This window comes from Kogia breviceps, chromosome 9 (assembly GCF_026419965.1).
Source record: "Kogia breviceps isolate mKogBre1 chromosome 9, mKogBre1 haplotype 1, whole genome shotgun sequence".
In the NCBI taxonomy this organism is placed as follows: domain Eukaryota; kingdom Metazoa; phylum Chordata; class Mammalia; order Artiodactyla; family Physeteridae; genus Kogia; species Kogia breviceps.
Genome location: NC_081318.1, coordinates 45,907,200 through 46,133,813, shown reverse-complemented (window position 1 = coordinate 46,133,813; position 226,614 = coordinate 45,907,200). Strand labels below are relative to the sequence as shown.

General features: G+C 51.6%; 3 protein-coding genes and 2 pseudogenes across 9 annotated transcripts; 2 read left to right on the top strand and 3 right to left on the bottom strand.

The window, feature by feature from the left end:
- Positions 1–9,741: 9,741 nt before the first annotated feature.
- Positions 9,742–49,364, bottom strand: CRHR2 (corticotropin releasing hormone receptor 2). Of its 7 annotated transcripts, XM_059073579.2 has the most exons (13): positions 49,110–49,364; positions 39,490–39,583; positions 32,067–32,192; positions 24,130–24,215; positions 22,596–22,705; positions 22,084–22,201; positions 20,077–20,230; positions 19,488–19,548; positions 17,956–18,028; positions 12,830–12,915; positions 12,501–12,636; positions 12,028–12,069; positions 9,745–10,834 (listed from the first exon to the last, which is right to left on the bottom strand). In XM_059073579.2, exons 1-13 carry the CDS (start codon positions 49,194–49,196, stop codon positions 10,694–10,696), a joined length of 1,314 nt encoding a protein of 437 aa, XP_058929562.1. In that variant the 5' UTR covers positions 49,197–49,364; the 3' UTR covers positions 9,745–10,693. The 7 variants fall into 7 exon arrangements, with proteins under 7 accessions (XP_066898495.1, XP_058929556.2, XP_058929559.2 ...); XM_067042394.1 differs by lacking the exons at positions 39,490–39,583; positions 49,110–49,364 and adding an exon at positions 32,359–32,969 and having other exon boundaries at positions 9,742–10,834; XM_059073573.2 differs by lacking the exons at positions 39,490–39,583; positions 49,110–49,364 and adding an exon at positions 32,359–32,921 and having other exon boundaries at positions 9,742–10,834; positions 12,830–12,883.
- Positions 49,365–78,647: 29,283 nt separating this feature from the next.
- Positions 78,648–83,182, bottom strand: INMT (indolethylamine N-methyltransferase). The gene is given in 4 exon segments (XM_059073584.2): positions 78,648–79,250; positions 79,252–79,294; positions 81,279–81,486; positions 83,029–83,182. Coding segments are annotated over 4 exon segments (780 nt in total). The 3' UTR covers positions 78,648–78,875.
- A 12,879-nt stretch (positions 83,183–96,061) lies between these two features.
- Positions 96,062–212,071, top strand: MINDY4 (MINDY lysine 48 deubiquitinase 4). The gene is made up of 18 exons (XM_059073570.2): positions 96,062–96,224; positions 102,292–102,411; positions 105,592–105,827; positions 109,412–109,658; positions 115,230–115,663; positions 147,886–147,944; positions 153,054–153,160; positions 155,897–156,013; positions 157,257–157,345; positions 170,696–170,797; positions 172,525–172,588; positions 173,351–173,416; positions 179,059–179,126; positions 190,782–190,845; positions 193,877–194,038; positions 201,040–201,220; positions 201,794–201,866; positions 211,641–212,071. The coding sequence occupies exons 1-18, from the start codon at positions 96,162–96,164 to the stop codon at positions 211,687–211,689; spliced, it is 2,301 nt and encodes a 766-aa protein (XP_058929553.1). The 5' UTR covers positions 96,062–96,161; the 3' UTR covers positions 211,690–212,071.
- LOC131762216 (metallothionein-1E pseudogene) lies at positions 143,090–143,295 on the bottom strand (annotated as a pseudogene).
- On the top strand, positions 208,429–210,216 carry LOC131762211 (oxysterol-binding protein-related protein 9 pseudogene; annotated as a pseudogene).
- Positions 212,072–226,614: the final 14,543 nt, after the last annotated feature.

The following is a 226,614-nucleotide window of genomic DNA, read 5'->3' as shown; positions in this document are numbered from 1 at the left end:
TTTTCTCAGCCATGACTCATTTCACGAGAAGCTGTGCCTTCCCTCATCTTCCTCTCTTTGTTGCCCGCACTAGAGAGGAAGATGAGGGGAGCAGCCAGAAGACTGTCCACAGGCTCACTGGTAGACTACAGCACTGACATTCTCTGTCTCCACGAACCCATTTCTGTCCTCAACCACCAATTTTGCTTAATGCCCTATCAAGCTACAATTTTCCTCTTCTCATCTCTCTCTTACCCTTGCTTATCTTCCTACTTTTATCTCTTGTCCACTGTTCAACATTTACCCATTTGGGGTATTTCCCATAAAATGCATACAATTTTTACTTGGCATCAGGATGTTCACAGCATTCCTGTTTGCCTTGATATATAGATTTACCAAAACCATTTAGGCATCATTTGTGAAGCCATTTAAGATTCTTTTGCCCAGGTTAGGGCATGTGTCAGAACTGAGTCATCAGGGACTTCCCTGGAGGCACAGTGGTTAAGAATCCTCCTGCCAATGCAGGGGACACGGGTTCGAGCCCTGGTCCGGGAAGATCCCACACGCGGAGCAGCTAAGCCCGTGTACCACAACTACTGAGCCTGCGCTCTAGAGCCCGCAAGCCACAACTACTGAAGCCCGTGCTCCACAATAAAAGCCACTGCAATGAGAAGCCCATGCACTGCAACAAGGAGTGGACCCCGCTCGCCGCAACTAGAGAAAGCCAGCGTGCAGCAACGAAGACCTCGCGCAGCCAAAAATAAATAAATAATTTATTTTTTTTAAAAAAACAACTGAGTCATCAGTGCAAGCAGCTACGGCATAAACGTCCACACAGCTGTCTACCGTCTGGGTCTGTGAGGAGTGCTAAGAGTTATTACACAGGAACCATAAGAGGCGCTCACTCACCTGGAGAGGGGAGAGCTGTCACCTGAGTCACTCGTTTCTTCTTCTCCTCTCTTTGAGGGTTTGTTTCCTTTTCTGAAAGCTGGTTGAACAGAATGATTTAAGTTTTTAGTAGGTCTGTCCATAAACAGCTGAGTAATACCTTTCCCCCTCACTCTTGCGAGTTACCACAGGAGCCAGCTGAGTGGGAGGTGCCTGTCTTTGGCCTGACTGCTCTGTGCTTGTTGATACTTGGGTCCGGAATCTATGACCATTCTCGTTTTCCTGACCAATGTCATTTCCTGCTGGTGAGGTATTATCATAGTAAAGGGTAGACTCTGGAGGCAGACACTTCCACAAGTGAATCAACTCAGACACACAGGCAGTGTTACCATGGGCAATGTGTATAACCTAAAGCTGACAATTCTTTACTATTAAAGAAACTGTGTCCTCATTTAGAAAGAAAGAAAGAAGAAGAGAGCCCTCCATCAGCACAACTTGAGGCAGGTGAACCTGTGTTGGACCCATTGGAGGGTGGCCCTTGAGTTAAATGAGAAAGGCTTGATTTTTAATTTTTTAATTCTAAGCCCAGTCCAAGTTGGCCAGAGAGGAGATTGCAGAATTGCAGCTGTGGACACTGGATGGAGAGACCCAGTCCTGGGTCATGGGCAGTTGGATTAGTTGGATTTCAAAGAGAAAGGGTCTGTTTGAATGAGCAAATGTGCACTGTCTGTCTCCTCTGTGGGAGCCCAGATGCTGTGGACTGTACGTGTTGGGGACAGGGACAATGCAGTCAAGATGAGCCTTAGGGGCTCCCTCTGAGGGGGCGTCGTTCATCTTGTTCCTTTCAGGGTTTTCCCTACTCTTGCACCGTTGTGCACTTTCTTGCCATGTGAAGTGCTGGACCCATTACTCTCCCGAAAGGAGCTTCTCTTTGACACTGTGAATTTAAAAGAACCTTGTATCCAGTAACACAATTAGACCAGCAGGTGTGGGGATGGGGAGGTGGGATTTCGGTTTCCCCGGGTGATTTTACTTAAGGAGTTATGATCTTGCTGGATGGGGGTGGGTGCAGCTGTGAGCTCTGTGTCTGAAACCCTGCAAAGTGGATTCCAGTCCTGACTCTTTGAGAATCTAGCTGTGATAGCCCTGCTTTAACCCTCCATACCTCTGTCCCAGGCCACAGCCTGAGCCTGAACCTAATGGAAGTTTCTTGAGCTTGGGGCTGGGAAGAGAGAACCCTTCTCTCTTTGGGAACCAAAGCTCTCTGCCCTCCTCTTTTACCGTTCAGGACTTGGTGCCGAAGTAGAATTTTTCCAGCCAATGTCTGCATTTGTTGGGTCTTAAAACTCAGTCACCAGCAATTAGTGCAGAAGCAGTTATGCTAACTAAAACAATTCAGGCTAATTAAAACTTTCTTTGGCTCATCAAAACCCACTGTTCTGCATCTGAGAAACTTGAGCTAAATTTTTGTACTGTTAAACTGTCTTTCAATTGATCCTATGAAAAAGGTATTTTAAAGTAAAATATGTTTTACTAAATTTTTTAGATTGTAACCAAAATGAAAGTAGTAAATTAAAAAATTTTTATAAAACCTGTAGACCTAAGAAGACATTCCAGACAAAGAAACCCTTAAGATTCTAAGGCCTTTTAGAGACAAGAGTTCCTGGATCTGGGTGAGGCCCCATAAAAGGAACTGGTAACACATGGTAGCTACCTTTTTTTTTTTCTTTTTAAACTGAGTTTTCTATATTGCAGGATTTTTTAAAAAAATTTTTAATTTTTTGGCCACACTGTGTGGCGTATGGGATCTTAGTTCCCTGACCAGGGATTGAACCTGCGCCCCCTGCATTGGAAGTGTGGAGTCCTAACCACTGGACTGCCAGAGAAGTTCCTGTATTGCAGGATTTTTAAGAGGATTAAATGAGAAAGTACATGGAAAAACTTTTAGTCCAATCTGCCATGCAGAGCCATGCAATGTTCACGTCTTCTTTCCTTTCTCCACATTCAATGCACTGATCCATCTGGACCTACAATTTCTACAAGTTTGTGTACTGTCTTTTTTCATTCTATTGTGCCTCCGTAGAAGGTCCCTCCAGCAATCTCACTTAGAAAACTACTTCCTACCCCACAGGGCACCAAAAGGAAAGAGGCCAAGGTAAGATAGGCTGGGACTTGGGGCAATTATGAACAATAAGATACAAAAACGCCACAAGCCAACTGTCATTTCTGAGGTGCTGGGAGCAAAAGCAGGGTACTGTGCGTGTCCTCTGCACACAGCGCCACCAAGCAGGGGGGCAGACCACTTAAGCCACCCCTGCTTCCCAGCCCACCAATTCACCCCTACGCTCACCCCATTTAAGGGACCAGCTTGTCACCCTCCCCCACTTGGGGAGCAATCAAGGGCACCTGTTACTTGGTTTCGCTCCCTCGTGCTGCAGCATGAATCCCAATAAAGCCTTGCCTGAATTTCTCATCCGACCTCCTATCAATTTCTACTGATTAAAGAATCCAAGGACCCAGGTCGGTAACAAAGGGACTAAAATTGTGCAAATTCAGTGGTTTTCAGATTCGTGCTTTTGAAACCCTTAGTACAAGTGAAATCTCTCTTGAAACCCTGACATTTCCTGGGTGCTGGCAATTCAGGGCTGAGGCAGACAAGCCCCTGCCCTCACGCCCTTCATGACCTGCTAGAGGAGATCCGAACTTACATGCGTACTGTAGGTGAGTGTAGCCACTGAGGAGGATCTGGGAAAGAGTTGCCCACTGCCAGGGCAGGTGGGCACAGTGGGAGACACAGCACAGGACACACCTTGTGTGCTGGTGGCTCCCAGGGCCCTCCTGTGTGAGGATGCTTGTTAAAAGTGCAACTTTCCACCTCCTGGGATCATGTTTCGGGAGGTCTGGAGTGGGCTCAGAAACGTGTGCGGCTTTAAATGCCCTGGTGCTTCTAACACACACCACCAACACAGGGAATTCTTATTAGCTAAATCAGAGCATTTAAATTTTAACCGGAGGTCAGGGGCTTTTAAACTTGGATCCGTGGTTCCTTTGACGGTTTCTGTAGACATTTCATGTGCTATTGAATACACTGTATTTTTGCACATTGTACATTTATACTTTTCTAGGGAAGAGAATCCTTCACATTTCCAAGGAAGGACTTCATTCTTCCCCAGAGAACTGGAGGCCAGAACTGGAGGAGGCAGGAAGAAATGGCAGGTCTTTGAATTTCTCCACCTTCTTGGGCAGAGGGGCCTCCATGGGGGTCCATGATGCTGGATTGTTTATCGCCAGTTGGGCCTCAGGGAACCAGAGGGAGCCTTACTCAGTGCCCTGAAGACCTAATTAAGAATCACAATTAGAGCTGCAATGAACATTTTGGTACATGACTCTTTTTGAATTATGGTTTTCTCAGGGTATATGCCCCGTAGTGGGATTGCTGGGTTGTATGGTAGTTCTATTTGTAGTTTTTTAAGGAACCTCCATACTGTTCTCCATAGTGGCTGTATCATTTTACATTGCAGCTCTATTTACAATAGCCAGGACATGGAAGCAACCTAAGTGCCCATCAACAGATGAATGGATAAAGAAGATGTGGCACATATATACAATGGAATATTACTCAGCCATAAAAAGAAACGAAATTGAGTTATTTGTAGTGAAGTGGATGGACCTGGAGTCTGTCATACAGAGTGAAGTAAGTCAGAAGGAGAAAAACAAATACCATATGCTAACACATATATATGGAATCTAAGAAAAAAAATGTCATAAAGAGCCTAGGGGTAGGATGGGAATAAAACAGACCTACTAGAGCATGGCCTTGAGGATATGGGGAGGGGGAAGCATAAGCTGAGACGAAGTGAGAGAGTGGCATGTACATATATACACTACCAAACATAGGGTGGATAGCTAGTGGGAAGCAGTCACATGGCACAGGGAGATCAGCTAGGTGGTTTGTGACCACCTAGAGGGGTGGGATAGGGAGGGTGGGAGGGAGGGAGACGCAAGAGGGAAGAGATATGGGAACATATGTATATGTATAACTGATTCACTTTGTTGTAAAGCAGAAACTAACACACCATTGTAAAGCAATTATACTCCAATAAAGATGTTAAAAAAATGTTAAAAAAAAAAAGAATCACAGTTAGGGCTTCCCTGCTGGCGCAGTGGTTGAGAGTCCGCCTGCCAATGCAGGGGACATGGGTTCGTGCCCCGGTCCGGGAAGATACCACATGCCGCGGAGCGGCTGGGCCCGTGAGCCATGGCCGCTGAGCCCGCGCCTCCAGAGCCTGTGCTCTGCAACGGGAGAGGCCACAGCTGTGAGAAGCCCGTGTACCACAAAAAAAAAAAAAAAAAAAGAATCACAATTAATTACTTTGTTACTTTGTTTTATTCACAACAGAGGCTGAGGGATGAATTTCATTCTTCCAGATCTAGAATCAGCTCCTCTCTGCCCCTCCGTGCTCACGCATTTGTCCAACAAGCAGATATCCAGACTGGACATGGGACTCTACCTCAGAGGGTCCCTTCTACACGGGCTCTCCTTCCAAAGCGTAGTAGCTAACATTTGGAAGTTTCTGGCTCTCATTCATTTATTCAAGCAGGATTTGTGGCCCCTACTATGAACCCAGACAAATGTGGGGTTTAAGTAGGGTGATCATACAGAGTTGACCATTGAACAAAACAGGTTTGAACTGCATGGGTCCACCATGGGCAGATTTTTTCCCACTAAATGTGAGCTCCAGAACTACACAGTCCGAGGTTAGCTGAATCCCTGGATGTGAAACAGCAACTATGGAGAGCCAAATATAAGTCCTAAATGGATTTTTGTTTTTTTGATGTGGACCATTTTTAAAGTCTTTATTGAATTTGTTTCAATATTGCTTCTGTTTTACGTTTTGCTTTTTTGGCCACGAGGCATGTGGGAACTTAGCTCCCCGACCAGGGATCGAACCCGCACCTCCTGCATTGGAAGGTGAGGTCTTAACCACTGGACCACCAGGGAAGTCCCTATAAGTGGATTTTTGACTGCCTGGGGTTGGCACCCCACTCCCCAGCATCGTTCAAGGGTCAACTTGTAGTTTATTGTCCAAATCAGGACACTTGTGAGGGTAAGAGGCATGCCTTTAATGACACCAGGACAATAGGCGTAAACCTAGGTGAGCTGGGGCAGGCCAGGTCTGGTCACCCTACCTGGTGAAGGACAGGCTCACCGTCCACCCAGCAGGACGTCAGGACCCACCCAGGTGTGGGGCCCCTCGGGTGGGATGAATCTGTGGACACCTGCAGGAGAGTCTTGGAAGGATTTGGAGGCTTAGCTCCTCCAGTTTTCTGTCTACATGTGAAGTGGAGAAGAGGGGATGCCCTCAGTCTGGGCCTGGCCTCTGGGGTCTGCTGGGGGTGAGATATGGAGCCAGAGAATGGATTTTTTCCTCGTGCAAAGCTAATAGATCTCTGGGAATCTTTGTGCCTATGGTCTGTCTTGCTAGCACTGAACTCTAGCCTGTGAGTTAACCAGCTCTGGGTGGAACAAATAGAAAAGGCCAGTTTGTTGATTGCATGTTTCTAGAGTGCCTACCAAGCGCAGAGTTCTAGCTATGGGCATAAGTAACAGCACATGACTCCAGCAATTCCAGCCCAGTGGTGGAGCCTGGCGGGAATTTTGTTAGCTCCCAGTGGGGACACGTCCTACTGATGCTATCAGGAAGGCTTCCTGGAAGAGAGGCTCTTTGAGTCAGGTCCTGTAGGACAGGATTTGCCGGATGCAAGCCACTGTGATAGTTCTGTGGTGGGGAAGGCACGTTACAGCTCTGTGGGATGGCCGTAAGCTCTGGGAAGAACTCCCTAACAAGAAAATCTGGAGGAAACTCAATCCACACAGGGCAGTGATCTCAGTCTGTGCTTCTCCCATTCCTCCTGCTAATTACCATCTCTAAGTGGGCGGCCCCTCCGGAGAATTAGTGGCATCTTAGGGGCAGAGCCTGGAAACCATACTGAGCATACTGATGTACAAATTTACATGTTTTAAACCTGCCTCTTTCCCTCCTGATGCAGCTGCCCCTCCTTCGAGGTTTCCAGAAAAGCAGGTCACTCACTTTCCCTTTCTATAGTACACAGACGTGTGTGCGTGTGTGTGTGTGTGTGTGGTGTGTGTTGTAAAGAAGAGACAAGAGATGTTCCCCTGTTCAGTGGCTCCCACACCAGACAGCAACCGAAACATTGTTGAAAGCGCTGATTCCTAGATCCCACCCAGTCTAGAAATAAAGTTTCCCCAAGTCTGCTCTCCATTGGTTCTGGGTGTCCTCGGAGCAGTGGGTCCCTAACCAGGCTCCCGGGCTGGAGGGATAGCTCTTGTCCACCAAACTCTCCCTGACCCTGGATGAAAATGTCACTCTAGGAAATGACTCCCCCGGGGGCCTCGCAGACCCCAGAACTGCCTCACGATGGCGCCAGGCATGTAAAGGGGATGACTTGTTCTGAGGGTGCCCTTTACCTGTCCATCCTGTAACAGCTCCCTTCTCATCCAGCTGCTTCACTGCCCCTGCGCCCCATCTGCCCACGGGGCTCTGGAGACAGGAAGGAAGAGCAGCGAACTGGATCTGTGTCTGTCAGTCCAGGGAGCTCCCGGGCCTGGATGGAGGGAAGTGGAAAAGAAACAGGGGAGGGTGGCTGAGGTTTTGTGTCCCATAAACCTTGTCCGGCTTGAGGCCACCATGGGCACGGGCTCAGAGATGTGGAAAAAGCAGGGGGCTGAGGAAGGTGGCGACTGCAGAGGCTGACTGACCCCTTTTCCCCACGAGGACAGACAGAAATGAACACTGAGAAATCCACCCAGGGAGAGATGCAGAGCACCGATCTTTTTTCCTGTTTTTACCTTGTACTGTCTGGGAGCTGTTTCTTCTCAACTAGATTTTCAGTTTCTTGAAACGGGAACCTTGTCTTATTTAGAGTGTCTACACTGAAGCAGACGCTAACGAGCGGGCTTGGCTGAGAGGAACGGGGGCCGAACGAGGTTAATGAGTCTAGGACCCAGAGAGAGGGCCTAATGGCTCTGGTGGCATTTCAAAGCCAGAGCTCAGCGGGGCCGTGACCAGGGGCCCCGGTGATGAGGGGATGCTTGGTCAGCACAGGGCCGAGGAAGGGCCTCTCCCAACTTCAGAGGGAGCAGGTCAAACTGCTCCCTCTTGCTGGCCCTGCTGCACGAGGATTAGCGACTTCAGGGCGCTCCAGGGCAGGCCCTCCAGGAAACAGGCCCCTGAGGTAATGAGTGGCCAGGACTTGGCGCTGAGGCTGTGCGGAGGCCTGAGTTCTCTGCGCTGCTCCAATTAGCACTCGGCTCCTCCGGCAGCAGGGCTCTCCAAGTGGCCTACTGGGGCCGAGCCATTTGCAAGAGCCCCCGATAATGCTAATGTGCAGGAAGACTTTACAAGACCCGCAAGGGTTCTGTACCTGGGGAACGCACGAAGTCAGGGCGCCACCTCTCAGTCGCACAGGTGTGAAACGGCGCCGCGTTATCTCCTACGTGCACCGCCCCGCCCAAGCGCCAGAGGGCACCCAGGTGCCCCGCGTGAACCACCAAAGGAGCTCGTTGTCCAGACAACAAAGCCCTTCGCAAGTCTGAGATTTTCATTTCATTTTTCCCAGCCAAATTTAAAGAGGACTTAATCAAGTGGCCAGTTGACAGATCATTTCTGATGATAAATCACTATGCAACTTTGGGCATGCATCTCAGAAGGAATTCAGAGAACTGGGTGACATCTTATTTGTGTGAAAGGCTTCTCAGCATGTAGAGCTATAAAAATGGAAAAAGAAAATGATGCTGAATCCTGATTCATCCATAGATTCACAAATAATTAAATTCTTATCTGTTTCACTAAGATGTGTTTTCAGTATTTTCCTTTTTAGGTTTAACAATTACTTATAAAAAATTTTAGTATCTATGTTGTTTTAATCAACTGTACATTATATTTTACATCAAAAATTAGTTGCAATAACTCAATCCAGAAGACTTTCTGAAAAACATTTAGAATCTTTGGTCACAGGAAATTATTTCAATTCTGATTTCTAAATATATATTTGTGGCAGAGAAGTATGATAAGGTGAGCGATAAAAAACTTGCAACCATAAAAAATGCTGCATTAGCAAAAACAATTCTGTAGGGGGAATGGAGTGAAAATATAGGTTCAAAGAGAAAAGGTACAACCTAAAATTTCCAACTGTTAAAAAAGAGCAGGTTGTGGGTTTTGTTTTTAAATAGATGAGAGTATTAAATCACTGCTGTGTTTGGATTTCATAAGATGTACTTTAAAGGGTTGTGGCAGTTTTAAAATGTATATACCAAATGCCAGAAATAAATCACATCCCTCATAAGTTTTAAAACATGTGAAAAATATTAGATGTCAACTTAAAAATGTGCAAGATGGGATACATGATTTTTTTTTTTAATGGGGGAGGGGGCATACCTAGAGCAAAAGCCCTTTTGAACCCCAGCCTGATGGCTCCTCCGGCCCCTTGACTCGCACCGTCTCCTGGAGGGAGGGGAGGATGGAGGCCAAGATGGAGATGGCCCTGGTTGTGGCTCAAGGAGACTGCAGTGGAGGGGGAGGGGAGCTGCTCTACACTTCCCTCCAGATTCCAGAACAGGAACAGGCCGTGGCCTGCTTGGGGAGCTGGGCCTCTCCACGCTTAATTAAACTGCCTTCAGCTGGGGAGGAGGGGCAGCTATTGGCCTGGGCAAACGATACGGGACAGCCCTGCAGGCACAGGTGGAGAGGGAGAACCGGCCCCAGGCCAGGGCGAGAGTCTCTGCAAATGATGATGGACCAAGCCCACCGCCCTTGGCCCACAGCCCGCCTTCAAACCTGAGGGGAGGCCGCGTTTCCACAGAGGCACAGTTTATTTCACAGACAGCGGAGATGTTGTTTCTGAAGGGGAGGCCAAAGCCCAGTCTTCGGTGTGGGCTGAGGGGATTAGTTCCAGGCACCAAAGACGTACTTTGGTTTCCGCTATTTCTACCCTACTCCTTCTCCCAGCCTGTCGTCCCCCACCCGTCTCCTCCTGGTTTCGTCCTACACCGTGTATCTGGTTGATTGGTCAAAGCGCGTACGGCTGCCCTGGCAACGTCTTCCTCCCCACCTGCCCCTCCCCAAGGCCCTGAATCGATGGACTAGGCTGAGAAGAGGGCTCTCAGGAAATGAGGCAGCATCCTTCCAAGGGTCCGCGGGGCAGGAGGATGGGGTGTAGGTGAGGCTTCTCTAAGTGGGAGTCCCTGGGACGAAGCCGGTGGAATGAATCTCTTACTCCAGCTGCTGTGCCTCCCTCCAACTGCAGAGGGCGCCACAGAACTTAGAGGCAGAAGGCAGGGGGTGGGACCAACCATCACCCCGCCGCTGGTGGGAAGACCTTTGCCGTGAGTGGGGCAAAGGAGCCCCAGGTCTGTCAGGAACTAGCTGTGTGACTTGGGCAGGCCCTCCCTGGCTCTGGGCCTCAGTTTCCTCATCTGTGAACAGGGCGACAGTGAGGATGCAGCCAGAGAGGCTGGTGTGGGCAATGCCTGTAGAGCTGTGACCGGCTCTCCTCCGGGCGTTCCCGTGACTTCCCGGCTCAGCTCCCTCTCGCACTGAGGCTTGGGGTCCAGCCGGCCCTGGTTCCCGAGAGCCCCTCGTGCTGCTGCATAGCCTCCCTCCTGCCGGCCTGGAGAGCTGGTCTCCCCCCTCCCTCCGCCCCCATCAGCGCCTGCACAGCCAGGAGAACCCAGAGAAAGGTGCTGGAGGAGGATGGGGAGGCTGTCCCAATGGTGGAGTGATGGGCGAGGTGAGGGTACTGAGGGTCATACACCGGCCGTCTGCTTGATGCTGTGGAAGCTGATCCGCGTGGGTGATGTGGGGATGGACATGGCCCGGGCCCCGGGGACTTGGAGGGAGTGATGGTCCAGCCAGCGGTGCCACTTCTTCCTCACAGCCGAGCGCACCTGCGGGGGAGGAGGAGGCTCAACTGGGCCTGTGGAGGCCAATCCTGGGTCCCGGCCAGTCCTCTCCCCTGCTCCCTGCCCCTTGCAGGGCCACCAAGGGAGGCTGGGGCGGCCCCCCTGACTGCCACCCTCACATCCAGAGACCGGCTGTTTCCAAAAGCAGGGTCCTTCTCACCTCCTCTGCAGCCCTGGCCTCCTCTACCTCCCGAAAGACCTGCATTGCTTACCACAGCATGCAGCCGAGATGGAGAGCTAGTCGTTTCAAGACCTGACCATGACTGGTGCTGTTCTATTCTCATTTGTATTGCAATGGAAAAAGTTTTCTGCAAACTGGATCATGTCCCCCACATGCTAGCCTGGCACATGGTTGAATAGAATAAATGTTCCGTAAGCATTCATTGTTTGCTTGCTTTAGTGGCTCCTTCTCTCCCTGCCCTCCAGCACATGCCCATCTCCACTGTTGGACTTTCCTATCTGGGGTCTGCTTTAATTGAGAGACCCAGGCATGCAGACCCCACCATTGCCCTGTGCATGGGCAGGTGAAGAGGCCTCAGGATGGCACCGGAATTCCTCTGGGATGTTTGGAAGCTCTCGGGCCCTGGGAGTGTGTCTGCTATTTACCCCAGCACCCACTGTGTGTCCTCACCCACCACAGGCCTGAGTGAACAACTCTCCCAAGTCCGCCGCGCTGGGATTCTGGGCCTTGTAGCTAACCAAGCTTCACCGGAGCCTGGCTCCCTGGAGCCCACCCAAAGGCATGTGGCCTTCTCTGCAGCGGTAGGGGACAGGAAAGGACGCACTGGTGTCTTTCTGCTCCCTGGGTCCATAAAGGCCTGGATGCACGGCTCTCACATCTGAGATGCTCCTGGAAAGCGCTCTCCGGTCATCACCTGTGTTCTGGCTTCCTTCTTCTGTGAGCCCCTGTGGCCTGGGCTCCTGCCCACCCAGCTCTCCGGGTGCAATGGGGAGAGTCGGTATATCGTTTCTGACCTGCAGAGTCAACCTTCTAAACTGGTTGGAGTCCCTCAGGCAGGATTCCTGTCTCCCCAAAGCTGGGTGGTTTCTCCAGACTTCCCCTCCCTTCTCCAGAGCAGAGCTGAGCAGAGCCAGGGATGCCCAAAAGGCTGGAGGGCTCCCCTCAAACTTCCCTGGAGTGGGGTCTGAGGACAGGCCTCCCGGGCCTGGTGTCATACCTCTCCATTGAAGAAGCAGTAGAAGACAGACACAAAGAAACCCTGGGAAGGAAGAAGGAGAGGTCAGTGACCTGCTCAGGGAGCCACTCCTCTGCCTGGGGGGTCGGGGGGTGGAGAGGGGACAGGATGACTGGGGGATCACTCTGACTCAGGACCCCGGTGGCTCAGAGCTGGGTAGGCACCCCCTTCGTGGAGCAGGTGTACCGGGGTCCACCGCGAGTGACAGGCTGCTATGAGTCCTCAGAGCAGGGGCTGGGCCGGCAGGAGGTGCAGGCTAGCGTGACCCTGACCCCGTCGGGGGTGGGCCCACCTGGGCCCTGGGGTGGCAGTGACGGGGCCAGGGCCTGGGTTCAGGGTGTGCACGCGCTTGTATTTCAGTGCATACGAACGGAACCAAGCCAGCAAGGGCACAGGTGCCTGAGCACGCCAGGTCAGGGGCGCTCACTGTGGCCGCATCCCACTACGTGCCCCACCTGGAACGACTGCAGGAAAGAGTTGAAATAGATGAACACGATCTGTGACAGCTCGTCCTCCCCAGGGTTGACGAAGAAGAGCATGTAGGTGATGCCCAGAAGGGGCAAGAGAACCAGGGTGGCCTTCACCGCCTTCCTGGGGAGGGGGGAGGGGCGACAAGACCCATCTGAGCCCCTGAGGCAGGTGGGGCCTCGCGCTGGCATTTCTTCTGGGAGCCTGAGCGAGGGCCATGGTTGAGGACTCAGAGGGCCCTGCCCAGAGGCAGGGGAATGGCCCAGATGGCCTCCTCATTCCTCCCCTGCTGAGGGTCAAGGCACCCATCACTCACCTGTACTGGATCGTCTCCGATGTGGTGGAAGCTCGTAACTTTGTCATTAGGATCCTGACGATGTTGAACAGAAATACAAAATTGATCTGTTGGGATGTGGGGGGGGCAGAGAAGGAAAAAGGAAGGACCACAAGGTGGGGCTGAGAGGAGAGGCAGCCACCTCCCCTGTAACCCACTGAGAACCCATGTCCCACCCCACTCACCCCAGCACCTGCTTGGGGTCCCAAGGCCTCACCGGGGCAGGCAGGTACCCCACTTGCCGGGTCCCCTGTCACCTGAGGGCTCCATAGAGCCTGCTTCTCCAAGACACCCTGACCCGAGGGAGGAAAATCAGCCTTGGAGGCAGTGCACAAGGGCACAAAGGTCACTCCTTCCTGAGGCGCCCAGAGCTCTGCCCGGCCCGCCCCGCCGCTGCAGGGCCCCCACTTGTCAACTGAGGGTCTCCCTGAGGCCCTTTGGACAGAGGACAGCCCTGGTGGAGCAGACCCGGCCAGATGGAGTGATTAATAACTCGGTTGCTGGGAGGAGTGATTAACCTCTCACCATTCGTCCCCTGCACCCAGGAAAGCTCTAGATTCTTCGCAGACACGCCTGAGGCAATGGAGATGAACAGGCTGCTGGGCTGATTCCAGCAGCTGGCTCCTGGAAGGGCCTCATTTATCTTCATTCTGAGCCTTCTCTGAGCATCGGAGCCTGCCACTCCCAGCCTCTCCCCGGGACCTGCCCGAGTGGCCTCCCGGGGCAGCCCTGTGCTGCATGTGGTCTCTGTGGGTGTGCAAGTGTCCTGTTAACCCGTGTCGGCTTGTCTGTGTGCCTGTGTGCTGCCTTCTCAATGCTCCCCATGGGTCTGTGCTCTGTGCTTGTGTGTTTGCCTTGGTGTGTTCCTGTGTGAGTGTGGACCTGGGGACATGGACACACCTGTCTCTCTTCATCCATCTCCAAGTGCGAGTAGACAGGAAAGTGCGTGTTGTATGCCTAACACCCTGGGGACCTCTCACAGGAAAGTACCCATGGGTCAGAAGGAGATACATATTAGCCCAGGGGTGTCTGCTGGCTCGTGTGTGCACGTCTGAGTATGTGCGTGTGTTTATGCGCACGCGCGCGCGTGCGCGCGCGCGCGCGCACACACACACACGCGCGCACACACACACACACACGCACACACACACACACACACACATACACACACACACACACACACACACACACACACACACACACACACACCCCCCTCCCAAGTCCTGGTCCTGAGACTCCGTCATTTCTGGAGCCTCCTAAGTTCTGAGGCTTGGGGACACAGGCAGACATCATGGGACACACATCCCTGTGGCCTCTGGATCACCCCTAAGCTTGAAGATGCTCTGAGGCCCTGGGGGGCTCCCTCCTCAGTCACGGCCTGCTGCTCCAGTGACCACAGTGGCACAGCCTGGTGAACCCAGGGTGAGGGGTGGTGGAAGCGTTCAGCCAGGGCTGCCCACGGCCTGCTGCGCCTTGCTTCCTCTTAAGGACTGTCTAATTTCCAGCTCCTGGGTTTCTGGTCTATTCCCTTGGATCATGAGGTCACTTTAACACATAGGCCGATCCTAATTTTCTCATACAAGTGATACAAAATACATGACCTTTCCCGATTCTTCATGACTTCTGTGAGAAGAGGTTGTTGGAGTCAAAATATATTCTCATTTCTTCCACATTTCCCTGCATTAAATCTTATTCACTAATCGTCCATAAACCCACTAACCAATTCACTCAGTTATCCACCCACTCTTATCCATCTATCCATCCATCCATTAATCCATCCAAATATTACTCAACCATTCATTCATTATTTTACCTACCCACCCACCCACCTACTTATTTAATGTGTAACATCCATCCATCCAAATATCTACTCAACATTCCATTCATCAGTTTATCTACCCACCCACCCACTCACCCACTTACTCAACAGGAAACGTACATACACCCACTAACCATCCAACCACCCATCCATCTAGTCAATAAGCAACTGCTGAGCACCTCTGGGCTACAGGGCGCTGTTCCATGTGCTGAGGCAAGAGCAGGGACAGGGGCTGGTGTAGAGGGTCTGGGAGACAAGGCCTTATCCCCTCTGCTCACTCTAGGCAGGAGCTGCTGATGCTGCCCACACCCCACCTCAGGCTGGTCTGTGCAGCCCCAAAGTCACTCTTTCCTTTTGGGCTTGGTTCCCAGCCTCCCCCTTTACAACATCTTCTCCACCTCAATTCACTGCAGGCACCTGCAGCCGCTGACACCACCCTCCCACCAGGTTTCCAAACCCTCCCTGTCTGCGCATGTGCAGAGGCCGGCAGGGAGGGAGGGAGGAAGGAGGACTGACATCTCTTCCTCCTTGGCTTCAGGCATGGTTCCTCCTGTCCTTTAAACCCAGGCTGGGAGAGGTAGTCCCAGCCCTTGGGGGTGTCCTCCGCTCCCCTCCAGCTCTGGGTATTGGGGTGCTGCCATCACATCTCAGCTCCCCCTCCCCACTTCTCCCGGCCTCAGCTTCTTGTAGCGCACATTCACCAGGTCCAGCAACATAGCTAGCCTGCTTGTCCACCTGGATCTGTGGAGCCTGGTGAGTCTCAAAGGCCCAAGTCCTGAGTCCTACTGCATTCAGGGCCCTGGCTGGGCCACAGAGAAAGCCCAGACAACTCACATCCCTGCTCACAAGGCCCCTGGACACCAGGGTTCTCCCACTAGAGTATGCACATCAAAGGCGCTTGTTCCAAATGCAGCTCTTGGACACACCCCCGAGATTCCCAGTGGCAGGTGGAGGCCCCGGGATCTACATTTGGAACAGGGGCAGCCGGGACACTGCTAGGGAAGACACCACCCTTGGAACAAAGAGCCACGGCTTTCACCGGACAGACCTCATGTGCCACACAGCATTCACCTGTAGCTGCAGGAGACGGTTCTCAGCTTGGGGCTTTCTCTGGTGCCAGGGGAGCTAGCTCAGACTGAAAATGGGGAGAGGGGAGCTGGAAATGTGGGGATTCAAGGTCCCCAGGGCAATCTCCACTGATGGGGCATGAAGCATATGGGTAAGTAATCCTGCTTCCCGACCAGGGGTCAATTCTGAGACTCTTCTACGTGTTGCCCCATGGAAGCCTGCTCATCACTTAACCTTTACTGGTTTCCTCCCTTCCTTGTCTTCTACTCCCACCCTTCGTTGTGTTTCCTGGGACCACCTCCCACATGAACATCTGGCGCCAAGTCCCTGTCGCATGGCTCTAATTCCAGCTATTCCAATTGGCATCTGCGTGGCCTTGGGCAAATTACTTAATTAACCTTTCTGAGCTTCTGCTTCCTGGTCCGTCCAGTGGGGGTAGCCATGAAGTCTGTCTGGGAAGGTTGGCACAGGTTCAAATACTCATGGAAAGCACTGAGCTCATGCCTTTCCCACGCTCCAAACAGTGACAACAGCCTCCTGCAAACCCAACCAGCCAACTCACTTCCCAGAACCCAGAAATGAGCACGGGTCTCTCAGACAGCGTTGGACCACTGGGTGAGGCCAGGGGTGGCAGGGTATCCAAAGGAAAGGATGGCGGGAGGTGGTGGGTAACCTGCCCTCCAGTCTCAGCTCAGCTAGCTATCAGTGATGACCTTGGGCCGCTGTTTCATCTCCCAGGTTCTTCATCTGTGAAACGGGGAGCATCATCCCTGCTTCCAGGCATCGAGGATGTGAGGATTGGAAGTAATGAAGATAGAGCTTCTGGAAGGGCTGAGCTTGGAACCTGGAAGCCCTGTCCGTGCATATAGCTGGGTGTGGGCCAGGTCCAAAGGGAAAGACAAGCACGGGGCTCTTGGTGAGGGTGGAACCGGAGAAGGGGGCATGGAGAGGCGGGAGTTGGGTATTGTCACTGGGCCTTCCACGCCTGTCCCCCTTCTCTGTTCATTTCCTCACTGCCGTCCAACATCTTTGCAGAGGGGGCTCGCTTCCCACCCAAGCCAGCCTTCCTTGGCTGAGTCCCAGGCTCATCAGAAGCCCTCTCCCTCCAGGATGGGCTCTCAGCAGCTGGCAGGGAGGGCATGGGTCTCATGGGGTTTCCGTTCACACTGGTGGAGGGGGGAATCAGTGACTCACTGCAGCTAGGACTCCAAGGACAATGCTTCCCCCCTCTGACTGCTGACAAGGACTGGCTTCTATCTCTGAAATGAATGGAGCCCTGATGGTGGAATTTCAGGCAGTGGGTAAAAAACCTCCCTAGTCATCTCCGGTTCATATACATCAAGGACACTCCAAAGATGGGGGGGTCAAATGAATCCCTGAGGAAGTTACAAAAGGGAGGAGAGTAAGGAAATAAAAAGAGATAAACAGTCATTGTCTCCAAGGTAGACCAAAGAAACCCCCATTAGGCACCTGCTGTACGCAAGAGCGGGGTGATGCTCCCTCTGAAGCTTCCCACAGGGAGCAGGTGGCCCTTTAAGGAGGCTGAAATTAACAAGCCTGAAATAAGTCTTACGTAAATGCCAGTTTCTTATGGGGCTTTTTTGTTATGTCTTTTTTTTTTTTTTTTTTTTAGCATATGATATATAATGGGTTTGTTTTTTTTGCAGAATGCAGCCTCTACTTAAACTCTACCTTAATTAAAGCTCCTTGTGGTTTAGAGACATGGCCGCAATTATACCTTAGATGTTAATACACTTGGCAAAGGGCGGGGAGCTGGATGAGGAAGAATTGCTCATTACTTCCTTAGTCCCACGGCTCCAGGCTGGGGGCGGTGGGCTGGGCCCTGGAGGGGGTCGCTGCGGGTAGAGGGAGATGTAGGTCTGGGCTGAACAGAATCCCACGGACCCTTCTCTTGCCACCAGCTGCCCCCTTGCCTGGCTTGTACCTGGCAAGGGGATGTCAGAGGCACTAGATATCTGCCAGTCAGATTTTCTCCGCCCAGAACCTGAGGGCCAGAGAGGGGAGAGGGCTGCATCAGGGCACGGAGCGTGAGGAAGGGAGAGCTGGGAGCGGGATGCCAGGCAGCGGGGTGGTGCATACAGTGTGCGTTGGGGGGGGGGGTGCCGATCCAGACCCTGTCCCTCCCCAGCATCTCTGCTGGGTGGGTCCTCTGCTGTCCTCCTGGGGCCCAGCCCTGTCCCACCTTCCACTGAGGACCTACCAAGAGCACAAGGATGATGGGGCCCTGGTAAATGTAGTCCACCAGGTCGCCGGGCTCCTTGCCAAACCAGCACCTGCAAAGATGGAGTGGCTGTAAGTGGCCTGCTGAACCACAGCCTGGGGACCACTGCAGCCTTGGGGCCAGGGTCCTCTGTCTTGACTCTTCCTGAGATCCAATCTCCATGGCTGTTCCTTCCCCCGAAGCCTGGGTGGACAGCCCCAGCCCCACTGACCAACCTGGCTCATACCTGGGCTGCCTTTTGCCCTACATGGAGGGTCTGGTCTCCCCAGGCAGACTGAGGCAGGCCCTGGGTCTCCTCCTCCTTCTCCTTGCTCCCTCGCCCCATCCCAGGATGCTGGGCCCAGGGCTGGACATGCAGGAGGCTCATGAATGGAGAGCTGGGCTCCCCCTCGCTGGCCAGGGCCCAACCACCTGTACCACCTCTTCCCACATTGCTTGGAACCTGCCTCTCCTTGTGCCAGGCACTCAGACACACAAAGCAGCAGATGTGGAGGCAGGAGCCTTCTCCTAGCCCTATCCTTGGCCTCATTCACCCAGGGAAGGAAGCTTGCTGCTATTAGAGGCTTGGTTATTCTTTGGGGATGCTGGGGGTGAAGAAGCTTCAGGGTCTCAGGGAAGGGCTGGCCCAGGACCCAGTCTGGCTCTGCCAGCAACTCCTACTGGACCTCAGAAAGGGCCCCAGAGTTCAGGAAATTCTGTCTTCTGCAACTTCAGAGGTCATCCAGTGCACACTGCCTCAGGTAGGATTCTCCCCTGCAGCCTCCCAGCACTGTTTTTTTTTCTTTGCTTGAACACCCCCTTTGATGGGAAGCTCACTACCTTTCAAGGCAGCCCTCTCACTCTTGGGTAGCTTTTATTGCTAGGAGCTCTTCCTAATGTTGAGCTCTTAGAACCCACGCCATTCCTGCCCCCTGCCCCCAAATCCCATCTGCTCCCTCCATCCTCAGAGACCCCTTGAATATTTGTATACAGAGACTGACATTCCTCTGTCCCCTCTTTTCTCAGCTGGTGGCACCCAATTTCCCCGCCATTCCCTGGCTGACCTGCAGCCAGAATTGCCATCATCTGGGCTGAGGCTGAGTATTTCAAAGTCTCTGGTGCAGAGAGGGTCCCAGCATGGAACACTGCACCCCAGGAAGAGACTGGGATGCCAGAATAAAACAAGCTTCCACTGGCCTGGCCCGGGCATCTGTGAGAGGCTCAGTGCCACAGTTGGAGGTGCTCTGAGCTGAAAGCCTGGAGCCAGACTTGCCGCATCCAACTGCAGGAGGAGGCCTTACCAAAGGCTAAGGGGGTTGTGCATTGGGTGCTTAAAGGAACAATGATTCCTAACTCAATTCAACAAAGTTGACTTGACACCTATCGCATGAGTACCTCTGGGTGCCAAGAAAATTTTCTCAATTTAAGGACAATGGAAAAGTGAACTGCCCTGGCGTGGCTGCAATTCTCGCCCCGTGGCTGACCTGTCCTAACCTCCCTCTGAGCCCCATGGCTGGCCTGTCCTTACTTACTGTTCATTCTCATAGTAGAGTTTGCCAATGGCCCAGGCGATGATGATGGGGCAGGGGACACCTGAAAGGAGGACAGACACAGCTGCAGTGGACAGACAGATGGTCAGGAGCCCCTCTTGTAGAACACAGTGTGGGGGGACCACAAAGGGCTAGGATCTTGTTTCCAATCATCTAACTGCAGGCCATCCACGACCTCGAGGGGCCCTGTCCCTAGACCCCTGCCCCCACCCCTCCCTCCCTCTCAGTCATCCCCTCCAAGCAGGTCAGAGAGATGAGGGGACAGCGTGATTTTCTGAGATTTTTTTGATAGGGAAGTGGAGCTGGCCAGCTTTTCTTTTGAAGCCAGAGACAAAGGTCTTTGGATTGGCCATTCCAGGCAAGAAGAGGAAGGCTATTTGTGGACTGTCCTTTCAGAGGGATTATTTGCTTCTTCCTCTCCAGCATGGAGGGGAGTGCCTGCATCCTCGGACTGTCCTGGGGATGGCAGACAGGAATGTGGTCCCGCCCTTGGACCCAAGATGAAGGGAGGTGATCCTGTCAGCAGCACCCTCTCCCCACTAGACCCTGCAGGTCCCCCCAGGACCCTCACACCATCCAATGAAGAGGAAGAGTCGCTTGCGTAGGCGATCGGTGGAGTAGGTCATGACGATGGCCGTGTGCAGGTAGCAGCCCTCCACGAACATCCAGAAGAAGTTAGTCACCACGAAGTAGTTGAAGCCGGTGGTGATGCAGCGGCACCAGACCTGCGCGGGGCAGGCAGCCGTCAGTGGCTGCCTGGGGCCAAGGCCCAAGCGCACAGCTTGGGCGCTGATGGAGGGGAGGTCATTTGAGTTGGGTCATGGACCTGGCATTAAACACCCTCAAATCTCATTCTGGGAAGCTTCATCCTTTCTCTTTCACTTATTCAGAAAGCGCCAGGCTCCCCTGGTACCAGGGGGTCTGACTTCTCCCCAGTGTTTTTGAATCTCGTTTTTCATAAAAGAAAGAGGGAGTCTGGCTCTGAGCTTTCTCCAGGGAGAGGCTAGAATTGAACAGCACTGTCGTGTTTCACCGTCCCTTTGTTTTGAGGGTCACCTTCAATTCACAGTGAGTCAGACTGGTCTCCATTCCGGGATGGACTATGAAATTTCATGTAGAAAAAAATTAGTGAGTCAATTAAAAGAAAATTGTTATTGAACTAGTACAGGGTCTGTGTAGGTGAGCTGCAGCGGTGGAGGGGATCCTCCCAAATCTCTGGGTTTAGGAGATTCTGGGCTTAGTGTGATCACTGCCGTCTCTGGAGGAAGACTTCCTTACACCGGGACCTCTGGCAACTGTCCATACCTTTCTGAACCTCATCGTGCTGCGGAGAAAAGAATAAGCCCATCTTGCAGGTTGGTTCAAGAAGATGGAGGTGGCAAAGGCAGGTGCCAAGAAATGAATGTTGGTGCCATTTGCCTTCTCAGCCAAGGGGAATTTGTCCCTGTCCCTCTGAGCAGGGTTACTACCCGTCCCTCAGGGAACAAGCCTGCCCAGAGCCACCGTGGGCCACAGCCACGTCTGGCCTCAGGCCAGAGCTCTTCTCAGCTGACCCTACCTGGCCATCTTCCCCAGGGGTTCGTCACCAAGGCACCCTCAGAGCTGAGGATGTGGGGATTGGTGGTTAGAGGAGCCCTGTGATGGGGAGCTGACTGTCCCCTTGGACAGCTCAGCACCTCTCTGTCCGGCTCTAACAGCCGGGCTGTCAGATAATCAATGAGCTGAGCTGATCACAGCCTCTGTGACTTTCCTCCATGGTCCCAGCCCTGATCTTGGGCCCCATGCAGCCATCTGTCTCCTCCGTTCTGAGAAAGTCCTGCTGAGGTGGAATGCAAAAGATCCCCTCCTCCCAATCTTGTTTTTTCTCCAAGTTAACGAGGCCTTGTCAGTACAAGCCAACATTGGGCTGCAGGGCACCCCAAATTGACTGAATTCTGTTGGTGCTGAGGCAGGGCTTAACATGGGGCCAAGTGAAGCATCAAACCAGGCTGGGTGTGTGCTCAGGTCTAGCCATCCAAAGACGATGTACTGAGCAGTCTTTAATGGTGGGCCGAAGAGCTCTGTGCATGGCTCCACTCTGGGCTCTGGTGTAATGACTTGGACACAGTCCAACAGTGTTTGACACAAATCCACCGTGGGCAGCCAACGTGCTGGCCTGCTCAAGATCCTGGTGGCCCAGATGTAGAGGCATCATTACAGTGTCATCTAACCTCCCTGAGCCTCAGTTTCCATGTCTGTATAATGGGGGCAAAATCCCTATAGGTCTCTCATTGGAATGAATTGATCTAAAGCTCAATAGAGGTTAATTTCAGCCTCCTTTTCTCTAAGGAATCTTTGGGAGGTGCTGAAGTCACAAGATGGGGAGCGGAACAGGATAAACCAAAGTGTGATGTCACGTTTGTGCTGCTCCCCAGACCCCGGCCTGGAGCCCCATTCCCCCACCCCTGGCTCTGGAGGGACAATGATTGGGTGCAGGTGAGCTCAGGTTCAGGTCTGCACGCGAGGACTGGGCAAGAGAGATGGGGGCCCCCAGAGCCCAGAGCCCCCCAGGTCCGGCCCCAAACCTCTACCCAGAGACCTCATTGCTCTCATGCACTTCATGGTCGATGAGCTGCAGCAGGAACCACATGACATTTCGCAGGATAAATGTGGTGATGAGGTTCCAGTGAATCACGTTCCGCAGACAGCGGATGCTCCTGTGGGAGGACCAGGTCAGGGGTCAGCCGGGACAGGCTGCACCTGGGCTCAGAGCTCAGTTGGGGCAGGGGTCAGGGGTCACTGGGGTCATGGGTCAGCTGGGCCTGTGCCCCCTGCCACCCCCTCCTCAGGTGAGGGAGAGACTCAGCCTGGGGTGAAGGCAGGGCTGCACCAGGAGCCAAATTCCCATTTGTGGTGACCACGGTTGGGTCTCCCAGAGCTGGCTCCCTTTTTGCCTCCTGCATGCCTGCCAGAGGTCAGGGCCCAGGCACCTCCCCAAGCCCCTTTTGCCCATTGGCTCCAGGGATCCCCAGAGAGGAGCTGAGAATGGGAGAGGTGAAGGGGGTGCCATGGGAGGAGGGCAGAGAAAAAGCAGGGGCGGGGTAGACTTACCGCAGGGCCAGGAAAAGCAGGAAGGCAGCCATGAGGGCTGCCACAGACACGCAGTGGCCCAGGTAGTTGACAATGAGCACGATGCGGTAGTGCAGGTCATACTTCCTCTGCTGGACAGACAGACAGACACACGGGCAGACAGAGGCCTGGGGCATGTTGAGGGTGGGACCAGGCACTCTAGCAATGGCCACCCTGTGCATCCTGACCCTGGGGGCAGAAGAGGCTCCAAGTGTCACCACCACACCTGGCACCCAGAGCTCTCTCCTGTTGGCCCTGCGTGGCTCTTGGTATAAATGGCTGTGGTCAGGTGTCCCCTGTGCAACTGGAGGGCAGATTTGAGCACAATGTATTCTGAGTTATGCCAGAAATATGGGTATGTAGATTCTATTTTCTTTTTAATTCTGGAATGGGAGTTGCTTCACCTGTGTTTCATCTCAGCTCATACCCTAATGGGCTGAGCAACTGAGGGTGCATTGATTTATATCTCTGGGACTCAGTTTTGATATCTGTACAATGGAGCCAACCTGTCCTCCTGTCTCAGAAGCAGCAACCTATGGCAGGTCTGGGGGTGCCTTGGGATCAGTCTGCCCTGGCTGCAGCAGTGAGGGGGTACCTTATCTGTAGAGATTTTAAGAGCAATATTAAGACCAAGTAAAATCAGTCTGCTTTTTAGTATCACCACATGCTGGCAATTCTTAACAGAGGCAATGATAAAATACTCCTTCCTGCCGGGGCAGACTATCCCGCCACCCCACACATACTTTGGTCTGCCACAGCTCAGAGGGGCTGTGAGATGAAGAGGTGAGGGCAGAGGGCAGGAGGGGACCTCTTTCTCTCCTTTATGACCCACCCCACTTGTCACTCTTGTGGCGCTCACTGCAGACCCCCTTTGGCTCGCACTTTCTCAGGGCAGACAAATGTTTTTCCTCTGAACTTGGACTTCTTTTGGGGAAAAGTTTCAGCCCCAATGGGGGCTGTAATGGGCAAAAGAGGAGAGGGATGGGAGTGGGATGTATCATCTGGGGTCAGGAATGAGGCGAAGCTTCAAGAGCAAGGAGGCTGGCACCGCAGATAACCCGGAATCCAGCACCAGAGCAAGGGGGGCTGGTGAGGTCGGAGTGGGACTCAGCTTCCCGTGGGGACTGCCCTTCTGGGGGCTGCGCTTGTTTTCATGTGAAGTCACAGAATCAGAATGCCAGATGGGGAAACTGAGGCCCAGAGGAGGGAGGACGTCACATTGCCTGTTAGATGTTGGGGCACTGGTTACAGGGTCATCCCCTTCTTGTGTCATGTGCCACCTTGCTGGTGTCCTCCACCAGCTGACCTCTCCTGAAGGTGAGCCTCCACGTCCTCTTCTCTACCCTACCACAATGTCACTGAGCACAGGGCAGGACATAGGGTGGTGGCAAGAGGTGCAAGAAAGGGGTGGGTGGGTGACACAGGACTGGTTCTGCCACCCTTGGCATTGTCTGTGCTCAATCTGAGTCTTATTACCTGTACAGGACCAGGGGTGAGGCAGGTGGGAGCCACTCACCTTATCATCCAAAATGGGCTCGCACTGTGAGTAGTTGATCCGTGAGGCCCAGGTCCCATTCTCCAAGCACTCTCGGTAGGCATTCCCTACAAAAGACGCACCAAGAGGCGGGTCACTCTTCTCCTCCAGAACACTCCCTGGCTCCCTGGTGCCCACAGGATAAGGTCCCCACGTCTCAGCCTCTCTAGGCCGGGAAACACGTCTGAACGTTCACGTGAAAGTCATTCATGTGAAAAGTGCACAAAAGCCTTACCACTCATGGTAGCTAAAGGGCATGATAAAACCCATTTTTGATACAATTTTTGACTAGTATTCTGTACACTTCCTTTAATTTTGTTTGAAAGTGAACCCCACTGTGAGCCCTGGGATGTGGCTGAAGATTCACTGTTTTCAGCATGCCGAAGAGTTTCCATCCTCATCGCAATCATTTTATGCTCATGAGATCCATACTTTTCCCACCAGTATCAGCACTTCCACTTTCACCGTAGTCACTATTTATACAGCAAGTGTTTGCCCTGTACCAGGTCCTCTTCTAACTGCTTTGTTTACACTCGTCCATTCAATCCTCAGGCAACCCCATGGAGTAGGTACTGAGATTAACCCATTTTACAGATGAGAAAACTGAGGCACAGGGAGATCAAGCAGCTTGCCAAGGATACAAAGATAAGAAGATTCAAACCCAGGTCTGGCTTCAGGGTTTATGTTCCTAACCCCTAGGCTACTGAGTACATTGGTACTCAGTACTGTGGTACTGGTACTCAGCGGTACAGGAATGACAGCAATATGGGGAAACAGGATGGTGCAGCTGAACTTGAGCTGCGGCTGCCTGGGAGACCACCATTTGATCTCTAAATTTTGAGAACCTGGCTCTGTGTTAAAGTTGGAATGTGATGTGGGAAAGACATTTCAGAGCATCAGTGTCTGATGTGCTGAAGTGAGGGTTTTATTGAAGGGAGATGTATGAAGTTCAAAGAATGCGCATATTTTCTTTAAATCCTAGCTTGACTGTTAAGCTCTAGCTCCTAAGCCATGCTCTCCAGGTAGCCCACTGTCACTTCCAGCCAAAGGAATGCCTCACACCTGATAACTCCAAAGCCCTCTGCCAGCCTCTGCTCTGCATTTCGCTGTCTTATGTACCCTACCTCCCCCGCTTACTTACAAATTCTAAACGATCTATTGTTTGGGGATAATTTGTACCAGCATTCTGCCCTCTGGATAATGGGCAGTTGTTTGTGGATTTTTATTTGGGGCTTATGTTAGAATCACAATATAAAGCTAATTTTAAAAAAATAGCTCACAGAGCACAGAATCATAGAGCTGAAGGGGAAACCTTAGATTGTTTTTGGAAGCAATGAGTTCTGAAATAATTAAGTTACTTTAAAAATCCACTTCCGCTGAGCCAACAGTGAGTTAAAAGCAATGGAGTTATGAAGGAGCACTTCCTGAAGAGCAGAAACAATGCGGGAGATTCTGTTAGCCTAACTGTTTTTTAATTTGGTGCTCTGAGCTTATAGATTTTTCAAATTCAGGATTTTTACTGGCCTATTCCTGCCTCTTGGGCCTGTCACCTGTCAGTGAGGCCTGCCTCTGGCAGGTCCCTGGCCCACGTGTGAGTCAGTCAGGCCAATGCTGGTCTGACACTGACTCTGATCCCAATATGAGGACACTAGCTCCTAGCCCTTGACCATGGCACCCAATTCCCCACTTGGGTTTTCTCCCTCTACAGGATTGTTTTAGTGCAGGTTGTATGTTAAGATAAAGAAAGAAAGGTTGTATGTTAAGAGAATTTGATGCATAGGGTCAGTGATGTTACTGAACTAAAGGACAGAGTATGGGGTGAAACCAAAGGGACCAATGTAAAGGCATTTTGGGAGGGTGGCTGATTTTGTAAAATGAACAGTCCCTCCCTAATGGGGATTTAGAGTCCTTCTCAACAGGCCTGTGTGAGGTGAGACAGATCCTGATCCTGGCTATGGTTCAAAGGGCAGAAAAATTAATCTTCTGTGAATGTGTTCCTAGATGTTATCTAGCTTTTCTGAAGTCAGTGCTAAGCTCCTTCCTCCAGGAAGGCCTCTTTGATTGCCTGCATCTCACGAGTCTCTTTCTCCTGAGCCTCCCAACACCCCCAGCCCTCTCAGTCCTGACAGCCTGAGCTCCACATTCCAGCCCTTGCTCATGACCTGGCCTCAGTTGTTCAGGTGGGTGAGTCTGGTGTCTCAGACCAGTGTGGGGCTCCCTGAGGACAAGACCTCAGAATACTCTTCTCCCAAGTATGATATCTTGTGGTGGTACTGACCATGGGGCGGGCTTGCGGAAAGGAGGGCGTCAGGATAGAGATGCTGCAGATCTGAGACCTTTCTGGCCCCTCATATCAATGCCCCTGGGGTACCAAGCTCCGTGGATTCTGTCTCCTCTTTCTTTTCCCGGAGTCCATCCTTCTCCTGCCTACCCTTCCACCCACTCTCTAGTCACCTTGCACTGGCACAACACCCTCCTATCTTGCCTCCTGGCTTCATCTCTTGCCCCCCCTCGACTCTCTATCCTTTACCCCCACTGCCAGAGTGATCATGCTGATTTCTGAATAAAAGACATCAGCAGCTTTTTATTGCTCTTGGGAATAAAGTCCAACTTTCTTGGTGTGCTATGCAAGGCCCTTGACACCCGGGCCCCAGCCTAACTTCCCTGACCCATCTCTACCACTCCACATGGCAGCTGACACTCACACCAGCAGGCCTGGCGCACACCGAGCTCCATACTGAGCCACCCCTGGAGATACCCTCCTCACTCTCACCTTTTACTCATGGACATATTCCTACAAACCCCTACTTATCTTTTAACCCCCAGCTCTAATGCCACCTCCTCCTGGAGGCTTCCCCAACACCCAAGGTATTATAAGTAATCTCTTCTTTTTCCCTCTAAACACCTCTATGTCTTCCCATCTCTTGAAACATAGGTCTTCACACTCTATTGCCCTTGAACTACAGCCACATATCCATTTCATGTCACAGTCCAGTACACACACACACACACACACACACACACACCGCTCACATGACCGAATCCAGTTTCACAAAGTGAAATGTATCTTGACCACAGCTATAATATTTTTCTTTCTATTACTTTCTAATGAATTATATTTATTCTATATACAAATACTAGCCACAACCCACTAAATCTACTTCACAATCCACTATTGTACAACATAGTTTGAAAAAGAAAAATCTCTTTTAGAGCATTTGCCGTAATTCACTGAGTCTCATCTCTTTAGAACTGATCCTTCTTTTCTTTGCTACTGAACTTGAGCTCCCTGGGGACAGACAAGTAGGAGGACACCATATTGGAGTCAACAGATCCCGCCTCAGGAGTGAGCCATTGAGTATATGTGGGCTGAAACACATTGACTGAGGTCTGTTGAAACCTTGGAAAGCAGGGTCTGAGATGTGGGATGTAGCAGTGGGAGCGAGCTTCCCTCTGGGGGCCCAGTCATGTCTGGGAATGAGGCTCTGGCTATAGACACTGGGTACCAGGGGACTGGAAAAGAGATGTTCCCAGCACTTTGGGGGAGCTAGCTAATGAGGACACTGAGCCCTCAGGCACAGCCTTGGACAGGAGAAAGAAAGACAGGAAGAGTCCCCCCTGGGAACGACAGGAAGATGGGCACGGAGACTCTGAGGGCAGATGGTCAGGCCAGAATTGTGGGGATGGATGTAGTGAGGTGGATGCCTGTTACCACAGCAACACAGGTGCCTCTGCTGAAGATCGATGCTAATGGTGTGCAGTGTAGTCTTCCAGGGGCATTAGGGTCTGGATGATGCAGGCAAGGTCTCCTCTTCCAGAGCTCTGTGGTCTGGGAAGCCTGGACTCTATCCCCTGCAGTGTGCCCTGGCCTGTTGAAAGCCCTCATTACAATGTGCTGTCCCTTTCAGATGCTGACACTTTGACAAGAGCTTCTGATTTGGGCAGTCACCTGAGAGGTCCAGGAGCCTGGCTGGGAGAAGATGAAAGCCTAAATTCTAGCTGTAATTTTGTCTCTGGCTGATTAAGTGACCTTGGCTGAGTCCCATCCCTCTCGGCCTCATTATCCCCACTCAGAAAAAGTAATGTAAACCACTTCTCAGTGATGCTATTGGCATCTCAGGTGGTCGAGTATTTGTTGTGTGGGACTTTTCAATCTGCTAACTGTCAGTAGTACCCTCAAGCCATTGTGACAACCCCAGACATCCATACGTCACTTTTAAGCGCTCCCGAGGTTGGCACTTCTATCTCTGATAGTCGTACTGGCAATATATGGGAGATGGGGACCACCAGGGACCATGTTTTGGTGGTGGTTATGAGGGAGAGAGTGCCAGAGACAGGTTGGGTGTGGGAGGGTGCTGACAGGGTGATGGGAAGGGCCAGAAGCAATATTTACTGAAGGGATGAGGTCATGTGCAGGACTGAAAAGTTTCAGCACCACGGACAGCAAAATGCTACCACTGCCCCACTTCCCACCTTGAACTCAGGTGGGGAAGCTTGGAGAGCGCCTAAGACCTAGCCCTCCCCGCTCTGCCCATTCGGCCCATAGCCCTGGGCCCAGGCCAAGAAGGTCAAGATAATCCATGACCCTCTTCAATGCTCAGCTTCAGTCCTTGTACCTCCAGGTGCTTCCACGACTGCTCCAGCCCCTGGAGGGTCAGCTGCTCACTTCTCTTAGCTCATGCTGGGTCGGTATTGTTCTCTCATTGATTTCTGTAAAGGGGTCATGCCTTCCCAGCTAGCTAAAGAGTAGGGGTGGCAAGGCCTAGGTCACCTCTGGCCCTTTCTTAGGGGCTACACAGAGCTGCACACACAGGGGCTCAGGACGGACCGAGGTGGTGCTGTTGTCTAGGTTACTGGGGAACTCCAAATGAGAATGAGAGGCTCAGGGTGGTGGGCCAAGAGGATAGTCTGTCACCTTGGATGCCCAGGCTCTGCCAAGCTGCATGGCAAATGCAAAACCGTCCCACATGCAGGAGGATCTTGAGTCTCACACTCATGCCACGGGCAGGCTGAGCCCCACTGCCAGAACTGTTGACACTGTAAGTCCAACCCTTGTTGGGTAGGGGTGTCCATCTGAAAGAGCAAACCTGTGGTCCGCATCCTCCAGATAACAGGCAAGAAACTAAACTGGGAACTGAGTCAGCAGGCATCTCCTTGGGAATTTAAGAGGGCGAGGCAACTTCTCCTTCCTTTGGTCTAAAGAGGCCCAAAGAGGGAGACGTGTCCACGGTCACCAGCAATGAAGAGGCAGAAATAGATCTCTCTCCCCCAGGACACACTTTCTTATGGGAGACCCTGGAGTCAGTGTTTCTGGAAGGGAGAGGCTCTCCCTGCTACCCTGTGTTCCAGAAGATGTAGTCAGTTGTGCCACCTTTGCAACGTCCTAGACACTTAGTGTCTGGACCCCCCAAGCAGAAAACGCCTAAAGGGCCAGATATGCCACCCTCAGTCCCCTTACTGCTTTTCCCTGCTGTTGGACTACTGCAGACCTAGCTATCTCCTTCCTGTCTGGCTTGGGACCTACGCCTTAGGTCACTTTTCTTTTGCGGGAAAAATCTCTACTGCCTGGACTAGTCAGTGATACTGTGGGCATGACTAATTGCTTTTCACCTCCAGTTAAGAGAAACATTTGGGGAAACACGGTACAGTCATGGTGCCAATAGCACAGTCTCCCTGAGCTTCCCGAACAATGTGCGTCTCCCTGAGTTACGCCTGAACATTTCCCGTGTTGATCTAATCACCGCACATTGGTGGGGTCGAGGTGGGGGCAGCTGGTGATGCTCAGGACCAACCTGCTGGGTTGAGAGGTCGGGAATCTGCTATCACCAACCCAGTCATCAGGTTGGGAAGGGCCTCCTCGGGGCCATCTGCTCGTGACATCTGGGATGAGAGAAGGGAACTTCTTTCCCCTATCTTCAGTATTGTGTGGACACTGCTCTCCAGACCTCCCCAGACCCTCAGCTCTCTATTTCTGAAGGGCAATGCTGCTTCTGCCCCACATGCTTCTCCCGTTTGCCAGCAGTCAGAGTGCAGGCAGCACTTTGGTCGAAATGAAGAAAATTGTTCATTAGTACCAGGGGCTAACCGGCACTACGTTTGCCAACCTCCGTGGCACCCTGACCTTTTCTTCAGCTTCTCATTTGACGTGATGTGAGTGGTCTTGTATGTGCTGCAGCACCTCCTTTGGGAAGTCTTCTCGCCTCCCCTCCCCTCTTCCTCCTCATCCCATAGCCCCCTTGCACTCCCCAATCAGGGCATTTATCACTCTGTATCCCTTTTGTCTGTTGCAATTGTGAGTGGGGGCCTCAATGCCAGTGCAGCGGCTGGCACATAGTAGCTGTTTAATAAACTGTTTGAATACTGTGCTCAGCTTGGCCATGGAGAAGAGATCCAGGCCCTGTCCTCGGGGGCTCCAGGCGGGTTGGGGAGAGAGGGGACAGCTCAGGCTGTAGGAACCAGAGCAGAGCTGCCTCAGGTCAACAGGCCGTGGGGTGGAGGGGCCGCATCACCTGACTTAGCGCTTGGTCTCCGGGCTCAGACTAAGTCAGGGCCCCTGATCTCCACTACCCCACTCCACACGGCTCACAAGGTCCAAAAAATACAGTTTTATAATCTCAGGACTGGGAAGGAGCGTGGAAGCCATTCCTTCTGCTTGCACCTCTCCTGGGTCAGGGACCTCACCTCCTCCCAGGGAAGTGTGTTTTAATCATGGATAGGAAGTGTGGTCAGATGACGCAGAAATCGTCCTCAGAAGCCCCACTACCTCTCTCACTCCCTTCCATTAGGAGCACCACTGCCACTGGACTCTTCCAAGCACAGCTGTTCTCTGGGACACGAGAGCCCTCCGCTGGTGCAGACAGGGGAATGCCGCTCAGCCTCACACACATTCAGAGACAGGTTGCTATGATGTTTCCAGGATGAGGGGCTTCAGACAAACAGATGCCCTCCACTCTTGCCCAGCGTCTCAGAAGGCTCTTTGCTGCGGGGGTGGGGCTGGAGATGTGAGTGGCTGTTCAGGGTGGGCTAGTGAAGCTGCATTCCACAGCCTCACAAGACACTCCCACTTGGCTTCCATCAGACCTTCCACAGGGCATAGACTCAGGCACCCCCTCCCCACCCAGAGCCCATCCGGAACAACCCCACCTGGATGCTGTGTGACTCCCGTAGCCTCTGCTGCCGTCCTCCCCAGAGTGTCAAGCCAGCCTGTGACTGGCCAGGAGGAAGGAGAGCACAGGCTGTTCTCCCAGGGAGTGGGCGTGGGCGGTCCTGATTCAGACACCACGCGTTACCTGGGTAGCAGGAGTAATGCTGACCACCGCCCCGGACTCACAGCCCAGAGGGCTAGTCCGGGGACATCTGGGTAGGGAAGAGGCTACGCCCCACACTCCGGCCCAGAAAAGGCTACGCTTTGCATGCCCCCCAACACAAGCCTCATCCCATTTTTCCTGCCCCCTGCTCTCCTCCTCTCCCACAGTACAGTCTGATCGTGGCACTCACCCTGGGGGTTGGGAACTTAGCCTATGCGCCCCACCCCTTCCCACCTCTCCGGGGAGATGGGGGGCAGAAATTGGCTAAACAAAGAGACGCCCTAACGGAGAAACTTCAGGCACCAAGAGTATATAATGTGGGAGAGAGATTTGTCCTCAAAAGGAAGGAAGTATTTCCTTCCCTTTCTCGGCTCTCAACGCACTAGAGCACGGGAATCGCGGGCAAATCACTGCCTTACCGAGGTCTGAAGCTAACGGTGAGGTAGGGGCAGAGGAAGAGAGCCCACAGTAGTATGTCTTTAACGCCGGCCGTAGAACGGTGCCACAGCCCTCAGGTCTTCGACGCTGGGTCCGGAGCCCTCGCTACCCCCTAAACCGCCCTCCTGGGAAGCGGGTGCTGAACCCGCGGCGGAGGGTCCGGGGGACACTCACGAGTCGTGTTGTACTTGACGCCGTTGAAGTACTCGGGGCACTGCCTCTCCACCAGAGCTCCGGCTGCGCTCCGGGGCCAGCACGTCCCGATCTGGTCCAACGTCGTGTTGCAGTAGAGGTAGGGACCTGGCGACGGGAGAGAGAGCAGAGCGGGGCTCAGAGGGGTTGCTGGGGGCGCGGGGCGCCGCAGGACGCCGCAGGACGTAGGGCGCGAGGCGCTCGGAGCCCTGGGCGCACCCAGCACTCCAGGGAAGGAGCCCGCGCCGACCCGGTCCGCTCGCCTCCCGCCTACCCTCGGGGTCCAGGGGCAGCCCCCAGCCGTCCAAGAGCAGCTCTTCTGACAGTTCCAGGCTGCAGTCGGCCTCCAGCAGGCTGTGGAGAAGTGCCGCGTCCATCGCGCCCCAGAGCCGCGCGCCGAGAGGGCGTGTGAGTGCGCGTCCGGCGTGGCTGCCAGGGGCTGGGTTCGAGAGTCAGCGGCCGAGAGAGCGCAGGGTCCTGGCCCTGCTCGCCCAGCCCGACCTTCCGGACAGCCTCCGGACGCTGCGCCGGATCGCCCGGAGCTGCCAAGACGGGACCTTGGCGGAGAGGAGCTGCAGCGCGCACGGAGCTGCCGGTCCACCCGCTAGGTCGCGGCCAATGGCGGCACCAGGGGGCGGGGCCAGACGGCTCCTCTCTCCCAGGCCCAGCCTCCCGCCCCCGGCCCACCAGCCCTGCCCTGGGTCCGCCTTCTCAGGCCCGGGCAAGGTCCGGGGGAGGGTGGCGGGAATGGGGAGTGTGGGCCTGGTGGGCGGAATGACCCGTCCGAGGATCGAGGCCCAGGTGTTGCATGGCGCACCAAAGCGCGCCCGCCCGCCTGAGGAGCCAGAATTGGGTGGCTTGCCGCTTTTCTCCTCCTTGAGCGAGGACACTGGAGGGGGCGACACGGGGAGTGGCGGCGAGTCCACGTGCAGATATGCGCTCTAGAAAAGTCCCCTTAGCCTCTGGGAAGGAAGTGGAGTGGAGGGGCTTTGAGGGAAGCAAGGGAGCCACTGAAGAGTCTAGTGAGATCAAATGGCCTGAATGGGTGCAGACCCGGACCAAGCCGTGGGGGCCGGGATAGAGAGGGACTTCGGGGAGTGCCAACCCTGGTGAGGAGGAACTGGAGAGAGGAGTGGGTGGGTGGCTTCCAACAGGAGCCAGGAAGCAGGGATAATGCCAGGTCTCCCGCTTCGGTGACTAGGGGCGGGGGTGGTGTTGCCATTTAATTACATGGAAAAGTCCAGGCGAGAATCTGGCTGAAATTATCTGGAGGATTTCAAACACCCGGGTCTTACTGCCCTGGGTTTCAGAGGGAATAAAGTGAGAAGTGAGACCTTCAGAGGGAATAAAGTGAGAAGTGAGACCCTCTCTTCCACTTGGCTTGGGCAGGGCTGCCTGAAACTGGTTCCGTGTGTGTGTGTGTGTGTGTGTGTGTGTGTGTGTGACTTCCTGTTCCATAATTCCCTGTGGTTCCACGCTGAGTGCCTAGGGCAGGCCCACTGCTCATGCCTGCTGAGTGGGGGGATCTGGGCTCAAGAGACAGGGCCTGGAGTGTTGTTCACCCCAACTCAGTCTCTACTCTTCTCTGCCTCTGTCTCTACTCTCTACGCATTTTACCCCAATTCTCACCCTCTCTTCTGGGGCAGTTTCTCCATCAGTGAAATGTTCTTAGAGGCCCCTCCCAGCCCTGACAATCTCTGGTTCTGAGTTATGAGATGCAAAGGCAGATGTACAAAGGAAGATGTGCATGTGCGTGAACGTGTGTGTGAGTGTATGTGTTTCTATCTTCAGAGGGCAGGGAGAGCTGGGACCCAGTCCCAGCTGGGCTGGAAGCCCCAGGGGAGCTAGACCTATCCCTTCTTGCCATCCTCCACTGAGAACAAAGCTTCCAGAGAAGGCTGAGACCACCCTGAGCCAGCATTATGCCCTGAGCGGGGAGAGGAGAAGAGGCAGGCTGGGCTGCCTTTGTGTGCTCCAATCTCACCAGCCTCCATATTAATGCTGTTGTCACTGCCCAGGCAGAGTCAGAGAGCACTGAGACCAGGGCTGAGCACAGTCATCTCTCCAGGGCCAGCTGATTGGCAGGTACAAGGTGCAGACCAGCCAGCCAGGTCTATCTTCTGCCTTTTGAATGGACAGAGCCCTTGGCTCAGCTCGGGCAGCTGCAGAGGCAGAGGTCCCTTAGTGTCCCTAATAACCAGTGCCAGGAGCAGCTGAGGACCAGTTGAGTCCCAACTCCAACCCTAGGCAGTGTCCTGTTTCCAGTCCCAGGCTGAGATTCGGCCCTGGTCCCAGAATGAGCCCTGCCCCACCTGGTCACACATAGGCTAGAGTGTGGCTGGCAGGATCAGCCCATTTCTTCATTGGGAATTAGTCTCATTCATGCACAAAGGAGGGCTCTCCACACACTGATCCCAGCCCAGGGGGAAAAGGAGAGATCGAGCTAAGTTATTAACCTGTTCATCACCAGAGCCACAGCACAGGAAAAGCAGCTATCCCATGGGGTGGTGAGTGCCCCATGACCATAGGCCAAGGACTTATCATCTCACACGAAGAATGGAAGGTTGGCCTGGGTGACCTGGACTGCTCTTAACTGGGATAGCACATGTGATATAGGTTCCTCTGGGAAGGGACCATTTCAGGGGCAGAGGCAAAGTTCATTCTGCATCCTGATGGGACAGTCAGGGCCTAAGCACAGGCCCACAGACCTGGGGTCCCCTGGTTTCCAGGATGCAGGGCCATTTCTCATGGAGTTTATTATCATAGGTATGACTGTCTGTTATTCTAGATGTGACACAGAGGAAAATGAAAAAAGGAGTGGCTTTGGAACAAATTGATTTTACAGCTCAGTTTAGTGTCTGCAAATAGGTAAACGAGGAAGATATTGTAAACAGCGAAAACTTTCCTCACTTAGATTAAATTCAACTACAATTAATAAAGTCTGGGACTTTTTTTTTTTTTTTTTTTTCCTGTGGTACGCGGGCCTCTCACTGTTGTGGCCTCTCCCATTGCAGAGCACAGGCTCCAGACACGCAGGTTCAGCGGCCATGGCTCACAGGCCCAGCTGCTCCGCGGCATGTGGGATCTTCCCGGACCAGGGCACGAACCCGTGTCCCCTGCATTGGCAGGCGGACTCTCAACCACTGCGCCACCAGGGAAGCCCAAGTCTGGGACTTTTTGCTAGCCAAGGAAGCAGAGGAGGGTGGGAGGTCCCTGGGATGGAGGTGAGCTCCCAGGCCAGGCATTGGGGCAGCGGTATTTGGGACAGTCTGTGTGCCCCCAGGCTGGTGGGACAGGTTTCAGATAAGTTCAGGGAAGTGTGACAGGAGCTGGGGAAGATACCTGGGTGTCATGAGCAGAGCGGGGGTGCGTCAGGTTCCTCTGGCCCACCTCTGACGTCAGCTGCAGTGGCAGTGGATGGTCCTCCAGCGCACAGCCTAACATCGGATAGGCGTGCACAGCACAATGGAAAAACACACGGTGTCTCACACAGTCACGTGTCTGCACAGCACACACACGTTCTCTCACACATCGCACCACCCATCAAACATCAGCTGGAAAACAGGATTTGAGGGCACAGAGTCTGCCTTTGCATGTCTGTTGGGGCTGTGCTCTGTCAGGCTGAAGAGACAGGGAGTATGCAGGGCTGGCACAGGTTGTGGGGTTCACTGCAGTTACAGTGGGACTGCTGAGGACACGGAGGCTTGGGAGAGGCCAGAAGGTACCCCTCTCTTGCCCTGCAGCACTGGGGACAGTGCCCCCGGCCAGGCCAGATACTCCTTCCCCATCCTACCCCACTCCACATTGGCACAGGGGAGATGGCCTGGTATCTTCAGGTTGAGCCTTGGGATCAGGCTTCAGGCCCCTGGCAACCGACCAACCCTACACTGTCATTTACAGATGGCCCAAGGGAGGCCCAGAGGAGGAAAAGGAACTTCCTCTCCGACGGCTCCCAGGCCATCCTCATCTCCACAGCAGACTGGGCTCCTTGTCTCCTTCACTGGGGGAGGAAGTGATTTCTCTAAGACCGTGTGACTTCTTCTCAGAAGAGCGGCTCCCCATCGCCCTCGGGACAGAGCCCAGCTCTTTAGCGCCGCAAACAACATTCTTTATGATTGTCTATTCCCCATCCTCCCGCTCCGGCTAAACTTGAGATGCACTTTGGAACAACTCGCCGTTCCCTGGGAACATTCTCCACCTCTGGACCTTCGCATGTGCCGTTCCCTCTGCCAGGAATGCCCTTACCGCTGTGCTCCAGTTAGCCTAGCCCACTCCCATTCATCCTTCTAATGTTCAGCTTAGCCCTCACCTCCTTTGTCTTGTCTGGGGTGGGTGGTCCTTCTCCATGCCTCCGTCTGCTGGGTGCTGGTCGATGTCACATCAAGGTTGTTGGGTTTTCTACTGTGACTCCCAGAGGGCAGGGCTGGTCATGTTCACTAAGCAGTCCCCAGCACCCATCAGAATGCTCCAGGCCTGTGCTCACTGAGTCACCATTGAAAGAAAAAATGCCCTGGCAGCAGCCCTGTCTCCCAGACCAAGGCTCTCATCCCATTTGACCAGCCCTGGTGTGTGTATGTATGTGTGTGTGTGTGTGTGTGTGTGTGTGTGTGTGTGTGTATTGGATTAGGGAGTTATTTCAAGGAATCCTTGATTCCATCTGGATCCTTATATTGCCTATGGACTGAAAAAATAATATGCCTTACAACTTACAGTATATGCTCTATTAGATTCCTCTGTGATGAATAAAACAGAAACAATCCACTTAAAGCCTGCCTTAACTCTCTTGTGATTATGCGTGTTTTTCCTTTATTTGGACCTCAGGGGCATGCATTTTAAGTGATCAGAGTCTTTGATTCATGACCTCTTGTCATCATTAGCCCATATATGGCCCAACTTTATTTTATTTTAGTCTTTTCTTTTATGGAAGTTTGTATGTAGTAGCACATATAAGGAATCTATTGCCCAATCCAAAACTAGATCATTACCAACCAGTTACAAATTTATCTATATACTCCTCCCTCAGAGGGAACATTCTTTTGAATGTTGTGTTTATCATTCCTTTGCTCTTAGTTTTTTCAGTTTTATCGCATGAATGTACGTCTAAACAATAGGTTGTTTGTTTCGACTTGTTTCTGAACTCTGTTGTTAGTCAATGGGCATTTTCTCAATCAGTGGACACCTAAAAGGAGATCCCTACCAAGTGGGGACCTGAGAAACTATTCCTGAAGTTCCAGGGCATCCTAACAGCCTGCAGTCCCACCGCAGGGGCATGGTTAACAAAGGATGATGTGCCCCCTCGGTGGCTGCTAGGCAGCACCACAGCAACGTGGTGGATGAATAATTAATGACACAGGGAAACGTTCACTCGGAATTACAAGAGGAAAGAGCAGGTTACAAAACTGTGGACACAGGATCATTCCAGTTTTGCGGAAAAAAGAAAAAAAGAAAAACAACATGAGGCTCTATGGTTTGATAAACTTCTGGCGGATGTAAACATAAAAAATTCCTGGGTTGTGGGATAATGAGTACTTATCTTCCTCTTTGTCTTTTTGTGTGTGTGTGTGGTACGCGGGCCTCTCACCGTTGCGGCCTCTCCCATTGCCGAGCACAGGCTCCGGATGCACAGGCTCGGCGGCCATGGCTCACGGGCCCAGCCGCTCCGCGGCACGTGGGATCTTCCCGGGCCGGGGAACGAACCCGCGTCCCCTGCATCGGCAGGCGGACTCTCAACCACTGCGCCACCAGGGAAGCCCCTCTTTGGTTTTTAAAAATATTTTTTCCAAATTAAATATAGGTAATATGTATTCCATTTATAAACAGATGGATGATATTACAAGTCAAGCAGGGAAGAGCTCGTGTTTGGAGAGGCTGGGACTCTCTCCACTAGGCTCAGAGGTGGGGAGGATGTGTATCACCTGCCAGGGGTCACGGGGAAGGCGAGGGTCCATGCTACACACTGGGCAAAGAGGGAGAGGCAGGGAGAAGGTGGTGGATTTGCCTCTGAGAGCCAAGAGCTCTGGCGAGGGGAGGGCGGGAGCTCTCCTGAAATGGGGGGCCTCCATTTTTTGCCCGATGGCTGCTTGACACGCTGGTGTAGCCATGGTCTCTCTTTCAACCTTCACAGTAAGTCTCTGAGGTCCACTTTGACCAATTTTTAACAGATGAGGAAACTGAGGCTCAGATGTTATAGGCTGAATAGTGTCCCCCAAATCCATATGTTGAAGCCCCAATCCTTAATACATCAGAATTTGACTGTATTTGGAGATAGGTTCTTTAAAGAGGTCATTGCTTTAAAATGAGGTCATTAGGGTGGGCCCTAATCCAATGTGACGAGGGCCCTTGTAAAAAAAAAAGGAGAATAGGACACAGACGCACGCAGAGGGAAGACCATGTGATGACACAGGGAGAAGACAGCCATCTACCAGCCAAGGGGAGAAGCCTCAGAAGGAACCAACTCTGTTGACACCTTGGTCTCGGACTTCTAAGGTCCAGCATCATGAGAAAATACATTTCTGTTGTTTAAGCTACCCAGTCTGTGGTATTTTACAGCAGTCCAAGCAAATTAATACAGATAGGTTGGCTGACTCATCCAGGGTCACAAAGTTGTTAGGTAGAAGAGCTAGGATCCAGACTTGGGTCTGTCTAACCGTAACACCTGAGCTCTCGACCACTCCTGTTAAGGAGGGCAGACTACAAGGTTTTCCTCTTTATGCGTGACTCGGGCTGCATTTGGTGCTGGGTCCCAGTTCTGGCCAGCACCCTTGTCTCCTTGTGTTCCAGCAGTAGCTCCAGATCCCAAGGGCACCCACAGCCCTCCTCCTTCCTTGTTGCTTCTGTGGATGCAGCCCTGAGAAGGCCAGGACACTGGGCAGGGCCTTGGGAACATCTTTCCAGAGCCCGTTAAAGGCCCGGGGCTCTTCTGAGTTAGCTCTGCAGTGGTTGTAACCCTGACCCTGAATCAGCCGCCAGGAAACTCTAAGGGGTCAGAACTCAGGGTCCCAGCTGCTACTTCAAAGGTTCTTACCAGGAGGTAACACCTGTAGCCATGGCAACGGGTGAATGTGTTTTGCACCTTCTGCTGGTCTTGCTGGAGTTTGAGAGCAGTGAGGTGCCCCCTCCTCGGGCACCTGAATGCCAGGCCAGCCAGCTTCCTTGGGTGTAGACGCAGGGAGCCAGGGGCTGGAGGAGGACTCCTGGCCAAGTTCTTCATCATCAGTGAAGGACCCAAGCCCCAGTGGGGAAGGGGCTGCCCAAGGACAGACACAAGGCCCGGGCCTGGAAGCCAGTCACCCTTCACCACTTGCTGAGCTGGGGCTGGCCCGGGAGACCCCGCTTCTCCCACAGGCCCTGGGCCCGCCCTCAGCTTCCGGGGTCTGCCGCCGGTGGTGGCAGGGGGCTGGCGTACCTGAGAGGTTGGTGAGGGTCGTGATTGCATGGCAGTACTGTTCCAGTAGCATCCACACGGGCTGGTCTCTGGGTGCCTGGCTGGGCCCGGCCGCCTAGAGGACAGGAGAAATGAGGGTCAGGCCCTGGCTAGACAGTGACAGCACATGCCTGCCTGTCCCCCACCCCACCCCGCCTCGTCCTGTCACTCATCCCTTACCCCTCTACTGTACAGAGGAGAAAACAGAGGAGGGAAATGCCCAAGGCCACACAGCAGAACAGCAGCCTGGCCAGACCTGGAACCCTGAAAAGGCTTTAGAAGTGGTCTAGTGCATCTTGGCTCCCAAGGGAAGACGAATGCTCTGTCCATCCCTTGGCCCCCAAAGGTCTCTTCTTCCGGGTGGGATGTGCCCTGTGTCCTTCTGTCAGCAAAGCTGGGGTGGGGGTATCCGCCAGCCCTTCGTTTCCCCACCAAACATTTGTACTGTGCCTACTGTGTGTCAGGCCCTGGCTGGGGGAAACGGTGTCCTCAGGGCAGTTCCAGGCCTGGTGGGGATCCCCTAGACTTGGAAGGTGCAGAAAAGAGGGGAGAAGAGTGGATGATTTGACTTTGTTTCCCTGTCACACAGGTAAACAGGCAGTTACAAATGTTAGCACATGGGACTCCTAACTTGGACTTGGGAAGACAGGGGAGGCTTCCTGGAAGAGGTGGCACTTGGGGGCAACCAGAGGGATGAGTAGGGGAAAAGGAAGGAACCACTGTGCCAATGTGAGCACTTGCCAGGGAACAAACATGATTGTTGCAACAACGGCAATTCCATCCATGACAGAAACCATCTAGGATCCCATCTCCTGAAAAAATCATGAGGGACTGCTGGATGTAGAGGGACAAAGTAGGTGTGGTTATCTCTGCCCTTCAGGGGACCAGCTTCTGGAGGGAAAGATGAATGGGTAATCAACTTGTTATAGTGTCTACAATTCCTGGGAAGGAATAAGGTAGCATCACAGAGGGGGTCATGCTGATGTGGGCTTTGAAGGTTGAGTAGGAGTTTGCCCAGCTGATAAGGGTGGGGCCAGGAAAAGCATCCTAGATAGAGAGCAAAACATGTTCAAAGGCAGAGAGGCTGGGAAGTGCATGGTGTGAAACTGAACAAAAGCAATGCCCTCTAAAATTCTAACCCTTGTCTCCCATTCTTTCCAAGACCACCACTTCTCTTACCTTGTGGCCAGCGCACGCACGCACATGCACTTGCACATGTGTATGCAAGATGACTTTTTAAAAAAAAATTTGGTTGCACCAGCTCTTAGTTGTGACAGGCAGGCTTACTTAGTTGCAGCATGCATGTACGATCTAGTTCCCTGACCAGGGATCGAACCCCCGCCTCCTGCATTGGGAGTGCAGAGTCTTAACCACTGCGCCAACAGGGAAGTCCCACAAGATGACTTTTGCACGTCCCCCCAACACCGATTTTTTTTTTTTTTTTTTTTTGCGGTATACGGGCCTCTCACTGTTGTGGCCTCTCCCGTTGCGGAGCACAGGCTCCGGACGCACAGGCCTGGCGGCCATGGCTCACGGGCTTAGTTGCTCCGCGGCATGTGGGATCTTCCCGGACCAGGGCACGAACCCGTGTCTCCTGCATCGGCAGGCGGATTCTCAACCACTGCGCCACCAGGGAAGCCCGAACACCGATATTCTTGATCCTGGGATTCTGGAAGGCACTGCCCCACTAGTGGGCAGCCCCTCCCCTTTCTCCTGCCTGTCAGATATTTCAACCCTGGCAGCTGGGTCAATGTTTGCCCCAGGATGTCCCCAGGACCAGAGCCCGACAGCCCTCAAACATCACGTTCCCTATGTCAGGCTCAGTCCATTTCCTATGCTGGGGCTGGAGGCTGCATGCTCAGCCTCACCACGCCGGCCTGGAGCTCCTAATTAATGACCCCACTCAGTCAGGTGGGAAAGCTGAGGACGGCACAGCCACCACTTACAGGCACTCACTGCACCTGGGTTCTGCCAACTGTCTCCACAGGGCTGGAGGCAGGAGGAAGCGCTGGGAAGCAGAGGCGCTGTGTGTGAGATTAGTGTGTGTGCAAGGGGTATGTGTGCGGGGTGTGTATATGTCTGTGTGGGGTGTGTGGTTGTGTGTGTGAGTAGTATGTGTACAGTGCATGTAGTGTGTGTACGTCTGGCTGCTGTGAGGGGCTTCCTGAGCCATCAGCCGGGAGATCTGGCTGCGTAGCCTGCAGGACAGATGCTGGGGGCCATGGTCTTGCTGTTCACATATCCCAGGGCTGCCAGGAGCTCCCCAGCATCAGCTTCTTGGGCATCATGAAGGCCTGGCTGTCCAGTGAGCCACCTGCCAGGGGTGAGGTGGGCTGGGGAGGGGACACTCTGGGTCCTGGGAGTGTTCTGATGCCTCACCCTCAGTTGGGTCAGGGGAGAATGTGGGCCCTAAGCCTAACCCATCCCCCTTTCCCATCCTCTTTCTCTTCGTTTGAGAAGCAGCTAGTACGCTCTCTTTGGGGGCAAGGGGGAGGGCTGAGTTCCTAGTGAGCCACCAGCCTCTGGAAGTCACGGTAGAGGCAATGCTCAATGCAGAGGCATGTGGTGTTGCTGGTGGACTCTGACCAACCAGATTCTGCATCTTAGATGCAAGCTCCTGTTCTCAAAGCTCCCCGTGGCCACACTGTGGCCCCATCACTCAGTCATCTCATGTTCAACTTTGCGAGGGTCTGAACACTTGGCTCTGAGCTCACGGACAGGGGCGGCCGGGCATCCTCCGCCAGGACTCAGGCACTGTGGGGCTGTCCTAGTATCAGCTGCTGTCATCTGAGGCCGTGGCTGAGTCTTCTTGCTGAGCAAAGCAGGGGCACTGGCTGCCGTGCTCAGTATTGACGTGTGCTGTTCAAGCCTGGGCAAAATGGGTGAGTAGATCAGAAGTGGTTTTGGAATAATTCCCAAGTCTGGGCTCTGTCTCCAACTCCTTCTCCAACTCCTTCTCCACTGGTCGAATAAGCTGGCAAAGCCAAAGATGTTCACTCTCTTCAAGGGGCCTGGTTGGGTGGATTTGACTCAGTTCAAACCTGCAACATACCCTGGAGGTGCCCATTTTGGACACAGCCGCTGCTGCTGCTAATGGTGGTGGGTGAGTGGGGGAGGGGCGGGCAGGGAGGAGGAAGGAGAGGCCGGTGCCCCCAGAAAGCCCACAGCGGGCCAGGGAAAGCAGAGACACAGCCATGAATAATTATCCCCAAGGCCTGGGTGATGAGCTCTCAGAGGCAGCAGACTGCAAACATGCCCATGTTCAGGGCTCTGGGGATGTTGCTTCTCAGCGCTGTGGCCTTGGCCAAGTTACTTAACTTTTTTGAGCCTCGGCCTCCTCCTTTAAAATGGGGATAATACAAACGCCATTGGGTTTTGGTGTGCATTAAACAAAGTACTGACTGTCAAGAGCTGGTACATAGAAGACACGTGTTACATGGTGGCTCTTGTCAAGGACTTTAGGAGGGGTACAGTTAGGGAGCTCAGCAATGGGGGGCTCAAACCGTGTTTGGGGGAGTCCCACAGCCCAGTTCAAGCCCTTCTCCTCTAGAAAAGCCTCTTAGAAACCCCATGTCCTGCCTTCCAAGCTCTGCAGCCAGCGTGGCTCCCCCGCTCAGCCCTCAGCACCCCTCCCATGTACAGTGGCCCCTGAAGACGCACCTGCACCTCCCTCACCGGGCTCACTGCTCAGCAGTGCTCAGTGGATGCTGGGTGAGAAAACTGCATGGAAGCTGAGTCCAGGAGGACGGAAGGACTTGGTCCAAGGTTGGATGAAGGGTAAGAAGACAAGAAGGAAATTCCAGGGGCAGGAGCTGAGCGAGCAAAGGCTCGGAGGCAGGGAAGCACAGGGCCTGCTCAGGAAGCAGCAAGCCTCTGGTTTGGGGATGCTATTAAGAGGACAGAGGATGGGAAAGAGGCTTCTTGGATGTGAAGTCAGCATTTACTATGTGCTAGACACAGCTCTAAATGCTTCAGGGCAGCCCATTTAATCCTCACAACAGCCTCTGAGGTGGCTGTGAATTACCTCATTTTACAGGTCAGGAAACTGAGTCCCAGAGAAGCAAAGTCACCTCCCAAGGCCACACAGCGGGTAAGGGGCTGAGGCAGGACCGTTCAGACAGTCTGGTAGGCTACAAGTTGGTCAGATACACACTGAAGAGCTGGTCCCGTGTGAGGGGTTGAAAGCCTGTGGTCCACAGATGCTGGGAGGACCCCAGCTCCAAAAAAGGATGAGTCAGAAGCAGCTCTCACCAGTGGAGTGGGGGCCTGTGGGCAGAGAGCTAGGTCATGGGAGGAGGGGCGGGAGACCCAGCCAGCCGGGCAGGGCCTTGCTCAAGGGAGACAAGAAGTCTGGCTTCTAGAACTGACTCTGAGCCACCTGAAGACCCCATTATCTCTCTTTTGAGGGGGACACCTTGGACTTCTGTACTGATCAGTCTTGGCTGTCATAGGGGCAGAGAGCTGCCCCCCTCCCTCAGCCCCACCCCATGAGGCTACAGGCTGCTGGAGCTCAGGGCCCACATCTGTCTGCTTCACATCTGGGTCCCCAGTTCCCAGTCCAGAGCCTGACATGCAGCAGGTGCTCAGTAAATGTTTGTTTGGATGAGACCATGGTCCCCTCAGCCAGGGAGAGCTGCACCCCTACCCCCAATTCTGGGAACTCAGTTCTGGGCTTTGCCTGCTTGTCAGGTAGCCTTCTTTCTGAATTTTCCCTTTGAGGACGGCCTGGGTCCAGCCTCTGTGTGCGGGGAGTTGGAAGCCCTCCCTTATACAGGGCAAGGGAGAGGCCCTGCCAGGGGGAGCCAAGACAAGAGAGCCAGCTGTTCTTCCTCTACCTTGGGCCCTGTCCAGGCAGAACCTGGGGCCCAGGCGCCAGGCGGGCCTCCAAGGTGCCACCTCCCTGGAGCCGGGGGTCTGGCCCAGCCTCGTGCTCCCTCCTGGCTTGGCGACAAAGCTTCCTCTAAATTTAGCTGCTGGTCTAAGCCTGGGAGAGTTGGGACCACAGGTCCTGCAGCCAGGCTGCCAGTACTGGACAGGAACGGGGTGAGCTCCCTCCCTGCCTTCTCCCTCTCTGCCCAAGGTCAGAGAGGACTCCTCTGGAGGTGTGTGTGTGTGGTTCCTCCCCAGTGTTTTGTTTTTCATTCACTGGTCTCACTGAGCCTGAGCTAGGAACAAGAAGGAGAAACTCAGGCCCTACCCGGAGGAAGGCGGAAGAGACGGAGACGCTGAAGAAGGCATATGGGGAGGAGGGGAGGATGGGGAGGAGAAAGGGGAGAGATGGCAGGATGGAGAAAGGAGAGGAGGAGGAGTAGAGGGGGAAGGAGGGGCGGAAGAGAGGGAGGAAAGGGGTGGGGGGACAGGGCGTGGGGAGGCAGAGTTTGGGCCCTGAGCAGACACAGGCGAGACAGTACTGGAGCTGCGGCGGGCTGAGGCAGAGGGTGAGGCACTGGCAGTCAGATTAAGGAAGTAGGTAATTGTTTTCTGGAGTATCCGAGCAGGCTTCCTGGAAGAGGAGACTTTTTAGCTGCTCAGCTCTAACTTATTAGCTGCCGGGACCTTGAGTGAGGCCCCAGGAGCCCGCAGCAGCTTTCCATAGGGCTCTCCCTATGGAGAGAGAACACTCCCTGAGTGTTCCAGCAGGTCCCTCTTTCTAAGATGTCCCACTCTCCCATCTAGTCGGAATCCAGCCACCAACTTGCCTGGAGAAATTTCCAGGTCTTTCCTCGGCATGTGTTCTCTTCTGGCTCCCTCTAGCCTCTGTCCCTCTTCTCTGACGTGTGCCAAGCCCTGGGTCGTGCATACAGATGTCTGAGGGAGCAAGGGGGGAGGGAAGACAGGAGCTGGCCTGCAAGAGGTCCTACAACAGGTCACTAGGCCTAACATTATCTCCTTAATGATCAACTCATCTAATATCCAGTTTGCCTAAAAGTCACCTCTTTCTGATTTGTTTTGGCATCTGAGTATCTTACACTTTCGTGAAGGGAAGGGAATATGGAGTCAGGCTGCCTGGTTTGAATCCTGGCCCTGCTACTACCAGATGAGTGACCTTGGGCACATGACATTGCCTTAGCTTCTTCATCTGTCAAATGGGGATATCGATGGTCTTATGCCTTAGCTTGGTTGTGAAGCTTAAAACAGGTAATGTGTGTCAGAGCTTAGAACAGTACCAAGCATGTGGTAAGTCCTGTGTAGATACTAAACAGAATAAACAAAATAAGCTTATTGGATAATATATCCCTCCCTCTGGCAGATTTGAAATGATATCTTAAAAAATTAGAATTTTGAGTAAAGTGACTTACGACTGACTGAGGAGTCCTAAAAATGCTTAAAATTAGATAAAGTAGAAAATAATAGCTAAGAGAATACAGAATAGTCCCATAATTCATAAAGTGCTGCAAATCTGAGACTTACTAGGAATACAAAATTAAACAGGCAGACAAACTGGTTTTTTAAAAAATTACTAAAACATCAACAAAATGGCAAAAACAGAGAGACTAAATTAGCTGATTAGGTTAGAAAACACTCAGAGAGTAGTTGAATTTGGGGGAAGAGTTATTAGATGAATTAGCTTCTGGTAACTGGCCCTTGAGTCCCCTGCCCCCAACCCTCCACAGACCCCGGGTGTGTGTGCAGGGCCCTGGCCTTGGTCTTGGGAAGAGCTGTACAAGTTAGGGGTGGGGGGGGTCCAGGCTTCTGGAATTTGGGCCTTCCCTCTTTGTTGAGCCTTCTCAGGACAGACAGCCCCACCAGAAGCAAGAACCTGGGGCAAGAGACCACAGAAGTGCTGTTCTACGGCCCTGGGGGGGAAGAACCTTGTTGCTCAAAGGTCCAAGGGGTTGGACTTCTTGGCGTCTTCACAGAGGGGGAGGCAAGGTTAGAATCAAGGGGTTTGGAATCCAGCAGCCATATTTCTTAGCCTTACTCAACCTGCATTTCCATCTGTAAACAACGGTCCCAACCTTCCCAATGTTTTAGTAAAGGGCTTAGCATGGCACCCGATGCCCAAGAAGCCTGCATGATTTCAGCACTGCTTCCCAAAGTAGCTTCTCAAAGGCCTCGGAGGGCAACTGGTAGCACCAGGGTCAAGGCTTGGCTCCTGCAGGCTCTTGCAGTGCAGGCTGACCCTGGGTGTCCCTCCCCACTCAACCAACAGCGGGAATTTTCACAACTGCACTTTAGATCAGGCCCCTCCCCAGCTTAGCGAGCCCTGAGCTCCCTGTGCCCTTGGGATGGAAATCAGATCCCACCAGGACCCACCATGCCCCCTGGAGCCTCACAGCATCTCTTCTCAGGGTTAGGACTCTGGAGCCTTCCTCCCAGCTTGCTCTTCCCTCAGCCTCCCTCTAGGACCACCCCATCTCCGTCCCTGCCATCCTGCCCACCTCCCACCAGACTTCCTCCCGATCCTGGCAGAGCCTCTTATACCTGCACACACTTGTTCTCAGTTCCCATGACCAGAGTTTGTAAATACACAATTAATTCTTAGCCATTGTTTTCTTCGGCCAGCGACTTCTTTAGGCTATCAGCTTCATAGGGCAGGGGCCATGGGCTGGTGTTTCCACCCTTATGTCTTTACCATGCATGATCCTTCTTAAATACTGGTTGAATCAAGTACTATTGAATAAATGAGAGGGCTGGAGGCCAGACCCTCCTGGACCTTCCTTCCCTGCCTCCTGCTCCAGGTCACTTACTCTCTTTTCATAGAGAGCAGAAATCTCAGAATAGTTGGACGAGGACCTAGAAATAAATCCCATTACCACGAAGACCCAAGGCAAGGAAGCCTGTGCTTTAGGACTAGAGAGACCACGGTCCTCTCTAGCTGGTTACGTGCTGAGTAACTCTGGGTGAGTAACTAGTCTCTAGTCTTGGGCCATCAGGGGAGCTAGGGGCAGGGCCTGGGCTGACTCTAAGGGGAAAGCAGATTGTTGCCTCTGAGGTTGCCCAGTTCTGACATCCCCGGGTCCCAGGGTACCCTCCCACAGACCCCTCAACCTGGCCAGGCTCTGGGGCAGCAACCAGAAACCCTCACCATCTAACCAGCTTGGGCGGTTGGCATTACGGCCCCCAGAGGGGGACGGCTGAGGGGCCACCCTGGCCCTAACACCAACTATCTTGAAGGCACCTATCCCCGGAACAAGTGCCAGGGGGCAGAAAGAGCTCAGAGCCCAAGACATTGGGAGTGGGAGGTGGGCAGGAGGGGGCGGTAGTGAACCCACTCCACAGCCTCCACCCATCCCTGCAATGTCGTTCAAAGGACCTGGCAGGTCTAGGGGCCATCGGCCCATCGGGGCACTGACCACACCTCGGCATGGTGCCCACTCCTCTCCTCCACCTGACCAGACCCCCTGGGAGGGCAGGGCCCCTAGTGCCTTCATGTCTGCTTACTCTGTGCAAGGCACGGTGCTCAGAGCTTTACCTGTACTATCTCAGCTATTCCTCATGACAACCCTATTCAGTAAGCACCGAAATCATCCTCATTTTACCCAGGAGGAAACTGAGGCTGCGGAAATTTGAGTAGCCTGCCCAAGGTCACACACTAAGCAGCAAAGCAGGGATTTGATCAGGTCTGTCTGCAAAGCCACTTTGCCACAGTGGACACTCACTACCCATCTGTTGAATGAGTGTTGAACGAAGGAGTCCTCTGTGTACATATGGGGATGGGGCCAGGCCTCCTGACCTCCAGCCTGGCTCTGTCCCTTGCACTGCATGGCCTCTGAAGCCTTTTAGTGTCCTGGCTCTTCATGAAAAGTGTGGCCTAGGACAGGTCACCCTTCCTCTCCGAGCCTCAGTTTCCCCATCCGTAAAATGGGGAGAGGGTAAGAGGTAGAGTCCTTAGACATCTGTTTCTGGAAATCACCCCCTCCTAGCCTCACCCCCACTTCTTCAGCTCTTTCTGTACAGCTTCTCTCCATCCCGTCACCCTTGGCTCCTACCTGCAGACCTTGACTCCGGCCAGTGGGCACACCCACAGCTTTGAGAAACCCCTGGCAAGGCTGGTTCCCGCAAGTGCCCCCTCTGCCCCATTGCTCATTTGATACTGAGGGCTGCCTGGTTTCAGGCACTGAGACAAGTGTGGGGACCAGGCTGCAGGAGACGGGGGACAGCTTTCTGGGGGTCCCTTGTGGGGAAGGGCCAGAACTGGGATGGGGTGAGGAAGGGATTTGAGGCTCCTGCAGGGGAGACGCAGCAGGATCTATGGGGGAGGTGACAGAGTGGACAGGGGACAGGAAATTTCTGGACCCAAGGAAGGGCATGTCCTAGACACTAGGGCGTCCCCCAGAATGCTCTGCTCATCCACAAAGGCTTCCAGGTCCCATCCTAGCTGGTGTGAAGAGTTTCATCTCCCCTCCACTTGCCCCCTCATCCAGGCAGGACATCTCCATCCCATCACCGGACACAGGGATCCCCAACCCCATCCCGGCCACCAAGCCCCAAGACCTCCTCCATCCAACTCCTAACAGGGCTAAGTGAAACCCAGCCCAGTAACTGAGCAGTGAGACCTCCTACCGCCTCGCAGTCAGGAGAGCACGGAGCTCCAGCTCCCGGCGCCCCGACCCTGCGAACAGATCCCCTCCCCATAAGCCACCACTCCCCGCACTTACTCCGAGCAGAGGCGGCAGGAGGCAGAGCAGCCAGAGGAGCGGGTGCGGGGCGTGGAGAAGGCGCGGGGACCCCGCGGGACCCCCCATGCCCTCAGCGGCTGCGAGCGCACCTCAGAGCACAGCGGTCCCGCCCTCCCCCACCCCGGGCTAGAGCTGTGCGGGCCCCTCCCTCCCCAACGCGCCAGGCGGCCAAGGTATGGCCCTGGGCACGGGAAGGGGGGGTATTCTCCCGGCTCCACGCTCCGCAGTGACACCGCCCCACGGCCCGCCCCCTCCAGGTTATTTATAGCGGTGCTGGGCGGGGCAGCCGGAGAGACCAGACTCTGCTTCCAGTCTGCAGAGAAGGGGTTAATGCCTTTTACCAGCCTGCCACCTTTGCCAGGGCTGTAGCTGCCCACGCTGGGGAGAGAGGAATTGAGAAAGGGAGGCAGGGGTCTTTGTGGTTTTGGCCAGAGCACGGAGTGGGCTGGGCGGTTCTTATCCCCACCAGGCTTCCCAGCCCTGCCGGCATCTTCTAATTGTCTGGGGAGCTTTTACCACACACCACTGCCCACTGGGACAAGTTCTGTGTCAGTGTTCAACTTCTCGATTTTGATAACTGCCCTATCCATAGGTAAGAGAAAATTCTTGTTCTTAGGGAGTAATATTTAGGGCTAAAGGGATACCGTATCTCTAACTTATTTTCAAAGGGTTCAGAAATACACACACACATACACACACAAATACACATATAGAGAGAAAGAGAACAATAAAACAAATGAGGTAAAATGTAAATAATTGGTAAATGTGGGCAAAGAGTATGTGGGTATACTTTGGATCATTCTTCCAACTTTTCTGTAAATTTGAAATAAAATGCTAAAAATATATATTCAACAACAGCAACGACAACAAATGCAGCAATGCCAGACCCCACCCAGAGCTTCTGATGATACAGGCTGGGGCAGGGCCCAGGCATTGATATGTTCTAGTAAATTTCACAGGGATCCTGATATCAGGCAGGGCTGAGCAGTGCTGGTCTCAGATGGGGACAGGTCCAGCCTAGGGCTGGGTCAGGGCTCAGGAGGTGAGGATTCTGGGAACCACTGAAGAAGGCTGTGGAACCATTCTAACAGGTGGGCCTGGTGTATAGCGTTTAAAAGCTTAAGCAGCAATTCCAATGTTATTAGGATCTGAGGGGAAAGCATTTGAGGAATGTGATTAGTGAGGCACTGAGCTTTTCCTGGAGGGTGCAGACGAGGTGGGTACAGCCCAAGTTCAAGAGACTTAGACACTCTGCTTACTCTGGTCTCTGCCTGGGATACTTTTCTGTTCCTCAGGTCTTCTCCTCCACCTGCTTCCTCCTGGCAGCCCTTCCTGACTGTACCAGCTCCCACATTGGCCTGCCCTGAAATCTCAGGGCCTAAATCTGAGCCCCTGGATTCTCCTCTATGGCGACTGTTCTCTTATGGCCCCTTGGATGAGGCTGGCCTCCACGCAGCTTGGTTGGGAGGCAGGGGAGGCACTTCTTTTTATTTGTTCCTCCCTTTCTCCTCTGTTGCACAGAGCCTAGCTCCAATGGTGCAGGGGCATTTTTATGGGGAGGTCAAAGGAAGAGTTGACCAGATCTCCGCATTCATCTGAAGGTGACAGGGTAGAAACCCCTGAGACAGGATATGGCTTTACTGGACCCAGTCAGATGGGCTTGGTCAGAGAGGGCTCCTGGTAGGAGATAACCACTCAGTCGGACTTTGATTGAAGGGTGGGTGGCCTCAGAGCTGATGGGTCATCATGAGGTTCAACAGTTCTTTTCAGCACGTGTTACTGGAGCATCTCCATCACAATGGGTGCTGTAAAGCAGAGAGCAGAGGCTCCGACCTTGAGGCCAGCCTCATAGCCTGTGAAGAGAGTGCCCGCAGAGGGAAGGGGTGTGGACCCTGTGAGATCTTGGCCTGAATAACTGTGATGGGAGCTGTCCGATAGTACGAGGTGCGGGACAGCTCAGGGAGTTGTGGGGGGTGGGGGGGTGTACTCTGGGGGAAAGGCACTACAGGAACTCCTTGAATGATTTAAACAGATGGAGAAGGGAGAGATCTTTCCTCCAGATGGAGGAGTTGGGGAGAAAAGGAGCAAGGAGCTGGGCAAGCACAGCTGGCTGGGCTGGGTGTCTAGCTGGGGTGGGGACAGTGTAGGGTCAGGCAGTGAAGGACAGGCTGTAAGGAAGCTACATCTGCTCTAGTTCTAGGAGGGTCTACAGAGCAGGCACACGGGTGCTCAGTCCTGATTCCTCCCTGGTAGGACATTCTGTGTGCGCTTCCCTGGCTTTCCTTGTGTTTCTAAACGGTGCCCTCCTCCAAGCTGGAAAGTTCATAGGAGGGCATCTCTTGGACAACTAGAGCTGCATTTTGCACCAAGGTAGGGATTGATCCCCAGGACCCCAGGGGTTTACATCTTCCAACCCCCAAGGGTATGCTTTGCCATTGACTGGCTAGAGCTCCTTCTCCTGGAGGTGAACCAACTCCAGATGTAATTAACTTGGGGCTCCCAGGCATCTCACAGCTGCGGGTCTTCTTTCCCTTTTCTGTCCCGCTTTGCCCCCTCTCTTACCAGTCTCTCCTGGGAGCACCTCCCTTATGAGTGCTGTGTGGGAATTCTCATCTCACCTCTGGGAATCTAAGGGAGCCTAGAAGGTTAGGAGAGTCTGGACTTGGCCCTCCTACATGTCATGGGTTAAAAACAAACAGCAACAACAATAAGAAACATACAAAAACTTTTGAGCCCCTAAACTGTCCTCTGGACAGCTTTTCTCTGCTTTCAGAGACTGCTGGTGGCAGAAGAAACCCTGCCAACAGCTATGGTCTGGACAAGGCTAATACAAATTGCCATGTATAAGCTTTCTCTTCCTAAGGGCAGACTGGAGCAGAAGAGCCTTTTTATTTATGAAAATGCCTTTATGGGCCTTTTTGGTTATGAAAGGCAAATTGAGGATGGTCTAGAAGGGAGATGGGTGGTTTGCTTTGTAAAACAAAGCAGTGGAAATTCTGGATTTAGCCTAGCTTGGCATCCAAGTCAGTGAAGGGGTAGAAGGGCTGGGATCTGGGCTGAGGGTTGTCCCAGGGACTTGGAGAGAAAGGGGGGGACAAAGACTGCTGGGTCTGAGGAGGGATGGGCTGGAGGGGCTCCCCAGAGCTGTGAATAGTCAGTGAACATTAGCGATGGGGCTGTAATTATTCTCTGCTACCTCCCATCTTCAGAAATAGTTCATCCTACATGGCAGCCTGTGTCAGTGGCACTTGGGGAATGAGGACGGGTGCCTGTGCGTGGATAGAGCTGGAGAGGGGTCAGCAGCTGCAGGAGGGAAGGGTGCTTCACATTGTTTTTTCCAGAATGATCCTGTCCTTCTGAGCAATGCTCCATCCTCTGCTCCAGTGTTTCTCAACATTTTTTCTTTTTACATTATCATCCCTCCACCCAAAAGAAACCTTTTTTATATTTTTTTCCTAATTGCCCTCCCCCCTATGAAATTTTAATACCACAGACGTATTGTATATCTATTTATGTACTGTGGTTCTTTGGAGGGCCATAAACCCTTATAATATCTAAGATTGTCTTGCCTTCCAAGTACCACTTTTTGCCTCCTTGGGGGCAAGATTCTCCTCCCTCCCTGCCCCCACCCTCCCCAGTGCACGTTCTAATTCAGCCACGGATTGGATTGGCCTATGCAATCAACCAGGCTGGACAAAGGAGAGGGCCTCACCCTACTGAGCATAGCTGGTTGGTACAGGAGTGGATGGCTGATCTGAACTGACTCAATCAGAGTCCTTCACTGGGATTTTTAAACTTTGCATCAAAGAGAAAGACTATTCCTCTTTCGGAGAAACTGACAGATGCAAAGCACAAGCAGTTGACCTGGCTGTTGACTGTTGTCTGGGGAAAGCCAAGCTGAAGGAAAGGGGAGCAGAGAAAAGAGGAGGGGAGAGGGTCCTGGTAGCCTTTGAGGCTCTGGTTCCAGTCCAACCAGAAACCCACTTTGTCTGTGCCCCCAGAAAGGGACTCTCAATAAATCTTCACGGATGCCTGAGCTAATTTGAAGTGTATTTCTGTTGCTTACCACCGAAGGAATTCTGATCAACACAGAAGGATCAAGAATAGAACAGGAGTAGAATTTAGAGTAAAAGGGGACCAGGAAAGGGGAAGACACCCCATGTCTGGGAACCAGAACTGTTGGGGAGAGCCCGACTTTCTGTAAGTCTAATGGGCTGGAACAGTCAGGTTATTGTGTGTGGTTATGAAAGGAAAGGGTGACTTTGGAGGACTGGGGTTCTTAGGGACACAGGTTGCATGTGTCTCTGAGTGGAAAAGGGACAGGGTTGGATCTGCAATCTAGAATGCTTGCTTGGGCGGCAGGGTGTTCTTGCGTTAGAGCCACAAGTCTGAAGTTAAGGATAAAGCAGAGTGGCTGGTGCAGCAGCCCGGGCAAGAGATAAGATGGCATCTCAGTCCAGAGTCTGAGGGAAAGGCAGGGGCTGCACCACGCAGGGGGCATTGGCCAGACTCCCTGTCCCGCCTGGCAGGGCCATCACAATGGACCCCATCTCTCATTTGGGACTGAGACTGCTCAGACCCATTGCCACAGCAGATGAGGGGGAATGCCCCCCTTTACGGCCAGATGACATCTTGTCCCCCAGGTTTATGATGCTACCTCCTTATTTTAGCTGTGGTCACACCCATTTAGCCCCAGACTGCAAAGTATGCTTTTGTGATGCAATTTCAGAACACAATTTTATAGCATTGCTGAAAGAATAGGCATTGATTTTGCTCATTTTTGATTTTTATTTTTTTCTGTTGGTTCTGTGGGATATTACTCTGATCTCTCTTTCTCCCTCTCTCTCTCTTTTTTTTTTTTTTTTTGCTCCCAAATTCTGGTTCAGGGTGGGCAGATCCAAGTATGAGTTATGATCAGCTCTGTTGTCACTTGGCTCCAAAGAAAAACAAGTCATCATGTTGGATTAATAGGGATTAAGTCAGCTCTGGCACAGTTTTTACCTGCTCATCAAGGAGCCTTGAACTCTGTGCCTGGAGAACGGCTGTGGGGCTTGTATTTTCCCGAACAGCTCGGGCTCCGGTGCTGAGTGGCACTTGGGGCCTGGCTCCTGGTTATCGTGTCTGTGGTCTCACAGCTGCCCCCTGTCTCCTGTGTAGGCTCCTCCCAGGGGCAGGTGCCACGGGCTGAGCTGGGCAGAAACCCACAGAGGGGATCCCGAGGGTGGTGCCGGCCGGGCCGCCGCTGTCCCCTGGGAAGGGGTCTGGTCTATGGTGTCCATCCTGCTCCAGCGCCTCCTGGATGACACCTCTCTCTCTACCTTTTCTCCTCAGTTGCTGTACCTGTCAAGTGAAATAATAACACCTACCGTGGAGGGTCATTGTGAGGGCTGGAGGAGAACACCACTTCCTGGAATTGCGAGGGAATGTGAATCATTGTCACTCTTTCTTCCCATTCAAAGTCAACACACATTGAGGACTCATTATGTACAAGATCGTGTGCAAGGCGCGACTGTGGGTGCCCAGCACGGAGTAGGTTCCTAACAAATGTTTGTCGAATGGACAAAGGAATGGGGATGGCCACGGGAGGCTTGGAGTAAGAGGCTTGGAGAGAGGGATTTGAGAAGGCCCTGACACAGCAGGCAGACTCTGAATGTTTCCACCCAAGTCTGCCTTTTTCCTGGACTCCTGTAAGAGCTCTAGGCAGGAAGGCAGAGGACAGTCGGTACGAATTCAATCGTTATGGAGGACCTATCAAGTGCAGGGTGCAGGGAGAGAAGATACAGGGGCTGTCCCAGCAATGTGGCAGGGACAGACCAGTAATCAAACAAGGGCTGTGAGGGCCAGTGAGTGTGGAGTCAGCGATACCACCCAGCCCCCCGGGATGGCAGAGGATGAGCAGAGCTCACCTGCGTGATGGTGGAGGTGTGGAGGCTGGTGGAGGGGCGGTCAAGGTGGAGGGAGGGTCTCCCAGGGTGAGTGAGAAAGAGACAGGCTCGGGGGCCGCCGGGAGGCTGTCGGCGTGGAGTCGGTCATGGATGGGCAGTGGGGACCACTGAGGTGAGGCTGAGCAGTGGCCAGAGCCCCGGCCAGGGGCCATGTGGGCTGCGGAAGGCAGGCACTGGCGGAACTGGTGACATGGTCACGTCGGCACTGTGGAAAGAACAGCTTGGACAATGGCTTGGCTGGGACATGCCCCAAAGGCAGGAGACAAGTCGGGTGGCTCTAAGGATAGGAAGGGGTGGTGGCCTGATTTCTGGTCTTGATGCTGCTCCGCAGAGAACATCGGAGCTTGCAGGGAACCTTAACAGTCACTCAGTTTCCATCCCCACTTTACAGGTGACAGCAGGCCCGGTGAGGGCCCTGCAGGAAGGTTGCCCCTCGGAAGGCTGCCCCTTGACTGTACCACCAGCCCGGCCCGGCCCCACTTCTGCCTGCAGAGTCAGATGAGCCCACATCACAAGTCCCTTCCTCTTCTCCTGGGCCAGGCTGCTTCTGCTGTGGGGTAACTTGTGGGTCGGTCCCCTGGAGGGCAGGAGCCTGAGACATAGCTTAATAAAAGGTGGGTGGTCTGTGAGGTTGATGGGGCCTGGATTCAGCCCTTTGCTGCCAAAAGTCAGGCCCAGTGACTGGGCAGCTTGGGAGTATCTGACTGAACTTGCCCCCAGCCTGCATTGGGAGGAACGGTCCAGTCCTTCCGCATGACTTACCAGCTGTCTGCCCTTGGCCAAAAGCTTCACCCTCTGAGCCTCAGGCTTCTCATCTGTCAAGTGAGGATAAGGCTGTCTCTGTGCTTGGGGTGCCTTACATTACCCCCAGGTCATGGAAGAGTCTGGAGAAGTTCAGATTCCCAGGAGGCTGGTCTCCCTGTCGGGGTCCCTGGTCTCTGGCCACTCTCCACACTGGGGGTTGATGGCCTTCCGGGCAGACACTCTGATAACTTCCTGGCCCAGTAGGGGGTGGCAGTTCTGCTTTGCTCCCTCAGCCAGAGCCAGCCGATCAGTGACGTGGGGTAAAATCCACTTCCTTCCACCCTGATCTCCTTTTTGCCACCGTCCTGGGCTGTGCCTGGAACAAGACAAGGCCCTGAAAATGACAAATTAGGGGACGTGGAGGTTATGACCGCTAACGACTTGCACCTGCTCATTCACCCCCTTTCACCTTCCCAAGACACACAGAAAAGCATCAGCAGTGCCAAAGGCTAGACATAAGCCAGAAACAAGGAGACATTTAATCCAAGCTCTAAGAAAGTCCTGAAACAGGATGCCGTCCGCTCTGGGCCCTGCTTTGCTGCCAATATGCCTGTGTCCCAACTGTGGGAGGGCTGCTCTCCCCTTGGCCTCTCCCACCCATAGCACTTTCCATGTGACAACAGCTGTCCTTTGAGATTTAGCTCCAGTTGCTGTAAGCACATTATTCCGCATCCCAGGGGAGGTTCAGTGACCTCTCTCGGCGGTCATGTATTCCAGGGAGCTCATGTTCTCATGGTCATCTCTGGTCAGAGTCCCAGCTTTTGCTGCCCTCTTGTCCTGCCCTTGTCTCTTCTGTCTGGCTTGCACAGACCCACACATGCATTTCCTCTGAGCCCCTGACCCCAGAGCAGGGTGTGGCTACCCCTGCTACGTGGAAGCTCGGCAGTGAGACCCTTCTTCCTCCTGCTGGCTGCGCATGGATCTACCGCCTTGAACCTCACCCCTGCCAGGCGCCAGCCCCACTAGCCCCTGCCTGGGGACAGAGGCTATGCAGGGCCCAGCGAATTGTCTGCTGGGTAATAGGGAGGGAGAACAGTCCTCGTTAGAGGCCCCACAGCAGGGTGCTGCTGGGTGTGTGTAGTGGGACAGCTTCTGTTGTGGATGAGTGTGCCCACAGGCCACCAGAGAGGCGGGTTCGAGACCGTTCAAATGATCGCCAGAGTGGCACATTCAGACCACTCTTTCCCTCCAGCCTCTGGCCTGCTGTGACCCACCCTCACGGGTCTCAGAGCTGCTCTGCCATTTGGCTTTGCCTGTGTTGGTCACAGGTTTCTAGACAAACGGAACCAGTAGGATATGTATACATAAAAAGAAATTCATTTTAAGGAATTGCCTCATGCAGATGTGGGAGGGAGGCAAGGCTGAAGTCCATAGGTGAGCTGGCAGGTTGGAAATTCAGGTGAGAGCTTGTTTTGCAGTCTTGAGTCTGAAATCTGCAGGGCAGTGCAGGCAGGCTGGAAATTCAGGCAGGGTCTCCATGTGGGAGTCTTGAGGCCGAATTCCTTTATCTTTGGGGAAATGTCAGCTTCACCTGATTGGACGAGGAGCACGCACGCTAGGAAGGTAATCTGCTTTACTTAAAGCCTACTGGTTTAAAATGATTTAAAATCTAACAAACACCTTCGTAGCAACATCTCAATGGGTGTTTGAGCAAGCAACCGGGAACCATAGCTTAGCCAAGTTGACACAGAACATTAACCATGGCACAGCCCTACACCTGTCTATTTTGTGCGCCTGGATGTTCTGAACCCCAAGTGTGGTCTTGATTTTGAGTTTTTCTGCGAGTCTCCTAGCTCACACGTAAACACCCAATGCTACTAGATGGGCTAAAAGGAGGGGTGCCCGACTTCTTCTAGCAGGTATCACAGAAGCTTGGGCATCTAATATGTCTGTATGAGAGGACAGAACCATTTGTTAGACACAGATAACTCTGGGTCACAGATAACTCACAGCTAATCATGGGTCAATGATTTCTTACTTTTTCCTTTGTGCTTTTTGGTATTTTCCAAAATTTTACAAGGGTATATATTCCTTTTTAATATTAAGGAAAGATGCATTTTAAAATGTAGGAATTGGGCTTCCCTGGTGGCGCAGTGGTTGAGAATCCGCCTGCCGATGCAGGCGACGCGGGTTCGTGCCCCAGTCCGGGAAGATCCCACATGCCGCGGAGCGGCTGGGCCCGTGAGCCATGGCCTCTGAGCCTGCGCGTCCGGAGCCTGCGCTCCACAACGGGAGAGGCCACAACAGTGAGGCCCGCGTACCACAAAAAAAAAAAAAAAAAGTAGGAATTAGTTATGGCTTGTTCTGGGGGTTGAGAAGGGGCTTCTCTCAGCCCCACAGGTTGTGTGGGTGAGTCTGGGCATTTAAGGAAGGCTGCTATAGAGGAGACCACAGGGATCCTGCCCCCTAGGCCGGAGCCAACCCCCATTGTACTGAACAGGCTCATGGTTTGCGGATCTAGTTGAAGACTTGGGGGCCGAAGGCTGCAGGGAGAGTGAGGGCCCTGGGTTAATTCAGGCCCTGGAGTCTGGGGTACCTTGCTGCCCCCCACATAGAAGCTCCTAGGGAGTGGTGAGTGAAGGATTACTGAGAGAGCTGCTATTGGGTCAGGTGGGGACAAAATGCAGAAATCAAAGCCCAGCCAGGATTTGTAGTCTTGGCCGGAGTCAGAGAAGAGGTCAGCCCCTCTAGGACTGCTGGAGGCCATGCTCTGTAGACAGCTTGCAGGTGAGCTGTGACCAGTGTTTCACCCCAGATTGTCTTCTCAGCAACCTTGACCCCTGTGGGCACTTGGTACGACTTAGTCCTGCCCCGATCCCTTCTGTGGGCCCAGCCCCATGTCAGCCTTCCTCAGGGAGGATGCGAAGAGGTGATCCAGGTTGATCCAGGGGGATGAGTCGAGGGTGGGACGAGAAGCGGAGGAAAAATCCAGCCCCCGTTCTCAGTAGGCTGACTCCTCCACAGTCAAGGAAGAGCCCAGGCTGGGGTAGAGGAGGCTGTGAGCATGTTGAGGAGGGGTGGAGGCCATGGGCGCTGGAACAGTCTGGGAAGGAGAGGAGATGGGAACACGTAGACAGTGGAAGAAAGAAGGAAATCAAAGTCCTTCCTGTTGCTTTGTGTTCAGGGAAGGTCATCACACTATTCTTATAAGGAAGCATATTTCATGAGGAAGTGAAATCCCACACTTGAACCCTTGACTTCTGCATTTCCAAATAGTGGGCTTTGTTGAGTTACCAAGAATTATAATAATAACAGCTGATGCATACGTATTTTGAACATAACATACATACCATCACAGGTGGTCCCAAATATTGATTCTAACCCGTTTACATATACAGTATGGACTTATAGAATCCTCACAGAACCTTACTGTTGTCTGTGTTTTAGGGATGAAGAAACTGAAGCACAAGAGATTAATTAACGGGCCCGTGGTCACAGAGCCAATAAGTAGTGGCCCCGGGAGTCGAACCCAAGCAATGTGGGTCAGGAGGCCATGCTCTTAGCCACCATGCTAAGGGGTCTTTCTTCAGGAAGGGCCACCTAAGGTCTACAGGTTTTTAGAAATACCTCTCCTGTTTTCCCGGGGTTTCCTGTGAAGTGAGAACCTCAGCTCTCCCTGTGCACAGCCCTCCCACTGAATTTCAGAGCCCACCTGGGCCTTAACCATCTGGCCCCCTGGCCGGTCTTACAAGGAGGCTTTTTGTAAAGGGAAATTGGAATTTCACTCGAAAGCTTTTTCCTTCCTTAAGGATAGTACTCTCAAACTGAGTACTGGAGCCATTGATTTGGTGATAATAGGAGGTATTTGTGCTGAGAGCTGCATCTCCTGGCATGACCTGCTAATGTTCTCTTTGGTATATAGAATATTGACAAAGGAAATTCAACTTGTCCTGCATTTCCCTTGGCTGCTTGGGAAGAAGGAGAAATTCGTTTTTGAACATAATGTAAATACCATCACAGGTGGCCCCAAATATTTATTCTGTGCAGGGTCTTATATGCGCAGAGTAGGGGCTCAATGGACATTGATTAAAGCCAGACTGCCTACTGCATTCCACTTGTGTGACTGTGGGTGAGTTACTTCAATTCTCTGGGTCACAATTCCCTTTGTAAAGTGGAGCTCAGAACAGTACCTGTTATAGTTCCTACCTCCTCCGATGGCTTTGAAGATGACATTGGTTAATCAAGGTAGAGAGGTGACTTCAGTGCCTGGACTGTGGTACGCTCTCAATGGGTCTAGCTGCTGCGACAGGCTTTACGTGGGACAGTGAGTGGAAAATGTGGTCAGGATGGAGGGGGTCACCCTGGTGATCCAGACCAGAAGTGACATTGATCTTTTACAAAGGTTTGTGTTATGATGAAAGTCTAGTGATAATTGGCAAATTAATGTACAAAATAGAGAGCTTTGCAGGGGACTTTAGAGAACATCTAGTTGAACATCTAGTTTGATTTCCCTCCTTGTAGATGTAGAAACTGAGGCCCAGTGAGGGGAGGGGTGTGCTCAGGTACTCGCAGTGAGGCCCTGTCAGAGATGGGACTTATGTCCCTCTGGATGGGAGGCTGTACTGCTTCTCTAGATTCACTTGTCTGTCCATAACCGTGAACTTATCAGAGGTTTGAACATCAAAGATTCAACAGATTGCCTTTGGGAAAAGGCAAACACAAGTTAGCAAGTTTGGCACTGTGGTAGTGCCAGGATTCCCCTAGGGAGGGACAGCAGCCATCGGTTTAATAAGACCTATTAACTCACGTGACTAGTTAACCAGGGAATTCCTTCCCAGAGGATCTCACCATGATTTCTGTCCTGGCCATTGACGTCTGAACCTATGGGGCAATGTACATTTTCTAGATCATTGGAAACACAGTGATGACATTGCAGGGTCCAGAGACACCTTTCTGTTCAGTTCATAGGAAGGGAAAATGACACCCAGAGAAATCTTATTTGTCTCTTAGCTAGTTGGTGATGGATTGAAAACCAGAACCCAGAATCTCTGACCACCCAACCAGGAATCTGACTGCAAGAAAACCGTGCTTCTCAGCAAGCCTCCTCTTAGTGGTTTTCCCAGTACCAATGCTTTAAAAAGTATTTCAGAACATCCCCCAACCCTGGCCCTTATTAAAGATGGAGTCTGTAGACATAGGAAAGAGGATTTAATGCTCATCCAGATTTGAGAATTGTAGACGCACAGTGAGGGAGGGAGATGATTCTCCAGAGGAAGGTAGAGTTAGGCAGTTAGGCTCTTGGTCATCTTTGGCTGTGGCTGGCCCTGAGAGTTAGTTAGAGGGTCCATCCTAGGGCTGCTCAAAGTGGTGGGGGGTATCCATGGAAGCTGTCAGTTTGTAAACTTTTGGCTATCGGCCGGCAGTGAATATAGAAATTGAGAGTAAGCATGTGGAAACTTTTTTTTTTTCTGCTGTACATGGGCCTCTCACTGTTGGGGCCTCTCCCGTTGCGGAGCACAGGCTCCGGACGCGCAGGCCCAGCGGCCATGGCTCACGGGCCCAGCCGCTCCGCGGCACGTGGGATCTTCCCGGACCGGGGCACGAACCCGTGTCCCCCGCATCGGCAGGCAGACTCTCAACCACTGTGCCACCAGGGAAGCCCAGCGTGTGGAAACTTTTACTGCACTTAGCAGAGTAGTTTTATGCTTGTTTCTAATCATAAAAATGTGAACATATATTTTGTGTATCTTTATGGTTTATTTCATTTTTTCTAGAAGTCTATTTTTATTGTACAACCTTTGGGGGCACCCTCCTCCAGGCTGCTTTCCTTGACCATCCTGGGCCCAGTGATCTCCCCACTCCTGTGGTCCCCCTGAGTCTGAGCCTCATACACCTGCCCTGGCTCTCACCTCAGCTTGGTTTCTTCTCACTTGCACCCATGGGTATTCATATAAAAAAAGTTATGTTTCATAACATAAGAAACACCCAAATATATTATCATTATTAAAAATAAAAATAAGAGAGACAGACGGCCCCCTTGTCCCTCTCAGTTTCATCAACCTCCCCAGAGAATACATTTTATCAGTTTCCTGAGTTCCTTTTCACACCTTAAATTTTGCATTTATGCTTGAAATTTTGTACTTCTATTTCTTCTGAGGGTGTTTATACAAATGTCATACTGTGCAGATGTGCTTTCACTGAACAATATGTCTTAGAGATCTTTCAGTATCAGTACTTATGTGCTATGTGTCATTTATGTATGTCGTCTATGTATATCATCTATGCTATGGCATGAATATGGCATAAAATATCATCCATGGTAATGGTGGCCTTGTGTCCCAGAGGGGGGTACAGTGCCCTTGTTAATGGAAGTGTGCTACGTTTCCAGAGTTTCACTGTTATTGACTACACTGCAGAGAACACTTTTGCACCTGCCTCTTTGTGTAACACGTGCGAGTATGTCCCAGGGATACAAACTCTGACGTGGGATTGCTGAATTGAAAGATGTAGACATTTTGTATTTTAATAGATGCTGTTAAATTGTCCTCCAAATTGCTGGCTTCCCAGCACCTGAGACCCCCAATATGTCCTATTCATGTCTAGAGCAGTTATTATCAATCTTCATTTTGCCAATCTGATAAACAGGAAGATGAATCTCATTCTTGCTTTAATTTGCATTTCTCTGATTACTCATGAGGCTAAGCATATTTTCTTATGGTTATTAGCCATTTGTAGAGGAAACGCTCACTGAATGAATTAGGTGCTGAATAAAGATACTGTGAAAGGAGGAGAAGAGTAACACAGCTTGGGGCAGATTGCTCTGTGAAGTCCAGGTCACCAGACTGGTCCAGGAGGGTTGCTCACAGGACCTGGCTGGGGTGTAGGGTGAGGATGGCATTTCTGACACTTAGAACAATAGAGTCACACAGTCAAAGACCAGACTGGGACCTGAACCCGAGGCCTCCTCAGCTCATGGGATCTCACCCTAATTGGTGTCCCTCATTAAAGGATCTGTCACTGTCTGGCTCAGGAACCTAACAGATGGGGGTAGGGAGGATTGTAGTCTTTTGGCTACAATTCATTTGTTATCCATTGTTGCAAACTACGTCGAACGTAATGGTTAAGACAACAGCAATCTTGGTTTGCTCATGCTTCTGCAATTTGGGGAGGGCTCAATGGGGACAGCTCAGTTGTCAATGGCCAGCTCCATGAGTTGTCTGCTGGGCCTAGATCATTCAGGAAGGCTTCTTCATTCACAGAGCTGGAGCCTGGGCCAAGATGGCTGGACCAGCTGGGGCCTGGGTGGGCATCATGTTGCATGGCCTTTCCAAGTGGCTTCGCTGAGCCTTCCTGATAGCATGGTGATTTCAGGGAAGTGACATTTTTACCTGGTCATTGGCTCCCCTCAGGATGCATGAGTGAAAGCTGCCAGGTCTTCTTAATGCTCGGATCTGGAAGCCCCGGAATGTCATTGATGCCTCATCCACTGGCTAAATCACAGTCTCAGGGCCAGGGGAGGGGAAATAGATCTCACTAATGTGGAAGAGTGGCACGGGCCTATTGCAAATGATCATGTGGGTTGAGAGAGATTGTTGTAGCTTTTGGAAACACCATCTACTATACAATTAAAATCCTCTCAAACAGATTGAGAAAAAAGAAGAGAATTTATAAGTATATGGAGTGTCTCAGAGAAGCCCAGGCCAGGAGATGCAGCGGAGGGAAGGTTTGGCTTGGGAAAACCCATCAATAACTCAGACTGCATCCCCCTCACCTCCCTGGGGGCCCCAAGGCCTCCTGTGCACACCAGTTTTCTTTGCCTTCTGTGCTCATGGGATCTGTGACGCTGCCTCAGGATGGTGTCCTCAGCCCCCAAGTCCTCAACTTCCCTAGGGTTTTGTGAATCCCAGTTCCAAACCCCAGAGAGTCCGACTGGTCCAGCTCAGGGCAGCTTTTCTCCCAAATGTGGAAAATGAGGCTCAGAGACGCCAAAGGTGTTGCCTGGCGCCGGAGAGCGGCGGGGTCGGGTTCCTAGCCCTTGAGCCTCCATCTCATCCAGAGCCAAGGCTCACTCCAGGCTGTCCCTGAGTGTGGCCCCCCTCCCTGCCTCCCTCCAAGTCCCTGTCAAGCTCAGACCTCGGGAGCTGACAACCTCCTCTGGTCTCCGCTCAGAAGGGGTGACATCCTGTCATTCAGGGTGGGTAGGGGGCCACTTAGAGGTGTGATTCATCTAGAGTGAAGGGCTTCAGTCACCCCAGAGGGCTTTCTGCCTTCTCACTCTAGCTGCAGCGTGGGCTGGGAGTGCAGAGTTTCCGAGGCGAGGTGCAGAAGGGGGCAGGCAGTAATGCTCACTTCAGAGGCCCCTTGGTGAAGGCAATCCATCTTTCTGGCAGCTCTGATGAGAAGGCTTGTTATATCTCCCTGGGGTGCAGCTGCCTGGCTGGTGTGAGACACCCCAGGGCTGCTTCTGACCTCACACCTTCCCCTACAGTCTATCAAAAACCTGGTCTGTGGTCCCACGTCACCTGTACCACTTTCTTGGCCCTACCCAGGGGCTGGTCTGCTCTAGGTTTCCAGACCCTTCTTCTTCTGTGCAGGTCCTTAGCTGATGTCAACCCACAGCCTGGAATATCCCCTTTCCCCTTTTCTACCTAAGTGTATCCTCTCCACCCTCCACGGCTTGCAGCAAAGGTCACCTCCTCCACAATGCCTTGGTCAGGTTCTCATGAGAACTGTTTCTACCTCCCTTTGGACATCTCCTTTCCTCTTGGATCACTGGGATTCTGGACACAGGCAGCAAGGCCTGGAACATCCTCATAACATATCATTTATTCATTCAACTATTTATCAAGTGCCCATTCTGTGCCAGGCACAGTTGTAGCACTGGGGAACAGATGAGATGAAAGTCACTGCCTCTGCGGACCTGAGATTCTTTTGTGGGAGGCCGGCAATAAACAAGATGATTGAGTCACTTACGCAGTGAGTCACATGGAGTAGGTGCTATGGGGTGAGATGAAGCAGGGGAGGGAGCGTAGAGTGCCAGGGATGGGACAGGATGGGGTGGGGGTTGCCTTCTAAGGTGGGCACATCACTCACCAGCTGTGTGAGTTTCAGCCAATTTCTTGATTTCAATCCACCAACTTTTTGTTGCCTTGACTGTAAAACCAGAACAATGGCACCTAGCTCAAGTAGGAAGTCACAGATAATGGAAAGTCAGTGCCTGGCGCATAGTAGGTGCTTCCTAACTGAGCTGTTACTACTACCACCATCATCGCCTGCCAACAAGGACTTGAAAGCAAAGTTTGCCCGAATAATCCTCCCTGGGCGGGTAGTGGGGAACAACTCCATCTGATCAGATTCCAGCTTCCTGAGAGGGGCACAGAGTTCTAGAGGGTTCTGTTGCTTTAAGAGGATGAAAAGGGGGATAGATCTGACTCTGCAGCCCCCCAGCTCAGAACACTTAAACTGACTGTCTTTCATGATTTCAGGCAGTCCTCAGCGTGCCCCTGCCACTCTGCCTGGGAGTTCAGTTTCTAGGAAGAGTTGATTAATTGGGTGTCAGTAATTGGTTTTGGCTGCTGGATGGGGGAGGTCACAGATTCTGGAGGGTGGAGCGCTCTGCGAGCTGGATGCATGTAGCAAGGTGCCTGGAGCCCTCAGCTGGGAGGGAGGCGTGGGTCCTCTTTCCTGTGTGTGTGTGTGTGTGTGTGTGTGAGAGAGAGAGAGAGAGAGAGAGAGAGAGAGAGAGAGAGAGAGAGTGAGAGAGAGTTCCCACTTCTCCTCCCTGGGCCTCTGCCAGGACAAAATAGGGTGTTTCAGCAAGGTGGGCCATCATGTGGAGAGCCTGCAGGTGAGGTGGGACACATCCTCCTGGTAGGCAGAACTTGGCCTTCTAGGCTCCAAGAGTCCCCCTGGCTTCTTCCACCTACAAGGTCTCTTGACCATGGGGTAGCGGCAATTGGGCCAGAGCCACTACCATCGGCAGGCCTGGGGCACAGACCATTGGGTCCTGCTCTGAGGTGGGGACCCGGACCCCATGTCCTCTCTCAGGCCCACCTGGTACCAGGACTCGAGTTAATGCTCACCAAAAGAGCCCTTTCTCCCTGAGGAAAATTGCTGCCAAGGGGGGATAAATTTAGGACTCCAGATGGTTTCTCAACCACGCAGAAGCAGGGCTCAGCCTGGCGTCTGCTGATATTTTTTGGTTACATAATGTAATTCTACCTTGAATTTGCATAGCCCTTTTTCTTTTCTTTTTGAAGCTCTGTCCCATCAACCCATTCAATGCCGGCACCTCTTCGCGCAGTGTATCAGCCAAAGCCTTCTTCCTGCTCTCCAGATGGTCAGCGGAGGCCCCTCAGCAGGTCAGAGGAGCCTGGGCCGCACTGAGCCGTCTATACAGACAGCCCCACCCCGATAGAAAAACAACTCAGTGTGGGTGAGGCCTAGTTATCCCCACACCGCCCGCGCCCCATGGTGTGCACAGTGCTCTGAGCCCAGAGAGCGCGAGCGCACAGCAGAGGGGTAACCGAAAGCGGGGTCGGGCTGCTCGCCGCTCAAAAGCCAATCAAGTGGCCAGGTTGGTGGAAAGGAAAATTTGCTTTATTTTGGATGCCGGCAACCGGGGAAGAGGGCGGACACCTGTCCAAAGGCCGACTCCCCCCGTTGACAATCAGGAGGCAAGAACTGTTATAGACGGAGGGAGGGGGCTACAGGCAGAAACTGCGCAGTCAGCTCTGACAGGCATCTTGAAATTGGTCATTGGTGGTCTGACCAGCGTCATCTTGACTCTTTTAGGTACAGTTAGTCTTCGGTTCCAGGGTCAGTTTGTTCCCGTTTCCCTGAGGCCAATTCTTGGAATTGTGGCAGCTTATGTCACGGCTACAGCCTGGTCATCATGTAGTTAACTTCTTCCACCCGGTGGAGGTTTCAGTATCTGTAAGACAGCTCACAGGAGATGGCTCAGAATATCATCTACAGCCCTCGAGGAGGAACTAAAGGTCCTTGACTATGCTCAATGACTAAACTATTATTATTTGGTCTTCTTGGACGGTTTTCCTTTGTTTCTGCATTTTCTCACTTCTCTGATGAAACTTATCCTTTGGCTAAAGTTTTTCCACAGGCAAAAGGCAGGCAGAGGACATGGGGTGGGGGCAAGGGCCATAGGGCCCTGCTCTGCTTCAGGGGGATTCTGCAGCCGGAAGCCAGGACGCCCACCAGGGCTGCAGCCGCAGCAGCACAAGCAGAACCGCCCGTGGTGCTCAGGCATCTTCAGGGGACCTGCCGGTTCACACACAGCCTGAGCGCTGGAGTCATGCACATGCTGGATTCGCTTTTCATTTATTTGCAGGGGAATCTCTCTCCCAAGGCAGGAGGAGGGGAGCACAATCTCTTTTTAATTATTCAGGGCATTATTTACAAAGCCCTCTGAGCTGAGGCCCTGGCAGAGGGTGATTCTGATCTCCCTTCTGGACTTTTCTTCCACAATTACTCGCCCAGGCTGAGCCCAGTCGCCTCCTCACTTCTTCCGCTCCCCTCTCCCCTCTGCTTGCACCCCGCTGCTTCCTGCCTTGATGAACAGAGCTTTGGTGGCGCCACTGAGCCCAGCCCTAGGCCCTGGCAGGAGTGGCCCCAGGGCAACAGCCAGTCGCCCAGGCAGAGACACGGCCCCCTCAGCGGGCCTTGAAGCCTAAGTCTGATCATGTCACTCCTCTGCTCAAGGGTCTCAAATGGCTCTCAACTCACTCAGAGGAAGGGCCTGGGCTTTACAGTGGCCCTCAAGGCTCTCCACACACACAGGTACGTGAACACACACACGCACAGAGGCCCGCATGAACAGCACACCATTCACACACACATCTGCAGGCACATGTCCCTGGTGTGCACAAACACAGACACTAGCACGAACAACACACACACAGAGGCCTGCGTACACACACACATACACACGCACACACCTGCATAGCCTGCACCTGGAACTTGCCAGCCGCTCTCCCTTCTCAGGGTTCTTATACCTGCTGTTCCCTCTGCCTGGGAGGCATCTGCCCTGATACCTGTGCGCCTCCCTCCCTCAACTCCTGCTTCAAATGTCACTGAGGCCCTCCCTGGCTGCCCTGCAGTGGACACCGCTGTGCCCCACCAGATCACCTGCCTTTAGGCTGGTGCACCGTAGAGATGAGTCGGAGAGGAGAGGCCTCAGATCCTCGGAGGAGACCCCGGGCAACACCTTCCTTCCACGACCTCATGTCAGGGAGGGGTGACACATGACACTCAAGGCCACACAGCTGATGAGAGGTCCAGCTGTGCCTGGAATCCAGGCTTTCCAACTCCTGGCTAAAACTCAAGGGCACAGGGTTACCACCCGGCTTCGTACCCTCAGGCTGCTCCCCTCTCCTGGAGTCTCAGTTTTGCCATCCGTGAATTGGGTGGTTGTCTCCGTGGCCTTTGAGGGGCCTGCCTTCACTGGGACTCCCCTTTCCTGCCAGCTCTTGGGAAAGATAGACACTGGGCGGGTTCCATCCGTGGTGTCCTTCTCCCAACCACTTTGGGATTCCGTCCCACCTTTCTACTCCCCAGCCCACCGGCCCCCAGCACCGCAATGCAGGAGCGAGGGGGTCATTTGACTGTCTGAAAGGCGAATGCTGGGCTCTCTTAATGGATTTCAGAAGCTTTCTGCCTTTGCTGCCACAGTAGAAAAGATTTTCTTCTTTGTGGTATTGAAGGAAATATAAGCAGTTATGCCTTTCTTTTTTTAAGATGTTGGGGGTAGGAGTTTATTAATTTTATTTATTTAGTTTTGGCTGTGTTGGGTCTTCGTTTCTGTGCGAGGGCTTTCTCTAGTTGTGGCGAGCGGGGGTCACTCTTCATTGCGGTGCGCAGGCCTCTCACTATCGCGGCCTCTCTTGTTGCGGAGCACAGGCTCCAGACGCGCAGGCTCAGTAGTTGTGGCTCATGGGCCCAGTTGCTCCGCAGCATGTGGGATCTTCCCAGACCAGGGCGCGAACCCGTGTCCCCTGCATTGGCAGGTGGATTCTCAACCACTGCGCCAGCAGGGAAGTCCCAGTTATGCCTTTTGAGGTCTAAAATGAGCACTATAACCCCGGGTGAGAGGCGGGGTGGGTAAATTACTGCCCAGCAGAATGGACAGTGGCCATCTTTCTCAGATCCAGAAGTTATCATTACAAAGAGAAATTCATTGTTTTCTTTTCAGTCTAGTGGGTAGACTACCAACAGCATAAAGTGGATGTCTCCCTGAATTACAGATGTGCACTCCCACTGTCTGTAGCCATTTGGCCCCCGTCGGGTCTCAGCTGGGCCAGCCTCTCCAGCAGGAGCAGCTGCATCTGCAAAGTAAGGATTTCCCGTCCATATTCCCTCTGGGAAAGCCTCTGACCCTCCCTCCACCGTGACCACAGAGAAGCATGTCACCCTGCTTCGCTCCTGGCCCTCCCCTTCCCAAGGAAGAGGCGTCAGGAGTCCTAACATGCCAGACCCTATTTATTCAGACCCTTCTTGCTTCTCCAGCCTCTTATCCTCTGGTCCGGCACCCACCAGCCACCCAGTCTTCCTGATCTGGGTGCCCCACCCCTGCCCACCTTCCCACTGCCTTTGATCACAACAGTCTCTTTGCCAGGATGATCAGCCCTAGACCGGCCCCTCTGCCTGTGGAAACCCCTCCAAGCCCACGCCAGCCCCTGCAGGAGCCCTTGATGACTTTCCCATGCTCCTTTCCCTCTCTCCTGGTGCTCACCCTGGCTGTACCCCCTCTCAGGCAGCCAGCCACACCCATGTCACACACCCACCCTCAGCCTGAGGACTAAAGGGAAGGCCACAAGGTACCTACTCTAGACCAACTTCCCACTGGATGCTGGGCTGCAGGAGCCCCTCTTCTCCATCCTGCAGGAGCTCTCAGCCTCTGCTTGCATAGCCCACGGTGACGGGGAGCTCACTCTCTTCCTCCTACACCCATACACACACTTGCCCACCAGCCTCCTCAGTGGATGAATGGGTGTCCTTCCTTGTGTTAAAGGCCCCATCACCCTCCACCCGGGGATGACTCCTGCCCCGAGCCCCTCCTGCTTCCCCAGACATCCCAACACCCATGGGGAGCAAGGTGGGCAAGACATTGTTGGCTTCACGGCCATGCCACGGTGGTGGGGGGGCGGGTCTGAACAAACCTTCAACCCCCTGTCTTTTGCTCGGAACTCCGATTGTGCACTATGATCCGGGCTGTCCCGGAGCACCCTTGTGCTGTGCCCCCTACATGGAGCTCAGGACCCACCAGCAGATGAAGATTCACTCAGCATGTCAGGAGGAGTCCACACACTGTCACCCAGGTGTGTGGGGAGGGCAGGACCTCAGAGCCCAGCCTCACCCAGGTTCCCACTTTCCTCAGAAGAATCTGAAAACCAGTCCAGGGTCCTACCACACAGGCCAAATCTGGGAGAGAATTGGGCCAGCCTTGAACATGCCTGTCCTCTAGAGGCTTCGAGAACGCTCAGCTCCTGTGTACCTGTAAGCTGGATTCTGAGACTCAAGTATTCCATGAATATTTGCCACTCCCAGTCTGGATTCCAAGTTCAAGAATTCCCAAGGTGTGCACGTTTATTCTTTGGTGTTTGTCAGGGTGCTGGGCTCCGCTTCCCGTTCTGGTCCTCAGAGAGCTCGATGGCCATTGCAAGGCTGTCCGTGACCAGGGCAGCTGCTGAAGCAGGAGCCCAGGGCTGCCTGCACGGTGCCGACCCCCACAGCGACATCCCAATCCAGCCAGTCGCCCACCCCATCCATCCAACCCAGCTGGGTTCTGTCCACACTCACGCCTCAGCTTCCTCTCCTATCATAGTCTCTTCATGATGCTACCTCACCTGCACACGCCAGGTATTTCCCCCCTCCTTCCTGTGATTGTGTCATCCTGGAAAGGTGATGTCCTCCTCATCTTCCTTCTTCAGGGTCAAGCTCTGTGCCCTCCCCTTGCCTTCAGGGGAGCTCCCTCAGGGCCCACTGAGTTCCTTGGGGTTCCCTAAATCCCTACGGACCTCCTTGGGAGCCCCCCGGCTTTGTGTGCTGGAGCCCACCCTCCAGCCACCTCTGACTGAGCCACTGATTGATCCCTGGATGCCCAGCAGGGTGGGAGGTTCCTCCTCTGTGCTCACTGGACATGAGTGGAATTAAAAGGGAAGGAGTCCTGACAACAGCCAACAGTTCATAACGCTTACCTTGCACCAGACAAGATGCTGAGTGCTTACTATTATATATGAACTCATTTCATCTCCACTATCACCTCATTTTGTATATGATGAAACAGCGTTGGAGAGAGCTTAACTAACTTGCCCAGGTTCGTATACCTGAGTGTTGGGATCAGGATTGAAACCCAGGTAGTGATGCCTTTGACCTCCACTCTCTACTGCCCTCTGTGATACAGCGATGGGGAGGACAATTGAGGGCTGTGTCCAGTGACGATTAGCTCAGCCGACAATGGCTAACTGAGAAATGTGCTCATGTGTGCTGATTCCCATGTTAACATGCCATGTTCCAGCCCTGGGTGTACAGAAGTAGTTAAGACCTGTCCCCAACCTGATGGAGCTCACAGACTTGTGGCAAACAAGATGACAGGTCCACAGAGCCTTGCAAAACCATGTGGCACCATGCTGGTGGTAAAGGGGGGAAGGAAAGATGCTCTAGGTGGAGCAGATAAACTACCTGGGTTTAGAGCTAAGGGGAGGATCTACCAAGTATGGCCACAGCCAAGGCCAAAGGCATGCAAAGCAGAGTAAACAGCACATGCAAAGATCCTAAGGCAGGGAGGGCCGAGGTTTGGGAACAGTAAGGTCAATGTGGCTGGAGTGTTAGGTCATGTCAGGTAACCCCTAAGGAAGTTTGGAGGAATTTTTGTTATCTTCCCATGTGGGGTGTGAGGGGCTGGGGTGGAGGACCCTTCCCTTCCAGAATTCCAGCCTCCTCTGCTGAAGCTTACATTTATTTACCTTTCCTGGATTTCTGGATTTCCTGCTATTTTAACCCCTGATTTGGCCCCAGCAAGACAGAACCTGTTCCTTGTAGATACCAGTAATTATGGTGTAAATTTCTTCTTCCTACACAATCTGTTTCTTCCATGTTGCTTTTATTTCCTGTTGTTTTGTTCTCTAATGAATACCTTCTCCTCACATGTGTGGCAATTCTCAGCTGTCTGCTCATACTTGGAGAGGGGCACTGCAGAGGTTAGAAGCTCTATACTCAAGAGGGGGGTGATCTGGCTGAGCTATTTGTTGGGAGACAACCTATGTCGATTTCTTAGGTCAATAGGACACCTTAAGTCAATTTCTCTTGCCTTGATCAGATTCTCCAGAGAACACCGCCTCCACCCGGCCTCCTGCTAGAGGAAAAAGCACTTAGCAGCAGGCATTCTGGAAGCTGAGTAAGAGAGAAGAAGCCCGGAGCAGGGGACGGCCTTGATATTCAGCCTGTAAGTCTTCATAATTCTTTTATTTCAGGATGGTGCTTCTCCCATCCACTCGTAGGCCATGGTCCAGCCGCCCTCTGTTTCGCCCTCTGTCTCTGAGAACCCACCTTGGTCCTGTGTGTGTAGGTGAGGAGTGCCAGCTGCACTGGGTTGATGAGCAAGGTGGTGAGCACCTGGCCTTATCCCACACAGTGTTCAATAATCCTCCTGTTGCACCCACAATCAGCCCACTTGATCTGCCTTTCCCAGAAGCAGCCAGTCCAGTCTCTTAAAGCAAATCATGTTGCTTATCAGCGTCCACCACTGGGGGCTTATGATGCAGCTAAGTTAGGGACCACTGATCAGGCTGACCCCCAGCTTTCAAAATCATGGTGCCGTCATCTCCTTTCCAGTTTGTCCTTGTGGGTTTATGGTGTTAAATAATGTTTGCTGTCATTTTAGTGGGGTTTCGGAACAGATAGAGCTCAAATGTGTGTTTGCTCTGCCACTTTAATTGAAAAATCTGTTTCAGTTATTTTTTGTGTGGTAGCCACTTAGAGGCTGAAAACGAGAAGCATTTATTTTTATTTCATGATCCTGTGAGTTGGCTGGGCAGGGCTGCCGGTCAGGGCTTGTTTGGCTACTCTCTGCACTCAGCTGCCACCTTGGCTGGGCTGACGGTCTGTCTGGGAGGCCCTCACTCGTTTGCCTGGCAGTTGGCTCCGTATCAGCTGGGGCAGTAGGCTTGGCCACCAGGATCCAGAGGCCACCTGGGCTTTTCGACATGCTCCAGGTCACAGGGTTCCCCTGAGCAGCAAGAGAGGAAACAAGCTCCAGTGTATGAGCACTTTTTAAAAAAAGAGACTTTATTTGTTAGAGCAGTCTTAGGTTCACGGCAAAATTGAACAGAAAATACAGAGACAGAGGGTTCCCACTTTCCCCCTGTCCCTCAACTTCCCCCACTATCAATATCTGCCCCTAAATGGGTACGTTTGTTGCAATCAGTGAATCTATACTGATACATTATTATCACTCAAAGTCCACAGTTTTCATTTGGTTCACTCTTGGGGTACATTCTATGGGTTTTGACAACTGTAAAGACATGTATCCACCATTACAGTACCATACAGAGTAGTTTCACTGCCCTAAAAATCCTCTGTGCTCAGCCTATCAATCCTTCTTTTCCCCCATCCCTGCAAAAGTTGATCCTTTTCCTGTTTCCATAGTTTTGCCCCTTCCAAGATGTCATCATATAATTGAAATCATGGACTATGTAGCCCTTTCCAATGGACTTCTTTCACTTAGTAATATGATTTAAGGTTCCTCCATGACTTCCAGGGCTTGAGAGATCATTATTTTTTAGCACCAAATAATATTCCATCATCTGGATGGACCACAGTATATTCATCCATTCACCTATTGAATGACATCTCGGTTGCTTCCAAGTTTGGGCAATTAAGAACAAAGCTGGTATGGACATCAGTGCACAGGTGTTTGTGTGGACATACATTTTCAGCTCTCTTGGGTAAATACCAAGGAGCGAGAGATGGAACAAGCCCCACGTGCAAGTGCTTTTCAAGCCCCTGCCAGCATCGCTTTTGCTGATGCTGTATTGACCAAAGCAAGACACATGGCCAAGCCCAGATTGGGAGTGGGGAAGTGATGAGGAGGAATAGATGTGACCTCCCAGTGGGAGGAGTAGCCAAGTCATTTGCAAAGACAAGTTGCCTGCTGGAAAGGGAAGAATTTTGGTCAGTTTTGCAATCTACCCCACCCTGGTACAGGCTTTTGAAATCTCTGATGTTCTGCCTGAAGTACAAAGGTGTTGGATTCTGGCCCATTTGAAATGTAAAGAATGGGACAAAGCTGCTGGATTAGATGGTTTTGGCAGCTTTGAAGTTCAGAAGGTGAAGTCCATAATTATAAGTTTCACACAGTCAACTTCTTTATTCAGCAATACTTGTGCAGCTGGTACCACGTGATGGGCACGGGCTGCGGCGGGGTGAGGGGGGTACCTCAGGGAAGGAGAGAAAGTCCTTTCCGGGGAGGGAAGGGGATAGAGACAGGAAAGGGAATAACGTGTACCATGAAGGAAGAAATGGGTGATGTGGTGGGAATGGAGGGCGTGAGGAGGGAGAATGTGCTCTGTGTGGGGAGGCGGGGACCCCCAACCACTGAGCTGAGACAGGAGGGTGAGGAAGGCCAGAGAGGAAGCTGCTGGGAAGGAGCCCTGCTCCCTCTCCTCGGCCCTTCCTCCCCTTCGGCATCCTGTCTTCATCTCTTTGTTTCTAAATCAGAAGCCCCTGGGGATCTTGTTAGGTGCAGGTCTGCTTCAGCAGGTCGGGGCTGGGATCTGAGAGTCTGCATTTCTAACAGGCTCTCCCTCTGATGCCCAGAGTCTGCGGGTGGGGGAGCCCTGACCCTTCTCAGGCTGGGACGTCCAGGTTCAGGGAAGGGCTTGGCTGGTGGTGAGGAGAGAGGGAGAGAAAAAGGGGTCACCCCTGGCATCACGGGGCCCCATGGCTGTTCTCTCCTGGGACACTCAGCTGACCCTCCTGGCTTCTGGGGAGGAGTAAGCTACAGAAGATCACATTCCCTCACAGGGATCTCAGAACTGATGTTTAAGCATCTCTGGGTACCATTTCAGATGAGGAGAGTGATGCCAGGGGAAAGAAAGTTCTTGCCAAAGGTCAGCAAGTGAGTGAACAGAGCCAGGACTGGACATCAGGGCCCCTGACTCTTTCCTTCATGCAGGCAGCATTATTGAACTCCTCCTGTGGGGCAGGCCCTGTGCGCTCCAAGGAGTTCATTGGCTGGTGGGGAAGATAAAAAACAGGCACAAAACGGCAGATATGGAGGCTGGGACCAGTCAGGAATGCATGGCAGAATTGAAGTGAGGATAATATAGCTGGGTTCAGGCAGCGATGGGGTTGAGAGCAGTTGGGTGGATTTGAAGAGTTGTTTAGGAGGTAACATGAAGAGGCCTGGGTGAGCCAGGGTGACAGTCGATGGTGAGAGAGGAAGGAGGTTTGGGATGGGTGAGGGCATGGACGGAAGTGTCCTCCCTGGGGTGGGGACGGGGGAGGAGGAGCAGGGGTGGGGGATGGGGACTTTGCCTTTGCACCTGCTGAGTTAGAGGGACTGAGGTCTGGCAAGTGGAGGTGGCTGGACACTGTGGTCGGGAGGGCAGGAGAGCAAGTGGGGCTAAAATACAGACAGTTGCTCTGTGGATGAACTTCTAAAAGGAATGAGTGACTCTTGGTTGCTCCCAATGACATATTAGTAGAGGCAGCACAGAGAGGTCTGGCTTTGCTGATTCAGAAGGCTTTTGTGAATCAGTCAATACCCCAGGTCTGAAGGATGTGGTCCATCGGGGGGTCATTGCTTTGCTTTGCACTGCACTTGGACCACTTTATTGTGTTCCTCAGTCCCCCTCCCCCAGCTAGCACGGGCTCAGGCTGGGGGGACGAGAGGAGGTCCCCCAGTCTGTGGTCTTGTTTCCCAGACTGGTTCTGGGATCAGCGGCATAGAAATGCAAATTCTCAGCCCATCTCAGACCTATCAACTCCGAATATGCATTTTATTAGAGGCCCATCTGGGTTACACACTCGAATCCCCAGGACAGTGTTATAGAATACTGCTGCCTGGGTCCCTCAACCCAGAGCTTCTGATGTAGTTGGTCTGGGGGAGTTCCCAGGCTGCAGGAAGGTTCCAGCTCCCTGGGTGACTCCATGCCTATCCAGGGTGAGAACCCCAGTCCAAGCCCCCAGCCTTCTTTGAGGGACTCGTGCTGGGACTGTTGAAGGGCAGCGCCTTTGTGGAAGCCACTTTGCATCTTCGGTCCTCATGTTGGTCCACCCTGTCCCCTCTGCCTCTTCGGAGCTCAGAGGAGGGCAGGTGATGTGGAGGGTTGAGGGGTGTCTTAGCCATGAAGGGCTGGCTGTCAGGCATCTATTGTTTGAAACACATGCCGACCTCAGCAGCAGCAAATCCTGCCGAGTGAGGAGTCTGGGGGCTCCCTCAGTCCATTCCCTGAGGACTTCCATCTGGAGGAGAAGGCTGTCAAAGAGTAGAGGGAGGAGAGCCCACCAGGCCTGGGTCAAGAGAAGGGGAACCGGGGATGTTGTCTGGGTGGAGTGCTGGGCCTCCTCCCCCTCTCACCTGGAGCTAGGGGCCAGAAAGTTAGGTGTGCCAACTCCAAGGTGTGCCCAGGAACCGTGTTACTCAGGGGGAAAGCAGAAATCAAGATGCATTCCTTAATGCCTTGATCTTCAAAGTATGGCCTTTGGACCAGAAGCATCAGGATAGTTTGAGGCTTGTTGAGAATGCAGAATCTCAGGCCCTACTGCACTGGACCTATTGGATCAGAATCCATAGTTTAACAAGCTCCCCAGGTGACTCACATGCACGTTAGTTTGCAAAGCCCTAGTCTCCTGGGCACCAGCTGACATGCATTGTCCAGGACCCACAGAGAGAGCAAGTCCTGGTATCATGGAGGCTTTTCCTGTCCAATAGGTTTCCAGGCTCCTCTGAGGGGTCTGGTTATGGCTCTGGGCTCGGTGAGGCATGGCAGGACCCAACTGAGCCAAAAAGGGGCCCAAGCATGGAATTTTCTTTCCAAGCAAACCTCTGAAATCTGCTCTCCTTGCACTTCTGCCGGCAGCTTTCTGCTCTGCACTGTCCTCTGGTGGTTATGGGGAGCCACTGCCGCCTCACATTGCCCCCTCTCTCCTGTCAACAGCCCATGTCCCAGCTGATATTGGAAGGAGGAGGATTGTCCTGCTGCTGCCCTCTGCCTTAAGGCTCAGGGACCCCCAAGAACACAATAGAAGCAGTTTGGAAAACACTAGGCTTTAGCGGCAGGTTAGCAAATGGAGGCAGCTCTTTTGTCTGGGTGAAGAGTCCTGGCTCAGTCCTTCTCCCTGTCCCTGCTGTGTCCTGGACCCCTTCTTGGAAGCCGTTCAGAGCTGGGGCATGGGCTGGAGGAGAGAGAACGAGTTTCTGTAGCGAGGATGTACAGGTGAGAGGTGGCTGGAGGTTCAGGGAGCCCTGCGTGGTGGCTGCAGGACACAAGGCAGCAGCCAGGTTGCGGAGAGCCTCGTGGGCCATTACCTGTTGGGAACTTTTCCCGAGGCCCACGGTTCCAGCAGGGCAGAGGCTTGACTGCATTTGCTCTGGGAGACTGCTTGATGGAGCATGGACTAATGTAGACACTGGGAACTGTGTGAGGCCAGTGCCATAGGTCAGAGAGCATGACGGGCTTTGTATGAGCCAGGCTTTGGTGGAGAAAGGCCAACACTCTCCCACACCCCAGAGAGAACATGTCAGCCCAGAGTCAGGAGCTGGCTGGGATGTGAGCTGGCCGGCTGCGTGGGCAAGGAGTGTCTCAAGAGACACACGACTTTGTGAAGTTTCTTCTAGGGATGTAACCCAGGTCTTCCCAAAGCTCCAAGAGCTTGTTTTCTTGGTCATATGGATGGAGCAGCCTGACTCCCTGCCCTGCCTGGCCTAGTTCAGCTGACCACTACCTGGGGCTCCAACACCTGCCAGGTCCATAGTAACCTCACTTCACATATTCTGGGGGAGCTGCCTTGGACCTCTGGTTGCCCTCCTAAGCCCAGGGTACTGGGCCCATGGGGTTACCTGAGGAAGAAAGAATGAGGGGCACAGAGTCCATGGGCTGGGTACAGGCCTCTGACTCCCGCCAGTTCTCCAGGTCTCACTTTGTACCCTCTCCCGGCAGCTCCACCCCCGATCCAGGTCCATCCCAACCTGGCCCGCAGCTCCAGCTCTGGCTCTGCAGTGGACTCACTGAGCCATCAGGAACCAGTCACCTCTCCTCCCAGATCTTGGTTTTCCCACCCAAGGGGGAATAGGAGTTTGGCCCGGAAATCATCTAGTTCTTGCAGATGCCTTTGGACTTTGAGAACCTGAGGTCCCGTTCCTCCAGCAGAAGGGCCAGGCTGCCCAGACCAGCCCCACCCTCCAACTTCCAGGGATCAGCCCTGCAAGTCTTTGTCTGAGTGTCTCTCCCTGTTGCACATGATAGGCAGGCTCAAAAATCTTGGCCAATTAATGCACCCTGGGCAGCCCTCAACCATGACCCTGGGAGTTGGTGGACAAATGCCACAACTTCCTGGAGTGGGGTGACTCTGAAGCCCCCCGACAGGTGATCTCCAGTTGCCAGCAGTAGTGATGAGCTTGATGACACACCCTTTATTACTGGGCTGTCTGCCTGCCTTCCCTGCTTTCCTTTCCACGCTCCTATTGGTGTTTTCCTGGGATCCTCTCTCAGATAAACTATTTGCTCTCAAATCTTTGTCTGAGGGTCTGCTTCCGGGGTGGGGTGGGGGTGGGGAACCAAATTAAGACAATATCTAGCTGAGTCACTTTATTTTCCTGATTTTTTGGTGCAGTATGAGCCAGAAAAGGGTGTGGGGGACAGATCCCTGGGCTGGGTGCAGGGAGACCCTGCTTTTCACCTGTGATCTTGGGACATAGTAATAAGAATGAAGAGGTGGAGTTCAGGCTGGCCCTGCATTAGGGGGCTGTGGAGTGAGACTCTAAGAAACGCTGGCCTTGACTTCCCTTCTGGGGCAGGCCCTCTCTGCCAGGCTGGCCTCAGGCCCCGGGACCCTTGCGGGCGACCACAAAGCAGATGCCCTCATTGATGCAGTGGGTCTCCGAGTAGCTGACGGGGGAGTACTGGCACCTCAGCACCTGGCAGCCGGCCTTCTCCACCGTCTCCTTCTCCAGGTGGAGCCCAAAGAACTTCTTGACGCCCACCAGGTAGTGCTGGGTGCTCAGGGCTACCACGGTGACCAGGTGCCCGCCCGGCTTCAGCAGGCTGACCAGGCCTCTCCCGGCCGCCCGGTAGGTGTCCACGTCATGGCAGGCGCACTCCAGAGCCAGCAGGGTCGGCACGCAGTCAACTGGAGGCACATGGGCGGGCCCCAGTGGGTGTGGCTGGTTCACGTCACACTTCAGTAACCTGCGTGACTGTCCTTCGGAGACGGGCCTCCTTCTCCTGCCACTTGCTCCTGTGGGGGAGGGTCATGGAGGTGATGATGAAAATTATGACAACATCCCTCCACCCCTCGACCCCTATGCAGGGGCTCCCTATGGGCAAGGCCCATAATTTAACCTGTTGAGCAACCCTTTGAGGGAGATTGTATTTCCCCCATTATACAGATGAGGAAACTGAGGCACAGAGGTTGAGTGATTTGCTCAAGGCTACACAGCTGGTAGGTGACAGGGGATTTGACATTTGATTCTTTCTTCTTCCTCTTTGTCCACTTCCTCCTTCCTCTCCTTCTATTTATCTTTCTTCTTGATAAGTCAAAATAATTCAATTTTTGATATATTACCTTATTAATTTTTCAAGCTGTAAAATATATATAACAAAAACTTGCCATTTAAATCACTTTAAATGTACAATTCAGGGGCATTAATTGCATTCACAATGTGTGCAACTATCACTACTGTCTGCTTCCAAAATTTTTTATCACCCCATACTGAAACTTTGTACCCATTAAGCATCATATCTGCATGCTCCTCCCTGCAGCCCTTGACCCTTTAAATATGCTTTGTTAAACATGCTCTTTCCCATTGCTGGGCCTTGGCCCTTGCTGTCCCCTCTGCCTGACACTCTCTTTCCCCAGATCTTCACATCCTTTCTCCTTCACCTCACCCAGGAGGCTGCTCCGAGGACTCCTCCTTGGAGAGGCCTCCTCTTACCATCTACTGTGGACGGAATTGTACCCGCCTCGTACTCATATGCTGAAACCCTAACATGAATATGATGGTATTTGGAGATGGAGCCTTTGGCAGGTAATTAGAGGTAGATGAGATCATGAGTGTGGGGCCTCTCATGGTGGGATTTGTGCCTTTTAAAAGAAGACACACTAGAGAGCTTGCTGACTTTCCTTTTCCTTCTTGTGAGGACACAACAAGAAGACGGCTGTCTACTAGCCAAGAAAAGAGCCCTCACCAGACCTGATCTTGAACTTCCAGTCTCCAGAAACGTGAGAAATGAATGTCTTTGTTTAAGCCACTGGGTCTATGGCATTTCTATGGCAGCCCGAGGTGATTAAGACATCATTCCACCTAACACAGCACCCCTATCTCTTGTAGGCCTCTACTCAGCTGAAGATTCTTCTCTAGAACACTTGTTTTTCCCTGAATATCTACCTCTATCTAGCTTGGTTGTGTTGTCTTCCCTACTAGTACTGGTACTGTAGTCCCAGTACCTAGAAGCAGGCGTGACCATCAGAATGCTCTCTGTGAATGATGACAGGAATGAATGAAGCCCAGGCTGGGTTGATGTGGAGACCCTGTGCTTAGAAACCCTCCAGCTCTGTCCCACTTCAGGCTGCCCCTACCTATAACTAGGTCAGAGCCCCATGGCCCAAGGATGGGTCAGGAATTTAAACTCTGATCTTTGTCCTGGCTCTAAGGTGGCCTAGAGGCCACTCTCCATGTCTAGGCCTCAGTTTCCTCAGCTGCAAAATCAGGGCCAGCCTCCTGCCTGTCCCCCCTGGGGCTCTGGTAGATGGGTTCCCTCTCTGTGAATTGGATGGGGAAGGTGCCTGGAGGGGTCAGTGCTGTTGGTCTGTGGGATTTTGTAAGAGTGCTTCAGGGGGATTCCTTGACGCCCATGTCTTCCCATAACAAGTCTCCCTCCAACATTAGGGTTAAGGAGAAGCTGCACCAGAGGAAAGTGAGATGTGTGTGGGCTAGAGCAATCAGGGGAGGCTTCCAGGAGGAGGCGGGACTGAAGCTGGTCCTGCAGGATGGGTGAGATACAAAGTATGGAGAGCCCAGTAGGGCAACCAAAGCTAAGAGCACAGGCAGCTCTGAGGCTGGAGGCAGGACTCACTCAAAGAGAGGGAGGTGTTCTGGGTCAGAGACCCAGGTCAGGAAGAACCTGTAGGGAAGTGGCAGGTGAAGCAGGGTGGCATGTTCAGGCTCTGGCCTGCGGGTGATGGGGAGACCTCATCTGAGAGGGATGGTGGCCGTGGGTACCTGTCTCCCTCCAGCTCACACACGTATTGCATGGCTGGGGACCAGTCGTTGGCCCCTGGCTCCTTCTTTAGCCACTTCTGCACCTCCTGGGGGTTCTGCCCTGAGTAGTCTGAGGTGATGATCTCCCAGAAGGCTTCACAGGCTGAGAGCAGCTGGTAGATGGTGGGCCCTGGGCCAGTGTTGATCAGGACGTCACCTCTCACTCCTGCTGCAGGAGACAGTGTTTTCCAGGGGCGTGGAAGAGGGGGACACCCTACTCCAGGCCCAGCTGTGGTGGATGGAGATGCCAGGCTCTGCCCTGCCCCAGGGCTTGCCAGCAGGGGAGGGTGGCTCACAGGGGATCTGATCCTGCCTTGGGTAGCAGCCAGGCTGTGTGGGGAGTCCAGACTCCCACGCCTGGGGCTCAGGGGGTGATGGCTGATGGGTGGGGCACAGCCTGGCACACACCACGTCCCCCTGCTGCCCTAAGGGTTGATACCAGAGGCCTGATAGGACAAGTTCTGCACTTCTGGGCAGGTTTTAGATTGACTTCTTGGTTAGAACTGGTTTATTTCCAACAGTCTTCTGACTCTGGGTTTAAAACAATGGTGAGAGTGACCCCCCCCGCCCCATGGCCCACTCTCCCACCTCCTCGTTGCAGAAGACAGAGCTTCTGATAAGGGATAAGACCTGAGCCAGTAGGTTCAAAACTGGCTCAGCCAATCAGGGGAGGCAAGGGGATCCAGTCATGAGTTGAGGGGAAGGATCTTTGCCTCAGAGTAGCACTAAGCGCACTGCCCTCTTCTCCCTGCTTCCTTCCTCCTCTGCTCTCCATTGAAACACACCTGTCTATTTTTCAAGACTTAGTGCCGGTCCCTCCTCTAGAAAGTCTCCTCAGATGTCTCTGTGAGCCTTAAGCTTTCTTTCCTCTGTATTTTTGTGGACATTGCTTAATATACCATTCTTGGCACTGATTACATAGTAAAGCAATGTTTGCTGAGTGATTAAGTAACCCCTAATTGTTCAGTATACTCCCTGCCCAACTGTGCATGGCAGCCCTGCGTTAACTGATCTTGAAGTTTGCTGTTGCCACTGACTGGCAGTCTGACCTGGGCTGGCCACCCCCCTGTTTCCCACCTCAGCCTCTCTTTGTGTGCACTGAGGAACCTGGGCGATAATCCCTGCTGATCACCCAGCCTGACTCACAAGAGCAGGGTTTTGTAAACTGAGCTGTGGTTTGGCTTTGTGTATCCATGAACTCTCTTAATTCTGAGTAAAAGATTAGGAGTGTGACTGTGTGTGTGTGTGTGTGTGTGTGTGTGTGTGTGTGTGTGTGTGCACGCGCATGCCTGTGCACCAGAGCTTTCCTCAGATTTTCAAGGGGATTCACGAGCCAAGGCTACAAAGCCTGGCTTTAAGGGAAGACAGGCAGAGATAGTCAGATGCAGGCAGTGTGCTCATGTCTGTTGTCTCAAATCCCCTCCAGCATGAGCCTGTGAGCCCTACAGCTCACGAGTTACCTTCCCATTTCACAGGGGGAAGAAACTGAGACTGACTGTCATAGACTCAAGCCTGGCTCTTTGGCTTCTAAGGCCAGTGCTTAGGTCCCGCTCAGTGGCCCCCCAGCAGAGGTCCTCATGAGTTCACAGGCTGAGTTGCATTTGCAACATCCTTGGTGAGCAGAGTCCTAGAGGACAGGTCCCCTGCCACTGGCAGCTCTTCCTGTCAGGTGCAGCCCTGTCTCTCCCTGAGATGGAGACCAGACACTCACCTGAAGAGAAGGTTTCAAAGAGGTTTTTCAGGTTAAATTTCAAGATTTCATTTTCAGCTACGGTGCCTGAATCGAAGGTGTAGTACATCTTTAAGTAGTCCTGGGAGTCAAACTCTTTCGTGTAGTCCTCTCCTGTGTACAGCTTGCCCTCCATTCTAGCTGGGACCTGGCTGTGTTTCCCATTGCTGCAGTCCTGTTATATCCACTTTCCTCTCCCTGCCTCTTCCCATCAGGAGTTTCATAATCTTCTTAGACAGACCCTCCCGCCCAGGGAGGAGCTCAGATTCCACATAGTCGGAGTCAGGCCACTATGTTGGCTTTTCTGGCTGGAGTTTATCTGTTTGATAATTATCTCAACACAGAAATGCAACAGGGTGGCCAACATGTGCTCCTGGGGGTTCTCAGTATTGGGCTCCTGAGAGGTGATGTTTTGAATGTACGTACTGCTGGTGAGGGTTAAGGTTGGGAGATCATGAAGCAGAGGGACAGCGCCACAGAACTAAGAGAGAGACACAGATGGACAAAGACACAGAGAGACCAAGCATCTGAAATAGGTCAAGGATGCTTCCCTCTTTGGGACTGGTGGAAAAATGAGACAAAGAAATGAAAAACCCGTAGCGTGGAAAACAGGATGCAGAGGTGGCTAAGATTTCACTGACTGAGGTCAGTGAGCTCGATCTTGAAAATAGTTTGTCCTGAACTTGGTTAAATATTTCCTCCTGTCTTCAATCCTGTTTACTCTATTTGCTTAATCAATCCTTTATTTTGCTGAGGGTAAAAGTAAACTTAGCCAGGGTCCCTGAGAAGGTTGGGAAGCCTCTGTTTGCACAAATCATTAAAAAACTATTAGCATACATAAACACAACATGTGATTAAATTGCATAGAATTTGTGCACACACACACACATGCAAACACTCACACACATATGACTACCAGTAAAACTAGGGAAAGACGAATAAGAGCAGTGGGTTGTATCAGTGACAATATCCTGGTTGTGATATTTACTATGTTTTGAAAGATGCCACCATTATGGAAACTGGGTAAAGCATACATGGATCTCTCTGTATTATTTCCATAGATGCATGTGAATCGACATGATCTCAAAATAAAAGTTTTATATAAAAAAGTGTTGCCAGATCTCTTTCAAAAACTCACCTAGGGCTTCCCTGGTGGCGCAGTGGTCGAGAGTCCGCCTGCTGATGCAGGGGACACGGGTTCGTGCCCCGGTCCAAGAGGATCCCACATGCCGCGGAGCGGCTGGGCCCGTGAGCCATGGCCGCTGAGCCTGCGCGTCCAGAGCCTGTGCTCTGCAACGGGAGAGGCCACAACAGCGAGAGGCCCGCATACCGCAAAAAAAAAAAGAAAATTCACCTAAGGGGCTTCCCTGGTGGCGCAGTGGTTGAGAATCTGTCTACCAATGCATGGGACACGGGTTCGAGCCCTGGTCTGGGAAGATCCCACATGCTGCAGAGCAACTAGGCCCGTGAGCCACAACTACTGAGCCTGCACGTCTGGAGCTTGTGCTCCGCAACGAGAGAGGCCGCGATAGTGAGAGGCCCGCTCACCGCGATGAAGAGTGGCCCCCACTCGCCACAACTAGAGAAAGCCCTTGCACAGAAACAAAGACCCAACACAGCCAAAAATAAATAAATTTTTTAAAAATTATAAAAATAAATTCACCTAAGATCAGAGGTTTCAGGTAGCAAACTCTAGTGTGTTTTGCAAATGGGCAAGTCCGGGGCCCTAGCCTGTAATATGCGCCAGGTGTGTCCCCCACCCTCCTTTGCTGCCGTCTTCACAACAATCAGTAGAGAGGATTTTGAGACCCTCCCCCCTCCCGTTGGAGACGAGGAGGATGAAGGTGACGGGCCTTTTCCCAAGGGGGTCCTGGCAGCAAGTCTAGGTCTAGATATAGATTCAAGGCCCATGTCCAAAGCCAAAATAAAGACCAGCTCCAAACCTTATTCTCTCCCCATCATACTACGCAGTCTATCCAGGTCCTTTAGCTGTGCTGCTCAAACTAGTGTGCCTGGGAATAGCCTGGGGACCCGGCTAAATGCAGATTCTGGTTCCCAGGTGATACTGAGGCCGCAGTGATGTGAGCTGCACAGCCTCAAGTCCTACCACCCAGAATCAACACTTATTTTTCAGGTTTTTGAGTTTCAACAGAATAGAAACTCTATTTTATTGTTTTCAGTGGAAATTTCCCCCTCTTCTGATATTACTAGAACCTGTACTTGTGGTATGTCCACGCAGTGAGAAAAGGGTCGATTATATAATAAATGGTGATGGCACAACTGCCTGTCCAGTTGGAAGAAAATAAAGTTAGACGTCTCTCCAATTTGTTAAAAAAGTGTGTTATATTCAGACTCAATTAACATAAATTCTAGGAGGGTTAAAATCATTGGTGACACTGAGTGTATCATATTTGTTGCAGGGTTTCTTGTTATCAATGTGCCCCCAGACACGGGAACCTGCAGTGGTTTTGCAAGGCCGTAGAGTCACCATGTGTGCCCCACATGCCTGCCTGGCTGTCCCAGCACGGGGTCAGCATCCCTTCTCTGTATCACTCTAAATGAGCTGGTAATGTCAGTTTTTAGTGCTGCCTAATAAACAGTACACAGAGGTCCAAGTAACTTGACTTAACTGCTCCTCAAGTGGTTGACAGGTAAGAGACTTACAAGTGTTCATTGTTATAAATAATCTTACTAATATCCTCGTGCAATAAGCTTTTTCTGCATTTTGGATTCTGGCTTTGGGCTGGATTCCTAGACATAAGATATATGGATCAATTTTTAAAAACTTTTCGTACAAATAATTTAGGTAAATACTTGCCAAATTATTTTTCTAAGGAAAACAATGCTTTTGCCGTTTATTGTTTCAGGACAAATATTTAATTTTTCTTTAATAAAATGTGTTCAATTATTTTTCCTTTGGGCTTGTTTCTATCTAAGCTTTGAAAATCCTTCCATGTCCAGAGATCTGATAGCTATCCAATTGTGATAGCTTCTGTGATGGTTTTAAAAAGATATTTAGCCTTTACTTTGGTGTTTGGTATGAGATGAGGCTCTTTGTGCCTGCTTACAACTTACTAGAGAAAAGTGTTATTTGCCCCTGCAGGTTCTGTACTCATTTCTTCACCCCACAGGCTCATGTGGGAAGAAAGGTAACAGGGGTATCAGAGTGGGAGATGCTGAGATGATAGTTTTCCTACTCTGGAAAATGAGATTGATTCTTTTCTCAGCTGGTCGACTCTTAAGCAGTTTATTTTCTTGATAGCTTGAAAATGTGCTCCTGTGTTTGAAATTAAAGCAGAAGTCTTCTTAAATGGAAATTTTCCTGAGTTATTCAAAGGTCACAGTATAGAAGGATGTTTAAGATAATGCAGACATTCTTAAAAGGGACTGAGACAGCCCTGGCATCAACAAAATATTGTCAAATTGATGAAGGCAAACCTTAGGACAGTGGTTCTCTCCCAGGGGTGACTTTGCCTCCCTTCCTCCCTGGATCATCTGGCCAAGTCTAGAGACACGTTTGGTTGTCACAGGTGGAGACTGGGTGCTACTGACATCTGGTGGGTAGAGGCCAGAGATGCTGCCAGACATCCTTCAATTCACAGTTGGGTCCCCCACCCCAATAAGGAATTATCTGGCCTGAAATGTCAGTGAAGCTGAGATTGAGAAACCCTTCTTTAGAACACATCCATAAAAGACTTGACTTTGAGCAGATTACCCTAGTGCTGAAGGCCCCTGGTTAGGCCAGAGTCAGGATGTGTGTTGGGATGGAGAGGGTGGAACTGGCGGAGAGGTGGTGGGGCCCAGACGGTAGAGGCTCTGGAATGCCAGGGGGGTTAGATCCATTCCTTTGGGCAGCAAGAGTCACTGGAGGCCCTGAGTTGAGGTGGGCCTCGTCTGTCCATTCAAGGACATCCAATTGCAGCAGAATGAATGAAAGAGTGGTCTCCCCTCACCCCATCTGGGCAGACCCCTGGATGCCCACATCCCACTGCTGGGGTTCTGGGTTCATAGATGTCCTCAGTTCAATTCTGGAAATGTTAATAGATGCTAAGCTGGGCATCTTCTATGTGTCTCTCACTATCCACTCTCCATCCTTCTCCATCTCTTGTGAGCCCCAGAAGGCTGACTCATGTGGACTATATTAGTGACTCTCTTGCCCTCTGGATTTCTACCGGATTTTGCAGGTTATTGTGGGGGAGGTAGGAGAGGGAGTCTGGGTATTTATTCTTTTTTTTTTTTTAAGGAAACTTGTCTCTCTCTCTCTTTTAAAAAAAAAATTAATTAATTAATTTTTGGCTTTGGTCTCTGTTGCTGTGCCCGGTCTTTCTCCAGTTGCGGCAAGCAGCGGTTACCCTTCGTTGCTGTGCGTGGGCTTCTCATTGTGGCTTCTCTTGTTGCAGAGCACGGGCTCTAGGCATGCGGGCTTCAGTAGTGTGGCTCGCAGGCTTAGTTGCATCCATGGCATGTGGGATCTTCCCGGACCATGGCTCGAACCCGTGTCCCCTGCATTGGCAGGCGGATTCTTAACCACTGCACCACCAGGGAAGCCCTGGGTATTTATTCTTCAGATCCTTTGCTGTCAGCACCTGCAGGAGGTCCTCTCCGTACAGCTCTGTCTCAGCTCTAGGATAATGGCTCCTGCCTGCTACTCGCCCTGGAGTACTGTGATGGTTAATTTTGTGTGTCAGATCAGCTGAGCCTTGGTGCTCAGATATGTGGTCAGAAATTATCCTGGATGTTTCTGGGAGGGTGTTTTTGGATGAGATTAACATTTAAATTGGTGGACTTTGAGTAAAGCAGATTGCCCTCCATAATGTGGGAGGGCCTCATCCAATCAACTGAAATCCTGAATAGAGCAAAAGACTGACCTCCCCTGGGCAAGAGGGAATTTTGCCAGCAGATGGTTTTTAGACTTGAACCGGCTATTGGATTGCCTCTTTCTGGTTCTCCAGCCTGCTGGTCCACCCTGCAGATTTTGGACTTTGCCTCCATAATACTCCATAATTTTGTGAGCCAACTCCTTAAACTGAACCTCCGGGCTTCCCTGGTGGTGCAGTGGTTGAGAGTCCGCCTGCCGATGCAGGGGACGCGGGTTCGTGCCACGGTCCGGGAGGATCCCACGTGCCGCGAAGCGGCTGGGCCCGTGAGCCATGGCCGCTGAGCCTGCGCATCCGGAGCCTACTCCGCAATGGGAGAGGCCACAACAGTGAGAGGCCCATTTAAGAAAAAAGAAAAAAAAAAAAACAAAAAACTGAACCTCCTTATATATATATATTTTTATGTGCACACACACGCAGCCTGTTGGTTCTGTTTCTCTGGAGAACCCTAATTAGACTAATTAGATTAGAAAACTGAGCCTGAGAAAGATTAAACAATCGGCCCAATATCTTCCAGCCAAGAGTGTAACTGCTGCCCTCCTGGACAGAAAACAGGAGCCCCAGGTCCTAGTCTGGAGAAGATTCTGGCTGAAGTGTTCAGAGAGGCCATCCTGGGGGTAGGGCCTCTAGGTTCAAGGCCAACTGGGAGCCTCCCCTGCATGTCCAGCCTTTCCTGGGTGGCTTCCTCTGGGAGGGTAGACAGGGACAGGCAGATGGGCTGAGGAGGAGATGACCTGGGGAAACGGCCCAAGGCTGAGTTGAGGGTGGCCTGGAAACTGCAATGAAGTGTGACTTCCAACATGTTACCCGGAGCCTGGGCTTGGGGCCATCTCTCAGCCTGGGGGGGTCACACCTGGCCAGGCTGTTCTCCGACTAACCCTCCTGCTCCTCCAGGCCCAGCTGCCTCTTAAACATCTCCTACCTCCTCAGCAGGACACTCCCCCGCACTGTTCCCCAATCAACTGTGCAGAGTGACGTCATGGCCATGAGAGCCTAGAGGCCATTGCCCAATCACCGTGTCACCAGGGGGGGGACAGTTATGACTGGGAGACAGGCAGATGCCTCGAGACATTTTACAGATGGTTCAGCTGAGGCCCTTGGAGGCTGAGGGTCCTGCCAGCAGGTTTGGGGCAGGACTGAGACTCCACCCAGCACTACTAACTCCCCGTGTAGGGCTTTTCCCGACACTCCTTACAGCCATATCCTGACTCGGCCACAATCCCACTGTTTGCCCTTGGCCATCTCGGGGTCTCTGAGGCCTGGCTGTGCCACGGCAGGGCTGGGCTTGACGACCTTGAGAGCTTTCCTTGCCCCACCCCAAAGATCTAGGGGCTAACCGAGAGTGCTTGGGAACAGGTGCTGTACTCTCCTCACTGCATTTCCTGCTTTCTGGTCCAGCACGCAGCTCCAGAGCTGTGGGGAGACAGCCCCCCACCTCCTGCATAACATCTGCCCAAAGACAGGGACGGGCCCCAGCCAGCCCTCCACCTCAACTCCCACTCCCTGCAGCCCCTAGAGAAGACCAGGCTTCCACCCCGGCTGGCAGCCTTGGACACCTTTCCCCCATCCCCCATCCAGGTCCCTGGAGAGATGCTCAAGGGGCTGCCAGAAGTGGCCTCTCTGCTCACCGGCCAAAGGTCCTGTGGAGACACTCCAGGTTAAACTTGAGCCTCTCGGCCTTGGACTACAGGCCGCAGCTGAAGCCATAGTAGATGGCCAGGTAGTCCCTGGGCAGGAAGTGCTTCTGGTACCATCGGTCCCCGTGAGGCTGCCTTCCCTGGTGGCCCTGGGTGTGTGCCTCCCATGCAACTGTAGAGCACCCACGGACACGGTTTCAGAGTCTTGACTCAGTATGTGAAAGACAAGGAAGCTTCTAGACAGTGGAGAATTGGTAAATGTTTCACAACCAGTTCTAAAAAAAGAAAAGCACTGATTTGTGATGACTGCAGTTTCCATGGTGTAAATACTCCCACCATGGTTGATTTCAAGCTCCTAGTGGTTTAACAATCGGCTTGGAAAATTCCTAAAAATTTAGCAGTTGGCTCTCCTGAAATGATATACGTCAGTTTGAGTATACCACTGCCTCCAGACTGGGGCTGGCAGATTTGGCAAATAAAAATATAGGAAGCTCAGTTAATTGAATTTCAGAGAAACAAAATACATTTTTTTTTTTTAGGGTAAGTGTGTTCCCAAAATTGCACAGGACATACTTATCTGAAATAAGTCTTATTTGTTCATCTGAAATTCAAATTCAACTGGGTGTCCTGTATTCTATCTGGCAGTCCTACTCTAGCCCCGAATGGGAAGAGACACAGCCCAGGAATCATGGCTGCTGCTAATACATAAGGTGCCTTTGTGCAAATACATAAGGTGCCTGTGCGATTTGTTAATTCTATCAGTTTTCTACATTTATTAGTTGACATACAAATGTAAGGACCTTCCTTCCTTCCTTTCTCTCTCTCTCTCTCTCTCTCTCTTTCCTACAGTAAATATGGACTCATGGATTCTTATTTCTATTCAATGGGTTATGATCTATATTATTGTCATTACTTACTCTGATGCACAGATTTGGCCAGTAGGAGTCCCTTTCAGCTGGCTTGTGTGTTCTTTTGACATGTCCCTGTCATTCTTTGAGCACTTCCTTATTAAGTCCTCCTTGTCTGTCACTCTCAGCTGAACCTAATGCTAACCAATATAATCAGGCATGGGAGTAAAAGCAAAGGACTGAGGGCTCTAGGCTGCCTGCTTTTGCTCTGGTCCCTGAGACCCATCACATTGCCTGCCAGCACATGAAGTGGTCCATGAAGCAACCATCCCTGAGCCTGAGTTGACCTGGGGAGGTGCGGATAGCTACCTGCTCCAAACAGCCTCCTCTGGAGCAAAGGACTCAGGCAGAGGAACCTGGGAGAAAAGAAATCCTACAACAACCTCCAAGCACTGCCTTAAAATTGAGAATGGATCCCCCTGTCTTTAGGGAGACTGGAATGGAAGGGAAAATTCCAAATGACCATCAGCTCAGGAGCATGGCACAGCTCAGGAGAATGTTCCAATAGCCAACCTGCAGCAGGGTGCCCAAGTCAGGCCATCAGAGCAAGAGCCCCAGACCTTGCTGTGTACTAAGAGGTCAGAGAAGCAGGGGAAGGGAGAGCAAGAAGCAGGAGATGGAACATTATGAAGAGCAGGAGGCCTCCCCAGGGCAGTTTCGTGTCAGGGCATACACAAAAATGATAATGTGTATTCGGGTAAATGGAGAAGGCTGCTCATGGCTGTACGGCCTGTGATCTCTGGCCAGATAGGTTTCAGCCAGCTGCCCTGAGGCCCGAGGAGGTCATGATCCGAGCACACCCACACCGAATTTGCAGCGGGTTGGTGTGGACGCTCCCATGGGGAAGCCCTGGTCTAGCAAACCCTGGAGAGAGGGACCACTGCCTGCAGTTAGGTTTTTACTCATTCCTGGAGGTCTGTATTATTTAGGTTGAAAAGATAAGCTGCTGTAACAAAAAACACCCCCATCCCCACTTCCAAAAATAAAACCAAACAAATAAATAAATAAACAAAGCCCAAACCAGATGGAAGTTTACTTCTCTTAATTGTAAGCCTCTGAATTCCAGGCCCCCTGGTGACTCCACTCCATGTAGTCATTCAGGGAACCAGATGCCTTCTGTCTTATTTCTGCCACCCCCTAGGGAAGCGTGCTCAAACGTAGGTGAGCATCAGAATTACATAGAGGTCTGGTTTAATACAGATTGCTGGCACCACCATCAGTAGATCTGATGAAAGGACTGAGAGTTTGCATTTCTAACAAGGTCTCAGGTGGTGCTGGTGTTTTGGGGGCCACAGTTTGAGAATCACTGCCCTAGGGTGTTGTCTTGTGTTTATGGTCACAGCACACACCCATAGGTGCAGCTGTGCTCTGGCTTGCTGGAGAGTGAAGAGTCTGGAAAAGCTGGAGCCTAGTCTTAAAGGGCTGGCCCTCTCATTCCCTCTCACTGGTGACCACTTAGTTCCATGGCCACATCCAACTTCAAGAAAAGCTGGGAGATACAGTATGGCTGGGAAGCCACTTGCCCTGCTCCAAATATATTTTCACGAAGGAAGGAAAGAATGGATTCTGTGGGCAATCAGTGGATTTTGCCACAGTGTTTTGGGGGAATTTTCCATTGATTTGCTTGGACCAGAATTTTTATGTAGAATGCTTTCTTAGGGGATATTATATTGTGATTTCCAAAGGGTGACATCATATTGTTTCACTCAGGAACTCACAAGTTGGGACTGACAGCTGTGTCTGAGGGTCTGGGGTCTTCTCTTAATGGTGAAAGCATCAGGATGTGGAGTAACTGTCAGAGACTGCAGTTTTCCCCAGAGAAGAAGGCATCTTTTTTTATCTGGGCAGTGCTAAGGAGCTTTGCTCAAGAATTTCTCAGGGCCATTTCAGAGTGAGTGTGGAGGTAGTAGGATACACATATATATATGAGAGAGAGAGAGAGAGAGAGAGAGAAATCTGCAGGGCAGGCTGGCAGTCTGGAGACCCAGGGAAGAATTAATGTTGCAACTTGAGACAAAGGCAGTCTGGAGACAGAATGCCATCTTCCCTGAGGGGCCTCCGTCTTTTCCTCTTAAGGCCTTCCACGGATTGGATGAGGCCCAACCCATTATGTAGGGTAATATGCTTTACTCAAAGTCGACTGATTTAAACGGTAATCTTATCTAAAGAAATACCTTCAGAGCATCAGGGACCCCATAAACTTCTATGGTTAGACTCACACAAATGCAGGAACTCATTCTCAGATGCACATAGCCTCCGCTGCACAGTGATAGATATGATTTTATACACATGTATGCACACATGCCCGCAGAACCCTTTCTGTGTTCTAAGACATCTAAATTGTCCCTCCAATGTAAACTCCACTGAATGTCCCTCCGCCCCCTTTTCCTCCCCCACTTCCTCTGGACCTCAGGGGCATTTAGTCAATTAATAATACGCCTTGGTTCATGACATCTTCTCATCACTGGTCCCTGCAAGGGCATCTTTTATTAACTAATGAACCAATAGAAATACTATAGCAAACACTTATGAAACAAATGTCCCCATGACACCCAGAACACTGACAATTACTTATACCTACCCTTGTGGCTCTCCCTTACCCAGAGCCCTTGCCTCCCACTCCTGAGGCAGCTGCTCTTCTGAATCATGTGGTCCTCATTCCCTTGCTTTTATTTTTGAAATGCAATGCTGAATCTATATTTCCTACAAATTCTGATTTTTTGGTTTACTTTGTTTTAGGTTTACATGGAGATCTGCTGTATGCCATCTTTTGGGGGTTAACTTTCTCTTTCACAATTCCATTGCTAAGCCCAGTGAGTAGTAGTCCATTGGATTTCTGAGTAGGCAAATGAAATGACTGCCTATCACTAGTGAGGCCAACGCTCATCTTGGCTAAGGCTGGTTTTAGGCCAGTGTGTGGGGTGGAGATACTGTGTTTGCATGCTCTATAACTCTGGTTTATTTAGTGGCTCCAGGGGTGGATCCTGGAACCACTTGGAACTTGGACAAGCATTAAAAAATGCTTATATGGAACTTGGACAAGCATTAAAAAATGATTATAGGTATTTATAATGGTTGGGTCTTTATTTTGATGATGTTTTTGTCACATGTCTGCATGTTCATTGTAAGGAGTCATTTTTGAGGACCACCACCATTCACATTCTGTCAGGAGAGCTGGACTCCCTTACAGTACTCTGTGGGATTCTCCAACTCACAGGAACACAATGCAAAAAAGTCAGGATGACTGGCTGGGATCTGTTGCAAGAAATGGGATATATGATGCAATCCAATCCCTCCTTCAGATTGCTGGCAGGACACCCTTCACCCTTCCCATACTGACCAGATTGTCCCCCTTCATGTGGCATCTTAAAGTTATCTTAAGGTTATTGTATCTCTAGGAGCCAGCTATGTATCTGGAAATACAATGCATTTCTGTGCTTCTCTTGCTTAACCATTCCATTCCAATGTAGTAAAAAAAAAAGTCCCACAGTCAGGCAAGTATAACACACACACACACACACACACACACACACACACACACACACACACACACACAATATGTCTAACCTAAAATCTACCTGGATTACTGATTGTTGTAATTGCCTCCTAACTCAACTCTCTGTTTCTACACTCACCCCTCTACAGTCTATTCTCAACCCCAAAGCCAGAGAGATCCTGTTAAAACCTAGCTTAGGGCCTGTCTCTCCTCTGCTCAAAAACCAATTCAGAGTAAAAGCTCAAGTCCTTCCAAGAGTCACAGGCCTTCATAGTGGGTCTTACTGCCTCATTCCCTCCTAGCCTCCCTGTTTCATAAGCACTCAGGCTCGATGCTGTCTCAGGACCTTTGCACTTGTTTCTTCTACCTGGAGTGCTCTTTCTCTGAGTATCTGCATGGCTTTTATCCTGTCTTTCTTCAAGTTTTTGCTGAAATACTACTATTTAAGTAATCCTTACGGTCTAATGTTTGTGTTTCCCCTAGATTCATGTATTGAAATGCTAACTGCTAGCATGATGGTATCAGGAGATAGGGCCTTTGGAAGTGCTTAGGTCATGATGGTGGAGCCCTCTTGGAGGGGATTTGTTCCATTATACAAGAGGCCCCACCAAGTTCCCTCACTCTTTCTGCCATGTGAAGATGCAGTAGGAGGATAGCCATCTACGAACCAGGAAGCAGGCCCTCACCAGACACCATACTTTCCTTTCCTTTTTTTTTTTTTTTTTTGGTACGCGGGCCTCTCACCGTCGGGGCCCCTCCCGTTGCAGGCTCAGCGGCCATGGCTCACGGGCCTTAGCCACTCCGCGGCATGTGGGATCCTCCCGGACCGGGGCACGAACCCGCGTCCCCTACATCGGCAGGAGGACTCTCAACCACTGCGCCACCAGGGAAGGCCCCATACTTTCCTTTTGAAATAAATCTAGAAGCACGTATGTTGGCTTAAAGTCAATAATATGTCAGTAACAGTGTAGGTTTTATGGACTGAATTGTGTCCCTCAAAATCCGTATCGTATGTTGAAGTTCTAACCCCCAGTACATCAGAATGTACGTGTAGTTGGAGGCTGGGCCATTAAAGAGGTAATTAAGTTAAAATGAGGTATTTAGCATAGACCTAATCCAGTTGACTGGTATCCTTTTAAGAAGAGAAGATTAGGACACAGACATGCAGGGGGAAGACCACGCGAAGACGCAGGGAGAAGGCGGCCATTTATATGCCAAGGAGAGAGACCTCAGAAGGAACCAACTCTTCTGACACCTTGATCTTGGACATCTAACCTCCAGAACTGTGAGAGAATACATTTCTGTTGTTTAAGCCACCCAGTGTGTGGTACTTTGTACACCAGTGCTAGCAAACCAATACACTGGGTGATGTGCGGATGGGGTGGAGATTGTGAAGGTGGTCCCCAAGTGACTGAGTGTGAGGAAGCTGGTACTGGGCAAAGGCATGGCTTTGGCTGGAATCCTAGCCTTGTCAGTTCCTAGTTGTGTGATCTTTAGCACAATGTTAACCTCTCTGAATCTCAGTGTCTTGGTTTAAAGAATGGGCCGATAGTAAGCACCTTGCCTGGAGGTTGTAGGATTAAAGATGTGATAATGTGTGTAAATGCCTGGTGCTCAACAACTGGCAGTCTCCTTATGGGAAGGCAGGCACCAAGGGTGCCAGGGATTCATCCTTTAATTTGAGCACCAAGTCAGCAGAGACTCCTGGGCCTCCTTATCCCTGCAGCGGAGGCCAACCAAGGTGAGTCAGCACGGGGGGAACCCGGGAGACGGCTGAGGTGCTGGGGGTGGACCTCTAGGGGCCACTTCACTGTGGGTTTACTCCTCTAGGAACCAGGAGCCAGGCACTCTCCCCAATTCACACCTTGTGAGATGCGACTCAGATTGGAACAGCGACTTGTTTTAGGCCACCCAGATAGGCAGGGCCAGTGCCTGGACCCAAGCCCGGAGCCCGCGGCCTGATCCCTGGGATGTGCGCACTGGGCTTGTACCATCTGGGCTCCGCCTCCAGCTCTCAGGGCAAGTTTGAAGGTTGCTCCGCCCCTTCCCTCCCGCCTTCCCAGCCGGCGCGCTCCCTGGGAAGGGGCGGAGTTCTCCGGCTCTGATGACACCGTCGCCACGGTAACGCGGCCATACTGGCCGCAACGGACCCGGGATCTGGGGCTGTGGAGCTGCGGCCTCGTGGGCAGACCGGAGCATGGACAGCCTCTTCGTGGAGGAGGTGGCGGCCTCCCTGGTCAGGGAGTTCCTCAGCAGGAAGGTACGTGGCGCCGCCCTCACAGCCCTGGGAAGTTGCTCAATTTTGGGGGTGGTGGGGGGAACAGTCTGGGGGCATCCCTGCAACCTCTGCACCTTCGGGGAGGGAGCCCTTCCCCTGCCCGCTGCTTGCCCTAGAGATGCCCAATGCAAGCGCCACTTTCCCGGGCCTGGGGAACTACCTTTCCCAGGAGCCATTTCTGTCACGGTGCACTTCCCGCAAAGCGGGGCAGGACCGCGGCCGTCCTCCCGGGCGTCTCCCTCCAGAGCGCGCGAACCAGTGGCCTGGGCCCTCCCCATTTTCCTAAAGTTCACGAGGCTCTGGGAGCCCAGCAGGCCGGCCTTGCCGCCGGGCTCCATAACCAGTCCCAAGGCTTACATCCCACTAGGAAAGAACTCCCCCACAAAGGAAATCCAAAGGGCTAAAAAAAGTTCTTGCCAGTCAAACCTTTTAGTCCTGTTCATCAGTGGGTAGTTCAATCGTTGAGGTCGTTTTGTTTTTAAGTTCTCCTATTGTCTTGTCCCAGGAGAGTTTTCAGAGAACTCAGAAGTTGGGGAGGTCCTTGGCTCCCACCTGCCCTGACAGTGGAGATGAAGGCAGGCTGGGGAAGAGGTCACTGGGAGTCACTGTGTATGGGTGTGTAGGGAAAGCACCCACTGCTGACCCAGGCTGACCACCTGCTATGTGTTTGGTTTCCTCCTGGTGTCATGTTGGGCGGGGACGATGGGCTCTTGTCTGGCATTAAAAGACACACACAAACAAAATAAAGTGTTTTGAATGGGGGAAAGGGAAGTGCTTTGGAGTCAGAGGGAACAGTTCAAATATCTGCTATTAATTAGCAGCTCAAGCTGGAGTACCTTACTCACTGCCTTGATTTCCTTATCTGTAAAAGAGGAATAATAAGACCTACTCTTGGCAGATTTATAATGAGGATTAATAATAATGTACGGGCAGGTCCCAGCCACTGTATCTGGCACACAGTTGGCATTCAACATTGTCTCCTCCCCCATCTCTGATGTGCACCTGTTTTGAAAGTGTCTTTCTTTGCTTTTTGAAAATGTATTTTTATTTAAAATGCAATGTGGCCTCACTGTACCTGCTCTGTTTTTGTGGCTCATTGACCTGCTATCACCTAGTCCTGGCTACACAGGGGATATCAGTGATACACCTTGTGAGGCCGACCACGGCCATCGTTTCTTTTAAGTCTGGGCTACCAAGCAAAACTCTCTGAGACTTTTCCTCGTGCCTATCCTTTCTCGAGTACAAACGAAATCCAGAGACCTCACCTGATAGCCAAGGCTCCCCTGTAGCTTGACCTCGCCTTACCAGCCCAATCTCATTTCCAGCTTCTCCCACATGCTTTCTTTTTTTCCCTGTTCCACCCATGGCCCATCCCAAGTTCCATTTCCTTCAAGATGTCTCAGGTAACTGCGGCTGAAATAACTGACTCATTTGTCTGTGGTTTGCTCATCGGTGCTCATGTCATAGTTTATACATCTGCCTGTCTCACCCACTAGACAGGTCCACAGAGCTGGCACCTGAACTGGGAGGAACCTTGGCAGTGGTCTGGTTCACTTGGTCTCCTCTCCTTCCTACTTTTCATCGGGGCACACTGAAGCCCCGAGAGGAGAAAGGAGTTGCCTGCAGTCATTCAGAAAGCCATGGAGAGCTGGAACTGCAGCTCAGGTTGGCTGCTTTGCTCATCACCTTCTGCGCCGGGGCAGAGACTGTGTACTCCCCTCAGGGCTTGGCACAAGGCAGGTACCGGGCGGTTCTAACCAAGAGAGTGCCCATCGTGGTGCAAGATGCCTGTTTATTTTCTCAAATCCTCATAACAGTCCCGAAAGAGGTATAATTATTCCCTTTCACGAAAGACTATGATCAGACTGGCAGGTGAAGAAACTTGCCAGGGTGAGCAGGTCAGATCATGTCACTCCTCTGTCCAGAACCCTCCATGAGCCTCCTTTTGCAATTAGAATAAAACACCAGGGAAGTCCTCACCGGGGCCTCCCAGGCTCCCCATGATGTGGCTGCCGGCTCCCCCTCGAACCTCACCTTCCACTCCTCCTCCTCTACCCTCCAGCCTGCTTTGTACCCAGCTACACTGGCCACCTCCAAGCGTGATCCCCCTGCAGGGAGAATCATGACAGTCTCCTGGCAATGGCAGGGTCCACCAAGGTGACTCTTCTGGTGCCCTAGCCTTCCAGGCCTCCCTCCTCTCGTGCCCCAGCCTCCCTCTCCTGCAGGGGCCTGTCCCATCTGAACCTTTGACACTCCTTCCAGGTGGTCATGCCCTAGGCTTGTTTCCCTAATCTCAGTTCCAAGCATCCCATCATCCAGCACTTCCAGCTCACCCCCATCAGTAGTCTGATATAAACTATTCTTCAGCCTCACTCCTATCTCCATTCCACTGTTCCTGCTAACTTTTCACCATTCCTCAGCCCTCTGTGACCTCTCCTCACGTCTTACCCACCCATCATTGTAATCACGCCCTCAACACCATGCTCAACTCCCTTGCCTGTCTCTCCCTTCTTTATACTCCTCTGATGTGAAAAATTCATCTTGGTCTACTCTGTGCCTGCACTGCAGAGCTGAATGGGGCTGGGGGAAAACACACGACTGTGTTGATGGTTTCATGCCAAATTCATGGCCACTCATCCCTGGATGCCCGCCCATCTGCTTATACCTCTCCAGCCCGTTCACTCTCTCAAATCTTGGCCGACCATTTCACACATCTGTCTCCTCAAGCTCCAAAGCCCCCTCCCCCTCTAATTTCACTGAGAAAATAGAAGCAGCCTTGAGAAAACTCCAGCACGCCCTACCACCACAGTAACTAACCTTCCTGGGCCTGAACTATTCGCCCCACCCTGCCTCCTGTTCTTAGGAATGAATTCTCCATCTTCCTGGGTAAAGCCAACCTCTCCCTGTGTGCCTGTCCCCTCTTGTGTGTTCCAGGACACTGGTGCAGTTATCATCATCTCTCTGTATTGTATCATACATTTTGCTTTCTCTACTGGGTTAGTCTTATCAACATATATACGTGCTCCTACCAATTCCATCTTGACCCCCAAGACCCTCCAGCTACTAGTCTCTTTCTCTTTTATAGCAAAACCCATGAAAGGGCTCTGTATGCTCTGATTCTAATTCTTCTCCTTGTTTTCTCAAAACCACTTCAATCAGGCTTCTGTCCCCATCACTCCATGGAAACAACTCTTGTCAAGTTCACCAATGACTTCTGATTTTCAGTCCTTACACTGATTGATCTAACAATTGTGTTTGACTCAGTTGATTATGCCTTTCTTGGAAACTCATTCCCCTTGGCTTCTGGAGATCACCCCTTCCTGGTTTTCCTTCTATACCTTCTCAGGTTCCTGGCAAGTCCCCCCACTGGCTTCCTGGACTGTGCATGCTGGTGGGCTTAAAGACTGAGTCTCTGGCCCTCTTCTCTTCTCCATTCATTTCCCAGCCACTTCCACCACTGTTGTGGGTTCCAATACCATCGATATGCTGACAGTTTCCAAATGTCTATCTCTATCCAAGACCTCTCCTTGAACTCTTACATTCTTTCCAACTGCCTATGTTACATTTCCACTTGGATATCCAATAAACATCTCAGCTTAGCACGTTCAAAACTCAATTCCTGATTCCTTCACCTCCTGCAATTTTTCCCACTTCAGTAAGTAGCATCACTAACTGTCTGGTTGCTTGGACCAAAACCTTTGGAACCATTCCTGGCTTTTTTTTCCTTTTTGTGCACCCTGCATGCAGTCCATCAGTAAATCTGTAGGCTTTCCCATCAGAGCACTTAAAGAATGTAGCTACTTATTCCCACTTCTGCTACAACCACCCTAGTCCAAGTCACCTCCGTCTTTCATGTGAGTTGTTCAATAGCCTTCTAATCTTAATATGTAATCCCCTATCTCATACAGTCAGTTCTCAACCTAGCAGCCAAGTGATCCTTTGCAAATATAAGTTAGTCTAGGATGCTCCTTTTTTCAAATCCTCCAGGATCCTTTCCATTTTACAAAAGCCGACAAGGCCTTTCCTTAGCAAGCTCTGGGCAACCTCTCTGACCTCATTTCCTGACACTTTTCCCTAGTTACATGGCCCTAGCTGTACTGGCCTCCTTGTAGCTGCCACAGGGCCTTTGCCCTTGTAGAACACTACCCACGAGTGTCTGCACAATCTGCTCCCTTAGTTCCCTCATGTCTCGACTCTAATGTCACTTAATCATGAAGCCTTTCCTAATCACCTTTTATAAAGTAGCAACCCTTCCCTGCACCCCCTCCTGGCCTTCTCTGTTTCCTGACTCTGCTGTATTTTTTTTCCCATAGGGTATTCTGTCTGTTGTCTTTTTCCTGATAGTAGGTGAGCTCTATGAGGGCCAGGACTTTGGTCTGTTCACTCCTCTGCCTCTAGCAGATGAACGAGTGGACCAATGGTTTGTTCCCTTCATTTCACAGATGGGGAAACTTGAAGACAGGAGTGAGGCACATGTATGATGCTCAATAAACAGCTGACTATCTAAAATAGTGTCTCCTCTCTCTCTGTTTTCTCTGTCTTCATCGTAGAGCATATTAGCAGCTGGTGTACTGTACATTTACCCCTTTGTTTATGGTTTGCTTCCCTAACAGAATGTCAGTTCCATGAGGGCAGGACTTGGTAATAATAATAATAATCCATAATCTATAATCCATCTATATCTCCTGCATCTAGAACAGAGCCTGGCACAGAGTAGGTGCACTACAAGTGTTTGTTGAATGAATGATGGGACCGATGACTGGCTGATTTCTGAGGGCACCCTTGTCCACTGCTCCAGTGGCTTTCAAATGCCAGTTTGCACCACAATCCCAGGGAATTTGTTAAGTGTGCCAAGACTTGCTGATCTGAACTGCTGACAAACATCAAGGGTTACCCAGGAGAGAAGGACCATCATTATACAGGTTTCCACATCACTTTGGTGGGAAAGCCATGGTTAAGCCCCCATGAAATGCAGGGGCCCCTTGAGTCTCACCTCTCCTTCCGTCTGACTCTCCTTAATGGACCCAGGCATGTCCCTACCTTTTCCCCAACATTTCTTTCTGTTCCCCCCCGCCCCGCCCCTAAGACTTCTTTTCATTCCTTTTGGTTCAAGGTTGTGTTCATACGTCTTGTTTCACAAATTCTTCTTGTCCCAATTCATGGCAGGCAGCAGGTTTTGTCTTGTTTTCCCAGCACTGAGAGCCTCTGTAAAATTTTGAATACAAAGCCTAGGGGAGCCACCGAGGCCTGGCTAGCACTGGGGTCTGCCTGCATCAGGAGCAAGGGGCTCCCTTAATGCCAGGCTGAGCTGTGTGTGAGGCATCTCCTCATCTTCCCCCATTTGGTTATCACCGCGTTCTGGGGAGGTGGGCAGGCCACAGCTGCTGTCGTTTTCAAATGAAGAAGCCAGGCTCTTAGGGGGAATAGTGCTTCCCATGGCTGGCCTTCTGGGAGTTCAGGGCCGGATGATGGAAAGCGGCTGTGCTGGGCCACTGCAGACGCTTACCACGTGCCTCCTGTGAGTCTGGGTCCTCGCATCACCACCACGCAGCCTGGGAGGGTCAGAACTCCCGCCATGTGAGTCCACTGTGTTATGTTGGACAAATCGACCCTGGTGCCCCATCTGAAAGAAGAAGGAAATGAATATTGGCCTTTTGTGTATGCTTTTCCTTTTGTTTATTTTTAAAGCTTCATATCCTGCGGCCCCAAATCTAGGCCAAACCCAGGGCTCCCGAGCCAGCCTCGGGCCAGACACTTGTTACCCGGATTTCACTTTCCTTTTCTATAAAACGCGCTGACAGCTTCAGCCTTAGCCCAGCCCAGAGGGTGGCTGTAAGATTCGGAATAATAATTGTGAAGATGATATCAAGTGTAAAGTTTATATAAAAATAAATGCTTAAGGCAGTTTTTGGTCCTCCCAATATCCTGAGAGGAAGGCAGGAGAAGATGATCATAAGGAACATCAACAGTCTTTTGTTTATCCTCTGCGTCAGAGCTCGGAAGGTTTTGATTTAAAATGGTAAAGAGTGATTCAGAGTTCTTCCCTCAGGGCTTAAAGAAGACGTGTGTGACCATGGACCAGGAACGCCCACGCTCTGATCTCAGCATAAACAGCAGAAACCATCTCCGAAAGGTTTTGCATCTTGAAGTTCTCTACAAGGAGAACAAGGTACATGCTTTTAACGTGTGGTACGGAGTCCTGGAACGGAATGTGGCAACGTCAAAAGCGCTCATGAGCCCTGCCAGGTCATCCAAGACCAGTGGCCGGAGGCTTGCCATACATGCGGTCAGGGAGAAACAGACCAGGCTGAGAGCGGACAAATCCCAACTGTGTGTGGGAGGGTTTCCGGGCTGAGTCGGCAGCACCCAACTGGCCTACCGCGCCGCGCGTGCGCAGCACTCGGGCGCATTTTGAACCCGAGCCTGCAATAATTATTCCCGGCGCTCCCTCCTCCCCTCCATGAGGCTATTTCTAGTAAGACTGTACTTAAAAAATATAGCATTCAGTTATGCTAAAAATTTCCATTCTCTGCCTGCATATGGTTTTCCTTCTGCAGTTCTGAGTAACACCTTTTTCTTAAGGTCACTGTGACGTTTAATTCAGGCAGATGCAGGGCTTGGGTTCAGCTAACCCGATTGCGTTGGAGTTGAGGTAGCAAATGGAACAGGAACCTCGGGGTACTTCCCTGATCCCCCAGCCTCGATGCCCCCACTTTATGTTACAAGCCTTCAGGGTACTCCTTATTTTTCCTTTGTTGTCCTTATTATGTTTATAATAGAATATCTGTGTGGTGGTTTAATTAGGATCTGCCTTCCGCACTACCTTGGACCCTGCAGGATATGTTGTATCCCCATACTTGACATGGGACTGATGACATAGTAAATAGTCAGTGTGTATTTATGAATGAATGAGCGAGTGAATGAATATACAGGAACGAAGGAATGAAGCTACCATTCTGAATTAATTGCTCTTTCTGTAAGAAGAGAGAATGTTATAATTTGATTCAAGAATGGGCTCTCCAGCAGATGCCTTTTGGGAGGGCGTAGTGTCAGAGGTGGAAAGAACTTCGTGATCATGTCGTTCAGCATTTATCACAAGTGGCAGCCAGGTGAAGTCCTGCTAGAGGCCTGGTAAAGACCTTCATCCTCTGGGTCCTGCAGGGACACTCGGGGCCCTCCATCTCCTGTAGACAGAAGACTGTTGCTGCAGGCAGCAGATACTCAGCAATCCTCCTCTGGCTGTCTTTTAAGGCAGGAGAGTAGACTGTACATTTTAGAAAGATTTTCCACAGAGAATGAGACAGTTAAGCAGAAAATTCAATTAACCATTGCTGCACAGTGGAATTTTTATGTAAATACATCTTTACCTAATTTCCCAGAAGCATCTTTGCCTTTCAAGTTACTTTTATTTCTTCACTGTGGTATAGTCTCCCTAAGGTAACTATTATCTTAAGATACTTAAGATATTTTCATTAGATCGTGATAAGTGCCCTGATAATTTGATTTATACAGTAGATATTAGCTGTTATACAATGAATTGGAGCTTATATTTTACAGGAAAATATACTCATTAATCTATCTATGGCATTATAATTTTGACGTTCACTCAGCACAAAGCTAGAGTGATTCTGGGAAAGCCCTGCCAATTTAATGTTAATTCCAATAACTTGTTTTTCCCTATTAAGTGTGCAGTAGATAAAATGCCTATGTAAAATTGAGGTTTTGAAAAATGGTATCTAGATTCATATAAAGGCTGTATCTATTATGAGCAAAGTGATGTGAAAAGCCACAAAGTACAGTTCAGGTATTCAGGGCCCTAAATCTCTCGTACTGAAAGAAGAACAAGAAGGTTGAAATAATTATTTAACATCCCCCGCCCCCAACTCTCTTCCTTGTAAGTTTCATCTAGACTTAGACAAAATAGCTTTTTGGGTCCCATTCTAAAAAAAATAAAACTGTCCCCTGATTTTGACTGCCTGACAATTCTGTTGAGTTTGATCATAACCCTGTGGGTCTTGGTCCCAGAGTTCTGCTGTGTAGGTCAAGGGAATGGAAAGGGGGAGAGACTGGATACACCCGAGGGTTCCCTCTGTGCCAGGCTCTTTATCAGGCGCTTTACCACTCTGACTGCAAACTCACCACATGCCCCATGCCTGGCTGCAGTTCCAAAGGGCCGGAGTGTTACTGGGCAGGTGGGGTGTGGACTGACACATGGTCTAGCCCCTGAGGCCAGCCTGTGGATTGCTGCTTGGATAACTGTGTCTGTACAAATTACTTAGGAGACTTTCTAAAAGAAATCAAGGTTCTAATCTTGGTGATTCTGGCTTAGTAAGACTCAGCGGGGCCTGAGAATCTGTCTTTAAAAAAAAACCTCCAAAGGTAATATTTAGTGCTGTCAGGGTAGGGAAATACTAATAACCACTTATTTCCAAAACCTGCTACTAAAGAGTTTCATTTTGGACTTCCCTGGTGGCACAGTGGTTAAGAATCCACCTGCCAATGCAGGGGACACGGGTTTGAGCCCTGGTCCGGGAAGATTCCGTGTGCTGCGGAGCAAGTAAGCCCGTGCACCACAACTACTGAGCCTGTGCTCTAGAGCCTGCGATCCACAACTACTGAGCCCATGTGCCTAGAGCCCGTGCTCCGCAACAAGAAAAGCCACTGCAATGAGAAGTCTGCGCACCACAGCAAAGAGTAGCCACCGCTCACCGCAACTAGAGAAAGCCCGCGTGCAGCAATGAAGACCCAATGCAGCCAAAAATAAATACATAAATAAATTTATTTTTAAAAAAAGTTTCATTTTATCTTTTTTAAAGATTGAGGTGTAAACTGAGTCAATCCTGACCGCCTCACTATGCTCTTGCACTAACTTTCTCCAGCGTTGTCTCTGTAATTCCTTGTGCCCAGTGTTAAATGTAGAGTACATAAACTAAGAAACCGTTCAGGTCCCAAGTGTTTATAAAGTTGTAGGGTTAACAATCATAAAGACTTAATTTTTTTTTAATAAAAGGATATATATTTTATAAAGTTATTCCCAGGAGAAAAAAACAAGAGGAAATTTGCTCGGGTATTCCTCTGTTCATATCACATTTTATTACAATTGTTCATTGAATCTCCTGACTCATGCACTGGATGCTAGTTCTTTTAGGGTATTGATTTTTGTCTTCATCTGTGTTGCTACCTAACATAGTACCTGACATATAATAAGCAGTCAGTGAATGTTTGCTGAGAGAATGCATGGATGAGTAAGAAGTTGATAAACTATGTCAAAGAATTGTGATGGCTGTCTTTCCCACCCTTCCCTGAAGTTGTATATATAATTAATGATTTTTTTTTCTTCTGATGATAGGCAAAGGGAAATCCTCTAAAAACAAACCTTGAACTTATCACCAGATATTTTCTGGATCACTTTGGAAATACTGGTAACAATTTTACTCAAGAAACACCAATCCCTGCACTCTCAATACCAAAGAAAAGTAACAAATTACCATTGAGATGCTCAGAGACCACGCTGGTAAATATATATGACCTTGCAAATGAAGATGCGAGTTGGAGAACATCATTGTCAGCAACAAGCAAAGCCAGGTACCTCTTCTCATTTATACTGTGGATTAGTTTCTTATTTCTGCTATAACAAATTATTGTAAACTCAGTGGCTGCAATAGGGTTCTCCAGAGAAACAAAACCAAAAGGAACCAATAGGATATAAATGTGTATATGTATAAATATATATGTGCATAAATATATATTTAAATAAAGAGATTTATTTTAAGGAATTGGTCCATGTGGTTGTAGGGCTGGCAAGTCTGAGATCTATAGAGCAGACTGGCATGTTGGAAGCTCAGGCAGGATTTCTGTGTTACAGTTTTGAGGCAGAATTACTTCTTTGGGAAACCTTTGTTTTTGCTCTTAAGATCTTCAACTGATTGAATGAGGCCCACCTGTATTGTCTAGGGTGATGTCCTTTACTTAAAGTCAACTGATTGTAGATATCAATCACAATATGTTAACTAATCACAATATAAAAAATACCTTCTTGGCAACATCTAGACTAGTGTTTGTCCAAATGACTGGGCACCATAGCCTAGCCAAGCTGACATACAAAATTTAACCATCATGGTGTCCTAAAGCAACACCAATTTATTTAGTTTACAGTTCTGAGGTCAGAAGTCCAAAACTGGTCTCACTGGGCTAATGGCAAGGTGTCAATAGCGCTGGTTCTTTCCAGAGGCTTTGAGGGGAGAATCTGTTTCCTTTCATTCTTCAAGTTCTAGAGGCTGCCTGTATTCCTGGGCTTGTGGCTGCTTCCTCCATCTTCAAAGCACATCACTACAACCCCTGCTTCTGTGTCACATCTCCTACTACTGACTCTCATCCTCCTGTCTCCCTCTAATAAGGACCCCCGTGATTGCATTGGGCCCACACAGTCAATCTAGGATAATGTACCCATCTCAAGATTCTTAACATAATCATGTCTGCAAAGTCCCTTTCTTTTGCCATGTAAAGTAACATATTCACAGGTTCCAGGGACTAGGTTGTGAACATCTTCAGGAGGCCATCACTCAGCCTCCCATCCTCTGCATTTTCAGAATCCCTGTCACGGAGCACTGATCTTTTCCTCTGGAAGCCATGGGAACGGACCACTTTGTGATGGAGGATACTTATGATTCAAAATGTTTAGTTTAAATTCCGTGATTCGTAAGGTTCCGGGCTTCCTTTGTTTGCATTTTCTTCAAAACAGGAGTATAGAATCTGAAAGGCCACTAAACACTGGAGCGGTGGAGAAATCTGAAAAATAAGGCCTTTTGGAACCTGGGCAGAAAATGAACTGGCATTCTTGATTGTACCTCTATTATTTGGAAAACAGTTATTTTTTTCCTCCAGTTTTATTGATACAGAATTGACTTACAGCACTGTATAAGTTTAAGTTGTACAACATAATGACTTGATTTATATATGCCATGAAATGATAACCACAGTAAGTTTAGTGAGCATCTATCATCTCATATGGATACAAAAGAAAAGAAAAAGAAAAAAATATTTTCCCTTGTGATGAGAACTCGTAGGATTTCCTCTCTTGACAGCTCTCATCTATAACACACAGCAGTTCTCATTATATTGATCACGTTGCACATTACATCCCTAGTTGCTTATTTCTCTTCTAAGTGGAAGTTTACACCTTTGACCACCTCCCTCCTATTCCCCCTCCACCTACCCCCTGCTTCTTATAACCACAAGTCTGAGCTCTTTTTCTATTTTGTTTGTTTGTTTGTTTTTGAAGTATAAGTGACCTATGGCACTATGTTAATTCCTGTTACACAGCATATAGTGATTCGATATTTTATACATTACAAAACGATCGGCACTGGAGAGCAGTTATGTTAAGTTACAACCATAACACACTGCATGTCATCACCAGTGGTGAGTCTAACTTCCCCGGAAAGGGTGTTTTCTTCCAGCTCTGTTGAAAAACATCTCCTTTCCTGAGGGTAGCCAAAGCTTAAGGTCTGGGTGTCAAGCTGCTAAAAGATGGGGGCCACCAACCAAAAAATTAACTCAAGGCTTGAGATGTGAAAAGACATGAGGGTGGTATGAAAAAGATGATTCCTCCTTCAAAGACACTTACTGCCTGGCTGGGAAATGAAATACTTCTGAAACGATAAAAAGCCAGCAATGCAGAGGTTGAAGCTTCTGAGTTCCACCCAGTTTACCCAAGCTACAAACTTGGGTGTTATCCTTGACTCCTCCTTGTCTATCATTTTTGCATCCTTTTGTGTCCTTAATGATGCTAGACTCTTTCCCCCCTTTCTCTGTCTCGCAACAGCGGCCTCCATTCACACTCTCACCTCTTTCCCAGGCTATCTCCCAGGGTCTCTTCTCTCATCTCCAGGCCCCTGGTCATCTTCTCAAATGCACCCTTGACCTAAGATAGAGTGAGATTTCCACAAAACCAGTCTGGCCATGCTCTTCCCTGCTGAAAGGCCTTCAGACGCTCCCTGTAACTTTTAGGATAAAGTCCAAACTCCTAAGGAGAACTTGCAAAGCCTTTTCCACATCAGCAGGTGTCCGCCCCCCCCCCCCCCCCCCCGCCACCAGCTCACCTGAGCATGTCCTGCTTTTACAGGACTCTGTGCTAGTGCCTGGGGCCTTCTCCTGGTTACCTCCTGCCTACTCATTCTTTCAGACTCAGGTTCTGCCTTCTCTGGAAGCCCTTCTAGATTTCCCCGGGGTTTGTTCCAGATCCTTCCTCTGCTTGGCATGTCCCAGTCATAGCACATGACCGCTTCTGTCACGCATGACCCAGTGCTTGGTAAGCAGCTTGGCACAGAGTTGATGTCGATGCCTCTTTATGCCAGAGTCCGATAGTAGAGCGTAGCCCAGCCTGTGTCGGAGGGGTGCTGGGCTCTCAGTGACCACAGGTGGGAAATCCTCTTTACCTGGGTCTCTTGCTCTGTCTCTTTTTCATTCTTGTTCTTCCTCACTCCTTGCTTTTGCTCTCAGTCTCTTACCCTCTTTTGTTCTCTCTCCCTCTCTTTCACACACACATACACACACACACCCTCTTTCTTTCTTACTCTTTCTCTCTTTCAGTGCCAAGCAACCCAAGAAAAGAAGCCATTGGCATGCCTAACTTTACTAAACCTTAACTGGGAGCGCCAGGTTTTCCAAAAGTCTCTATCTACCACCCTCAATGGTGTGCAGTAACTGGGCTCCATCCCTCTCATGACTATACCATCGTCCCCCCTTATCCATGGGGGATACATTCCAAGATCCCCAGTAGGTGCCTGGAACCGTGGATAGTACCGAACCCTATATAGACCGTAACGGGAGGGGGGAACTATTGTATTGAAGGGCTACAGTTTTCCTTAATCACTGGGGTCTGGGAGAAACAAGGATGCTCTTCATATTGAGGATTCCAGGGATCCTATCATCAGTCATTGACTCTGATTTTGTTTGCTGTTTCAGGTCTCATTTTGTAGGCCAGACTTGCCCTGATACAAAAGTATTTTCTTTTCCTTGCCTTTATTGATAAAGCACAGTCTGGTTAGAAATCATCACAGATTTGTGAATGGGCTTGCTATGGGTGCCTGTGGAATGTGGAATTTATCATCATTGCTAGTGATTCCTTTTGGGGAATCTGTTTTAATGGAAATATCCCTTTTTCGCAGACACGACAATGTCAATGGGGATGTACTTGGTAATTTTGCGTCATCCAAAAGGGCCTCCCACAAAAGTAAGCCCTTGCAGACTGTCCCAGGTGAATGCCCTCCTGTGGCTCCTGCTTGGGAGAAGATGGACAAGCTTCAGTCATCAGAGCCTTCCTTGGACACGAAGAGGATGGGAGAGAAGATCAGGCCAAAGTCTGGCCTGATTGTCCGAGGCATGATGGCCGGGCCCGTCGCCAGCTCCCCACAGGTGGGCTTGGTGCTCTTACTATTATTATGAGCATGGAAAGTGAGGACCGGGCAGGGCTTAAGGGGCTGCCTGGGTTTATTTGGGGGTACCCCACGAGACAGCTCAAGAAGGGAGGATCTGCGTGGTAGATGGCAAGAACACTGGCCTCTCTTTCCTCCCTGGCTCTACTGTCAGCTCTCTGGGGCCATCGGTCGGCCTCATCACCTCCCCTGCCTTCAGTTTAACTATCTCGTCAACCAGGTGGTTACCAGGTGGATTCCTTTGCAGGGTGAGAACACATCTACCCAACTTTATCTTTGCCATTCAGGCACGGGGGGACCCATCCCAGTCTAGAGGACATATTTTTTTTAAGTTTTTTAGCACATGATAGTGAAAAGGGAAAAAGAAATCCCAATCCTTATAGTTTTGTTTTGTTTTTTAAAAAATTCTAAAAACTTAACACCGATGTTTTGTAGTCTCCCTTAAGGAGGGGCCGTGGTAGGGTCCCATCAGGTGGGAGGCCTAAACCAAAGGAGAGAATGAATGTAAAAGGGGTTTGTAAAACAGAAGAGAAACAGAAAAACAAAGGAAGGTCAAATGCCAAACTCAAAGTAGAGTATCAGTCAAATCAGGGAGCCTAAGCCAACCAAAAATAGGTCATCTGTGTCCACGCTGGTCACCTCCACCCTCATGTGTGGCATGTTTACGTGTGGGTGTGGCTGCAGATGCCAGGATTACTCTCCCAATTCATCTGGAATCAGGCCAGCAAGCCGTGGACCTTCTCCCTGCCTCAGCCTGCGTCCTGTGAGATTTTCGGACAAGGTCTTTGTTCCTCTTGGCCATGGTCTCGTTTGTTAGACCAGGTGTCTAAGATCCCTTTGAGATTTGGAATTTCGTGGCTCAGTGATGGTCATGCAGTTGGGAAAGGGAAAAGTATTTTAATAGTCTTTTCAGAAAACTAGGGGTATTTTTTAATATTACACCAAACCTAGACAAGTTGTTTCTTTTTTTTTTTATTTTTTTTATCCAGTTCACAAGGCTGGCTGTTCCCTCAAAAACAACCTGCTTTGGGTCTAGATCAATTATAGCTATCTGTCATTGTTCTGTTGATTAAAAACCTGCACAACCTAAAAGTTGAGAATTACTTTTTATTTGACGGACTTGCTGAGTACTTAAGCCTGGAAGACAGCCTCTCAGATAATGCTGAGGGACTGCTCTGAAGAGGTAAGGGAGGAGCCAGGATATACAGGAGTTTTTGCAAGAAACCAGCTAGTAGGAACATCAAAAGATTACTGTTAATTAAAGAAAAACAGGGATTTCCCTCGTGGCCCAGTGGTCAAGAGTCCAGGCTTCCACTGCAGGGGGTGTGGGTTCGATCCGTGGTTGGGGAACTAGGATCCCACATGCCGTGTGGCGTGGCCAAAAAAAAGAAAGAAAGAAAGGGGAAAAAAGGAGAAAAACAGACATCTCAAGTTAATGAAGTTAGCACTTTTCTTTGTACAGGAAGATGCAGAGTCTGGGTTCATTTAAACCATTCCTTGAATACGCACCTTATCAATGGAAAAAAATGTTGCCTGCCATTTCAGTAAACAAAGGATGCGGCAGCCATCAAGCCATCACACTACAGTGGCCTGATGGTGAGCCCTGAGGGAACTCAGGGTAGAAATAGGATGCTGACCATCAGACAATGCAGCCACCACCAACCCCCGCATAGCGCACCCTGAGGAGACTCAGGATGAGAAAGCACAGGATGCTGACCCCAGAGAGCTGAGGTGCGTATCAAAGGAAGGATTTCAGTGAGCCCTGACTTTTGCATCTTCCCATACATAGAAAAGTACTAAATTCCTTAACTTGAGCTATCTGGTTTTCTTTTTCTTTTTTTTTTAAATTTAAGTTAATTTATTTTTTATACAGCAGGTTCTTATTAGTTATCTATTTTATATATATTAGTGTATACATGTCAATCCCAATCTCCCAATACATCCTCCCACCCCCCCACCCTCCCACTACTTTACCCCCTTGGTGTCCATATGTTTGTTCTCTACATCTGTGTCTCTATTTCTGCCCTGAAAACCGGTTCATCTGTACCATTTTTCTAGGTTCCACATATATGCGTTAATATATGATATTTGTTTTTCTCTTTCTGACTTACTTCACTCTGTATGACAGTCTCTAGGTCCATCTACCTCTCTACAAATGACCAATTTCTTTCCTTTTTATGACCGAGTAATATTCCATTGTATATATGTACCACATCTTCTTTATCCATTTGTCTGTCGATGGGCATTTAAGGTTGCTTCCATGACCTGGCTATTGTAAATAGTGCTGCAATGAACATTGTGGAGCATGTGTCTTTTTGAATTATGGTTTTCTCTGGGTATATGCCCAGTAGTGGGATTGCTGGGTCATATGGTAATTTTATTTTTAGTTTTTTAAGGAACCTCCATACTGTTCTCCATAGTGACTGTATCAATTTACATTCCTACCAACAGCACAAGAGGGTTCCCTTTTCTCCACACCCTCTCCAGCATTTGTTGTTTGTAGATTTTCTGATGATGCCCATTCTAACTGGTATGAGGTGATACCTCATTGCAGTTTTGATTTGCATTTCTCTAATAATTAGTGATGTTGAGCAGCTTTTCATGTGCTTCTTGGCCATCTGTATGTCTTCTTTGGAGAAATGTCTATTTAGGTCTTCTGCCCATTTTTTGATTGGGTTGTTTGTTTTTTTAATATTGAGTTGCTTGAGCTGTTTATATATTTTGGAGATTAATCCTTTGTCCGTTGATTCGTTTGCAAATATTTTCTCCCATTCTGAGTGTTTAGACAAGTTGTTTCTTAATGTGGAATCTGAAACCATCCCAGTGAACTTTTTGTACACATCAGTTTTCACTGGTTTGTCTTGAACTTTGAATGACTCTTACCACTGCATGGTTTAGTAACATGATGCATTGGGTCATGTGGAAATTATTGGTTTACTAAGTTATATGGATCTTCTGAACATTGACACATTTCAATATACAAAAAAAACACATAAAAAATTGCATTTGTTGATGTCACTACTCAACTTATCAGAAAGTTTTTGGGAAGCCCTCCAGTTCACAGTGGCAAACACAAGTTTCCCCCAATTCTAATTTTTACCTGATGACTTGTATTTTATCACTGGCAACAGTGTATCATTTATTTTCCTTGACGTGACAGGCTCAATTTATTTTCAAGAAAATGCCTGCCAAATTACTCAATACTCAATATTCAAATACTGAATAACCATAGTTCATCTGTCAGTTGTTCCATGAAAAAAATAGCAAGTTTAGCTCACAACTCAGATGGCTGCATAAGTCCTTCTCCTGGTGACAGCCTCATCCTCTGCATCCCGGAGAATGTTTATATATATCTCCCATTTTGTCACACAGACTACTAAAGAGATGTATAACATAGGGTCAAGATTGAACACAATATTTTTTATCCTTCAGCATGGACATTCTTAAGTGAAATTAGCATTTCACTTATTTACTTTTATTGCATGTGGTGTTAATACCTTGAGTACTGGTAAAATTTGGTGCTGCTGCCTTGATTTGTGCTAAGGGCCAGCCAACAGTTTTTCCCTCTAGTGCTTTGCTCCATCAGTACAAATGTGGACACAGTGAAAAAGGGAAATCATGTTGTATTATTATTATGAAAATAATTTTGAGCTCCCTGAAAGGGTTTGGGGTTAGACCTGTAAGGTAGGTGGACTGCACTTTGGGAACTGGTGGACCAGATGAACACTAGGGTCCTGTCATCTCATGACTTTCTAATCATCAAGTCTGTGCAGTTCAGACCCCTTCATAACTGAGGTGTAAGGAAGATGGCTTATACCTGCTTTACTGCTGAGCGATTGCTGCAAACTTCTCCCCAAAGGAGAAGTGATTGTTCCTTGGAGGTGTTCTTTTCCCCTGGGGTATCTGAATCCCGTGAAGGACATAGAGGTAGAATTTCCCCAGGTTTTCTGGAAGGTGTTCTGTGGGCGTTTGAGTACCTTGGCCATACTTATTGGTTACTCAAGAGAAAAGAGCAAGGTTGCTAGGTATGGCATCATTTTTTTTGGCTAGATCAGCTCTGCACTTTTGAAGAATGAGTAAGAGGCTGGGTTCCCTGCCCTTGGCCGGAAGTTTGGGTCTCCTTGGGAATGTTGACTAATGTTTTTCCTTGTTCTGTGGCAAGGGATGCCCTGGATGGCTTTCGGATGAGGTTTATAGTGCCTACTAATTTCCACCGGGCGGGAATATGACAGAATTAGCTGTTCTTTTTCTGGCACAGGCTTTACAATTTGGCTCAGGATTATTTCTGGAAATGCTGAGAGGTCCAGCATTTTAAACCCAGGAAGAGCCCAGCAGGTGTACTTTTGTCCCCTACCCCTACTCCTCTACCTCAGATTGGTAACAACGTGAGTTCTCATTTCATTGGTTAATGATTGATAGTGAGAGAGGACATTTCTGTTGACTCCTCTGAAATTCCTTCATTTCAAAAAGTAAGCATTGCTTACTATGTATAGGTCACTGGGCTGGGAGCTCTGGGGACACCAGAGTTGAAGGAAGAATGGCCTCCATCACCTGGTCTACTGGCAGGAAGGGTTAAGGCCGTATGTAAGTGGGGACGGGGGCAAAGATGCATGGCAGTAAGTAATGTTTGCTGGCTGCTGTGCAGGGTTTGGCTCGTGCTGTTGCCTTACATGGGTCTGGGTCTCTCCTTTAGTCCTCACCATGGTCTTGTGGGAGATGGGCACTGCAGGTCCCCAATCCCTCATCCAAAACTTTTGAGCAAATGTGTTTTGGAATTTAGATTTTGTTTTTAAACTTCAGAAAGGAAATACGACGCATAAACCACATACCACAGAACGCCTGCAGAAGGGTTTGGAGTAGCACCCCATAAACAAAACATTTCTGCAGCAAAACATATGAGTATTCACAGTTAAAAAAGGACCGCAATGGAATTCCCTGGCAGTCCAATGGTTAGGACTCTGTGCTTTCACTGCCGAGGGCCCGGGTTCAATCCCTGGTCTGGGAACTAAGATCCTGCAAGCCACGTGGCCAAAAAAACCAAAAAAACCAACAAAAAACCCCCCAAGAATGCAAGCAACCTACCTCATAATAATGAAAAAGAATTTACCATGGGATTCCAAAAGAAATGTTCATTTTTTAGGGGTTTTGGGATTTAGGAATTATTGATAGTAGGTTGTGGACAGGTTATATTGCAAGTGGGGAAGTGAGGGACAAAGAAGTTCAGTGACTTGCCACAGAGCACACGGCTGGCAGGGGGTGACACGGGAATTAGAACACAGGTCTGACCCTGGAGCTCTCTCTGTAAGGGGTATGAGGCGGGGACCGAGGCATGCTCCTGGGATTTATGTTGGGGGGTCGCTGTGAAAGCGTTACAGAAGTGGTAGCCCCTGCGTGTCTCCTCAAAGGGTGGATAGGATTTTAAGAGAAGGAGTTGAGGATGGGAAAGACATTCCTGGGGGAGGGAAGATCATGGGTAAATGCTTGACGTGGGATATTTTCTCACCTCCCTCCAAGGGATCCTCACCGCTGCTTTTGTCCTTGCTCCTTTCAGGATTCCCTCCGCAAACGCTCGCTGAGGCAGTCCCCGGCCTTGAGCAGCACGACCCAACCCCACGAGGAGGGGAGCCTACAAGCACCCGAGCTGTCTGCTCACAGCCCAGCCTGTCCCCCGCCTGTCCCGCAGGAGGGCCCGGCTTCCAGCACCACCTCCACCCCCAGGAGCACCCCGGGCCTGCTCAGCCAGCTGACCCTGGAAAAGTGGAGAGCCTCGCCCAGCAGCCCTCCCCACCTGCCAGGCAAAGGGCTTTCCCAGAGCGGGAGCGGCTGGTGGAGAGACCTTCCAGAGGACAGCCCAGCCCTGGACAGCGGCCTAGAGGCCAACAGGACCACCTTGAATTTCTCCTTGTCCAGTGGGAGTGCCCCGACGACCCAGGAGAGGCTGGAAAGAGTGTTCAAACGGCAGGGGAGCCAGCCCCCGGCCCTCAGGTGAGTGTGCTGTGCCCAGGTGATGGTTTTCGGAGAACCGTCCAGTCCCGAGTGGCTCCTTGGGCTCTCCGAGCGAGGCTGTGAAGTAGGGGAGGTGATGATGGTCACTCCAGTAGGGAGAAAGCAGCCCAGAGTGCACACACCAGGAGGCTTTGGTGGGGGGTTTCTTTGGCCCTTCTTACTTCTTCTCAAGGGTCAGCCTGATAGGGTACAAGAGGTGCGTCGAAGCCAGAGGTACGGTGGTGAATCAGTTCCCACAAGGCTCCTCTGGGTCAACTTTTTAAAACTCTATCCTAAGTCCTTCGCTTTTATTCTTTCACAGTAGACCTTGGTGATCCAAAATAACACTGATTGTTATTTGAATGTTAAACCAACCTTACATTTCTGGAATGAACCACCCTTGGCTATGACGCATTATCTTTGTATATATTGTTTGATTTGACTTACTAATATTTTGTGTAGGGTTTTGTATATAAATTCATGAGGGAGATTGGCTGGCAAATTTCCTTTCTTGTAACAACAGCCCTGTCAGATTTTGGTGTCCAGGATATGCTAGAAGTGGTCCCTCTTTTTTTTTTATGGTCTTGAAGAGTTAGTGTGAGATTGGTGTTATTTCTTCCTTAAATATTTGGGAGAATTTTCTGGAGAAGGCTTTGAGTTAAAAGGTTTTAAATTGTGGATTCAATTTAAAAATTTTTTTATATGTGGATTTAAAAAAATCCAGTCTGATAATTTTTTGTTTTAGTTGGAGTAATTATTGCATTTAAATTTTCCTTTTGCTTGAAGAACTTTCTTTAGTATTTCTTTAGCAGGTATATTACAATAAATTTTTTTTTTCAGTTTTTGTTTGCTAATGTCTTTATTTTGCCTTTATTTTTGAAGCATATTTTCAATGGGTATAGAATTCTAGATTGGTGGCTTATTTTCTTTTCAGAACTTTAAGTATTTAATTCCATTATCTTACCTTTGTCTTTCATTATCTCTATTGATAAATAAGTTGACATTTTTTTATTATTACTCTTTTAAAGGTAATGTGTCTTTTTTTTAACCTCTGACTGCTTCTTTTTAATTTTTTTTTTTGCTTCTTCTCATTCTTTAATTTTCAACAGTGTAACTATGATGTGCCTAGACGTGGTTTTCTTTGACGTTTCTGTTAGTATATGTAAAGCTTCCTCAGTTTGGGGTTGATACCTTTCATCAGTTTTGAAAATTATTGTCTATTGTCTTTTCAAATATTGCTTTTATTCCATCCTTTCTTTTCTCTCCTGGTACTCCAGTAATACATATATTACTAGATATTTTCACTGTGTTCTATAGGGTTTAAAAAAAATATTTTTTCCTATGGTTTCCATCTTTTTCTCTTTCTGTACTTTAATCTAGATATTTTCTCTTGCTCTATCTTCTGGTTCATGTTTTTTCTCTTTTGCCATGCTATAAAATATATATAATAAATTATTACTTTCAGTTATTTTTCAGTTTTATAATTTCTGTTTCTTTGTAAAAAGTAGATATCAGTCTTTTGTGAGATTCTCCATCTTTTATTTTCTTGAGCACATTATTCATAGTCATTTTAAAGTTGCTGTCTGGTAACTTCCATATCTGGATCACCTATAGCTCTATTGATATTGTCTTTTTTCTTTTGGGTTTTGATAATTTCATCATGTTTCTTTGCATTTCTGATAGTTTTGATTCAATTCCAGACATTGAATGTGAATAATTGAAGAGGCTCTGGTTAACATTACCTTCCTCCAAAGAGGATTTAATTTTCTTTTGGTAGATATTAATATTTTGTTAGTTTTAGACTTTGTAAAATGTCTTTTCCTTTGTTGAACAGAAATTCTTAATTTTGGCATATAATTAATCTCTTGTTTGGCAGGAGATTTGCATTTTTGCATTTTTTCTTTTTTAAGTCCTTTCTTTCCTTTAGGTTTCAATGGTATTCTCCTGTATCTTTTCTATTAATTTTGTAATTTTAGCTTTCACATTTAGGTATTTAATCTTTTGTATTTGTTAGGTTGAAAGACTCATTTTTATTTTTCTCCATATAGTAAGACAGTTTTCCTAGTACCACCTACTCTACAATTTGTTCTTTACCCCATTGATTTATGGAGCTGCCTTGGTTCTTTTCTAAGTTCCTGTATCGATTGTCCAGCCAATGCAATAACAGTGCTGTATATTCAGAACTTCTTCCCCATTCCTTTTTCTAACTACTACTATTGCTGCAAAATTGCAGAGACCTTATACAGGAAATCATCAGAAATCATAATCCATCCTGGTGCCTTTTAGGGTATCCACAGAGACATTCTAGAGAACAGCCTTATCTACTTATTAGTTTTTAAACTAGAAAGGGTAGGACTGGCTTTACATTAAACAAATATTTAGTATATATATATATATATATATATATATATATATATATATATATATGTATATATATATATATTTTTTTTGTGGTACGTGGGCCTCTCACTGTTGTGGCCTTTCCCATTGTGGAGCGCAGGCTCCGGACGCACAGGCTCAGTGGCCATGGCTCACGGGCCCAGCCGCTCTGCGGCATGTGGGATCTTCCTGGACCGGGGCACGAACCCGTGTCCCCTGCATCGGCAGGCGGATTCTCAACCACTGCGCCACCAGGGAAGCCCCTAGCATATATATTTTAAAAGAATCATGACCACCTAACAATATTTTAAGGTTGCAGCCATGCACAAAATATGCTAGCTCTCTCTTGTGTTTCATTGGTCATGACCATAGCTTTTATTACTATGGCTTTGTAGTTATAACCTGGTATCTTGGTAGGGTCAGTTCCCTACTTCTCCTTTCTTTCAGGATTGACATAGCTATATACAGATCTTTATTCTTTATGTAGGCCCTTTTTCCTGTTCACCCAACATGTCTAACGTATTTCTATAAGAGGGATAACTGGTTTGTCCCTTTGCTGTAAAGGCCTTGCTCTCAAACCATCTCATGAGTGTCTCTTTCTTGTCAATCAGGTGTTTTATACTCATTGTGGTTTTCTTTGACTAACTTCACCTCCACCCACTCACCTCTAGCCTGTTTTATTGTCATCACAGCACCTATCATAACCTGAAATGGGCTCTGGAGTCTGATGACCTGGACTGGCAAACCACCTCTGCCCTTTATAACCACTGTGGCCTAAGACCCGTTCTTAGGCCCTTGAAAGATGGTATGGACTTTGTCTTAGAGGAGGAGGAAGGTAGCAGGTAAATGTGCTACCACAGACCCCTCCTTCAGGACCAGGCGAAGTATGGCCAGGAGTGCTTAATATGTGATAATAGTGTTGATCTTTATATCAGTAAATGTTTTGGGAGCTTTGTTGTTTACCCACTACTTATTCCCCATATGCTGAGCACCATGCTAAGCACATGTGTGTATTATCTCATTTGCTCTTTACGATAATCCATTCAGGTGGATATTACTGGTTTTCTTCTCAGGGCAGGGGAGGTTCTCATTAAATAGTATTCTTCTCCTCCTGAGTTCTGAACAAATTGCCAAGTAAAACAAAGGATATCAACTAGATTGGGGTAAAATACATGTCATCTCTGTGATTGATAAAGGGAAGGTAGGAGACACAGCAAATCATGAGGCCTGGTGGGCCCAGAGCTGGACAGACTTCCCCACCTCATCTCAGGCCCAGGGCCATGTGGTGGGAGGGGCCAGCCCCTAGAAGAGCAGCTCACTCCCAGAGGAGAAAGGGTGTAGCTGAGCCTAATGCCCCTCTTTCCTTTCTTTCCCAAATTAACCAGTCAGGTCACACATCCTCCCTCAGGATGGAGTGAATAAAAGGGAAGAGAGTAAAGGTCTACAGGGTAGACCAGTAGAACTCCTTCCAAACTCCCAGGAGACACTGGGAGTTGAGAACAAGCATCCTCCCACCCCGGCAATTATTATTCCATTTTAGACGAGGAAACTTAGGCACAGAGAATTAAAGGAACCTGTCAAGATTCTGGGTAGATGCAGGCCTAAGGGCTCATGGTTTGGCAAATGGAATATGGGCTGGATTTCAGCAGTCTCTCATCCCCTCAGTTAGGCAGCTTTGTGCAGTGCACATACTACTCAACTGTGTGTGGCACCCTTGGTTTGAAACCAGGGCCAAAGTAATCCCACTTGCTAAAACTACCTACCTCCTGCCCTTCCCAATACTCCTCCGCAGTCTTGTCTGCCCATCACTTGTTTTTTTCATTCAATACAGTAAACATAGGTCTGAGACCTAGTGTGTATTAGATCCCGTGAACTCTTCAGATGAGAGAGTCGTGTGCATATGTGATTCTTTTAAAACATGACGAGGGACAGTGAGATGACATCAGAGTTGGCTTGCATGCATGGCACATGCTCCATCACTCAGCCCTAATGAAGCTGGAGGAAAGGTGGCTACTGGGAGCCCTTGCTGGGCCTTGCAACATCAGGTTTAGGGATGGCCATGGAAGTCACACCTGGGGGCAGGGGAGTGAGGATGTGTCCCCCGCATGAGGGGGCAGGTGGAAGACGTGACCTGCTGAGATGTCAGGGGACATGAGTATACATGCAGTCAGGCCCTTCTGACACTAACTCCTTAGATCTGACTCAGTTGCTGAAGGAACTATTTTCTGCTTTGATTTCTGTTTCTTTCTTGTGTCCTTTGATCTTAGAAGATGCTTAGAAGATGTCACCTTCTCATTGTTGTGGCAGTTTGGAACCATTTGTCACTTGTCACTGGCTAGTCAGGGCTGCCCTTGTTGGATTCCTCTCACAATCAGTCAGATCCGCTGGGCCCTGACCTGGGTGGTCCTGTAACCCTTGCCTCACTCTGCTTCCTCTATACCTTTGCGTATCTTGCTATCACCTGCACACCTGGCCCAGACTAGGCCCTCTAGAAACCTCAGGTGCAGGATTAAGAGCATTGGAGCAGTGACTCTTTATTTACAAGCCCCCGGAACCCAGTATGCCAAGCCTGTGGCTCCCCAGGTGGCACTTAGTGAAGGTTGATAGTCTCGTTGGGGGCAGTCTCACTTGTGGTGCGTATGCTCTCTTGGGGCCTGATGGCCTGTCATTTGTCTGAGTCCCTCAGAGTGAATCCTTGGGGCTTCTCCTGGCCACATGGACCCTGCTGTGGTCGATTTTCTGCATGTTAGTTCAAAACACATCCTGCCGGGCGTTTGACAATAAGAACTAGCTTCAACTTATGTTTTCCAGATGTGTGTGGGCTGCAGAAGCTGCAGCCACATACATTTTGCCCAGTCTCCTTTGGAAACATGGGAGTAATCAGTGTCATGAAGTTGAGAAGCGTTGTTGGCCTCCCTTGGGAGTTCAACCCATGGCAGTGGCCCAGCAGCTGTGTCTAGCTTCTGGAAGATAGAGGTCAGAATTGGGTCTCGTTGGGCTGATATCAGCATGTTGACAGGGCTGTGGTCCTTCTGGAGGCTCTAGGGGAGAATCTGTTTCCTTGTCTTTTCTAGCCTCTAGAGACTGCCCACATGCCTTGGCTTGTGGCCCCTGTTTTCCATCTTCAAAGCCAGCAATGTCAGCCGGGTGCTTCTCAGGCTCCCATCTCTCTGATTCTCCCTTTCTCCCTTTTCCGCCTCCTTCTTCTCCTTTGAAGGACCCCTGTGGTTCCACTGTGTTCACCTGGATAATCCACGATAGCCTCCCCATCTCAAGATCAGCTGACCAGCAACCTTATCTCCAAGAATTCCCTTTCCATGTAACCTAACATGTTCACAGGTTCCAGGGCTTAAGACAAGGGCATCTTTAGGGGTGGGCATCATTCTGCCTGCCACAGAGGGCAACTGTTTTTTTCTTGCAGTGTTAAAAATCTTTTTTGGTCTCATGATTTTTCAACTGTTTAGTTTTACCCTCTCCCTTTCTAACACGCCCAGGAGAAATTTTGTTGTTTTCACCTTATTCAGCCATTCTCCCTTGTTTGTCTGACTGTCTTTATGTTTCTCTCTTTTTTATGTGGGTCATGTGTGGGAAGGGAATCAGGAAGACCCAGGGCTGCACGGTCCCCGGGAGCAGCGGGATTAGGCTTGTAGAAGATGTCTGGCTATGTGGCTGTCATGGTGTACACAGTGAGCTCAGGGCAGTTGTGAATTTCGTGAGCATTGACGGATTTCACCCTGGGGAAGGTGGATGTTTTCCCAGAATACAAGCTTAAAGTATGATAGAATCCATGGAATTGAAGTTTAATTTTGTTGGATTTTTTTAAAAGATATTTTGAATTGGGTGTTTTAAAAGCAGAGTGGAATAGATGTTGCTTTAGAATCTGTCTCGATTCTTAACCGTATAGTTTGTCAGGGCTAGAAAGATCCTTAGGATCCAAGCCCTTCATTTGGCAGTTGGGGAACAGGGCCCAGGGAGCAGAGGGGAAATGGCTCACCTGAGCTCTTGCAGGTGTCGTATGGTCCTTTCATAAGCTCTGTTTTCAGTGTCTGGCTATGTTTAGAGCTTTTGCTTGAAATATGTATGGTCTTTCCTGTACTCAGTATAAGCCTCCGGCACAACTGTCATCCATCAACATATGACATCTTATTCCTCACACAGTAGTCCCTTGGTTTTGGAGAGGCTTGATTTCAGACCCTGAGTTCATGGAGTTTGTCCTCAAAAAATCCCCATCAATTCACAGAAATATCCATTTATTCAATTGACTTATTAAGAAGTTTTTTTTTTTAATTAAAAAAAATTATTTATTTTATTTTTGGGTGTGTTGGGTCTTCGTTGCTGCATGCGGGCTCTCTCTAGTTGTGGTGAGCGGGGGCTACTCTTCGTTGTGGTGCGCGGGCTTCTCATTGCGGTGGCTTCTCGTTGCGGAGCACGGGCTCTAGGAGCGCGGGCTTCAGTAGTTGTGGCAATTGGGCTCGGTAGTTGTGGCGCACGGGCTTCGTTGCTCCGCAGCATGTGGGATCTTCCCGGCCCAGGGCTCGAACCTCTGTCCCCTGCCTTGGCAGGCGGATTCTTAACCACTGAGCCACCAGGGGAGCCCTATTAACAAGTTTTTAATGAGTGCTGTAGTGTGTCAGAGCCAGCCTGTACTGGCTCACAGACCTGATTGTTGCCATGTCTTCCTGACGTCAATGTGGTAGCTTGAAATTGGTCATGGTAGGAATATTTACACCATGGAAATTGGCAAATGCTACAAATTAGCATCCCCCTTCCCTGGAGAGCCGGTTGTTAACTTCTACCAGCACGTCACCTGTGATGGCCTACTTATGTGCCAGATGCAGTTCTAGCCACTGGGGATTCCACGTGGATGAAACAGACCAAGTCTCTGCCCTCTTGGAGTGTATACTTCTGACGAGGAGAGGGAGCCCATGACAACAACCCAGTGACTAAATATATAACGAACCTGGGTGCCACGAAGAAAAGGAATTCAGGGAGGTGTGGTGGGGAGCCCTGGGTCTGGGGCTACTATTTTACAAAGGGGTAGCTGGGGAAAACCTTTCTGAGAAGGTGACGTGAGAGGAGACCAGAAGGAAGACAGGGAACCAGCTTTTGATCCCTGGGAGCAAATGCAATGAGAGCAGCCGTGCACAGGCCCTGTGGTGGGAACAGGGTGCTTGTTCAGGCTGAGTGGGTGGGGCAGAGGGGGAGGGGGAGGGGTAGCAGGGGCCTGGAGGCCGCTGAAAGCGCTGGCTTTGCCTCTAGGTGATGCAGGAGCCTTTGGAGGTTGGGCAGAGGCATGGCCTTCTGTGACTTGTGCTCAGCAAGATCCCTCTGGCTGCAGGGTTGGGGTTGAGAATAGATTCCAGGAGGAAAGGCTGGAAGCAGGGGGACCAGGCAGGGGGCAACTGCAATCGTCTGGAGGAGAGCTGATGGTGGCTTGAATCAGGCAGGGCAGTGAAAGTGGCGAGATGTGGGCTGGATTATAACATACACACACACACACACACACACACACACACACACACACAGGGATCCTCTGCTTTTCGAGTTAGCTTTATTACACTTCACTTTCACTAAAGACCTACATTAGGTAACCAAATTAAATCCAAAGAGGATTTTCACTTTTAAGGAAAAAGGCAAAAAGTGCAAGCGGTGATCAGCGTTTTGTAATAAGTCGTTACAAAGGCAGCTTGCACTCTGAACAGCAGCCAGGGCGGCACCGCCAAGCTCCTTCCCTGGGAGCCATACTCAGCATCAGGCCGCCATAGCCCTGAACTGGTCTGTGAGCCTCTGTGCTTGATCTCGATTTATTTTGTGCCTCCATTAGCAAGATGTGTCCTAAGGTAATTGCTCTTCACTTTACACCATCTCGGCTTAGGAAAGCTTTCATAGGAACGCTCTACTTTTGGGTAGAAGGGGAAACGTGTATATGGTAGAGTCAACAGGATTTGACCATGGATTAGATTTGCCTCATTAGAGAACTAGAAGAGGCAAGGATGACTCCCAAGTTTTTGGCTGAACAACCGGAAGATGGAGTTTCTTTTCCCTGAAATGAGGAAGATGGTGGGAGAAGCAGGTTTAAGTCATGGGCACCAGGCCACAGTCCATTGTCCTCCCTGCCCTGATAACTTTTTACCAGGCCAATGGTGTTTCTTTGTTGACTGGCCTCCCTGTGGCCTGTGAGTCAGAGACCATGTGTCTGGAATCCACAGATGTGAGCAGTCAGCTGTCTTGTGGTTCTCATTTCAGGCCCTGTTGATGCTATTGTGACAGGACAATCCTCTTCTGGCCTCAGGGTCTTATTGAAGCTGTGAAGAGGTTGTTTCTCACACCAGGACTATTACTAGAGCCCAAGTAATAGGATTGCTCATGGCTGTTCTCTGAGGACAGTGAAAGCAATTGTCTTGCCTTTAAATCGAGCACTTATTTTTCCTGTGTTTGCAGGTTGAATGTCTGCCTTGGCCAGATGTCCAGGCCTCTCTGGGCCTCTGTGCTCCTGTCTGTAAGGGAAGGGGTTGGATGGACTGCTCTTTAGGGGCTCCTCCGTCTCTGACATCCCCCTCATCCTACACTGTACACATGGCCTTGGGCGCGTCCAGGCCAAACTTCCACCTTCTCTGTGATCCAGGAATCCTAGTCTATCCAGCTGGTCTCTGATGTTCATCTTGTGTAAAGAATGAGCATGTAAATGGGGTCCTGTGCCTTGGGAGTCCCTCCTAGATGGTGGGCTCCTCTGAGCTCCTATAGTAAAATGATACAGGGCTCAGCAATGTGGATTCACCCCCAGCCCCGAGCATGAGGGTCTGTTGCTGGAGGCCTGATGATCTCCTGTTCCGGCCACAGGGTTTTTGTCTGGGAGGCTGGCTGAGTGCTGCATCCTGCCACCTCCAACCCCTTTGCCTATTACTTGTTGAATGATTTCTGTTTTAGGTCAAAGTGCCAAGAACAGCTGTTCTCAAACTGTGATCCCTGGACCAGCAGCACGTGCATTGCCCGGGAACTTGTTAGAAACACAACTTGTCTGACTTGCTGAATTGGAACTTTGGGGGTGAAGCCCAGCAGTGTGTTTTAACAAGTACTCCAGGTGATGGGCTGCAGGCTAAGTTTTGGGAGCCAGTGCCCCGGAAGCTAAGCCTGAGTTGGAGGGTCAGGTGCATGTAATCTGTTGGATGTGTGCTCTCAGGAGAAAGGCAGTGAGGGAAGCAGGACAGGGCAGGGGAAGGTCTCAGCAAGGATGTGGAGGGTCAGGCGGCTGGCTCCCACAGGGAGATGAGCGTGTGAACTGACCCAGAGCTGCTCCCACCTTTAAGCTAGGAGAGGGCTTATCTTTCTTGTGTCAGTCATTGACTATGGGTGGCCCATCCTGGGGTGGGGCGGGCAGTGTGCCATCACCTGGCTGAGTTTTGCGAAGGAGAGTTCTCTGGAGAAGGGTGCAGCTGTGAGCCTCTAGCAGCCAACAAGGATAGCAGCTAGGACGGCTGCGCCCAGTCAAGGTCATCTGTGGGGGACACCTGCAGTTCTCATGGTTCCTTCTATACTCGCCCAGCTCCCAGTGGGATAATAAAAATAGACAATCTCGAAGCCTGCTCATGGCCATCACGTCTGGTGCACGGGATGTCCTGGTGAGGCAGGCCAAGCAGGGATCATTTACAGGTGAGGAGACTGACCCCAGAGGGGGAGACTGGAAAGAAGCTCGATATAAGCCCACAGACAGCCCCTCCCATCACGACACCCACAGCTCACATTGCAAGAGCACCATGTTAACCCATCACTGGCTTCAAGCTGGGTGATGCCCTGCTGTCTCAATCAGACGGGAGGTGTCCCTGAGCTTTCTTGGCACCCAGATGTGGCATTGGGGATGTGGAAAGATGAGATGGCTCCCTGCTCTGAAGCCAAAGGCCCGCTGAGGCTGTATATAATTGGGTGCTTAACTGTGGCCCTCAGAGGAGTGGAAGATCCGGGAGCAGGTGGAGGTGCTGTTGACAGGGCAGGAGGGCCTTGGGCTTGGAGAGGCCGTGTTTGATGACAAGACTTGATGGTGAACTAGTAACACTGGGCGAGGAAGAGCTGTGATTAGCCTGCCTTGTTCTGCGTGGATCTCTGCAGCCTGGACACAGACACAGCCCCACCAAAGCATCAATGTGTGACAGCTCTGTGTCAAGGCCTGTAGTCAATTCCAGGGATACAGCGACTGATGTAGGGTGTGCTCCCATCAGGTTTTCGGGTTTTGCAGGAGAATGGACAGTAGGTGGCAGCAGATCTTCATCAATCTTCAGGACCCAAGGGACTGGTTGGCCCTGTTGTGTGATTTCAGCCAGCAGACACTCACCAGGCCCCTACCAACGATGATGACATGATGACACACTCAGGTGGGAGAGAGATGAATGAGATCCAATCCCTCTTGGGTCCTCCCCAGTCCCGGGCTCCAGATCACTAGCCGAGGCCTGTTTGCATCCTGAGAGGGAGTGAATGATGCCACCTGGGGACTGGCAGAGGCTGAGCAGAGGATGTGGCATTTGTGGTTTATTGACTGTTCCCCATATCCGAGCATCCAGAGTCTGACAACATCTGCGCTGCATGGGAAGAGTAATGGGTAGAATTTCCATTTTAATTTGTCTATGCACGTTATTTGGACTTTGTTTCAGACTAGGGAGGTTTGAAATTAGCTGAGTCTTGAAACACACACAACACACAGTTGCTTTCCTGTGTGCCAGAAACCCCGTGCGAACAGGTGGCCTGCCTGGGGCTCCTGTGCTGGTCTAGCTTCCCCTTCATAACTGGCTTTAGGGACCTGTCTTCTGGGTCAGTACGGCTGCCCTTTACACCTGCCATCAGTGCCCTGTGCCTAGCTGGTTCTCCTTCCCACCTCTTCCCCACATTCACCCTACATGTGTGTCCCCGGTCCACAGTGGAACGCCTTCTCTCTCCTCCGAATGCCGGCCTCTCCCTAGCACGTAGGAGTTTAAACATGAGAAGTGGCTCCAGCGCACATCACAGGCCATTCGGAGCCCTCCAGGATCAGGGTTGATGCTCTCACTCCTGTGCTTTAATTATAGCTGCTACCTATCTTCAGTTCAAGGGTTTCTGAGTCTTTGATCCAATGCATCCCCCAGGGGAAAGAGACTTCTCATGAGTCAGATTTCCTTTGAGATCAAGAAAGTGTGGCTAAAGAGGCAAGAGAGTGTCCACACCTCTCCTTGGAAGGGAATGATCTCATTTTGTCCATTTTTGGACATTAGGATGGCAGCTCTGAGATCCTCCTCTGCACACACCTGGGCCTTGCCAGCTCTGCCGTAGGCCCAAGCCCATGGCACGCAGTCTGGGAAGATGTTCCATGCAGGGGAAGCCGCTGCTGCTAGATGGAAAGAAGGTGTTAAGGCTCAGGGATAATTTTGGGGAGGTGAGTGTCAGAGAGCAGGGCAGGGATATGGAGATTCTTATTTCCTGGGTGCTTTTTTCCCCTCACTCCAAGATGCTTACTGGCTGGTCTGTGAGCTAGCTTCCAGCAGACCCTAGCTACCAGAACCCCACAGAGAGGCCCATATGGAGATTAGCAGCAGGGTCAGGATGAGAGTGAAGCAAGTGCTGTATCTCAGGGGCAACATTTAAGGAGGCACTCACTCTTACGGTGTTTCAACTGCAGTGTAGGCACCTCCACGAACCTTGAGACTGAGTGCCTCCTTAAATTTTGCATCCTAGGTACCTTGTTATGTTTCACCCTAATTCTAGCCTGGTCCGAAGTCTGGCTGCTTCTCTTCTGCTTCTCAGTATCATGGGTAATCCTCAATAGAGCATAATGATTTGATAATTCATCTTTGCTTCCATGAACTCTTTGAGGATTGGAGTGGGCCTTATTTCTTTGTTGTTGTTGTTTTTCCTAGCTCTATCCCTGGACCTGGCAATCTATATGGAGCAAATGAGAGAATGTACATAGTAAGGAGAATGAAAGGGAAAACGATGCTGATCTGTTTGGGACAGTGTCATGAAACTTAAGTTGATAATATTGAATAGAATTGGAACAATCCAAACTTTTATCTTCAATTTCACTTGTCAGCATTCATTCATTCACTCATTTATTTTTTACTCATATATTCATTTAACCAACTAATCATCCAGCCAACCAACCATCCATCCAACCAACCAACCAAGCAACACAGCCTCTCACAACTGTGATGTCCAGTATTGAAGTCATCTTGAATGTTGCCTTCTTTAGGAAGCCTTTCTGATCTCTTCCCTGCTCCTATACCTGGACGTGATCCCCTTCTCATACCTCTCATAGCACATGTCACACTGGAGACCTGACAGGCTACCATGTTTCTCCTTCTGGATTGTCAGCCACTTGAGTATGGGGGGTAAGTCATCTGTGACCCTGCCTCCCTCAGTTTTGCTCAGAATTGTTCCAGACTTATTGGATGGAGCTGATTTACTGGCATGGCTTTGTGGGAGGGGGGAGGTGAAATGTGAAGTCTTCCGCTTCATTCAAGGGACACACAGGAGAGTGGGACTAGTGATTTAGCAAACAGGAAAGTCACCTAAAAATAGGAGGCAGATTTGTCCCAGAGCCAGATGGATGGTGCCCTTTGAGGTGCCATAGGATCTTAGAGGGGGTGGTGCTGTTCCTGGGCTGGGCCTTGAAGTCTGAGCGGGGTTGGAATAGACCAGCTGGGGGCCAGCCAAGGGCCTCACTGCTGTGCCTGACATACTCATCACTCTTCTGCACCTTCCTCCAAGCCTGAGATTTTGGGGGGGAGAGTTTGCTCGTGTCCCCGGGGATTTCATTCCTAAAGACTAAATCAGCTCCCTTGCTCTTCCTCAGCCTTTTTTTTTTTTTTTCTGGGGCCTGCACTGGGTTCTGCTGTATTTGCAGACATTTTTGGATAATGTGCACTTACGGTGGCTCATGGAGAAAGAGCCTAATCTCGTAGCTTTCCTAAGGATTGGGAAAGGGCACTGATTTAAGGAAAAGATGGGCATCCTTGTTTTCACCCCAAGTATAACTCTGATAGGCTGGCTACCTTGGGGCCTGGGTGAAGCGAGCTGAAGTCTTTCCGCTGCCAAATCCTGTTGCATCCTGCCAGAGTGGACCTTCCCTCGTGACTCCTCAGTTGGTTTTCCTAAACAGTGGCCATGACTCACTTGGGCTGGTACCTCCACCTTGGAAAGATGGCCTTTGAAGCTGAGTTTTGTCAGGGGCATTTGGGGCAGAATTCTTCAAATCTGACCCGCCAGGGCAGTTTCCTGTGTAGCTGGATTCTGTGTGTGTGCCTGTGTGTGTGACTTTCCAGAAAAGTCTACTTTGTTTTCTCTGCTCATTGCACAAGAAGTCACTAAAGCCATGGGATTCCTTCCATTTCCTGTAGGGGACAGTTTCGCGGCCATGGGTCCCTCAGAAGTAGAGCCTCTTCACGATAGAGTAAACAGTTTTTGATCTCTATGTGAATACCTGTTATTTAATTTTATTCAGCTCAACAATGCATTTATGGAGTTCCTCTTGCTTGTTCGAATAGTGCTGGGGAGAGATGCTGAAGATGTGGCTCTTGCCCCAAAGAGGCCGAGACCTCCATACACATAAAATCATGATTGAAAAAAAGAAAAGAAAGTGACAGGCAGACAGAGCAGGTGCCATGGAGCTGGAGTCTGGATTGTTTGAAGGGTAATTGAGTTGTTGATATTTATTGAATACGCATTCTGTTGCAAGAGCATTCGATGTATTACCTCATTTAATTCTGACAGCAACACTAGGAGGCTTATCAGCTCCGTTTTACAGATGGGATAACTGAGGCACAGAATTACCAACCAGCCTGAGTTCATGCAGGCAGTCTGGCTCTAGGGACCTCAGTCTTAACCCCTATCCTCAAGCCCTGTCTAAGGAAGAAGGACTGATGGGGAGCTGACATGGGCAAGGACTTAGAGGGTTGGTCTGGTGATTCAGGGAGTGGATGCATGCCAAGCTGAGGGGCCAGTGTGAGCAAGTGTGAAGAGGCAGGTAAGGTGGTGTAGCTGGAACCCAGGGCATGTGTGGGGACCAGGAGGAGAGGAGACTGGAGGACTGGACAGTGCTTGAGAGCCAAGCTAAAGAGCAGTAGAGAGGAACAGAAAGATTTCTCGAATTTTTGGTTAGGTGGTGGTTGTTTTTTTTTTAACTGGTTAGAGCTGTGTTTTAGGGAGACTAGTCCAGGGGCGCTGCAGGACTGACAAGGGTGACCAGTAGCAGGAATCTGACCTAGAAGGTGGGGTGGGCCCTGACCTGACTGTACCAGGGGGGCGAGGAGCAGGGGATCTGGGAGGAGAATCCTTGGGACTTGGTGTGCAGGGAGGTTGTGGGCCTGGAGGGCCGGGAGGCTGGGCATGCAGACGGCAGGGAGAGGGGACCTGACTGGGGGAGGCACTGGGTCAGGAAGCAGATGAAGAGGCTGTTCCTGGAGATGTCCAGTGGAGCTGTTGTTTGCACAGTCAGGAGTGGGGCAGAAACGCAGATCCTGGGCAGTGTTGCATGAGAGGTTGGGAGGGGGCATCTGGGAGGGGCTGGCACCGGGCTGAGAGCTGAAGTCCTTGGAGGGGTCGACATGGCCAAAGGTGCAGGATAAAGATACCAAGGTCAGAATCCTGCAGCGGGAGAGCCACATGTTTGATGTGGTAAGGAAGAGGGGTGGTCAGGGCAGAGGAGGACTCGGGAGGTGAGGGAGGAGAGGGTCTCCAGGAAGCAGGAGGTGTGGGCAGCTTTGGAACCTTAGGGGGGAGATTGGGAAGGTCACTAGGTCTGGTGATGGAGTGGCTTTGGAGAGAGCATTTTCAGTAGGGACTGGGGGCAAAAGGTCACCTGCAGCAGGGTGAGGACACGCACGAGAGCATGCAGCTTTTTAAAAGAAGTTAGAGGGCTTCCCTTGTGGCGCAGTGGTTAAGAATCCACCTGCCAGTGCAGGGGACATGGGTTCGAGCCCTGGTCTGGGAAGATCCCACATGCCGTGGGATCTAAGCTAAGCCCTTGTGCCACAACTACTGAAGCCTGTGCGCCTGGAGCCCATGCTCCGGAACAAGAGAAGACACCGCAGTAAGAATCACGCTCACCGCAACGAAGAGTAGCCCCCGCTCGCCACAACCACAGAAAGCCCGTGCGCAGCAACAAGACCCAACGCAGCCAAAAATAAATCTATAAAAAAAAAATAAATAAAAGAAGTTAGAGGGGATGAGAAGCATAGGGACAGGATGGCAGCTCAAGAGGGTAGAGGGTTAGGGCACAGGGTCTTTCTTTCCAGGATGGGAGAGATAGGGAGCACATTTGTAAGCCAAGGGCTGGGCGGCAGGAGCAGAGGGGAGAAACTGATCATTCACAGAGACTCTGAGGGGACAGGAAGTGTGTTCCCTGGGCAGGCCCGGGAGTGGGCAGCGGCCACAGTAGCCAGATTCATTTTCTGCCAAGCTCCACAATGATAATTGATGTCCGTAATGACGGGCCCGGGGCATTACAAGTTCCCAAAGTACCTTTTAAATCCTCAGTGAAAGAGCCGATTCTGCTCAGCAGAGTTTCTGAGTTACTTGAAATTTATTCTAATTAAGCAAATCCTTGTTAAGCTACCGAGGACTGCTGTTTGGGAAGCATTGCATTTGATTGTATTCTGAGACTTTGCAAGGTGGCTCTCCATCTTTAATATATTTAGTAACCCAGCATGGTGAGGTTGAAAGGGCCCGAGATTTAGAATTGGACAGATCTGTCCCTTTCTAACAGGGTGACCTTGGGCACAGTGTGTGTGTGTGTTTTCAAAAAAAAGTCTTTACAACTTACTTTCTTCATCTAAAAAATGGGATGACATACCTACTTTTATGTTTATGTTATCTTTATGTTATGAAGAGTAAACGAAATAGTGTATGTAAAACATTTGGCCCACAGTAGCTACTTTAATAAATACTTGTTTTCTTTGCTACTGTTTAGTTAGCCCAAACACCCTGTTTCTTGAATGGATGGACATGTTCCTGAATAAATGAACATTTTGTAAGAAAGGGATGGGAAGTGAGATTAGAGGCAGATTATGCAAGATGGTGATGGTTAAAGAGAAAAGTTCAGCCTCACTCTGTGGGCTACAGCCGAGGGCAGTGATGAGCGTGGGCTGGGTTCCCTGACTCAGGCACGGAGAAGGCCCTCCTCCGCAGGGCATGTCCACCCTGTGCACTGAGGGCGCAGGTGAGGCGGGGGCCACTTGGATGTGCGCTCCCACCTTTCTTTTTTTCCAGAAGCTCTCCGGAGGCCAGGACTGGACAGTGAACTGGCACAGTGAGCTGCCCGTGCCCATGCCCGCACGGCTGTGGTCCACGCTCTCACAGCTTCTCCTCCAGGCCTGGAGCTTCATTAGATTCCTTGATGGAGTGTAGCGAAAGCGGAAGTCCATGATGGAGGATGGCGTTCCTATAACTGATGATGACACTTCCTTTGCTCTCAGTGTCACTTTTTTGGCCTTCTCCCTTCTTTTGAATGAGAAAAAAAAAAAGTTGAGCAAAGTAAAAAAGTCAGTGATGGAAACCAAACCAAGTACCCATCTGGGGACTGGAGGCTCTTTTGCAAGGCTTAGAGCTGCCTTGTTTTTCTTATTCACCTCCTCATGGAGCAATGACAGATTGAGTGTTCATGTTCCAGAAGCTACTATCCAGAGGGCAGATGAACTTATAAGGGCATTTCAACAAGTGTGTGGGAGCCAGTGCCAGAAGCTGCCGAGGAAATCCAGCCACACGCCTCTATAACTCAGAGCCTCTTCTCCCCCAACCCTACACAGTGTATTAAAAGAAGAAGAGAGAAGTTGAAAGTATCCATGTTAGATAAAAACCAAAAATGGACCTGGCCCATTAAAGGCATTATGACTGATTTATCATTCTTCTTTTTCAGGAAAATAACTCCAAAATAGTACACTTATCAGATGCAGGAATCTGGGAGAGCTTAAACAAGGATCCTTTTTTTAAAACAAGGTTTTAAAAAGTGTTGTCCAACAAATAAACTCCCCATGGATTTTGTAGGAGGCTGTTATTGTTCTTAGGAGTTAGGCTGACATAATATCTGCAACTTGCTTTCATATGGTCCAGCAAAAAAAAAAAAAAAAAAAAAGTGTGTATTTGGAGAGAGAAAAGGAGAAGTAGAGAGGGAAAGAAAATAAGGCAAAATATTAACAATTTGTCACTGTAAGTGAGGGGTATGCAGTGTTACGGTATTAATCCTTTCCAGGAGATTTAACAGTTTTCAAAATAAAAAGGGAAAGTATGTATGGAACAAATAGGAAAAATGAAGAGTCAATGGGATCTATTTTTTGTCTCTCAGTAAAGATCATGAAGAATGTAATAGGGTCATAGTGGGTCACTATGGAATGGTGGCATCCGGGTGAGGTGACGGTACAGACACAAGGCTAGCCCAGGAGACACCGAGGAATCACCCCAACACAGCCCCTTCCTTGTTGTATATGGACATCCTCGAGCCCTTTGACCTCCAAGGAACCAGTGGCTGTGACAGAAACAAGAGCTCATATATGTTTCCCAGAGGCACAGAAAGCAGCTTCTTTTGGTGTCCTCCTGGTGGGCACTGCGAAGCCCACTCCTACCCTCCCGCACCAGATCCATCCTCCCCCACCCACGCTGTGGGACCTGGAATGCACATGCGCACGCCCACAGCCTGGCGGCGTCTTCCCGCTCCATATCTTCCGGATGTTTTCTCGAAACTCGCAGTTCCTTGATTACGCCCACATCGTGAAGCTCAATGTGACATTTCCAACAGGAGACTGCCTGATGTGGGTCCAGCTGCTTCACATGGTTTTTCTATTTGTCGTGGAAAAAGCTCCAGATACCTTTGGTCAAAGCTCTTCCCGTTGGCCGTGCTCCTTGGGACCATTGCTCGCCCACACGGTCCAGCAGGGGCTGCAGTCTGCAAGTCCCTGCACGTCCACCCTGCCAGGGATAGGTAACCTTGGCACAAGGGAGTGGCCTGGAGAAGCAAGGACTCCAGGGGGGGGTTTGGAGGGCGTGTGCTTTCGGTCTCCTGCCTGTGTTATTTGTATTTAGATCCCTAGAAACCAAGGGAGTCAGAGCCTTGCCAAAGGGCTTCATTCCACTTCTGCAGAAGTTCCACTATTAAGGAGAAAAGAAAATGTGCTGCTTTGATTTTTTCTTTTTTTTCCTCCTTGCAAACTCACATGGAATATTGTTACCTCTTAAGAATCTGGGAAGGAATACTTGCCCTGTGCTAAAATTCTCAGTCCTCAGGTCCTGACTTCTTTGTGAGGTGGGTCCTACACTCCCCTGCTTTGGGGCTCATGGAAAGTTCCAGCACAGATTCCCCACCTTTGAGCAGCTGTGCTTATCCACATCCCAGCTCCCACTGAATATCCCCCACTGCCAGGCTCTCCACCTGAGAAACCCTCATTAGAGGCAGGGGTGATAACCCCCAGAAGGGTGGGGAGGAAAGGCTCCCACACTCTGGTTGGTACCTGGGGACCCTCGCACCTCATTTCAAGTGCAGACACTACCTGGAGAGGCCCAGGGACACCATCTAATTTTAGCCCAGGGAGGCGTGTCCTGACGGGGGCTGGCTCACCCATGGAAATTCCACAGCTCTCCGGTTTTATATGTGTGAGTGGTGTAATGCTCAAAGTTTGCAAAGCTCAGTTGGGTTTAAAGCAACATTTCTTTCTCCTTTTTCTAAGAAATGCCCAGAAAACAATCAGTCCTCTGTGTTTTTTGTGTAAGTCAAAATTTCCTAGAGATTCCTTTTTTGTGTGTGTGATGGGGCAGCATGGGGTGGAAGAAAGGGGAGCTCCGTGAGCCAGTCTTGGCTGGACCTTGCTCTGTACGAACTTGGACAAGACAATTACAGGGTGTCTGGGACGGAGCAGACTTTGGGACATCTCTTGGTATGGTGGGTCACTGGGAACTCATGGATCAGCCAAATAAAAAAGAAAACAAAAGAACAAACTCCTTGGGTTCAGGTTCAGATCCAAACGTTGTGTGCCTGAAACTTAACACAGTTTGGGTGCCTCTTGAAGACAAAGAATATAAAATTACCTCATTTTTGCAAATTTGACAAAAACAGAAGACCATACCAACATGTGCTAGGGCCTCTTGGAAGGGCCTGTGCAAGGGAGGGTCCCTGAAGCTTAAGCCCCATTAGCTTCATGGTAAATCAGACACTATTCAGTTTGTTATTATTTTTCTGGCTAAGTAAGAACATTAAAACACTTTTGTAAAATTTAAGCCTCAGGAAAGATTCACAGTATTGTATGGTCCCCATTTGGCCATGGATCTGTGTGCCACGGATGGGTTTGTGTTGGACGATTTTCGATTTTCTGAGCCTCAGTGTCTTCATTTTTGAAAATAAGGCTAAAAAGTCCCTTTGCTACACCCCACACACGGGCTTTTTGTGAGAAGTAAATTAAAAACTGTGCTTTCAAAGTGCTTGGTAAAGTAGGAATAAACACCCAGATAAACAATTCCTATTGTAAGGACAAAACTTAGAACCCTTAGAATGTCACAGAGAAGACAGTGGAAGCCCAGGGAAGGTGAAGATTCATCCGTCTGCTTGGGGAAAGACAGGAGCTCCAGAAAAAAAGTTAAGTGTTCGCCTCCTCACCCTTTCTAAAAGTAAACGAATCCCAGTTGCTTTGTTTTCAAGTTGATATGAAGTTAACCTCGGACCCAGACAGTATTGTTTCAGACTTGCTGCTTATGGCTCTTTTATTAATGCTTATGCAGGGGAGCGTTTTGTGAGTTTAAAATGAAAATACTTCTTCCCAGAAGTTGTTTTACGCCACCCTTTGGCATATTTTACCAAACAGAACCTAAGTGGGTTTAATGTTTAATGGGACTTGGAAAAAGTCGGCCTCTCTCGTTGGGACGGCTCCTTCCCTGGATGCGTTGTCCTTTACTAGGACAATAAAGAGCAGTCATGGTGCCAAAACGCAGTTTCTCCTAGCAGCTAAGTAAACATCTTCGCACAACTTTCCAGCCCACAATGGAAACCAGTGGCAACTCTTATGGAATGTCTTTCAGGCGCACGTTAGAAACCATCCCTTTTATAACTCCAAGTGTGACTTTAGACTTCCTGGGACCGGGCCAAGGTTGTAGAGGCAATCCTTTCCATCCTGTGCTGTCACATTAGCCTCAGGGAGGGCGGGGCCAGGGGGAATCTTTGTCTCTGAGGGAACCATCCTATTAGGTCCTCACTCGGCTGGCTGCCGTGCCGGGAGCCCTAATCAGAGGCAGCGTTAGTGATCCCACCTGCTGGGTGTGCAGTCTGGGGCTCACACCTACCTGGAGGGGGCGGGGCTCACGGCGTGGGCCCATTATCACATCATGTCTCTCGCTCCATTGCTGGTCACTGGGCTCATCCTGCATCTCACGATGGCTGGGCTGGGCTGAGCTATGCAGCCAAGTGCTGGGGCAGAGCAGAGGAGGCGAGACCAAGAGGAAGGAAGATCGTGGGCTAGCAACGTTGTGCTTGGTGAACTGCACAGTTCGGGTGAATGAGTGGTTACTCAGTGGATCTGGCCGTGTCCCAGAGGTGTACTCCATAGAGACCACTTGTCCTTCAAGAGGGTATTTTTCTTTCCCTGGAGCCACCCTTTCACCTCCTGTTGAGCAATGCCTGCCTCTCAGCACCAGTTGCCATGTGGAGCTGAGCTCAGCCACACCCGGGAAACTGCAGGCTGTGAGAAGGGCAGAGAGATAGGAGCTGGAGGAGCCTCCAGTCCTGCTAGTGTGCATGCCTTACGGGAAGAGCGGCCAGCCAGTCCCAGTGCATTCTGGGTCTTAAGAAAACATAGTCAGTGGCTCCAACATCCAGCATGGGATAGATGAAAATGAGCTAAGGTGAGAGTCTGGAGCCTGACATTCTATTTCTGCTTTGCCCACGACCCAAGGGTTCTTGGTAGAAGCTCTGCCTTCCATTCCCACCCCTGACAGACCAGACGGTCTGGCTTATCCCTTCCAGCCCCTCCAGATGGATGAGCCTTACCTAGGTGAACCCTGAGTACTCCTCAGCTTCCAGAGGGAGCATCCATTAAACGACAGATGTATGCCAAGGCCTCGTGCCAAACTGGGAGAATAACATGAAGAAAGGTCACATCTGGTACAGTTTTGTTTTGCCAGTTGTGTGCCCATGCAGGAACCCTCCCAGTCTGATAACTTGGTGACCGGGGTCAATTTCTTCTCTGTTCCTGAAATGTGCCAGAATCCAGCCCAACTCGGGGAAGGAGAAATGTTGGGCTTGGTTTTGGATCTTGCTCTAGCTGTGCACACTTCTGGCGAAGGATGTTTGCCAAAGCCTGTGGGGAGGGGTGCATACGGAAAGAGAGTTAAGCTGAGAAATCATCACTCTCAAAGAACAATGGTTCAGGAGTCGAGAGTACAACGTGTGTTCCCTCCAGCGATTGCTTTTCCAGGAGAATGCAGGGCCATCAGGGACCCCTCCCCTCCCAGTCCGTTCTCACTGGGTGATCCCTATCTTTGTCCAACCTTTGTCCAGCCCGGATGAGAGAGTCTTGGGTATGCAGCCCAATTCCCAGTTAAAGTTTTTCACTAGTTTCAGGAAGATAATTTATTTGGGCTGAATTGCTAAGGCAGGTTGCTTTCACAGTATTCCAAGCAGAGCACTTTCTCACAGGAAACCTCAGACCAGGCAGTTCCAGTCAGGTTTTCCACATCCTTAAGAGAAAAGAGAGAGGAAAACAAAAAGATTCCTTTTATATGTTGATGGTCCACAGCTGGAGAATTGGCAACTGAGATCTGTGCACAGATCTTGACTTCTTGATAACCCAGCCCTTAATGAGACCTCATGTTCTTTGACGGCTTAATTTTAAAAATGCCTGTGGATGTGACAGCCCAGGGAGGTGGAGCGCTTCCTGAGGCTGGGACACGGATCCGCTCGGGCTGAGCACTGGGAGGTGGAGACACTGGAGGAGACCCCTTCCTCTCTCCAGAACGCAGTTTCCTCATCTGTAAAACCAAAGGTTATGGCAGGTGACTCCTGAGTGCCTTCCAGGTCTAACTCACCATGATTCTGTACCTTCTCTTTATCTGGGGGAGCTTGGCTGAGCCTCTGCAGGAAGCCAAAGGGCAGGAAAGGCGAAAGAAGAAATCTTTTCTTCTCTGGAGAATTTTTTTTAAAGTTCTTTTTACATTAGTTTGCCGTCAGGGATCCACCTCAGTAAGGCTTACCCCTCCCGAAGTTCAGTCTTTGATTAGAGCCTTTAATCACAAGGGTCGTGCAGAGTCACCGTTGGGAAGGCAGGGAAGGAACACGACGTAGCACAACCGTTCCTCCAAGGGCGTCTCCTAGGTGCCTGCCAAACGCACAGACGGCCAAACAGCGCCTGCGGGTAGGCATGCGGTGGGCCCGAAGAGCTGAAACCCCAGATCGCTGGAGGTGATGGCCCTTGCAGCTTCACAAAGATGATCCTGGTCAAAGGGAAGTTGAGACGTGAGGCAATCAGTCTATAGCCAGATGATGCCAGTCTTCCCTGGCACGAGCTGGACCTGCGGCTCATCTGTCCAGTTTCTGTATGTCCGTTGACAACTGCACAGCCCTCTGCTTCATTACCATTGAACCTTCTTGTTTATTCCAAAAGGATGTTCTGTTTGAAGCAGGGTAGTAGAAAGAGTGGTGAACCTGGGTCAGGAAACCTGGACTCTGGCCCTGGGGTCGTCAGTTTCACTTGTCTCACTATACTGCCTCTAGCATATCTCAGGTATAGTTCTGAATCTCGTGGGATAATGGATATCCTCATCAGGCTACTGCCTCCAGTGGGGAAGCTTCCAAACCTTCAGTGTTAGGATGCTCTGTAGGCTTCAGATATGTACATATCAAGTAAAGCAAAACCCTTCCCTTCCCTTGAGCTTGCTAAGTTTTTATTTTTTAAATTTATATGAGTATTTACTTTTATCAAATGCTTTTTCTGCCTCTATTGAGATTGTTTTACACGTCTTCCCTCTTTGGGGGGAACTTCTAGGTTTTTTAGGGAACTATTAGATTTTCTAATGTCAAAATATTCTTGCATACCTACTTGGTCAGCCTTTTTTTCAAACTCATGGCTGATGAAGTGGTCTTTTATTTTAGTTCATAGTTTTGCACTTACGTTTACAAGTGTTAGGTTTTTGGAGTCAAGGTTATACTTGCGTCATTAATCATCATCATCATCTCAGCTAACACATAGTAATTACTCTGTCGGATACTATTCTCAGCATTTGATATATTAACTTGTTGAATTCTCACCACAAACGTTTGAGGTACGACTATTATTAACCATTTTACAGAGGTGCATGATGGCTAAATTTTCATGTTGAATCGCTCCTTTTGTTATTTGGCAACAAGTAGGTTTCTCACTAGTAATGCTTTTTATCTGAGAGTTTATTTTTATCCGATAGCATTTAGCTACATTTGCATTTAAATGGTTGGCATACAAGTGATATCTTTTTTCCCCATGCTTTACTGTTTTCCTTTGTGTCATGTATCATGTGAAACAGCATATTGCTAATTAAAAAAAATCAATCTGAGTGTGTCTGTCTTTTAACTGGCAAGTTTAATTTGTTCACCTCTATTATAGTTACTGATATACTTGAATTCATTTGTCCTGTTAAATTTTACACGTTGATTTTGCCATACTTTTACTTTCTATTTTTCCTTTTTTTTTTAAAGTTTTTTTTGATGTGGACCATTTTAAAAGTCTTTCTTGAATTTGTTACAATATTGCTTCTGTTTTATGTTTTTTGGCTGTGAGCCATGTGGTATCTTAGCTCCCCGACCAGGGATCGAGCTTGTACCCCTTGCATTGGAAGGCGAAGTTTTAACCGCTGGACCGCCAGCAAAGTCCCTTCCTTTCTTTTTCAACTTAACCATTTTAAAGTGAACAATCCAGTGGCATTTAGTGCATTCACAAATTTGTGTAACCACCACCTCTACCTGGTTCTAAGACATTTTCTTCTCTTCAAAGTAAAATCTCTTCCTATTAAGCAGTTTCTCCCCATTCCTCCCACTCCCAGCCCCTGGAAACCACCAGTCCACAATATTTCACATAAATGGAATCATATGTGACCTTTTGTCTCTGGCTTCTTTCACTTAACATAATGGTTTTTTTGTTTTTAAATAAATTTATTTTATTTATTTTTATTTTTGGCTGCGTTGGGTCTTCGTTGCTACGTGTGGGATTTTCTCTAGTTGCGGTGAGCGGGGGCTACTCTTCGTTGTGGTGCGTGGGCTTCTCATTGCAGTGGCTTCTCTTGTTGCAGAGCACGGGCTGTAGGCACGCAGGCTTCAGTAGTTGTGGCACGCGGGCTCAGTAGTTGTGGTGCATGGGCTTAGTTGCTCTGCAGCATGTGGGATCTTTCTGGACCAGGGCTCGAACCCGTGTCCCCTGCATTGGCAGGCATATTCTTAACCATTGTGCCACCAGGGAAGCCCTAACATAATGTTTTTGAGATTTATCCATGTTGTAGCATGTATCAGTACTTCAGTCTTTTTTATGGTGGATTAGTATTTCATTGTGTGATGTGTAAAGTTTTGTTTATCCACTCATTCATTGGTGGACATTTGTGTTATTTCTGCATTTTGGCTATTGAGAATTGTGCTGTTATGAAAGTGTGTCCCTGTTTTCAGTTCTTTTGGCTATATACCTAGGAGTGGAATTACAGGGTCGTATGTTAATTCTATGTTTAACTTTTTGAGGAACTGCCAAACTGTTTTTCACAGTGGCACTTTCTTGTGAATTAACTGATACATGTTCTTTTTTCTTCTGCTTTCTGATTTGGAAGCTATGTACTATCTTTTTACTCTTTTAATGGTTACTCTTAAATTTTGATCATAATTGACTTAAAATTGTAAGTTTAATCAGTATCTCTACCCCCTCAAAAAATGCAAAGATTTTAGAAAGCTTTAATTCTGATCATTTCCCCTTCCCAGGTTCCCTGTTCATTATTGTCTAGCATTATCCCTTTGTTTTTAACTCCCCCCAGATTGGTTGCTGTTGTTATTATTTTTATTGTCAGCTCTTATTTAGGTTTATCTAAATGTTCACAGATTTCTTTTCTGCCATTGTTTGCTGCATCCTGCTTTTTCTTTCTGGGTTCAGTTGTCTTCTCCTGAAGTAAGTCCCTTAGTCGTGCATTCAGTGAAGGTCTGTGATGGTAAACTTCTTTAGTCTTTGTCTGAAAATGTTTTCATTTTGTCCTTACCTTTAATATTTTGAATACTAAAGATGTCTTTTGTTAAAGTAATTGTTGTTTATGGATAATCTATCTACCTTTTCTCTAAGATTTTTTCTCACTGTCTTCGGTATTCTGGTAGTTTTAAGATGACGTATCTAGGTGTGCATTTACTTTCATGTGTATCATTTGAGACTTATTATGTTTCTCTGAGGATTCGTGTCTGGTAGGTTCTTAGCAATTATCTTTTCAATAATCTCCTTTCTCACATTCTCTTTATTCTTTCCTTCTGGAACTCCTTTTAGATGTATATTGGACTTAAAATTTTCTCCCTCCATGTCTCTTATTTGTTCTTTCATATATTTCATCTCTCTTCTGATTGAGTTGCATTCTGAATAAATGTCATCTGACTGTTCCTAGTAATTTATTATCTCTTCACTGTATCTAATCTCCTTTTTTTTTTTTTTTTTTTTTTGTGGTACGCGGGCCTCTCACTGTTGTGGCCTCTCCCGTTGCGGGGCACAGGCTCCGGACGCGCAGGCTCAGCGGCCATGGCTCACGGGCCCAGCCGCTCCGCGGCATGTGGGATCTTCCCGGACCGGGGCACGAACCCGTGTCCCCTGCATCGGCAGGCGGATTCTCAACCACTGCGCCACCAGGGAAGCCCTCTAATCTCCTTTTTTAAGTTTACCAGAAGTTTCCCCCAACTTTAAATAAGTTCTAACCCATAGAAAAGTTGAAAGAATCGTACGTGAAACCTACCTTCTGCAATTCTAAGATTTTTTTTGCACTTGTTTTCTCTCTTTTTCTTTCTCTCTCCTCTTTTTCCCTTGCCCACATTTTTGATGATTGATTGAAAGTAGAATTCAGATATCATGGCATTTCATCTCTAAATATTTCCGCTTGCATCTCCTAAGGACAAGAACATAACCACAGCACCATTATCACATCCAAGAAATTTCACATTGACTCAATAACATCCGCTAACATAAAGCCCATAATCAGATCTCTCCCAAATGGCTCCAAAGCGTTCTTTGAGACTTTAGTTTTTCAACCCAGAATCCATTTAAGGTTCACTCATGTTTGGTTGCCATGTCTCTCTAATCTCTTTTACTCTCAAACAATTTCCCTCCTTTTTCAGTTTTTCATGATGAATGTAGACTTGGTGTCTCATAGAATGACCACATTCTAGATATATCTGTTTCATTATTGGATTTATGTTAAACAATTTTTGGCAAGGACAATACATATGTGATGTGGTGTACTTCCCAGTACATCACATCAGGAGCACTGTAACGTCAGTTTGTTTTATTTTTGGTGATGATAAGTTAGGTCAGTCTGTTAGGGTTTTGCCAATGTCTCTGTTATTGGAATTAATAAGGAATCTAACTTTCAGACCATATGAATATCCTCTGCCTCAGAAACCTTTTAACCCATGGTTTGAACATCCGTTGGTGATCTTTTCCCATATTAGGAATTTATAAAATCTTGATTTTCTAACTTTTGTTGTTTTATCATTCCTTTTCCATTTATTAGTTGACAGTGTTTTACAGAGAAGAGCTTTCTGTTATCTACCTCTGCCCTCCTTCCTCCTCTAGTAGCAGACTCTTGGATTTAAACTATGTGTATTTAATATGCTATTATCCATCACCATCATTATATGCCCCAGAGTTTTCTTATTTCCATGACTGTATTTGCTTTTCAGAGTTGCTCATTCTTTTCTCAGAGTGTCTATTTCTTTTCGCATGATTTCCATTCTTTTTTTTTTTTTTTTTTAGTGTTAGCAACTTTTATTACCACTTACATATTTCATAGGAAAGGGAATGTAGCAATCAAGTCAGAGTTGTATAAAAACGCAGGTTGGCCCGTGTTCCTCCACTGACACCCGGGTCAGGCTCTCCGCGACATCAGGCACAGCGGCTGCACTTGTCCGAGGCCCCTTTGCAGACGCAGCCCTGGGCACGCTTGGCGCAGCCCACGGGGCAGCAGAAGCAGCAGCTTTTCTTGCAGGAGGTGCATCTGCAGGCTTTGCAGGTGCAGGAGCCAGCACAGCTGCAGGAGCCGCCAGTGGAGCAGGGGCAGTTGGGGTCCATTTGGAGCCCAGGTGAGGCCGGGGGTCGAAAGCAAGCGGCCAAGAGGCACCTGAGCTGGTGGGAGGCGTGTTCCATTCCCTTTTTAAAAAGTTCCCCTACTCTCTCTAATTACAGCCTCTTTTAGACTGCTGTTCTATTATCTCAAGTTCTTAGGAATCCTACTGTGCTGTGTCAGTTGGCTTTCACTTACAGTGGATCGTTTTCTCACATATTTAACGGTTTTTTGTTTTGAGCATATTTTCAGTGGGACTTAAAAAAAAAAAAACAAAACACAACTCTCTCTGCCCCGGGGAGTCTTGTGTGACCTGCTTTGTAGAAGTGCCCCTCCAATTAATTTTACATGGCTTGAGTTAAAGTGTGCTGGCATATCACTGGCTCGGGAAAATTTTATGTAAATTTCTAGTGTTCTGGATTCTTGTGCTGTATGAGTGGGCTCAATTCACACTGGCTTCAGTGTTTCCATCGAATAGAATATATAGTAAGTGATCAGTATCTTTCTTCTCATGGAATATCTTTCTTTTATAATGATAACTAATTTAGCCAAGTATCCAGTACCAAACACAGAGTAAGGAGCATCTCCTTGTCTGATTTTAATGCTAAGAGCTGGTGAACTATTCTGTGTGTTGGGTGTGTAAGCAGTTGAGCATCTTCAAGAATAACGTGACCCAGGCACGTCAGTCCTCTCAGAGCCCCTGCACTTGGTCATGTTCCACGGCGAGTGGTCTTGCTCAGGCTTTCCCCAAGGTACAGATGAGGCACCTGATACCCACAGAGGTAGGTGACTTGCTCAAGGTCACTCAGAGTCGGGGGATCAGAGGCAAGAACTCTGGTCTCTGAGTGGCTCTTTCTACCCACCCAAGACCCAGTTATCCAGGGATTGAGTCCTGCCTCTACGTAGCCCCCGATACCTGCAGCGCCCTGGCCCTTGCCGCTCCCTTGGGGGCACAAAGAGGAGCTTGGCTGGGAGGTGGAGACCTCAGACCCAGCAGGCAAGCGCGTGTTTACAGCCTGGCTCCCGAGGATTTATTAGATGCGCACTTTGACACATGTCTCCAGATTATATGCACAATCGCATTTTTAAAAAGTGTTTTGAATCCTTGATTTATCTTTTTGTCATTGTTTTTTGTAATAGTTTTCACTCAAAGGCAAGAACATGCTTTTAAACTGACCTTTTAAACTTTGTAATGCTTATGCCACAAAGGGACACATAAAAGGAACAATAGGGCATTCCCTAAGTGTGAGCATTACTGAAGTCTCCTCTGGTGAAGAGATCTATGGGAAATGGCACAAAGCATCTGAGCTGGGCTCTTACAGCTGATGGATGGCCTCAGGGTGGACGTCTCATGACCGGGAAGAGGCCAAGCTGTACCCTACACAGCAGGAACATCATCCCCGCCCTCTCCTCACGGCTCGTGGCCACCCGCGTGCCCCTGCGGCTTTGCCCTTGGGAGCCAAGGGGACAACTTGGGAGGTTTGGACTTTGTCTCCTGGTCCACAGGAAGCCATGGAGGGTTCTGGGTAGGGAAAGGAAGCATACAATAAAATAGAAAAAAGAGCAACACAGAGCATTTGGAGCCAGGGGCCTGGGTTTGAGCCCTGGCTCTGGCACTTGTAAGCTGTGTGACCCGTGTGAGTCACCTAGCTTGTGTGAGGGTCACTCTGGTATCGGCACCCATGTATGGGGCAGTGACTAGGTGCCCGGCACGCAGGATACAGAGGCAATCAAGAGAACTTCACAGTCCTTTGTTCCTCCTTGACTGTTTCTCTTACTGTGTGTATTAGTTTCCCATGGCTGCTACAACAAATTACCATAATTTAGTGACTTAAAACAACATGAATTTATTATCTCACTGCTCTGGGAGACTGAAGTCTGAAATCAGTTCCACTGGGCTAAAGTCAAGGTGTTGGCAGGGCTAGTTCTTTAACAACTAGAATCTGTTTCCTTGCCTTTTTCAGCTTCTAGTGACCACCCGCATTTCTTGGCTTGTGGCTCCTTCTTCTGTCTTCAAAGTGCATCACTTCAACCTCTGTTTCCATCGTCATCCTACCTCTCTTCTTCTGTGTGAGATCTCCTTCTGCCTCCCTCCTATAAGGACACTTGTGATTAGGTTGCACCCACCCGGATAATCCAGGCTACTCTCTTCCATTTCAAGATCTTTAACTTAATCTCATTTGCAAAATTCTTTTTGCCATATAAGGTACCATTTTCCATTTCCAGGGATTAGGATGCAGATATCTTTGGGGACCATTACCCAGCCTACCACAGCATGTCATAGTGCAATTTATGTCTGTTTATTGTACACAACTGGGTCTCCCTGGGGCACGGAGACAGACCTGCTGGACAGCTGCCACATCTTTGCTAAGTGAGTGAAGAAATGAATGAATGTGTGCTTTGGATTTGAGAGGAAGGTAACATTCCAACGGGGCTGTAGAGGATGAGTGTGAGTTTGCCAAAGGATATTCTAGATGGAGTGAACAGCTCGTGAAAAGGTGTGGAGGCGTGGGCTGAGAGGTTAGCGTGGAGGACATGCAGGTGGAGTGGGAGAGGGCAGAGGGGAGGTGATGCTGGGGTGGTAGGTAGCCGGGTCACAGGCAGCCCAGGGGACACACTAATGGGCTTGTGTTTTGTCTTATGAGGAAGCAGTGTATGTCATGGCTGCTGCCATTATCTTTGGAGTCATTGCTTAGGTTCACATCCCTGTGCTGCCACTTATTTGCTGTGCAACTCTGGGGAAATGACTGGACCTCTCTGAGACTCAGTGCCCCGACTACTTCCTAAGGCTCTTTTGAGGAGCAGATGACTTTTGATGCTTGCAAAGCACTTAGCACAGTGCCTGCAACAGTCAAAGGAATCAGAAAGTATTTGCCGCTATAATTGCCATCATTTTCATAAATACGATGTCTCTTGTTGATGATGAGGTTGGGGAACCTTTGAAGAATTTCAGCCAGGCCGTGGCATGGTCAGATTTGCTTTGTAGAAAGATGCCTTTGGCACTCATGTGAAGATGTGGGTGGGACATCACACGGGGGGGGGGGGGGGTCCGGGGACCAGTTCGGGGGCTCCGAGAATGATCTGGGCGAGAGACGAAGAGGCAGAGAGCAGAGATGGGTCCAAGAGAGATGTTGTTGCCATCAGGGTATTCCAGAGATGTCTTTACTCCTGATGTGCCCGGCTCAAAATGGTTCAAGGTGGCTTTTAGAGACCATCTAGCACCTGCGCCTCAGTCCTTGCTTTTCAGACACCTTGCCTTAGTCTCTGGGTGAAATAGTGACACAGGGGATAGAAGAGATGGGACTCAGGTCCTCGGCTTTAGTGGCAGTGAGGATGGGGTTGGGGAGAGGTGTGGCTGGCTGGTGGAGGCTTCTGATGAAAGTGCAGCTCCTTATTGCTGGGCCCTGGGGAGGGGGGCACAGCGTCTGTGTTGCCCCCCCCTCCCCTCTACATCCTCCTGCTGCCCCGCCGTGCCTTAGCTCCTCTTTCCAGCTTGTTCTTTCACCATTCCCCGCAAGAACACTTGCAGAATCCTGGTAGCCTAGGGGAGTAGGAATTTTGTGGTTCTGAATTGAGGAAAATGGGCTTAGCTGAGTGGGGGAGGATGAAGGGCTGCCTGGGAGGGAAGGGGAGGAGCTCTGTGTTCCAGCGCCAGAGGAAGAAACCCGGAGTCCAGAGCAGTACGTGCTCAGGGATTCGGTACTGTGTGTCCTCCGTGGTCTTCCACTGACGCCCCTTCATACATCTTCAGGAGGAAGCCAGTTCAATAGAACCTACCGTGGCAAGATTATGATTGTTACTTCAATCATATCTTAGCCTGCAAGGATGTTGGAGGAAAATATATTTCAATGCCACGTTCAAAAGAGCTGTCATTTTTAACATTGTAAATGGATTTTTCAAGGGGGTGATGTAATGTTGTTATTTTTAATACATTCTTTTTAAAACATGATTTTACTTCAGTTCAGATCGATGCATGCTGGCGGGAAAAAAAGATCCAAAGAGAGCTGAAATACAGGTGGGCCATTTAAAGAAAGCTCTGTGCACATCTCTGAATTTACAAGTCAGGATCACAGTGTGTATTCTTTGGTGCATTCTCGAGGTTTCTGATAAATGGCTGCTAATAGCTTTACAAGAAAGCTGGGAGAAAGGAAACAAACAAAAAAAATGAGATAAGAAAATCTGTGCAGTGATTGCAGGAACTTGATGTGTGCGTGTGTGTGCACGTGCACGTGTGAATGTGTTTCCCAGCAGTATTACAGTGGCATCAGCAAATCAGCTTGCATTCAGTTCTCGGGAAGTGTCAAACTACAGGGTCCATCGTCCTATACTGGCTGGTGTGTGTGTGTGTGTGTGTGTGTGTGTGTGTGTGTGTGTGTGTGTACAGAATTGAAAAGCGCCCCCAGAGATGATTTGGTCCCATCCGATATGGAACCTGTGGCCCAGTGAGGGAGAGTGCTGGTGCAAGGCACACACAGAATAGCCGGGCCAGAGCTGGAGAGAACCCACCTCCTGAAGCCCCATCCAGTACTCTTCTCTGCTGTTTGCATTTCTCTGTCATTCTCTTATGGTACATTGACATTTCCTTTTTTTATTTCTAGGAGTAATCAGTTGCCAGCATCCAACAAGGTCGATGGGGAGCTGGGTGTGCTGCAGCTTGGTGGGTACCACTGCCCCAGTGTGCTGTGCCCATCAGGGCCCAGGGGGTCTTCATTTGGTCTGCCTGGGAGGTAGTGGGTGGTAGCGCTCTCTGCTGGCGGGGGGAGGGGCAGGCTCCTTTCTTCCCACCTGACCTCGGGAAGGAGGGGCTGGCCCGGTGAGTAGAGCAGGCTTCTCTCTTTTTTGGTTGATGTCCAAATCCGTCTTCCACTGCCTATCTCTCCCGGAGAAATCCTTATAAGAAGTCTGGACTTTTCTAGATTCACACTGGGAGAGAGGGGGCAGAAAAGCCTTTTCTGCATTTGGAGGTTCTTTTAGGGTTACTCAGAACCTATAGAAGTCTCTAGAAGACAGTGCTCAGTCAAAATATTAGTATATCTCTGCCTGGAGAAGCCCATCCTTTAAACATTTTCCCCCACATATCATTGAGGTGTGAAATACAAATCGTGAGGTGCAACAGTGCACAAACCTTTAGTGTTCAGCTCAGTGCCCTTTCACATGTGTATACATCTGTGTACCTCCTCTGCAAGATCTAGATAAGAACATGTCCATCCACTCTTTCGTTTTGAAGCCATCTTTTTTTTTTTCTCTTCTGGAATTCTCTACTCCCCAAAGACTGATGTGTTTGCAGGCCTTGGCAAAAGCCAAGAACAGAATAAAGGAGGACAACCAAGGACCAGACATGAAAGGACGAGGCTTGAGTGCCATTGACCTTTGCTGTCTTCCTGGAAGCCAGCAATTTACCTGTTGGACCATTTTGGCGTACAAGAACTGAGAGCTGCTCACACCCTTTTCGTCTCCTTTTAAGCACTCCCTTTAACATGGAGGAAGAAAGCAGCTCGCCCTTTAGAAGTGACTTGTGTGAGACATGCTGTCTGACAGTTTGCTTTGATGAAGTTGAAAGGCAGGGGCAGGCCTCCGAATGACGGAGGCAGCGGTTTGTTTATTCTGCTTAGTTCCCCTCAGAGGTAAGAGTTCCTCAGAGGGGTTTTTTTTGTTTTGTTTTGTTTTTTAATTTTTGTCTGTGTTGGGTCTTCGTTGCTGCGCACAGGCTTTCTCTAGTTGCGGTGAGCGGGAACTACTCTTCGTTGCACTGTGCGGGCTTCTCATTGCGGTGGCTTCTCTTGTTGTGGAGCACGGGCTGTAGGCCTGCGGGCTTCAGTAGTTGTGGCACGTGGGCTCAGTAGTTATGGCGCACAGACTCAGTAGTTATGGCTCACAGGCTCTAGAGTGCAGGCTCAGTAGCTGTGGCGCACGGGCTTAGTTGCTCTGCGGCATGTGGGATCTTCCCAGACCAGGGCTCGAACCCGTGTCCCCTGCATTGGCAGGCGGATTCTTAACCACTGCGCCACCAGAGAAGCCCCCTCAATTTTAATCATCAAAAATGGCTGGTGGGATCATTTGGCCCACACAGGAAGGGGCAGATTTCACTGGGCACACGGCTGTGCGGAATGAAGGCCAGAGCCGGAAAGGGCTGGCATCCGAAGCCTTTCTGTGAAGCGCTTTAAGATTTTCGAATGAAAGCCACTCCTGTCTGGACATAAAGTGAAGCAGTTCCCGGCCTTGGGAACCCAGAGGGCTTCTATTGGGAGGAAGGCTTTTAGCAGTTCTCTCAGAACCCAGCTGCTTGAAGTGTGTGTGCCTTTTCCGGAGGGAGGCCGACCCCTCTTTGCTGGTGGCTCAGCTGACGATTTAGAGAAGAAGACGGAGATAAAAGATAAGAGGGCATGCAACCCAGTCACCCAGAGAAAGGGGAAGAGAAGTTTGGGGTGGGGGGTCGGAAACAGGGAATAGCATTCCCTTCCCCATCCCAACTCATCTTTCTTTGGTTCAAGTCAGCGAACTTTGGTTAGCATTACATGCCTGGGCACATACAGGGCTGTCAAAAGCACTTTTCATCGCTGTGATGAAAAGTGGCCTTGCCTTCTTGGAGGGTGGGGCTGGGTGAGACGAAGGAATAGAGGTGACCCCTGATAGCAAAACACAAAGCGGATGACCGGCAGCTCCTCACTGCTTCAGGAGGTGAGTAGGCCAAATCTGTGGTGGGTTCCAGAAGTTTCAATAGTGAGGTGGCATTTAGACTGGGCTTGACGGATGAGCAAGGTCTTGTCAAGCAGAGATGTGAAGCGAACGATGTTTGAGGCCATCTCTGGATGTGCGTGGAGGATGGATTTTAGGGGCAGGAGTCTGCACGTTTGGGAGACTGGTGAGGGTCTCTTGGAATAGTCCAGAGAAGAGGTGCCTGGGGCCCTGTTCTATCTGGGGAAATCCTATGGGTATTTCAAGACCCTGATCAAATATTTACCTCTTATGGGAAGCTTCCCTGACCCTTTAAGGCAGAATTACTTGCCTCTTCCCCTCTGCTCTCGTAACCTTTACACCCGTCTCCATTTCAGCACTAACGTCATGTTCTTTGTTTGGGGCTCTGTCTCTCCCTCTAGGCAGTGAGCTCCTTGAAGGCAGGGGTGGTGTTTTCACCATCTCTGGACCTCCTCCGTCCCACATAACCAGTGGCACATCATGCGTGTTCGGTGAACTGCTTGATGAACAAATAGAAAAATGACAACACATTCCTGTAACAGTGGGGAGAGAAAGCGGGGGGGTCGGAGTATGAGGATTCTGGAGGCAGGATAATCTGGAGGCTGGAGCAGCGTGGCCTGTGGGAAAGGGTTGAGGTTTTGGCTTGGGTCCCTGGTGGAGGGTTAGGGAGATGGAATCTTATCAAAATGGAAGCCTGGAAGGGTTCTGTGCTGAGAATCCTGAGTCCGGGGCATTGGGGTGCTTCCAGGAGAAGATATCTTGCAGTCAGTGTGAAGTACTGGGTGGGAACCTGGAAAAAGAGATATACGGGCCTCTATTAAGTACTACCAAGTATATGTATATGTTTTCCTCCAAAGGGTAAATGAAATGGTATGGGAAACAAAATCCCTTGCTTCTTTTCAACCAGGCATTTGCACCAGGGCCTTAAAAATAGCATTTTCAAGCCACTGGCATTTGCAGCTGGTTTTGTCTGCTTGGCCAACATGTCATGCTGGAGTGCTTTGTTTTCCTTTGCACGGCCATTCCGCCACATCTGGACCTGCCTCATGAGGTCCTGAACCAACTCCCTGCACAGGCGCCAGCTGCCTCCTGGCAGAAGCCGAGGGAGGCTGCCTCTTCCTGGGGGCTCCATCAGTCAGCTCCCCTTGGGCCCCCAGCCTCCAGCCTCAGACTTAGTTCATGGGGCTCAAGCAGAGCACGTTTCAACCCTGGTTCCCTTCAGGACAGCCTTAGACTAAACAGAAGCCTCCAAATAGCCTTAAATCCTGCCCGCTGTGGGCCTCCAGAAAACAGTCTGGCTGAGGCATCACAAGGACCCTTCAGGGCCTGGCGGAATCGCTCAGTTACTCTCCCCCTCTGTTTTGGCCCTCAGATGCCTAGGATTGGATTAATCATACATCTCTGTTACTTAATTAACATTCTCAGTATTGATCTTTGCAAAGCCTGCTCCTTGGCCTCCCTCTTGCCTTTCCTTCCTGATTTCCCTTTGGCCTCATGCTACACTCCCATGACCCTTTGTCTCCATAAGCAACCACTCTCATGTATTTAGTGATTTCTTTTTGCTTGTGTATGTTCTTGCAAAAATGTTTAGTGTTGTTTTGTGTGCATGTGTTTATAATGGATGTAAATCGTGTTGTGTTATACATCCCATCTGCTTTCTTACTTTCTCTACCCAGAGCCATGTTTTCAAGACCCTGTGTGTGTTGCTGGGTGAATATCTGGTCTTTATTTCAGGTGTTTTTGTAAGGCCATGGTCACAGGGTGGCTTTTTTAGAGACCCTAACTAAGAAGGGTTCTCATTTAAATTCCAGACTTGTTTACAAATTTTGTTTCACCCTAAAGGGAAAACCTGTCTCCATTTCAGTGGACCGAGCCTCTAGGAGTTGGCCTTGTGCTATGCCTGGTCCTCCTCCAGGGGAGAAAAGGAGGCTGTAGAATAAGATTTATGGCACGTGTTCTGGGGATGTTGGCCTTTGCACACCGTCTCAGAAGACGCGGGGCAGGGACTGTGACATTTCTATAGTCCCAGATGCACAGAATTATGGCAGGCAATGTTGGTTTCTATACAGTGTGGCGTGCTTTTTAAATAATCATTTAATCTTGGGGAAAGGGGGGGTGGAAAAAGTCTCCAGAGGCTCTCTGGAGACCGGCCTGCCCAGCTTTGCCAGCATAATTGCCTTGGGTTGTTTTCACTTGGGTCCTGCATCTGCGGGTTCTGGTAGATGCTGGCGGCAGTGCGTATAATGGCGAGAGGGAGCCTCACCGGCTGGGAAGGCACAGGCCAGTGCTGTCAACACCCACTCTGGGACCCTCTCTGGGCCTCAGTCACCCCAGCTATGAGAATGTGACTTAGTGTCCCTTCTGGCTGGATGTCCAGGGAGGTCTGACCGGCAGCATGGCAGAGCAATTAGGAGTTGGCCTGGGTTTATATTCTATCTCTGCAACTTTCCATCTGTGTGACTTTTGGTCAGTTACTTAACTTCTCTAAGCCTCAGTTTCCTCATCTTTAAATGGGGATGATGATAATTACTCTCTCGTGGAGCTCTTCTGGGGCTTAGATGATAAAACACAGATGGTAGGTAAATGAAAGCCACAATAGTGATCATCTATTATCACTATTATTATTCTCTCAGGAAGGGTGGCATTTTCTTTCCTAATTCCTCCCTCTTCATGTTTGTCCTCAGGGGGACAGATTTGTGGGTCACGCCCACGTTTTGTAAGAATTGTATCTGAGCCAGGCTCTTTTGGGCCTGACTCGACAGCTTAGGCCTAGGCCCTTGTTTCTGCATGTCCACAAACAGAGCTTTCTAGTGGTGGACTGATAGCCAGTCCCATCCGCCAGCATCCTTGGACCAGCGTGGGGTGACAAGGAGCAAGGGCTCTCACTCTTCCTTTTTCCTTCTGATGAAGGCTTGGGAGCCACAGCGGGGACAGGGGGTGGATGGTGGAGGAGCCCTCCTCTCATTCCAACCACCTCAAGACTCATCAGTGTCCTGGGTGTTAAATGGCTTCCTAGTCTGTTCTCTGTGAGTCATAACAAGGAGCTCACGTGGCCACGGTTTTCTTTCAGAGGATGTGGAGGATGAATTGGTAAGGGAAGAAGTCATCCTGTCTCCAGGCTCATCAATGCTCAAGCTACAAGTAGAGTCAAAGCCCATCGACCTCTCAGTGGCAAAGGTAGGTGTCGGTTGAAAAGTGCGAGGTGATGTGTCTGGATTTGAGTTGGTGTGAATTGAAGGCGTCTGGATTTGAGTTGGTGGGGATGAGGTGATTTTCATCTCTCTGGCTCCATTCATCCCGTTATAATCTGTCAGTCACTGTTAAAATGGAAATTTGCGTGTGATGTGGAAGAAAACTTGAACGGAGAGTCAGGAAAATGAGGGCCTAGTCCTGGCATCTCCCTCTCCTTCTCTGAGACAAGAGGTGAGATACAACCTCCTCCCATTCAAACATTCCAGAACCCAGCTTTCCTTTTGGTCCAGAGCTCTGCTTCACCATGTCCGCAACTGGTAACTCCAGGGTTGCGATGGGAATGGGATAATTGTCCTCATTAGCTTGACTGGGCTCCTGCACTGGTCCCCTGAGCTGGGCTCAGGCTAGGCTGCAGTGAGGGAAGGACGGGGAAGTGTTACCAATTCCTCAACGACACCTGGGTTCACACCAGTGACCTCCTGGGTTCACACCAGTGACCTCCTAGAGTCACAGGACTTCGGGAGCCGGTTCCTGGCCTTAGCAGCCTCCTCTGTGGGGATGTCCTGGATTCCTCACCATCTCTGCTGCCATAGGGCCTTGCCCTTCTCCGTGGCCAGCGGTTCCTGTGGGATGGAATGCTGCTCCTGCTGTCCCTCCACTGGCTTTTCAGCCAGGATCCAGGACGGAAAAATAAAACTCCTGGGGACACAGCTGACCCTGTTCTCTTCCTACTTACCAAGTATTTACTCAGCCCGCAGATGAAAAGTTACAGGTTTTTCTAGAGGTTTTGTCCCTCCCCATCCTTCTCCTCCTTTTCCCTTCCTTCTTTTGAAACCACGGGGAGAGGGTCAGACACAGTTAAGTGGCCCCAAGCCTGGGAGTAAGTGCTCTGGTTGTCTGTAGCCACAGGGCTATGATTCTTTGCAGTGGGTACTGCTATTTTGGGAAGCGTCCTCAGAGGCCTCTAAAGACCACCCAGTAGTAGCATCTCCAAAAGCAGCTGAAAAAACCGAGGCCCACACAGAGAAAGGAGGACCCAGGACACATGGTGTCCACAGCAAGCAGGACCCAGGTTTCCAGGCTTGTAACCCTGTGACCTGGCAACCATACTGTGCCTAGCTGGGAGCTGTCGTTCTGTGATTGAGAGAATAGACATGGGCTTCAGCCAGAAAACTCAAGGTCCTATAGTTTCTAGGCTCTTGGGAAACTCAGTCCAAATACATGGATGATTGTAGTTGGTGCAAGAAGGGGAACCAAGCCCTGAGAGACGAATTTACCCACCCCTCTCTCCTGTGTGCCACCAGCCCACATTTGATGACGTGTAGACAAACGCTCTGTCATAGAGATTTCCCTTGTAGTTAGTGAAAAGAAAAAAAAAGAACCGATTCTAGAGGGAAACAGGAGTCTGTAGGAAAGATATGACCTGGAAAGAGACGGTCTGAGGGGTTAGTGACAGAATCCACATATTGGCCCTTCAGATACTCTCGGATGTAAAATCATGGCGGAGAGAGAAGAGGCAGCCGTCATGGGGAAGGGGCAAGTGGAGAGAGGCTCTGCTTTCCCATCCATGGGCTGGTCAGTGGGGAGGGGTTGGCATTTTCTGGGGCTTTGGAGGGTGAGGCTTGGTTTGATGGGAGATCAGTATCAGCCAGAAGTTTTGAGAACACAGGGCTGTGAAAAAATGGAGGGGCTGCCTTGGGAAGTGGTGGGAACCCTCTTCACTTGGTGGTTGGAGTGTTCAAGCCAAGTTTACGGGGGGACCACTCTCCGGTGAGGTTGCAGAGGAGATTTTTTTTTTTTTTTTTTGTGGTACGCGGGCCTCTCACTGTTGTGGCCTCTCCCGTTGCGGAGCACAGGCTCCGGACGCGCAGGCTCAGTGGCCATGGCTCACGGGCCCAGCGGCTCCGCGGCATGTGGGATCTTCCCGGACCGGGGCACGAACCCGTGTCCCCTGCATCGGCAGGTGGATTCTCACCCACTGCGCCACCAGGGAAGCCCTCAGAGGAGATTCTTACATGTAGGAAGGGGCTGTACCAGTGTGGGGTTGGCACACTTTTTCTGTATAGGGCTACATAGTGTGTTTTTGGCTCTCGGTTTCAACCACACAGCTCTGCCATTGTAATGTAAAAGAAAACACAGACTATATGTAAACAAATGGGTATTGCCGTGTTTCAATAAAACTTTATTTACAAAGCAAGTGGAGGGTCGGATTTGGCGTATCGGTCACAGTTTGCTAGAGTACCAGTTCTCAAACTTGGCTGTACATTGGAATCACCTGGGGAGCTTTTACTAGTACAGATACCAGCGTCCGACGCCCAGGGGTTCTGCTTTAGTTGGCCTGGCACAGGGCCTGAGTGTCAGGATTGTTCAGGGCTCTGTAGGTAATTATAATGTGCAGTCAAGAACCTCCAAGGTCTTTTGTAAAACTAAAATTTTGTGTATCAAGGAACTTCTAAGGAAGCTCAAAAGATTTTGGCCTGGGTCAGCACAGGCTGGTAAGGTTTACAGATATTCCAGAGGTAAGACCCTGAGGGTCCATTTTCTCTTTCCTCAAATATGAGAAGAATGGGTTTGCAAAATAAAAAGAAAATAGGTTACCCTGCTGGAAAACAGACTACCCTGCTAGAATTCAAGACCAGCTCCTGTGGGAATGCAAACACCCAGCAGTGTACGGTTGTTTGCTTTTAAAACAACCAATACAATTCTCTCTTCTTTTGACAGGACATAAAGACCATTCTGTTTGGTTCCAGCTTCTGCTGTTTCAATGAAGAGTGGAAACTTCAGAGTTTTTCCTTTAACGACTCAGCATCATTAAAATACGGCATCGTGCAGAACAAGGCAAGTTGTTTCTAAGTGCCCCCCGGGGACCCTGCTGTGGGCCCACCATGGACAGGGGCACACGTCCCCCAGTTTGGTAAATCCTGTGGGTGTTGCCTGTGCCAGCCCCTCATTTGCTGTGTTGTCACCCAGGGCAGGGACTTCACGTGTGGCTGGCAGAGCAGAGCGGGGCGACGTGACCGCTGCCGTGAGGGGTGCATGATGCTGGAGGGGAGACGGAGCAGGAGGGGGCCCTGTGTCCAGTCAGGGGTACCAGAGAGGGTCCTTAAGCTAAGTGTTGAGAGACGATTTTGCAGGTTGAGCTGGAGAAAGGACACTGGAGGCAGGGGGCAGCATGAACAAAGGGAGGCTGTGTGAAAATACAGGGACTGCAGGAAGGGGCAAAAGTATCAAGCATGAGGACCAGAAGTGTGCGGGGAGGATATGATATAAGACAGGGAAATGTAGGTAGATTGTGGCAGGATTTGAACATGGCTTATACACAGTTGCCAAGATACACATTTTCAGGGCCAGAAGATACCGTAAAATCCGGTAGCTTATCCAGGTTCCGTTTCTCAAGCCCCAGGAGCCCCCCCCCCCCCCACCGCCCCACACTGCCTGAGGAAGAACTCCAAGACCACCCACTTCTGCCCCTAACTTGGCCAAGTCAGCATATCTTCTTGCACCCTGAGTTCAAGGGCACCCACGGCCCCTGCTCTGACAGTCCTTGTACTTGTTGATGCCTACAGGGGTGAGCTCCTCAAGGAGCCCTCTCCCTCTAAGACACACCTACTAGGTGCTGAGGCAGGCCACCGGCCGGGGAACAAGATTGCTTACACAAGCGGAGGCTGCCCAAGGGGCTCGCTTATAGCTGAGATGGATGGTCAGGGAAGCCTTCCTGGAGGAGGAAGCCTTTAGGATGGGCCTTGAAGGCTGAGTAGACAATTGACACCGTCAGCCTGTGGACACGGATACATGTCTCTGGATGCCTGGACACCCATGGTGACAGCCCCTGACGGGTTGTGAAGAGTCACTTTTTCCCCATCACACACCACAGACTTTGCTCCTTCCTCTAGCGATGGGCACCTGGGCCTCTGTCACCCCCTCTCTGTGACTCAGGGTCAGCCCTTCATAGAAGTAGTCGCCACGCAGGAGACCCCTGTTTGAGGCTCTGTAACCTGTTGGAGGAGGCTGGTTCTGGAGGAGCAGGTGGCCCTGCCCTGGGTCAGTTCTCACAGGCACTGACGCGCGTCCTTCTTTGCAGGGTGGTCCCTGTGGGGTTCTGGCAGCTGTCCAAGGCTGTGTCCTACAGAAACTCCTGTTTGAAGGAGATAGCGGAGCTGACTGTGCTCGGTAAGTCAGCACTCATTCCGGCAATAGCTTCTCTTCCCAAGGCTTCTCCTCACTGTCCAGAAAAAATAAGCAAGGAAATGTGTGTTTGTTCCCTGATATTTCCCGTCTTCTGGAAAGGGAAACGGTGGCTGGCTAACAGGGCCAGTGCTGACCAGTTTAAATGACCTGCATGCCATTTGTGTCTGAGAGCAGGGAGGCTTGTTAAGTCCTGTGCCACATGGGAAGTGGCAGTTGGAATAGCCCTGAAACTCAGGCCACCCCCTCCTCAGGAGTGGAGCACAGCAACCGCCCAAATCCCGTCCACACCCAGGTCAGCCTGCTGACCCCTCCGCTGAGCCCAGGTCTCCCCTCCCTCCCCTCGTTCCCCCACCTCTGCTAACAGCCATCTCCACACGGTCCAGCCAGACCTGCAGGATACGGCTTCCTCCCCTAGGCCATTCTTTCTCCACCTCACACACTGAGTGTTTGCACACAGACCCTCACTCTCATCCTCACTCCCTCCACAGACGTTTCTGGAACATTCTTTCTGTGCGGGTACCAGTGGTTCAGAGAGGAATAGATGCATTCTCTGTTCCCCAGAGTACTCTGTGAGGTTGAGGGGTGGAGAGAAATCCATAATCCTGCCTTGCGGTTGGTGCTCAGGTAGAAGGATTATCGAGGGGCTACCCAAGGCTGGGGCCAGCTTGGCCAGTTGGAGGAGGCAGCCCTCTTACCTTAGCCAGTAACTGTGTGCCCAGTGGTACTGAGTCACCCTCAGATTTACAGAACTTCTGGCACTTGTCTTTTTTTCTTTTTTAGTTCAAATCTAATATACATACAGAAGAGTACACAGCTCAAAAAAGGGCACAACTCATGTATGTTCTGCTCAGTGAATTATTGCAAAATCACACACCCACGAACACAGCACCCAGATCAAGAAAGAAAATATTTCCAGCTCCCTGGAAGCATCCTCCATCCCAGTAGATACCTACATTCTCTTCAAAGTTGTGATTAAGTGGATCTGAAAATCACACCTTAGTTTTGACAATTCCTGAACTTTAATTAAAGGGACTTGCCTTTTTTTTTTTTTTTAAGACAACAAGGCCCATCCCCCATTTATTCACGTTCAAATTCCTGGGAAAGACACTAGTTCCCCAGACGTGCAGTCAAGCTTGTACAAACGAAACACATTTTACCAGCTTAGAGGATGTGGCCTTAGACAGGATCCAAGTGAAGGTGGCTTTTCATGCTTGGCATTTTAGAATTTGTCCGATAGTATGATTTGTCTCATTACTTTACAAAGTAACAATCAAGGTGCTTGGTTTCAAGCTGAAAGATGCTCACCATAAGCATAGTGTAACTACAGCCGGAAGCCCAGCGACACAACATTTGCACAGCAAGGTCTGACCTTGTGCTGTTCTTCTCCCCAGTGCTTGCTCTGGAGTCTAGTCCAGCAAAGTGTGGCCCGCACGGTGAGTGTCCGATGGTCAGGGACGCTCCTGGCTGGCTGGCTGGCTGGGACTGGCTAAGTGAGGGACCTCTGGCTGCCTTCCCTCTAAGGGCGCAGGGACCCTCTCCGAGCACATATGCACCTCCACCGCTACCTTCCCTCCTTGCACTGGAGAGAGGCACACAGGGAGGACTTAATAGGCGCTTGGAGGGCGTGCGGGCCTCAACAAGGCAGCTGTGGCCTTGCCCTCATTGCAGCTACGCCTGAACACGAGAGCCAGGTGAACAGGAGGTCCCAGGGGGACGTGCAGGGAGCTCAGGGCCCACCCGGACGTGAAGAGGGTCAGGCAGGCTTGCTGGAGGAGTGACATTTTAATCTTACTGAGATCCAGAGGACGAGCAGGCCTCCTGACTGGCTTCACACACACCCTCGCACAGGCTTGTTCCTCCCTCGATTTCTCCTGTCCCAGCAAATCCCTCAGCCTCCTTCCCTGGCTCCTCACGTGCAGAGGCCATGGCTTCAGGGCCACCTTCCCCGACCTCCCCAGACGCTGCCTGCAAGGCCCCCACCATTGGATGCCCTTTTTATCCAAGTCATTACCTGTCCATTGTCTGTGCCCCAGAACACAAGCCCCCTGAGAACAGGGGCCTTCCTAAGCTGCCTGGGCCGTAGCCTGTCCCTGGCATCCAGCCCCAGGCCTAGTGCACAGAAGAGGCCCTCGGAACTTTCGTTGAATGAACGCACAGACAAACATGAGTTATCCAGACTGACTGGGAGGGGAGGGGATAGTATTCCAGGAAGGAGAACAACATGTGCAGAGGCCCGAGGGCAGGGAGTGGCCAGGGCAGAGTGTAGGGGGCAGGGTGAGACCCGGGCCAGGCTGCCAGAGGGCCCTCAGGGCCCAGCGGCTTGCTCAGGTCAAGTCTTGGCCTTGGCCCTCGTGGGAGGTGTTTGAGAATTCATTTCAGCCCCACTTCCCTTCAGAGCTGCTTTTGAACTTGGACTTTGGACTTCTTGGGGGAAGTTGTAGATCATTGCCCAACAGTCAGGAAGGGGTGTATAAGTTGGTTCCCGGAAGGCCTGTTTCTGCCCTGGGCACAAGGCAGGCTTGGCTCCTTGTCACCCGCCCTACAGCCCCACTAAGGGGATGTGACAGCCTCTGGATCCCCAGGCACGTCCTCGGGAGAGAGTCCTGCTCGCCACACCTGAAAGGGGAGCTAGGGCTTGGAAGGCAGAAAGCCATTCAGTCTGGGGACCCAAGACGGGCTCTGGGTAGAAAGAAAACTGTACCAGCTGTGGGAAGAGGAGTTGGGGCCAGGCTAGATTGACGGTCCTCGGAGGCCGGGCTGGTAGGGCAGGAGGCCTACCAGCTGGAGGAGGCTGGAAGGGGCTGCTGGCTGCCGGGAACTATGTGTGGGGTGTGCCTGGCGGGAAGGAGCCCCGCTCTGGGGGAAGGCTGCCTGGCTGGACCCGAGGAGGCCTGTGCCGAGCAGTCAGGAGAGCTCGGCCTGCTGGCCAGGCAGGGTCCCGCCCACAGGAAGCGCGGAAGGGTTCATGCTGCAGAAGAGCGACCTCACCTTTCTTTGGAGTCCCACAACCTTGGGTGCTCCTCGTAAGTCCCTCCCCTGTTGCACCTCCACGCCTGCGGCCCCAGGCCCTGCACCCAGAGCTGCTCTCCATGCAGGCTGAGCATAGTGGTCTGGGTTCCTGCTGGTGCTGGTGGCCGAGCAGGCCCAATAGTGGGCATTCTTCCTACCCAACGGAGAGGGAGGGGCGGAGAGCTCGTCCCAGTGACCCTGCTGCTCTCATCTAGCTCCGACCGCTGAAAGTGCCTTAGGAGACTCAGGGAGACAGGGCTCCGAGGGGGACCAGCTGGGGGAGGTCCCAGTGGTGATGGGCTGTGGGCAAGGAGCACCAGCTGACTCCACAACCCCCATCCTATGTCTCCTCCTCTGGCTTCTGCTGCTGTGGACCTAGCTTTTCTGAGGCATGAGCCTGCCTCGGGGCTGGAGGTTGACTGGGGGTGAGAGGAGAGAGTCCTCCTGTGTTCAGGCTAGGACTTGGGTCAAGCAAAGCCAAGGGGAGCGAGCGGCTGGGGCCTGGGGCTGGCAGCCGCACGGGGGAGGTGAGAGTGGAGTCTGGATCGCCGTTTGCTGAGGTGAGGCCCTGCAGATTGGAGGCCACAGAAAGTCGTCCTTGCCAAGTGGGTGTCGGTGCAGCCTATAGGTGCCCGTGCTGAGGCTGCGGGGAGTGCCCAGCTGTGTGGTCCTTACCCTGTCCCAGGATGGCGGTTGCTGAAGAGAGCACTGGACCGGCCAGAGACCTGGATTACAGCTGTGGGCCAGCAAGGCCTCACTTTCTCCATTTGTGAATCTCTGTCCTGCCCAAGTCTGACTCAGTAAGGAAATGCAAACCAAATCCTTTGTAAATCAAGGGCTGTGCAAGTGGGTGGGACCTTGAGATCGCCTGCTGTGATACATACGGGGAAACTGAGTCCCAGAGAGGGAAAGATGCTTGTCCCGGTTCACACCTGACCTCCGGGGCAGAGCCAAGCATGTCAGTCATACCACACTGTGCCCTAGAAGAGACTCTGAGCCTCAGGCGAGCCAGAGAGGCCAGGAGGGGCTGGTGCCGGGAGGCTGAGTGTCATGGGCTTGAAACACCCGAGGGCTGGACACCCAGATGGACTCTCAGTGACCCAGGTGCAGCTCTTTAGGCTCTGTAGTTGATGAAGGGCTTCTAGGCAGAACCTCCCCATTTTTCCTAATTTGGGAAAAAAAAAAAAATCAGAAGAGTAATACGACAAACCCCTGGGCGTCTGCTGCCTCATGTGAGTAAAGGATGACATTTGACATCCCTGCATAAACCTCTCGCAGCCCCAGCTCCTCTGGTTTCCCTGATTCATTTGTACGATCTTAATATTGATTGTTTAGGTCATTGTTGTCGCTGCGCAGGCTGGTGTGCTGAGCTGGATTTGAGCCTTCAGTACTCCCTTTTGACTCTGAAATTCCAAGATTTCAGAAATGATCTGGTTTAAAAAAAAAAAAAAAAAGGAAGAAAAAAGCAGGCAAGCTCTTCTGTTTAGGAGCACTGCGTTGGCCCTCATGCCACACAGAGGCGGCACCTGCAGCTGCCGAATGCTGGGCACTTTGGGAGCTCCGGGACCAGGGCCGGTGGGCCTTCCTGCACTGGGTCTGCAGTGGGCGGACATGACCCCCTGCTCGCCATCTCCCCGCACGAGGCTGAGTGTCATGGGCTTGAAACACCTGAGGGCTGGACACCCAGACGGACTCTCAGTGACCAAGGTGCAGCTCTTTATTTTTTTTTATTTTTTATTTTTTTTTTTTTTTGCGGTATGCGGGCCTCTCACTGTTGTGGCCTTTCCCGTTGCGGAGCACAGGCTCCAGACGCGCAGGCTCAGAGGCCATGGCTCACAAGCCCAGCCGCTCCGCGGCATGTGGGATCTTCCCGGACCGGGGCACGAACCCGCGTCCCCTGCATCGGCAGGCGGACTCTCAACCACTGCGCCACCAGGGAAGCCCTGCAGCTCTTTAGGCTCTGTAGTTTACGAAGCCACACGAGGATGTGACTGCGGCCTCCAGGGAAATCATGCTGAAATAAAGGCTTCTTGGCAGAGGTGGTGTTTTTTCTGCAGGACTGTCTGGCTTCATTAAGACTCATCCCATCAGGCCGGCAGCCGGCCTCTCCTCAACTGGGGACGACAGAGCCGAGCGGCAGGGCTCAGTGTTTTTCCACTTGAGGAGGGGCTGTGCCAGCCGGCTTGGCTCGTGGGAGGCGATGGTGAGCCTTGTTCCCCCGCAGGCTTGGGGAGCGCCACAGGCAAGGGAGCTGTCCTCTCACCTCTACTTCCCTTCTCAACTGGGGAAGTCGAGGCCCAGAGAAGGAGGGGCACTTGCCCAAGGCCCCTCTGGACCCATTAGTGGAGCCAGGCTTGGAACCCAGGTCTGGTGGTCCCCAGGCCAGCTCTGGCAGCGTTTGACCCTGAAAGGGGGCAGAAAGGTCTGCAGTCATTTGCCAGCTTTCTTCTGACTCTTCTATAGGCTCAGACTAGCGGGTATGTCAGGATGGACTGGTGAGCCTGTTTTGAGTTAATGATGGTAGAAACATCTTTTTGTTTGTTTGTTTGTTTTGCGATACGTGGACCTCTCACTGTTGTGGCCTCTCCCGTTGAGGAGCACAGGCTCCGGACACGCAGGCCCAGCGGCCATGGCTCACGGGCCCAGCTGCTCCGCGGCATGTGGGATCTTCCCGGACCGGGGCACGAACCCGTGTCCCCTGCATCGGCAGGCGGGCTCTCAATCACTGCGCCACCAGGGAAGCCCTGAAACGTTTTTTTAATCCTAAAGACTTGGGTAATTAAGCCAAACACAGGATGTATTACTTCCGGACGCACATAGCCCATCCTTAGACAAATCCTACACTTCTGTGAGGTATTAGACTCTTATTTTAAAGAAACTTCTCTTGGTGCGAGAGCCCGGCCAGGCGCTAGATTCGCGGTAGGGGTTGGATAAGCGCGTGCGTGACTGATGAAGGCAGTGCAGGACCACCCTGGTCACCGAGGTGAAGTCAGACCCGGAGTTCCCCGGTGAAGGTGGAGGCCGGCGATTCACTGCAGTGCCCTCCTCCTTCCTCTTGTCATCCTCACGCACCCCAGCCCTGAATACCCTGTGGCTGGTTACCTGGCAGAGGGGCCGAGCTGGAACGATGCTTGGGGGCATCTGGCCCAGGGTCTGCATTTTGGACATTCATCTCCTTGGAATCACAACCCACGGTAGTGGACTCCGTCATCCCCATGGCTTGTTTCCTGTCCCACCCCCATCCAGGTGACCGTCAGTCGTGTCAGTCCCACCTCCTGAGCACCCACGCCCATCCCCTTCCCGCCCCTGCCCAGGGCCGGGGTGCCCTGCTCCTCAGCTGAGCTGTACAGCCAGTGCCCGACCAGCACTGCTGTTCCATCATTCCCTCCCTCCAGTCCTCACTGTACATACTCGCCACAGGCTCCTCTTACAGCACAGATGTGACCCGTGCACTCCCCAGCTAAATCCCTCGACACGGACAGGAGTGGAGCAAAGTTATGCCTGGATTGTATCCTCAGTCTAGAATGTCTATGCTGGAAAACCTCCAGACGGAGCTACCAGCTCACCTTCCAAACATTCACTATGGTCCGCACTAACTTACTGAAGCAGGTAACGCTTGCCTGAAAGCTTCTCAGTGCAGCCATAAAGAAGATTTTAAAAACCAACATAGCTCTCTCCTCATAATCTCTCTCTCTCCTCACAATCTCTCTCTCTCTCCTCATAATCTCTCTCTCTCCTCATAATCTCTCTCTCTCTCCTCATAATCTCTCTCTCTCCTCACAATCTCTCTCTCCTCATAATCTCTCTCTCTCTCCTCATAATCTCTCTCTCCTAATCTCTCTTTCTCTCCTCATAATCTCTCTTTCTTCATAATCTCTCTCTCTTCATAATCTCTCTCTCTCCTCATAATCTCTCTCTCCTCATAATCTCTATCTCTCTCTCCTCATAATCTCTCTCTCTCCTCATAATCTCTCTCTCTCTCTCCTCATAATCTCTCTCTCATCATAATCTCTCTCTCTCCCCTCATAATCTATCTCTCTCTCCTCATAATGTCTCTATCCTCATAATCTCTCTCTCCTCATAATCTCTCTCTCTCCTCATAATCTCTCTCTCCTCATAATCTCTCTCTCCTCATAATCTCTCTCTCCTCATAATCTCTCTCCTCATAATTTCTCTCTCTCCTCATAATCTCTCTCTCTCTCCTCATAATCTCTCTATCCTCATAATCTTTCTCTCTCCTCATAATTTCTCTCTCCTCATAATCTCTCTCTCTCTCCTCATAATCTCTCTCTCTCCTCATAATCTTTCTCTCCTCATAATCTCTCTCCTCATAATCTCTCTCTCATAATCTCTCTCTCTCCTCATAATCTCTCTCTCTCCTCATAATCTCTCTCCTCATAATCTCTCTCTCCTCACCATCTCTCTCTCTCCTCATAATCTCTCTCTCTCCTCATAATCTCTCTCTCCTCACCATCTCTCTCTCCTCATAATCTCTCTCTCCTCACAATCTCTCTCTCCTCATAATCGCTCTCTCCTCACAATCTCTCTAACTCTCCTCACAATCTCTATCTCTCTCCTCATAATCTCTCTCTCTCCTCATAATCTCTCTCTCTCCTCATAATCTCTCTCTCCTCATAATTTCTCTCTCTCCTCATAATCTCGCTCTCCTCATAATATCTCTCTCCTCATAATCTCTCTCTCTCTCCTCATAATCTCGCTCTCCTCATAATCTCTCTCTCCTCATAATCTCTCTCTCTCCTCATAATCTCTCTATCCTCATAATCTCTCTCTCTCCTCATAATCTCTCTCTCTCCTCATAATCTCTCCTCATAATCTCTCTCTCTATCCTCATAATCTCTCTCCTCATAATCTCTCTCTCATAATCTCTCTCTCTCCTCACAATCTCTCTCTCCTCATAATCTCTCTCTCTCTCCTCATAATCTCTCTCCTCATAAACTCTCTCTCTCTCTCCTCATAATCTCTCTCTCTCCTCATAATCTCTCTCTCTCTCTCCTCACAATCTCTCTCTTCTCATAATCTTTATCTCTCTCTCTCCTCATAATCTCTCTCTCCTCATAATCTTTATCTCTCTCTCTCCTCATAATCTCTCTCTCTCCTCATAATCTCTCTCTCTCCTCATAATCTCTCTCTCTCTCCTCATAATCTCTCTCTCTCCTCATAATCTCTCCTCATAATCTCTCTCTCCTCATAATCTCTCTCCTCATAATCTCTCTCTCTCCTCATAATCTCTCTCTCTCTCCTCATAATCTCTCTCTCTCTCCTCATAATCTCTCTCTGTCCTCATAATCTCTCCTCATAATCTCTCTCTCTCTCCTCATAATCTCTCTCCTCATAATCTCTCTCTCTCCTCATAATCTCTCTCTCCTCATAATCTCTCTCTCCTCATAATCTCTCTCTCTCTCCTCATAATATCTCTCTCTCTCCTCATAATCTCTCCTCATAAACTCTCTCTCTCTGTCCTCATAATCTCTCTCTCTCTCCTCATAATCTCTCTATTCTCATAATCTTTCTCTCTCCTCATAATCTCTCTCTCTCTCCTCATAATCTCTCTCTCTCCTCATAATCTTTCTCTCCTCATAATCTATCTCTCCTCATAATCTCTCTCTCTCTCCTCATAATCTCTCTCTCTCCTCATAATCTCTCTCTCTCTCTCCTCACAATCTCTCTCTCCTCATAATCTCTCTCTCTCCTCATAATCTCTCCTCATAATCTTTATCTCTCTCTCTCCTCATAATCTCTCTCTCCTCATAATCTTTATCTCTCTCTCTCCTCATAATCTCTCCCTCTCTTCATAATCTCTCTCTCTCATAATCTCTCTCTCCTCACCATCTCTCTCTCTCCTCACCATCTCTCTCTCTCCTCACAATCTCTCTCTCTCTCCTCACAATCTCTCTAACTCTCCTCACAATCTCTCTCCTCATAATCTCTCTCTCTCTCCTCATAATCTCTCTCTCTCCTCATAATCTCTCCTCATAATCTCTCTCTCTCCTCATAATCTCTCTCTCCTCATAATCTCTCTCTCTCCTCATAATTTCTCTCTCTCTCCTCATAATCTCTCTCTCTCTCCTCATAATCTCTCCTCATAATCTCTCTCTCTCTTCACAATCTCTCTCTCTCCTCATAATCTCTCTCTCTCTCCTCATAATCTCTCTATCCTCATAATCTTTCTCTCTCCTCATAATTTCTCTCTCTCTCCTCATAATCTCTCTCTCCTCATAATCTTTCTCTCCTCATAATCTCTCTCCTCATAATCTCTCTCTCCTCATAATCTCTCTCTCCCTCTCCTCATAATCTCTCTCTCTCTCCTCATAATCTCTCTCTCCTCACAATCTCTCTCTCTCTCTTCATAATCTCTCTCTCTCTCTCCTCATAATCTCTCTCTCCTCATAAACTCTCTCTCTCTCCTCATAATTTCTCTCTCTCCCCTCAGAATCTCTCTCTCCTCATAATCTCTCTCCGCATAATCTCTCTCTCTCCTCATAATCTCTCTCTCTCTCCTCATAATCTCTCTATCCTCATAATCTTTCTCTCTCCTCATAATTTCTCTCTCTCTCCTCATAATCTCTCTCTCTCTCCTCATAATCTTTCTCTCCTCATAATCTCTCTCTCCTCATAATCTCTCTCTCCTCATAATCTCTCTCTCTCCTCATAATCTCTCTCTCTCCTCACAATCTCTCTCTCCTCATAATCTCTCTCTCTCCTCATAATCTCTCTCTCCTCATAATCTTTATCTCTCTCTCTCCTCATAATCTCTCGCTCTCCTCACAATCTCTCTCTCTCTCCTCATAATCTCTCTCTCTCCTCACAATCTCTCTAACTCTCCTCACAATCTTTCTCTCTCTCCTCATAATCTCTCTCTCTCTCCTCATAATCTCTCTCTCTCCTCATAATCTCTCTCTCCTCATAATTTCTCTCTCTCTCTGTCTTCTCATAATCTCTCTCTCCTCAAAATCTCTCTCTCTCCCCTCATAATCTCGCTCTCCTCATAATCTCTCTCTCCTCATAATCTCTCTCTCCTCATAATCTCTCTCTCTCCTCATAATCTCTCTCTCCTCATAATCTCTCTCTCCTCATAATCTCTCTCTCCTCATAATCTCTCTCACTCTCCTCACAATCTCTCTCTCTCATAATCTCTCTCCTCATAATCTCTCTCTCTCTCCTCATAATCTCTCTCTCCTCATAATCTCTCTCTCTCCTCATAATTTTTATCTCTCTCCTCATAATCTCTCTCTCCTCATAATCTCTCTCTCTCCTCATAATCTCTCTCTCTCATAATCCCTCTCTGTCTCTCTCCTCATAATCTCTCTCTCTCATAATCTCTCTCCTCATAATCTCTCTCTCTCCTCATAATCTCTCTCTCTCCTCATAATCTCTCTCTCTCTCCTCATTATCTCCCTCTCTCTCCTCATAATCTCTCTCTCCTCATAATTTCTCTCTCTCCTCATAATCTCTCTCTCCTAATAATCTCTCTTCTCACAATATCTCTCTCTCTCCTCATAATCTCTCTCTCTCTCTTCATAATCTCTCTCTTTCCTCATAATCTCTCTCACTCTCCTCACAATCTCTCTCTCTCCTCATAATCTCTCTCTCTCTCCTCATAATCTCTCTCTCCTCATAATCTCTCTCTCTCTCCTCATAATCTCTCTCCTCATTATCTCTCTCCTCATAATCTCTCTCTAAAGAAAGAGAAAGAAAAAAAAAAAAACAACCAACATATATTAAGTACTTATCGCATGCCAGGCACTGTTAGAAGCACTTCACACGTATTACTTCATTAATCATTAAAACAACCCTATGAAGGAGGTACTATTATTGTCCCCTTTTAAAAGGGGGAAACTGAGGCACAGAGACTAAATGATTCACCCAAGGTCACACAGTTAGTAAAAACTGGACAAAGTGAAACAGCAGTGAGGGAAGAAGGAGAGCGTGGCGAGGTGGAACCAGCCATCTGGAGCTCCTGGTGTTGGGGACCAGCATCCCTTTGCCTCTGAGCTCATCTTTCCTGCACCTGCAATGCTATCAAGAGATCTGGCTCCTGGGCCCAGCCTATCTTCCAGGTCTCACAGGCTCTAATTACAGACCCTCTGAACTTCCGTGTTTCTACACAAAAGCTCTCATTCTTTTCATGGGCTCCCATTTAGTCTCTCCATCCTTCCCTATGTCTTCTCCAGCATGCGCTTCCCTGCGTCAGCTCCAGACACAGCTTTCCAGAAAACAGTAGCACTGGGAGAAGTGCAGTGGTCGGGCCTGGGTTCCGTTCCTGGCTCAAGGTCTTGGGGAAGCCCCTTGCCCTCCCTGGCCTTCGCCTCCACACCCGGATCCTTTCTCCTTTGTCCAATGAGCCCCGCTTTCCACGCCCTCCTTGGTCCTTGGCAGCCTCTCCTGAATCCCAGAGCAATGTTTCCTCACCTTTGTTTTCATAGTTGACAGTGGCCCAGGGCTAGTGCTTCCAGAATCTCAGGTGCCCGGTTTGCTGGTGGTGTGGTAGCTGTTTCCAGAGGAGCAGGCAGGTTTCCTGAGGCTGCAGACGTACCAGGCAGTCTGCCTTTCATTTGTCAAGTGGTCGAGTGCTTGTTTGTCTCATTGAGTTAGAAGCATTGCCTGGTATCAGCGGCTTGTCATCATTTTCACATCAGATATAGGGAAGTTCACCATCCTGTGAACTCTCTGGCCACAGCCAAAGTGGGCACTTGACGTTTCCATAAGGACAACAGCAGTGGGTGCCCTTTATTGAGCATTCTCCACGTGCCAGGCACTGGGCCATGGACCTTACACAGATCATCTCATTTAAAGCTGCCGACACGATGAAGGAGGTACTACTGCCCCAGCCAGTCTAGGGATGGGGAAACTGAGGGACCCTATGTCACGTTGCCTCCCGCTTTAAAGTCACTGGACCACAACAGCCTGGGTGCAGACGGCTGGCTCTGTGGCCCAGGGGCTGGGCTGTGACCACATGCCGCCCACCATGGTGACCTGTGTCCTGGTCTCTGGGTTCTCCTTTCCTACCCTGGAGAGGAAGGACAAACACCAGTTTTCACCTGCTCCCCACCCCACAGCTCAGCCTAGAGCTTAGGGTACTTGGTGACTGAAAACCTGGAAGCTCCCTCTACGTTGCTGGGAGCCCTGGCGTCAAGCCCCTTTTGTTTTGTTAGTTAGTGAGACACTCAGACACTCAGCCTGCCTTTGTAGGAATTTAAGAAAACTTCCCAGAATCCAGGGGTGGTGGGCAAGACGCACAGCTCTGTGGAGTCCTGGAGACGGAAAGAGCGTCTGTACGTGGCTGTTGCTTCTTCTGTTTTTCTCATGGACTTCATGCACTAAGGGCCTCTTCGTTACCCTTTTTATGGTGAGAGATCTCTCTGCCATTTTTGACAACCACTGACTGCCTGTCCTTCAGCCCTTTTGCTCCTAAGACTGTAACGGCCCGTCTCCGAGCTCTGCCCTTCCTGCCTGTCTCCCCTGCCTCTCCCATGCGCTGGAGTTCCACCGGGCTCCGGCCTTGGCCGCCGCCTCTGCCTTCCTCATCCTCTCTCTGGGAAATCTTAGCCACGCGGGGGTGCCGAGGACCCCTCACACGCTGCTGGTTCGTAAGCCTCTCTACTCAGCCCAAGCTGCTCTCCTGGGCTTTAGAACGACAGCTTCACCTGGGCGTCCCACGTGCACCTCCAGCTGCCCAAGCCCCGCCCCCCGTCCCTCCCCCACTGTGTTCCCCGTTTCAGTTGGTGGCACTACCATGCACTCACCAGAAGCCCAGCCGTCATCTCGAATCCTCCCTTTCCCACGTCCCCACGCCCTATGTCCAAGTAACTGGCAAGTCAGGCTACTTTCCCCTCAGCACTCACGGTCTGGTCTCCTATCAGCTGGGGGAGCGCGGGGCACCTGCTCGCGTGAGCCGCCGTCTCCAGGGGCTGGGTGTCGGGACTTGCCAAGGCTGGGCGGGGCAGGGCGGTGCCCCTGCCTGGGATGGCAGCAGTTCCGGGCTCAGTCCCTTGGGCTTTGTGAGAACCCGCAGCCTTTTCTTCCACGGCTCCGGGCCCTGCCGAGTCTCCAGAGGCCCCTTCACTCCCGTGGGTGATTTCCTCAGCCTGCTCCTCCTCCAGCCCTGCCAGGCCCCCACCCCCACCCCACAGCTCTTCCCTTGGTCTTCATCTGCGGAGGCTCTCCTCCCAGGCTCTGCCCGAGCCCCTGGGCCGCAGGGCTCCGCTGGGCAGCAGAGGAAAGGACAGGCCATCTTCCACAGGGCTGCGCCGTCTCTGATGGCTGTCTCCATAGGCATAAACACACTTCCCTTTTCGTCCTCAGGCAGCTGCAGCCTTCAAACGCTCGTAGGACCCGCTGCTTGGCCCTGGCCATCGCGGACATTGTGTGGCGGGCTGGAGGCCACAAGAGAGCCGTGGTCACACTGTAAGTGCTTCCCTGGGCTGTGTTGCTACCACTCCACCTCGGGCGGGCACAGCTACAGGCCAGCTGGCTGTGCGCTTTCCTGTCCTTGGGGAAATCATCGTCTCACACAGGCCATCTGGGCCTGAGGACCGTGTCTGTGTCCTCCCAGACCCCTGCCCTGTGCTCCAGGCCAGGAGGAGCCCAGAGAGTTGGCCTGATGTGCTGGGCAGCCCCACACCAGGGGAGGGCCAGCCCTCCACGTGGCTCCGGTCGAGAGGGGTCAGATCTGGGGGGGGGGATCCCTCTCTGCAGGGGGTGCTGGCGGATGGAACCTGCCTGAGAAAACCCATGCCCCCACCCCCACCCCCCACCGGCAGCTTGCTCCCCTCTACATTTCTCTGATCTGGAGACCTCGGAAAACAGCCTCTAGGTCGACCCAGTCATTTGTACTGCTCCCCCCAGTCTGCAAGGCACGCTCCTCTTTGCTCTGTCACTTGGATCCCCGTTCCGGTGAGGAGACTCAGAGACATGAGAGGTCAGCAGTGGAGCCAGCTCAGTCTTCTTCCCTGCCACCTCTGTCCTACTGGTGGAGGATTCCGTCCCCGTCATCTATGTGGATGGTCTGCCGGCTTTTCAGCCTGACCCTTCAGAGTGGAAGCATCACTTCATCCCAGCTGTGTGGCTAAGCTTTAGTAAAGGGGGTGCCCTTCGGATACGGGGGCCACAGCCGGGAAGGGGGCACAGTGGTCAGTAGAGCACAGTACTTAAGAGACTCCAAAGGCTGACTCCCAGTGCTGTTGCTTATTGGCTCTGTGACCTTGACTAACTGACTCGACTTCTCTGTGCCTAGCCTGTTTACTCACCTGGAAAATAGGGGTGATTGTAATGATGACTTAATGGGGTGAATGTGAGAATTGAACGAGTCAACATAAATAAAATGGTATATAATGAATGACAATATCATCGATCAGTTTAAATAATTTATCCATATAAATAAGTGATAAATAATAGTATGAAGCACTTAGGATGAGGTCTGGCTCATGCTAAGTATCATGTCAGTGTTAGGTATTATCATCATTATCACTATTGTTCTTATCGAGTGCTTGTCCTTGGTACCCATGTTCCAGGTAACTTACAAACCCTGGCCCTTAGGATCTGCATGGCAGCCTAGAGAGCACATGGGGCAAAAATTCAATCTCTCCCTACTTTACAGATTAGGAAACAGAAGCCCAGAGAGGGGCGGTGGCTGGTCCAAGGCTGCACAGCAGGCTAATGTCATAGTGGCCCCAAACCCAAATGCAGCTTCTAGTCCATGCCTTCCTGGGCCGCACATGCAGATGCTGTGTAAACAGATGTCCTCCAAGAGGACAGAGGCTGGACTTCCTCAAGTCCCTAAAGATGAAAGGCAAGTGAGCATTCCTTAGTCTGGAAGCATGCTCGTCGGTGGGTGAGAGGCAAACTTCCTGCTACCAGGATTTGGGTTTGGTTATCCCAAGCTCTCCTTTGGCTGTCTTTTTTCCATCCCATATTAGCACCCGCACCTCCACCCCCTCCCGTTTTGTGGCGTTCTCTGGACCCGGCCTAGCGGGTGAGTTCAAAGCGGGGAAACGAGGTGCGCTTGGCTCCCTTCTTTCCTCTGGGCCACCTTTTGGTTTGTCCTCATTGAGCAGCCCATGTGGTTTTTGCCCTGGCTCTGGGGCATGTCTTCTCTCTGCGCAGAGATTCATGCATCTCCCTTTCCTTTTTAGGGCTTCGAGAACACAGCAGTTCACTCCAACCGGGAAATACAAAGCAGATGGAGTCTTAGAAACAGTACGGCTTTCTGGAAAATTATCACCCAACCTTTGGCTTTGTTTGGGGACAGTCTCCTTTCATATAAGTAAATCCTCCCTCAGTTGGGGATGGGCCAGCCTTCCCTGTGGCCCAGGCCAGCAGAATCCTCCACCTGGGATTGGGGTGTGGGCATGTGTGGCCCTTTGGGCATGTGTGGCCCTGAGATCTTAAATAAGCATCTCACTTTGTTGGATGTTATCTGTGAAAGTGTTTTTTTCTTACCTGCATGAGAAAGCACAGGAGACGCATAACCACTGCTTTGCTCTGAACTCAGGGCACTGCCTGCTGGGCTTAGAACAGGCCTGGTGATGGCGACCTGGGGGTGGGTTACCCACCCTGTACTCCCCTGTCCCCCCACCATCCCCGCCCCCAAGGTGCTCCTCAGATATCTGTGACTAGCCTGCAGGGTGCATCCCCGCCCGGCAGGGCCATCCATGCATGATGCTGGCTCTGTGGCTTTAGTCCCATGGTGTCTCCAATCTTGGGGCCTCTAAAGGCAGGGCCAGTGTTGCTGCAGGGCGGGAGCCCCAGAGACCCCAGCTGGGCCCTGCAGCCTTTAAATCACACACAGGTGTAGGAGTGCCTCTCCACCCCGGCTCCCGAGGTAACCGCTCTCTGACTGCAGGGACATTCCCTAGCGGGGTCTTGCAGCTGCTGAAGTTAGGGCCACAGAAACGAATCCAGCACGGGGGACCGTCCACCAGGCTTGGGCAGTTTACCCTGTGTGTTTGTGTTTCCCAGCTCATACTCCACAGTTTGACCTGCTACGAGGATCTGGTGACTTTCCTTCAACAGAGAGTCCAACAGGTATGAACAGTGGTTTAGTTTGTGGGATGTGCGTTGCTAAGCTTCTGCTTTCTTTGTGGGAGACATGGTGGTGAACTGGAGTTGTTCCCCGTTCATCCTCACCCTGGGGTAGTAGGGCGATGTCCGCTGGAGAAGAGTGGGCTTGGGGGCAGAGGATCCGACCTCTGCCACTGGGTCCTGGAGGGCTGGCCGTGGCTACAGGTAAAGAGAGCTGCTGCAGTGGGGGCTGCAGAAGCAGGGATGGAAGAGGGTCAGGCTGAAGGGGAGCCGCTATCAGACCGTGGTTATGAGAGCTTTCTCTCTGTCCGAGGGCAAGCAGCTACCTCTGCAGGTAAAGAACACTTTGTCAGTGAGTGCGGCTCAGCACCATTTGGGGAGGTGACTAGGACATGGGTTCCTGGGCTGGGTTGGAGGTCTGAGCACCTCCAACCTGATAGTAGAGGACCTTGCTTGGTATCCCGGGAAGCAGGGCTGGGCCCGGAGGGGCCTTCGGAGCATCCTGTCTACTGGAGGAGAGCCGTGCACCTGCTCCAGGCTGTGAGATGGGGTGGAACCCAACCAGGGCCTGGGAGCAGCCCATCAGAGGGCTGAGGGAATTCAGAGTTGGGCTGTAGCCTCGGGGCTTTGTGGAGGAGGTCGTTGAATGCTCCCGGGGTGGGTGAAGAGCATTGTCTCTGGAGCCGTTTGCATCTAGGTTACACCCCTTAGTAGCTCTGTGACCTTGGGCAACTTACTGGACCCCCCTGTGCCTCAGTTTCCTCCTGTGTACCGCGTGGATGATGACAACGGTGCCTGTCTCAGAGCGTTTGCCTGGAGCCACCGTGTCCTGCTCCGTGTTCCCGGTGGTCGTTAGCTTTCGTTGTGGGTGTTTCATCACCATGGTGATGATCGCATGAGGCAACCTTGAGATGGGTTAGTTGTAGACAGGTAGAGACGGGAGGGAAGCATGGCAGAGAGAAGCAGCCAGAGCCAAGGGATGCTGCCTTTCTGCACCAGCCTGTCCCGCAGGTGCGTGGGAGGGGCTCTGATGTAGGAGGGGTCCTGGCCTTGGCGCTGGGAGTCCTGGGCTGGCTGTCACTTGTTCCCGTCCCTGGCTTTCTCTGGTTCTTCATGAGCATAACCCAGTGGGCAGTCTGTAGATGCAGCGTGCTCACCACCGGCTCAGGGCCATGGGGCGCCTGGAGCAGAGGCTCCGGGACCTCCTCTGGTTTATTCCTTGGTCACAAGTGGCCTCAGGAAAGTCACTGGGCTTCAGTGGCCTCATCTGGAAAGTGGAAGATGAGGCAGTTAGTTAGCGGGTAACTTCCAGCTCTTTACTGTCCAGTAGTGAATCTTAAAAAGAACCTTAAACGCATGGGAAAGAATGTCTTCCAAATTAAGGACCAGGCAATTTAAATAAGCAGAAAGGACACCTTTTATTAAACATACCGGAGCAGCGTGAGAATACAGCAATGCATCTGAGAGACGAGCAAATCCTGACAGCATCAGGGTGCATTCAGGGAGGCCAGGGCCAAGGGCACCTTTGTTCACACTGTCAGGTGACGCAGAGCTGCAGGAGGGAAGCCCTGTGGGGCAAAGGAGGGGCCCTGGGGTGATTGCTGCCATGACCCCAGGATCTGAGGCCCCATCATTGCCCCTGCGGCCCTGGGGTGGCCCTTCAGCACCAAGATCGTCGACATCCTTGTCTATAGATGGGGTCTCCCTCCTCCCTTGGCCTGTACCCCCAGGGTTTCGATGAAGCCCAAGCAAGACAGTGAGTGTGAAAGAGGTTCTGAGAGTGGGACCCTCGCCAGGGGCGGGAGCCGCCTACTTCCTGCCACACCTCTGGGCTCAGAGCAATTCCCCCTCCTCTCCTGGCCTTTATCCCTGGGTACGAGCGGTCACCATTTGGCCCTCGCTCTGGAAGGCGTTGTTTTCCCCCTGCAGTTGAAATTATGTTTTTGCTGGAAGCCGTTGAGCTGCCTCAGCACTACCCTCACCAAATTCATTTTTCATGGTCTGGGCCTAGGAGGGGTTCCTCGTGCCAGGCCTGGAAATGAACACTGAACCACGTCTGCCCAAAATAAACAGCCTCCTTGCTGTGTTTGCATTACCGCTCACCCTCCTGGTGAGGGGTCTGGCTGCCGCCCCCTGTGAACTGGGGGATGCTCCCGCCCCTGCCTCCCACTGGGGTTCTTGGTGGACTCGGGTCTCTCCCAGGCCAGAGCAGCTTGGTGGAATGACCTCTTCTTCCCAAGCGGTACCAGACATTTTTCCAGACCCCGCTGGTGGGTTCTGGCCCAGTTGCCTGCCTGGACTCTCCTTTCAGTGCAGGCACTTCTCCCTGTGGCCTTCCATGGCTTGGCAGCTGGAATTTGATGAGATAATTTTATAATAATAAACGTTTGAAAAACAAAATGGGATACTGGTGCCATTCAGTCGAGTTCCGTCTGGCAAGGGCCAGAGGCCCCAGGTCGGGGGGTCATGTCCCCGCCCTCTGCAGTCTCACCTAACCTGTCCACACGCAGGGGCATATCCACGGCTCAGGATGAGGTCCCCTTGGACGTGTCCCAAGGACTGTGGAAAATGCTAGCCTGAGTATAATAATAGTTCTCCACGTTTACACAGAGAGTTGGCTTACAGCGGGAGTATATGTTCCTTACTTCATGGCAGTCCTGCGAGTAGGAAGGCATGGCAGTGGGGGAAACAGACCCAGGAAGTGCTGTGGCCTCCCCAAGACAATGTGCAAGTCCATGGCAGAAGTAGGTAGGCATTTCAGAAGGGGAAAGTGAGACTGAGAGCGCTTTGTCACTCCTTGAAGCAACAGACAAGACTGTAGTAGAGCTGTGACAAGGGCACTGGTGGCCCGAGTCCTCCCAGGCCTCTGTCCGCCTGCGCAAGGAGATCAGCATTACTCTTTGCAATTGTCAGAGCACTTCCACCGACCTGGCCTCACAGGACGTGCAGCATAACCTAAGGAAACATGCAAGGGAGGTATTTGTTATGCTCATTTTGCACATGGGAAACTGAGGACCACAGAAGTGAAGTGCCTAGCCTGAGATCACAGAATTAAGATGACGTTGATTTAAGATTATTGTTGATTCATTCGTTCCATTTCTGCTTCCAAAAAAAAGATTTTAAAGTACTTATTAAAAGAAATGATGTCCTTGGGGTTTTTTCTGTGCTCCAGCCATGGTAAACCTTCCCTCTCTTGCCTCTGGGCCTTTGCATGTACTTCTCCTCTCACCTGGAACAACGTCATCCCCTTTTCTGATTCCTCCTTGTCCCTTGGGCTTCTGTCTAGACACCACTTCCTCCAGAAAGCCTTCCTTGCCGCTCCCTCCTTCCCTAAGCCCTAAGTCTGCATTGAAGGCCCTTCCTGTGTGTGTGTGTGTTTCCAGGGAACCTTGTTTTTCCCATCACTGCAGAGCCCCTTCCCCACTTTTTTCAAGTTGCTTATTATTCTCTCTTTCCTGAGTGACTTCTCGCGAGGGCAGATCCGTGTCCACCTTGTTTGCAGGTATAGCTTTAGCAGGGAGCATCCTCTTGGCACAAAAAGTTCAGGCAGTAATTTTTTTTTTCTTGAATGACTGACTAATTGAATTATTGGGTGAAAATAAAGACTATATACAGGGTTTCCCTGGTGGCGCAGTGGTTGAGAGTCCGCCTGCCGATGTGGTGGACGCGGGTTCGTGCCCCGGTCCGGGAGGTTCCCACGTGCCGCGGAGCAGCTGGGCCCGTGAGCCGTGGCCGCTGGGCCTGCGCGTCCGGAGCCTGTGCTCTGCAACGGGAGAGGCCGCAGCGGTGAGAGGCCCGCGTACCGCAAAAAAAAAAAAAAAAAAAAAGACTATATACATATATAATATTTAGAAAATATAAATCTGTATTTTTAATTGAAGTGTAGTTCATTTACAATATTATATTAGTTGCAGGTGTACAACATAGTGATTCAATATTTTTATAGATTATACTCCATTTAAAGTTATTATAAAATAATAACTATATTTCCCTGTGCTGTACAATATGTCCGTGTTGCTTATTTATTTTGTACATAACAGCTTGTGCCTCTTAATCCCTCTACCCCTCTCCTGCCCCTCCCCCTTTCCCTCTCCCCACTGGTAACCACTAATTTGTTCTCTATATCTGTGAGTCTGTTTCTCTTTGTTGTATTAATTCATTTGTTTTATTTTTTAGATTCCACATATAAGTGATAACATACAGTATTCGTCTTCCCTTGATAAAGTCTATATTTTGAGGAAAAGAAAAGATAATTCTATCAGAAGTTTGAGCTAAAATAGTTTGAGTAGTTTGAACATCATATTTGGCTCTGAGCTTCCTGGCAGCCAAGGCAAAATGGAAATATGATAAGTTATATGATTCTCATTGTTCCAGGAAAGTAAGCTTTCTTTTTTAGTTTTAAGTTCGAAAAGAAACTGATCACCCCATAAGGAACACTGACTGTTGTAACAGGCAGCCTCTTCATCAACAATTCCAAAAGTGGTATCGTCCCCATAGTGGGATGAGTAAGGCCTTCACACTCATTTGCAGTCGGGAGGTGGTGTTCCTTCAGGAAGCAGAAATGACATAGTCCATCCCAGTAATCCGTGGCCTGCTGGGCTCACTGGACACGTGGGCAGTGAGGACCCAGCATCATACTAATAGCTAACACAGGTGTCAGGCCCTGTTTGAAGTGCTTTACAAGAATGATCTCACTTAATCTTCACAACAACCTCATGAGGATGGGTCCTATTTTTGTTGTCTTTGTTTTACAGAGGAGGAGATGGGACAGAGTAGTTAAGAAATGTCCCTGTGGTCACATAGCTAGGAGTGGCGGAGCCGGGATGTAAACCCAGGCAGCCAGGCCCCAGGTTCTGGGCTCCAAACCAGGGTCGAGACTAGGGGAAGATGGGAAGATGAGTGAGGCGCTCCCCAAATTCAAAGGGGTCCCCCAGACCTCAGTAATCAGCATAAATAATATTTTAGTGCAATAGTTTAAAACTATTAAAATTAATCTCAAAAAATCTACAGTGAACAAAAAAATTTGAAACGATGGGATCTGCTCTTGCACTTGCCATGCTCACCTCACTGGCACCTCCACACCCGATTCTCCTCCAACCTGCTCTCTGCTACTCTCTGCCCAGTGCAGTTCTTAGGATCCCTTAGGAGTTAGGGATTTGGAATCAGACGGAGTCCCCTGGATACCCACTGGGCTACTTGCAAGTTGTGTGACCTCGGGCCAGTCACTCAATTTCTGAGCCCCAGTTTCCTCACATGGCAGAGGGCAGTAATAACAGTATTTATAGCACAGTCCCGGGATAGTTTTAAATGTGATAATGAGCAGAAGACACTTGCACGGTAGTGGAGGCCGCCCCAGGCCACTGCTGTCCGTGAACTTCTGGGACTCGGAGGTCGTGGGGGTGTTCCTCAGCGGGCACCGCATGTGCTCCATTGTCATTCAGGCTGGTGCGCTCCTCACCCCTCAGGGAGTCTGGTTAGTGAGACCTGCATGAGATCTGCCGTGGGGCTACCTGGCGACCTCTGGGACCTGGCTGGAAGCAGCTGTCTCGGGGTCAGGCTGCTCCCTGGGTCGTGGTCCCCAAGGAAGTGAGAGGAGGGAGGGTGCAGACACTTGATGGGTTCTCATTCCTCTCTCCTCTTCCCAGTTTGAAGCAGGCCCCTACGGATGTGTCCTGCTCATGCTGTCGGCCATCCTGTCCAGGTCCACAGAGCTGTGAGTATCTTCCTCCTTCAATTCCGGGAGCCGGGCTTGTCTGTCTGGTTCACTGCTGCCTCCCCCAGAGCCCAGGGCAGAGCTGGGTACACAGTGGGTGCGTAGTGAGCATGGGTGAATGAAGCAGTGGACTAGGGGCAGTTGGCTGGACAGGGGAGAGAGAACAGTTACATTCTTTGTACATGTGTGTTCAGTGCTATCCTCTGTTCCGTCTCCCCACGTGTGCTGGGGAGTGCATGGGATTCAGATCCAAAAGACCCCCAAAGAGCTAGACTCCCTGGTGTCCCAGAGGCACTGCAATGGGCATGTACTCGAGTACACACGTGGACCCCACCCCCCACCCCGAGACATGTGCGGGGACGTAATAACTGGAAGATGACTGAGAGCCCTGTGAACTTGCTGTAGGCCAAGGCAGTCCCAAAGGCTTCAAGGTTCGTGTCTAGGGCCAACCCTGAGGGGCTGAGTGTGCCCTAGGGCCTTGGAGGCCGGGGGAGCAAGGAGGCTGGGTCCCCGGCTTGGACTCCCTGCATCCTTATCAAACGCGGCCTCCCGGGCTGCCCGAGAACTGGAGTTCCGCCATCACCCTCATTCCCTAGGAGCTTTCTAGGCCTCTTTTCTGTATTTGTCATTATGTCACTAGGGAGGGTAGCAGGTTAACAGCACATTAATAGGTTTGTAAAGTACAATCGATTGCCCCATCCACTTCCAAGCAGAGCGCAGACCCCAGAGGGCGTGGAGACCTGGGGGAATGAATTTGCACTTTGCAGGGGTGTGTGGTGTTGGGGAAGATTTGGGAACAGCGGTGAGCGGGCGGGCCCTGGGAACTGGGGAGGCGGAAAGAGTAGCCATGGGGAGCCCAGGCTGGGGAGGCCCAGCAGAAAGAGACGCTCGCTCCCCACTCCTGGTCCTGGGCGGGCCCTGTCCGAGTTCCCCGTGGCCTCCAGTGCGGCTGGGAGGAGGAGGGCAGGGCCTCTGCAGCCTCGTGCTGCTAGCCTGCCTGCTGCTCGCTGCTCCTGACCTTATTAAATGCATGTGTGTGCACTTTCTAATGGCATTTTCCTTCTAATCCTGCCATAATGATATGATTCATTCCTGGCCCGGCTCATGTGCACGGCGGCGACCGTAAGCCGCCCTGCCTTCTCCCCAGGCCTGGGTTTGCTAATCCCTGAGCTGACGGGTGTGTGGGTGAGACCCTTGAGCTCCCTGAGGGGAAGCTGAGCTCTCAGGAGGGCCAGGCCCTTTTGCAATCCTCTTGGCCTTAGTTTCCCCATCTGTATGGGGGCCCCTTGGCTCTGAGGGTCAAGGTCTCTGTGCTCAGTGTCTCTGCTCTAGGTGCCACAGGGCTTGTCAGCCTGGGGGCCGGGCACCCTGTTCACACGCACATTCCTTAGGGAGCTGCTCTGGCAGCCCTGCCCATCTGAGGGGCCTTCGGGGCCCCATGTCCAGGCTGTGCTTCACGTTGTCCAGAGCTGGAGCACTGGGGCTGTTTCTGCCATCTCCCCCCCCCCCCACTCCAGCCAAGACACGCAGGGCTCAGTCCCTGCCTAGGTCGTGGCACCTGTGGGGCTTCTGTGTCGGGGAGGCTACCTCGCTAGACCTGCACAGCCTCGTGCCCATGGGCCGGCCGGCAGTCACAGCACTGCCATGCCCCTCCCCCTCCACCAGTCACAGACACATATGCACACAGAGACACACGGATACACACAGACAGACACGGGCACAGAGAGACATACATAGACACAGAAAGAGACATACACAGACACACAGATATACACAGAGACACATGGATACACACACAGACACACGCAACGCAGTGGGGGTCCCCTCCTTCCCCTTGTCCCCAAAGAGAGTATATAAAGACAGTCTCTCCTGCTTAGGGCCCCCGAGGACCTTCCCTGGGTCCTGGAGGCCAGTGGTTCTGAAGCCTCCCAGGGCAGTTATGGGCAGCCTGGCCCCTGCCTTCCAGGAGGACCTGCACAGAAACCTGCTTTAGCGTTGGCCCCGGCAGTGCTTTGGTGGGAGTTGTCTTACTCCTGTGGCCTCCCTTTCCCTTCTTCTGAGAAGACAGCGTAGAGAACATTCTCATCGGCAGTGAGAAGGATAGCAATCGGCATCTAGTAAGCTTCCTGTGTGCCAGATCCTTTGCTGTAGCATTTTACACGAGACGCATATAATCCCCACGGCAACCCTGTTAGGGATCACTATTGCGATCACCATCACCGTCTCTGTCTTTCAGGTGAGGAAACGAGGCTCTGAGAGGCGAGTGTCTTGCCCCAAAGTCACACAGCGCGACCCAGGCAGCCTGGCCCCAGAAGGGGTTCTCTGGGTTTGCTGTTTAAGGACCTGAACTTGGGTATAAAACAGACTTGGTTTCAGGCCTGACTCCAAACTCCTTTGAGCTTGAGTTTCTTACTCTGTAAAATGAGGATGATAATTCCTGCCTCACAATATTAAACGAAGAAATACATGTCGTGTGCTTGGCAGGGCTGTGGGTGGGTGGCAGGCCTCGGATCGTGGCCGCTGCTGGTCCCATTCTCTCCCAGCTGTGCTCAGGAGTCTCTTGTGCCCCGTGCTGTCCTGTCTTGCCCTCAGTCTTGGCTTGGTGCCTCGTGGTGGAGACATGGCCACAGGGACGTCCTGCAATGGGTGATGGGTCCTCCCTGGTGCCGGGAGACTGCTCTTAGGGGGAAGCCCCAGTTCTGCAAACACAGCTTAAAAAAACCACAGGACCAGGCGATCCCAAGGGCCTTCCTGCTCTGGGGTCCAGTTTTAGCTTTGCTGAACCCTTTGATACCATTTCAGGGTGATCCGGTGCTACTTTGGGCAGTTGAAAACATGACCTGGTAGCCCAAAAAAGAGAGCAAGTCTCTCAGATCATATGTTGTTCGGCCAGGAGAAGTGGAGCTGGGGGAGGAGGGGCTGGGAAACGCAGCCGAACACGGTGTGAGTATGTGTTCGTTTGTGGCAGGGCGTGTGTGGACGGGAGATGGGTGAGTCTGAGGGGCTGGGTGTGAGACGATGTGGGTTTTGGCGGTTGTGTCTGAGATTGTGCGAAGGGTGACTTGATTGTGTGTGGGCAGGAGTGTGAGTCTGACTGAGTGCATGGCCGTCCCTTCCTCCTAGCAAGGCCCTGAGAGTCATGCCTGAGGCCCAGGGGCAGCTGTCACAACAGAGTCATTGCCTCCTGTCCACGGGCTGTCCCCAGCCTTGGGTGGAGCCAGGGTGAGGGCGCCATGGGCAGACACACAAATGCAGCAGAGTGCAGCCTGGACACTTCACCCTCAGAGGCTGAAAGAACAGTGGCAAAGCTGGCCTTTGAGTTTTGCTTACCCCAGGCTGAGTGCAAAGCCTTGAGAAGGTTTCATTATTTTCTGCTTGATTTCAAGCCATCTATTTTCTTTCCTAAGATCTCGAATTGCTTACAGTAAATCTCATACAGGCTTTCATGTTCTCCTCGTTCCCCTGCTTTCCAAACCGCATGGCCCAGAACTTTCCCCAGCGCATTCTCAAAAGCCCCAAGGATGCCCAAGGTTCTGGGGTCAAGGCCAGCTCCGAGCCAGCCCTGCACAGTGTAGTGCAGGGGTGGGCCAGCCCCTCGGCAGAGGGGAGGGCTTGGGCGCTGCCCCCCACCGCCACCCTGTGTGACTTAGGCCTGGGCGGTGAGAGGAGACAGCTTGTGAAGAAAACCTTTTCATTCAGTAGACCTTTGGCATTCATTACAGTGGCAACTTTGGATGCCCAAGGGCGATCTTGAAAGTCCAAAATAGGCGGTACTTTGTCATCTGCCAAAGTGATTTTCGAGCAGCACAAGCCAGACACTGAGGGCATGGAGAAGCCTCCACACCACGTGTCTCTGTGCTCTTTGTAACCATCTCCAGCGGAGGGAAAACAACAACAGCACAGTGAAATAGCCTTGAACTGAAAGCCAGCCATGAGTGTTGGTCAGGCGAAGGCAAGTGACGGAAGCATGGTTCTTAGCCAGCGTAAACAGAAAACAATGCAACTGACTGATATCAAAAGCCCAGGGCTTTGGGAGTGGCTGGGTCCAGGAGCGCAGACAGTGTCTTTGGGACTTGGTGTTCCCCCATTCTGTCTCTTCTCTCTTCTTTCCTCTGTCTCTGTCGTGTTCTCGGAGGAGCCTCCTGCACGGCGGGCTCCAGGGACCCTTTTCTCGGGCTGCCACTGTTCCTGATGCCTCATGGTGGCCAGGCCCGGGCCGCAGCTATTGTGGGCCAGGTGAGACTCAGGGCCTCCCCCGGAAGGTGACCAAAACCTCCAGGGACCTACCACACTGGCTGGGGAAGGGATGGGCTGTATAGTCAGGAACTGGAGGTGTGAGACGTATCAAGGAGCCAAGAGCAGGCCTGAACTCGGGGGTGAGTCAGATCTGGGCCTGATGGAGGCCCTGCACGCCACTCTCAGAAGTGGAGAGAAGCCGTGACGAAGGTGGACGAAGTCCACCTCAGGGAGGCTGGGCAGGCCAGTGGATGGCAGCGTAAGGGTTCGAGCAGGGGGCTGTTCAGGTTGAGAAGCCCAGGTGTTCGGTAGCCCTAGCTGTGCTGTGCTGGGGGAAGGAAAGGATAGGAGACTTGTCAGCGTTCTCCTCCACCCTCGTGTCGCACCCCCTAAACTCTCCCAGCCCAGGATGGGAGGTGCACACAGAACTGCCCAGACCGGGTACCCTGGCTCGATACGGACAACTGCTTTGCAGCCCTGAATGGAGCCTGGCCTTTCTCCCTTGGGTCTTCCAGGTGGGACACGGGAGACCGGGCAGGATGGTAAATGGCCCTCCCTCCCGACATGCCAGGCTCTTTGGACTATAGCTGGAAAACAGGAGGAGAGGAACTTTCTCAATGAATTCCAAGTCACCTGTAACCTGGACTTGGATTCTGGTGGAGGCCGTGCTAGTGAGTGCTTTCAGCAGATGTGTCTGAGGAGGCCGTGGTGGTGGGTAGGAGGCAGACCCAAAGGGCTTGCTGGTACCTTTGTCATCGGAAGCAGCAGATGCTCCACCAAGACCCCACTTCCTTCGACTGACCTTCCTTCCTCGCCCAGGTTCCTTTTCTGGGAGCCCGCAGCTCCCGTGCAGTGAGCGCAGCTCCATCCTGTAGCTCTCCAGCTGGCTCCCCCAACCCGAGGAAGGCAGTTGCTGGAGGCCCAGCCTCAGCTGGAGGCGGAGGAGAGAGGGAGGGGCCCTGGGCCCCTGCAGGTGCACAGCAAACGGACCCCAAATGGTGTGAGCCTGCCCATACCCAGGCCTGTGGAACAGCCTCCAGAAGCTGGGTCCCAGGCCGTGTTTGAAGGCAGACAGAAGCAAGTGTCCTGCCCAGGTAGCTGAGGCTGGCCTGGAACAGCCCAGCCCAGGCTTTGGGGGCTGCCAGCAACCCAAGGGACAGGCCCATAGGCCCGGGACCATCATCTCATTCTGCAGCTGTGGGGACCAAGGTTCTGAGAATTAAGGGCAGGTTGGCACACAGCTGACACCATCACCCGAGTCTCCTGTGCCTGCATCTCCCATCCTGGGCTAGGGGAGGAATGACAGGCGCTGGTCAGCTGTGTCTGTCCACTTAGAGGGAGAATGGGAAACAGGACCCCAGGGAGTCCCAGACCAAACTGATGCTTGTCCACCGGCTTCACTCTCCACCTCATTTCAGCCGGCATAGTCTGGTCCCAGGCTGCTGAGATGGCAAATCATGGCCCGTGAGTGCCAGGTGGGTGTGGCTGAGGGCAGCAGGTCTGCGCATAGACAGAGCCTGAGGGCTGGATGCAGAGAAGGGCGACCAAGCCCAGGCCACGCCATGCCAGGGTTAGTGGCAGAGCTGGGAGGGTCTCCTGACGCTCGGTGCATCTAGCACCCCTACCCACTCACCCCAGAGCTATACATACCTCCTTGTTCCATGAAGGGCTTGCTCAGGTGCCCAGGTACAGAGAACAGGCCTCAGGAGGTGGGAGAGGCCATTAACCTTTTTTTTTTTTTTTTTCCCCCGGTACATGGGCCTCTCACTGTTGTGGCCTCTCCCGTTGCGGGGCACAGGCTCCTGACGTGCAGGCTCAGCGGCCATGGCTCACAGGCCCAGCCGCTCCGCGGCATGTGGGATCCTCCCGGACTGGGGCACGAACCCATGTCCCCTGCATCGGCAGGCAGACTCTCAACCACTGCGCCACCAGGGAAGCCCAACCTTTTTTTTTTAAACATCTTTTTTGGAGTATAATTGCTTTACATTGTTGTGTTAGTTGGCTGCTGTATAACGCCACTAACCATTTTTTTTTTCCTTCAAAGGTGACCATAACTTGCATTAAAAAAATTTTTTTTAACATCTTTATTGGAGTATAATTGCTTTACAATGGTGTGTCAGTTTTTGCTCTATAACAAAGTGAATCAGCTTTACATACACATGTATCCCCATATCTCCTCCCTCCCTCCCTGCCCATCCCACCCAAGCCGCTAACCTTTTGAAAGAACCTTTTGTTCCAGGCCAGCTTCAGCCGTTTGGGTGGGAAGCTTGCTTCAGCCTGCCTCCAAACAGGGCCTGGGACCCAGCTTCTGGAGGCCGTTCTGCAGGGCTGGGTGTGGGCAGGCTCACATCATTTAGGGCCTGTTTGCTGTGCACCTGCAGGGTTAGGGCCCAGTTCTGGGCACCATGGGGCCAGACGGACACAACATAACCCAGGCCCTCCAAGTCCTTGCTGCCTGGAGGGACACGGCTGGCACCCGAAAAGCAGGGGGTGGGCGCTCTTAGGAAGGGGATGTCTGCAGGGAGATGGGGCACATCTCTCTGGGGCAAGGGAGGTGTCCCTTTGTGGAGGAGGTGACAGTTAGCAGGGCTCTGAGCGCTATGTGGGAAGCGTTGTGGCAGGCGGCAAGAACGAAGCAGGCGAAGGCTAGCAGAGGGGTTTTTGCAGGGAAGGGCTCCTCGAGGCGCGGTTGGAAGGAAGGTGCCGGCACTTGGAAGAGGACTGGGGGAAGTGAGGTGGAAGGCAGTAGGGGAAGGGCTTGGGCATCTCTGCTTTCTCTTCCTTCCCCCAGGCAGGTCCCTCTCTCTCCATCCACCCTCCTTGCCCTGCTTCCTGGGTCCCCTTCCTCTTTAGGGCCCGTGCCTGCAGAATGGAAATAATACCCGTGCCCTCTAACCTGTGAGGCTGTCTGCGGTTTGCATTGCCTTTTTATGGCCTCAGCCCTTATTGCAACGACTCTTTGAGGTGGTTATTGTTATCCCCCTCAGGGGATGACACACCCAAGGCTCAGAGGTAGAAAGCAATTTGCCAAAGGTCACACGGAGCAGGTGGCAGAGGGGGCCTGACACCCAGGTGTTCTGACTCATTGTCCATTCCCTGTCAACGTTTCTGAGAAAACAGTCAATATCCGCCACATCCAAATCTTTTTCAGATACTCATGGCCACAGTTCAATCTCTGGGAGCGGAGACTCCGTTTATTCTGGGTTTTTGGCCGTGATACGAATAGTGGAGGTGGCAGGAACCATGACCTCTCAGTCATTGTTTTGTTGTTGTTGTTGTTGTTATTGCTGGTATCGCAGGAAAAAGGAAGTGACATTTACCGAATGTCACATGCTTTATATAGTTCATCTCATTCAGTTCTCACAGCAATCTGTAATAGAAGGAGGTGTCTTCATACCCATTTTACAGGTGGGGAAACTGAGGCTCAGAGACGTGAGCAACCGGTAAGCGGCAGCAGCTGGATTTGAATCCCAGGCTCCCTGGCTTCAGAGCCCACGTTCTCTTAGTTGTTCCACAGCTGTCCTTTCCCTGTTGATATTGTCCTCGAGAGTCAGTAGAAGTCCCACCAAACAATGGGTGATTGTTTGTGGAGGCTGCTGCAGGTGGCAGGGAGTGCAGTGGAAGGTGCAGTCTCTGAGGGAAGGTGTCCTGGGAGAGACAGGCAGGAGCTGACCCAGTGGAATGTGGTGGTGCCCCGGGCCTGGTGCCCTAGAGGTCAGGTGGAGGGGAGGTGGCTGGTTGGGTCCTCCCCGGTTAATTACCAACTATTTTAGGCATGATGTTTTAAATATCAGAGTGGTGGACCAGGCACACTTGTTCACATCCTGGAAGGTCCCCGGAGACCCCTTGCTCCAGGTCTCTGGTTTTATAAATGAAGACACAGGCTGAGAGCGAGGCATTGACTTGCCCCAGGTCACTCAGCCAAGTCCAGGACTGAGCTGGCCATTGACCCCTCCTCTTGTGGACACTGATTTTAGGTGAATTTGGGCTGTAGACCAGAACCATATATCTAGGCCACTTGGACATATTTTCCTTCTTTTTCAGAAACTTCTGCACAAAATGCCCAGATTCATATGTTCAGTCGTGTGTTGGGGAAGCTTTAGAAGGAAGGGACAAGCTGTGTCCCAGCCGGGGAGGGTGGGGACCAGGAGTGGGGCTTCAGGGCTCAGGGACCTGCCTAGAGCTGGACGGCCGGGTTGACTATCACGTGTTTCAGGCCACCCTAGACAGTGTGATGTTGGTGCCAGGGACACAGTCCCTGACTCTGTGTGGCCACAAGTCCCTTCTCCTTTCTGGGCCTCAGTTTCCCCATCAGTAGAACAGAGATGGCCGCTCTTGCCCACTGACCTCACAAGACTTTAGGGAGGACAGTGTCCCCGAAAGCGTCTGAGACCGCAGAGTCTGCAGATCCGAGGCTCGGGTGCTATAAGCTGCTCAGTGGCAGAACCTCTGCCCCTCTGAGCCCTGCTCAGTGGCACCTGTGCCAGAGGGCGGGCTGGACAGGCAGTGGAGTTCTAGGACCGGCTTCAGCCTGAATGTGGGCTGGCACCCGTCACCAGCCCTGGGCCAGCTGTGTCCTTTCTCTAGCCATCCACTCTCCCATCTGCAAAATGCTGGGCCCCGGAGGCTCTGCCAGCCCTGATGCCCTCTTTGTTCCGTTTCTTGGTGCAGTGCAGTGTCTCTGGGACCTCCCGATGGGGGCAGAGCTGGGAGAAGCCGTCCTTGCTGGCATCCTGGGCAGAGCCCCTTCCTCTGTCAGTGGGTGGACTGGACACCCCCAGGATGTCCAGTTGTTCCAGGTTCTGGCCCTCGGCTTCCAGAATGCTGAGGAGGCTGGCGGCAGGGCAGCCAGGGCCAAGCCCTTCCTCGTACGTTTCCATGCCCTGGGCAAGCCCACTCAGGCTCCCCCTACTCTGTGCTTCTTGCAATCTAAAATCCAGACAAGCTCCTGTTCCCTAAAGCATTCCCCAGTGCAGGACAGCCTCAGGGGGCAGACTTCATCAGGCCCTGGCTCTCCCTCACCCAGCCTGGTGCCTGGGTCCTCGGGCTATGCAGAACTCTTCTGCGGCCCCGTGTTGTCCAGCTCCCAGGAGGACCGTGGAAGGAATAAGCGGCTCTTTAGACTGGAATGGTCAGTCCCAGGGAAGGGCCCATCACAGCCTGTAGCTCAGAAGCCCAGAAAGTAGGAACCTTAGAGCTCAGGCGGCCCCTCCATGGATTCCGCCCCTGCCCCCAGGACACTGCCTGCCCCTGTGCAAGTCCCTCATGTTGCAGAAGGGGAGACTGAGCCCCAGAGGGGAGAGGTCTGTGTGGCCACACGGCAAGACGGGGCTAGAACTCTGGTCTGGTGATGGCCCTGCCGTCTGAATCGCCTCCTCTGAGGCAGAGCAGAAGCCGCTGTTTCTTTGCTGCGGGACTCCTCATACTCAGCTCTCCAGGGATTTCCCCTAGAGCGAGGTCTGGGCATCTAGATTTGCCGGAGTTGTAAATCTCTTAAGCCGTAAGCCGCTCCTTGGCGTCTCCCAAATGCCCTAGTATGAAATACAGATGTTGCTCCTTTTCAAGATCTGAGCCTAATTCTGAATTTCCCATCGTGTTTGCACCTAAGGATGCAATTACCGTTTCCTTCTATTGTCTTTTCTGCCCATCCCTCTGCTCTCAGCTGACGCAGGCGCTCGAGCCCGCTGGGTGAACACGAGGCTGTGAGAAGATCAGACTGCTTCTGGAAGCTTCGGGGTGGCATGGGGCCAGCGATCCTTATCAGTCCACCCAGGGCTCCTCGGAGGCTATTTTCTTCCCTTCAGAAGATGCCTGTATATGTGCCGCAGGGACCGTTTCCATCCATTCCTCTGCCCAAGCCAGTGCCAGCCACACGCCGGCGTCGTCCATTTGTCCCCCGGCCCCCCAGCTGGCCCCTTCCCAGGCCCGCTGGGTGGTTTCTGGCAGGCCAGCCTCCAAGGCCCTTCCTGAGAACCCCTGGCCTCCGTGGTTCTCAGCTGGGCCCTGCAGTGTCAACCCAGCCCGTCTTCTCGTGTGGACCACAGACCGTCCCTGTTCGGCCACAGTTAGTAAAATCCACAAGAAAGCATTTCTGCTATGGAGTCATGGAGCTTGAGTTTCTAAGCTCGTCTGGGACCAGAGTGCATGTTTTAGGTTTGTGGAATTATGGCAGATTGAGATTTAAAGCATAAAAGTGAGGCCAGGGTTTTCTCCTCTTCCACTAAAAGGCAACACAAACGTCATGATTGCTTGCCTCTTCCTACCTCTGGGCCACCCCTCGGCGCTCTCTTTGGGGTTGCGGATGTAGCACGTGCTGGGTGGGCAGCAGTCCGGGGAGCCAGCTCCCTGGCCTCACATCACCCCCCTGGCGTTACCTCTCTGAGCTTCTTTCCATGTCTGTAAAATAAAGTAATTCCTACTTCACTGGGTGGCTGGAGGTTTGAAATGCTGTCCTCTGAGTGCGGTCTGTAGGTGGGAGCTCCTTTCCTGTTACCTGTCTGTCCCACGGCTCTGTTCAACAATGCTTGGTCTCCCGAGGGATTTACTTTGGGGTAAAAGGAATAATAATGTCCTAATGGTGGGCTTTCTAGACGGTAGGATGGTTTTGAGATTTGGGGGCAGGGGGCTTGCCTCCTGGTGCTGACCTGACACTCTGCACCGTTCTGGCCCCCAGTAGCATACAGCCCTAGAAATCTCTTTCTTTCAGTTTGGTGGGGTTTCTTTTGGCAAAGGGGCTTTTCACCTCGTGCCCTTAGGGGGACCCCATTCTGAAGGTGGAGCCACAGAGGTGATCTAGGGTGGGGGGGAACACAGGCCTCGGAGACTGGCAGCTAGGTCCCCCGCCAGCTCCATCGCCCACGAGCTGAGTGCCCTGGGCACGTCAATTCTTCTCTGAGCCTTGGTTTTTCTCTCAGGGTTTAGGGAATAATAGTTGTACTCGGCCCTGTACTCGGTACAGGGTCTATGCCCAGGTGGTGGCAGCTATTGTTTTAGGACTCAAGGAGGCGTTAGAGGACGTTCGCCCCATTTAACTGACTTGCAGACCGAGGACTGGAGATGGCAGGGGGGATGTCCCAGTCCCCACCCTTAGTAAGCGACAGTAGGAGTGTGAATGTAGGACGTGGATTCCAAACCCAGGGCCCTTTCTGCTGTGACACGCTTCCATCACGAACCTCTGGTGTCTGCCGAGGGCCTGGTGGCCCTCTGCAGGCCAGAGTGGAGGCCGCTGCCCACAGCAGGGTGAGCCCCGGGCTCCAGCCCCGGGGAGGGCACAGAGCACAGAGGCTCAGGTTCCCGCCAAATCCGGAATTCGGGGCCTCAGCCTGGAACCCAAGGGGAGGCCCTGGCCACCCTCAAGGTTTGCCCGGCATCCTGAGTCAGGCAGAGGTGTGCTAACAGCCCTTTCTTCTTGCTCTCCAGTGTCCGCCAGGACTTCGACGTCCCCACCAGCCACCTGATTGGAGCACACGGATACTGCACGCAGGTCAGGGCCACAGTGGGGTGTGGGGCGGTCAGGCGGTTCTTTCCCTTCCTCTTGCCTTCTGTCTTTGCCCCTGCCAGGACTCCCCAAGCAGCTTTCGTGTTCCGCCTCTGCTGGGCTTCTTCCTTGCGGAGACCTAGAAAGGGAACTCAGGTTAACTTCTGTTTCTGGAGTTTGCTGTACCCGATCTGTGTGCCCGGAGCTGCAGGAGGTGCAAGAGAGGCAGAGCCAGGTGCTGCCCAGCCCGGAGCCCCGGCATAGGCTGGGAGCCCGAGGCCCAGCTGGGGGGACGACGGCCATGGCACCCTACGTTTGTATAGCACATTGCCTTTATGACGACCCACCCCTCTGCATCTTCACAAAGGGGCCCTCCAGTGGCTTCGGGGAGGGCAGGGGGTCCCGTAGCACAACTGCTTGTCATCAACCCTCCCAGTCACCCGGTGACACGAGGAAAGGGATCTGTTTCAGATCCCATCAGCGAGTGTCAGGACTGGGAGCCAAATGCTGCACATGTCTGCTGTCTGAGCCCTTCTCTGCATGGCAAGGCCTCCTGAGTGGCCACCGTGCCACAGTTAAATCTGACCCTCAGTGCATCTGGGGGTGGCGTGTGTAGCACAGACAGGCTGAGCGGAGCTGCTCTGGCTGCTGGGCCCAGCTGAGGACCCAGTTGTGCTAGGGTCCTGGCTCACTTGTGCCAGTCCCGAAAACATACCTGGGCACCGTGCAAGGGCCAGCTTGGGGCCTGTAGTTTGTCCAAGGCACCCAAGGAGATGTGAGGTGGGCTGCTGCTTACCCCCCAGAGAGAGGTTTCGGGCTGAGCGACGGCCAGTGGTGGTCCAGGTCCTGCTCTGGGTGCCTGTCCTCCCCGTGGGAGCTTCCTGACACGCTGTCAGAGAGCAAGGTGACCCAGGGGTGGGCAGTTAAGCAGCGTACAGAGGATGCAGAACAGAGTCTGGGGCTGGATGCTGAGCTGTGTTGGCAGTTTCACTTGCGGCGTGAGCTGGAGCGATTTTCTTCCCCTCCCTGAACCTCGGTCTCCTCATCTGTAGAATATGAAGCATTTGGACTAGATCGGTGCTTCTTAAACTCTGATGTGCACACGAGTCCCGCAGAGTCTTTCTGAAGAGCCGGCTCAGATTCAGTGGGCCCGGGCTCGGGCCTGAGGGTTTGAATTTCTAACAGGCTTCCAGGAAGGGTGATGCTGCTGGTCCACGGACTACACTTTGAGTAGTGAGGAACCAGATGACCGCTAAGCTTTGCCACTGTGTGATTTTGAGTCTCGGGGCAGGGAGCGTCCTGTCACTATTTCTCCCCCATTTTGAGGAGGCTTCCTGCTCTGAGGAAGGTTTTGAGACACACCCCAGATGGGGAGCAGGACCTTTTCTCCCCCCCTTGAAAACCCGTTGGGAGCACTTGAATGTGTCTGAAGAAGGCCATGCCTTTCTTAGGCAGCTGCTGGCCCTGAGGTGCAGTATCTCAAAGCAGACATTTCCTCCAAATTCTTTCTCGTTTCCTCTGCAAGAACACAATGAGGGCCCCTCGGTATCTCCCTCCAACGAGGGCCCCTCTGCGGCCATCAGAGGGACCTCTTTTACTACCTCTGGGGCAGGGATCCTGGTGTTGACGGAGGGATTTATTAACCTGCACATCACTCTCACAATTCCAGGGAAAACACTCCTGTGAACTCTGCCTTCCAGAGTTTATGATGGGCAAGGGCTATTATGGCCATTCCCACGTACCATGGAGGAGATTCCTGCGGGCTGGCCTCACGCACGCGCCAGCCCTGGCAGAAGGACTTAGACAGAAGCTCCTGCCCCAGCGCTAAGGCTGGGCTTGCGTGTGTCCTTCCTTAGCAGGGCAGCGGGTACTTAGCGGTTGCCCTCCGTTTTGAATCTTTGGCTGGCCAGGTGGTACCCCGAGGGTAACAGGTGAGGGTAGAGGGAAGGGACACCAGAAAGGGAGCCGGAAAGTGAGGGTGGGAGTCCGGCTCTGTCACTAAGCAGCTGTGTGGCCTGGGCAAATCCTCTCCCAGCTGCGAGCCTGTTTCCGCATTCTTGGAGCCCTGGATGCTCTGCTTGAGGAAGGGCCCTTGCAGCCAACCCAGTGCCGGAGGCACTGGCTAAAGGAGATGGCCAGAGAGTCAGAGCTCCACAGTCTCCTGATTCTGGGGTTGGCAGGCTTGCTGGCCTGTCGGGTGCGAGGCATGAGTTGTGCAGCCATGCAGCCAACAGAGGCAGAGACGGAGCGGGAACCCAGGCTGGGGCCTGCCTGCCTTCTCCTCCCTGCCCCTGCTATCCTCTCCTTTCCTTCCCCCCCGCCCCTTGAAGACACCGCCCTCACTGGTGAAATCCCAATACGGCCTGGAGCTGAGTTATTGGTGTCACCCCATTGTCAGCTTCCTGGCATTGATAATGCGCCCTGGTTATGTAAGATGTTATCGTTGGGGGAAGCTGGGTGAAGGGTGCACAGGAACTCTCTGTACTATTTTTGCAACTTCTTTTGACTCTAAAATTATTTCAAAATCAAAAAGCTTACTAAAAAAATATCCAAGACTTCAAGACCCACCCAAATGCCGCTTCTCCACAAAGCGGCTCCGACTCAGTCATGCGGTCCTGTGTCCGTGTGGGCCACGAGTGCTCTGTGCACACATTGTTATAGCCCCAGACACATCCTACATTGTGCTTCAGGCGTGCAGGCCCACACTGGTCCCCCCTCTAGACCCGGACGCCCGAGGTCAGGAGCCACTCTTTCCCACCAGCGGGACCCACCCCCCACCCCCAGCCAACCCACACACAGGGTCCTGGGCACACAGTTGGCGCCCAGTGAATGCTTGTGGAATAAGGATCGATGAGTTCCCAGAGTCACTTTGATGAGCAGATCTGGCAGCTTCCCTGAGGGCTGTGGGAACGCTGAAGTCACAGCCCCCTCTGATTTCGGTCTCTCGCCCTCCTTGCTTTCTTCCTTCCTTTTCCGCCCTTTTTCTCTTGTTCCCCATCTCCCCTTGACAAGCCTTTCCCTTTTCTCTCATCAACAGGAACTTGTCAATCTGCTCCTGACCGGGAAAGCCGTGTCCAATGTTTTCAACGACGTGGTTGAGCTCGATTCTGGGAACGGGAACATCACGCTCCTCAAAGGCATCGCCGCACGCAGCGACATCGGCTTCCTGTCCCTCTTTGAACACTACAGCATGTGCCAGGTACCGAGCCCTCAGGCCTCCAGAGACCCAAGAGCCTGGCTCCCTGGGACCAACAGGAGGGAGGGAGGAGAAGGAGAGTTGGCTCCAGTTCCTGGAGCCGGGTCCAGTCTCAATCACGGAACGTATGGGAAAACTGCAGTTTTGCCGCCAGCCGGTACAAGCATGTAGTTCACTCCCAGAGCCAGCTGATACCATGAAAGGGACTTCTAGGGATTTACAGTGTGCTCGTGCATTAGAGCGGCCACAGTTGTGTGTGTGTTTGTGTGTGTGTGTGTGTGTGTGTGTGTGTGTGTGTGTTGGCCAGGGGGTCTTCCCCAGGGACAAGGGCCTGAGGTCTTGGGCCTCGTGTTAGTTTCCTACGGCTGTCTCAACAAAGCACCACAAACTGGGTGGCTTAAGACCACAGAAACGTGTTGTTTCATAGTTCTGGAGCCGAATGTCTCCTAACGGAAGTCTAAAATCAAGGTGTGGGCAGGGCAACAGTCCTCCTGAAACCCACAGGGAGAATAAGCCTTCCTTGTCCCTTCTAGCTTTTGATGTTTTCCAGCAATCCCTGGTGACCCCTTGGCTTGTGGCTGCATCACTCCAGTCTCTGCTTCTGGTGTCACATGGCCATCTTCTCCCTCTGTGTCTCCTTTTCTCATAAGGACGTCAGTCATGTGGATTGCGGGCCCACCCTACCCCGCTAACCTCGTCTTAACTAATTACATCTGCAACAACCCTATATCCAAATAAGACCACATTCTGAGGTACTGGGGACTAGAACTTCAACAGATCTTTTGGAGGGGGGGGGGACACACAACTCAACCCATAATAGGCCTCACTCAGTCTGTTTGCAAGTGTATTGGTCCCTCTACCTTTTCTCTCACTGCAGCCAGGGTCTTAGAAAGGGCTGGACCCCAGGTGAAGCTGGGCATGGGGTAGGGTGACAGTATCTCTGGGTAATATGGGCAGGGGACCACTGGGCCCTGTGTTCCTGTCCCAGCCCACTGCTGAACCTTCTCTGAGCCTCGGTTTTCATGTCTCCAGGGAAGACATTATTCTGTGGTCGATTACCTCAAAGGGTTGTCCTGAGGGGTAACAGGAGGTCTTTCTCTGGTCACCGGCCCAGCAAAGATTCTTGGAGGGTCAGGATGAGGCCCCATTCATCTTACATCCCCAGAACCAGGGATGCAGAGACTGACCCAAAGGGATACTCAGAGTATGCTAGGTGGATGGATATGCCGGGCGGTTCAGTTTCACCATGTCCTTCCTGCATGATCACACGTTTGGGTGTGCTGTCCCGTTGAACGCCGTTGTTCAGGTGACCCCGTGCCCAGATTCCGCCTCTGGGTGACACCCTACCCCCACGGACAGGAAGCAGCCTTGTGGGTTCCAAAGACTTGGGGAGAAAAGAGTGACGGTGACTCCTTCCCAGATGTGCTGGTGTCAGGAGGGAGCCCAGGAATGTAGCCACGTGGCCCGTGAGAAGCACCGGGAACCCTGAGCATCAGATCCTGGGTGGGCTCGGAAGGCATTCAGGCCAAAATTCCACGGGCTGAGAGTTAACCTTGCCTGGGCTCACAGAATCCCCCGGCTTCCCATGAGCCCTGGTTTCACTCTCGTGTGGAGGGCATTGGTCAAAATGTAAACTATTTTCCTTCCGTCTGTTGAGGGTAATTGATGGGAACAGCAGTTGGGCTTCATCCTGTCCTCGGAACAAAATGCCGATTGCATAAATTCAGGTCCTACAATGATCCTTGAATCCACATAGCCTACTCCCTCCCCCAACCCCCCCCCCCACCCTTGCCCCGCTTTGCTATTGTTTGCTTCCTCGAAGACTGGGTGTTTTATCTCACTGCAGCAAGGGATGGTTTGCTCCTCTGCCTTGGGACTGCAACGTCGCTAAAGAAGGACCCCAGGGCCTCCTCTCCTACTCTCCAGAGCTCACTGAAGGCTGGGCCTCTGAAGGAGAAGGCAGAGACCTGGCAGTTAGACAAAGCACTTTCCTTGCCTGTAACTCCATCCACTATCCCTTTGGTCACTGAGTTCCTTGCGGCTTTCATGATTAGCCACGCCAGACAGAGAGGGAATCCAAGGAGGTTTAGCCTCCAGGCCCAGACCTGGCCCCAGAGCAGGGGCCCCCTCTCAGCCTGGCCTGGTCTTCTTCCACCTGGCAGTACAGACATGGTCACTGGGGGAGATCTGGTGTCTGGGGCCGCCTGGGCATGGCAATCCACAGCAGGGCTGTTCTGATAACGCTGAAGCCTTTCTTTCATGTAGACGGCAGAACCAGGCCCGCCTTCACTCACAGCCCATCTCCGGGCTTCTCGGTGCGGCCTCTGGCTGGGAGCCAGGGTTCTGGGGCCCTCACGAGTATGTGTGTGGGAGGGTGATAGGTCCTGCCTATCAGCGAGCTTGTCAGGTGACCCACATTCCGGCTGTGCCCAGGGAAAGCAGAGGCAACTCTGGGCCAAGAGATGCACCCCTGCCGTAAGTAACCAGCCCCCCGCCCCAGCATGGCTGTGTCCTACGGGACCCAATCTGCTATCGGTGACCCACTGGGCTGGCCTTGCCTTGCCCATATGACTTCCCCCTCACCCCCTCCATCCCAGAGCACAAAGTGAGGATGGGCTGCACTGCAGGCTGCAGTGGAAAGACCAGCCCCTCCTGGCTTGTGGTGGCAGTGGTGATGGGGGACTGAGAGGCCAGGGCAGGACAGCAAGGCACAGGGAGTTTAACTTCAGGGCTTCCCCACGACCACTAGGTCACATTCACTGATGCCTTCAGGAAGGGACCTGGGCAAAGGCTGAGCTTGGCAGGGAGAGCTCTGTAAGCACCACCCTCCTCCTCCCATTTGTCCAGCTCTGCAAACAGCACCATCTACCCAGTTACTCAAACCAGGAGCGCATTCAATCCATCAAGAGGTCGTGGGGCTCCTTCCCGAAGTTGTATCTCAAGTCTGTCCACTTTCACCGTTATCCGAGCCGCCAGCATCGCTGTTCTGGACACTTGTGATGGCCCAGCTGGCCTCTGGCTCCTGTCCCCACCTCCTTCCAATCCTGTTCCTTCACTGAAGCCAGTGTGACCTGTAAAAGAGTAGATCAGTCGCCTCATCCCTTTGCTTAACAACCTTCTGTGCATTCCCAGTCCTCTGAGATTGTTATGGGCTGAATTGTACCGTTTCCCCCACTCCCCTGACCCAACATTCATTTGCTGAAACCCTAGCCCCCAGTACCTTGAAGTGTGACTGTATTTGGAGATAAGGCCATTAAAGAGGTAACTAAGGTAAAAGAAGGTCATATGGTTGGGCCCAAATCCAGCGGACGGGTGTCCTTATAAGAAGAGGTTAGGACACAGGCACACACAGAGGGAAGGCCACACGAAGACACAGGGAGAAGATGTGCATCTACAAGCCAAGGAGAGGGGCCTCAGAAGAAACCAACCCTGCCGACATCTTGATCTGGGACCTCCAGCCCCCAGAAATGTGAGGAAATAAATTTCTGTTGTTTGAGCTGCCCAGTCTGTGGGACTTTGTTACTCAGCTCTAGCAAACTAATACAGAGACTACAATCCAGACCTTCCCATGACCTACAAGGCCCTGCATCCTGTCCCTGCTTTTCCCTCCCTTCACGTTTTGACTTCACTGTCACTTCCTAAGGGAAGCCTTTCCTGACCTCATCACTCTGTCTAAATAGAGGTCTGCTCTCGTGGTCCCCTGCTCACCTCCTCATCCTCCATCACAGAATGTTAGTTCTCTCCTTCACAGGCCTCCTCCTGGTTTTACGTATCCCATTTCATTGCTTTGGAGATGCAAACTTGCCCCCACATTTGAACATTTCTGAGATTTTGATGCATTATGGCAGTCGATGATGTGTCAGGCCTTCATTGCCAGCCTGCGTCCTTTCTTAGTGATACAAAAAATAATGGTGACTCTGAGGGCATCTTAGATTCAGTGACGTGTGGTGCGAATGTGTCTGTGTGATTCTTTGTGTACTGTCTCCTCCTCATTCAGCGGCTAACCCCATAAGGACAGGCTGTTCCAGGGTACTTCACCACTGACCCATTGTCTCACACGGTCCCTGGGACCAAAATATAACTCATGTTGAATGGATGTCATCCTTGGAGATGACAGACTGTCACTCTGCCAGCAATCAAATGTTGGTCCTTTTAAATTAGGGCTTAGGGGCTTCCCTGGTGGCGCAGTGGTTGAGAATCCACCTGCCGATGCAGGGCACACGGGTTCGTGCCCCGGTCCGGGAAGATCCCACATGCCGCGGAGCGGCTGGGCCCGTGAGCCATGGCCCCTGAGCCTGCGCATCCGGAGCCTGTGCTCAGCAATGGGAGAGGCCACAACAGTGAGAGGCCCGCGTACCACAAAAAAAATTTAAAAATAAATAAATAAATAAATTAGGGCTTAGAAGCTGGCAGTTCATGGATGGTTTGGGGGCATTCACACACCTCACTCCTGCAAAAGATGTTAAGAATCCAGGTAAAAGTACAAGCTGACCCTTGAGCAGCACGGGCATTAATCTGTATATAATTCATGGTCAGTCCTCTGTATCCGCGTTCTTCTGCATCCAAAGATTCAACCAACCATGGACCGCATAGTACTGTAGTAGTTACTGTTGAAAAATATTCGTGTATAAGTGAACCCACACGGTTCAAACCCACGATGTTCAAGGGTCACCTTAATCCCTGATTGTGCTGCACATTCACCCACCAGGAGAGAGGCTGTGCTGGAGGAGATGTGCCCACCCACCCTCCTTCCTCGCCCCAGGCCTTTGGTCAGCTACCCCAGAATCCAAAGGAAGTGAATTTCATCTTTGGAAAATGTCACCCAATTGGGAAGGGCTCCTGAATGAGAAAACTCATTTATAAACTCCCCGGGCAGCTTTTTTTTGCCCTTAATCTTTTGACTGTTGCTTAAATGGCAAGCTGCCCTTTTGTCCCTCTGCTGGAAAATTCAGGGTGGCTGTTTCTGCAGATGCCTGTTCCTGGTGGGCTGCATGGCTCTTTTTTCCTGCAGTGAATGAGCGCTGGCTTCCCAGTCTTCAAGGCTCCCTGTTTGAGGTGATGCCCTCACCAGAAAAGCCTGGGGGCTTCCCTGGTGACGCAGTGGTTGAGAGTCCGCCTGCTGATGCAGGGGACACGGGTTCGTGCCCCGGTCCGGGAAGATCCCACGTGCCGCAGAGCGGCTGGGCCCGTGAGCCATGGCCGCTGAGCCTGAGCGTCCGGAGCCTGTGCTCCGCAACAGGAGAGGCCACCGCGGTGAGAGGCCCGCATACCGCAAAAAACAAAACAAAACAAAACAAAACAAAAAACAAAGAAAAGCCTGGAATTTTAACCTAGAATGGAGGCCAAGTTTGCAGTGGGGTTTAGGCACGTCCAGCCACATTGTTTAAGACAACTAATTCCACCTCTCCCCCGCCCCCGTTTCCACCAAGGAGCGAGTCACACTTTAATGTTCACAGGGGGCTGGGGTGAGGGCCCAAGGGGCCAGGTGGAGGGGGCGGGTGGGGGACTTGGACAATGAGGCAGTGAACACTTTGTGAAGTTCACCCTGCTACCCTCTGTAGGAGGTTCACGAGCAAGCATTTCCCCGGAGCACAGCCCCTTTGTCTGGGACACCCCAGCTCCAAGTGGGCTCTGAGAGGCCCGAGGAAGACTGGCCGGCCACTCGTCTGTGACGGGCCCCGGAGAAAGTATGCCCATCTCCCCACTGGAAAAATAATTCCCATTCTTTCCTTAATCCACAGGCTGCGGCTGTAAATACCTGAGCATGCAAACATCTCCTTGGGGCTGGTGGGGATTAGGCCGAATCAGCCTGGCCCACTGCACGTACAGAAATGAATAAACTAGGGCCCGGGGTGGGGAGTCACAGGTGACAGCGAGAGAGTGCGTCGAGGTCTAGCCATCGAGGGGCAGACCAGCCAGGCATCTGAGCAGGCCTTCGGAGGGCCCGGCCATGCCCCTCTCTTCTGCAGGCAGAACCACAGGAAGGCCCCGATGCTGATCCTGTGCATCTGCCTTCTCCCAACACCCCTCTACCATGAAAGTCCTCTGCTGGGAACTTTCCAAAGGACTCCGTCCTCAGAAGGAAGTTCCAGCTCTTTATCCTCCCCTTCCCCTGCTCTTTCCTGATGCCCTGCTTTTTTCCTGAATGTCTCTGGACATTTGTTCTGGCATCACCCACAGACTGCTCACCCAGAGGCCCTCCCTCCTTTCCCCCTGTGGCTCCAGCCCCACCTGTCTTCAAGCTAAAGTCCTAGCTCCAGTTCTGCTCCATTTGCGAGGACCTTCAGTCGTCAAACATTTGCTTATGTTGACTTACACCCCCTGCTCTGGTCTGAGGGTGTAGTCCGTGCCAGAGGCAGGCACACATGTTTATCGTGAGGCAGAGTGATGCGCTACAGCAGAGGAGGGTGGGTACCTAGCACCTAGTACCTAGGACTAGAAGCAGGACATGATGCGTGCTCTCCGACTGGGTAATCTGGGCGATGCAGGATCCCGAGGAGAGGAGAGGTGGATGGGTGAACAGTGAACGCACAGGCATGAGGCCTGCCGTGCTGGATTAGTTTGAGGACCGGTGAGAGGTTCTGTGTGGCTATGGCTGGGGAGGGGAGGTTATGGAAGAGCCGGTTAGGAGGTCATTGCTTGGGGAGGAGAGGCTGGGCATGGAGAGCTGTCGGAGGCAGGGTGGGCAAGCACCACATACCAGCTGGATGTGGGAGATGAAGCGGGGGGGCGGGGGGGCGACGCCCGGCTTTCAGGCCAGGGTATGTCCACGTGACCGCCTGTGGAGCAAAGGCCCTGGGAGCAGCGCGCTGAGCGGGCGGGGGCAGTTCTGTGTCAGTGAGCCGCACACGGGGCCCCAGCCTCACACGTGGTCTGGGATTCCCCAACGGGGCCTCGCTGAGGTCAGCCCGGGCCTGGGGTTGGGCGGAAGATGCTCTGGCCCGCTTCCCTGGGGATGGCGCATGGTATTAGGTACCTCTGTCTGCTCCCTCTCCCTCGTCCAGGTCGGCTGCTTCCTGAAGACCCCCAGGTTCCCCATCTGGGTGGTGTGCAGTGAGAGCCACTTCAGCGTCCTCTTCAGCCTGCAGCTGGAGCTGCTGCGAGATTGGAGGACCGAGAGGCTCTTTGACCTCTACTACTACGACGGCCTGGCCAACCAGCAGGAGCAGATTCGGCTGACCATCGGTGCGCCGCCTCCCCGCCTGCCCTGTCCGTCCCCGGGGGGCCTCCAGACCGGTCGGGGACGCCGGCCTTAGCACGCCCAGTCAGGGCAGTCAGAGAACAATGCAGACTGGGGGGTCAGAGGGCGAGTGTGCGCAGGTCCTCCTGCAGGAGGGGGCCAGAGCTGGGCCTTGAGAAACTGATGGCCTTAAGGGTACAAGGTGAGGTTGAGACTACGTGGTAGACAGTAGCATGGCAACAAGTTTGGGTTTTATTCTCCAGGCAGTGGGGAGCCATGGAAGCTTTTGGAGCAGGGGAGTGGTGGGCTAAGACAAGTTTTTAGAAAGAATTATTCTGGGAGCTGAAAGGGGGCAGGAGGGTGGGGTGGAGACTCGAGGTGGGAGGCCAGTGAGCAGGGACACCTGTGGTGTCCAGGTCAGAACCGATGGGCAGGAACCAGGGAGGGTCCAAATAAGAAGAGAAGAGGGGCAGGTACCAGAAGAGTCAGGTCCCAGGAGTAGGCTTGTTGGTGCTGACCTCGGGGTGAACGTGGGCCCTGGGCTGATGAGCGTGTACCTCTCTCTCCCGGCTCTCCAGACACCACCCAGCCCGTCCCTGAGGACGGAGACAGTGACCTCGTTCCTCCCCTGGAGCTGTGCATCAGAACCAGGTGAGTCAGGCCCATCTCTGGCTTTGGAGCCTTGCCTGAGTGGCTGGGAGGAACAGTGGTCGGGGGTGGCCTGCGGGAAGGGGGATGGGTTCCTGGATTGTCCCAACTCGGAGGGGTGTGGTGAGGGGCTGGTAGGACCCCTGCAGACTGCAAAGACACAGTGCTTAGGGCTTGTCTGTATGTGGCATTTTGTGGTCACCATGGCCCAGGGAGACGTGTGCGATTTGCGAGATGCCGTGTCTTCAGGTAGCTCCCTGAGATGCCCCGTGGCAGGGGGTGGAGGTGAGCTGGTGCCTCTTGAGAGCTCCCCTCGTTGCAGGCAGCAGCTGCCAGGTGTGCTGAGTGCTGTTAGGCCCACAGGAGGAAGAGCGAGTGAGGTTACCTGGTGGTGGCAGTGGAGCTCGGGTAGGATTGGAAGGCGGGAGGACCCGGCACGGCCAGGGTGTTCTCGGGGGTGGCTTACTGGAGCAGCGGCCCTCATGTGGGAGGAGCAGCCCCGGCCCTTCTGCAGGTGCGGGTGCGGGTGTGGCCCTCTGAACACTGAGTAGAGGTGCCCCAGAGGCAGTGGGGTTGCCGGCGGGGGTCCTTGGCTCGTCTCACCCAGCCCTCAGTCTTTAAGGAAAGCTGAGGCTCAGGCCAGGGGAGGCAGGTGAATAGGAGTTCTCTGACCAGGCCCAGGACTGGGGCAGCTCCCCCGCACCGCAGGGGGAGGAAACGTGGATTCCAGTGGGGAAGCATTAGAACTTGTCAGTGTGGTGAGCGTGCGTTTGAATCTTGGCCTTGCTGCTCTCTGGCTGGGAGCCATCGGACCCGTCCTGTCTGTACCTCACTTTGTCATCTGTAAAATGGGGGCAGTGGCGGTGCCTGGCTCACATGGCTGTTGTGAAGAGCGCCCAGGACATTACCAAGCACCGAGAACCGCTCTCGTTAACATCTCAGCCACTCCTGACTCCCTGTGACCTCGGGCAGAACCTCTGTTTTCCTGTTTGTGAAATGGTGGGGTTTGGGGTGGATGATGTAGGCCATGGCTGGGGCCCTGCGGCTCTGACCACCTGCGATCCAGCGGGCTCCCCTGGAGTCTAGGGCCAATGCCCACCCGTGGGCAAGTGAGCCCTTGAATGGAGCCAAAGAGAGAAAGAGAACTCCACATACACAGTCCCCAGGGACTGTGTCCCCAGGGAGGGGACGTGGAGGAGCTGTCGTGACATCCTCCTTACGCCCCACCACGCGTCCACCTGCTCATCCGTCCACCTGCCGCCCACTGGGGCAGGGACGGAGCATTCCTGTGGGGTCACGTGCCGGCGTTTCTTTCATCGGGAGGATTAAAGGCACGTGCAGGTCGCTTTCCTTTCATGTACAAAGGGCCACTCATTCAGAGTGATGAGAGAAGGGCTGCACGGGGGAAGGAGGTGACACCGGCCTTGGCACCTTCTGCAGGGCGGGGTGGGAGGCCACAGGGCATCCTTCCTGCAGGAGGACCTGCCCAGCAGGGCTCTGGACCGCACCCTGGGCACAGGCTCCACCCCCCTGGGGACCCCTGGGACTGCTCGCTGAAGGCCTACATCTGTCTCTGTGCCCCTCCCCAGGGTGGCCCACCGCCCCGGACCTCTCTACCTGCCCCCGTCTGGAGTAACTCCTCTTTCCCCAAGAATGCTTCTGCTGCAGGACTCGACTCACCAGGCACCTCCCAGGGGCCCGGGGATTGGACTTCTTGGGCTCAGCCCTAATTGGCAAGTGCTTGAGAATGACCCTGATGGCTGAGGGGGTCAATGGTCCAGCACGTCTGTGTTTGTCTACGGCCATCCACTGGGAAGATTTCCTAGAGCATGATCATCAGGGTTCAGCGGGCATCCCCACTGGAGGGTGTGGTAAAACACAGATTGCTGGGTCCCACCCCTGGGGCTTCTGGCTCAGTAGGTCTGGGATGGGGCCTGAGGATCTGCATTTCTCGAGAGTTCCCAGGTGCTCCTGGTGCTGCTGTCCTGGGACGGCACTGTAAGAACTGATGTTCTGGTGGCTGGTGAGGGCGGTGCCTACCTCTGCCTCACCGTCCCTGGCTGCCTTGTGAGAGTCAGATGTCAAGTGAGGTGTTGACCCTCCAGCATCTGGTCTGCTGTAACATACCAGACCAGGGGTACTTTCTTCCTGGCTCTGCTGGCTGCCCCCTGCCCCCAGCCCCCCCAGGTCTGAGTGCTGCATCCCCTGCATGGACTTTGCTGAAACCAGTTCTACCCCCCCCGCCATCACTTGCTTCACCTTGATGGCTCGGTCCACCTGGGCAGTTAACACGGTAAGACTTTTCCCAGCATCATTCCCAGAAAGCTGAATGGGTGAGTGCATAGCGGGAATGCAGAGGTTTTCCCCCTCTGTACCCATCAGATAACATACCCCACTGTAATGGGAAACACCAGGCCCAGCCTCCTGGAATCCTTCCCAGGGGTTGGATTACAAAGGCTTTGCGTACTGTTTTCATCCCAGATTCTCAAAAAGCTCAAAGGGAGAAACTTGGGAAAGTAGCCTTCAAGGTTAGTGAGACCCGCTAAAGCTGGGGCCCTGCCTCTTGGGGGATAAGTCCTGCTGCCTTGACAGGAAGGGCGTATGGCCCGAGCTTAGGTCATTTTCAAGGCCAGTCAGCGTCCAAGCGCCCGCTGAAAGGCAGCCGAGCTCTCATGGCAGGGTAGGCCAACCTGCGGGCTGGCGGGGTTTCCCTCTCATCACTTCAACCTCATGGAACCCCTGGACTGGACTCCATGGAAGAAACAGCTGGATAAGACTCGCTTCTTGCTCTCAGGGTTCACAGCCGAATAGAAGTCAAGTTCAGAATCAACTCTGTTCTAATCCAGGGAGAGACATGTGCCACCTGCCCTCAAAACCACCTCTGTTGCCCCATAAGAACCTCTGACGTTCACGCTACCCCACATGGAGCACGCCACATCCCTGGCCACCTGGCCACCTGCTTGAGATCCACAGAAAGACCCTTGGACACCGTCCGATAAGGCCCTTCCTTCTACAGATGGGGTCACCAGAGTGGAGGTCTGACGCCAGGCCACACCTCGAGTCAAGAGCAGTTCAGGGCCTGGAGCTTAGGCTGGTGCTGTCCCAGCCCAGTGAAAGGTCACTGAGCAGGCAGTGTGACTTCCCGCCACCTGGCTTTGTTGCCACGGTGACATTGCACAAGACCAGACTGCCAGTTTTGCCTTTGGAGAAGAGCATCCTAATTTGAACCATCCCCGGGCCCCGTGCTGTCTCCACTCTCTGGTGTGACGCGTACCTCGACCTCAGAGAAGCTCCTGTTACTTTCGCTTGTGTCTGTCCCCCAGCCTCCTCCCTCCTCTGTTCTCTAACCATCTCAGCAAAAAAAAAAAAAAAAAAAGACTCATTTATGGTCATTTCCAAAGAATACACACACAGTGACCTCTCTCAAGCTTCCAGCCTCACTAGAATGGAAGAAAATGAAACGGTTGTCAACAGGCCAGAGAAAAGAGGAAAGAACTCATAACCGGGGCCTGGGCCTGGGCGACCGATGTTTCTGTTTGGAGGCTCAGACAGAAAATTGAACACGTAATTTCAGCTGGGAACGGTGCCTTTGAGGGGCTGGAGCCGAGCACCTACCTCCCTCACCTGCGCGCCCGCCCGCCTGAGGAGTCCGCTGCAGCCTTCACGCCTCTGCTGACACCCTTGTTGCCTAGATGCCCTCTTCACAGTGCCTCTCACCCACTGAGGGAGGGCTCCTGGGTGCTTCCACTGCCCAACCCCCTCTTGTGAGTCCCCTGCCTGCAGCCCACACGCACAACTGCCCCTGGTGCTCCTTGTTCATGGCACGTGCAACGCCACTACACGGGGCGGAGCCCCCAGCAGGAGTCTGGAGACCCCGGCTGAGTCCTGGCTCTGCTGCCGTCGGGTGGCATGACCTCTAGAAGGGCTGACTCTGTCTGGACCTCAGTTTCCCCATCTGTCGATTGGGTAAAACAATGCCTTCCCTGAGCTGTTATGAGGTCGAGAGGAGATGTAGAAGCATTCCCTCTCCTTTGGAGACCTCAGGGGGCTCACAGGCAAGTGGGGGGAGGAGGAAGAATGGGAGGAGGCAGAGGGGAAGGGATGAGAGAGTGGAGGTGGGCCATGGACAGGGCTCAGTGACCACTGGGGTCAAAGGGGAGGGAGAGTGAAGTGTGATGGAGACTCAGGTTTTCCCTCTGGTGCCTGGGCTTGAGGAGGGGCAGGGCGTGTACAGGGGGGTGTGTTCACTCAGCATCCCTGGGAACCCAGCACGGAGCTAGAGGTCATTGAGGGGATGGAGGCAAGTGAGACCAGCTCTGCCCTTTAGGGGCTCACAGTCTAGCAGGAGAGGGAGACCCCATGACAGCATGGCGGGGGAGAGCCTGACAGCAGTGCTGAGGGAGGCTATTTCTGGAAGGAGGGCTCCTGGATCTGACCCTGAAGGAGGAGGGGTGGAGAGGGAGGATGGTCCTTCCAGGTGGAGGGCGCAGCACCGGCCAGGTTCGCAGGTGAGAGACAGCCTTGGGGCTCATTCTGTAGTTGCCCTGACTGCCAGCAGCTGGTGCGTAGGACAGGACACTTGCGCACAGGGTACTTGTCTGGAAATCCAAAGTGAGTAAGAGGAGTGTTTGGGCGTATTTCTACTGGTCAGCTCTGGTGGCTTTAAAACCAGGCCTGCCCTCTTCTCCTTGCTGATACAGCAAGACATCATGTTGAAAATCTGTGAAGTCAGGTAACTGCTGCTCTGATGCAGTGATGGCTGCTGGGGAAGAAAGGGAATCAGTCGTGGGCAAGAGATGGGCCTGCCCATGACGCTGAGCTGACCTCAGCTCTGGGGACCACGGCGTCTTCGCTGAGCTCAACCCCGAAGCCAGTGGTCCTCAACTGGGGGCAATTTTGCACCCCGGGGGATATTTGGCAAAGTCTGGGGACATTTTTGGTTGTCACTCGTTTGCGGGAGGTTGCCAGATGTCCTACAATGCACAAGACAGCCCTCCTCCCCCCCACCCCAACAGAATTATCCAGACCAAAATGTCCGCTGTGCCCAGGTTGAGGAACGCTGCTCTAAACTCTCACACCCTCAGCCTCCTCCACATCAGCATAGCTGAGTGAGCCTTGACGACCCTCTGCACTCAGAAACCGGTCCATTCCATCCCTCCCCTTTCTCTATCAGCCCCTAGTTGCATATGCAGAGTTCTTTTTCATCCTTGTAACTGATCCATAGACTTTCAGAAACGGTTCCTATTCATCCCCTAAATAAGCACAGTAACCCAGCATTTCAGCCCTTTCAAAACCTCTCTGCTTTGATTTCCTCTTGTAGTTGTGAACTGCTTCTTTCTGTGTTTCTAATACTCTCCCGGCCTCAGCACCTGTAGTCCAGGATCGGGTAGGTTAGTTACCTCTGTGAAAAGCCTCACAGGTAGCATAAACCTCCCAGCCTGACCTCAGGACTCGGTGACTGTTGTTGTGACCTGGGCGTCTAGCAGCAGATGAGTATGACTCACCCCTGCACTGAAGCCAAACCCTATTTTGTCACATTGGGAGCTCACAGGAGGAACTTCTGTCTGCCTGTCAGCATGGGCAGAGGGGCGGAGAGCGATAAGGGAAGGGCCTTGGGGGCCAGGCTGAGGGTGGATCTTATAGGGCTACAGGAAGTCTGGTCTATTTCTGACTCTTCCCCCTCCTTCTCTCCATGACTCGGGGCAAGAATCCAAACTGGTCTGGGCAGTAGTTTGGCCTTTGCAAACCTGTGTCCCTGGTGCCTGTCTGGAGCCACGCTGTGGGTGGGAATGTCACTCCCCTCTCTTCCTTCCATCTGCCACCCCTGGATGTCTGGATTCAGGATGTGTCCCTAGTGTCTAAGATTTTGATAGGAAACTTACAGAGGCTGATACTCCTCTACAAATCTTAACAGGACAGTAAGTCCCCTACATACGAACGAGTTCCGTTCCAAGAGCGCATTCGTTAAGTCCCACGAAGTTAGCCTAGGTACCCAACTAACACAGTCGACTATATAGTACTGTACTGTAATAGGTTTATAATACTTTTCATACAAATAATACATAAAAAACAAATACAAAAATAAAGAAGGGCTTCTCTGGTGGCGCAGTGGTTGAGAGTCCGCCTGCCGATGCAGGGGAAACGGGTTCGTGCCCCGGTCCGGGAAGATACCACATGCCGCGGAGCGGCTGGGCCCGTGAACCATGGCCGCTGAGCCTGCGCGTCCGGAGCCTGTGCTCTGCAACGGGAGAGGCCACGGCAATGAGAGCTCCGCGTACCGCAAAAAAAATAAAGAAAGAAAGAAAACATTTTAAATCTTATAGTACAGTACCTTGAAAAGTACAGTAGTGCAGTACAACAGCTGGCACACAGGGGCTGGCATCGAGTGAACAGGCAAGACGAGTTACTGACTGCAGGAGGAGAGGAGGGGGGAGATGGTAGAGCTGAAGGATCGTCAGCAACAGGAGACGGAGGGCAAGCAGCAGTTTCACTCACGCCTGACGTGGGTGGAACGCACGTTTGCATCTTTGAAAGTTCGCAACTTGAAGGTTCGTATGTAGGGGACTTACTGTAAAAGCTTTTTAATGATGTGTTTCAAAACCGCAACAATGATGAACAGAGCAAGAAAACTGAAAACCTCAGGTTGCACGGTAGAATCACTAAGGCTTTGTCTTACGTTGGTACAGGTTGCTAAAGTGCTGTTAACCCGGTAGACGCTGTAGGTCCACCTACTCCCTTGGAACCTGTGGTTATCTCAGTGCCTTCCCAGCTCACCTTACCTCCCGAACCTGCTCATTTGTGCAAGTCAGAGCTGCATGTGTCTTCCCCCACCAGCTGAACCTATATTGGCTACCCTGAGACATCATCAGGGTCCAGCACCAAAAGTGCAGGCAGTGGGCACTCACCACCAAGGAGCAGCCTGACTTCTCCCGGGGTTGCCAAGTTGTTCCCAGATACCTGCCATCCCAGTATCTCTCCTTTGAGCAGTGATGAATGCTATGATGCTGATGGATTCCATCAAAGTGCTCAACCCCAAAGCGTCTAATAGATTCCTCTAGATCTGCCTCAGTGCTGACACACAGGAAACAGTCTAAAGCACCCGGGTTCCCAAGAATCACTTAATTCTTCGACATCCAGTGGAACAAGTGATGCTGACCATGTCGATGCATGTGATATGACTGATGATGTAGCAGAGGCAGGGTCCATGGATGAGCACTAGAGGTTATCACACATTTCTTATCACAGGTTAGGTTTGGAATGGATCTTACTAAGGTAGTTCTTCCAACAATTACTCTTGAGAGAAGCCCCCTTCTAGAAATATATGCAAACTTTTTGCACATCCAGACCTGCCTCTGAGTATCTGTGACCAGAAGGATCCCAGGGACCAAGTGGTTCAGGTGGTCAAATGGTAGCTCTCAGACTTTCATGCAGGAAGCAAAGGATCAGTTGCCGAAAAGCCATACAACTGCATTTTGGGTGAGACCTTGCAGCCTCGTGAGGCACTGCCAAATGACACTGAAGAGAACAGAGGACTAGTTTTAGAGGGACTAGTTTCTTGAAACAGTATAACATTCGTGGCTGAGCAACTTTTCCATCATCCACCCATCTCAGCCTTTTTTTGCTGAGTGTTTTAACGAGAAGATGCAATCCAGCATTCATATATGGACCAGATGAAAATTTCTTGGGATGTTGATTGGCGTGCACAACATAGGGCAGGGCTGTGCCTTGTGTCTAGACTATGACAACTGTTACATTCTTACATTCCCCAGTGGTTATGGAAGGCTTGTCCTTATAGCGCTGTGGGTGGAGCTAGGAAGAGAATGCACATGTCAATTGTTGCAAGACGAGCTATACGCAAATATCGTCTCCCATGCTACTCCTGCACAGAATTACCACTAAGATTTTTTCTTCTCCAAATGACAGATCTTTTTGCTCACTTGAAGGGGAAATGGAATGGTGTAAAATATGCAAAATACTCAACAGGGGGTCATACAGTCTTTATAGAGACCAAGAAGTTGCTGGTAATCAGGAGGAAAGTAGGTTGGAAGAACAGAACAGAGTATGAATCCCACTGTCTCTGCAAGGCTGTCTCTCTCGACCTAAAAATCAGAGACATTGACGCGGCCATTGAAGCAAGGCACAAGCGAGAAGAAAGACAAAGAGCAGAAGCCTGAGGAAGGAATAGAGAGAGATTCAGTGGGGGTCTAGGTTATTCATGAAGATGGAGAACGTTGGCTTTATGGCGAACCAGTACTGAAACTTCATGATGCTTCTAAGCATTAGATTGGGAAATGCAACAGCCTTACTTTGGGAGAAGCTGTTCACTCCCTTCTTGCAGCAGGTCCAATCTCAGCGATACAGGCAGACCTCAGAGATATTGTGGGTTCGTTCCAGAGTAAAGCGAGTCATACAAATTTTTGGTTTCCCAATGCATATGAGAGTTATGTTTACACTATCCTGTAGTCTATCAAGCATGCAATAGCATTATGTCTAAAAAGCAATGTACACATCTTAATTAGAAAATATTGCTAAAAATGCTGTCATCCGAACCTTCAGTGAGTTGTAATCTGTCTGCGATAATAACATCAAAGATCACTGATCACAGATCACCATAACAAATTTAATAATAATGGAAAAATTTGAACTGCTTCGAGAATGACTCAAATGTGACATAGAGAGAACAAATGCTGTTGGAAAAATGGCACCGATAGACTTGCTTGACACATGGTTGCCATAAACCTTCAATTTGTAAAAAAAAAAAAAAAAACAACACAGTATCTGTGAAGAGCGATAAAGTGAAGCCCAATAAAATGAGGTCTGCCTGTACTGGACTTTCTAACGCAGATGTACAAGTAAAGTAAAAGCATCCCTATTTTCCTCGTCTGTGGCAGTTACAATTTTGACTTCAGTCCTGAAGGAAAACTTCAGGTTTTGAAAACGTCTGCTCCCTCTCCAAACCCCACACACCCGGGGAAAGGTTTCTAAACCCCAGTCTCAAACTCCGTGCTCCGGTACTGCTGTTAAGGCGTGCGACATCTATTTCCTAGTTTGTATAATCTTAGGATGTACGTCTACGTATAATACGCCTAATGCCAGATTTTTCTGAAATATTCCATCTGCTATAAATGATTCCTCTGAGTTGTTTTAGAAAACGAGTTCCATGTATTAAAATCAAGTGCTGGTCTCACCTGAAATAACTTTAATTTTGGAATTGAACTATTATTAAATTGTGTCTAACCCTGGACTCCTGTTTAATTATACTCAGTGCTTCTTAAGGCTTCATAAAGTAATTTTTTAAAAAGGCAAATCAGTGCTTTACTGAACCGCTCACAGCCCTTCACTAGCGGTTCTTAGAGCAAAGCCCAGAATCCTTTGCAAGACCTCCTGGGTCCCGTGTGGTACCACTCCTGCTGGCTCCCTATGCCTACCTTTATGGGCTCCAGCAACTGGACCCCCTTCCGTGCCTTGAACCCTCCAGGATGTCTCCATATCTCGGTCTTCGCACGTGCCTTTAATGTGCCATCATCAGGCAACCCTGGAAAGTGGCTGGGTTCAGATGCGTGTAGATCGGGCACCTCATTTGAGGGGTTTAGGTGCATTTGTTTTGTAGGGGCCTGGTGTGTAGGCTTGTCTGTGAGTGTGGAGGGGTGAGGTGGGCATGTTGGAACCTGAAATCCTCGAAGGCCCGGAGAGAGGAATTCTGGTGAGTGAGGACAAGAGCTGGCTCCTGTGTGGGCCCCTGCAGCTCTAACTCTTTCTCTGTTCCTCTGCTCTTAGGTGGAAGGGGGCATCGGTGAACTGGAATGGCTCAGACCCTATCCTGTGACCCTCCATGTGGGTGAGCCCCATGGCTCCAGCACACATCACTGGGGGTGACGGCTGAGCCCTGGGCCTCAGGGACAAGTCTGGGCCAGCACCTGGGCCAGCACTGCTGCAGAAGCGTCCAGAACCTCCCTGCCCCTTCCACGAAGGGCCTGCCCAGGACTGTGCTGTGGACCCAGAGTGCTGCTGTGCAGCCCCTCCCAGCTGAGCCGTGACTGCCAAGGCCTGGAAGGAGGCTGGTGGGGCCTCTGCTGCCTTTTCTCTGCATCTCTCCCTTGCTCCCTGCGGTGCCAGCCCCTTGCCAAGCCTCTGATATGGTCCGCCTGGGACCCTGGGCACTCGTTATTTCTGATGGTTGGCTTTCTATAAAACAGGAGTCAGAGCCATGCTGAGGGCCGAACCTCATTTGTTCTGTTGCCACAAAGGAAGCATGAGGTCTGGCCGGCTCATGGCTGGGGCAGGCTTGCTGATGGGTGGAGGGGCCCCAGAGCCCCGGAGACCTGTGGGCTAAGTCGTCACCTAACGAGCGTCTCTGCAGACGAACCATGCCCTCTGGCCCACTGGTGTCCCTGGCTGGGCTTCTGGTTTGGCCTGGCTTCTGTGGATCAGTCCCAGGTCTAAGGCACCAGGCTCCGAAAGCTGTGCCGACCAGAAGAAACTCAGGCTCCTTGGGAGCCCATCTCGGGGCCGACCTGGATCTCTGTGAGGCCCCATGAGGACGGTCATGTGGACCTGGAGGGTAGGCTACACCTGGCCAAGCAGATATGGGGAAAAGAACCTTTCAGGGAGGGACCTCTTGGCCAGGGAGGACAACGAGGTGAGGATGAGAGGAGGGGCTGAGCGTGGTCCCCCGTGTGGCTGCAGCGGGGCGTGTACAGAGAGAACTGGCTGAACTGCTCCGGTGGGCAGAGGCTGTGGAGACCCTCGCGTTCCAGACTGAGGGTAGGATGGGGGGAAGGGGGAAAACTCCATAATCACTTGTGAAGGGAAAATTGTACTCGGAGCCTCCTTCGTTCCAACAATTTATATCCACTGGATTCCAAAAAGGGATATATGAGCAAGTATAGAAACACAATGGGAGGCTGGTGACGAAGAAAGACCAGCGAGAGAGTTTGTCAAAAACAGAAGCTGGGGGCCCCTCTGCAGTGGCTCCCAACGATGGACTGAGCGAGGGCACCCAGTGGTAGGGCATGGCCTCCAGGAACCTCTGTCACCCGTCTGTCCACATGGGAGTCAGGAGCCACATCATGGCGGGGCCACGTCCAGGGCCCACCCTGCTGTGCCCCGTGGGTGCTTGGCTGGGACTCTGAGCGGGGCCCACAGAGGTGGGTGTTTACACGTGGCGACCGGGGCACGCAGTCCTCCCTCATGTGCCCTGACCCGGGGAGAATCGTAGACACTGGACAGCAGCCAGTCCCCAGCCTCCGGGCGCCCCCTTGGGTTCAGGACACAAGCAGCTCGGGGGCCGTGCTCCCCGGCAGTGCTGGCTAAAGGGAGACCCCCTCCTCTTTAAGGGCCAGGCATGCAGGGCGCAAAGCTGGCATTTGGCGGTGACAACTAAAGAGGCTGTTTCGTGCTCTCGTGAGCTGGGTAAGAAGAGCAGAGGCCGGACTGTGGGTCTTTGGGGAGCAGCAGGGAGTGCTTTGTCCAGGCTGTGCCACGGCCCCCGGTGGAGTTTGCTGTGTAAATTCCAGTGGCCATTCACAGCAGGCGTCCAGCAGAAATGCTTCCTATATGTCCCTGAAATGTTTATGCGTTTGTTTTCCTTGGCCAGGATCAGGCATCTCCAGCTGAGAGACCGGGTGGAGGAAGTCGGTTTCCCTGCAGTGGCCTTGTTTATCAGCCTGGGAAGGAAAAGTGTGTCTTTTCAATAAAACACTTAACCTCCTGACCAGGGTGCCATGGGCGGAACTGGAGAAATCAAAATATTCCCAGCGTTGCTTGGGAAGACCAGTTCCAACAAATTACAAAAGCACTTTTCTAGAAGCCAAGACATAGGTACATGTGCAGCATGACGTCCCTTGCCTGGGACTTTCTGGAAAGGAAGATGAGCGAAGCCCAGCACTGCCCTCTCCCAGGTCCACAAGTCAGAATGAGCCCACGGTACCGCTGCCAAAACTACCAGAATGAAATGCAGGCCCTGCTTCCTCACACATGGTGCTCTCCTTCTGGGCTGTGTTGTTTTCTAAGGAGACTGTGGGTAGTCTTCAGAGGGCCCATAGCCTGCCCTGCCCTGCCCCGCCCCGCCACCAAATTAAATTAAAATCTTTGTGTGCATGTACATTTGTGTTATTTTCTGGGGAGAGAGTCTATAGCTTACCTCATGGCCTTGACCTTGGAACAACACCCCTCTCTTTTCCCCCAGAAGGTTAAGAACCATATCCTAGGGTCGAGTGGCCTCTCAAAGACCGAATCTGGGCTTGACTGCTCTCTCTGGCTGCCTCATGCACGGGGGAGCCAGTTAATTGAACAGGCTGACCTCAGTGAGCACGAAGCAGCTTTATTCTTTCTTATTGCAGTTGGCTCCCTGTATCCGTGGGTTCTGCATGGGCAGATACTGAGGGCCCAACTATGGGATTTGAGCACCCTCGGAATTTGGTATCCTTGGTGCATCCTGGAACCAATCCCCCTTGGAGACGGAGGGACGTCTGTATTTCCCCCTTGGATTCTCTTTCTCTCGATTGTTTGTTTCTTTGTCTCTGGATGAAAGAGTAAGTCAATTCCACTGCTCTTCCGGCAGTGTGAACAGTAAGACCAGGCTCATGGCAACACCTAACTCCACTCTCATCACTGGAAAGCTCCTCCTCCCCCTGTTCTTGTGGGGGACCTCCCACCCATAGGGGTCTCTCCTGAGTCAGGTGACTCGTCCTCAAGCTGGTGCTAATGGAGGCTCCCAGCACCTACCCCCATCCAGCTTCCGGAGGAGTCAACCTCCCTCCACCTTTGCCACCAGAGGCGCCATGGACCATCCTCACTGGCCACTGATTCCTTTCGGGATCCTGACACTTGCAGGAGTCAAGGAGGCTGCCAAGTCCTTTTGCAGGTATTTCTCTCCACCCACCAGAGTCCTCCTCACTCCCTAATCATGCCCCAATCCTCACGGGGCTGTGGGAGCTGGAATTACCAGGCAAAAATGCCAGGCATTTGTGATAATGGGGATTGCTTAATGCAGGACGAGGGGTGGGCTGGCGGTGGGGGGGGGGTGCGGGTGGCAGGCGGGCTGCCCTGGCTTTGGGGCGTACGCCGCCAGCGCCCACACGTTGCTGGGGATGCTGCTCCGGCGGACCCGCTCTGCACGACACGGAGCAGTACCCCCTGGCCGGGCGCTCGGTCTGCCTTCCCGCCCCTCCTTCCATGCCATTTCAGTGCCGTGGTGCTTCATCCCGCTGTCCGGCCCATGTCCCCACATCCTGTTCCTCAGGAGGTCACTGAAAGCCCTCTCTTTACACATGGGGAAACTGACCACATAGCAGTCTGTAGTTAAGAGCCCTCCTAGGACGTTTCTCCTTCACGGGGGTCTCTTGGAGGCCAGACCACCAGCATGGTCTTTGGGTGGAAGGGATACGTCTGATGGGGGAGGCCGTGGCGTGGGGGGATGATTCTAATCCGCCTCTCATTCCGTCTCCGCCTCTGCCTTCTCCAGCTCCATGCACTCTCCACCCCAGACAGGAGCAGCTGCTTCCCTGGTGAGCCCCTCACTGCCTGAGGCCTTCACAGGTGCTCGTCGCTGCCCTCCAGCTCCCCGTGTGCGTCTGTCAGATACTACCTGTCCCTCAAGGTGTGTCTCTAAGGGCCCTCCTCTAGGAAGCCCTCCTAGATTACCTGGCTGAGTGCCCTTGATCAGCTTCTCTCTCACAAGCCCAGCTCCCGGTACCAGTCCCATCATGGGGAGATGAAACTCAAGCTTCATTCCCCTCCTTGAAGAAGCCCCTTAAGGCCTACATCTGCCCCCTCCCTTCACCCCCTGCCCCACCTCCAGGCGTAAAGCCCCAGTCAGTGGGTGTCTGACTGGGGAGGTGCTGCCTGAGGTCTCGAGGTCTCCAAACCGTTGAGTTGGGTGTGGTTTTGAGATTAAACCTGGCGCCTTTCCTGTGGCCTCTGATAAGGGTGATCCTGGGTGCTTATCTGGCAAGTTCTGTTTTAAGGCCTGCTGACATCTGCGAGGCTCAGCAAAGTCCCGCCTCCCTGTGGAGTGGAGCCCTGGGGGATAAGTGCCCACCTCCCCTCCCCCATCTCCTTGTGCCCTGCTGGGGCACCCAGGGTAGGCCCTCTCAGGGCACTGGGGACACTGGGCCCTGCCCCCTCTGCCTCACCCCTCCCCGGCCCTAGCACAGGGGCCGAAACTGAGGGGGTGCTATTAATAATTACATGAGGACAATTGTGTCAACAGACTGCGCTGTGTGTGGGAACCTTAGTCTAAGGAAGGATTGTTCCATTATTGATTGATCTCCTGGCACCCCGTTCTCCAAACCCCTGGGCTCAGATCCTTCTTGGATTTTACTGGGGGCATAGGGCTCAGGGGAGGGAACGTGCATGGATGGGAGCAGTTAGGCAGGCTTCTTGGAGAGAGAGGACTGAAGCCTGACCCTGAAGGAGGGTAGGGAAGCGGGAGGGACAGAGACGCTCCAGGCGGGATGGGAGGGGACAGAGCTGCCAAGGGAAGGGGCCTGGGGAGTCTGGGGTGGCAGGACGATGGAGGATATTAGGGCTGGATCCTGAAGGGCTATGCATGTCAAGCAAAGGAGCTTGAGCTGCCTCTGTGAGCCCGGGGGAGCCATGGGGGGAGGTTTCAGAGCAGGGCTGTTTTAGAAGACTCAGACTGCAACAGTGTGGAAGGCGGCTCAGAGAAAAGATGCCAACTTCCGAGCTAGGGCCACGGAGAGGAGGAGTAGGTGGGCGATACCCTGTGTTTTAGTGATTCAGCCTGGGAAGCAAGGTGGGACCCCATGGGCCTGGAGTCAAGGCCCCTCTCTCCCCTGCTTCCTGGCAGGCAGATCTCGGCCTTGAGTAACCATTACCTCTGTGTGCTCCCCCATCGGCACTGGCGGCTGCAGCTCTCCCGGGAGCAGTCTTTGCAAAACATCCCTACCTCCTGATGAAGGCTTCCTCAGTCTCCTGCCTTGGCAAACCGTGAAGGAGGGGGCCTCAATGCGAGGAAGTGCCCGAGCCTTTGTTCTGGCCCCAGCCACGGCTAGACCCACTGCCCATTGTTTTTAAAGCTGTTGGTGACCTTGGGACCAGCTGGCTCCCTTGGGCCTGGCCACCTCCAAGTGCACATGGAAAACAGCCAGTCTGGCAGGATGGTTCTCAGCCCCTCGGTGGCCTTGGGGAGGGCCTCTGCCATGGGGATGCCTCGGGGCCCCATTTGTGTTCTCAGAGTCTGAAAGCCCCAGCTCTGGCCATCTGGGATGTTGGTGGGCATTCTGGAAACTGCTCATCTCTTGAGGACCAGGAATTTCTCAGACAGGAAGGCAAAGAGACCTAGAGTCCCTGGTCCCAGGTTCATGCTTCCTCCACATCTGCTGCTGTCGGGGCCCTGACTCTCCTGGACCTGTAGGTCAGAAGGCCCAAGTCTATGCACCTACTGATCTCTCTCCAGGTTTGGGGGATCCTTGCTGCACCCACCATGAGGTGTGAGCTGTGAGAAAGGGGCCTGGACAGCTTGACTATTTGGGTTCAGATCTTAGCTCCAACGTCTCAGTTGTGTCACCTAAGTTACAGAACAAGCAGGCAAAATTAAAACTTGTCTGAACCTCAGATTCCCTACCTGTAAAATGGGAATAATCATACCCCGTGCCTCTGAAGGTTGGTGTGAGGAGTAAGTGTACAATGCTTGGAACAGGGCCTAGCACCCAGTCTGGGCCCAGGAGATGCAGGCTCTTTCACTGGGAGCTGGATGGGAGGCCACAGGAATTGGGGTAGGTCTGACTCACTGAGAATCAAGAAGGGTGACCATGCGGAAGCTGAGATGCAGCGAGGCCAACTGGACCTTAGCCTGTCCACTGACCGCTGGAGGTCAGTCCTTCTCCCCCTACCTTTCCAAACCCACCCCCAAGTGGCAGTCTCTCCTCTCCTTTCCCCAGCTCTTACCGGGCCCCATAGCTGCTCCTGAGTTAGATGGAGAAATGTCTTCCTCTCTGGTTGCCCCTGTAAGGCCCTCCCTCCCCACTCTAGGCTTTGGTCCCCTGTTTGTGAAATGAGGCAGCTGGATGATGTGGCCCTAGGCAGCTGGGCCCACACTCTCAGCAGTGACCACTCCTGAGTCGAGGGCTCCAGCGGCAGGCACCGTGGGCAGCACCTGATGGGCATCTCCCTCAAACCTCCTGCTTCCAGGTGAGAAAACTGAGTCTCAGGGCACCAAGGCACTCGGCCAGGGTCCCAGGCAGACTGATGGCGGGTGCCAAGCCTTCCTATTTGCTCTCCTGCCTCCTGGAAGGTTAAGCAGGGAGGAAGAGAGGGTGGGGCTTCCTGGAACCCCTCCTCTTCTATCTTCCCTTACTTCCTCCCCAGCCGCCAGCCCAGGCCTGAGACCCTGGGGGCTCTGGAAACATCTGCAAGTGTCCTGGTTTCTACACCCCCAAGCGATTGTGTGGGAGCCCAGCCTTTCCTTCAATTCAGGCTTCAGACTTCTCTCCTGGAGCAAACTGGAGAGAAGGATGGATCAGAGCCCCCGTTTTGGCCCAGACCAGAAGGAAGCCTGGCTGGCCAAGGCGGGAGCAGACGTCCAGTTCCAGCGTCTCTGGCAAACCCCACTTCCTCTTGCCCCCCAACCCCTGTCGGCTTTGGCAATCACAGAAAACGCCAAGCACTTTTGTCTCTCTTCCCTGCTAACGCGGACACACTCTGGCTTTATTTATCTAAAGGTTTTCCATTTCCTTTTCTGGGAAGTCATCAGGGTCCTACACGTCCCTTAGGATGTCCCAGGCATGAGGTGGCGGGGCTACGCCATCCTACCTCCACCAGCCCCTCTCTGAGGGTCTGAGCCAGCAGTGGAGAGAGGGGCAGTGGGGAACCTCTCCACCTCTGCCGTGGCTGGAAGCCCACACCATCCCATCCCCACTTCTGCTTGGACTTTCCTCTCCCCAGGCCACTTCTCTTCCTTTACATGAACAAATTTGTCTGCTATGTCCCCTCCTCCAGGAAGCCTCTCCTGATTATTGGGAAGAGGTGGGGCTCTTCCGCTGCCCACATATCCACCTCACCCCTTCCTGAGGCTCAGGCCTGGGCCTTAGCTGCCCTCCCCTGAACACTCGGGGCTGCATGGTGAAGCATCAGAACTCCAGGTTTCCCTCTGTTGTCAGGGGCCCTTGAGCCAGCTAGTGTCTGAGCCACTAGGTGGTGGAAGAATGGTCTCCTATGGGCATTGACCGTGGCGCTGACCCAGGCTTGGCACAAGGGGCACTGTGTTATCCAAACAGTGAATGTCTGTCAGGGATGCACCCCATGGAGGTGCCCAGGCTCAGTCCTTCTCACGGAAAGGCCCACTGTGCCCCTAAAACACAGCCTGTTTCTCAAATCTCCTGATGGTAAGATCTGCTCGATCAGTTCCCTGGGCAGCCAGAATCAGCGGAAGGACTTTCTCCTGAGGACAGACAGTTGCCTCTGTTGTCATAGAGTAAGAGTTGGTAAACACTTCTTTCCTCTCTTGCCATGGCTTCCAGGAAGCTCAGATGGACAGTGATATTCAATTGCAATCTCTCACCCGTATCAGGAGAAGTTTCCTTCCTTTTCGTGTTTTTATTTTAACTAGATTGTGATCAGGAGTTTATTTTGTTTGCTTGTTTAGTTTGGTAATTCAGCCCCTTGCTACTCAGAGCCCTGAGACCAGTGGTCTTGAGACCAGCAGCATTGGCATCATGTGGGAGCTTGTTAGAAATGCAGACTCTTGGGCCCCACCCAGACCTACTGAATCAGAATCTGCATTTTAACAAGATCCCCAGGGGATTCATGTTCACATTAAAGTCTGAGAAGCACTGATGGAATCCTCAGATGCTCTGGGAACAGATATGAAAGGTATGTGAAATAAGACCAGTAATGATTCTCCCCTTTCCTACCCTGATTTCTCTACCAAAGAAATTTATCTTCATTGCAGCCCTGCCCAAACCTGACATACCAGCCCTGGCTGTGATTTTGGTCCTCACTTGTGCCCTCTGTCACGGTCAGGTCACTGAGGGGGTGTGGGATGGGGGCCCTCTTGGGTTGTCATCTAGAGGATGAGGCAGGTGGAGGGCCTGTGCCCCAGGACAGGGGACCTTCCATAACTGTCTGCTCCCTCATGGACCAAGGGGTAATGGAATTGTCCTGATGTGATCTTGCTGGGTTTGGGCCCCCACTATGAGCAGGATGAAGCAGGAGCACAGAGGGCAACAGAGACCTGGGGATGGCCCCTCTGAGAAGTGACAGCCTCTGAAAAATAGTTCTTATGTCCCCACTTCTCCAAAAAGCTGCTGCTGGTCGGTGTTGGGGGGCACACTTGGTCTGTGGCCTCGAAGGGCAGCACTGGGAAAGGTGGCAGCATTGCTGGGAGGTGACATATAAGGAGCCACTCTCTAACCATAAGAGCTGCCCCACAATGAGCCGATAAGTGGTTCCCAGGGGGAACGGTAGCCACAGAGGGGCTCATAGCTCTCCGGCAGGGATGATGTTAAGGTGCTTTCTGGGTCTGATGATATGCAATTTTAGGCAGCCTAAATTATATTTAGCCTCTTTCAGGCCTGGGCCTGGCTTGGACAGAGGCAGGATCGACATGAGGGGACTGGGTTCCAGAGTTTAAGGCACTGCAGCCCCAAACCCCTCCGGCCCTGGCACTTCAGAGGTCCCAGTGATGTCAGCCCGGAGAGGGGGTGGTGGGGGAATGAGTCCCGCCTTGCTCAAGCAGTGAGTCCCTGCCAGTCCACTGTGTGCCCGCCTGGCTGTCGCTCTGACAGTAGGGCCAAGGGCTAGGCTGAGACTAGTTCACCGTGTATGACATAGGGAAAGCCCCTTCAGCCCGTGGCCTCAGGTTGCCTTTGTGCACTAAGGTGTTAATGACCTGAAGGCCCTCCTATCCTAATGGTCGAATCCTCAGGAGTTCAGAGGTGCCCAATCCTCGTGATGGGAGGGCCCTGGAGTGGGCCGCGCAGGCACCCTGTGAGATGACTTCCTAGGACTGACAGGTATACCTGTAAAACAATAGCACAAAGCAGGAGGCGTGTGTGCTGGGATGAGGCTGCCGGTGCTGGGGGGCTGGGGAGTTAGGGCCTGGCTGGGCACAGGGGCCAAGGGCAGGGGGCCATGTCATCATTTTCTCATTAGGCAAGACAGCGATCTGCCTGTGTGAGATGATCTTGCTGGCCCTGTGGGCTCCAGGAATGTTGGCTTCACATGAATAGAATCCCCAGACTGGACCACAGAGGGAGGGGTCTCCGGTGGATGGGGAGAAGGGCAGCGCTGCCTACTTCCTCCCACCCTCCTAGACTCACCCCCACCGGCCCAGCCCACAGCATCACAACATCCTAGGAAGCCAAAGAGTGAAAGCGGGGTGCGGGGGGGGGTCCCACAGTTGGCCTTGCCCATTCCTGCCCTGGGAGGGCTCAGCATCTCCCTTCTGACACCGGCTTGTAGGCTGGCAGACAGCTGGTTCCATTCACCTTTGAAAACTTTCCCGAGCTGCCCTGCACATTGAACCTACTCCCTACCTGGCTGCAAGAGAGCTGGGCCAGACCCACGCAGGGTGGGTGGTCTCCTCTGGAGATGAAGAGAGGCTAGATATAGTATTCCCAAGAGAGGACTCACAAAACCGTGGCGTCGCAGAAAGCCACGGCCGCCGTCGCGTTCCTCTTGCCAACGGCTCCCCCCCTCCACCATTTAAATTCAGCTTCATGTTAAGGAGCTGAGGGAGGCCCCTGGATTCTGAACAACATGGGTGGCTGCAGCTCTGCATGCTCAGAGGTGCCAGAGAGACCGTGCAGAGGTCCTAGGGCTCAAGGTACAGGCAGCAGAGGCCACGGTGTACATGGCAGAGGGTTTTGGAGGTGCAGGGATTGTGGCCATGATACATATCTTTACCCTGTGTATTTGTATGCACGTGTACATGTGAGGATGTGTGCACTTGCAGGTGTATATATTTAGGCATGCACACGTGTTTGCATGAGTGCAACACATGTTTTATGTATTCACACCAGTGTGTGTGCATTGCATATATGTGCACGTGTGCCCATGTGTCCATGTATATGTGTGTGAGCACATGTTGTGTGGTGTGTGTGTGTGTGTGTGTGTGTGTGTGTGTGTGTGTGTGTGTGTGAACATGCATGCAAGTCCATTCACTGTCAGGAGAGAAAGAAGGGACAATCTGGCCTGTGTGGTGGCACCCGGGCCAGGTGTGACTTGGCAGGGCGGGCAAGAGGGATGAAGGACCCATGATGAAGGAGGACAGAGCTGGAGATGGAGACACAGCTCAGCCCAGAAATACGCCTTACTTGTCGGAGGGGTCAGTCTGAGCACAGCTGGAGCATGTGCATCTCAGCCCGCCCTGACTGCTGCCCTCGGCTGTGGTAGCAGTGGTGATGGCCATGGTGGTGCTCTAGGCCGCATTATGATGTTTGTGAGCCCCAGATTCTTTTGTTTTTGTGGGCCCCTTCCTCCATAAAATAATATTAAAAATGAAACTTTACGATGAGGGCGATATAAAGAAAAATATATCAATCCTGGTGATGAGGTGAGTGAGAACAGTGCAAACACAGCGAAAGAGGAATTTCCCTAAAGCCCTGGAACCTGCAGCACCCGAGCAGTCCCACTGTAGGGCCCAGACGGAGCACAAGGTGGCACCGGGCCGCCCCTGCTCTCGCTGCTGGAACCCAGCTGGGGTGTGCTCGCTGGAAACGCCGAAGAGCCTACGAGGCTCTGGCCCTGACGTGCACCCAGCTGTCCCAGCAGTGGGGACCGAAGGAGGAGACGGCACCCGGCACTGGGGACGAGAGCGCGGGGTGGCCAGCCAGAGCAGGGTCTGGCAGCCAGGATGGTTCTCAGGAAGAGGCAGAGCCCTGGGAGATGTAGTGAAGACTACCTAGAGGCAGTGGGACCCGCAGGAGGGCAGGGAGGGCCCGTGGCCAGATGACATGGGGCATCCAGGAGAGGGCTGGAGCAGGAGGGCAGGGAGCCTGGAGTCCCTGCCTGTGGGACTTGCAGTGCCCACCTGGTCACTCTCTCTGGGGACGGTGGCCGTAGGTGAGGGCTGGGATGGGACAGGGGCAGAGCATAGCAGGTCCCCCCTGCCCACCGCAGAATACCTTCCAGCTGCCTGAGCACTTTTCTGAGTCCTCACTGGAGCCCGAGGAGTAGGTGGTCTCTTGTCCAGCAGAGGAAGAGGAGGAAGAGCCTGGACGAGGCTGACAGACCAGGCCTGGGCAGGAACGAGGACACCAGGATTGCAGTCCTGTCTGCACCCTGAGCCACCAAAGAACCTCGGGCACGCCACCTCACCTCTATGAGACTCTGTTTCCCCATGTGCAAAATGAGGGCATCAGATCCCATGCTCTCTGACACCTTCTCCCAAGTCTTGCTGCTTTATGATCTAACGAAGCAAAGAGAGGAGATTTTTGAAGGCCCAGGGCAGGAGGGGGTAGGGGTCTCGGAGAGTCGAGTGGAAGCTGCAGTGACAGCCAGGCCAGGGGAGAGGGGAGCGCCCTGTGTGTGGCCAGGGTGAGGAAAGGCTCCAATCCCTGGTACCCAGTGTGCCGATGCCGACTCCAGGTTGAACCCCCTGTCCTGCCTATCTCCCCTCAAGGGTGTGGTTAGCGGCTTGGGACAAATGCAACCACTAGCATTTTCTGGAAATGAGAGATGCCTTCTTCCTCTCCCACAGGGCAGGGCTGGGGAAAACGTGACCTCACTCCTTCTTAGAGGGCCTCCTCCAGTCCCAGCAGAGTTGGGAGTGGGGCAGGGGCAGCCCTGTGTCCTCAAGGTGCCCTCATTCAGGCCTAGGAGCCCAGCTTGACGCTCCCAGCCAGGCCGGGGGCAGCTTTCCCACCTGCCTCTCAGGCTCCTCCTCTGTGGCATCAAGTGGAGGCTATTGCTAGGGAGTTGCTAAAACATCAAGATAGAAAATCCCACTTGCCAGAAATAGGGTTGACACCGTCCCACCCTGCCGGCCTCCCCACCAAGCCTTGGTATTATTGCTCAGGGCAGGCGGGGTGCAGGGGCGGGAGGGCAGTGAGAAGAGAAATGAATGGGAGGCAGTAGTTTAGAAAATTACTAAATTGTTCCGCCTCTGGTGAATCACTGGTGGCCCGCTAAATCCGGTTTTGATTTAAGAGGAATTGTGTGATGCCTAAATGGCCAGGAGTTAGCTGTCAGACAGGGAGGAATTCACATGCTTTAAGAGGTGGGTACCTTGTCTCCAGGGGGAGTAGGACAGTCAGACGGCAGATGGTTCCAAGATCATCCTGCCTGCGCCCAGCCCCGCACTCAGCTCTGCTGGGGGCACGGTGGATGGGGAGGGAGAAGACCCAGGCCCTCAGTCCCGGCCTCCCCCACTGGGGTCAGGAGGCGACAGCCCAGGCTGGGGTGAGCTCACTGCTGTAGCTGTGGGTGCCGCCGTGGAGGAGGGGTCAGAGGAGGCTGGTGCAGCGTGGAAGGAGAAGGAAGAGTGTGTGTGCCAACATCTGGGGACAGTGAGCCTGGTGGCATGGGAGCCCGGGCCCTTGTCTGGGGCTGGGAAGAGGTGGTGACAAGTGTGCCCCAGGGTGGTGAGTGGAGAGCCTTGAGGACACGGCCAAGGGGTTGGAGTCTCCTTTTTGGTCTCTGTGCTCTGGGCTTGGGTCCCGCCTCTGTTCCCCCTCGGTGGGGAATGGCCACACCTCCCAGGAACAGTGACTTCACCCTGGTGCTAAATCCTCGCTTCTGGCACAGACCTCCTGGGCAGCGGGGGCAGACAGGCCCCATCCGGGCAGCCTCGATCAAGGTCAGGGTGGGATGGTAGCCAGTGCCCCATTGAGGGGCAGATCTGGGAGGACCAGAGGGTTTCTCCAGGAGGGGGTGTCCATTGGTCGTTCGCCACCCTCTCCGAGACCCACAGAGACTTGGGCCTGTATTCCCTCCCTCCACCAGTGCTTTCGGCCATGATTCAGAGAAGTCTGAGGGAGGGACTCGGGGAAATTCATCCAAGCTGCCGGTGGTCACGGCCAGTCAGCTGTCGGCGTCTCCTCCTACCTCCAACTCCATCTTCCTGGTGGGCCTCCCGGGGGGAATGAAGTCATTGTTCCCCACGGTTCAGACTGTGGGTGGGGAACCCCTGGCGGCCCAGAAGGGAGGGTCCGTCCCCTCGGCCCCTCTGCCCTGTGCTGCACAGAAGCTTCTGGCCAAGAGAGTGACAGCTGCGGCCACACCCATGGGTGTCCTCTCCCCACATAGCCCGAGGGCCGGATCCTTGGCCAGCATGTGAGGCTCTGTGCGTCCACCTCTGGACAAAGCTGAGCCTCTCCCGCTGGATCCGGGTGGGGACCGGAACCCAATGGCCCCGGAACAGCCGACTCTGACTGGACTGGACTGCGGGTCTTGTAGACACAGCAGGAATATGGCACGTCTGGCAAAGCGTTCGCTGAGACCTTTGCCCTGGCAGGGCCAGACAGTGCCCAGGCCCAGTGGCCTCCAGCCCCGCCTCAGGAGCTGGGGAGGGGGGCAGCCCCCCCTTCTTTAGCCTGGCTCAAGCCTGTGGGTTCTGGAGGCTGGGCCCACACCGCTGCCCGTGAGAGGGCCACGGAGCCTGCTGAGTCAGGTTGCACCGGAGGGAGAGCTGGGTGGGTGTGGTGCCCTCCACAGGGCCCAGGCTCCCCGGCTGGCGGGACCCCAGGGGCGGCTCTGGCCTCTCCTAGCTGCCCCGATGCTCCCTGGCCCATCCCGATTACGCGGGAACGGTGAAGATGGTCCTCTCACTCCCACCCCTCACTCATCCTAGTGCCTCCAGGCCCAGCTTCCCCTGCCCTTGTCTTTGTTCCTGGCCCAGCAGAGCTGGGGTTTCCATCTGGTACCCGGCTCCATCAGGGCCCTTCCTGATAGGCGGGCAGAGAACCAGACTGGGATTCCTGAGTTCCCCAGCTCTGCTGTTCCTTGGCAAACCGCTTACCCTCCGAGCCTCCCAGGGTCGTGGTGAGGATGGATCCTCAGACAAAGGCTGTTCCCTTCCTTCTTTCCCTGGTTGGCCTGGATTTGTGGCAGACCAGGGAGGAGGTGGAGGGGTTTGGGGCCTTTTTGGGTCTGGGGCTCCCCTTTCCCCATTCAAATGGCCACAGAGGCCCTTTTCCATTACGGGAGATGGCGGGTGAACGAGGTGGGCGTTATTCTGGAGATGCCTGCGTTCTGATGGCGCCTCCTGCTGACGGCAGTGCCTTCATCCAAAGGAATGTAGCGATAATGGTGGCATTTAAGGCAGATGCCATGCTGACCTGGGAGAGGGGGCAGGAAATGCAGGGGTTTCGGGGGGCTGTTGCCCTGAGGACCCTCGTACCATCCCGAGATCAGTGGGTGCCTAATTTGCCTGGGCAAAAGTGCTTTGTCAAAACCCCTGTGTCCCCCGTCTCCTGCCCCACTCCAGACAGACGTGGCCATCCGGCAGGTACACGCTCACACATGCGTGCCTCCTACAGTAACACACTCAACCAGCCACACCGAGCCTGCAGGCTCATGTGCTAGAAGGGGCGCTTCAGGAGCGGGAGGAGCTGGGCCGCCTCGTTCGTAGCTGCCCCCAGGGCCCAGAACAGTGTTTGGCCGTGACACGGGCTAAGTAACTCTTTGCTGGATGAATTAATATTTCCCAGGTGACTCTCACCCTCACGCACAGTAGCACGTGATGTGTCCTCTGCTGCCTGGGTCCTGACCTGGCCCGTGGACACTGTCACAGAGCCCGGAGCACGCACAGGCCCACGCAGGCTCCGGCTCTTGTCTCTGGGGTGCT

What these genes read in the sequence shown, in the direction of transcription:
- MINDY4 (XM_059073570.2), top strand. Translation starts at nt 96,162, where the DNA reads ATGGACAGCCTCTTCGTGGAGGAGGTGGCGGCCTCCCTGGTCAGGGAG. An exon ending in GGGAGTTCCTCAGCAGGAAG is followed by an intron (nt 96,225 to 102,291) that starts GTACGTGGCGCC and finishes TTCTTCCCTCAG; the next exon opens with GGCTTAAAGAAGACGTGTGT. An exon ending in CCGTCGCCAGCTCCCCACAG is followed by an intron (nt 109,659 to 115,229) that starts GTGGGCTTGGTG and finishes TGCTCCTTTCAG; the next exon opens with GATTCCCTCCGCAAACGCTC.
- CRHR2 (XM_059073579.2), bottom strand. Translation starts at nt 49,196, where the DNA reads ATGGGGGGTCCCGCGGGGTCCCCGCGCCTTCTCCACGCCCCGCACCCG. An exon ending in CTGCTTTTCCTGGCCCTGCG is followed by an intron (nt 22,202 to 22,595) that starts GTAAGTCTACCC and finishes GTCCTCCCACAG; the next exon opens with GAGCATCCGCTGTCTGCGGA. An exon ending in CTTCCTCTTCATTGGATGGT is followed by an intron (nt 19,549 to 20,076) that starts GTGAGGGTCCTG and finishes TCCTCCTTTCAG; the next exon opens with GTGTCCCCTGCCCCATCATC.